This window comes from Enhydra lutris, unplaced genomic scaffold (genome assembly GCF_002288905.1).
Source record: "Enhydra lutris kenyoni isolate GAN:26980312 unplaced genomic scaffold, ASM228890v2 scaffoldscaffold33, whole genome shotgun sequence".
Taxonomy (NCBI): Eukaryota; Metazoa; Chordata; class Mammalia; order Carnivora; family Mustelidae; genus Enhydra; species Enhydra lutris.
In genome coordinates this window covers 9,293,666-9,582,023 of record NW_019154117.1, presented here as the reverse complement: position 1 = coordinate 9,582,023, position 288,358 = coordinate 9,293,666, and the positions used below count along the sequence as shown (strand labels likewise).

Here is a 288,358-nt window from a genome sequence, read left to right as displayed (position 1 = left end):
TCTGGGGAGCCTCATTTTTCCAGTGCAGGTCCCAAGGGTTGGCATACCCTAAGTGGGTTATAAACCCATCCCTCCTCAGGTAAAGACGCCAGACCTATGAAACCCCTCCCTACTCTGATTTGCTGCACCAGGCATGAAATTCTTGGCGAAACTATGTCTCCACCTCTCCTATCCATTTCAATGTGGCCCTTATTTCCTTGTTGTAGAAGGAGCTGTTCTGCTAGTTTTCAGTTCTTTCTGAGCAGGAATTATTCCATAAGCAACTGCAGATCTAGTGTGTCTACAGAAAGAGATAGTTCAAGGTGTTCCTAAGCTGCCATCTTGAACTGCCTCCAAGTTCTCTCCTTTTAGATTCAAGTAAAACTAAATTAATAATTACTAAGACCAGCACAAAGAATGCAATCACATTTTAAAAAATTGTCTGTTATACAGCTTTCAGAAGCACATAGGGCAGGGCTTCCCAAATTCATGGAATGTATAAGAATCCACTGGAGGAGTTATTAAAACAGATTGCTGGGCTCACCCAGCAGATTCCGATTTAGTAGATCTCGGATGGGGCCCAAGAATCTGCATTTTTTACAAGTTTCAGAGACTGATGCTGTCATTCAGCAAGTAGCATTGTCACAGAAAAATCCCTGGAATAAAACTTACCTACTTGCATTTCATAGTAGTGAGATACAGTGTGATTTAATTTTCTTCTTTGCATTTTCTTAGATATTGGGTAAATTTTTTTTTATAACAAATGTTCCATTTTTACTCAAACAATAAAATCTTCATTCTAAAGAAAGTTAGATGCTACAAACATTAACCTATTTATACCTACAATTTGTACAAAAGCTTTCTCTGAGATCATTATTTAACCTTCCTTCTCCCTCTGAAAAGCTGAACCATGTTTTATAAAACTCACCTACTCTCAAATCAAAGTTACAAGAGTTTCTCTCTATGAAGTGGCTACCATGAAAGAAATTGATATTTGCAATTTCAAAAAGGAGGCATATATTTTCCCATCTTATGGGATTTAATATTTAGTATCAATGTAACAGTCCAAGTTCTATCATCAGCCAAATCTACTGGAAATGTATGAAAATACACATAGTATGGTCTACTACAGGACCAAAACAGCCCAACTCAACACTAATTTTAAAACAGAAGGACAACGTTATTATGCAACAATTTTAAGTACAATAACCACTGTTTACATTTGGCCCTTCCGCATACTTCAGTATCTGTTTTAAACAGTTACGACCCCCAAAAAATTATTCCTAAACAGTACTTTTACATAGTCTTTTATATAGCTTTATGGCCCAATACCATTAACTCAAATTAAAAAAAAAAAAAAAGGTATGGTCAGACTTATACAATGAACACAAAATGTTCTGCAAACTAGGAATAAAGGTATTACCTAAAAGATGTTTGGTAAGAAGGAAAGAGAAACTGATTGTTAAAACAGTTCAACTTTGTGTAGCTTTCAAAAGAGAAATTTACATGTAATTCTATTTAGAGATAAAAATTTCATGGATAATCATTAATTCCACACCAGGAAAAAGGTCCATTAGCCTTAATTTAACTCTGTACCTAATGACAGTATTTACAAATAAAATGATTTCAACTTCAGTAGAAAAACAAACTGCTAATAATTAACTGAAAAACAATTAAGTAATGCTGAGATTAGAGTCTAAAAGCCCTTAAGTATCTTTAAATGACCCTCCAAGAAAGTTGGATTAGAAAGTAATCAGGGGGCACCTGGGTGGCTCAGTGGGTTAAAGCCTCCACCTTTGGCTCGGGTCATGATCCCAGGGTCCTGGGATCCCAGAGCCCTGCATCAGGCTCTGCTCGGCAGGAAGCCTGCTACCTCCTCTCTCTCTGCCTGCGTCTCTGCCTACTTGTGATCTCTGTCTGTGAAATAAATAAATAAAATCTTAAAAAAAAAAAAAGGAAAGTAATCAGAAGTGAGATCTCTACAGAGTATAATCAATCAAATATAAAAGTAAAACGTAAAGTGGAATGTCTTTATTTTTCCTAAATTTCCATACTTTTAACACCTCGTGTTCCTACCGGTAGTCTTAAATCAATCAATTGAACTTCAATCCTATTATCAAGTTAAAAGTACCAAGTACTCTGATTATGATTTATCTGCAAAAGAAACATGACAATCCAGTATTTTTAGTCTAGAGTACAGGTTTAATGCTTACTTTACATATTTCTCAATACCTTAAAAACGTTTAAGAACTATATTCTAGTTATTAATAACATCATTTCTTACCAGGATCTGCTAACCCAGTTGTCTCTAATAGTATGTAATCAAATTTCCCCTTCTTCTCCATCAAATTCTCAATAGCTCTAAGGCCATTGTCCCTGAAGAATACCAAAATATAAAATATAGTTGATTATCTGAATATTTTAAAGTGATCATTATAAACGTTTTAAAATATATTTAGCAACCTGAGACAAAAATACCTTTAAGCATGTAAAAATTTAACTCATTCCCAAACTGCTAATACAACATCCATCGATATTTACCAATGGTGGAGAAAAATAGAGGCATATATACTGGTAAGTGAAATAAGATACATGAGGAGTTAATATTTTAACTTTATTAAAATTAAAAGTAGAGGAAACTTTAATAACCCTGACAAGTCAAAATCTGCTATTTTTATAGTATCACAAAAGAAAAAACTCAACATCCAAAACAATGATAAAATTTATGAATTACCATGGTTTAATATAACATCTAAAGGGACACAATCACTACTTTTCAATTCTGTTCTGAGTAAGGGTACCAGACTTTAATTTCCCTTTTCTCTTAGAACATTGACAGCCCAAGAAAATATTTACTGGATCTCATTATGGTTGTTCAAGAAAATCTGTCATGATTTTAGATTTGTTAATATATTTGACTCAAAGTCAAATACCTAAGTTGTAAATGATGTAGAAAAAATTTAGTTCACTAGAATATACAAAGTCAACAGTACAGGTATTAATTTTCCTTATTCACTCAACAAAATATTTGAGTGAATAGGTATGTCAGGTCCTTTTCTATGATCTATGGTCTATTAGTGAAAAAAATAGATACTGTCGGGGCACCTGGGTGGCTCAGTTGTTGGGCATCTCCCTCAGACTTGGGTCATGATCTCAGGGTCCTGGGATGGAGCCCCACATCGGGCTCCCTGCTCAGTGGGAAGCCTGCTTCTCTCTCTCTCCTACTCCCCCTGCCTGTGGTCCCTTTCTCACTGTCTCTCTGTTAAATACATAAATAAAATCTTCTTAAAAAAAACAAACAAAAACAAAAACAAACCCAGATACTATCCTTGGAAGCAACTACCACTAGTGGAACACAATGTGAGCTTTTTCACCTTTGATGGTCATTTATTTTGTTTATAGAAGATGAATCCTTGGAAATAGGACCAATGACTCATTTAATGTAAAATAATTTTTACACATGAAATGTGACTTTCATGTACCACAGAAATTAATAATGAAACCCTAACATCAAAGACAGTAAAAAGAAACTCAATAAAAGAACCAATGCATTAGAGCAGACAAAAAAATAAATAGGATAGCAAGAAACACTTTAAGAAAATACATCCTAATAAGTTACTTTCTATGTGGAAATACAATGAAGCAGACTACATAAGTCTGTTACATTACACGAGAAAACCAAAGCTGGAAATATAATCAATAAACATTTGTAACAAACCAACAAGCACACAATAAACACATTCCTCACTTTACTGAACAGCAGAGGCAACCGTTTCTAAGTTCCAGCCATTCTTCATAGAGTTCTCCACCTTGGCTGACAGCTAAGGATTTCTCCACTGCACTTCCTGGAATAATTAACAAGAAGCACTCTTTAGATTACATTCACTAGCAAAAGCAAAGATGAGGATATCAATAACACAGATTTCAAATCATTTGATACAAACACCTTTTATAACTTTTATTCTTTCATAGCTTGTGCAGCCTCAATGTTTTAAACTATACTACTCTAGATTATTTAGGCTTTTACTTTTTAAAGAGGATTTAAGTCCCTAACAAGACAAATCCAAAACTGACTCATACCTACTTCTTCTTTGGTCCTCTCACTTGCCCACTCCTATATCCTAATAAAGCAGCTATTTCAAAAGCACTCCTTGGCCATGGCCAACCAGTATGTTTAATATATTGGTTTTTATATGCCCTTAACCCTCTTAAAAGACTGCCTTATCTTTTTTTTTCTTTCCATTCTTCTTCTAAATTGTTTTTGTTTCTATTAGACAGACTACCCAATATTCCCGGTATAAGTAAAAACCCTAGTTCTTTTTGAGGAAGTCTGCTTGGCCAGGGTATCAATGTGCCCATTTAAAAATTAAAATTTTACACTGGATTTCCTAGCAATGCTTACTTAAGAAAGAGTAATATATATGTGAAATTCTGAGATGCTTGTTACCATACAAGAATGATTTTAAATATCTTACTTTTCCTCCAATAAAGAAATATACCAAAGCCAAGGAAGAGTTCTAAATATCCAGTAAAGTGAATGGCCACAAAAGAAAATTCAGTAATTTTTTATGTATATATTTTTTGTTTATATTTTAGTTAGGCAAAGATAACGAGCTTTGAAAGGGACTGCTACAGAATTCAAGGCATAAGGGATATGAATAAAATGCAAAGGAAAGTATTGCAAATAAATGGTTTATATAAAATTACATAAACAATCCAGAAGGAATAAAGAAAAATAGTAACAATAATAATGTAATGATCAGTGTCCAACAGATCAGTTAATAAGCTAGAATATAAGATTTCCTAGTCTTATTATAATAGCTTATTAAAATGAGAAATAAAAAAAAAATAAAATGAGAAATCAAGAGGCGCCTGGGTGGCTCAATCGCTAGAAGTCTACCCTGGGCTCAGGTCATGACCCAGGGTCCTGGGATAGAGCCCCATATCGGGCTCCCTGCTCAGCGGGAAGCCTGCTTTTCCCTCTCTCACCGCCCCCTGCTTGTGTTCCCTCTCTGGCTGTGTCTCTGTCAAATAAATAAAATCTTTAAAAAAAAAAAAATGAGAAATCAAGTTTAACAGGTCTCCCTTCTTGTTCATAAAACCTAGCTCCTTTATTCATTTACAACAGAGAAAATAGTATACTTTAAGAAATAGCTCAACATAAGATATATTTTTTTGGCTAAAAGTGAGCTATAGTTAAAATTCACACTTAAGAAGAAAAACTTCTACAAGTAATCAAAAAATTGTGTCTAACACTGCTGTACATGTATTTTTAAAAGCACAGTTCAATATTAAAATAAAAAATGGAATTTTAAATGCATATATTTCCACAGACAACTGCAGATTTTGAGATGGAAACCATATATTTAACTTATTTTTTAAATCTTCAGTTTTAAATGCTTTGCAAACAATAAACACCCAACAACATAAACTTACGAAAACTGGAACATTTTAAAGAATTTTTCAAAAGTTACAAGTGAACAATACAGTCAGTATAAAAGTACACAGAAAAGCCTGAAAGAACTTTCTTTCATATGTTTAGCGCTTTTTACTTCTGGAGTTATTTCATATAAAAACTTAATTTAATTCTGTTGTTATGAATTCTGAAGTTTTATAAAATTTTATAAAAATGATCTAATTTCAGTACCCCAAATCTGTACAAAATAAAGCTGAATAGAAATTAATTTTCCCAAAACTATCTGCATCAATGTATTCACATTACAATACCTTGAATTTTCATTTTTAAGTATGGAATATCAAAATTCACCATAAGCTATCCTATAAATTCTTACAGCATCACATTCACTGAACTTTACTTACCTTCCCCAAATTCGTTTAAAATAACTGCTACTCTTTTACTATGTTGCTCTGTCAAAATATAGTTCAGAAGTGTTGTCTTCCCAGCACCTGTAAAACATAGTTGTTTTAGGGGCACCTGGGTGGCTCAGTCGTTAGGCGTCTGCCTTCGGCTCAGGTCATGATCCCAGGGTCCTGGGATCGAGCCCCGCATGGGGCTGCCTGCTCCGTGGGAGGCCTGCTTCTCCCTCTCCCACTCCCCCTGCTTCTGTTCCCTCTCCCGCTGTGTCTCTCTCTGTCAAAAAAATAAATAAAATCTTAAAAAAAAAAAATACTTGTTTTAAAAAACATTCAAAGGCTAATTTTAAAGGCACAGACACAAAAATAGAGTCCCAATGTTTTTAAAAATTTGTGTGCTATTTTAAAAATATTATTTAACTATGGCATAGAAGATTCTAGAGGAAAAGATTAGAGTATCCTTTGTAAACTATTAAAAAAGCTTTATGTAGACATAAAACTTTGTAAATATTTATAAGTATGCCTTCAACTTGGATCAGTTTTCTTCAACCTCATACAACGAAAATATGCCTTCTATACAATTTATAGTATAATTAATATAAAGACATCTAAATTTTCTATTAAGTAAGGAATTATTGAAATAATGGCTTCCAGGGAATAAAGTACTCATGTACTTAATTTACTGTATTTAAATGTAAAGTAAATTAAATTTACTTTAAACTTTATTTAAATTACTAATGTACTTTATTTAAAATATTTAGACACCTTCACACGATGACAATGTTTCTTAGCCAAGAATGTATGGTTTACTTCCCCAAAATTTATATATAAAGCCTATCTTTTATTTCAATATCCATCATTAACCACACACAAATTCAAACGGACTATAGGGCTACTTTTAGTACTTAAAGTAACCTATAAGAAAATACATGTATATATACAGCTGACCCTCAAACAACTAACTGTGTGGGTTGTAGGTCCACTTATACATGGCTTTTTTTCTGTAAATATAGTACATTACTGTATTTTCTCCCCCTTATGATTTTCTTCATAACATTTCCTTTTCTCTAGCTTACTTTGTTAAGAGTACAATATTTAATACATAAAACATACAAAATATGTGCTAATCAACTGTTTATATCACCAGTAAAGATTCTGGTCAACAGTAGACTATTACCTGGGTTTTGGGGCTGTCCAAAATTACCATGCAGGAAGTCAGCACCCCTAGCCCCCACACTGTTCAAGGGTCAACTGTATCTGACTACCTATCTATAAAACACACACATAAAATGGGAGAAATGATGTAAAAAATGTTAACAATATACAGAATATTCAGTACTTAGAAAAATTCATAAAGCTACACTAACTTTATCCAGTAGGTGGCATGTTAAACCTAGTATGTTCAGCTCAAGTAAAAGAAAAACATTTACCTTGTGAACAACTATACACACCAAAGTTCAAAGAAAAAAAAACAAAACTGTATAGTAGTGTAGTTCAGTTGTATGAGTGTATCATTCATTTACTTTTCTGTTGGTGGATATTTGGGTTATCTCCAGTGTTTTATTTTCCCAAACAGTGCTGCTAAGAACTTTTACATGTAAGCCTGTACACAACTTCTGAAGTACATTTAGGAGACTTTTAGCCTCTAACTCGAAGGGATTTAATGATCATTAGGGTATTAATATCTTCACATTTTTAAGTCATATTCCTTTAAAAGCTGTTGAAGGGATTAAAAGCTTATGTTTAGAGAGCTTTAAAAACCTCAACATCACATAAGTGTGAGGTTTAGAATGAAAGGGACAGAGCTTAAGGAGACAGGGCAATGAGGAAATTCTTAGAACCAGTCCAAGTGTGAGACAGAGACCCTGAACATGAGGGCAGCACTAGGCAGTGGCACTGAAAATGGGAAAGCAGAGGTGGATCTAAGAGACCTTCTAATAAAATTATTAGGACTTAATAATTAACCACATTATGAAGCAGAAGACTTGAGGCACAGTTTATTCATTCAAAAGTCTACTATGGGGCAGATCTCATGCTGGGCCTTGGCGGCAAGTGCACAGAACAGAGACAAACTGCCTCTACTTTTATAATGCTTAGAAAGACTAAGAAAATGGGAAATGGAAGGTAGTTCAGACGGATAAAGAGGCAACGATGTCACGGAGTTACAGAGTGGACAGGAGATAGACAAGATGTTAGGTAGCACCTAAAAGGGAGGTCTAGGCAGAGGAGTAACAAAAAAGAAAACGATTCCAGGAGTTAAAATACTTGGCATTGTTTAAAAGTAAAAGTACCGATGTGCCTGGACCACAGTTTGGTCGGCTAGAAAGACTGTGAAGAGCCAGATCACACAGGACCATTTGATTCATGTTTAGGAATTTGAACAGCAACCCAAATGGAAATCACTGAAGGGTGTGACACAGTTGACATTTACGAAGATGATTAAGGCTAAAATACAGAGACTATATTAAAGGGAAGCATGACACAAGGCTAGTTAGAAAAATTTTAGAATATTCCAGGTTGTTGGAATCAGGGGAGCAGGAGAACTGGACGGTAAGGTGACATGAAGTTTTGGACCTGCTAAGTTTGAGATGTCTGTGGGACATCAAAATAGAAACTATCTGAGTGTGAAGTTAAAAGGAAGAACAGAGGTGGGCGAAAATTAAAAAAAAAAAAACAACCAACAAACAAAAACAAAGAAGTAGGTGGAAATTTCCTAAGAAAAATGTGATGGAAGCTGATACAACAATGTTTCAAAAAAGAGAAAATGGCCAAGAATAAGTAGTGGAACGAGATCCCCTATAATCAGCAACAAGGTTGTGGGCAAAAGTCCTCATTCCTAAGTTTTAGACCATTACCTCCAATGCTCTACTGACCTAGGAATGAGAAAAATGGTAAAGGCCAGAGGGGCGAGACTGAACCACTCTGTCTCAGACAAGGAATCTGCTCAACGGCTTAGTGGAGCAGCCTCTGCATAACAGTGGGGACACATCAAAAATAAATTCCTAAACCTGGCGATTCACAGACCTGTACCCCTGGGGATAAAAATATATGTTTATAAAAAAATTTTAAAAAAAATTTGGGGGGAAAAAAAATAAAATAAATTCCTTTATAAAATTAGTCCAGAAGAAAAAGGAGAATAAACTCAGTCTACGAAGCTAAAAAAGACAACACCAGAGATTTAACTCCTATTTTTGTGTAAAAGACCCTCAGGGGCACCACGTTGGTAGCTGTCTCTGGCACCATCTAGGAATGGTATTACCGACCCCAAATCATTTCACTTTACTTACATTTCTTGACTTTTCCCCCACTTGCAACATGGTCCTGTATTTATGCTAGCCCTTCCCGTAAATCGTAAGGCTTTAGAATAATACTCCTCAGATTCGTCCGAGCCCACAAACTGTCCTTCAGGAAACTGCACGGTTACACACCTACGAATTCAAGTGCCCGTGTGCACTCCTGAACGTCCTCGGCGTGAGAAATAGGATCTGGGAGGGTAGAGATTTTATCCTTACTCTCGCCTAGAGCGCTCTGCAAACAAACCTCAAAAAAAACAAAAACAACTTTGCTAGGAATCCTCTCCCGGAACAGCTGGAAGAGGCTGGCCCGTGGGCAAGGGGAATCTACCAAAGAACCGCCCCCCTCGTGGGTCGGGCACAGACAGGGCACCCGGTAAAGGTAACAGACATAAGGGTGGGTGTTTCCTGCCCCAGTGAGCAGGTAAGAAAACAAACTCAAACGGGTGACCGATATTACTTCCACTCCCCAGTAAGGTTCACGAGCTTCAGAAACGGAGAACGACCGGTGAGAGGCCACGTGGGTAATTAGGGGGCGGACCCAACCCTCTAGGGGCAAAGCCAAAACTAGTTTTCAAAATGCGAGGTTAACTCTGTTTCCCTTGATAAATGTGAATGTAACGCAAAGAGGTCTGGGCGTCCTCGAGCCACGAGATGAAGAGCAACCCAAACGGGGAGCGAGGGACCCAGCCCCTACCTCAGAGACATGTGCTATCGGCCAGAAGGCCCGGATGCCTGAGGTAAAGAGGCACCGGCAGCCCCCAAAATCCCAGGATACCAGCGTTCACGGCATTTTCTGACCGGGATGGTTAGTTACCTAAATACCCGGTGATAATTGTGACTGGGATCTTAGCGTCGGGACCAGACTTCTCCTCCTCCTCTCTCAGCTTCGTCTCAATGGGGACCAATTCAGGACAGTCCTCTTCCACCAGTTCCTCTTCCTCACCCACAACACCCACAGCCGGGAACATCCCGGCCAAGTGCACACTCTATGTACGCCTCTACCTCGCCTCAAGAAACACAACCAAAACGCCGAGGCGCAGCTGCGCACGCCGAAAGCGCCACGCCGGGCGCGTTCTTGACGTCATCACGCCGCGACGTGCGGCGCCTCCCGGTCCCGCCCGGATTACCTGGGCTCGAGCAGAGAACGGCCTCGCCTCTTAGCCACGCCCCCAGAGGAGTTGACCACACCCCTGGGGCGTGTTCTCTAAACCTGAGCGGAGCTGGGCGGAGTTGTTATGGTTCCAGCCTCGGTGCTGTCCCTGTGTGCGCCGACGGAGACCCGGGTGGTGGGATCCTGGAATGGGTAGCCTGACCTCAACAGTCCCCGTAGAGAACAGACTCCATCAATCGGACATTTTTTTAGTGTCATTAAAAAACTTTTTTTTAATTCATGGGAAGAATGGGAAGCTGTAACACTACTATGTTAATTGTATTTTTTATCCCTGAAGGAATAACCAGCGAAATTTTTTTCTTTCTTATAACTGTATATTTTACATGTATATCCAAATTTTTACAATGTATATGAATTACTCTTATTTATTTCTCTTTCTCATTTATTCGGACTCAGGTAACCTGTGTTCATTTATCGTATTCTTTGGTTCATGACACTCTCATCGTTAATCCATGGAAAGCCCTCCTTTATATTTATATGTTTATAATGAACTCCTTTGACCTCATCCCTAGCCCACAGACATTACCAATAAGCTATACCTATCTGTGTGGAGCCAGTACCCTGTTCCAACCCTATGCCTCTGCCTCTCTCCTAAGATAGTAACCATTATCCTGAATTGATTTCAGGTGACTGATCATTCGCTCCTTTCTCTTTTTATTTTTTAAGATTTTATTTATTTATTTGACAGACAGAGATCACAAGTAGGCAGATAGCCAGGCAGAGAGAGAGAGAGAGAGAGAGAGAGGAGGAAGCAGGCTCCCCGCGGAGCAGAGAGCCCAACGCGGGGCTGGATCCCAGGACTCCGGGATTCCCCCCCCCCCCCCCCCAAGGCAGAGGCTTTAACCCACTGAGCCACCCAGGCGCCCCCGCTCCTTTTCTTTTTAGTGTTATCAAATATATATGTGAATAGACAACATGTTTACTTTTGCTTGTCTTTGAGCTTCATAAAAAGAGTATCACACAGTATGTAATCTCCTGGGGTTATCTACATTTTCAGCTCCTCTGTTGTATTCTGTTCTGCTATGGGACTGTACAGCAATTTCTTCATTCATTTCCTGTCAATTATTTCCCAGTTTTGCTCTATGGACAGCATTCAGTGATCCTTCAGCACTGTATTACCGTCCGAGCAGAAGCTGTGACAGCCCGGACCACGTTCCCGTACACAATTCTCAGACACATTGTTGCAGATTCCCTTACATGGCTCTGACAGAATGTTATATTAACATCTCTTATCTCACTGAGAGCAACCTGTGCCCAAAAGGCCAGCTCAGTCAAAGTGACTGACAAATATTGCTGTAACAGTATATAGCCTTGGTCAGAGCAAAAAGAGTTTTTACACACCGCAGTGGTCAAAAGTTAAAGGCACTCCAAACGTTCATCACCCAATGAAGGAATAAACAAAATGTAGCACATCCATACAATGAAAAATTATCTCACAACAAACAGGAATGAAGTAGCTGCTGTAACATGACTGGCCCTCAAAAGCATTACGAAGTGAAAGGAGGCATTCACAAAACACCACACGTTGTATGATTCCATTTACGTGAAACACATGTTGTATGGTTCCTTTTATGTGAAATGTGCACTGTAGGCAAATCCAATAAAACAGAAAGTAGATCAGTTGTCACCAGAGACTGGGTGTTGAGAGGATTGACTGATCACGTGTGCATTTTGGGGGTGATAAAAATATTCTAAAACTGATTGTGGTGATAGTAGTGCAACTGTGTGAAAATACAAAAAACTGGGGCACCTGGGTGGCTCAGTGGGTTGAGCCTCTGCCTTCGGCTCAGGTCATGATCTCAGGGTCCTGGGATCAAGCCCTGCATTGGGCTTTCTGCTCAGCAGGGAGCCTGCTTCCTCCTCTCTCTCTGCCTGCCTCTCTGCCTACTTGTGATCTCTGTCTGTCAAATAAATTTAAAAAAAAGAAAAATCTTTAAAAAAAAAAAAGAAAATACAAAAAACCACTGAAATGTATATTTTTTTAAAGATTTATTTATTTATCTGAGAGAAAGAGAGCATGGGGGAGGGGCAGAGGGAGAGAATCTTCAAGCAGACTCCTTGTTGAGTGCAGATGACAACCCCCCCTTGCCACGGAGGGCTCAATTTCATGGCCCATGAGATCATGACCCGAACTGAAACCAGGAGTCAAACATGCCAGGTCTTATTTATTTATTTATTTATTTATTTGACAGAGACAGAGAGAGAGACAGTAAGACAGTGGGACAGTGAGAGAGGGAACACAAACAGGGGTAGTGGGAGAGGGAGAAGCGGGCTCCCCACCAAACAGAGAGCCTGACATGGGGCTCAATCCCAGGACCCTGAGATCATGGCCCGAGCCGAAGGCAGAAGCTTAACCCACTGAGCCACCCAGGTACCCTCAGAGCTGCTATTTTTTTTTAATTTAATTTTTTCAGTGTTCCAAGATTCATTGTTTATGCACCACACCCAGTCAGATCTGCTATTTTCAAAAGTGTTAAAGGTTGTGCTGTGTGTTAAAACATGGGGGTGTCCATGTGCATCTACAGAGAAACACTGCCTTCAAGGTCTTCCCCCAGCCCTTTCAAGCCCTGGCCTTCTGAGCAGGTAAGTCTGAACCTATCTGCAGTGATTCCTCAGCTCAGCCACACGTAGGCATGGCTACAAAGATTGCTGCTTCATAAATGTCTCTTGTCTATTTCTGTAAGACTCTTCAGCAATGTATCTATCCATGAATTCTGTGTTTTGCCATTTTCTTTTCTGATGTGTATTAACTTTTTTTCCCAAAATTTAGCATCCGGTGTCTGAAGAGGAGAGGGTTTTGATATATACAGATAAATGGCTTGCGATCTTGTCTCTTCCTACTTGTGTGACTGTTTTCACTTCTATCTTAACATAGGACTTACCACTTTTATCCATCCTATTTTGAGGAAGGTTTTGTTGTTGTTTGATCCCAAATGTCATTTAAAATAAGTAAAAAGAATCATAATCATAGGGGCGCCTGGGTGGCTCAGTGGGTTAAAGCCTCTGCCTTCAGCTCAGGTCATGATCCTAGGGTCCTGGGATCGAGCCTTACATCGGGCTCTCTGCTCAGCGGGGAGCCTGCTTCCCCTCCTCTCTCTCTGCCTGCCTCTCTGTCTACTTGTGATCTCTGTCTGTCAAATAAATAAATAAAATCTTTTAAAAAAAGAATCATAATCACATATTGTAGAATCTATTGCATTTTCTTTTTTTTAAGATTTTATTTATTTATTTGACAGAGATCACAAGTAGGCAGAGAGGCAGGCAGAGAGAGAGAGGAGGAAGCAGGCTCCCCACTGAGCAGAGAACCCGATGCGGGGCTCAATCCCACGACACCAGGATCATGACCTGAGCCAAAGGCAGAGGCTTTAACCCACTGAGCCGCCCAGGCGTCCCTCTATTGCGTTTTCTAAGGTAACTTTAAAATTCCCTCAGTTTTGCCATTTTGTTTAGTTTCAGTAGCTTTGGGGCAAAACAACCACCACAACAATAATGATAATGTGTGGACCCCTTGCCATCTGATAGGACTTGTGTTAAGCACATCAAATGCATTATCTTATTGAACTTGGCAAGATAAATATTATTCATATGCCCATTTTATAGACAGAGAAATTAAGCCTTGAGAAGGTAAATAGTTTGCTCAAGGTCATACAGTTAGCAAATGGCAGCCCTGGGACTCATTCCAGATTTACCTGACAGGATCCCATGCTCTTTTCAACCAGGAATCTTTAAACTTTTTCTGGAGCACCTGGATGGCTCAGTTGATTAAGCGACTGCCTTCGGCTCAGGTCATGATCCCGGAACCCTGGGACTGAGTCCCACATCGGGCTCACAGCTCCATGAGGAGTCTGCTTCTTCCTCTAACCCTCTCCCCTGTCATTCTCTCTCTCACTCTCTATCAAATAAATAAATAAAATCTTTAAAAAAAAAACTTGTTCTGTAAAGGGTCAGGTAGTAAATTTTTTATGTTTCACAGGTGAACAGCCAAATTCAAGGATATTATGTAGGTACCTACAACCTAAGAGAGAACAAATTTCTGCAAATTTTGAAATTTGGATTTGATGTGATTTTCATCTGTCATGAAATATTGTTCTTTTCATTCTTAGCTTGCAGGCAGTAGAGGTGATAAGCCACAGCCCACAAGTTGCAGATCTAAGCTAACATGCTCTGCCTTGTTATGCTGTATTAAATGAAATTTTGCAAAAATAGATCATCTTTGCTATTTTTTTGTTTATTTACTACTATTATTTTTTTTCAATAGCATCCATGCTATTTTAAGCTTAGTTTGTAAATCCTTCACCATTGCAACAACCTCTTGCCCTCCAAGGGTTAGGCACCACAGTTACCACCATATGAATATTCAGAGGAAGGTCTGAAGCTGAGAAGCTTAAGCTATTTCTTTTTTTTTTTTTAATGTTACGTTAGTCACCACACAGTCCGTCATTAGTTATTGATGTAGTGTTCCATGATTCATTGTTTGCGTATATCACCCAGCACTCCATGCAATACATGTCCTCCTTAATACCCATCACCAGGCTCACCCCAGCCCCCCAACCCCCTTCCCTCTGAGACCCTCAGTTTGTTTCCCATAGTCCGTAGTCTTTCATGGTTTGTCTCCCCTTCCGATTCCCTCCCCTTCATTTCCCCCTTTTTTCTCTAAATGTCCTCCATGCTATTCCTTATGTTCCACATACAAGTGAAACTGTACAATAATTGACTCTCTCTGCCTGACTTATTTCACTCAGCATAATCTCCTCCAGTCCCACCCATGTCAATGCAGAAAGGATGAATACTTTCTGATGGACCCTCAACTCTATGGTCAACTAATCTTTGACAAAGCAGGAAAAAATATCTAATGGAAAAAAGACCGTCTCTTCAAGAAATGGTGCTGGGAAAATTGGACAGCTATATACAGAAGAATGAAACTTGACCATTCACTTATACCATACACAAAGATAAACTCTAAATGAATGAAAGATCTCAAAGGGAAACCGAAATCCATCAAAATCCTAGAGGAGAACATAGGCAGTAACCTCTTCGACATCAGCCACAGCAACTTCTTTCAAGACACGTCTCCAAAGGCAAGGGAAACAAAAGCGAAAATGAACTTTTGGGACTTCATCAAGATAGAAAGCTTCTGCAGAGCAACGGAAACAGCCAACTAAACTATTTCTCCAAAAACACTGATACCTGGTCCTCAAGGGACCCAATTTAGGCTGCACCTGAGTCTTCCTAATGGGAGGAGCCTCCCTGCACTGGAGCCCAGCAGAAAAGCGCTCTGGTTGTCTGGATTCCTGCAGCCCAGCTTCAAGACAACAATCTTGCCCTAAGTCCTTTGGCACAATTCCCTGCCTCCTCCTTTTGCCTCATTTTACTCCTTTGAACACATATGACGAGGGCTGCCAGGGGAGCAAGTAAGGACTGCAGCTATATTCAAATCGGAGGAAAGCTAAAGATAATGCCGGTTTGGTTTTGCTTTTTTTGTTTTAGTTTGTTTTTTCTTCTCTCATTTTGCAACTTCCTACAAAGGAAAGAACATATTAGTGGCCTGCAGTGGCTTCTGGTTTAGAGGAAAGGAAACTGAGGGTTTCAGAATTAACCCAGTTCCTCTTACCTCGCTGTGGTCAGTAAACAAACAACAAACACAGCATCTCTTAAACACTTGATATTTATCCATTTATTTGCTGTTTTTCACTAGGAGCCCATGAACTTAATAGGAACATCCCTGAAAGGTGGAAGCCAAAGGCTTTTTGTGACCACTTCCATCAGGATAGAATATCAATATTCAAATATCATATGCCCTCTGTTATGATGTAAAACCACTGTAAGGACATGAAATAATATTCTCCACCCCACTCCCCTGAATACTGATGGTGGCTGGCAGGTGAAATAGGTACATTTCAGTGTTTTTGGAGAGTGTGACTTTCATTTCAAAGTCTCTAAGTAGTAGTATGCTAATTCCTTGTCTCGGGCTATTAAAGCTTTCTGTTAATTAGGCTTAACTGACAGTGCAGTCACTCCTAGATCAGTTTCACCACCCCCCGACACACACACAATGGAAAACACCATTAAAAGTTTGTAAGTTGACCATTTGAGTGGTGCATTGTTGTCTCCAAAATATACGATCAGGCAAGGACTGGACATTGAGCAAAACTAAAAAAAAAGTTGTGCAATGATCTTGTTGTAATAGTTTAGGAGACTGTCTAAATAACATCCTCTTGTCAGGGAACATTTAAAAGTGACATTTGTGGCTTTAAGTTTTACTTTCTAACTTTTATACTTTTAGAGAAGTGGCAAAATCCACGGGCACCTACACATGATTTCTTCAATGTAAGTAAAAGACACAGAAACAAAAATAAAATGCCTTCATTCTTCCTTCTTCTTCCTAGTCCTTCAAATTCTCTTGAAGAGTGTTTAGTTGCACGTAATACAAAAATATTGTGCGATCAGGAAAACCAGGTCTTTCCAGTTTCAAGCGAGTGTCTTCTGAGTCCCGTAGCTCTGTCTCTCCGTGAGCACCATGGTTTCACTAGGAGGAAAGTTTCATGAATCCTTTTCAGACTGATTTACTTTCCTCTTATGATTTTCCTGTGTCTTTTCTGGCCTGGGGTCCCAGAGTCGACTACTCCAAGTACATGGCAGCCCCTCTCCTCAAGCCACTGAGCCATTTCCATACCTATATCTCGACCACATAGTGGATCAGCATTTTCCAGTGCACTTAATACTTCTACAGTCTACCTGAATTTTAGTGACCCCTCCAAATTTATGTGTAGAATAATCTGAACTTCCCTGAATTAGGTATGTGTATTACCCAATACCCTCCCCATCCCCTGCTTTAATAATAGCAGGATCCAACTTTTTAAAAAGATTTTATTTATTTGACACAGAGAGAGAGTGCGCAAGCAGGGGGAGCAGCAGGCAGAGGGAGAAGCAGGCTCCTTGCTGAGGGGGAGAGCCCGTTGCGGGGCTCAATCCCAGGCCCCTGGGATCATGACCTGAGCCGAAGACAGATGCTTTACAAACTGAGCCACCCAGGTGCCCCTCAAATAAAATATTTTAAACCTAAAATTGTGATTCTGCTTTACTTAATATAAAAGACAGGTTATGGGTCACAATGATATTTCATGCAAAACTTGGCAAGGCAGAATCTTATCCACCCAGAGTTTTTAGAAGTGAAAGTACTGCGTTGGTTATTATGTTGCTCAGTAAAGCTAATAAAGTGAACGTTTACATTCTGATGACCACAGAAGCCCAATGCAAAAGAGCATTGGTAGGGCAAAGGTCTGAGTATGCACTGTTGCTGTTATGATATATTTATCATACTTGTGCTCTGTTGCTGTTGTATTAATTTTTTCATCAATGTGTACCGGAAAAGAGCAAGTAGCTCTCCAGGTGAGTTGATTGGAAGTTACTTAATCTCCTGGAATGTAACCTTTAACTTTAAAGCATGTCATGACCTCATCAACATGGTTTTTGAAGGAAATCCCAATTGTTTAATCTATGGGATAGTTAATCTATGGGATGTGGGTATTACAGGGAATTCAATGTTTTCAATTAAGCTGCATATGAATTTACCCCACTTGTGATTAATAAAAAAAATCTACCATCATTTTAATGGAGTGTCTCTTATTAATCAGAATGCTCCTTTCACCCTTCTTTGTCCAACTTTTTCTTGGAGGCTATTCAAAATAAAGGTGCTTCTAGCAATTTAATATGTAAATAAAATGTAAAGCCTTACCCGACCATAGTATTCCAACATATGAATGGACCAAATTCATTTAGCCATACCCCTACGGGTGGATAGTTAGGGCGTTTCCAACATCTTCCCTTTAGAACAATTGCTTTCAGTAGAAATTCTAGGTCAAAAGCATATGCTAAAAAAAAAAAAAAAAGGTATATGCAATTAATATATTTTTTAAAGAGTTTATTTATTTATTTGACAGAGAGAGAGAGACCACAAGTAGGCAGAGAGTCAGGGGAAAGCAGGCTCCCCGCCGAGCAGAGAGCGCAAAGCGGGGCTCCATCCCAGGACCCCAGATCATGACCCGAGCCGAAGGCAGCAGCTTAATCCACTGAGCCACCCACACGGCTCTGCAATTAATATTTTGATATATATTTAAAATTTATCTTTCATAAAAAGGTTGTTGATATATTTACTTTAAGAACTTTAACTTTTAGGGGCGCCTGGGTGGCTCAGTTAAGCGCCTGACTTAGGCTCAGGTCATGATTTCGGATTTTAAAGATTTTAAAATTTAAAAAAAAAATGCTTCTTTGACTAATGCAAGAGTCACTAAAAGGATATATTGTTAAACAGAAAAAAAATGCAGAATACTGTGTATAATAGTATGGCTCTCTAGAGAGGGGAAGAATAAGAAGGAAAGAATCGTTAATATAATATTTATTTTTAGTACTTCATTTAAAAACATCTCTGTATTGACTTATTTTCTTACTATTGCTTTCTTAACATTAGAATTTGGTAGAATTTGGCTGATCACTTCACCATTCATTTCTTATCAATCCACTGCCATTTTCCAAGCTGAAAGGTAAAACTTCATTTTAACTTTTTAATATTTCATTTAAAACTATTTCTAAATAGCTTACAGAAGTTACAGAAATAGGGGTACCTGGGTGGCTCAGTTGGTTAAGCATCTGCCTTCAGCTCAGGTCCTGATCCCTGGGTCCTGGGATTAAGCCCTGCGTCAGGCTCCCTGCTCAGTACAAGTCTGCTTTTCTCTAGCCCTCTGTCCCTCCCCACTTCACACATGTTCTCTTAAGCTATCTCTCTCTCATATAAATAGATAAAGAAGAGTTTAAAAAAGAGTTTTAAAAAGCTTTAAAAAAGAGTTACAGAAATAACACAGAGATTCTTACATACTCTTCATTCTGCTTCCCCTAATTTTAATATCTCACACAATCAGAGCGCAATTATCAAAAACAGGAGATTAACATGAACACAATACTATTAACCAATCTGCAGACATTTTGCAAATTTTGCTGATTGTCCCACTAACATCCATTTTCTGGGCCAGGATCCAATATAGGATCTTACATTACACTTAGTTACCAAATCTCTTTAATCTATTTATTCTGGGGCATTGTTCAATCTCTTTCATACTTTGAAATAGTACTTGGTCAGTGATTTCGTGGAACGTCCCTCATCTCAGGTTTGTTCTATGCTTACTCAGGATTAAATTCAGGTTACGCATTTTGGAATTCACAAGTTGACGTTATATCTGTGCATCACTTCAGAGGGTGCATGATGTCCATACATCCCTTTACTGGTGACATTACCTGTGATCACTTGGTTACAATGGTATCTGCTAGGTTTCTCCACATTAAGTCACTATTTTCCCCATTATAGGGGTTTTTTTTAAGATTTTATTTATTTATTAGAGAGAGAGAGCATGAGAGGGGGGAGGGTTAGAGGGAGAAGTAGACTCCTTGCCAAGCAGGGAGCCTGATCTGGGACTCGATTCTACGACCCAGGGATCATGACCTGAGCAGAAGGCAGATGCTTAAGTGACTGAGCCACCCAGGCAGCCTCCCCATTATAGTTAATAAATATCTAAGGAGGAGATAATCTGAGACTATGTAAATGTCTTATTTCTTATCACATTTTAGCCCACTAATTTTATCATCCATTATTCTTTTTTAAAAATTACAGTTGTGGTTCCTGGGTGGCTCTGTTGGTTAAGCATCTGCCTTATGCTCAGGTCATGATCCTGGGGTCCTGGGATCAAGTCCCACATAGGGCTCCCTGCTCAGTGGGGAGTCTGCTTCTCTCTCTCCCTCTGATCCTCTCCCAGCCAGTGCTCTCTCTCTTGCTCTCTCCCTGAAATAAATAAATAAACTCTTAAAAAGAAATAAAAGTAAAGTTACAGCTTTGTTAAAGTGTAATTGATCTAGCATAAAATTCACCAATTTTAAGTGTACAATTCAAGAGTTTTAATTCATTTATACAGTTGTGCAACAGCGATTACAATCTAATTTTCAAACACTTCCATCATCCCCCAAAACTGTGGACAATCGGTCTTCTCTCTACCCTGGGTCCCAGACAAACATTGATCTACTTCCTATCTTTATTTATACAATACTGTAATTTTTCTCATTTGTTTCCTTGACTTTTCACCCTTGTTCGTGAGCACAATAAAAGACATAGACACTTCAGGAATGAGAAGACTTGAATCTAACACATTGTTTGCTATTTGACACAGGATACTGATAAGCCTGGAAGTCAAGAGAAATGTTGAGTCATTCAGACTTTGACCTCAGACTAAAAATGGACTTCGGATAATCTATATATTAGCAGGATCTCAGTGATTCTCTTGCTTTAGATCTTCAGTTAATTTGTAGAAGTTATCCCAATTAAATTCTCTCTCTGAATATGTGAAGTCAAAGGCATAATCTTTGATATTTTATAAGCATTAAGTAATTCTGATTTTATCACATCAGCGCGCCTTGGAAAAATGTTCTGGTCCAGAGGTTTTTGTTTCTTTGTTTTGTTTTGCTCTGGCTTGTTAGTTTTATAGGTCCTTGCTCCTTGGTTTGCTGTTTAAAATTACTTTCATCCAGAGCCAACTTCACTAACCCAATGCAATATAATTTCAGAGATATTAGGTCTCTTCCACATCCAGGAGAGGATGAAAAAGCTTCATTGCTTTAACTGGTAGATTATGGGCCAACTCTCTCCCCTAGCTATGTTTTTTTCATAAAGCAATGGTTTAAAAATCAGGACATTTTTCATTTGTAAAAACTTACAGATTTGTCTTCTCTCAAAAAGTCCTTAAATTTTGTGATATATGTTTTTACAACTGGAGCTAAATAGGGACAGCCCACTTGAGGAACAGAGCACTTCTTCTTTGGTTTATTGTGTCCATACCGATACCCCGTCCCATCTTTTTTTTTTTTTTTTTAAGATTTTATTTATTTATTTGACAGATCACAAGCAGGCAGAGAGGCAGGCGCGGGGGCGGGGGGGGGGGTAGCAGGCTCCCCGCTGAGCAGAAAGCCCAATGTAGGGCTCGAGCCCTGAGCTCATGACCTAAGCCGAAGGCAGAGGCTTTAACCCACTGAGCCACCCAGGCGCCCCTCCCCATCCCATCTTATCAACACTGCTTCACCTAGTCAAGCTCCTTGCCCAGCCCCACTGGGCATTTGTGTTTGTGATCCTAAGTTGAAACCTGAGCAATAGTTGGTGTTTTTTTATTCTAATTGAACCATAAACAATAGATAAAGCTTACCAATCTTAAGTGTGCAGATGAATGATTTTTTTAATATAACCACAGATTTATACATAGGAAAATGTAACTCTCTCTCTCATTTCTCACCTACACATACACCCGGTACCCACCACTCTTTCTGTCTCCCCACACTCCCCATGTGTGTGTTTGTCTTGGTGATATTAATATTAATTTGAACATTATTGGTACTGTGAAAATTATATTTACACTTGAGCCTCATGGTGTCCTGCATTTGTTTCCTATTCAATTTTCATTTTCCCTGAAATTAATGTTTTTCTTGTTTTTGTGTTTCTAGTGTTGCTTACTTACTATTGTGTACTTATCACTAATTCACCTTAAACTCTTATACACTTGTCTGAAATGTCCTTTTCAAACATTCAAATGGGTTAGGTGTTCCTTTAGTTTTACATCCTCAAAAAAAAAAAAAAAAGTTTCTATTCTGGGGTCTATAACACCTTGATCGTGAACTTCCAGGCTTTAAAACCAAGATGACGGATTTCTGTTATTTAAACCATGCACTCTGTGCTATTTTGTACACCAGCCCTAGCAAACCCCATTGCACAATGACGTGTCTTGGAGTGGGTCTAATTTCATCTAGTATCTGGACACTCAGTAGCTCTTCCAACCTGCAAACTCATGTCCTTTCCTTGAATTTTCTGGAATTATTTTGTTGGTGATTTCCTTCCTTTGGTTTTGTCTGTCTCTCTTTATTGAACTCCTATTAGACAGCTGTTAAACTTCTTATTGTGGTCCTCTAATTGTCTTTTCTTTTTTTTCAACTATTTTACTTCTTTCTTTTTTGATTTATTTTCTGGGAGATTTGCTCAACTCGATGATGTGCCCTTTCTCTGAATTTTTTATGCTGTTATCATATATCTTTTTAATTTCCCAAAGCCCCCCTTAATTCCTTGAATAGTCTTTTTAAAATTACATAATATTCTAATTTGTGGGTATAATATCACCTCTGATCCTTATGTACATATTAATAATAGTTTTCTGATCCCATTATAGTTTTGCTTTCTTCCAAGTTGCTTTTTTTGATTGTTTGGTGTCTACCTTTTGATAAGAGAGAGAGAAAGAAAAAAAAAAAAAAAACCTCTCTAAAGGCCTGATATAAAAGGGAAGGCATTTTAGATTTCTTTCTGAGTTAGTAGGACTGTACATAAACTTGGTTTGAACCAAAAGCCTGGTCTAGGGCACTCCATGGTTATGTGGTAGGTCTGCCTTACAGAGGAGAAGCCTAGGGGAAAACCCATCTTGTTCTTAAGATATCAAGCAGTAATCCCTGTATTCCTTGATGTTAACACTTGTGATTCCTGCCTATAATCTTTTGAGCATTTTACAAAATGTAAAAATGTGTCTAACCCTGTAAAACCTTTCAATCTCATTCACTCTCGTACCACTTTCTTCCCTATGAAGAGCATGTTTCCGGGGCAGATGTCCTAACTTGGTCTCAAAACTTTGTTTCTTGTTAGAGATTCTAAAAGATTGGTTCGTTTTACATCAGCACTTTCATGTTGGTGCTTTTCCTTAAACGTCTGATAATTTGTGGTTATCTACTCGAGTTTAGGAGTGAAGTACTAAAAAAGCTTCTGGGAAATTCTGGTCCCACAGTGTTTGGGGGGGGGGGTTGGGAGTCTCATGAACTGATGGCTTCAGTTTCTGGTACTCTGGCTGGGCCATTGAATTGAGACATTCTAAAAATTTTTTATTTTATTTAAATTCAACTAATTAACATATAGTGCATTATGAGTTTCAGAGGTAAAGTTCAGTGATTCATTGTTGCATACAACACCCTGTTCTCATCACATTACATGCCCTCCTTAACGCCCATCACCCAGTTACCCCATCGCCCCTCCCACCTCCCCTCAGCAACCCTCAGTTTGTTTCCTACGGCTAAGAGCCTCTCATGGTTTATATCCCTCTCTGATTTCGTCTTATTTTATTTTTCCCTCTCTTCCCCTAGAAGAAAGAATTGGGGCACTCTTGATGTCAATATCTTTATGTCCTTCCTCTCCACTTGGTCAAATACCCCAGACATTCCAATCTCCAGGTCTGGAATCAGAATGGACGTAAAAGACCTTGGCTTTTATTTGGTTACAAATGTTTCTGTAAGCGTTCACGGAAACCACCTCCCTCTGTTCACTGTATTGAATCCCATCCCCAAATGTGCCAAGCGTTCCCCAGAACGTGATGCTCTCTATTTACCTTATCCAGTCTCTGCCAGGCTGGGAAAGGGCAGTAATCTGGCTCTATGTTAGCTGGGGCATCTAAAGAGACCTCACTGCTTCTTAAACAGACTTACGAAACAATCTTCCTGTGTTTAGCCCCACTTGATCCCCATTTCCAGAAGTACTGACATTCCCACGACTTTAGGGAGGTCTGCAATGCAATCAGGCCTTCCCTAGCCTTCTGGAGGCAAGTTTCGGAATCATCTTTCTCAGATCTAATAAATAAGATGGCTTCTAATTTTCTAATTCTTTTTTATCTTCCCTCCTAATCTCATCTGCACTGTGGGTTTCTGCCTTAAAATAATAATTCCTTTACTATCATTACACTAGGTTTCAGAAGAAAACCGAAGTAAATGCAAATATCCAATCGATCACCCTACCCAGAAGTCCATTCTGCATTTTCACAAGGGAACTAAAAGCTAGCTCAGGAGTGTTTGAAAACAAACATATCTGCTTTATAATTCTGCTGCTGGCCATCCCTACCCTCGGCATGTCCGGGAAAGAACTAGGTCCCCCGAACATAAATTATTACTCTGACTGGTGCTTTTATCTGAGCAACCACAAGTTCATTCACTTTTATGGTTCACTTGTCAATTGAAAAGGAAGCTAATTGCTAGTAGCTTTAACTCTAGCCAAAGGCATCTTGTAAAACTCTTTTTATCTTAATGGATTTTTTTTTAAGGTTTATTTATTTATTCATGAGAGAGAGAGAGAGAGAGAGAGAATGAAAGAAAGAGCATGAGAAGGAGGAGGGTCAGAGGGAGAAGCAGACTCCCCTCTAACCAGGGAGCCCTATGTGGGACTCCATTCTGGGACTCCAGATCATGACCTGAGCCGAAGGCAATCACTTACCTAACTGAGCCACCCAGGCGTCCCTGGCTTTGGTCTTTGAATACTCATCCTCCCCCCCATCCCTCACTCCTGATTTTCTTCCAAAATAACAAAGCCTCCGATTTTTGAGCTCTCAGTATGGGCTAGGCACTTTTATATGCATTATCCCACTGAATCTTCACTACAACCCTACAATGTCCACATTGTTGTCCCCTTTTACACAGTGGGGAAACTGAGGCTCTGAAAGTTAAAGTTAAAGGATCTGTTTAATCTCGCGCATCTGTCAGGTGGTGAAGCTAGGGTTTGAATCGAAGTTGGCTTGACTCCTGACCCACGTTTACTCTACTAAGCTGTCTTACAGATGATTTCTTTCTGAGCTTTTCGAGTCTTTATTTCTAGGTCCTCAGCTCATTTAATTATGTTCTCCCCTCCTTTTCCAATCCAACTTTTATACTATATGCCCTATGTCGGGTAATGGCATCCGGTTGCTTCAGCCTTTGTGAATGTCTACACCGCTCTCCTGCCTAACCTATATCCTGCCACCCCCCTGAGGTATCACTTGCTTGGGGAAAGAGTCCATGGCCATCCTAGGATGCTTTTGGTGCCTTTTCTGTGCTCCTATAACATACGCAGAATCCCACAGCACATATAGAAGCAGTGATTATCCTATCTAGAAACTATCTCTTTACGTATTTATCTCTCAACTACGCTGAACTATAGGTTCCTGAGGACAACAACAATATTAACCAAATTCATGCGACATGTCTCTAGCCTAATGCAATGCCTGGTGCGCAGTGGATGCTCCTCAAATATTTTGTTGAATGAATGAACTAATTTATTTTTATATATGTATATATTATCTATTATAACATATATATGTATATATATATATATATCTCCGTGTGAATGAAAAGATTTTTTTTATTTCTTTTTTTTAAAGATTTTATTTATTTATTTGACAGACGGAGCTCATAAGTAGGCAGAGAGGCAGGCAGAGAGAGAGGAGGAAGCAGGCTCCCCGCAGAGCCGAGAGCCTGATGCAGGGCTCTATCCCAGGACCCTGGGATCATGACCTGAGTGGAAGGCAGAGGCTTTAACCCACTGAGCCACCCAGGCGCCCCATGAAAAGATTTTCTAATTTGAAATGGTGTTCTATGGGTGCCTAGGTGGCTCAGTTAGTTAAGCATCTGCCTTCAGTTCAGGTCACCATCCCGGGGTCCTGGGTTCGAGCCCCAAATCAGGCTCCCTGCTGAGTGGGGAATATTCTTCTCCGCTCCCTGCCCCCCACTTGCTTCTCTCTCTCTCTCTAATAATCTCAAAAAATCTTTAACATAATAAACTAAACTAAAATAAAATGATGTTCTAATGATACTCTAATGTTTGTTAAACAGAATTTCATGAAAACACAAGTCTTTAGTGCTTTTCACTTATTAATAAGAGTGTAGATCCTATTTTAACGTCAACATTTTTAAACTGAGGTGTTGCTGTTAGTCTATAAAGTAAACTCTGATAAGTTTTCAAAACACGTATTGAATTTCACTGTGGAAATTTTAAAATGTGAATTGTTATTGAAATAAACTAAAAAGCCATCTTACTCTTGATAAAAATCTATCATGCCCTGAAGCCTTTCATTTTAATTAAAATAACGTCTACTACATAATTACAAAGTACAATGCAAGAAATATTCAGAGAAGTATTTCTGGTCTTCATTTGTTATTATGAATAGCCTGTTGCAGTTTTTCTTGGGGCTACGTGATAAAACTTCTTATCATAATTCCTGAGGAAATAGGAACTCATACTACTTATCAGAATTTATGCAAAATGTTTCCCAGGAGATGTGTTGCTCTTTTTTTCGGCTCAAACATTCTATGATTCTAAATAAGCCAAACTAAAAGAGCAGATTGATGGGATAAAATAAAAAGAATAGGGAGAAATAATAGACTTCTTCCTGAAGGAGCCTAACGTTGAACATAGTTTTTTTAAAATCGTGGGAGTTTAATTGCTCTTCCTGAAACCCAAGGCAGGTCATTAGAGTGACTTGAGAGTCCTTCTGTGAATTCAAGCTGGAATCAGAGAAGGTCATGGGAGCCCAAGCCAAGTGTCCGCTACCCTTCACGAAGAGTGTTACTAATCAGATAGTAACTGTCCCGGTGTATTCGTACCTTGGGCACACACAAATGAGGTGAATCATCTCCCGCTAAGTGTGGAAATATGGATGACTCTCACAAGTGCCACGTTAACCAGACAGAAAGAAGTGTATCTATTATCACCTTCAAAAGCAGGGGAAAAGGGGCACCTGGGTGCCTCAGAGGGTTAAGCCTCTGTCTTCGGCTCAGGTCATAATCTCAGGGTCCTGGGATCGAACCCCGCGTTGGGCTCTTTGCTCAGTGAGGAGCCTGCTTACCACCCCCCCCGCCTACCTCTCTGCCTACTTGTGATCTCTGTCTGTCAAATAAATAAATAAAATCTTAAAAAAAATCAGGGGGAAAATGGACCTATAGTGTTAATAGTCAGGATATTAATTACCCTGGGGAACCCAACAGAGAAAGGGTATCATGGGGACTTCTGGAAGTTGGTAATGTTCTCTGTCTTGATCTCAGTGCTTGTGACATGGGTGTGTTTACTTTGTTAAGTTCATCTAGCTGTACGTTCACTCATCTGATGAGATTGTATACTCATCTCTGTGTATATTTTATACGGCAAAATAATTTTTTACTAAAGTAAAGCATCAACTGTATCATTTTCTAGTAATCTATTCCTGTCTCCAAGAACTTCAAACCTAGGAAAAAGAATGCCCTGAAGTATGGCCTCCCTAAATGTGGCTTAATGGTATGGTAGGGTATCTAACACTACAATGATGTAAAATCAAAATGTAGTTTTCACTAGGATAATCAAATACAACAAATATAGATATTTCAAAACTAGTTACACAGGCAGAATTTACCAAGGGAACTGAAAACTATTTCCATGACTCTTCAACCTCACAGGACTTTTGAAGAGATTTTTTTTGGAGAGGATATTCCCAAGGAGAGCTTCCATTTTGGGGAAAGGAGGTGGTAAATGAGGAAGGGCTACCACTTCCTTCCATGGCTTGCTGAGCACCATTCCAAGAACTGGAAATGACAATTCTCCTGAGCCGGAAGATGCAAAGAGGTAGCCCGACTCCGGACCACGGATGTTCAAGCAGCCTGGGGCACCACGGTAGAGGCTGTCTTGGGATCAAGCAGGACTGTTCATGAGCATTTTCAGTGGGTCAGGACCACAGGGGTGAGATTCAACTAAGGGTCATTTGGGGTCTTGTCTAGGAGGATCCCTTAGAGAGCAGAGGACCCTAGCTGTAGGAAACCGGAAGTAGCTGTAAAAGAGTCAGTGAACACTATGAACACAGGTGCATGAGATAAGTGAAATAACCTACCAGAGAGAAATCTCCAGGAAAACAGTCTTCCAAAAGACCTAAGAAACCCCAAGTAAGGACTCAGCTTTGCATATCTATTGGGCACAGAAAATTCGAAGCTAGCTCATAGCGGTATCAGTTCTAGAGTTCTTTTTTCCCAAAAACTTTTTGGCATAGTTGACATACAATGTTATATTCATTTCAGGTGCACAGCATATGGATTTGGCAATTCTGTACGTTACTCAATGCTCACTGCCATCAGTGTAGTCACCGTCTGTCACCATGCAACATTATTACCCTATTACTAACTGTGTTCCCTATGCTGTACTTTTCATCTCTGTGACTTAGTCATTTTTTAACTGGAAGTTTGTATATCTTAATTCCCTTTATCTGTTTCTGCCATCCCCTATCTACCTTTCCTCTGGCTGCCATTGTTTAAGAGTCTACGTCTAAGAGTCTGTTTGTTTCTTTGTTCATTTGTTTTATTTTTTTTACATTCCACATATAAGTGAAATCGGGATATTTTTCTTTCTCTGTCTGACTTAATTCACTTAGCATTGTACATTCTAGGTCTATCCATGCTGTCACAAATGACAAGATCTCATTCTTTTTATGGTTGAGTAATATTCCATTGTACATGCGTCATACATACAGAGAGCTTATATCCTATCTTCTTGATCCATTCATCTCTGGATGGAAACTTGGTTTGCTTCTATATTTTTGTAAATAGTATTTGTAAATAATACTGCAGTAAACAAAAGGATATGTGTATCTTTTCAAGTTAGTGTTTTCGTTTTCTTTGAGTAAATACACAGTAGTAGAATTACTGGAGCTTTCTTATATCTCACCATTCATTCAACCCCAAGAGGTCAGAAACTGGCTAGCCAGTCGGAGTGGAAGAAGAAAAGAGGAGTGGCACAAAGTGAAGGGAAGAGCCAGCCATGCATCCTTCCCCTTCTTTGCAGCTGCAGCCAGCTGGCGGAAAATCTGTCACTAAAGATAAGGTGGAGTTTTTTTCTGATCTCAGACCTCAAGCTATATTTGCAGCTAAATTGTACCCTAGAGTAAGAGAAAAGTCATGGGACCTGCCCACATTCCCATATGGTATTGTCAAGGATTGTCCCCACTGAATGCAGTGGGTACCCATAAGAAAAGACGTGTTTGGGTTCCATCAATCAATCATACATTCACCTTATGTGTTACATGGGTTTTACTTAAGTATACTGTTTTTTAAGCAGCTGATTGGTGGAGGCACCTGGGTGGCTCAGATGATAAGCATCTGCCTTCTGCTCGGGTCATGATCCCAGGACCCTGGGATTGAGCCCCGTGTCGTTAGGCTCCTTGTTTGGCTGGGAACCTGATTCTCCCTCTCCCTCTCCCTCTCCCTCTGCTTGCTGCTCCCCTGTTTGTGCTTTCTCTCCCTCTCTCTTTGCCAAATGAATAAATAAAATTTTTAAAAAAGAAAAAGAAGCTGGTTGCTGAACCATGAGTTAGTCCTAGAAAGAGAATCATTTCAGGATCCTAAATTCCAAATACACCTGCCCATATAAATTTTCTACTTTATCTGTCATTGCTTCCAGCTGTCCCTCTCAATTCTTCATCTGAGCTAAACCTCCGACAGATAAAAGTTTTTAACCTTATGCTTTTAGGAATAGTTTCATTTTATTTGGAAGCTCTCAAACAATGGTTCTCTAACTATGATATGTAACAGAATCACTTGGAGAACTTGACCGATGTAGAGGGGTCTTTGCTTTCTCCATCCTACTTCATTGAGTCTGGGACTCTGTTTACTATTAGCTCTCTAGGTAGTTCCCACACTTGCAAAGTATGAGAACTTCTGTCTTAAAGACACAGATTGCTCCTGAATGGGACATAGGTTTGGAGACCTGGCAGTCATGTCACCTGGATCTAACATCCATATTCTATGTCTTAGTACCATGTAATTATGCTGTTTTAAGAACTGCAGTGATCACACAGTCAAATTGTGCCGTGATACTGCCTGCAACTTTGTGCGGGCAGTAGTGTGTAGGGCTCAAGAAACCTGAGTCAAGCAAATCTGTCCAAAGAACCACCACACAGCTTGCTTTTCCCTCTTCTGAAGATGTCCCAGTGCTTGTCATGGTACCTAAATGGTTATGGCGATATAGGATTTGGGAGGGGGGCACAGGGTAGAGTGAAATGACTGGGAGGATATTGGAGAATACTGACATGGGAGAAAAGCATTTCAAAAATTCATATAAACTTTGGTCTGATGCTGACACTCAGCACAGGCCACCAAAATTTCTAAAGATTCTTTAAACCTGTCTGGTTTCAGTCCTTCCCCAAATGGCTCAAGATATTTAGAAAGATCATAGTTATTTAAAGAGAAATACTCCACATTGTTAATATATTAGTTAAAGGGCAAATACAATTAATAAGAAAAATGCTAAGATTTTAATAGACAAGTGGGACAAAACATAAATGGACACATCCCCACAAAACACAACCATGTCCTAAGATAACATGGAAAAATACTCAGCTCATCTAACCAATACGCACCTAATTAAAGCACTTCAAAATGTATTTTTAGGCTAGTAAACTGACAAAACTACAGATAAATGCTAGCATAAATGAGGGTAAAATGAAAGTCTTTTATTTTAAACATTGCTTAGAAATTGGCATGAGCCAGCAAAAGTCAAATTTATGCTTTTCAATTTTATTTTTTATCTTTAACCTTATCTTTAGAAAAATTTTCAAATGTACAGAGCAGGAACCTTTACATAATCTTCAGCTAGGTTGGCCAACTGCTTTATTTGTGTTGTTTATCATCTTATTTTAATGTTATCAATATCATCGTTATCGTCATCATCAAGGGTGAGCATCTGAACGTACGTTGCAGACATTATACCTTTCTGCTGCTTTATCCTAAAAACTCGAGTATGTATCCCCTACGAATAAGGATAGTCTCTTATGCAACCACAGTATAAATATCAAATTTAGAAAATATAACTTTGAAATAATATATTGTTATCAAGTATGTAGTCAAGATGCAGATTTCGCCAATTGCCCCAGTGATTTTTAAAAAATTTTATTTTATTTTTTCAGTGTTCCAAGATTCATTGTTTATGCACCACACCCAGTGCTCCATGCAATACAAGCCCTCCTTAATACCCACCACCAGGCTCACCTAACCCCCCATCCACTTCCCCTCCAAAACCCTCAGTTTGTTTCTCAGAGTCCACAGCCTCTCATGGTTTGTCTCCCCCTCCCCCAGTGATATTCTTTTTTTTTTTTTTTAAAGATTTTATTTATTTGTCAGAAAGAGAGGGAGAGAGAGCGAGCACAGGCAGACAGAATGGCAGGCAGAGGCAGAGGGAGAAGCAGGCTCCCCGATGAGCAAGGAGTCCGATGTGGGACTCGATCCCAGGACGCTGGGATCATGACCTGAGCCGAAGGCAGCTGCTTAACCAACTGAGCCACCCAGGCGTCCCCCCCAGTGATATTCTTTAGAGTAATTATTTTTCTTGATCTGAGGTCCAGTCTCGCATCATCCCTTATTGCCTTTACTTGCTCTGTCTCTGCAGACTCTCTCTCTCTCTCTCTTTTTTTTTAAGATTTATTTATTTATTGGAGGGGGTGGGGCCAAAGGGAGAGGGAGAGAATCTCAAGCCAACTCCCCACTGAGCATGGGGCCCAACGTGCCACTGGACGTGGGGCTCATTCTCACCACCCTGAGATCATGACCTGATGACCAAGAGCCCGATGCTTAACCGACTGTGCCACCCAGGTGCCCCTCTGTAGTCTCTTTTCATCTGAACCCGTTCCTCAGACTTTCCTTGTCTTTCATGACGCTGACATTTTTTAGAGACTGCCCTGTTAGTAGAATGTCCCGTAACTTAAGTTCTTCTATTATCTCCTCGTGATTAGATTTATGCATTTTTTGGCAGGGTCTATAATTTTTGACTCAATAAATTCCAGTTCCAGGAATCTGCAAGGAGAAAATAATAGTAAACATGTAAAAGACAGTTTATATGGCTTTCAAGGAGCACAAATGTTGAATAATAATAAAATCACAGCCCACATGCCCTGGGACAATAGTGCTGTCCAGCAGTATGCTCTGTCCTTCATGGGCATTATCTTACTCAAGTTCTCAACAGTGTGAGTGTGGTAGGTTGTCTTCACTGTCTACACCAACTACCCTCCCCTTTGTCCCTCTTCTGTTTCAGTAGCTCAGGAGAATGAATTGGAGCTCTTCTAAGCCAACCACGATCACCCACTCCTGTCTCCAGGTATGATTTTTTTCTTAGGGAGAAGAAAATAGACTGATGGGGAAGTGGATCAGTGGGGGTGGCCTAAGGGAAGTCAGTGAGAGAGCTGAGGTCAGAAATAAGGCAATGACTGTACCCCAGTGAGGCACTCCAGTGAGAGGCGGAAGGAACCAGACCAGAGCACCACGCCTGACTTTCTGTCCACCATAAATCTTCCCTCTCTCCCTATCCGATGTGACTCTTGTCACTCTTGTGACTCTAAATCCTTCTGTAGAGAACTGTGTAGGTCTTCATTCGTGTCCAGTGCATGTGTGCAGGGTGCAAAAGATGGGGATGGCAGTGCCAGATCTAGGAGGCCTGATCCTCACCACGCTGGGTCCGTCCTCTACTGGATGGTCCTCACCACGCACCTCCAGGTAGCAAGAGGCATCAACCCCCAGGAGACGATGACCTAGATACAGAAACAGCAACCACCACCTGGTAGAAGAAAGTCTCAACTCTTCTACCGGATGGTCCTATTCAGGCCTCGCCCACCTCCAAAGCTTCCTTTCTCTCCACTTGACTCTGTGCGGGGCAGCTCCCCTTGTACTTTTCATTCTTGGTATGGACCATGGCGGGTCTGGGCTCTCCGCTTTGGCACGCAGTGCTCCTTGTGCCTGCGACGTCCTGAACGCCCTTCTCTGCCCGGCGAATGCTTCCTTGTTGTTTAAGATCCAGTCCCCATGTCACTGCGTGAGTTAAGTCACTCTTCCTCAGCGTCCGTCCCTCTGCCAACACCCTTTCCACTAGAATAAATCACTTCCCCTCTGTGTTTCCGCACTCACCAGAGTTTTGGGAAACAAAACGTCCCTGCCTTGTCACAGGAACCCAAGCTGCTTCTTTCCTTTGTAACGCATCGCGTTCCTAGACCCTGAGTTCTGCGGGAGCAAGTATTGTTCATTGTTTTGCCCTTAGTATCCCTTAGCACAAAGCCTGACACATGCATGGTCACCACTCAGTAATGTCTGGGGAATGAAGACAAAGCATACAGATGATAATGAAATAGTGAGTTAATGAATTAATGAATTAATCCAAGGTCTTTCTAGTTATAAAATGCTATGGGACAAATATTACTATTGAAATAACATTGCACGTTGGAATATGGGCTAAATCCTAAATTTAAAAAAATATATAAAAAGTGTACATATAAAAATATATACATTATTCTCATACATGTGTGTTTATCACCATGATCATTAAGGGAAAGTTTCCTATTCTATATTCTTTTCATACTTACAGATTTCTTGTAACAGTATAAGGAATAAAGTAGAGAAAATAGGAATTCCATATCTCATGGTTGAGTTATGGCTGGATTTAAATGCCAGCACGCAAATCTCTCCATATCTGTTGTCAATGACAAAACAATAATACAAATATATACTTTCTTGTAATAATCTACCTGCTGGTTTCGTTTCTCCACCCAAGAGAGAAATACAGAGATTTCAGACAAAGGCACAGCTGAAAAACTCAAGAGAATAAGAAAAGAGTCTTACTTTCTTCCGAAAGACACAGGAAACTCGATCACTCCCATCCAAGTTCACTTTAACAAATACTGAGTGTGTGATCTGTGTTCAATACTGAGTCAAGTGTGCATTCATTTATTCAATGAGTTCTTGTCAAACATTTACTGTGCATCAAGCATTGTTCTAGGCAATAGAGGTAGAGCAGTGGATAAAACAAAATCCTCTGCACTTATGGAATCATATTCTAGAAGCATGAGGGATAATAAACATAAATTAATAAGTCTTAGAGTATGTCAGATAGTGAGAAAGTCCTATAGAGAAAAACAAAATTGGAGACGGAGTTAGAAGTGTCAGAGCTGAGGAGGGGGCATTCGAGTGTTAAACAGATGCTCTCAGAAGGTGACAGATGAACACAATCTTAAATGGCTCGGGGAATAAAGAAGGAGTTGTGCAAATGATCACACTTTGCTTTGCAGTCCTGTGGACCTTAAATTCCACTAGGTTGTGTTCTTTGGCGATAACCTACCTTTTCTAGCTAGTTCAAGGTGCTGTCACATTGAAAGACATACTCCTTCAGGTAGAGGTGGAGGGTATAAACTCCATTCAGACTTTGAAGGATCAGGAGAGACTGGCTAGGACTTCAGGTGAGGAAGGCAGGAAGAATGACACCAGCAAAGAAGGCCCAAGGCCAGAAGATCTTCTTCGCTTCTACAGAGAGGTGAGGTTCAGAATTAGCTACATAGGGTGGGTCTATAAAAAAACCAGTTGCAGAGAACACACTTGGTTGTAGCGCTATGAGAAGTCACCAAAGTTAACTAAGCAGGGAAAGAAGATGATGAATCAAGTGTCTTAGCAAAATTCATACAACGGTAGAGTCTGATTCAATCAGAATAAAAAGAAGCGACAGGCAGGGAGGCCATTAAAAAATTTTCTTTGTGCTGTTACCCAGAGGTTGATCGCTGAGAGCTTGGCCCAAGGGGAAGGAGCGAGGACAAGGACACTAAGTAGGAGTGAGGTTTCTGAAGCATAAATACCAGGGCTTGGTGGACGATGAGACCCAAAGGGTAAAGAAGAGGAAGAAGTTAGAGCTGACGCGTTCAGAGTTCAGAGGGAGGCAAGCAGATGGCGTCAGCCTGAGGCAGAGGGCTGGGTCAGCCCAGCGGGGGGTGACCGGCTCTGGGTCACACGGTTTGTAAAAAGCTGGAGCCAGAATGCAGGTTTCCTGCTTTTCCCACCCTAGATGACTCCAAACTTCTCGAACTGGCAAACGGGGAAAGAGGGCCATCAGCAGAAATGAGTGATCACAAAGGGACAGCCAGGTTACAAATAACTGGGTAGAGGGGATGGAGAGTGTTAGTTTTAGGATAGTTAAGTGGACGCATTTAGGATTGGAAATGACTCTGTCCCTTACTAGTTTGTAATCTTGGGCAAATCACTTAACCTCTCCGAGCTTCAGTTTTCCTGGTTGCAAAGTAGGCATAATGTTCTCACTTAATGCTTGTAATTAACTAATTAATTAATATTTGTAAGGGCTCACAACAGGCTCTCGTACAAGGTAAGTGTTATTTGTTTGTTAAATAAAATATGCAAGATGCCCAAGAAAGAGGCTGGCTTTCCAGAGAGGTAAGAAGGCGACATAGGGAAAGCGAGAGGAGAATTTGCCATGATGGACATTACATCTGGTATAGAAGTCAAGGGAGGTAGATGCCTGGGTGGCTCAGTTGGTTAAGCATTCAGCTTTGGATTTCAGCTTAGTTCATGATCTCAGGGTCGTGTGATGGAGCCCTGAATCAGCTCTGTGCTGGGTGTGAGTCTGCTTAAGATTCTTTCTCTCCTTCTCCCTCTGTGCCTTCCCTGACTTCCCCACCCAGAGCTCGCTCTCTTTCTCTCTTAAAAAAAAAAAAAAAAAAAAAAAAGTAAAGAGAGGAATTTTATGAAGATGAAAACAAAATCGATGACATAGAGATGCAGAGGAAGAGGAAGGCCATGAGAGGTCCTTGGTGTGGAAAGAAGGAGGCTTTCTAGAGTGCATTTTGGACAGAGTGGGCGGCCAAGAGAGACACCCGACTACAGGGAACTTAAGAAATAGTGAGAAGCCAGGGCTTTAGCTAATGATCTGTGATCTGTGAATGTATCCCAGAGCAGATACATTTTAAAAATAGGCATCTGACTAAATTAGTGGAAAACATACTCACAGTGAATTGTTAAAAGGCTATTGAGGAAATTTGGAGTCATTTCTAACCATCCGAGAATGGACAGCATGGAGTGTAATGCTGGCCTAACCTTTCTAATTAGGTATCCAATCCCAAGTTGTATGGAGCCTGAGAGGTGTAAGGTGGGAGAATTTATGGTTCCTTCCCCCTTACCTACCCACCCCCTCCAGAAAAAGTTTTCCTTGATTGCAAATTCTGAAAACTTGAGATACTCTCATTACATTTTATTTGTGTTTATGTGGAAACCAGAATATTTTGGCTGTGTAGGCACGCCTGTGTCACAAACATTTAGAAACTCCGAGAAACCATATGAAAGGCCGACCTGGTACACAGCAGACTCAAGATTCTGGTGTGAAGAATTGCCTACAAATCACCCATTTGCTCCCAGTTCGAGAAGTCACCACAGAATTGTTCTCTCAGCATCCCTAGATCTAAATGTTGGCTTACAGCTCCCAGTGCAGTAAAGAAACTCAGAATTTTTGAAAGCCAGAAACTCCACATTACAAAAAGCTTTCTTTTCTTTGGATCTTTTTTCATAGCCTATATAATCACGTTGGACGGAAGAACTTTGTCTTATGTGCTTAAAGGCATTGATTTTTAAAAAAAAAATTTTTTAAAGATTTTATTTATTTGACAGAGAGAAGAGAGAGAGGGAGAGCAAAAGTAGGCAGAGTGGCAGGGAGAGGGAGAAGCAGGCTCTCCACTGAGCAGGGAGCCTGATGCATGGCTCGATCCCAGGACCCTGAGATCAGGACCCGATCCCAAGGCAGATGCTTACTTAACTGACTGAGTCACCCAGGTGCCCCACAGGCATTGATACTTACAGGGAAATGTCACCTGACCTGCTCTGAGGAATTACTAATCTAACAGAGCCAGCCAAACCCGGAGAAGAGGAAGGTGATCAAGAAGAGACTCAATTCAGTCCTCAGGTGTTTTACTAATACATTAGGTTGCCAACGACAACCACACACATACGTGTGACTGTCACATGTGAGCTACCCGTGTAATTTAAATTTTCATTCACACAAGCCACATTTTAAAGAAGGAAAAACAAACAGGTGAAAATAATTTTAATATTTTGTTTGCCTAATATCAAAACTATTATTTGAACATTCAATTAATGTAAAAAAAATCACTAACAGGATATTTTTGCATTATTTTTTCTACACTGTCTTCAAAATCCGATGCGCATTTTACATAGCACACCTGAATTCAGACTAACCATCTGTTCCAATGGTCAGCAGTCACACCGGGCACCAGTGTAGCTCTGAACCAAAAATATCTTGCTTTAGTATTTTTTAAAGGGCAAGTTGCCAAACAGAGGCAGAATTTAGAGAGTGCTCTATTATAGCAAAACTCAGAGCAAACCAGTAACTTGAAATAAACATGTACTTTCCCACTCTGGTGAGCATTGGGACTTTTCTGATTTTTCTTGAGTTGGGCCTGGCCTCTTAGCAGACTTCTCAGTCTGAAAGCGAAATAAACAGGGCCGCAGCATATTCTTGAACCACAGGAAAGAGGCGTGCAGGGTTTTCCCAGAGAAAGGCATTTATCCTTCTGTTGGGAAAAAAAGAAAGAAAGAAAAAGAAAAAAAAGAAAGAAGAAAGAAAAAAAAAATCGAAGGGATGTTAGGGAATGACTTACAATGTTTATTCCTTGGCTGGATTCATTATATTTACATCAAGTGCCCCAGGAAGGTTGCGGGACCCATCTTTTGAAGAAGTTGATTTGTAGGCTGGTTGGCTGGTTGGTTGGTTTTTGTTTTCAAATCTGCCTCTTCCCACCCCCCCCCCCCCCCCCCCCCCCCCCCCCCCCCCCCCCCCCCCCCCTCTGCCCCCCAGGCTTGGAGCGGACCCTTCCGAAGGCCCAGCCCCAGACGCGCAGGGCTGGCTTCCCGAGCCGGCAGCCGGGCCGAGGGCGCGGGGCGGGCGGCCAGCACGTTGCCCCTCGTGCCCACGCGCGCTGGCAGTCCGGCGGCTCCGGGCAGGTGGAGTTTCCGGCCTGGCCCGGGGTCGCGGGGCCCTCCGCCCGCGCTCGCTTCTGCCCGGAGGTCAGGGCCCCGGCCGGAGCGCGCCGTCGGTCGGAGCATCCGGAGGGCAGTTCCGCGGCGTGTCCACACCCTCTCGCCCGCCGCTCGTTGCGTGCGGGGCCGGGCGCCGGGGGGCTGGCCGGGCTCGCGGCCGCCGCTCCGAGGCTGGGCCCTCCCCCGCGGTGACCGCAGCGCCGAAGGTGGAAATGCGGAAGTTTCCAGCGCCGACTGACAGATGAGGCTCGCGTCCCGCTCGGCGTGCGCTGCAGCGGCTCCGCGGCGCGCCGGGCCCCCGCCGTCCGCGCCCCGCGCCCCTAGAGGCCGACCAGCCGCGCGCGGGCCATGGCCACGCTGCCGGGCGCAGAGCGGCGCGCGTTCGCGCTCAAGATCAACAGGTAAGACGCGCCCCGCTGCGCCGCCGCACCGCCCCGGCGGACCCAGCGGGGACCGAGTCCCGGGGACGCCAAGATGGGGTGCACCTGAGACCCTCGGAGCGACCCCTGCCCCCCGGCGAGGCGGCCGCGCTGGGGCCGCTGAGCGCGCGACAGTCTCCGCGCGCGACGTCCCCCGCCCGCGCTCCTCCCTGAGGATTCCAGCCCTCCCGAGTGTCCCGGCCACCAGCGTCCCTTCCCTGAGCGAGCCCTCGGGGCCACCTCCCTCCCCGACCCCGCCTCGCACAGGTGGCCGCTCCGGGCAGGGTGAAGGGCGCGGGGTGAGCTGTTGCTGGGCTCGCCGCGGACTTCCTTCTCAACTGCGCCGGCCTTGGAGGCCGCTGTGAGATGGGGCAAGTGGAGAAGCGGTTGCAATGAGAGTTGAGTTTCCAGGCAGCGGCTGGAGGACTTTGGCTGTTATGAGTTGGGCTCTTCACCCCCCCACCCCCGCCCCACCCCCGCCCCGGCCAAGAAGTTTGGCTCCTGTTGACTTCGCTATTTTTATTCCCTGGTCCAAAGGAGCCGTGAAGTGGAAAAAGTGATTTTTAAAAAATTCTCCAGTTAAATAAACAAAAAGGAATGGCCTGTGGCTGGCATTTTTTGCATTTCCAGCGCTCCGGCAACGAGCGGAGGACAGTGAATCCACCTCCGCGTCCGAGGCATAATCCAAGTGGCACCACTCAATGCGAGCACGTTTGCAGCTCCAAGTTCTCGCCAAGGTGCCGCAGCTGCAGTCCCTCCACTGAGAACTGCTGACAAGTATTGGGGGACCTTTTTGTCTTGCCCTGAGAAATTGAGACTGTCCGGTGAAAAGATAACATGAACCTGAACCTGGGCCTGAAGGGTCAACTTATAATTGTACGGTGCCCTCGGGGCTCTAGGACGTGTTATTCCTCTTTTAGCTGAGCCGGCGAGAGGGTCGTTGGCACAGTACGTGTGTAAGGAGTGCGGGTGGGGAGGTTGCAGCCACGGGGCATTAGATGCTCCCAATAGTCAGGCGGTAAGGACCTCCCCAGGGCCCACTCGGCTTCATTGCTGGTTGATGTCCACCTGCTGGGTAGCTGTGGGCAAAGCATTCTTGGTGCCTATTTCTTCATCTTTAAAATGAATTTAATTATTAATGTGCCTTATGTGTTAATGTTAGAGTACTAAAGGTACTAGTTAAGAGGCATGAAGTCCTCAGGAATCTCTGCCTATGGGGATGTTTGTTTGTTTTTGTTTTGGTTTGGTTTTGCATTACGGTTCATGGCTGTTGCAAACCAGAAAGGGCAATGAGTTCATTTGGGGAGTACGGGAACCCAAGTGTAGTTAGTGATGGGTGTCTCACTTGCACTGCTGAGGCTCCTCTGTCCTGTGAATTTTAGGTCAGGAGGCGTGGCTGGGACAGAAAGATGTTGGAGGCTGTGGGGTTTGGTGGAGTTGATCTGGGGGGAACAGCCTGCACTAATGCTGTAGACACTCGAATGCAGCCATGGGGTTGGACATGGGCTCGGGGTTAAGAATAAAGGTCTCAGGGGCGCCTGGGTGGCTCAGTGGGTTAAGCCGCTGCCTTCGGCTCAGGTCATGATCTCAGGGTCCTGGGACCGGGCCCCGCATCGGGCTCTCTGCTCGGCGGGGGGCCTGCTTCCTCCTCTCTCTCTGCCTGCCTCTCTGCCTGCTTGGGATCTCTCTCTGTCAGATAAATAAATAAAATCTTTTTTAAAAAAAAAGAATAAAGGTCTCAGCTGGTCTCAGGCCTGCTTGCAGAGCGGCCCCTGCTACACATGGTGTGACCCCGGGCCTGTTATTTAATGTCCCTAAACTTGGGTTTCTTTATACGTCAAAGGGGATAATCATAGGACCTACTTCTTATGACTGTTGGGAAGGTTGAGTGAAATCATGTCTACACAGTGTCTGTAGTGCGTGGCTCAGAATACGTGTTAAATGTCAGCTGTCCCCATTGACATTGCCACCCGCTTCATCACTGTCTCTAACATTGTCATTTTTGAGAGCCGAGGGGAGAAGGGTAGGAGAGGAAGCTGACGTTGGAGAGCACTTTGGGCTGGGTCTGCTGTTGCCAGCGACAGGTTGGAGCTGCTGGGGTGGGTGTTCTCCCGCATATGACTTCCACCCCGGTGCTGAGCTCACCAGACACACCCCATGGAACAGGGTGTGGGATACAATTTGAACAGGAAGAGCCCCATTCAAGTGAAGTAGAGAAGGTTCCCTAATCCTCAGGCAAGGAAAAGGATTCGATATTCCTTGGGGGGTGGGGAGGGTCTGCTTTCCCTTTTGAAGCATTTGTGTATCAGGTGAGCGTTATACGAAGGAGCTTAGCAGAAAGTATTGTGCAAAGGAGTGGATTGGTAAGGACATAACTAGTATTAGTATCATATAAAAACTCACCCTTTGGGACGCCTGGGTGGCTCAGTTGGTTGAGCAGCTGCCTTCGGCTCGGGTCATGATCCTAGCGTCCTGGGATCGAGTCCCACATCGGGCTCCTTGCTCATCAGGGAGCCTGCTTCTTCCTCTGCCTCTGCCTGCCATTCTGTCTGCCTGTGCTTGCTCTCTCTCCCTCTCTCTCTCTGACAAATAAATAAATAAAATCTTAAAAAAAAAAAAAAACTCACCCTTTTTTGATCCCTTCCTCTGTCCCAGACACTGTGATGTGCTTCAGGGCTTATACCACTAAATCCTTACAAGAATTCTGGGAGACTCTCATGAAAGCTCATATAAAAGGACCATGAATCCTGGAGAGGAAGTGTGCAAAAGGCCATGTGATTGGGTCAAGCCCACGCAAGCAACAGTAGTAGAGATTACCGACTCCTCCAGAAACTGTGCTCTTAATTGGGCATATGAGCTATCTAGATGCATGAGCCATGATAATTCCCCATAAAAGCAAGCAGGGAATTACTTTTTTAAAAAAACTGTCATCTCATTAGCAGCCCTGACAAACTCTTCTGCGCTCTCATTGGTTTTTTAAACCACCAATGTGACATTTTGCAATTTTGCAGTTGGGAAAGAGAATGTTTTCCCTTGCATGCCTACTCAGTGTTGAAATATGGCCCTCACTACCTTTAGCATGGGTTCCTATTAGAAGTCCCTATTTTTTCACCTTTCTATTCAGCATGAGATGAACTATCCCTTGAAAAATGTTTATTGGGGAGGGGGGTAAAATCAGCATGCTTCTTGTTATGGAAATATTCAAATCTGATATATTGAAATTTTTATCTGTAAAGAGCTCAGTTCTGCCTGCACCAACCTCAGGAAAGAGTGAGCAGACTAACTCACAGTAGGAAATGAGTGTCCCCCACTGTTCCCAAATTCTGTGGTTTCCTGTAAGCAACATTGCTCAGTTTAGGGGCAGGGCCAAAGCAAAATAGGAACCTGGGAACACCCACCAGTGCCCATGCCCCACGATTGCCATGGCTCTCCCAGGCTCTGATGAAGCCTAAATTCCCATATTTTGGAAATCCACATGTTGGTAGAGAGTCCCATCCTATAGGTCTTTCTGTTTTGTTTTGAGCACAAAGTAAAATTGTATGATGCAATCGTATGACTCGTTACAGTTAAACATTTCTCTAGAACCCATGTCTCAGGGAGATACAGGGAAAAGATCTGAGCTGGAGAAGTAAAATTTAATTTTGTATAAGTGTCATGTACTCCTCTTCCTTTCTATGTAATTGTGGCTGAATTCCTGTGCCCAGAAGAAAGACTAGGTTGAGTTAAGAAATTCACGGTAATGTTTGCATTTGGGATTTCAAACACCGCTGCCTTAAATGTCATAATACAGTCCTTGTATGAGCAACAAGTCTTATCAACTACCCTTCTTCTTTCCTGGCATTTAGTGCTTCCATAGATTATAAAAATTATTATTAATATTTTGAAATTTCATTAAGTGAAATCTGGTTTTCTTTCACACACAGAAGAGATAATAGAATCTGGCACATATTAAAGTAAATTAAGGACTCTAGGTAAAGAGAGCAAAAGTCAGAAGGCAGAAAAAACATAAAGGATCTTCTGGACACTCAGGATTGAAAGGAATAAATAATTACAGCTTATACTTATGACATGGCTACTGTATGGCAGTTTAAATCTTGGCACATTATGATTCATTTACCCCATGAATTATGAATAATTATTACCTCCATTTTACACATGGAGAAACTGAGTACAGAGAAGTCCTAAAAATTGTCCAAAGTCACAAAATAGCTAATGAAGGGCAGAGCTAGGGTTCAAATGCAGGCAGCCTGGCTTCAAAATCCTCTCCTTTAATCTCTATCCCATGCTGTCATCTCAGTTTTGTTTTAAGATAATAATAAAATAAGTAATGTTTAGTCACTGCTTGCTATGTGCCAAGCATTGTGCTAAGAACTTTATCTGTCTACATTGCACTGTTGTAGAAAAGGGACAAAATAATCACCATTATTTTATGGAAGATAAAAACAAGGAACCACGAAAACATTGCATTCAAGAATCCCAATGATTTTGGGCATAAGGACCAGAACAAGATGAAGGTATAGAGATCTCCCTGAGAAGTATATGTATGCTATTTTGTCTGTGAAGATATCATAGGCGTAGAAATCTATGTTTAAATGCACATCAGCAGGGAAGCAGTGCTGTTCGTTAGTAGTGAGGACAGAGTGGGGTCTTGGTGTTTTCTGGAACTGCTGGATTTGTCAGACATGTTCTAGACCAATGGCCAACACACGAGACTTTAGGCAATCAAACTCCGGATTTTGGTCTTCACTTTCCGAATTGCTTTCTTCCACGTTCTTGGGACAGCTCCTTGAACTTTGGGCGTCAAGTGCAAATGAAAGAACCTTCTGCCAGGGTGACATGTCCTTCCTTTGGAGTTCTCTTAGTTCTGACAGTTCACATGCATTTGCCGAGCGACGGTTCACTTATCCATGGAACATAGATGTATAATTGCATCATGTGGTTACCTGTGGAAAGCAAATATAATTGCATCACCTGGGGGGAGAGGTGGAGCTCCAGGGACCCGGGTCTACCATCTCAGCTCCCCAGATAGAGCTAGTGGTGGAATGGGGTCATGTGACGAGCTCCCCATCTTCCCGTCCTCTTGTTTAACAGGGATTGTGAGGAGGCAGGGATGTGATGCTCAGACTTCTTGCCAAAGAAGGCTAAGAAATGGGAGCCCTTAGTTCTTTTCAGTGGCAAACGATCAGGAGCTTATTATGTTTTGGTCAGTAGGAAAGGGTTAAAGCAACAGATGTACTTTGTCCGTTCCCACAAGTGTCTAGTCTAATTTATTAGCAACCAGCAGCCACGAGTGTTCTCTAGGGTCTAGGGAAATACACACGTTTATACAGTTGTGGCAAGTGTGGTCCTTCTGCTTCTGGAGTTTGCTCTGTAGTGGTACAGTTGGCTGTTTGGACAACTTGGGGACACACAGACTAAAAACAGGCTGAAATTTCTGAAAGTGCATATGAAGGCATCTGTACACCTGCGTTTGGTGAAATCAAACAAATGGATAAAGTTGGCATAGGATATTGTGTCTTATTGCATTCAGATCAGACGCAGGACCAGAAAAGCAGGATTAGTGGTGGCAGAAACAGAGCTTGCCCTGACTTCTGTTCTTTCCATCCACGTTCAACATCAGAAATAGGAAACAAGTAAGCAAAAATGTCGACCACCCATAAATCACAGCTGCTAACCTTTGCATGTATATCCTCCCATTTTTTATAAAAATAAGATCGTATTGTGCATCTGCTTTAGGGCTTTTTTTTTTTTAAATTTTAAAATACCCTGAACAACTTTCTATGTCAGTCAGTGTAGATCTACACTATCATTTGCATAAGGCCCTGTAAAACTGCCCTGACTGCATAGACAATGATTTATTGAATTCATTTTCTTTTATTGTGCCTCAAGAGAGTTTCTAGTTTTTTCGCAATAATAGACAGAGGTTGATGGAATGTCTTAAACATACATCTTGATGTGTTAGTGCTACCTTAGAAATTCTGGGAGTGGCCTTGCCTTGTCAAAGGAAAGAAACTTTTTTTAAGCTTTTGATACACATGGACAAATTGTCTCCCAGAAAAGTTACAGTTACTTCTGCTTCCCCTAGCACCCTAGCCCGAAGACTGATCATTTCCTAACATTCACACCCCTGGTGGATTTTATCATTCTTTTAAATCTTTATTTGCAAGCTTGACCCCTGCCCTTCAATGTCTCTTACTTCTTCCTGTTTAGCTTCTCTGCCAGATCCTTGTGTTACCTCTGAAGTCCTGCTTCAGGGATTAAAATGGTCATACATTTCTCCTTCTTTTGCCTGATAGACAACTAAAGATGGTGGTAACCTCCATCTTCCTTCGTTTCTTCCTTTATTCATTGAATGGGTAGGTTAATGATAAAGGTAGATTGTTCTAGCAACTTAACTTTCTTCATTCTCTTTTAGATTCTAGTTGTCACACTTTCACTCACTTTCTACCATCACAATCTAATCTAATCTACCTGTCCTTTGCATGAACTCTTGCTCTTTGAGGTGAAATGGCAGGTAGGGAATCAAAATCCCTTTCTATCACAAATAAGATCCAGATGACATCATTCACTGTATTTCCTCTTGGATCTGGGTGTACATAGACTGACCTTTTTCCACACTTTTTTGGGTCCCTCTGGCTCTGGGATTGACTTTATGTTTATACAACATGTTAGTGTCGCTCTGCTCAGAAACCTGGAGAGGCTTCACAAGTGCTCTTATCATCCGAAGGATAAAATTTATTGTTCTTCCTATGCAAGAGGTCAAAGATAAAAAATAGGGAACAGGTTACCTAATGGTATTCAGGCTAGACTGGAACTAGATCAAGAAATGCAGCACTGTAATCAACTTCTTTCTTCCATCTGTTGACTTTCTGGTGCATGGATGAGTTGGAAGGCTTTGCAGATCCTAGGCTCCTAAGTTTGAGGTCGTATTCATGAATGCACTCCAGCTAATGAGCCTCACTCTGTTCTAAGCAGGTCATGGAAGTCGTGGCCTTGCCTGCAAGGAACAAGGACATTGACCCAAGATTATGGACTGGGAAAGGAGGGAGACTTCCTTTGTCTCCTAGCCTTGCCCTTTGGGGCATTGTGCTTTTCAAGTGGTCATTTTGGCTTCGTGCTACTTATTCTCAGAATCCATCCAGAACGTTCTTGGAGGTCCTTTAAGAATTGCTCTCAAAGTTTAGAGTACATTTATTCTAAAAAAATAAGCTCAGTGGCATAAAATCTTTTTCCCTTGATGGAGAATCTGCTTTTTCCCTTACTTGGAAAGTTTCAAAAATGTAGCAAATTTAGAGAGGTGGTAACATGGCAGGTACCCCAGGGCCTGCTGAACAGAATGAACAAATGTGAACTTTTGGTCACTTAAAAAAAAAAAAAAAGGATTTTATTTATTTTTTGGCAGAGGGAGGGAGAGAGAGAACACAAGTAGGCAGAGAGGCAGGCAGAGAGAGAGTGGGAAACAGGCTCCCTGCTTAGCAGGGAGTCCGATGTGGGACTCGATCCCAGGACCCTGAGACCATGACTTGAGCCGAAGGCAGAGAGGCTTAACCCCCTGAGCCACCCAGGTGCCCCCACTTTTTTTTTTTTAAAGTAAGCACCATTCGGGGCTCTATCTCACGACCCTGAGATCTCGACCTGAGCTGAGTAAGACCAGGTGGCAGGCGCTTAACTGACTGAGCCACCCAGGTGTCCCAACATTTGTGACTTTTGTCTTAGATATCTCTAAATGGAAAAAAAAAAAAAAAGGACATTACAGATAAATCTGAAGGCCCTGTATTCTGCTCCCCCATCCTGTTCTTTCTTTTGCTCCTCCAGAAGCCAGCACTACCACCAAGTTGTACTTTTAGTGTGTGTATGTGTGTGCGCACGCATGGGCACACATCCATAAATGATATATTGTGTGGTTTCTGGCATGAGCCAAAGTCATTAGCATATGATCAGGTCTGTGAAATTAGATAATCTCAGTTTGAGTTAATGGAAAGATATGACTGTAGAATCACGGAGCTGGTTTTTAAAGGCCTCTTAGAGTAACTATGAAAGCAGTTGCCAAGAAGAACTCCAAAGATGATTTCAGGAGGACCGCTCTATCAGAATAGACTGCACTGCCCTTCTTGGGTGACATTGTAAGAAACAACCAATGAGGGGCCCCTGGGTGGCTCAGTGGGTTAAAGCCTCTGCCTTCGGCTCAGGTCATGATCTCAGGGTCCCAGGATGGAGCCCCACATCGGGCTCTCTGCTCAGCGGGGGGCCTGCTTCCTCCTCTCTCTCTGCCTGCCTCTCTGCCTACTTGTGATCTCTGTCTGTCAAATAAATAAATAAAATCTTTTTTAAAAAAAGAAAAAAGAAACAACCAACACCAGGTATTTAGATGTGTACAGTCTGGTCATGCTTTTTTCAATCACTCCTTACATTATAGTCACATTATTCATTTCCTGGAAAAGCCAGGAAATTAAAAAAAATTTTTTTTTCCTCCATCTGATGATTTGCATTTGACCTGAGATAAGGAGTTGAGTTGATAACATGTTTATTTTTAAATAATATGTCATTTTTTAGAGATCTTATTTTTAAAATTTATTTGAGAGACAGGGAGAGCATGAGCAGGGTTAGGGGCCAAGGGAGAGGGAGAGGGAGAAGCAGACTCCCCGCCGAGCAGGAATCTGGACATGGGGCTCAATCCGAGGACCCCGGGATCATGACCTGAGCTGAAGGCAGACCCTTAGCCAACTGAGCCACCCAGGTGCCCCAGTAATATGGTTTTTAAAACATAGAATAAAGAGTCTGCCTCATTGCCTGGACTTTTGATTAGAAAAAGTAGGTAGATTAGCAAAAGAGGGTATGGTGTTTGCTAAGAAGTGTGTGGCTTCTCTGGCATGGGTAGGACTGCACGGTCGGGCTGGATTCTCCCCTGTTTGAACAGGGAGATGTAGTCCCCTGGGGCACCAGACCTCCTGTGAGAAAAAATGGGAAGAATGGCCATAGATAGCAGGTCTGTCCTCCAAATCACCACTTTGTTTTGCTGTGACAGGGCACAGGTCACAGGGCAGCAGTCTGCACCCAGAAAACCCCTTCTGTGGTAGAAGTGTTTGAGCTGTCTGTCTTGGGTTCTTGGTGCTGTCCTTGAGAACTCAAGAGAAGTTGAGCTCTCACCAAGATAGTAGCCCCTCCCCCTGGGGTCCCGGGTCCCTGGGGAGGCCAACCAGAGCTGCCTACGGGGTGCTTATCACCGGGCAGGGATGTGCACCAGCATGACCGTCTGCTTTCCCTTCTGCTCGCAGAAAACATCAGGCTCAAAGTCCACTAAAAAAGTACCTTCTCCGGCGAGTTCACAGACATGTTTTAAGGCAGTGGCGGTCATCTGTTCTCTGCAGGAACAAGATTGTCGCCTCCCTGTTGAGGTCCTCACTGTGTTGCTTGACCTACTAGTATTGCCCTCTTTTGTTCCACATCGCTGCCTGCTCTCACGCTATCCCTTTACAGGGCGTTTCCACTTTACCTGTTGTGTGTGGCTCTCTCGCCAATCACTTTGTTCAACTTACAAGAGTTTTTTTTTTTTTTTTGATTGTCTTTAACTTTCTCTAGGCAGCATGAGGAGGGAAAAAATAGCAACCAGTATCTGTTCCCCAGAATTCAACGGGAGTGAGCAGCTTGACATAAGAGAACGCAGGAGATGGAGTTCTTGTGGCTGGGTGGGGAGCAGGGCTGGAGTGTTGACAGAACCCTGGGCAGGATGGAGGGAATTCCTCCAGCCCTGGAGGGGTTCAGCCAGGCCCAGAGGCATGGGGAAGGGAGGGACAGATGAAACTGGTGTAATGGGAAGATTAACTGGCCAACCAGGAGCGGAATGGGTAGGGTAGAGGGAGCTCAGTGAGATGGATCTGGAGGGAGCTGCAGTCATCCCCATGGTGAGGTGATGAGGTCTGAGATTAGGCTCTGGTCACGAGAAAGGACTGAGAGGGGACTGTGTCCCCAGATACTTCAAAGGAAATCTACTGGACTTGAGAAGCACCTAAATCATTACTCATTAGCTCGTGTCATGAACATTGACTATAGTCTGCTGTGTGCCTGGCAGTATTTTAAGGGTCAAGGATAGGGCCACGAGCAAGACAGACAAGGTTCTTGTTCTACAAGAAGTCTTTTTCCAGGGGAGCCTGGGTGGCTCAGTTGGTACAGCGACCGACTCTTGGACTCTTGATTTTGGCCTGGGTTGTGATCTCAGGGTCAAGAGATGGAGCCTTGCATCAGTCCTGCGCTCAGCGTGGAGTCTGCTTGACATTCTCTTTCCCTCTCTTCTGCCCCAGCCCCTCTCACACACTTGCTCTCTCTCTGAATAAAATAAATAAACCTTTAATTAAAAAAAAATAAAAGAGGTTATTTTCCAGTGGGAAGATCATAAAGTAAAGCAGGAAAGAAATAAGGAAATACAGGTAAAATGAGTGCTATGCAGAGAATGCTCAAGAGCCGTGTGGAGAGTGTGGATACCTCAAAAGAATGGACGAGGGAGGCCTCCCCGAGTGGGTCAGTGACGGGGACCAGGACTGGGCGGGGGAATCAGCAAGGGCCGTGGCTGGAGTAAGAGTAAGTCTGGTGTGCTAGAAGGAAAGAGAGAGCCCGTGTGTCTGGAGTAGAGCAGGTGAAGGGAGAGTGGGAGAGATGAGGAAAAAAGTAGACAGCAACCAAATCCTTCCAAGTTGTGGGGAGAGTTTAAGTATTACTCCCAGTGCAGTGGGAATGTTTCTGGAATAGAAGCGTGACTCAATTGACTTTTGTTTAAAAGTGCGCTCTGGCTTGCCCACAGAGAAGCAAAGGGTAGGGACAAGGAGTCCGGTTCTAGGGGACCGGTGGTGGTGGCAGCTGGGTCTGCAGGGGAGAGGGCTGTCAGGTCAGAGATACAGCTTGGAGATTGAGCAGATGGGTTAGATGTGGTCCAGGAACAGTGGGAGAAAAAGACAAATCACCATGTCTCTGGGGTCAGAGTTCTGGGTGGACAGGGGTGCTTTTTTTTTTTAAGATTTTATTTTTTATTTATTTGACAGAGATCACAAGGAGGCAGAGAGGCAGGCAGAGAGAGAGGAGGAAGCAGGCTCCCCGCTGAGCAGAGAGCCCGATGCGGGGCTCGATCCCAGGACCCTGGGATCATGACCTGAGCGGAAGGCAGAGGCTTTAACCCAGTGAGCCACGCAAGCACCCCAGGACGTGGATGCTTTGCACAGAAATTGAAAAGACTGGGTGAGGAGCAGGCTTTCAGGGTGAATCAAGACTTTAGTTGGAGGCATATTACGTCTAAGATGCTTATGAACAATGCAAATGGAATTTTCTACTATGTAGGGAATATAGTAGTAGGAAATTTCCCATTATGCAGGTTTATTTAGAAATCTGAGACTCAGGAGAGCGGTCAGAGCAGGATACTTAAATTTGCAAGTCATTACCATGCTATTTTTCAAAACGGAAGAAAAGAAAATATTGCAGTGATCTTGATAGATTTTGATAGCCACAGAGCTGTGTGTATGGTATGAAATCATTCTTATCGAAAAATAAATATGTATATATCTCCCTGTACAGATAACAGATCAATGCATATGATAAGGAGACCAGAAGGACATATGTGGATGGGTTATCCGTGTTACACCTGGGGAGTTTGTTGTATGACTGATGATTTTTGTTTCCTGGCATGTGAAGCGTGTGTTTGCATGGTATGTATATTTTCCAAATTTTCCTACGAATTTTTGTAACTGGGAAAGGTGAGATTTCTAAAAGAGATAACGCCATGATTTCCATTCGGGGGAAACTGGATAAGGATGGTGGCAATGAGTCATTATGAAAACCTGGAATCCGAGTAAGTTTTGGGTGGCTGACTGGGTACTTCTCTTGTAGAGTTTTTTAAGAGAACATAGGAGGCTGCGCACTGATGTATAGTTAGCCCTCCTGCCCAGCGAGAGGATTTTACTTTTCACCTTACTGAAGGTGATGTGGTCACTTGGAGGTGAAACTTCAGGAGCCCGGCTGGCCTTTGCCATGTCCTCTTTTCCCCGTTCTGCACCATCAGCAGTGTTCCAGATGGGTCCGCAGCCTATGCCTGGGAGTCAGGACAGTCAGGGGAGGCGGTGCTTGCTCTCTGGAGGTCTTTGTATTTTTTTTTTTTAAGATTTTATTTATTTATTTGACAGACAGAGATCACAAGTAGACAGAGAGAGAGAGGGAGGGGGAAGCAGGCTCACCGCTGAGCAGAGAGCCCGATGCGGGGCTCGATCCCAGGACCCTGAGATCATGACCTGAGCCAAAGGCAGAGGCTTTAACCCACTGAGCCACCCAGGTGCCCCTGGAGGTCTTTGTATTTATAAACCACGAAGATTTTTGGACTCTTTGTTACGACAGCATAACCAAGCCTACTCTGATCGATACAGAGAAGCATAAAATATACAACATATCTTATAGGGTAGCTCGAGATGCAGTCTTGGAGCTTGCCCGAGAGGTCAGGATGGCACTTATTAATTAGGAAGTCATCAGTGAAGGTGGGAAGATGTAGTGGGAAAAGGAAAATAATGGGACAGGGTATGAGCCCCTGCCAGTTGGTATGAGAGGGAAAAGCTACAAAAAGAGAGGAAGAAGAATTGGGCTCAGACCTGGCAGACAGTGTAGTGCTAGAAAAGCAAGCTGGTAGGGCAATTCGAAAGGTCAGAGGACAAAGGAAGAGCCATTGGGTTTGCCTTGCTGGTGGTCAGCGTAAAGGTCTGAAACGGCAGTTTTAGTGAAGCTGTGGGGAAGGAAGTCAAATTTCAGAGGGTTGGAGGGGAGTCAGGGCAGGGGAAATGGAGGAAGCTGGTAGCTTTAAAAAGTTCGGACGAGGCAGAAGAGAAATTGGGACATCGGTAACCAGAAGGTTCGAACAGACCTTTGACTTTGGCGCAGACGTCACACGCATGCTTGACAGAGCATGCTCTGACCGGAGAGGGAAAGCGCATGTAGGTTTCATTCCCATAAAATGAGTCTTAACACGTGGATAAAGATAAGATTCGATACTGCCTGATAGATAAAAAAAATTTTGCTTTGTGCCACCGCTGAGACCCTTAACGATAAATACAATATTCTATTTATCTGTTCTCTTGGGGGGAGATTCTGAAACTGTCTAGATACTGTCAGGTGTTATCTTTCAGAACTGAAAATCCTTTCTATTTTATTATCTTTATGTTTCTGTGCTTGAAGGACAAAAATTATAGGAAGGAGCACCAGGATCAGTTCCATTTTGCTACTTAACAAACCGACTGTTGTGGGTCAAATTGTGTCTCTCCCCAAAGATTCCTGAGCCCTGGTACCTGCAAATGCCATCTTGTTTTGGAAAGAGGGTCTCTGCCGATGTAAGTTAAGGTGAGGTCATACTGTATTAAAGGGGGCCCCACATCTAATCGGTGTCATCCTTATAAGAAGAGCCACAGAGCCATGGACACACACAAAGAGGCCACGTGAAGACCGAGGCAGAGACGGGAGTCACACCTCCACAAGCCAGGGAACGCGAATCTGCCGACAACCCCCAGAAGACAGGGAGTCAAGGAAGGTTTCTTCCCTTGAGCATCAGAGCTGGAGTATGGTCCTGCCGACACCTTGATTTTGGACTTCCCCTTTCCGGAACAGTGAGGGAATAGATAGTGCTGGGTTTGTGGCTATGTGTCATGGCAGCCTGGGAAACTAATACGTTACCCCAAAACTTATTGACTTAAAGCAACAGCAGTTTCTTGTTTCTCATGATTCTGTGGGTTGGCATTTCGGGTTGGGCTCAGTGGGGCCATTCTGCTGGTCTTGCTGTGGTCATTGGTGTGGCTGCCATTATCTGATGGCTTGACTGAAATGGAATGTCTGTGATAGCCTCACTCACAAGTTTGGGGCCTTGGTGTTGCTGTCCCACGGTCCTTACCCTCCAGGAGTCCGGCTCGCTATTCCTTCTGGGGTTGAGGGAGCTTTCTAAGAGGAGGAGAGTGGAAGCCACAAGGCTCCTGGAGGCTGAATTTAGAGCTTATGCAACATTCCTCCCACCACATTGGTTGGTTCAAACAAGTTACAAGGCCACCGAGCTTTAATGGGTGGGGAGATAGACCCACTCTCTCAATGGGAGGAGGTGTGGCATGTTTGGCCATTTTAGTCTTTTACAGCACTGAAGAAAGCAAGCAATCATATTCCGCTTTAAACTCCATGGATTTCAGCAGAAGGTCTTGTCGTTCTCTGCTCACATCACAATACCCATTTTACTGGCTGGGAAACTGAGAACAGATTTAATGGACTCCTTCGAAGTTACCAGTGAGTCATGCTTTGTGAGAGACTTCTCTGGCCCATGGAAGTCAGCTCTGTGTCTGGAAGAGCTAATCACAGTCCTGCCTGGAGGCAGGTGAATGAACGTAATAACTTCTTGGGTTTCTTTTAAATCCCATAATTACATCGATGGAGCCGAGATGGCAGAGCTGTCTGGTGCAGAGGCGAAGCAGCAGTGGGAGGATACTGAAGAGACAAGGAGCTTGGAAATTCCCAAGTGTCACTCCAAGGAGCAGGATTTGAGGCTAATGACTAGAAATGGGGTCAGCAAGCTCTTTATTCTCAAGAGTTACCCTATGGGCTTAGAGATTCAGTGGTCCAGTGTGAGTCCTGGCTGGGAAGCATTAAGTTGAGTAGAAGAAGAGAACACACCAAGAAAGGCAGAAAGACCAGCCTGTCAGGATGATACATGACGTGGGCTGTGTCCGAAGGATCACAGGATTGCTTTTAGCTGCTGCAGGAGCAGACAACCCTACAAAACAGTGGCTTCAACAGATGAGGAGTTTATTTTTCTTACGTAACAAGAACTCCAGTGGTTGGCAATCCAGACTTGGTAGGGGAGCCCAAGATGCCACTGGAGACTTTGTGTCTTTTTGTCCCATCATCCTTAGTGTGTGGCTCTCATGCTCGTAGTCGTAAGGTGGCTCTTGAAACTCTACGCACTGGAAAAATATTGAGGACAGGAAGAAGACAGAAGGTCAGAAAGGCATGTTGGCTAACATTGCTCCCCTTTAAGGAACTTTCCCAGAAACTGGAAACTGGACATTTGCTATCTATCACATTTGGTGAGATCCCTCTGTCTACAAGGGAGGTTGGGAAATACATTTTTTAGTGGCCCAGCACATTGCCACCTCCAACAAAACCTGGGTTGAATTAGAAAGAAGGGGATAATGGCTATTGATAGGTAATTAGTGGTCTCAGGCATAGTCCCCCTCCCCTCAAATTGCAGTGGGCATGAATTAGTGACAGGACTTCCATTGTAGCATCGTGCCACCTCCAACCCATTAATACTCATGTCAGATTCAGGTTCATCGAATTCCAGGATCCTAATGAGGAGGGATGATCCAGATCTAATGAGCTAGGCCTCATGAGGAGGGTTTTCTGGGCTTATAGGTCCAGTATGATCAGGGTAAAAGAGCTGTCATAACAAGTAATTCCAAAATCTCAGTGGAATCACCCAACAAACATTTCTTTTATATTTTTGTCACAGACTGACACAGGTTAGGTGGCTCTCCTCTAAGCAGTGGCTCTGAGACCCAGGCAGCTTCGATGTTATAGCTTGGCCATCTTGTAACTTTTAGATTACTCTGGTATCATTCAGCCAATGGCCAAGATGAAGAGACAGTGAAAGACTTTGCAGCTAATCATTAAATATCTCAACTTAAAAGTGGTACACATCTCTTCTGCTCACATTACATGGTGAGAACTACTTATAAGGCCTACTGATAGGCAAGGAGGGCTCGTGAATATGGTTCTTGTCTGGCAGTCACTAGCCAGCAACAGATCCTTCCCTGGGAATGGGGAACTTGAATCTTTGGGGGTCAACTAGCGAACTCTGTCACAGGGCCCCAGTCACAAATGAGGGGCCGTTAACCAAATGTCAATGAACATACGGATAGGCCTGGTTTGCTGTGCTGTTGGCAGATAGATGAAGACCATGGGGTCTAAGTCACAGGGATATGGGTGCGGAGACAACCAGAGAAGCAATATCCAAACATCTATAGCTAAGCACCTGAGATTCCAGATGGAACCACTCAGAATATAAAGCATACCCATCCTTTAAGGCAGGGTGGCTGACAGTAGGAAAAAGAAAAACAATTTAAAATCTCATTGAAATTGAGGACACTAGAAGTACCATGTGAAAGCGAATCTTTTCTAGAAACCCCACAGATTGGTAAGGAGCCAAGTTGCTCAGCACTTTTTTTTTTTTTTTCCTGAGAACAAGCATTTAAAAAGCATTTGAGGAAAAACCAGAAGATTAAGATATTTTTAAAAGCTTTTGAGTGATTAAATGAGAATTTTTTATTTGACAGGAAATAAGATGTTATCTAAGAGAAAGAAGCATTCTAAAACATTCACTCCCACTTGAGGGGTAACCTTGTGATGGTCCCCGCTCCCCTCTGTGACACAATTTTGATGAGAAGCTGAGTCACTTTGCTTTTTGTGACTGGCTTACTTTGGGTTTGAGGAATCCTCTTGTTTTATTTGCCTTTTAATCATTTTAGTAACCTGTGAAATCAGTCTTCTCATTCATGTTATCATTTGTAGTAATAAACAACTCAGAAAGCCCTCACTGCAGGGAGGAGAGAGCATAGACCTTCAAGTCAGAAACTTGGGGAGGCAAACAAATCTGATTCCTGTCCCCCTTCACTGATTCTCAGTGGGAGCATCTTGTGAAAGTTCTTTAATTTCCCTGAGTCTTTTTTTCACCTGTAAAACAGAATAATACCTATGTCATTGGGTCAAATGATATAATCTCTATGAAAATGGTACGTAAGCCAAAGAGCACAACACACATATTAATGACACATTAATAAAATGTGAATGAGTGCCACGTTTCTGTGATTAGTGTACGTGTCCTGTGTGATATACCTGCAACCAGGTCTCCAGCTAGGAAGGTGCTCAGAAAAGAAAACTAAGAGTGAGCACAGACAAAGTGAAAAAACAGCAAACACAAGGGGTAGAGAAATGTTAAAAACAGCTACCACCACAACAAAAAGTCAAATTTCAACCCATTTACAAAGCCTGTCCCCAGAACACGCATGCACATGTGCACACGCACACATGTACACACCACACACGCATTGTAGCTCACTCAAATGGAAAGAGATGTAAAGGCCAAGGGGAAATTTGGACCTTAAATTTCCCCATGACCTCACATCTTCTGAAAACCGAAAGAGGTGGTAGACACACACTGTTGCCTTTTCCAAAAAGTAACTTCTGTGGAAAATCAGGGCAGTTCTGAAAGTCTGCAGAGGGAACAGTAGAGCCACTTAGATAAGGCTCATCCTGTGATCGCCAGGGATGTTTTATATGAGAGATGGGGAAGAAATATGGGAAGGCAGAGCCGTTCGGAGAAGATGTGGTTCATCCTGAAGATGACCTAGAAGATGACCTAGAAAAGCTAGAGTTACAGATTGGAGACTGCAGACTTGTTTCCTAGACTTTCCTTAAGTGAAAGATGGCTTCTTATGACTAAAGCTCTATGTGCGAATTATAGAAAAAGCAGGAATGCACATGAAGCAAACATTTTTAAAATATTTTTTAAAAAGATTTTATTTATTTATTTGACAGACAGAGATCACAAGTAGGCAGAGAGGCAGGCAGAGAGAGAGGAAGGGAAGCAGGCTCCCTGCTGAGCAGAGAGCCCGACGCGGGACTCGATCCCAGGACCCTGGGATCATGACCTGAGCCGAAGGCAGCGGCTTTAACCCACTGAGCCACCCAGGCTCCCCATGAAGCAGATATTTTTAAAATATAAATTATTTCTAGGGGTTCCTGGGTGGCTTGGCCAGTTAAGTGTCTGACTCTTGATTTTGGTTCAGGTCTTGATCTCAGGGTCATGAGATTCAACCCGTGCATCAGGTTCTGGGCTGAGAATGGAACCTGCTTAAGATTCTCTCTCTCCTTCTGCCCCTTCCTCCTCCCTGCTTGCTCTCTCTTTCTCTCTCTCAAATAAATAAACAAATAAATAAATAATTTCTAGTTCTTTGACCAAAAGTTTGTCACTTTTAATAGCTTGATATATATATATTTTCACACAATTATGTGCATATATTCTACAAAATTTGAAGCAGACTTATAGACTATTTTGTAACCTGCTTTTTAATTTAAAAATATATTATGAACTTTTCATGTCACTAAATATTCTTGCATGACATTTCTAAATGAATGCATAACATTTCATTGTGAAGGTAGATTGTTAATTTTTTTTTTCTTCTTGAATGATTCTTCAGGGTAAATGCTGGAAATTGAACCACAGACTCAAAGGTTATTCAGTGATTTATATAGCTGCCCAGTTGTCTTTCTGGAAGGCTTTGTGTGACATCTGTCTTTAGAAGGAAATTTAATTTAATTTAGGAAATTTAAAAAGGTGGCATACCTGAACTTTGCCTTAATTCTTAGGGGGAAGTACCAAAAGATGGTTTATATCCAAATAGATACAAACAGGTAAGGTCAATTTTTTATAGATAACTTCAAGTAAAAATATCAACCTCAAAAGATCGAACTGAAACCATTATTGTGATTGAGTCGATGAACCCAAAGATAAATTTGGTTTGGACAAATACTATTAATTCATGAAGTTTCCTTGTAGCCAGTTTTAAAATGAATGTTTTTCTGGATAATCTCAGTCCTATTTGAGGGTATCAGTATGCTGATATTAGTTACCAACATTTCCAGCTGTATCAAGAATCTATAAACTAGCCCTCTTGAGACAGTTAAATGCATATGTTCTTAAAGAGAATACGATTATATAAACGTATGAGATCACCTAGAAAAAATAATTTATTATGTACACTTTCTTTTTTATTGCCAGAGTTATATGCTATTTACGTTTAAGTCTGACATTTGGGGGTACCTGGGTGACTCAGTTGGCTAAACGTCTTGCCTTTGGCTCAAGTCATGATCATGGGATTGAGCCCCATGTCAGACTTCCTGCTCGTCAGGGAATCTGCTTCTCCTTCTCTTCCCCTCTGCCATCACTCAGTCTCCCTCTTCTCTCTCTCTCAAATAAATAAGTAAAATCTTTAAAGAAAAGTCTGACATTTAATTCTTTATTATATCCCCTTACTAATTCATTAATTAACTCAACAACTTATTTATTCATTCCTCCATTTGTTCATGTGACAAATATTTACTTGAGCACGTACTGTGTGTCAGGTACTGTTTTACCCTTGGAGGATATAGAAAGATCCTACCCTCATAGAACTTAGGTTCCAGTGAGGGAAATAGATAACAAACATACAGATCAACATATAATATAACGTCGAGTGGTGTTAAGTTGCTGTGAAGAGCCTTGGAGGGTGAGGGTGAGAGCTTTGGAGACACCAAGTCATTTCTGGAGCGAACACGAATATTTGACTCTCGACTGGGTTCCGGTGCCCATTTTACCGCTTCCTGATCAGCTTTGAGCAAGTCCTTTAGTTTCTCTGGGCCTCAATTTCCTTATCTATTCAAAGACATTCTTGTATTTCCTAGTGTTGTTAGGGGGATTAAATGCGATTATATAGAAATTGCTTATCATGTTGGTGTTTGAGAAATATTATTCCTCTTTCTTCCTGTCTTTTGGGAAAGGGAAAATGATTCGGTATAAATAATTGAATTCTCATGTGAGATGAAGAAACTAGCATATTCTTTATTCCATATTTAAGGAAGGGATAGGTAAAAATTTTTTAAAGTTTTTTTTTTTTTTCTGAGCAAAATCAAATACCAGCTTTTTCTCAGGAGAGAAGGGCAGAGTGAACCTTCGCATAATTAAACAATCTCTAACATCCCTTTCAGTACTAACAGCATTTTGTCCTCCCCTACTCCATCCACTTGAAAGGGTGAGGGCCAGGCGCCAGACTCTCCTTGAGAAGAAATTTGGGCCCCACGCTTATCAAAAATGATAGTAATGTGACTATGACTTTTTTTTAAAAATTCTGTTTGGCTGAGAAGTAGAAAGATCAATTGTATACTGTGTCTCCATTGACAGGGGGAGACTAATATAAACTGGGGAAACTGAGAAACCAGTGGTGTGTTTCTCGCAGTGCCAGAAGGAAAGAGAGATACAATGTGGTCACTAATAATTATTTTAAAACATTAATTCTTGGGCCGTCTGGGTGGCTCGGTTGGTTAATAAGCATCTGCCTTAGGCTCAGGTCATGATTGTGGGGTCCTGGGATCGAGTCCCACATCGGGCTCCCTGCCCCTCCCCCTAGCTTATTCTCTCTCTCTCTCAAATAAATAAATACATAAAATCTTTAGCCACACTGTCCTTGGGGTGATCCGTGGTGGACGTTCTTAGGACAGCTGACCTGCTCTGGCCTGCCCTGGACCACCTCCTGTGGAAGACTGAGCTGGCCGTGTAGCCTTCTCCCATTATCTCATAACCATGACCAACAAGAATGTTAATTCACCAGCTGCTCAGCTTAACAGATTCAAGAACAAGGGGAAAGACAGTGCAGAAATGAGGTGGTGCCGAATAGCTCCTTAGCTGAGGAAAGCTAAGAAGGTTGACCAGAGGCTGAAAGGGGGAAGCATAAGCTGATTTCCTGATGACGCTCCCTCAGCGCTGCAGGAAGACCACAACAACTAGGGCACTGTAAATTGGTCTGTTGATGACATTGTCAAAGGCATACATAGCAACAAATTGGAAAGCCAGCTCCAGGCTGCTCAGGTTGCTAGGAAACTGCTTTCTAGGGAAGAACGGCCCCCCCGTAGATGCCATAATCCGGGCTGGTTAGATTCCAAAATTTGTGTCCTTCTTGGGCAGAACTGACTGTAGTCCCACTCAGCTTGAATCTGCTCGAGCTCTCACTACCATTGCTTCCGGGACATCAGAACCGACCAAGGCTGCGGTAGATGGAGGTGCTCTCCCAGCATTGATTCCTCCGTTGGCATCTTCCCATGCCCACATCGTGGAACAAGCTGTGGGGGCTCTAGGAAACACTGCCGGTGACGGTTTGGTTTTTCGAGACTTGGTTATCAAGCACAGTGCAATTGACCTGCTACTGGCTCTCCTTGCAGTTCCTGACATGTCATCTTTAGCCTACGGTTACGTACCTAACCTTACTTGGACACTTTCAAGACTTTGTGGTAACAAGAATCCTGCACCCCCGAGATGCTCTTCAGCTGATTCTTCCTACCTCACTTGGTCTCCCGCATCACGATGATCCAGAAATACTAGCAGATCCCTGCTGGGCCATTTCCTACCTTCCTGATGGTCCAAATGAATGGTCTGAAATGGTTGTGAAAACAGGAGTTGTGCCCCAGTTTGGGAAGCTTCTAGGAGCTACTGAATTGCCCATTGTGACTCCGGCCTTAAGAGCCATAGGAAATACTATCTGTGGGACAAATGAACACACCCAGGTGCAAATAGATGTGGGAGGGCTTGCTGCCTTTCCCAGCCTGCTAACAAACTGAAAAGCCAATATTGAGAAGGAAACTACATGGACAGTGTCAAACACCACAGCTGGCCACCAGGCCCAGACACAGAAAGTTGTGAATCACGGGTTAGTCCCCTTCCTTGTTGGTGTTCTCTCCGAGGCAGATTTTAAGACTCAAAATGAAGCTGTATGGGCTGCTGAGAAACTAGGTGACATGGAGACAATATAATGATGGAAGAATGAGGAGGTTTGGACCAAATGGAAGCTCTGCAAAACCACAAAAATCAGTCAGTGTACAAAGCTTCCTTAACCTTGATTGAGAAGGATTTCTCCATAGAGGAAGAGGGAGATCGGAAGGTTGTGCCAGAAACTGCCTCTGAAGGCTCTCCGTTCCAAGTTCAGGGTGGCACTCCTGGGACCTTTAACTTTTAGCTTGTACAGCTGAGGCGGAACGTGGTTTGTTGTGTGCTCTGTTTGGTAGGAGTTTGTCTTACAGTTTCTCCGCTAAGAACTCCTTTTCAATGTGGTTTGTTATTGAAGCACCTTTTACAACAAAGATCTACTTGTCCAGTTCTAGACTGTACAAACTGTACAGAGCTTCTCCTCTCAGTGGGTTTCTTATTTCTATGTTGAATCTTCTCTCTTGCAGTATTCTTAAATAGAGATTAAATTCTACCTTTTTTAAAAAAAATCTTTAAAAAAATCTTAAAAAAACCCCTCAACATTAATTCTTGTACTTATGGACACCTGCTATGTCCTTCCCATGCATGTAATTATATGTATTATTATATATTCATATGCATATAATTATGTCTTCTAGTATTAAATTATGTTGTTATAATTCTATAGTTCTTGTAATAGGCTAACAGGTGAAGGGTGTTCTTCTGATCCCAAGGTGTGGATTTGGAAACAGAGGCTGGCTCAGGTTATGCAGTTGTGAGTGGTAAGGCAGTGGTGGCAACCCAGGTGTAGGAAACTCAGCTAAGGCCAGACCCGTGTGGTTAACCCCTTGCCTCTTGTCATTGCCAGCCCTTGCTGCCAGCAGCTGGCTCGCCTGCCCACATCAGTTCTCACTGTGGCCCGGCCGTGGAATTTGTTGAGATTGTTTTTTCCGTATGCCATGATATGTTTAGTTTTGCCTCAGATGGGCGAGCGGATTAGCTTTCAAGAGAGATGGACCGTCTCTACTCTAAACACAACTAGACTTGACCTTTCTGCATCTGAAAACCCTGTGGTAGAATCCCTTCATCACCGCGCACATACCCTTTTATGGGGTTGGTTTTCTAATCTTCCTATTAGAGTGGTCAACACTGACTCAGTTTTCCTCTGGAATTAGCTATGAATAGAGATGCATTTTCAAACTTAAAAATTCTTTTTTTTTTTTAAAGATTTTATTTATTTATTTGTTTGACAGACAGAGATCACAAGCAGGTAGAGAGGCAGGCAGAGAGAGGGGGGAAACAGGCTCCCTGCCGAGCAGAGAGCCCGATGTGGGGCTTGATCCCATGACCCTGAGATCATGACCTGAGCTGAAGGCAGAGGCTTAACCCACTGAGCCACCCAGGCGCCCCTCAAACTTAAAAATTCTGACTTCCCCTGCCCCCAAAAGCACTAAAACTAGGACGGATGTCCTAAAAACACTGCCCTGCCTTCAGAGACTTAATCAATTCAGTGATACAATGCACAAAACTTGATTTTCAGAAGGAAAGGAGGAGAATGTTTGGGATGATGGGAGATGACCTCTCTGTATTTTGGTATAACAAGTGGTGAACCACCTCATTTGAGATGTCTCTGCTGGGTTCCACCAACACTGAAGTGTTCTGTACATCCACACTCAGGCTTTACCTTGGGCTTGTGTCCCTGGAGCCCCAGAGGGACTCCTCAGTTGTTTGGTTATTTTTCCCTATACTCTCCTTGGTATGCATCTTTTTTTTTTTAATTTTAATTTTTTAAAGATTTTATTTATTTATGAGAGAGAGAGAGAGAAGGGACAAGCAGACCTCATGCTGAGCAGAGCCCAATGCAAGTCTCTGTCTCAGGAACCTGAGATCATGACCTGAGCCGAAATCAAGAGTCAGATTCTTAACCGACTGAGCCACCTGGGTATGCACTTTTTAAAGAAACCATTAACATCGCCCTGTTCTTTGGTCTCCAACACTGAACTTTCTATCATCATATGGCCTGGTTCATTTACCAGATTTATTTGGTCAATATCACATTTCTTCCTTTCAAAGAAACACCATTCACCTATGTAAAGAGCTCTCTCTCTTTTTTCTTTAATCTGACTCAAATATCAGAGCCCGAAGAAAATCGGGACGTAAGTGAGGTTGCCTTTAGACCCCCTCCACCTTTCAGTTCCCTTCCCTCTTTGGCTCCACCCATTTCCAGAATGTTCTGGGGTTCTCATCCAGGCATGGTCTCCAAGGATTCTAACTGTACCTTTCTTTTCCCCCAACCACCTTCAGAACCGGCAGCCGGCTGATGCGTTCTTCAACATGAATTGGTTTGGGCTGGTATGGACTTGTGGCCTGATCTAGCTACTTCAGCCTGGGTGCCAGAGTTGGGTACGGGCACCACATGTGGACTTACCAGAGAAGGATTACACAGAGCAGGGAGGAATGCGATGGCCCATCTTCTCTTTCCCTCTTGAAGCCTGGTTGTCTTTGTAACTGCTCTTTCTGCTGTAATTACCTGTCCTACCTGAGAGCTCCCAAGACAGGGTGAAGGCCCAGGCAAAGGACTATGGGGAAGATGCCCAGGATCTTGGGCCGGGGCCAAGAACGGCAAGCCTTCAAGTCCAGAGCTAGCCCTATGGCATGACCTTTTGGGGACAGATCTTCCTTCACCAGAGTGTTCACATCATCCCAAATTTGCCATGGTGAATTATCTCCAACTGTAGGCTCTCTAAAGCAGCACAGAGACAAGCCTCCCCCCAACACGTAGCCTGCCTCCGACCACAGCTTGTCCCTTCCAAAGGTAAATGCAAGAGAAAAGTCAGTGATGTTTTAGATGGTTGTCAACTCCATTGGACAGCCTCAGTACATTTTCCTTAAAAATGTTTAAAATACAATATCAAACCTTTCTTTTCCATGCCTGGTCGGTGAGAGTGTATCGAGTCTGCCATGTTAATTTTGGCCTTTCAGAGAACATGCTGTTACTTTTAATTATAGCATCGAGACAATTCTTAGCATCCTGAAAACTCCATGAAGTTACCGTTGGCCCAAAGTCCCTCTCCCTTATTTTATTTTATTTATTTTAAAATTTTTATTTATTTATTTGACAGATCACAAGTAGGCAGAGAGGCAGGAAGAGAGAAAGAGAGAGAGAAGAGAAGCAGGCTCCCCGCTGAGCAGAGAGCCCGATGTAGGGCTCGATCCCAGGACCCTGAGATCATGACCTGAGCTGAAGGCAGAAGCTTAACCCACTGAGCCACCCAGATGCCCCTCCCACCTGGTTGTGCTTATACAACCACAGGCTGTATAAGCAGGAAGCGCGTCTTGGGACCATCGGAACCTCTCAACAGGATTCCACACTCTAAGGATCTTTTAAGTTGTCCTGTGTCTTGGACAAACATTTATTGTATCTTGAGGGGCACGTGGAGCTCCAGACATGAGGGCAAGAGAGGGCTGAGTTGTTTATTATTAAACTGACAGGAAGCAGCCCAGGCTCATTTGCTGCTGCTTTCAGCTGGGCAAAAGAGGATAAATTAATTGCTTTATAGAAACTCCTTTCTGCATTCCTTAGGAAAAAAATTTTCCATGTAAGCTAAATGATCAAACTGAGCAGTTTTGGGCTCAACAACTTTGACATTGTCCCTTGAAAGAATGAAACAATTAAAGCAACTGATTTCCTCGGAGAAAAGGCCAATTATAATAATATAGGTACTCTGCAGAAAATATTCACAGCAGACTCATCGCACGATCCTGTAATACCGCGTAATACTGGGTTTTTCCTTGCTGGGATTTCCCCACACCCCCCTGCCTTTTTTTTTTTTTCTTTAATGTTTTAGGCATACGATGTACTCACTGAGCGCACCTAGGTGATCCTTTCCCTCTCATTTCCAGAGTTATCCCAGTACCACCATTTGGGAATAAACAACGTTTAAAGGACCCAAAGGGGAAGAAAACCAATTAAAAAAAAATCGAGGACAGTTGGCTAAAAGAGTTGGCAAGATGTGTATAAATCCCAGGGAGGGGTTTCATGAAGAAGGAGAAGGTCACTAGTGTCTGATGCAAAGAAAGGTCAAGTTAGAACAGGACAGGAAAGAAATCACTGGTTGCCCAGGGAAAGGTCATCAGTGGCTAGATCAAGGATAGCTTCTGCAGAGGGGCGAGGGTGGACGCCTCCTCAGGGCAGGGCAAGGGAGCAGAGAGGAAGTGGAGGCTTGGGGGTCAGGGCAAGGGGAGAGAGGAGCTTGACGATGAAGGTTTTCTTTTCAGATGGGACTGAATTGAGCCGGTTTCTAGGAAGAGGCAAGGAGTCATGGAAAGGAGGGTGCTGGCCAAGACAGGATATGATGCTGGTATCAAAACTGAAATAAAAATTTCTGTTCTGGGTGCCTTTTCTGCCTTCCCCATCCCCATCCCGGACAAATATTTGGTGCATGAACAGATTTTGGACTTTGAAGAGCTCCACTTTTATTGTGCTTGGGATTTGTTCCTTGGTGAAATGTAAAGGGACAAAACTGTACATACAAGAAGAAAATGGTATTTGGTGGAAACTCTCCCTTTCCTAATTGCTCTTAAATAGTTTGCCCGTTGCTCGTATGGGTATTTGAATGACGTTTGGAATATATTCCAAGGCTGCTTACCCCTGGAAGGATTCATGGAAGGACTCAGTTGGAGCTGAGTTCAAAGTCTCAAAAACAAGCCAAAGCCTGTTCCTTTCAGTAGTCAGGATAAAGTTTAATATCCTTCTTCGGAAAGCTTTCATGCGTTAAGTTTGCCACTGCTAAGCTGCTGGAAAGGAAAAATGCCAGAAGTTTAACTCCTATAGCAACTTTCTGGTGCAAGTTACATAACCGTTCTGGATTTGAAAAGCAGAGGTAATAATACCTACTTCTTGGGGTTGTTGTGAGGATTAAATGGGCCAATTAATACAGTCCCTGTCAGACAGTAAGCATGTACTAAGGGTGAGTAATATTGGTTACAGCAGCGGGCTTTTCTAGGTTGTAAGGGTTACAGACACTGTCAGATTACCTCTGTTCATAGTGGATTATTTAAAGGATACACCACAAGGTAAGGAGAACAGGAGACTACTTACCCAGCACACTGAGTCTGCAAATCTAAGGGCAATTCTTTTTTTTCTCTCTCTCTCACTCTCTCTCTCTCTCTCTCCTGCCAGCATTTACAAACTACAGGTTTCACATGAAAATCCAAATTTCCAGTAGCACTAGGCATATTCTGCAGCTCTGTCTGGAGCTCAACAGTCCTTCACATCTGCACACAGGTCTGGGATCTCAGGTTTGCCAAGATTAGTGCCAATCCCTGCCAAAAGTAGACATGGGCCCGAGGCCTCCATGTAAGGCCATGCAGGTTGCTCACTGTGCAAGGCACCCAGCTATGGGGCCAAATATGGGCTAAGTTCCTATAATCTGCAAAGGGCAGTTATTAAACCCTGACGGATTTGGGACTCAGGGTCTCCTTTTCTTCTTTTCTCTACCTGCTCTGCCTTCCTCATCTGCTCGCCCTGCTGACGTCTTTCCATTTCATGGCTTCCTCTCACTTGTAGCTTCTACTCCTTTACTCCTTCTGTCTACAGCCTCCTGTGTGTTTCCGCACCTGTGCCCACCCCACCATGCTTGACAAGATCAACTAACTGATTTGCCTAAGATCGTACAATTAGTAGGTGATGAAGACGGATTTGAACTGAGCTTATCCCTTGTTGGAAAATGATTACTGTGTAAGTTAGCATGAAGACATTGAAGATAATTTCTTACTAGATTTGGTTATTAAAAGAAATTCTCATATAGATTTCCTTGTTAAATGAGGACAGGCTTTATTGTTAACTTTTATGCAAAACCCACATGCATTTAAACTGACGTGTTATTTCCTGGTCTAAGGAAAACTCGGAAGGGGGCCAAGTTCATCCCAGGGCATTCAAAGGCGCTAAGTGCTTTGTTCTGTCCTTGGGACAAGGGTTTGATTCAAAGGTGTATTTGTCTGGGACTAGCCGTGAAAACCTGGTATTACCTTCTTTACTCTCTGTCTCTCCTGGCGAAGGACTGGACCTGCATTCTCATCATTGCACTTTGGAAATCATGATCTTCCTCAGCCCCCTAGGCCCCAGTGGGATGGTCTGGGCTTCATTTCCTCAGAGTTCCTGTACGCAGTTAGCGGAAGCAGGGTGACATGAACAGTGACCTGACACCACGGCCAATTTCGTTTCGGGGTTATTCTCTCAAGTGACTGACCATTCAGCCCAGTGAAACACTTCCTTTATGCTTTAGAGGGTTGGGAATTACAAGCATAGGTCAGGGATTCCCAACACCTTTAAATCATAATGCACGGATTTCTGCTTACTTAATGATTGTACTTAATGCAACTTTCTACAGGAGCAAAGACCGCCATGGACTTTCTTGGGCCTTAAGAGAACCGAGTTCTCATCTCATCTTTGCTTGTTAGTTTAGGCAGTGGTTCAACCTCACGGAGTGTTTTCTGACTTGTCCCTTCCCCTCCGAGTGCTGTGCCCTTGTCTTGCTCACTTCCCAGGCAGTGAGGCTCTGGGCGGAGAAGGTGGGCCTTCGCAAGGTTCTAAATTTATGCCAAAATAAGATACTAGCAAAGCTGGAGACACGTTCCCCGCCGTCTTGTGGAGAAGACCTTGGGCTTGACCGAAATCGATGTGATGGAAAGAGTTGTGTGTGTCGGCTTTGCACCCCCCGATGTGCGATAGCTTCAGTTCAGAAATCTGTTTTAGGTTTTTCGTTTCTAAAATCTCATTCATGTTAATTACTGTGTATTAATGTCACCTCAGTGGGGTCAGTGCAAAGGCACGTGGTGCAAAGGGATTTGAACACCCTCAGGGATCATAACTCCACACTGAAGCATGAGAAAAGGGGGTGCGGCCAACATTTTGAATTGTGTTCAAATGCAAATTTTTGTAAAACATGGAGTATTCAGGAACTGGAGAAAGTTAAAGCTTTATGTTATTCCCTTGTGGATGGTGAGACGTAAAGCTATTTTCTTGTGTGTTTAATATTACGTTAACTGCATAGGAGTTTAGTTTAATAGGAACCACAAAATCAACAGTAAGATATATTCTTTTTTAAATAAGATTTTATTTGTTTATTTGAGAGAGAGTGAGAGAAAGAGAGAGAGAGCACAAAAGTGGGGAGCAGAGGGAAAGGGAGAAGCAGACTCCCTGATGAGCCAAGAGCCCGATGTGGGGCTCGATCCCAGGACTCTGGGATCACGACCTGAGCTGAAGGCAGACTCTTAACTGTCTGGGCCACCCAGGTGCCCCACATGACGAACCCTTTCGTAAGGGAGGAGCAAAGGAACTTATTTTTATAACTGGGTAGAGATGATATCAAGGATATCATCAGCATCAGGATTTTTATGGCCTGTAGTGGATGGAAAACAAGAACAAGGCTCTTTCTGAGACCAGCGGGAAGGACTATTTACGGAAAAGATAAAGGACATGGTGGCCTCCTGACAAATGTTGGCAGAGGACGAGTGTTCCAGCTGAGCGGGTGGGAATGTGCCCATCCAGCCCAGGGAGACCCCTGGGAGAGAACACGGGACTCCTTAGGTCAGAGGCTATGTAGGCCTCAGAACTGGCTTCAGGCCCTCAGGTCTTCTCTGCTTCCCTTCCCTTTTCTGGAAAATGGGGATATTACTTATCCCATGGGAGAGCTGTGTGAGGACGAGTGTGGCTTTACAGAATGTGTATAATACTCAGAACTTATAAGGATGTACATTTCAGAAGCCTCGGGGAGGTTTCCTTTGCTCTTAGCTGAATATGTTAGTTGAGGTGGGGTCTGGTCCCATTTTCTTTTTTGAACAATTCTCCCTCGTTTTGGCCATCTCCTGCCTCCAGTGAAGGCACCAAAAGGTTCTCTTGCCTCAGATGCCTGCAGTCATGAAACAGCAGGACCCTGAGCTAAAAGCTCACTGGCTAGTGTAATACTTGGTTCAGAATAAGGAAGCTTCTTACAAAATACAGAAGCCTGGGCATCAGGGCCCATTTGCATATATGCTTCTCTTAAGGGCAGGGGACCTTTGTCTGCTGTTCTCACTGTGGAACCTTGACAAGATGGCTGCTTAATAATTGTTGAAAGAAGAAACCAAGGTCAGACGTCGGGGTTTTTGTCTCCCCTTTCCTTCCTAGTCTTCCTAAGAAATTCTCTTCATTCTACAACTTTCCTGATCTGCTCTCCAGAACATTGGCCCTTATGGACCGGTCTTCCTCCTCCCCCACTAAAGAGCTCTTTTTGTTTTCTTTTTCTTTTTTTTTTTTTTTTTGGAAAAACATTTTATTTATTTATTTATTTGACACACACACAGAGAGAGAGAGAGACAGACAGACAGCGAGAGAGGGAACACAAGCAGGGGGAGTGGGAGAGGGAGAAGCCAACTCCCCGCTGAGCAGGGAGCCCGATGTTGGGCTCAATCCCAGGACCCTGGGATCATGGCCTGAGCCAAAGGCAGATGCTTAACGACTGAGCTACCCGGGCACCCCTAAAGAGCTCTTTCCTCAAGTGAGCAATAGTTAGCCATTAGTAGCTTCCTGACTTAGGAACAATGCGGTTTCTCTAGTGTAAGAAGCATGGTTCGCATCCCCCAATCTATAATAAATGTTGAGGGGCACCTGGGTGACTTGCTTAGTCAGGTAAGCATCTTACTCTTGGTTTCACTCAGGTCACAATCTCAGGGTCCTGGGATCAAGCCTCACATTGAGCTCCACACTCAGCGCAGAGTCTGCTTGAAGAGTCTCTCTCTCCTCCTTCTGCCCCTCCCCCTGTATACCCACTCGCTCGCTCTCTCTCTCTCTCTCTCTCTCTCAAATAAATAAATAAATAAATAAAATCTTTAAAAATAGGTATGATTAAATAAATTTTGAGGGAAGAATGAAGATAGTTTGGATTTGGGGATTTGGTTATTTTGGGGTGCATTTATTTGTATAAAATGGCATATTTTGGCTAAATCTGAGGAGGAAATATAAACGTTGGTCAATGAATGTCTGTTAGGATCTTGATTTTCAGATTAACTGGGTAGGCAGGGTTCATTAGGCTAAGGGAGGTGGTCAGATGGCGGAGTCCAAAGTCTGTGGGTGGGTGAGTAGAAGGCAAGGGCAGGATGGCAGGTGGAGCTACAGGTTCTTGGCTCACATCAGAGAAGCGGTTCTCAGGCTTGAGAGTATCTCAGACTCACTTGGAGGCCTTGTTAAAACACAGAAGGTTGCGCCCCCACCCCTGAGTTTAGGACTCAGTAGGTCTGGGGTGGGGCCCAAGCATTTGCTTTTCTAACAAATTACCGGGGAATGCTGATGTCGCTGGTCTGGGGACCACACTTTGAGAACAGTTGCAATATAGAAAGAATAGGAAGATACAGCCGATCTTACTGGCCTCTGCTTAGTACATTTGTCCCCCTCAAGCTGAGGCTGGGTTCGAGAGCAAACAACATCTTTCTCAGTCATCCCAGTAAATTCCACAATTTAAGGAAGGGGAAACCAACAAGAAAGGAGGGGGTTAAAATCGTCCCGTTTTACCTCAGAGTAAAAGGCATTTTTGTACTTCACAGCTGTAGTCACCTTGGGGGGTAGAGGCCACAAGTCTCTGAGGGTCTTACTCAAGGCACTTCACTAAGACACAGACAAGCTGCCAGTTCACTGCCTTGGCCAGGTATCCGAAAACAAATAGCCTTATTCTACGTTCTTGGATGGAAAAAGAGCATGTGATCTCTCAGCGGCCAAGGATCTGGCCAAGCCCAGGACCAATGATCTGGATAAATCGCAAGTCAGAATGGAGAAACAAGGTGCTTTGAATTAATGGCACCCAACAGTGTTTGTTGAGTTTAATGGAATTCAGGTGGATCAGGAGGGGGACATAAGGGCTCCAAGTCCGCTGAGAACACAGTTTTATTTGGGAATTCCAGGAGACGAAGGAATAAAATAATAAAAGAGCCCTCAAGAGACTCTTAAGATGTTCAGGCCCATTCCTATGTCTCAGCAGAAGAATTTATGCTATTTAGAAAGCTGACGACATTGTAGCTTAAAAATGTGTGTGTGTGTGTGTGTGTGTGTGTGTGTGTGTGTGTACACAGTTTCTGTCACAAAATTAGTGCAGCCACAGCACAAACTATATGGAAAAACAGAAGAGAATAGAAGAAAAGATTATTCTTGTCTCTCTAACATACCTGTGAACAGCATTTCCTGCTAGTGGTTTTCCTTCTCTGTAATTTTAAATTGTGTATTTAGATTTAAAAATATTTTTTTAAAAAAGCTTATATAATCATAGTGTCTAAGAGCCCAGTCTCTGGAGTCGGGTAGTGTTGGTTTCAAATCCTGACTCCAGACATTTCCTGCCCTGAGTTTTGTACTTGTCCAATGGGGGAAGACAAACTCCATTCACAGTGTTGCTGAGGAAATTCGGTGGAAAGGTCCACATCCCGTGGTCAGCGCAGAACCAGGCCTAGAGCAAGCACTCGATCCGTATTGGCATAATTTTCTGTTCTCACTAAGAAGCCATGCCAACGTTCCACAAGCCTAATAATTGGGAACATTATCAACATCTAGAAACATGCCTATTTTTATTTCATGAGTCTGGTAAGATTTCATTCCACAAATTCTTCTGTGGTTCAGACTCTGCTTGGAAGAGGTTCTTCTTTGACCAGCTTACTGAGAGCTCTTATTCCTTGGGTTTTCCTCAGAAATTAGACTCATCAAGGAGCAGTCCAAGCCAAAACATACCAATGACCATTGGGCTTGGAGAGTTTGGTTCATTTGCTCTCTAGCAAGGCTGCGTGACTTTCCTCCAAGACCACAGACTCTGCACCATTGCAGGCATCACTTACAGCCTTGTTGATGGTGGGCTGCTAGGGAGACAGGTGAGAAACCATGGGTGGAGAGAGGAAGATCTCTTACCTCTATTGGACAAACAGCTGTAAACTCAGGCTTAGCCAAATCTACATCTGCAACCTGGACCTATCATTTCTGCCCCAGACCTGCTTATCCTTTTGCCAACTTGACTCCCGCTGGGAGTCCTCTTGGGACCACAAACCCAGAATGTCTAAACCAAATCTTCAGGCTGACAGAAGGTAACCACACTGTCCTGAGTTTTATAGTTGCCCTGTAAAGGAAGGGATTAATTTTTAGATAGCGACTTCCTGCCCGTAAAGGGAAAAAAAGAGCTCGTCATTGAAGACCTTAGTTTTGTTTATCAGATAAACAGATCTTGATGCTACAGGACAGTTATAGGTACAATAAGCAGAATAGCCAGCTGGTTCATGAACTCCTTAAATTTGATGCAAACATGTTGTTCATTCTCTTATACTGCTAGAGTGTTAATTGATAAAATACTATGAAGAATAAGTACGCAGATCCTTTGGCCAAGGAATTCCACTTCTAAAACCTTATTCCACAGCTATATTTATAAATGTGTGAATTAGCAAATGTGCAATTTACTGAACGTTATTTGTGCTGGCAAAAAGTTGGAGACAACATGGGAATGTGAACTGGTGCAGCCACTCTGGAAAAGAGTATGGAAATTCCTCAAAAAAACTTAAAAAGTTTTGCCATTTGCGATAACAAGGATAGACCTTGAGGGCATTATACTAAGTGAAATAAATCTGAGAAGGACAAATACTGTATAATCTCACTTATATGTAGAATCTAAAACAGAACCAAAAAACTGAGCTTGTAGATGGAGAGAACAGACTGGTGGTTGCCAGAGGTCCTAGGTGGGGATGGGCAAGATGGGTGAAGGGGGCCAACACGTGCAGACTTCCAGTTATAAAACAGATAAGTCCCAGGGATGTAATGTATAACATGGTGAGTATAGTTAATGATACTATGTTACAGGGATGCCTGGGTGGCTCAGTCAGTTAAGCCACTGCCTTTGGCTCAGGTCGTGATCTCAGGGTCCTGAGATCGAGATCCACGTCAGGCTCCTTGCTCAGTGGGGAGCCTGCTTCTCTCTCTGCCTCTGCCTGCCACTCTGCCTGCTTGTGTGTGATCTCTCTCTCTCTGACAAATAAATAAATACAATCTTAAAAAAATACTATGATATGGGGCGCCTGGGTGGCTCAGTGGGTTAAAGCCTCTGCCTTCGGCTCAGGTCATGGTCCCAGGGTCCTGGGATCGAGCCCCGCGTCGGGCTCTCTGCTCAGCAGGGAGTCTGCTTCCACCTCTCTCTCTCTCTCTCTCTCTGCCTGCCTCTCTGCCTACTTGTGATCTCTGCCTGTCAAATAAATAAATAAAATCTTTAAAAAAAAAAAATTCTATGATACATATTTGAAAGTTGCTGAGAGAATAGATCTTAAAAGTTCTCATCACAAAAAGATTTGTAACTGTATGGTGACAGGTGTTAAGTAGGCTTATTCTGGTGATCACTTTGCAATATTTACAAATATCATTATGTTTTATACCTGAAACTAATATAATTTTATGTCAGTTATACCTCGATAAAAAATTGGAAAAAGCAAAAATATGTAAAGGAGATTAATTAAGAAAATGTGCATCTATATAGTAGAATATGTATACAGCCATAAAAAAAAAAAGGAGCTTATCTATTAGGTGAAAAGAGCAAAATGCTCATCAGTGAATGGATAAATGGATTGTGGTAAATTCATACAATGTAATACTCCTTCATTAAAAAAAGGAACAACTATTATGTTCCCATTTGTGTACAGTATTGGGGAAAGAATATGTATATATGTATTTGCATCTAGACTGCATACGTACAGTAATATCCACAAGACACTATTATGTAGATTGTCTATGGGGAAGGAACTTGCATAACTGGAAGACAAAAGTGAGAGGGAGACATTTTATAATGTTCTTTTTTATATTTAAAAGTACAAAAAATATTACGTACTCAAAATAAAAATAGAATAGTTTACAACTATATCTAGATATTACATATAATTTTTCTTTTTTTCCTTTTTGGTTTATAACTAGTTTTTAAAAATTCATTTAATCAGCCTATGTGTATAAACACAAAGGAGAGGTTTAATATTATTCCATCTGCAAAAATTAGCAAATATTTAGAAAGCTAGTATGTTTTTTTTTTACTCTGAGTTTAATTCTACTGTGGTGTGTGACTACCTGTTCTATGTGATTTCTGAACTTTGAAATTTGTTGAGACTTGCTTTTTGGTCCAGTATATGGTTACTTCTGAAAATGGCAGAGGAAGAATGTGTACTCTGTCATTAAGTGTAGATTTTCTGTATAAGTGAAATAGATCAAGTTTGTTTATCATCTTCAAATCTTACATATCTCTGATTTTTTGCTTTACATGTTCTATCACTTACCAAAAGAAGTATGCAAAATTCTTTCACTAAAATTATATATTTGATGTTTCTCCTCTTCTGCAGTTCTTGCTTTATATGTTTTGAGCCTTTATTACTTGGCACATACACATTTAAGATTGCTACATCTTTCTGCTGAACTGACTTTTGATCATTCAAAATGTCCTCTTTACCTTTTGTCACACTTGTTGCTTTAAAGTCCTTTTTGCCATATTATTGTAGCTACACCAGATTTCTTTGGGCTATTTTTGCCTGCCTTTTTTCCACCACTTTGTAAGGAGTTTATCTAGGCATTTACCCAAGACAAATAAAAGATGTCCCTAAAAAGACTTGCCCATGAATGTTAATAACAGCTTTATTTGTAATAGCTAAAAACTGGAGAAAATTCAAATGTCCATTAACAGGTGAATGGATAAACAAATGGTCATATATGCACGCAGTGGAAATAGTTTATAATGAAAGGAAATGAACTATTGAGAGATGCTACAACATAGACAGATCTCAAAATAGTTAGGCTTGCAAAAGAAGCCAGAAAAAAGGAGATCTATTGTATGATTCTATTTATGTAAAATTCTAAAGAATACAAACTTATCCATAATGATAGAAGACAAATGAGTGGTTACCAGGGGAGCAATGGGTTGGGGGAAGGAGGGAGATTAAGAAGTGGCAGGAGGAAGTTTTGTGATTGCAGTGACGGTTTCATGGGCGTAGTTTTTGTCAAACTTATAAATTATCCACTCTAAATATATGCAGTATATTGCATGTCGGTTATGCTTCCATAAATCTGTTAAAAAAGAAAAGTATATATGTCTCTTGAAAGTAGCATAAAGTTTTTTATGTAATCTGATGATCTTTGTCTTGTAATTGGTGAATTTACTCTAACTACAGTTAATATAATCACTGACATGTTTGAATTTGTTTTTTTCCCTACACTCTTTCCTTCCGAAGACTGAGATAACTTATATCTCAAACATGATGCTAAACTATTCTACCGATTTCCCTGGGTCATTCTGAGGAATGAGATCATTATATGTAAAAGTCTCAGTGAGTTATACATCATTATAGTTTTCAATTTCTTTCTTGGTTTTCAGAAATGAGCAAGATGAATCCTAGATAAAATTCTAAAGCAGATGCCCCTTTTCAACAGAAAGGTTTATATTTTGGCAGATTGCCTAGCCCTTTTTTTTCACCTTTTGAAACCCCTTCATTCATTTCTCCCGTGCCTTTTGGCAACACTAATCTGTTGTCTGTATCTATGAGCTTGTTTCTGGTTTTGTTGTAGATTTCATATGTAAGAGATATCATGTAGTATTTGTCTTTCCCTGTCAGATTTATTTCACTTATCATAATGTCCTCGAGGTCTGTACATGTCGTTGTAAGAGGGAAGATGTCACTCTTTCTTTTTCTTTTTTTTAATATTTTTTTTATTTATTTGGTGGGGGGCAGGCAGAGGGAGAGAAAGAGAGAAAATCCCAAGCAGACTCTGTGCTGAGCACAGAGCCCCATGCGGGGCTCAGTCCACGACCCTGAGACCACAACCTGGGCCAAAATCAAGAGTCAGATGCCCATCTGACTGAGCTACCCAGGCGCCCCAAGATTTTATTCTTTTTTTATGGCTGAATAATACTCCATTGTGTATGTATATACAATTTATTATCCATTCATCCATTGATGGACACTTAGGTTATCTCCATGTCTTGGCTTTTATAAAGAATCCTGCAGAGAACACGAGGGTGTCTGTATCTTTTCATGTTAGTGTTTTTGTATTCTTTGGATAAATACCCAGAAGCGGAATTGCTGGATCATATAGTAATTCTATTTTTACTTTTTTTGAGGAAGCTCCATACTGTTTTCCAAGTGGCTACACTAATCTACATTCCAACCTATAGTTCCTGGGGGTTCCCTCTTCCCACATCCTCACCAACCCTTATTATTTCTTGCCTTTTGATGCTAGCCATTCAGACGGGTGTGAGGTGGTAGCTTCTTGTGCTTCTGATTTGTATTTCCCTGATGATTAATGATTCTGAACTTTTTTTTCATGTGCCTCCTTTGGAAAGGACATCTTCTTTGGAAAAATGTCTATTTTCTGTATATCTTCTTTGGAGAAATGTCATTTCAGGTCTTCTGCCCATTTTTAAATCAGATTGGCTTTTTGCTATTGAGTTGTATGAATTTTTTAATATATTTTTGATATTGGCCTCTTACCAGTTACATGATTTGCAAATATTTTCTTCTACTCAGTGGATTGCCTTTTCATTTTCTTGATGGTTTCCTTTGCTGTGCAGAAAGTTCTTACTTTAATGTAGTCCTCTTTGTTTGGTTTTGCTTTTGTTCCTTTGCTTTTGGTGTTAGATTTAAAAAATCATTGCCAAGACCTATTTCAAGGAGCTTACTGCCTATATTTTCTTCTGAAAGTTTTATAGTTTCAGGTCTTATGTTCATGTTTTTATTTGAGTTTAAATGTATATTTCTACTGTGTTTTTCCCCTATTTTTCAACTTGTCTTTTGTTCCCAGAGAGATTAGAATACATACTTATTAGAATTCTATAATTCTATAATTTCGCAGATAATATAGGAACTTTAGAAGATATGAACTCCATGTACCCTTCCCACCTTTTGTGTTATCACTGATATGGATTTTGGTACTATGTATATCTTGGGTCTTAGTTTTTAAATTTCTTAAGATTTTTAATTTTTTAAAAAGATTTTATTTATTTATTTGACAGACAGAGATTACAAGTAGACAGAGAAGCAGGCAGAGAGAGGAAGGGAAGCAGGCTCCCTGCTGAGCAGAGAGCCCAATGTGGGGCTCAATCCCAGGACCCTGGGATCATGACCTGAGCCGAAGGCAGAGGCTTTAACCCCCTGAGCCACCCAGGCACCCCAAGATTTTTAATTTATTAAAGTGATCTCTAGGGACGTCTGGTTGGCTCAGTCAGTTAAGCCTCTGGGGAGGGGAGTCTGCTTCTCCCTCTCCTGTTCCTCCTGCTTGTGCACATGCTTGCTTCTCCCTCTCCTGTTCCTCCTGCTTGTGCACATGCTTGGTCTCTCTCTCTCTCTCTCTATCCCTCTCTCTCTGTCAAATACATAAATAAAATCTTAAAAAAATAAAGTGATCTCTGCACCCAACACAGGGTTTGAACTTACAACCCTGAGATCAAGAGTTGCAACTGAGCCAGCCATACAAATAGTGTATATTTTGAATCTACATTATGGTCATTACTTTGTACTGTCATTGCTGCTTGGATTTACTCACACATTTATCTTTTTGATGCACTTGATTGCTGTCAACACTTTTGTGCCTCCATCTGAAACACTTTTCTGCTTTCCTTCTGTCTAAAGAGCTCTTTACTCTTTCTTTTAGTCCAGCTATCCTGGTAATAAATTCTCTCAGTTTTTGTTCATCTGGTGAAGTCGTTATTTATCCTTCTTAATGAAGGATATTTTCACCAAGTAGAAAATTCTACAGATGGCATTGCATTCGTTTTGGGGTTTCACTTTTTCCCGTGAGAAGCCAGTGATCAGTCCTACTATTAGGACTATTAGTCCTACGCTTTGAAGGCGATGTGTCTTTTCCCCAGATTTTTTCAAGAACATTTAAAATTTCACCTTGATTTTTGTCAGTTTTACTATGAGGTGACTAGGTTTGATTTTCCCTGTATTGATTCTGACGGGAGTTTGTGGTACGGTATGAATCTGGGTCTTTGGTGCCTCTGTCAACAATATTTCTTTAAATCTCACTTCTGCTCCTGTTTTGTCTCTCCTCCTTTTTTGGGACTTTAATTTACATATGTTAGATCTGTTTCTTTATGTGTCAGGACACTGTTTTGGAGGCATCTTTTTTTTCCCCCGCTTTAAACAAGTACAAATATGGGGCACCTGGGTGGCTCAGTCAGTTAAGCGTCTGCCTTCGGCTCAGGTCATGATCTCAGGGTCCTGGGGTCGAGACCCTGCTCAGTGGGGTGGTGGGGGGGAGATTGGCTTCTCCTCTGCCCCTCCCCCATTCCCTCTCTCTCTCTCTCTCAAATAAATAAATAAATCTTTAAAAAAATTAGTACTTATAGGTGTACTTTTATGTATTTATTTATTTTTAAAAGATTTTATTTATTTGAGAGAGAGAATGAGAGAGAGAGAAAGCACACGAGGGAGAGGAGGGGCAGGCAGAGGGAGAAGCAGGGAGCCTGATGCTGGACTCATCCGGGACTCCAGGATCATGACCTGAGCTGAAGGCAGTAGCTTAACCAACTAAGCCACCCAGGCGCGCTATAGGTGTACTTTTAGGTGGTTATTCTGCCTCACCAGTAGGACATGACTATGTCAGGAGAGAAACTATCTTATGTCATGTTTTTCTGATAATATATACAGGCTGGGAGACAGTAATGCCTTAGGGAGACCCCGAAGACGTTGGCTCACTCTTCTCTAGGCTCTCTGCGGGAACGCTCAAACGCTTCAGTCATCGAATAAACATTCTTCCTATTCAGAGGAATTTTCCAAGTGAAAGGAATTTGGGACTCCCCGTGAGGAAGAAACATATAAGTCCCACAGCTTGTTAATAAGTGCAAACTTCTCTTTGTAGTCATGTTTCCACCTGTTGAATCATCTTTATAGAAGTTGTACACTGAGGGCATGTCTGTTTATGAGAAGAGACGGAAAGTATGAGCCAATCTGAAACCTGAAATATCTATTACGAAGCCCCAGGCTAACGAACTTCTGAGGAATTTGTTCCAGACTCCAGTGCTCAAAACGTGTGTGTATATGTAAGGATGGAGTTATGTATGTATATGACAATATATATAATAGACATAGAATATATATAATTTGCATCAGCTATTCATTTTGTAGCCTTTTCAATTTAAAGGTGCACTTTAGGGCCACCTGAGTGGCAGAGCATGCAACTCTTGATCTTGGGGTCGTGAGTTCCAGTCCCATGTTGGGTATAGAGATTACTTTAAAAAAATTTTTTTTTTTAGATATAAAGGTGGGCTTTACTAAGAGTATCTGAGGATGCCTTTCAGAAAAAGCCTTAGATCATTTTTTTAAAAAAGATTTTATTTATTTGTTTGACAGAGAGAGAAAGCAAGAGAGGGAATACAAGCAGGGGGAGTGGGGGAGGGAGAAGCAGGCTTCCTGCAGAGCAGGAAGCACCCTGGGATCATGACCTGAGCTAAAGGCAGATGCCCAATGACTGAGCCACCCAAGCAGCCCCTTAGATCATTTTTTTAAAAAAAAGATTTTATTTTTTTATCTTGGGGACGTGGCGAGGAGCAGAGGGAGAAGGACAAGCAGACCCCAAGCCAAGTGGAGTGTGGATCCCAATGCAGGGCTGGATCCCACGATCCTCAGATTATGACCTGAGCTGAAATCGAGAGTCAGACACCAAACCAACTAACTGATCTACCCAGGCACCCCACCTTCCATCATTTCGATGTGGTCAGCTCCAGGAACTGCTCACTTGTAAGCCCCGCTGTGTGTTTTCAGACTTGACCCATGCCGTGCTCTGTGATCCAAGCTGGCTTATTTACATCATTCAGAGCTACTTTTTCTACATACATTTAAACATCTTTATTGTGGTTGTTACGCTATACTGCCCTAACCTTATAATTCAGGAAGTTTGGGAAATAACATTCTTTCTTTGCTTACTTGGTGCAAACCGTTGCTGGTCCTGAACAATGGTTATTTTGCAGGGTTTAATGATACCATGTGCCTGTGGTCACATACATGTGTGTGCCACCCACAAGTGTCTATAATTAGCATTTATTACTAGCTCCCTACTTTACCCTTGTATTTGTTGAGTGTTTTGCTAGTTACGAAGTCAGTTGTTAGTTACTAAGAGCAAATTACAATTTTGCTTTTCTCCATTTCATCCCTTTCACTATTGTTTAAAACATATTGCATTTGGGAAAACCCTAAGCCCCTTTGAATACTTACTTGGTTTTTTTCTTGAATCAGTTTTAAAATTCTTCCAACCATTGTGGCTGCTGGCCGTCCAGCATGTAGTGAAAGAATTTTCTTTTAGGGATGAAAGCCAGCGAGAAGCCATCCGGGACGATGTAGTTTCCTAGCACAGCTGCTGGTGTAGATCATGGTGCTAAGTGTTCCACTTGGAGATTCTGGATCCTCTTTGCCAGTTCCAGCTGGAAAGGTGCCCAGGAGATCTGATAGCCCAGCCCCTTCATTCCACATGTAATGAAACTAAGACTCAGCCTGGTTAAGGAATCCACTTGAACTCCAACAGCTGGCAAATGGCTACATTTATTGTAAACAAACAGGACAGACTGATAGTTAAAATACTTGAAGTAGGAGTATGGAAACCTAATACTTAGATGTCGTGAAATGGTAAAAGCAAACAAACAAACAAACAAACTGCTTTTTTCCATCAGGTCTGGTCCTACTCCCCCCGCCACCCCAAGTATGCCTCGAAAGTCCTCTTTTTGTTAGGGGGTCAGAGGGAGAGGGAGAGAGTGAGTCTTGGGGCTCTTGATCTCCCATGGACTCAATCTCACAACCCTGAAATCATGATCTGAACCGAAATCAACCTACTAAGCCACTGGGCACCTGGGCTCGACAGTCCTCTTTTTCCAGAAGCTTCCTAAGCGTTCCTGGGCTGAATGAATAACTCCCTGCTCTTTGCTCACAGGGCACGGTCATATTTTTTTATCGTGATACTCATCATGTTGTATTATAATTATTTATTCAGTTATCCGTCTGTCCTCCTCCCTCCCACCCACTGGGCTGAGCCTCCAGGAGCAGCTACAGGATCATCTTGGACTTTAATCCCTAGCACTTGGCAAAGAGCCTGGTACTTTTGTGCTCTCGATGTTTTATGAATGAATGAATGAACTAATACTTTCATAGTCTTGCACTATTAGGGAATCTTTACTGACAAAAAATCACCTGAAGTTGCTGGCTAACCATGCAGTTTTCCAGGCCATGCCATAAGAGATGCTGTTTCTGGACGGGGATAGGGTCTAGGAATCTGCATTTTATTAAGCAGCTGATAATTTGAAGCCTATGGTCCATAGACTGCACTTGGCAAGCTCTGCTCCATCATCAGTTCCACTGGCCCTTAGTGCCAACTGTGTGTATCACAATTATCCATCCATCTGAATAAACACAGAGCTTTGCTACACATCCCCCTCTACCATTTTGACTCCTGAGTATGGGTACCAACATTTAAAACAAGTTCCAAATCTCCCTCCCAGTTTAATTTGTATAAATCAAGAAAATAATATTTTAAAGCATTTTGAGTTATTAGAAGAAGAGTGTCTTAGCTCATCAAGGAAATATCATCATGATACATATAAATCTGGCATCAGGAAAGTTATCTGAGACTTGTTGAATTTGGGCTGAAACTCAAGTACGGAAGAAATAAAACCCACATACCAGGACTACCTGCGTGGACACAAGTCTGGATGACTTCTTGCCTGGGCTGAATTCTCTTAGCTGTGTGGGCAGGCTTTCCCCTTCACTAGGGTCAATGTAGAGATGAGGAGGGTTGATTCTGATGCTGGGAGGCTAGGTGCTCTTCTGAGAATGAAGTTCCATATCTTGGAAATTAACAAAATTTTTAAAAATTTTGAAATTTATAAAATTTTAAAAATTCCCAAGACTGCACCTGTGCCTGCCTGCCACTTTGTATGTACACACCTTTTTTTAAAATGCCGAACTTAAGCAGCTCTACATCACAGAGAGCTAAATGAGGTGGTTATTAAGCTACCTTTAGATAATTACCGAAGGGATTTTTAATCCTTTTGTTGTATTTACACATACACCGTTAGTCATTTCTATTCGGTTCCTCATTCTGCTTTTCACTTGTAACTTACTTGGTATGCGCCTTTCCGTGGGTGAACCTAATTCGCAGTTTTTAGAAGATTTTATTTATTTATTGGACATACAGAGATCACAAGTAGGCAGAGAGGCAGGCAGAGAGAGGAGGAAGCAGGCTTCCTGCTGAACAGAGAGCCCGATGCGGGGCTCGATCCCAGGACCCTGGGATCATGACCTGAGCCGAAGGCAGAGGCTTTAACCCACTGAGCCACCCAGGCGCCCCCTAATTCGCATTTTTATTTGAGGTGGTAAAAATCAACATTTCACCTATTTGCTGTTATTTACTTCGTGCTCTCCCTTGTGTTAGGTGTTTCGGTTATTTTCAGTTATTTGCCGCCATGTGGAATTCTGATATTCATTTCTGCTCAAATTATATGTTTGTTTGAATCCCACGGTGTATACTCTCCAAAGTGAAGTGATTACATTGAAAGGTAACGGCAGTTTTAGGGTTCTCGTTGTGTATCACAGTGTTGCTTTCCAGAGGCACTGAACCTATATACAACCCTGGGGGGTTCCACCGAGGTGTGGGACGTGCCGATTTTCCCACGGTTTGACCAGCACGTGATTTTTGTCATTCTGGTTTATTTTTGTTGGTTTAGTATGTGCACAGGGCCTCTCCAGAGAGATTTAGTTTTGATGTTCTTTAAACGATGGACGTTCTTTTCCGTGTGGGACAATTCACTATTTTCATTTTAAGGACCAACAATTCCTCTCCATGTTTGACAGTTTTGAAGGGACGGGTTTAATTGCCTTCTGTAGAATTGATCCTGTAGGGATGGGAAATGGGGTCAGGCTCGAGTGTCAGGGAAGAGGATCGGTTGTATGGCTCCGAGTTGGGAACCCGATGTGGAGAATCGCAATGGAAACGCCCGCGGACCCTCTTTAAGGATTGAAGAGTGGGAACATTCTGATTTCGTGCTGAATTAAATCCTGGGGTTTTGGCATAGAGTGATAGATTTTGCTTCAAAATGGAAGCAAGAATGTGTCCCTGCTTCCTTTCTTTGACTCTCTGTAACACCACACCTCTCCTGATCCTTTTTAGAAGTTCCCATTTCAGGGGTGCCTGGGTGGCTCAGTGGGTTAAGCCACTGCCTTCAGCTCAGGTCCTGATCCTGGGGTCCTGGGATTGAGTCCCGCATCGGGCTCTCTGCTCAGCGAGGAGCCTGCTTCCTTCTCTTTCTGCCTGCCTCTCTGCCTACTGGTGCTCTCTGTCTGTCAAATAAATTAAAAAATCTTAAAAAAAAAAAAAAAAAAGAAAGAAATTCCCATTTCAAGTAGACCCTGGTCTGGTAGTCTGGTCTACGGCGGGAAGAGCTTCTGAAGGACCAGGAGACGAAATCATGTTATTTGAGAGGTCCTATGGGGAGGCCCTGGGGGCAGTCTCAGGAGCAGTAAGTCCTGTCTGTCGAAGGCCCCCAGGTCACGGCAAAGGGCCTTTGCTTGGTTGTCTCGTCCTTCTGTGTGTACGGTCATCTCCCCAAGTAAGCACATAACTGAACACCATGGTGATTTGGGTTCCTTTGTAGTGCCAATTGCAAGATACAGGGTTGTTCATGCACGATGGGCCTTTTGATATGGCCAGGGGTCTAATCTGTTGGTTTTTAAAAATTGGTGATGGTTCAGCTTGTAATGAAAATCAGCCTATTGAGTACTTGGAATCAAATTCTGAAGGTTTTCCTCCATTCTTGGCTCTTTCATTCAATTTGGTAATTTTTGCCTTCCCTCTTGTGTCTTTAGGACACTTACACACATCCATATCTATATCTGTATTTTTATCAGCTTTATTGGGAAATAATTCACATACCACTTAGTTTACCCATTTTTCATGCACAATTTGCTAATTCTTAACATATTCACAAAATTATGTTTCTGTCACCACAATCAATTTCATTTATTTATTTTTTTAAAAAATTAAAAGTCTATTTATTTATTTGAGAGTGAGTGAGAGAGAGCACAAAGTTGGTGGGGGGGGGGAGAAGGAGAGGGACAAGCAGACTCCCTGCTGAGCAGGGAGCCTGGTGCAGGGCTCCATCTAAGGACCCCAAGATCATGACCCGGGCTGAAGGCAGACCCTTAACTGACTGAGCTACCCAGGCAGCCCACCACAATCAATTTTAAAACATTTTCATCACTCCAAATCTCGTTCCCATTAGCAGTCACTCCCCATTTGTCTCCAAAGCCCCAGCCCTATGCAACCACTCATCTCTTTCTGTCTCTGTAGACTTTCTTGTTCTGGAAATTTCATATAAGGAATAATGAAATACGTGGTCTTTGGTTTTAGCTTCTTTCACTTGACGTGATGTTTTCAAGGTACATACATGTTGTCCTATATGGTAATGCTTCTTTCCTTTTTGTTGCTGAATAATATTCCTTTGCATGATAGACAGCATGTTGTTTATCCAAGCAACAGGTGATAGACGTTTGGGTTGTTTCCACTTTTCTATTATGAATAATGCTGCTGTGAGCATTCATGGCTAAATTTTTGTAGGAAATTATGCTCTCATTTCTCTTGGGTGTACTCCTAGGAGTGCAGTTGCTGGGGTCTATATGGGAACACTATGTTTAACTTTTTGAGGACCTACCAGACGACTTTCTAAAGCACTCGCATGATTTTATATTCCCACCAATAACTCGCGATGCTCTGATTTCTCTGTACTCTCACCAACACCTGCCATCACCTTTTTTTTCTGAAATAGCCATCCTAGTGATTATGAAGTGGCAGCTCCTGTGGTTTTGGTTTGCGTTTCCCCAGCAGATCATAGAATACTTCTTATCCTCGTGTGTTCTTACACTTAAAAAAATTAAATAAGGACAAGATCTCAGGAAATTCAGGAATACAATGAGAATGAACTGCTTTCACTTCCTGTGGGAGGGGGTCTCACTTCATTGCTTCATTCTGTGGGGTCCCCTCTGCCATGAAGCTGCTCCGGCCATTTTCTTCTATCCTCGTCCCCACTCATCATCTGGAATCCTGGGAAGGAGAGATCATTGTCCTGTGTTGGGTTACGTGCCCACCCCTCTGTTTTGTAGTTATGCCTAGACAAAGTATAAGATGAGAGTGTGGATCCTGGAAGGACATTGAGGTGCTCTCGGATTGGGGGAATGAATGCCCCACATGGGACCAGAACAGGGTTTCTGCCTTTCTGGAAGTAACACGTTGCCACGTCGGAGGGCCAAGCAGACCAAGTCAGAAACCTTATCGTGCAGGGTAATTACCAATTATGCCTTAGCACACAGTGTAATGGAGAAAACATAATAAGCTTTATTTATAATATTCAAATATTATATTTTAAAGTCATCATTTAAAAAATTTATATGGCCCTTGGCTCAATAAACAGCATGTTTCAAACACACGATCTCACCCGATCCTCAGGAAACATCTGTTCGTCTCTCCTTCTGTTATGTAGTTGTCTCACTGGGGTTTAAATACACTTCAGAGAACTAGCCCAGGAATCCACCCACCAACAAATGAGATCGGATGAGAAAGGTGACGTGAGAAAATGTATTCTGAGCTCCGAACAAACGACTAACACATGAGTGCCTCAAAGACAATCTGTTTGCAAGCTGGGGTTTCCCTGGTCCACAGCTCGGGCCAGTAGGTGTGAGCAGACAATGGGGAACAACTTTCGTGTACCTGGTTTCCAGCTACCAAGGATGTTGGCTGGGGACAACAGTGTTGGGCTATGAATGACTCAAAGGATCACTCTGCTAGGAGCAGTTTGGAAAGAGTGCAGTCCTTGGACTCCTATGTAGCACTTAGGGTACCTGGAGGAAGGTGGGATTGTTCATATCATAGATATCTAGAATGTTCTGTCATAGCAGGCAGCCAACCAGAAGGGTTCAACTGCTTAAAATGAGAATGGCCAGATCAGAATGGCAGCATGGGGTTTAAAGGACTCTAGTCTGACACCAGATGTCCTCATGCAGAGACAAGGGCTCTGAATGGCTTGGGAAGAAAGATCCAAGCACTCTGGATCTTTCCTCTGGGCTCAAACTCTTCCCCTCCTTCATGCTCCCATCCTTTCAGTATTGGGCAGCAGCCATGGTCGGCTGTGGGTGTCCTGGCCTTTGTGAACTTTTCGAGGCTGTATATGGTCAGACAAGAGCTACGCTGTCCACTCATAGGCCGCTGAGGACATGTTAGTTCCGCCAATTGCCCGGCCAACGCCTGGGTTTTATAACACGATACCAAAGATCGTATCTGTAATTGTGATATCTGTGAAAATAGCTTCTTCATTTGGATGTTTGTATTTTACCCAAGGTATTCTTCCGCGGAAATAAGGAAGCAGTTCACTCTCCCTCCGAACCTTGGCCACTACCATCGACAGAGCATCAGTACCTCTGGCTTCCCCTCTCTTCAACTAGTAAGTATGAATATGGGTTTGCTTAGAGAATGGTCACGTGCAGAAAGGCGCAGTGTGTCTTTTGCTTCCTGCTTCTCCTTTGCTCTTCTGCTGCCGCCTTACACCTCCAACTGCCAGTTCCTACCTCCATGCCTGCTTCTTGACATCACACGGTTTCCCTCTCTCCTTCCATCTGCGGGAGCGGAGAGTACGGTGTGGACCTCCAGGGGCCGTGCTTCTGAAGTCTCGGGTTTTAGTGGGCAAACAGGCTGCTTGATTTCCCCCAAATTATGATTCATATTTTGGGGAAGGGCGGAGTGGCCTGGAACCCAACTATCATTTGTAAACAGGCTTGTATTAGGAAAATAAATCCCGAAATCTGGAAAGCCAAGTTAGGAACCTTAATTTTTAAAAATGGTTTTCTTGGACATATAATTTACACAACAATAAATTCACTCATTTTAGGTATACGGTTTAATGAATTGGGCCAGTTTCTAGTCATTTAACCCTTACTCAATCAAGATTATAGAACAGTCTCTTTACCCCAAGATACCCCTCATGCCCCTTTCCAGTGGGTCTCTTCTTCCAGCCGCCAGCCCAAGGCAATCACTGATCCACTCCTGTCACGATTTTGCCTTATCTGGAACTTGATATAATTGGAATCACAAAACAGACCTTAATTTTTTTAAGATTTTTATTTGTTTATTTGTCAGAGAGAGAGAGAGAGAGATAGAAGAAGCATGGGGAGCAGCAGGCAGAGGGAGAAGCAGACTCCCTGCTGAGCAAGGAACCGGATGTGGGACTCAAACCCAGGACCCGGGGATCATGACCTGAGCTGCAGGCAGATGCTTAACCAACTGAGCCACCCAGGCCTGTCCAGACTTTCATTTTTGAAACACACTCCCCCTTTTAATTTGAAGGTTGCTTATATTTTTTCATTAACACCTACTGTCGAGTGTGTATTATGTATTACATTATTTGAGGGCTGAATGCCAGACATATGTCAGATGGGCTAAACCTCACTTAAATGAGATGATTTGTAAAACCAGAAGTTGAGTATTCACTTCCTTTGTGTGAGGCTACAGCCCTCGCTGTGCTCACTTCCTCACACGCAGCACGGCGGCACCTTCTTGCTTCTAGTGGTTATCTTGAGGAGGTTAGGTTTTTTTTTTTTTTTTCATTTCTCACTTATTACTTCAAAACCACTTCTGCTCTTCGAAGTTTTGTAACCTTCCACTTGTTTCCGGTAGCTGCCATCTTGCCTCCTGTAACAATTACAAGACACGGCGTGTAACTCTGTGTCTTTTAAAGGTATGTTTGCTGCAGTGATGTGTGGTGATTTCAGTAGGATAATTTGTGTGTTGTATCATGGATGAAATGAGAGTAGCAAAAAGTGGATAGCACCTTTTACTGCAAGAGGTAATGAAATTTCTTCAAAAAAATCTATTTATGACTTCGGTGGCTTGCTAACTGTCCTTTTTGTTTGTACTTTTCCTGTTTCAAAATTGCAGATTATAATAAAAGCACATTCAAGGCATGATGTCTGTGCTTTCAGATGGATTAGATAACCTTTAGACTAAAATATTAGCTATGGGGGTTTTTTATTTAATTTGATGCTAATCTATATTTCATTGAAAACCCTCCCCAATTTTTTTTTTAAATTTCTGCCTCACATTGTATTCCAAACTGTGCAGAATTCAGTTAAAAAGTGACCAGATACATGTTTATAGTTCAAACAAGGTAAGGAGGGAGGGTTTGGTGCCTCGCTTGTTGGTTAATTAAGACTGTGGCTCTCTGCAGTGGCTGTCTTGAGAAACAGTGTGGACATCATCATAAAGAGGCTTTAAGGAAGTTGAGCTCACAAGCGTTAACCCCTTCTCTGCACACCAGCTTTGACGTTAATGCTGCTGTCTTAAGATTTTTATTTAAAGACAAAGAAAAAAAAAACTTGCTGAATGTCTACAGGTGTTCTTTTGGTAATTTTGCCTCTTTACCCGTAGGTTTTGACGAAAGTGAGTTTTGGTGAATTTCTTTGTTAGCTAGGTCGTCAATTACCATGCGGCTTAACTACCCATTTTCTAACAGAGGCTATCAAAGAAGTCGCAAAAAGTAGCAGCAACGTTTAACTACACAACACTCATGCTGTTCCTGCCTGTCCTAATTTATTCCTGGTTCTATTTGCAAATAAATAGCCTTTAAAATAGCCATATATTTAAAATATATGGCTCTTTCAGGTGCCTCCTTAGCGCAGTAGGCAGTGCGTCAGTCTCATAAAATATATGGCTCTTAGCATTCCAGGTTAGCTCCTGGATATCTCTGCCCAGATCACAACTCCAATTTCAGCACTGGGTGCTGCCCCGGACCCTTCTTGTTAATCGCACGAGGAAGAGGAGAGGCATGAGGGAGCTAAGGGGACTTATTTTAATTCCCTTTTTAAAAAAAAAAATGCACAACCTGTTGAGGAAATCACCTTAACATTTACCTGCTGTCACGCTGTCATATCACCATGAAGTGGCCTTTCTTTTCCCTGAGTCATCTTCCCGAATGAAGGCTCCTCCAACAGAAATCATCAACCTAATGGTGATTTCCCTTTACCTTAAAAAAAAAAAAAAAAAAAAAATCCAGTTCGTAGAAAGCTAATGGGACATTTCAGCAAGCTTCATTCCTGGCAAGGCAGAGAAGGAGCTTATCATCTAAAGACTCTGAGACTGAACTAGCTTTAAAAAACAATTTTCTTAAATGCAAAGCTATTGGCTGTTCATTGTACGACTTTAGACAATTGGAAAATAAGACCAAGTGCATTTTGACCTTTGTTTCCCTTACCTTTATTTATTTATTTATTTATTTTTAAAGATTTTATTTATCTATTTGACAAAGAGAGATCACAAGTAGGCAGAGAGGCAGGCAGAGGGTGGGGGGAGTAGGCTCCCGCCAAGCAGAGAGCCCGATGCAGGCTTCGATCCCAGGACCCTGAGATCATGACCTAAGCCGAAGGCAGAGGCTTAACCCACTGAGCCACCTGGGCGCCCCACTTACCTTTATATAACTATCCATTTCAACAACCAATGGCTGTTTAATTTTTAGAAGTATTTAATGGTGCCAAGTTATTTAAAACCCGATCAGGGGGAGAGGGGGTGGCGCCTGGGTGGCTCAATCACTGAAGCATCTGACTCTTGGTTTCTGCTCAGGTTATGGTCTCAGGGTCATGAGATTGAGCCCCACTTGGACTCTGAGCTCAGTGGAGAGTCTGCTTGAAGATTCCCTGCCTCTGCCCCTCCCCGGACTCACCCATAGGCACTCTCTCTTTCTCAAACAAATAAGATCTTTAAAAAAAAAAAAAAAACAATGATTAGTTTGTTGTTTTGCAAGTGGTCCGAACTTGGCCACAAGCCCAGGTGGACCCCGTTTTGCGTGAATATTCCTGCCTTCTATGAATTTGTGTATGTGAATAGAATTTTTGTGTTGCAAAAAGTTGCATTGCATCATAAAGTTGTATCATAAAATTTACTTTTCTTTTAGACATAAATCATTAAAAATAACCATGAGGTTTTTTTCTACAAAAACTCATGAGATGGATCTGGATGAGAAGCATTACTGCCGCTGATTAGGTATCTAACTGGGAACAAGTTAACCTCTGTGAAGGCTTCAGCTTTTTTTATTTATGATGTTGGATGAGTGCTCCCCGCCCACCCCAGTCCTGCTCCCTTAGGGCTGATAGAATGGTGTCAGACGTTGTGTAAATATTGTATTGAAGACAGTGTAAGAGATTAACTGGTGGCCAGAGGTGGTTTCAGCTCTGAAAAGCCTTGTGAGGAAAGTTGATCCCGAGGACCTATACTGTCTTTTAGCGTGCCAGGTGTCCCAAAGGAGGTAAAAGCTTGCTGGCCGAGGCGGGGAAGACTTAAAGGAAGGTTCTCAGCCAGAGCTGCCCGTTAGAATCGTCCGGGGCCTTTAGAAACACCTGCGGCCAGGCCCACCAGAGAACAATGAAATCAGAATTTCTAAGGGCTGGAGCGTAAGTATGGAAAGGGTAAAGTTCCCTGGGATTTTGGCATGTGATCTGGACGGAGGATACTTTAAAGAACCGACATTGGTGGAAGTGTTCCAAATAGGAGAAAACATAAAGATCATTTCTTTTGTGGTCCTGGTTACTCTGGATTTCAGAAAATGTGGTAGGTAAGGACCACTTGCTAGCCCTGTGGATATATCCTTATATAAATAGAGAGGCTTCTGTTGTAAATGGATCAATCCCGTGAGAGAAAGGGGGTGTGTGTGTATGTGTGTGTGTGTGTGTGTGTGTGGTTTTGTTGGATTTTTTTTTTAACTCTAATTATAAATGTCAGCTGTGATGTATGGGATGTTTTCATAGTAGATAAAATATTTTTGAGTCTTGCATTCTGGAATATGAGGAGGATTGACCATTTCAAGCTGGCTTTTTAGGCCTCGTGATATGGTGATAGACCTGCCTTGGGTCTCTTTGACACCCCTGTCTGAGTCATTTGTGACCAGTGCTGGGGAACATGGCCTTGTGCACAGACTCATCTGTGTGTAGCATTGCCCTCTGGCTTGGGAATCTTCCGTTGCCACAGCCATTTGGACAGGTTGGCCAGACCCCCTCTCATGCTAACCATCCACACCAGCAAATGACTCTATAGCTGATGTCTTCTTTAAAATGAAATAGTAAAGGACTAAAGCCATATCCTGATCATTCAAAGTCAGAAGGAGAGTGAACTACAAGAAAAGGTTGGGATCGCTGTCCTAAGGTAGAAAGGAGGATTTGAGAAGGTGTACATGGTTAATAACCTTAACCTACGTTTTCATAGAGGGAAAAATTCTATTTTTAGAAATGAGAATAGAAAAGATTTGAAGTGAAATGGCATGAATCATCTGGAATGTAATGGGTCTTGCTGAAGAAAAGGATATAAAAAGCCACATCCTAAACACTATGGTTACATGACTTGTTTGTGTATAACATTTATGTAAAAAAAAAAAAAAAAGTCTCATACCTTTGAAGGCATTCATTTCTCTAGTGTGTTTAAGCTTCTGTGCAATAAAACCTTTTGCTTTTACTAGCAAGCATGACCTAAATGTTAGATCACTTGATAAATACGGTTCTTTTAAATTTTTCTGATACTGTTGTCCTTTTGTGGATCATCTGTCAAGGAGTCGGGCTGTCCTCAGGTTTCATTGATTTCCCTTGAGGGGCATGATGGAAATGAAGATTTCAATACAGTTTTCACGCAGATTCACAATGGAACATAAAATGACAGAGTGACAGCCTGCGTGCAGAGCGGGAATTTCATTACTGTCTTTGAAAAGCAGGGACATCAAAGTATCTTGGTAAAAATAGATTGATGCCCATGATGGCCTATCAGCCATCTTCCCCTCGGTGGAAGATTGCCATAGGTAGAAGTAGGGAATCATTGTTGGATCTAAGCCATAAAGTTCTTTGAAATAATGAAGGAGAACTTTACTGTCTTCAGCTCTGTTTACCTACATATAGTAGAGAACTGAGAGGATTGTCTTAAGCCTGGCTTCCTTCCTTCCTTCCTCCCTTCTTCCCCTCCTCCCTTCTAGAAATATGTATTGGGTCTCGCTCTGTGCCAGACACTGGTCTAGGAGCTGGGGATGTGCTAGTGGCTACAACAGAGAGTCTAGCGTCATGGAACCTATGTTCTAGAATGGGAGACATAGACAAACAAATGAATGCGGACTCTATCAAGGGGTATTAAGTGCTGGAAGAATAAAAGAGGGAAAGACGATAGAGAGTGATACAGAAGAGGAGTTATTTGGGTGTCTGTTGGGAAGGAGACACTTGGGAAGAATTCTGCATGAACTTGAGAAGTGTCTGAAGGAAAAGTTTTCTAGTCAGAAGGAACAGCAAGGGCAAAGTCCCCAAGACAAGAGTATGTCTTCTCTTCCAGTGACAGCAAGGAAGTGGAGTATGAGCTGAGCAGAGCAGACAGGAGAGATGAGATCAAAGGGAAAGCAGGGCTGGGTCCTAGGCCTCAGAGACCACAGAAGAACTTCAGCTCTTACTCTGATTAAGAAGGGAAGTCTCTGGAAACATTGAGCCAGAAGCCAGGCATGATCTGACTTTTTATAAAGATGACTTACAGAGTTCCTTTTATAAGGATCACTGTGGTTGCTATGTGGAGAGTAGACTGGGGGTAGGGAGGGTATTAGGAAGTTGTCACAGTAACTATGGAGTAGGGCTGTAGTGAGTGATGCCAGTAGAGAAGGTTGGATGCTGAATATATTTCCAGAAGTAAAGTGGATGGGATTTTCTCATGGACAACGTGTAAGGCATAAGAGAAAGAGAGAAACCAACATAGACTCTGAAGTTTTTGCCCCAGGCAGCCGGCAGAATGGAATCACCAATCCCTGAGATGCCAAGACCTGGGAGATAAGGGAAGAAAAGATGGGCAGGAAAATTAAGAATTAGTTTTGAGTTTGTTGTGTTTGACAGTCCTGTTAGGCCACCAGATGGTGATGTCTGGGTGTAGCTGGAAAAGTCAACCTGGATTTCAGGGCAAACATATAAATTAGTAACATTAAAAAGTGATATTTAAAGCCATGGGATGGATGAGCTCCTCTGGGAGTGAATGGAGATTGAGAAGCAGAGACATTTAGGACTGAATCCTGGAGCACTGCATTGTAGGAGGAGAACCTGGAAACAGCGATATCCCAAAGGTAGTGACCGACCATTTCAACTTGTTCAGGACTGAGGGGTTTCGTGGTATACGGACTTTCAGAGACTGCATCACCTTCCATCTGAATAAAGTATTGCAAGAAAGAGGGGGTGATTAACTGTGTCCTGTACTGTAGATAAACCAGGGCTGAGCAATGACCATTGAATTTGGCAACAGGGGAGTCTTGGATGACTTTGACAAGACATCTCTCATGAACAACCAAGGAGATTTGAGGACCATCCCATAGGGGTGCACACGCATGAGGGCACCAGGCCAGTACCCCTGGAGACATCACGCCTCTCCCCCAAGCCCCACACAGAGTAGCATGAAGCAACCCCTGCCCCTTCCCTTACCGCCCCCCGCCCCCAATGCTATAACAAAGGACCCTTGTGATTACCTGTGTGATTTGGGTCAAGTCATTTAACCTCTCTGTTTTTCAGCATCCTTATTTCTGAAGTATTTTCCAGATTTGTTATTTTTATTTTATTTTATTTTATTTTTAAAGATTTTATTATTTATTTGTCAGAGAGCAAGAGAGCACAAGCAGGGGGAACAACAGACAGAAGGAGAAGCAGGCTCCGCACTGAGCAAGGAGCCCGAGGCAGGACTGGATCCCAGGACCCTGGGGTCATGATCTGACCTGAAGGCAAACGCTTAACTGACAGAGCCACCCAGGCGTCCACAGATTTGTTATTTTAATCTGGTATCCGTGTGCTCTCTGCATATACACTGTGCTAGGAGCTACACGGATTCATTTTAAACAGATACCGTTCTGGTGCTGTAGGAATTGTCAGTTTCAGAACAAACGGAATCCCATTCATGTCAGGAGAACTAGCTTTGATGTGCATTAGGGGGCAAGGGAAAGTACTTGGGGTCTCCCCTACTTGTCAAGGGCGAGAGTAGTTTGCGTCGCGTTAGGAATGGACAGCTTCCTCCCTTGTCCATTTCAGTGTAGAAAGAGAGGGGGAACTAGTCAAACGCCAGCTTGTCTGTTGTGCTGGAACCATCCTCAATGATCTCTAACACGGTTGATGTTTACAGTGTGCTCCGTCCTGAAATCTGTGCTGACCTCCAGGGTTTAACTCTATGATCAGTCCCGCATATCGATTACACTTGGCGCATGGCCCCGCAATTCGTGCTTGGTAAGGTTACCATGTCCTTATCATGGCTGCCTTCTTCAAAGAGAGCTTTATCTGCAAGAATGTGGCTGACTTCGCCTTCTCATGGCTGACCAGAGATCTGTGCAAAGATGCTGGAGAGGCGCTACCTGATTCTTCTGTATCCCCCGCCCCACTCCCCACCCCCCCCAACCCCCACTCAGGGACTGGCGTGCAGCAGATACTCAGCAAATCGTAGCTGAAGGAGGGAGTTATTTGTCCTTGTCACCCAGGTTCCTGGACACCCTGTCCTGTAGGTAACAAAGGCTGCTCTCAACCATGTTTGTGTCACCATTCATAGCTTTGGATTTTAGGCTCATGACAAGTAGACTACATTGGCTGCACCAGAATTATCTTCCTTCTGATGATTTCGCACAAATGCCATTTCTCCGTGGAAGCTTCTACTCACCAGTGATGAATGCTAGCGTCACAGTGCTTCTGAGTGTGCTTCAAATATGATTTTTAAGTATATATTTAAAGGGCCTCAGCTTGAGGGATCGATATGCCTCAGCATAAATTTACATTTGTCATTACTTTAAGTAACTAATTAATTATGTCATTATTCTGAGCAGCTGGGCTCGTGAGAAACACAGAGTGGAACTTTTGGTCAGTGTGGTAAATGTAGTGATCACCCTCTTGCAAACACACTTACTATAGCCCTGTGTTTTAAGTATTTCTGGAAGTACAAATTCCCTAAAATGCCCGCAAAAGAAAACACAGCTATCGTGGTTAAGAACATGAGCCCACCTAGGTTTGAATTCCAGGCGGTCTACCGACTTCCCAGCTGTGGAGCCATGGACAGATGATTAAATCTCTAGCCTTCAGTGTCCTCATCTGTAAAATGGGGTAAGAAGGGCGTGGAACTTACAGGCTTTAGTGAGGATGACATGACATAATGTATAAAACGACTGAGCCAATTTCTGGGCACATAGTAAGTGCTCGATGGTTTCTGGCTTCATGGGTATCAACTTGGCAATAAGGTGATTGGGTATGCAAAAAATGCCATTTCCTATTTCCATTCCTGACTCTGAGTGCTGTGTACTGGGTTGTGGTAAGGGGTGGGAAAATCCAGTTTCTCCTTTGGGGTTGGTTGGTCTTAGGCAGGTCTGCAGAGAGAATGCTTGTCATTTCCTCTGGCAGAGCTCAGTAGCAGCCTTGACCAACTCTGTCCCCACCTGTCTTCCGCAGAGGCTGATCCCCGGCTCCCTCTGCTCCTCTGCTGGTCCCTGTACCTTCATGGTCTTTTCCTTAGCTGGCCTGCAGGTCCCCCAAGAAACTTCCTTGTCCCCTGTCACAGTACATGGGAGCCAGGCTGAGCTAGGGATGTCTCTGCTCTCCTCCACCAACGTATATCCTTTTGCTTCTCTTTTGCTCCAATTGTCCCTGCAGCCCAGGACATTACGTAAGCCAGCCACCTTCCAGAATCTCAGAGAAGGAGGAGGGCCCATGTTCCCCCAGTTCTTTGCTTTGTCCTCCGTCCCCAGAACATGACTCAGGTCTCCACCACGAGGAGGTAGGAGGAGGAGGTGGAAGGAGGGAGGGCAAGCCGCATCCTCTCTGATTTTATGTCCTTTTGCCTCTCCAGCGAGCTGCGCCTTGCTTCTCCTCTCTAACGTGGCGTCCTCACATCGAGTCTGGTGTGTGGTTTCAGGGTGATGAAAAACCGGTTTTGTTAGTATTTCCTTTGGATCTGGCTGTGTTTCCCATCGCGCCAGTTCAAATCAGAGTCTGGAGTGTTTGTTTCATTGGTCCCTGGTTGGGGGTGTAGAGAGCAGTTACCTCCCCGGGCCGGTGATTCCAAATAGACCTTCGTAAGTCACCACCACGGAGCTGCTGGTCTCGTCATCCCACGACACCACTCGCTCTGGTTCTTTCACTTCCTTAAGACAGTGGTTCCCGTTTTGGGACTTCACAGACAAAAATAATAGTTGCTTAATCGCCAACTCTTTATTTTATCAACTAGAGAATTGTCTATTTCAAATCACCATCTTCTTCTGTCACTTCTTCTGTCCTCTCCCTCCCCCACTGCGTGTGGATAGAGTCAGAGAGCAAAACAGACAGTCCTGTAAAAGGGAGTACGTTGAGGCCTGTGCAAACACTCCCAGTTGCCCCCAGTTTACTCATTTAACTGTGGTCCCTGTGAAACCGTCCTCCTGCCTAGCACGAGTCAGTCCAGAAACATCTGGAAATCACTGCCACCAAGTCTGGCTCACCGTGGGCTGCAATTATGTATGAAGTGTTTTCAAGAAGCAACGTATAGGATAAGGGAGGCCAGCGGAAACACGGGGCCTGAATAGTCCAACAGCAGGAGTGTAGCGTTCACTGGGATTTAGGGAAAATTGCCTCCATGTGCGGCTTCACTGTATTTGGGTAGACATGGCCTCAGAGCGCTTTTGCAGGGGAAATTATAAAATTCAGCAAAGCCTCATGATCTCATTTTGGATCTCCTCAGGATTCCTCATCAGGACGCAATTAAGCAGAGAAAAATTCTGCCTTGGGGTGTGATTTGGGTGCCTCACCGTGTTCTGACTTGACTTTCCGTGCTGTGTCTCTTTCCGTATCACTGCCTCTGGCTCCGACAGCCCCTCTGAGGACGGCGCCACTGAGTTGTGCGCTAAGAGCCAAGTGCTTTGCCGAGTGGAAGGGGCAGGCCCAGGGCGCGCCGACTGTGGCCTTGGTGCTTTCCCTGGAAACCCCGTGGGAATCTCTTTCTCCTTCTCCTTATCTCTGCAGCCTCAGTTTTATGACCCAGTGGAGCCGGTGGACTTCGAGGGACTTCTGATGACACAGCTCAACAGCCTGGACGCGGAGCTCGCCCAGGAGTTGGGGGACTTCACGGAGGATGACTTGGATGTGGCATTCACGCCAAAGGAATGTCGCACTCTGCAGCCTTCTTTGCCGGAGGAAGGGTAAATCGTTTCCCTAAACTGTAGCTGTTGGTGTGAAGTCGTGACTGTTACTGGTGTGGAGGGGAGACGCCTTAATTCTGGACTTCTTTTGGAACTCAGGGTACCCCGATCCATTAAGATGGACCGGATGCCAACTCGTTACTGTCGCCTGTGATGGTTTTTAAATCGTTTCAACCAGAGGCTTTAAAAAGGCATGTGGGGGCTAAACCACTGAAGGGGATGCTCAAGGACAGGAGGAGGGGGCAGGTGGAGGCCTGGGTGTCTGGACTCCCTGGGTGTCAGCTCAGTGACCTTGGGTGACTCACCTGAGCTCCCAAGAACCTCAGTGTCTCCATCCGTAAAAATGTCCAGCGTTTCAATAATAATCAGTGAAATGATTCAGAAGCATTTGAATTGTTTCCACCAAAGACCCTGGATCAAGTCACAGACACGTTCAACCCACATTTTTTGAGCATCTACTATGTGCTGGGCACCGGCATGCGTAGATGAGTAAGGCAGCGTTCCTTCCTTGGAAGAAAGTTTTGCCAAGTGGGGAGACAGTGGGGAAAGCTCTGTGGAGGGAATATGTGGAGATCTGGGTCGAACTTGAGTTTCCACGGTGGGTCAGTCAGTGTGTTTCTAGGCGCGGGCATTAGCTCTAGGTAGCAAAGAATGGAATTACATGCCAGTGAAACTCTTGTGACTTCCATGGTGGAAAAAACAGTGCCTCTTTAAAAGTGTAGGGTGAACTTTAATGTACATTAATTTTCAAAACAAAATCAAGATTCACGTCTCTCTTGGACATTTTCTACTTCGTCACCTTCCCCAAAAATAGTCCCCAGAAGGAGATCATGAAACACGGCCCCTGCCGCACTGCTGTGCACTGACATTCTAGTTCTGTTTTGGATTTTCTTCCATCATAGTTTAAGGATGTGGGGTGACAGAGATACGGTATTATCGTGAGTCTTTGCTCTCCTGTTTTGATAGTTCTTATTCACATAGGAAAGCTTGTCACGTGCTCAGCTCAGACTGTTTTAGAAATACTCCCTCCCCAGAAAACAAGCAGTGGGAAATACTTCCCCCATCGTCAGCCCATTTATTCAAGTGTAACTTTCCTGTAGGCAAGCTCTGTTTTTTCACCGTCGACAGAGAATCATTGCCTATCACTTCTTCGTCTGAAATATATGGTTCCTTATTTAATCATTTTCAAATGAGGTCAGAGTCTTGGAAAATCCTGTTTCAGGAGGTAGGACTTTTGAATTTTGATGAAAGAGGCAGGTTTTTCCCTTAGCATCCGTTATATAGTATAATATTGCCTTGTGATCAGGATTTCTAGCTCACCCTGTCTGTCCGATGACTTTAAAACAACCTCTGCTATTTCAGTCATTGCCCAGAAGTCTGCCATTATAATCAAAAGCCAGGAAGGCCTTGGTAGCAGCAGCAGCAGCAGAGAAAACAGCAGCAAACCCCCGTGGCCCCAGAACTTCGTGGGGAGCTCTGGCAGTGTGGTGGCTGCCAGCCTACGCTGCACAGGTCTGGGTTTAAGTCCCTGCTCTTCCCCTGCTGGGTGACTTTCAGCCGGGTCCTTCTCATCTCATTCTTCTGCAAAATTCGGATAATAGTGCAAGCCCATGCCCTCAGGGGCTGGTTGAGAATTAGCTGGATTTTTTTTAAAAAGAGAGAAAACATGCATACAGTGCTTATCGCAGTATCTAGTGCATAAGAAATGGGTTGGAGGCAGGAACTGTGGCCAGACACGCTTCTAAAACCTTCAGTGCTGACTCAATCCTCATCCCAGCTCTCTGAAGGAGACACTCCTCTTTAAGTAGTGCTCTAAGAGGAGAACCCTGAGACAGAGAAGGATCGCCCCAGGCCACGTAATTAATAAGGGGTGGGGCCAGGGTTTGGGCCATCAGTATTTAGCTTGTAGTATTTCGACCCATTCATCTCTAATATCAAAACACTTGGGAAAACAGCCAAAAGCTTCGCTACTGTGTGGAACTGGTTATTTGAAGACTCTGATGCACCTGGAGAGGGTCTCCCATGGCACACTCTTCTGCAGGTAGGACAAGAACTGCCCAGATTAAGAATCACCAATGAAAGAAGCCAGGATCCAGTCCTCAAAGCACAAGACAGACCTTCTTCATGGCTTTCCAAAAGGGAAACCTGCGTGTCCTAACAAGGTTACACATGAGCAAAAATTAGGCCCAATTGCCCTTGTGAGAAATTGGTATTTATGCTTATTTTTCTCGTTCTGTATGTGATTACAGCTAGTTCTACCTGTCTGGCGTTGGAATGCCTTTAAGGGATGGGTGTAGTTTAACAGGATTCTCTGTAATAAAGAAAACCCACAGAGCATCAAATGGCAGTATGTTTGTCTCATCGAAGTAGAAATGCTATCGCCCGAGGAATACTTCAGACACTTGATGGATGGGTAGGAATGCCCCTGGCATTCTCAGTTGATACGGGATTGAATCATGCTGCTCTCCTTGGTTATGATAAGGGTTTGTTTTGTTGTCTTTATCAGGTACTAACATGATTTTATGTCATTTTCCACCTCATTAGGGTTGAACTGGACCCTCATGTCAGGGACTGTGTTCAGACTTACATTCGGGAATGGCTAATCGTGAACCAAAAGTAAGCTCTTTTTTCTTTTCTCTTTATATATATACGTATATTGTTAGCTTTTACAATTGCTTTTTTTTTTTAAGACTTTATTTATTTATTTGACAGAGATCACAAGTAGGCAGAGAGGCAGGCAGAGAGAGAGGAGGGGAAGCAGGCTCCCTGCTGAGCAGAGAGCCTGGTGTGGGGCTCGATCCTAGGATCCTGGGATCGTGACCTGAGCCCAAGGCAGAGGCTTTAACCCACTGAGCCACCCAGGCGCCCCTACAATTGCTTTTTAATGAAAAATTTCAAGGGCAGTTTTAGGTTTACAGGAAAACTGAATAGAGAGTACTGGGAGTTCTGGTATACCCCGTTTGAACAGTTCCCCTTGGTGTTAACGTTTTGCAGTTTGGGTGCTGTTAGTTTGTTTGGTTTTTGGTTTGGTTATTGCACACATGCCCACATGACTGTTCCAAAGAAACTTTAGCGAGGAGGGGAATTTGTAAGTACAAAATTCATGAATAATGAATGCGGATCGACTTTATCTTGTGCCCTATTCAGACACCTGCTGTAGGCTCTGTGTTACCTCCTCTATCAAATATCAACTCTGCCTGCTTGCCTTTCAATGGTTTTAATAATCTGGTCCCACTGTATGTGGGCCAGATCCACTTCCTTTCTGCTGGGCCTGGAGCCTCTTTCTTCCTATTCGTCCTCATAACCCACTCAGTCCTACCTCCACACCTGGGCCCTTGCTGTACCCTTCTGGATGTGCCCTCCCCGCTTTCCCCTGTCCATCAGATCCTACCTATGCATTCAAGGCCAAGACACATTTCTTTCTTTATTTTTATTTTTTATTTATTTATTTATTTATTTATTTATTTATTTGTCTTTATGCAGCCTCCTCTGGCTGATTCATTCTTTCTTGGATGGACCTTACTTAAGATACATGATACATTTGTTATCCCTGATAAGCCCACAGTGATATACTATTATTAACTAAAGCCCAGAGGTTACATTAGGGCTCATCTTTTGTATCCAAGGTCCCACAAGTTTGTCAATTACATAATGCCGTGTGTCTGCCATCCCAGTATCATACAGAATAGTTTCCCTGCCCTAAAAATCTCCTGTGCTTCCCCACGTTCATCTCTCCCTGGCAACCACTTACTTTTCTACTGATTACACAGTTTTGCCTCGTTCCTTCATGTGTCGTTGTGATCTGAGAGCTCATTTCTTTTTTTTGCTGACCAACATTCCACTGTGCGGATTTATCACAGCTTGGTGAGCCATTCACCTATGGAAGGAGAAAGTTACATTTTAAATATAAAGAAGAGGGCCTTTTTGTTTTATTCCCATTCTGACGAATTCTGAGGGGGGGGGATTAATGAAGTGAAACTTGGCCTCAGATTCAAAGGTAACATTTAAATTCGTGACCAAGAAATAGATAACTAAGCTTCCCGTCAAAAGGGCCCTTCTCTCCTGGGTTAGCCAAATGTTCTACCACATTGTCTTGAGGTTTGTGTCTCTACGTCAATAACCTGGACAGTACCATCCCATGAGAAACATGTAGACACACGAAAATCCTCAGCCTGTGTGTGCGAATGAGTTGGGCACCAGGGTGGGGAGTGTGTGCGGACTGAGGACACATCCCAGTAGAAAAAACATCAGAGAGCCTCTGTCAAGACATAAATAGTGAAATTCTGCTCTCCTCACCTCTCCTGTACTGCTGGAAGAATTGGTGTTCTATGGGATAAAGAGTGAAAGACTGTGGGGGTTGGGTTTTATCCAGGTCCTGGAAGTGTGCCAATGAATTTGTGCTGTTGTTTTTTGGAGCAGTGTCAGTAAGCATACTATTTTCAACAGCGAAGCAAGAGAAAGCAGAGCTTGTAAACAGTGATTAAGAGAAAGTTAGATGCTAATCCATCATGTGTTCTAATTTCCAACATGAATGGAAAACGAAGTTTGCCAGGTAGTCAAGGAAGATTATGCTTGGCCAGTAATAAATAAAAAATTTCAGAACAAGTTGTTCTCAAGCTTTTTAATGTTGTAATTAGAGATACTTTCTGGATATTAAAGTTCTAAAAAAAGTCTGAGAAGGAACAATAAATAGAAAGGTCTGTTTTATTACATTTGGTTTCTATTTGCTTCTTGGGACACTATTTTTTTTTTTCATTCCTCATGGCAATTCCCGTTGGAATATTCTTTTTTTTCCCCTCTAGGTTGCACAAACTTAAAAGAAAAAAGGACTCCCTTGGAATACTTATTTTAGAAATTTTAGAGTTTATAGGGAAACAAAAGGGGAAAAACCCACTCAGTTTCCTATAGACAGATAACTGCCATTAACATTTGATACATAGTCTTCACATCATATTTCATTTTATCTGTATTTGCATAAAAACTAAATCAGATTATGATACTATTTTGTAGCATGATGCTATTTTGGGTTTTTATAGTAACTGGTGATTATCTCTGTTTGCTATTAAACATTCTTCCTCAACCCAATTTTTAATGGTTGTATGATATATTTACATCAAAATTCATTTAACCAGTTTTGCTGTTTGCACGAGTCCCTGTTTTTCAGGATTATACTCCAAAATGGTAACATCCTTGTGCACAGCTATGATTTTTTTCCTTCAGAATAAATCCCTAGAAGAGGAATTTTTCTGTCTAGGGTTATGAACAAATTTAAGGATTTGGGAATAATATAACAGAAAAATTTTCAACAATATGTGCACGAATCCTCAAAAATATTGGATGATATCTTTTAATAAATTGCCAATTTTTCTTGCAAAGAGACTATCTCTTATTTGCATTTTTTGATTATGAAATTGGGGAATCCTTTGTCCATATATTAAGTTGGCCAACTTATAATTTTTCCTTCATGTCCTATTTATTCCTAAAATTTGTGCGCCTCTATTAATGTATTTGTCTGGGCCTGTTTATCTCTAGGACTACCTTTATTTATTAGGGATATTAATTGTTTGTCTGGCATATATTACACATTCCTTTTCCAGTATGTTCTTTGTCTTTCAAAATTGCTCCTAACTTTTTAACATTCAGATTTATTTACGTAATCAAATCTGTATTCCTAATTTTCCTTGTGATTTCCATTTTTGCTGTCATGCTTTAAATGTAATTCACAAACCTGATATTATTTACTGGGAATTTTAAGTTAAAATGTTAATCCATTAGTCACGTGATTGCTGTTCTGTTCCCTTTTGAGTCTCTATTTGATTTTATCTCTTCTATAGCAACAATGATATTCGTATATTTATTTTATTCAAATTTTTGTGTCCTTTTTTTCCCCCCATGAAACAAAGTAGTATTTTATTTAACTTTATCTTTGGCAACATGCTGGGGCTGGGACTTGCTGTTGGTCCTGTCCTCTGCACGCTTGTATAATGGGTCAGTTCCCTTCTGAGAAATTCGGTAAGAGTATGCAACTCTAAAACTCATTGTCAGTTTCTGGAAGCTTTTTTTTTTTTTTTTTAAGATTTTTTTTTTTTTTTTTTAATTTGACAGACAGAGATCACAAGTAGGCAGAGAGGCAGGCAGAGACAGAGAGTGGGAAGCAGGCTCCCCGCTGGGCAGAGAGCCCGATGTGGGGCTCGATCCCAGGACCCTGGGATCATGACCTGAGCCGAAGGCAGAGGCTTTAACCCACTGAGCCACCCAGGTGCCCCAGTTTCTGGAAGCTTTGACTGCTGTTTTACTTTTTTATTTTTTTTTAAGATTTTATTTATTTACTTGACAGATCACAAGTAGGCAGAGAGGCAGGCAGAGAAAGAGAGGGAAGCAGGCTCCCTGCTGAGCAGAGAGCCCAATGCGGGGCTCGATCCCAGGACCCTGGGACCATGACCCGAGCCCAAGGCAGAGGCTTTAACCCACTGAGCCACCCAGGTGCCTCTGACTGGTGTTTTAGAGAGGAAGCACATTTTTCTGCTCCACTGTTTGATCCTTTGAATTGGTACTCTGAATTTGGTACTCCAAACATGAAAATACATTCCTAGCACACATTCTGCCTCATATGTACTTGTAATATTTTATTTGTGGGGAGGATACAACGTACTATGATACACTATTGCCAGACATCTCCCAACCCTGCATACATTTTCAGCTCATTTGTTTCCTATGGGATATTTCTTTTTTTTTTTTTCTTTTAAGATTATTTATTTATTTATTTATTTGCCAGAGAGTGAGAGAGAGAGAGAGCACACAAGCAGAGGGAGCAGCAGGCAGAGGGGGAAGTAGGTTTCCCGCTGAGCAGAGAGCCTGATGTGGAACTCGATCCCAGGACCCTGGGATCATGACCTGAGCCGGAGGCAGACGCTTAACAGACTGAGACACACAGGCGTCCCCCTGTGGGTTGTTTCTTAGTCCTTGCTGAATGATGGTAGAAAGAGAAAGGCAAGGCAGGTGGGGTTTCTGGTGGCAAAAAAGGAGTGCAACCAGGGGGAGTCTGGCCCTGGCTCCATCCATAAGCCACCACCACAAAGAAGGAGCATTCAGATTTCTGGCTCATATAGACCTTGACTGCTCAGGGCCTGGCAGGAAGGACAGTATGAAGTGTCATGTGTTCCCCTTTGTGGGGACAAGGAATGGGACATCATTCTGCCAGCTTCATCTGATCCACAGAGATTCTGTCCAGATTCAGGTGTTAATTTGTCTGCTCATTTGGGTGAGTTTCCATTTGTCCTGGGTCTTCTTGAGCAGGGTACTGGGAAGTTGGAGGAGGACACTGTGGGCGTGCTGGCCAGTTGCTACTTAGTGATTAATTAATTGGCTCTCCTTTGAATCTGTCATTTTATGTGTCAAATAATACATGCTCATTTTGAAAGAAATCAAGTCATGTGGAAGTGTATTAAGTAAAAGGCGGTCTCTACCTCACTCCTTGCTCGCTCCCTGCCCTTCCTTCAACCCACTCTTAATGCACGGATGTTGTTGCTATACAGGCTTCCAGAGATTATCATACCCTCACCAACATATAGATGGATATTGGTATTTTACATAAATATTATGTATGTAAGTACACATTTATAAATATGTATGTATGTTATATATATACACAAAATACCATTTTTTTCAGTAATATCGTTTTTTAAAGATTTGATTTTTTTTTAAAGATTTATTTATTTATTTATTTATTTGACAGACAGAGATCACAAGTAGGCAGAGAGGCAGGCAAGGAGAAAGGGAGAAGCAGGGTCCCCGCTGAGCAGAGAGCCCGATGTGGGGCTTGATCCCAGGACCCTGGGATCATGAGCTGAGCCAAAGGCAGAGGCTTTAGCCCACTAAGCCACCCAGGTGCCTCTAAGATTTGATTTATTTATTTGGCACAGAAAGAGAGAGTGAGAGAGAGACTACAAGCAGGAGTGAGAGAGGGAGAAGCAGGCCTCCTGCTGAGCAGGGAGCCCAATGCGGGACTCGATCCCAGGACCCTGGGATTATGACCTGCGCCGAAGGCAGACTTTCAACAACTAAGCCACCCAGGTGCCCCTCAGTAATGTCTTTGACATTCCTTCCATGTCAGAGATCTATCCCCCCTGCCTGGTATTCTAGGGGTGAGGTGAAGGAATGTATCATTAAGTTACCAAATCTTTCTCTATTGATGGACATTGAAATTGTCTCCAATTTTCACAGTCATAAATAATATCAAAATAGACATCTAGACACACTTGCCCCGACACATGCATGTCAGGATTTCCGAGGGTAGATATGAAGTCCGGGCACATGACACGTACTCCTAAGGACTGCCAGATTTTTCTCCAGGAAAGCTATACCGATTGACTCCATTACCATCTGGGCATGAAACTGCCCTGTCCCCCATATCCTTGCCAGTGCTGGACATGATTGGTCAAAATAAAATATGAATTCCTGAACTTGTATTCTAGTTCTTGTAACTGGATGCTACTATATTTACTTTCTGAATATTTTTTCTGTCATTGAGTTTTCTTCCCTTATCTTCCCTAAAGTCCCAGTTCAATATACGCTTATCATACCACCTGACTTCCTACTCCTAGGTATTTACCCAAGTGAACTGAGGACCTCTGTTCCTATAAACATCTATATGCAAATATTTATAGCACTTTTATTTGTGTCTGCCAAAAATCAGAAACTGCCCAAATCATATGCAATGGGGTAATGGATAGCCAGACTCTGGTACATCCATACAGCACAATGCTACTCTGCAGTAAAATGGAACAAATTCCTCATGCATGTGGCAATACAGATGACTCTCAGTCGCATCACGCAATGAGAAAAAAGCCAGACAAAGGAACATAATGCATGATTCCATCCGTATGCTGTTCTGGAAAAGGCGGAGCTGTAGGGACAGAAAGGAGATCAGCAATTGCTGGAGCCTACAGGTGGTGAAAGGAAGGGACTGCAAAAGGTCATGAGAGACTTTTGAGGTGTTGGAATGGTTCTAAATCTTGATTGTAGTGGTGGTTACACAACTCTGTGCATTTGTCACAACTCACTGAAGTGTCATCTAAAAAGGATAAATTGTAATTGGGCCCTAAAATCAATGGGTAGGAATCTAAGATAGTTCCTGACATTGATTAATTACTCACTAAATGGAAGACCTATTACTTTGCTATGGTTTTATTTTATTATTTCTCAGAATGATGATTTCTCTGGAGCAGGAGTAAATGGTTTCAAGTCCAGGCTCCCCCACTTACCTGCTGTGTGACCCAAGACCAACTATTTTTTGTGTGTGTGCCTCAATTTCCTAATTGGGAAAACAGGAATTAGAACAGTGTCTACCACACAAGTTATATTATATGCAATAAATAAATTAACATATGCAAAGTGCTTAGATATCTTGGCCTATGGTAATAGATTAGCTACCACTTATGATATTGTAAAAATAGTACTACAGAATATGGCTCACTTGTCCCTGCCCAGTTGACAGATAACTTCAATTAGATGTTAGTAAGATTATATGCAAAGGAAAAAAACAAGGGACAACTCAGTGTTATTGAAGATTTCTTTTCAATTAATGATTCTGGGTAGATTTCCCCTCAAAAGCACTATAATTTCCATATTCTTGAAATACAGATAAAGTTTGGAAAATCAGAAGGCTTTAGGGTTTATCTAGTTCCAATTCAACCCATCCAAAATATTCCTTTCAAGTGAAATAAGATCTGAAAACTTCAGATAAAGCACTTACATTAGCCTGTCAAAGGAATGAACCAAAAATTCTATCCGTATATTTTAATGCACTGTGGAGGGGGGACTGCTTTCCTCTGGAAGACCATACTTAATGAAGCCATTTCCCCTTCTGTGGACATGTCTCTGTCATCCATAACCACGCAGTCAAACACTGATTTAGTTAGCTCTTTTATTCCTCAATTATCTCCTTGCTGATATTACATTTCTCTGTAATATCTAAGGATAGTCTTTTATGTCCTTGCTATCTGTGATAATGGCTTTGAATCCCACTTAGGGGGCAGGGGAGTGGAGTAATGGCCACTTGTGTTCCCTCCCACGCTCATAATTCTATAGAGCATTTGCCATTCAAGTTCTATAATTGAGGCTTTTAAATCAGACAAAGAATGCTGCCTATGAAGGAAAGAGGAAAGTTCTAGAATTTCTTTTTCACTTAATAAGAAAGATTCGACTACACAGAAACACAAACTACGTGATCTCCTTTTTGAAATATGTTTTCCTACTTGAGATGTTTGTGGTACTTATAATGGAAGATGCCTTGAATGGGTTCCATTCTATCCGTCATGTCTAGAAACATAAACACCATAAAATGTGGAGTCATTGCTCTAAAAATGATAGTGTTTTTCTCTACATGACTTTTGGAAATGACCCTTGATCTAACAAATAGAATGGGGCCATGGTTGCATATTCATCTCATCTCATTTCCAAAATTTGATAATTTTGCTTGGACTGATGTTTGCAGGCATCTTTGGGCTCACATTAAATACTTAAGCATTATTTCCTCTGCCATTTTCTCTGCATGAACTAAAGAGTGATTCACTTATGTTGTGTGTGGTGTCTTGGAGGAAAGTTGAGCTCTTAAGTAATTAAACTTGTTCACATGTTATTTATTCTTGGTGTATTATCCACAGTGACAGTGAAACATTTCATGAGTGTTATGAGCAACATCGTAAAAGCCCTTAGACTTTGTCTTTCATCCTGGGTGATTAAAGTAATTCTGAAGGAAGGTCGTGCTCAAGGAGAGCTGGGACATCAAGGAATGGGGTATCATCTGTTTTATTACTCCATATTTTACTCCCAGTGAACTGGTAAACAATTAAAATTCAAACACATCAGTGCATATAATTTAGTTACTCCCAAAACACCATAAAAATGTCTCCCTGATCAATAATTGCTTATTATGACATGCATTTGTTGTGCTGGCTGCCAAGGTATTCAGCTATTTGCTTTCTAAAAGTATAGAAAGCAAGCAAGGCTCGTCAGCCTGTGCCGTTACAAAGAGCGATCCAGCTGTGGAAATCACTGAGCCACTCCTGAGCTGTGACACACACCCTCCCATCCCCATGAACCCACACCCTGCTGAAGCCCCAAGGCCAGGGCTTTCACGAAGCCTACCCTGACCTGGCTGGACGAAGTGGCTCCCTTCTGTGAATTTTCAAAGCCTGCTGTTTGTATTTCTCTTGGAACTCTTGTCATACTCTACACTGCACTCTTTTTTTTTTTTTTTTAAGATTTTATTTATTCAAGAGAGAGCATGTGAGTGAGAGAAAGCAAGGGCAGGGGGCAGAGGCAGAGGGAGAAGCAGGCTCCCCACCGAGTAGGGAACCCAATGTGGGGCTTGGTCCCAGGACCCTGAGATCATGACCTGAGCCAAAGACAGATGCTTAACCGACTGAGCCACCTGGGTAGCCCTCTTGTAGAGGGCCTCTTGCATTCTGATGACTTTTCTGAATGTTTCTCTCCCCTATTAAATATGTATTTCTCACTAGATTATGACTTCACGGAGGACAGGGACTCCCTTAAAGCTAGGACTTTTGTGCATTCCTCTTTGGTGCCTTATTCTCAGGAGATAGTTTATAGACACATGTTGAATGGGAGAATGAATGAAATGTTAGCAAACATCCATATCCTGTTCCTTAAGACAAGTTGTTCTTGGATCTATCAGACCCAACAGCATCTTTCTGTGTAATGAATATTTTATAATACCATCTTTGTCACCCATGAACTTTCCCATTTTTAAAAGTTAATAAAATGTCCCAACTGTTACATAAAGGAGAACTATAAGAAGCATAATACATTAAATAGCATGTATGTAAATATGCAAGTTCTTGGACACAACTCCATCAGAGAACATGATGAAGTAGCTCTTTGCAGCTGCGGGAACCATCACTGCGAGTATCACACTTACAAAAGCAGATGACAACAGGTGTATTGTGTGGGTGACTCAAAGACCACAGGCAGCATTGCTGTTAGTAATGTGATTTTCCAAAAGCAGGGAAAGCTCTTGGTAGAGATCGAATCATCACAGAGTTTAATTCCCCCTACATTTATATGGTAGTTGTTTTGCTGGAAAATTCGGTGCAAAAATACTGGGGGCCTGGCTCACATATTTACAGGCTGGTTTTTCACCTCCATGAAAGACAGGATATTTGATAGTTGTGTTGGATGCTGATAGATGTGTTGGGATCATTCTTCGTTGTGTGGGATGCCCCAGGCATTTCAGGATGTGAAATATAGTAGTACCTCCCGGTCATTGAGACAATCAAAAATGGAAGCATTAATTACCCTCATTGAGAATCATTGGTACTAAGCCATCAGAAAACTGAAGTCCCAAAATCCAATCCAAACCACAGTTTTAGCTGCACGACTGGGAAAGGTAATCCACTAAAAATTCCTAAAAGGGATAGCGTGGAATGGAACAAGTTTAATGAGGACAGTAACCTCACTTGGGTGTTAATTGGTCTTTTGGGAGAATTCTACAAGTGAAATCCTAAAGTGAGTGCTTCTCCAAGTTCTACTTTTGCTTTTGGTAAGAAAGTAAATTTCCCATATAAAAATGATATTATTCACAAATAAAGATGTTAGAAGACTTTAAATTCAGCATCTCCATAATATATGGTCATCTAGATGGTAGCACTTGCATTGGGGCTGCGTCTAATGGTATTGCCATTGCTACTACTAATAATAACTGTTATTCATTGAGCTGGTAGGTGATTGTCTTAGTTGAGATGGTCTAGAAGCTGAGCCTGAGGTAGGGATTCAGGTGCACATGATTTTTGAGAGTGTCCTCTTTAGGAAAAGCCTGTAAGGGAACGGGGGAAGCAAGACAGAGAAGCAGAAGGAGTCAACTCAGGATAAGACTGCAGATAAATTCTTGGCCAACATACAGGGTGCCCCGGAGGGACCACAGTACAAAGTTTTCTCACTGTCCAGCTTTGAGGCCAGGTGTGGGAATATTGTACCCCTTATCAGTCAGTCATTGCTCATAGCCACCGAGCCAACGTGGGAAGTTAGAGGGCTGGCAGGTAGAGGGAATCACTCTAGATGTCTAGATGTCTCTGGACATGAGGGCTCCTATGTTCACAGCAGCTACAGTAATGGATGCACAGCCTGGTAAATAGGACCCACTAACAGAATTATTATAACGCCAGACAATCTATTCTTCTCCTTTTGTTTTGAAACAATCTCAAATACCCAGAAAACTTGCAAGTATAACACAAAGATCTTTTTCCCTTCCCCCAAACCATCTGAGGGTAGGTTGCCAACCTAATTCTCCATTACCCCCAAATACTTTAGCGTGTAATCTCTACAAACAAGTCCTTGTTTCTTCTCCACCATAATTAGCATATGGCCATCCCATTCAGGAAATTCACATTGATACATTATTACCATTTAATTCTCAAACCCTATTCAGCTTTCACCAAATGTCCCAAGAGTGCCCTTTAGAGCAAGACAATCTAGTTGAAAGGCATGTATTGCACTTAGATGTCACATGCTTTTAGTATTATTTACTCTGGAACAGTTCCTGGATCTTTCTTTGACTTTTATGACCTTGAGATCACAGGGCAATTATTTTTTTAGACATAATAATCCTTCCATCTGGATTTGATGATTGTAAAATGCCCAGTTCCTCACCAAACTTTCAGTTTATTTGTATCAATATTGAATCATAGTTTCCTATTTTATTCAGTAAGTTTGAATCCAGTTCTGTAGTTTATTTTGATGCTCATATTGTCCTCACTTTGACCAGTGTGAATCCCTCCAACTGGTCCTTTTGTCTTTTTCACATGCCCTCAAACAGCCATTGATCCCATCCTTGCTTTTGGTTACAAGATATTCCAAGCTGATCTTACAGTTTCCTTTCTTCACCCCTGGATTCAGCCATTTCTCCAAATAGATCTGACTCCTTTTAAGTGGAAAGTGGTACTTAGAAGCCAAGCTGCAGGTGTTGAGTGTGCTCATTGCTATTAAAGTGTCACTCCTCCCATGTCTTCGCAGTGAACAGTGGTAGTGAGTGTGTGTGTATGTGTGTTTGTGAGTGTGCACGCGCACATGTACATGTGTTCTGAAAACCATGAGTTCATGTTGATACATGTAATTCCAACACGACATCAGAGTATTCGTTCTAATTTTCTTCCTTTCCATATTTTTATCCCTTCTCAGGTAGTGGAAAACATGACTCTTATTGTCCTTATGATGTTTATTTGATTAATCCTCTGATATGCAACCACTTTCAACACCACTCCCCATCCCCATACAGTCACCCTCCTCCTAATATGCTGGCTCTGACACTAACACCCTGTGACAGGTACCGTGGATGGGCACCATCCACACTGTGTGGCTTGCCCTGCACTGATACCAAGTGCCAGGCCACCCCTCCATAGAGACACACTTGGCAGGCTGCCCCTCCAGGTGCATGCCCTCTTTGTTCTATGCAGAATGTCTACTCTGTTACCACATGCCAGGCTCTTCCAGGCGTGGGCGCCCCCCTCAGCCCAGGTGGGTTCTGATTCTCCATGCCAGGCAGCCCTTTGCTATGCATGTTATCCTCCCCCTGTTTGGCCTTCAACTTCCCATTTTGGGCTTCCTCACCTACTCCCCATCCTGAGGCATGGAGGATTGCCATGTTCTGATGGTTTTAGTGCCAAATTGTATGGGAGGGATAGGAAAGAAAGGGAAGGGAAGGAAGGAGAAAAAGATGTATGTGTATTTGTTTCCAGTCATCACACAGGCTTTCAAAATGAGCAGTGTTACTCCGTATTTCACCCTTGAGGAAACTGTGACTCAGAGCGATGAAGTCACTTGCCTACGGTCTCATGGCCAGTATGTAAGGAGGCAGCATCTGAACCCTGATCCCAGCCTCTAGAGCCAAATTCTGTCCACTCAATACTTTCTCTCAAGACTTTGGTCTTTAAAATCTGTTTGGTCTTAGGGTGCCTGGGTGGCTCAGTTGGTTAAGCATCCAACTTTTCATTTCAGCTCAGGTCACCATCTCAGGGTCCTGGGATCGAGCCCCATGTCAGGCTTCTCGTTTGGCGGAAGTCTTCTTCTCTCCTTCTCCCTCTGTCCCTCCCCAAGCTTGCACTCTCTCTCTCTCTTTCTCTGTCTAAAATTAACAAATCTTTTCAAAAAATAAATAAAATATGTTTGGTCTTCATGTGGTTCCCAAATATACAACAGTAGTGTTTGGAGAAAAGGAATACAGTTCTCTTCAGAAGCAGTAGGTTTGTTCATTTTAAGAATAGATTTCCTACCACTTGGCCCACTTCCCTCTCTGTCTCTTGTCTGCAGAGAGGTTCAGCAGGAGCAGGGCTTTATTTGGCTCAGTTGCCCACGTTGGGTAGTGAGGCTGTGGTTTCTGGTGGCCAGTGTCACTCAGTAAGCAGCCTCACTACCTCCCCGGTGGTGGTTTCTGCCTTCCATGGCTGGCACTTTTAAAATGAGTCATCTTTACATCCTTGCCACCCCTTATCCTCTCCCCTAGCCAGCTCTACCCCTGCTGCCACAAGAGAGCTTTGTGACTTTCTGAGACTTCAAAATGGGGAAGTAGATGCTAAATCTGGAATGAGGAAGGGGAGAAACATTTGCTCTGGTTTCAAACACACAACCATGAAAAACTTCAGTCTTAATGCCCCAAATGCTGAGGGCTGGTGCATATAGAAAGTTAGCATATATCTATGTTGTGAACTTTTAACACTATTCTGTGACTCATTTTCTTAATGCCTATTTGTCAGTGTCTCTGGGGTTCATTTAAGTAACTCCAGAAAATGTTCAAACAATGGAAGACCAAAAAAGAAAGAAAGCATTTGTTTGCATAAAATAGCAGAAGAGCAAGAGCCAAATAAATTTGACTTCTCCCAGATCTAATTTCTTTGGAAGAAAATTGGTTTGAATGCTTCCAGATATAGTGTATGAACTTTTTCCTCATAAAATCTTAAAGCTGGGCAAATATCCTAGAATTCACCTCGTGTTTATATGTCATTGATGAAGAAACAGAGGCACTGAGGAAAGTGACTAAGGGTGATGGGGGCAAGTGCAGAGCTGTAATTGTGTGTGTGTGTGTGTGTGTGTGTGTGTGTGTGTGTGTGGTGTTCACTTGTCAGTAAATACTTGGAAATAGGTATACTTTATAAGATAAGAAATAAAGCTAAGGCAGATATGGTTCTGGTTGTCAAGACACACACGGTCTTAAGTTAGGCTGCTTCCTGACTTTTATTTCTGTGGCCCGAGCAGGTGGCCTTGTGAGGAGACATGTGACATTGAACCTTTGGCATCAATACCCTTTGGAGTGTACAAGCCCGAAGGAAGGCCAAGGGCAGATACCAAAGTGTGAAAACCATGTTTTAATTCACTGTTTGCATTCCATTTTAGAATTAATTCATTAATCAATTTTTAAAGGCGGGGAGGGGCAGAAGGAGTGGGGGAGGAGAAGTTTAAGCAGGCTCCCCAGACACGCCCAGTGAGGAGCCCGAGACGGGGCTTCATCTCACAACCTCGAGATCATGACCTGAGCAAAATCAGGAGTTGGACGTTAACCCACTGAGCCAGGCGGCCCTAGAATTAATTTATAGTACTTAATTCCTTTGGGAAGTTTCCCCTTAAAACTGGATCCTTCAAGAAAAACAGGCACAGATTCAGTGTATTTTAATGACGAGAGTGATCTTAGGACACAGCTCGCTATTTACCACTACTTTGAGCTGGGCACTTTTTCCCCAAGACATTATATTCCATGTAGCCTTTTCTTTGAACTCTTGGAGAGAGTCCCCAAAGGCCATTTTATCCACTAGCAAAGCATCCATCCAGCGCACACATGCATGTTGCTGGGGAAGTTTATGTGGATGAGAATCACTTTTAAAAAGCTAACACGTTCAAAAAAAAAAAAAAAAAAGCTAGCAGGTTTATGAAATCCCATGTGGGGCTCTCTCTCAAAGGTCTCTGCTCTTAGAAAATATTATAGTAGAAAATAAATTTCAAAAAAAAAAGAAAAAAAAGACATTTTGCTCACACGTATATCTCTTCTTCTTAACTGCCATTTGCACACTTAAAGCAACTGGAACCAACATAATTTTCTTAAATATTTTAAGTGGTTAATTACGTCTGGGGAATTGTTTGAAGGGGTCCCCCAAAATACTTTTTGCTAATTGATGTTTATGAACAAGATGATATATTACATTTTATTTATTTGGTTGGGGTTTAGGAATTCTAAGCCTGAGATTATGCTGCATATTTCTCTTGAAATCTTTTCTCAATGCTCACTCTTTTTTCCTTACTTGGAGTGTACCTTACTCATTTACTTACTTTCTTCAGTTCCCCAATTGGCGTGCTGTACCCCCAGCCCCGTGAATACAGGTTTGGGCTTAGGGCAGTACAAGCGTCCAGGAGACCCCGAAGATGACCATTTATAGCAGACAGTGACTCGGATTAGTCACCAAGCCCATCTTGCCCCTCTTTGGGGGGCCATTTCTTGTCTCCTTTTCTTCAAATTGCTTGTCTTGAGAGCACAATAAAATCTAAGGACAGAGCTGGTTCTCCCTGTAGACAACACTGGGACATCTCCTTTTTTTTTTTCCCCTTTAATTAACTTAATCAGTGACAATTGATTGGATACCAAGTCTGTGCACAACCCAACACTTCGCCCTCCCAAAGAGTTATAAACTCCGTGTGTGGATCATTGAGAGTAACGCTCCCACATCTCCTGCTCCATCTGTCTCCTGCTTGATCTGCCTAATAAATCCTTACTCATTTCATATCCTTTACCCACTCGCTCAGGAGTTTTTCTTTTTTTTCTTTTTTTTTTTTAAGAATTTATTTATTTATTTGACAGATGGAGATCACAAGCAGGCAGAGAGGCAGGCAGACAGAGGAGGAAGCAGGCTCCCCGCTGAGCAGAGAGCCCGACGCGGGGCTTGATCCCAGGACCCTGGGATCATGACCTGAGCTGAAGGCAGAGGCTTTAACCCACTGAGCCACCCAGGTGCCCCTCGCTCAGGAGTTTTTCTAATAGCGGGAGAAATCAAGCCACATGGGTGCGTGGCTGTGCGGTTGACTTTGCAGCCTCTTTTCCAAGAAGACCTTGAGTCATAAAAACGGGGAATAGGCACGTAGGTTTCTCCAGTTGGTACCTGATAGCCTCTATCTGTTGCCTTTTTCACGATGGTCTAATTTCTTTCTCCAGTGACAGGGCTGGCCATTATCTTTGAAACCCTTTTCATAGCTACACAGTTTTGAAACCCCACTTTGATGGCGTGCACAGGGTGGGGATTGAGACTGTTAGCAGAGATTTTCGGCCTGCCCATCATTTATTTCTATTTTTTTCTTAACCATGTCCCGCCTTTCTAATTCACTGTGAAGCACGCTGATGGGGACATTCAAAGTTTTCCTCTATTTTTAATCTTCAAACGATCTTTATTTGCTGCTCTGCACATTGCTAGATTTATTTCAGCCTCTTAACACTAGGGTCATAGTTAAGCGTCAGCTTGGAGCCAAATAGCCCGCAGCTGAAATGACCACACCTCCAAAGTGGCATTTTCCCAGACCGTTCCTGCCTTTAATAACGAGCCAGCCAGGAGGCGAGTCTGTATCTCGTTACAGCAGAGCCTTGTATTAGGCCTGGTGCATAATTAGATGTGAGGAGTCACAATCGGTCCTCTCTTTGCAAGATTTCTCAGTGCTGCATCTGCTCCCAGCCATTACTTTTATTTTTAATCTAACGCATTTGAACCTCTCTCTCTTTCTCTCTCTCCAAATTACGTAACAACAACAACAACAACAAAGAAACCAAGGCAGTCCGGAGATCGGTGGCTTTAAAAAGTCTGGGTCCCGAAGAGATTTTCACAAGACGCTGCAGAAACAGACATTTGAGTCAGAGTCCTTGGAGGGCCGTGAACCAAGCACACAGGTATTTTCTAGCAACAAACATGGTTACCAGGTTACTGCGCTGTTCTGCCCAGAACATGATGTTGGTGTTTGAACTAGAGAAAGGGTTAGACTCAGAGAATGTCAGAGGAGGAAGAATGCTACTGGCTGACTCAGTGGGTTTCTTTTTTTTTTCTTAAACCTGTTTGTAGCTGTAGAAGTTGGTGTTCAAAGGAGGACCCGCAAGTTCAATAATGAAAATAGGTAGAATTGGAGGGGGATGCCCTCCCCCCATAACAATTCCTGAGGAGACACAGTGGGGCCTCTAAGACAGGCTGAGGACTGAGTGAAAATTCACACTGTGGCCAGTCTGCCCAGTTTCTCTTCATGATTTTGCCACATATTAACTCTGTCGCCCCAGGCAGGATAATTAACCTTTCTGGGCTTCCTTCCCTGGAAGACAGGATGATAATAAAGCCATCTCGTTTTATTTTAACTTTTATTTTTAGTTCGTCATTCCATTAAATTTTTTTGAGTTCATTTAAAAAATATATGTATGTAAGTGAGTTGTATCATCTGTACATGACCTTTCAGGAGGGGAAAGGAGGAATTAGGAAATATTTACATGAAAAAGGAGTGTTGGGTATGGAGACCAGCTGGTGTAAAGAGAGTAGCGCCTTAGAAGAGCTGCTTGGCCGCCATCTTGGTCAACCGTTGTTTGATCTTGGGGAAGACACTTTACCACCTGAGTCCGCTCAGTGGGAAATAATGGGCTGCAGTGGTTCTCTTCCAATTTTGAATCTCAGCTCTCTGACTTTGACATTAGTTTGGTTTGAGAAGATTTAAACCCTTTGGGAAAAAATGGAAACAGCTGAGCTAACGAGGCAAAGTAGTGTTTTGAATCTGATACACTATGTTGGATGTATTTGAGTGATTGCTCTAGAAAAGGACAGCCATGGTTAACTGGAAAGTTTGAGAACTCAGGCAGAGGTTCTGTGGAGGAGTAGTTGAGCATATATACTGTGTGCGTCTGTTAAAACCACACAGCCACTGAAACCTTAGAAGAGAATGTTGAAACTATGGGAAATACTAATATGTTAACCCAAAATCAAGAATCCAACTCTTGAATTTGGTAGGAAAGATATGCCTACAGAAATATAGAGGGCAGTATCTTTGGGTACTAGGACTCTTGTGTCTTCTTAAAAAGTATTCTTTTCTCAATTTTATACTGTTTCTATAGCAAGTACTTATTAATTATTCAGGGGAAGCTGTCTTTCTTTAAAGCATTTTTTGACTTATTTTAGAGAGAGAGAGAGTGAGAGAGAGTGAGAGTGAGAGCATGTTCATGTGAGGGAGGGAGCAGCCGAGGGGAGAGGGAGAGGAAGAGAATCTCAAGCAGACTCCCCACTGAATGTGGGTCCTCACTTGGGGCTTGATCTCATGACCCTGAGATCATGACTAGAGCTGAAACCAAGAGTCAGATGCTTAACCTACTAGCCACCCAGGCACCCGAAGGGAAGTGAACTGTCTTAGTCAACTTGGGCTGAATAATAGAGTACAATAGACTGGGGTCGCTAAAACACCAGACATTTATTTCTCATAGTTCAGAGGTGGGAAGTTCCAAGATCAAGGTGTCAGCTGATTTCATTTCTGGTAAGAGTCCTCTTGCTGGTTTGCAGACACCTTGTTGTATCACCACACAGTGGAGACTGAAAGAGAACAAACTTTCTCATATCTCTTATACGGGCACTAATTCCATTCATGAAGGCCCCATCTTTATGACCTGATCACTTCCCAAAGGCCCTACCTCCCATTAGCCCGTTAGGCAGTAGGATTTCGACACATGAATATTTCAGGGACACAAATGTTCAAGTCCATAACACTAGTCACAATGACACCAAATAGTAACCGACATATGGGGTTGTTTGAGTATTAAATGAGTTAATATGTGTAAAGCATTAAGGTCAATGCCTGCTCACTCTCAGTGCCCATACCTTCTAAGTAAAATAAACCAGTCATGAAAGAACACAAATTATATAGTTCCACTTATGTGAGGTCCCTAGAGTTGTCAGATTCCTAGAGACAGAACATAGACTGGTGGTTGTCAGGGACTGTCAGGAGGGGGAGGAATGGAGATTATCTTGTAATGGGTACAGACTGTAGTACAGATGGGTACCAACGAAAAGAATTGTGGATGGTGGTTTGCACAACAGTGTGAATGCACTTCACCCTCCTGAGCTGTACTCTAAAAAAGGATGAAGATGGTAAATTTTACATTCTGTATATTTTACCACAATTAAAAAATTTTTTTAAAGAAAGCCAGGGCTCTATTCCAACTTGTCCATTTTATAAATAGGAAAAATAAAACAAAGGGGAAGAAATTTGTTCAAGTTTTATAGAGCATCTTCTGAAATTTAAAACACCTATGGAGTTTTAAGCTCTCAGGCTCTCCCATTATAAGCATCTTACCACGCTGAATGGTTAATGACTAGAGAGTTTTAATACCTGTTTTTCCAACAATGTGATCTTTACCGCCCAGCTGACTACTTAATCTGAGCCCTGCAGAGGAATCAGCCATCAGTTCCAAGGCTGAATATGGTGGGCTTCCTGAAACATGGGACATCTGAACTCTGTAGGAGATTTTTAAGGGATTTTTCATTGGGAATTTTGACTAAATTCAGTTTTTTTTTTAAATTTTTTTTAAAGATTTTATTTAGTTATTTGACAGAGATCACAAGTAGGCAGAGAGGCAGGCAGAGAGAGAGAGGAAGGGAAGCAGGCTCTCCGCTGAGCAGAGAGCCCGATGCGGGACTCGATCCCAGGACCCTAAGACCATGACCTGAGCCGAAGGCAGAGGCTTAACCCACTGAGCCACCCAGGTGCCCCCAGTTTTTATTTTATATCATGAGCAACTGAATTTTTCCTTGTCTTCGTCAGACAGAAGCCACACCAGGTATCTCAACAAAGGAAATATAATAGAGGGAATTGGCTAACCAATGTGGGAAGACTGAGAGAACTAAATGGGAGAATTCAGGTCGTACAGAAATAAGAGCTGGAAACAGCAGGCCATCCTGCGGCTGGGACCTGAGCAGAGGCTCTAAATCTGGATCTTTATTGCAATCCCCCGGAGGGCTTGCTTGAACCCACAGGGCCATGCCCCACCCCAGAATTTCTCATTCAGTAGGTCGGGGTGGTGCTTGATAATATGCACTTCTAATTAGTGTTTCCCAGGAGATGCTGAGGCTACTGGTCCCAAGACCACACTCGGGAACCACGGGTCTGGTGGGAAGAGTTTGGAGTTATCAGAACCTAGAAGCTCCAAAGATCCTTAGAGGATTCCAGTCTCTGAGGGGAGGGCCGGACTAGCTAGAGGCGGTGTCTTGGGAATCTCAAAGGAAATACCCAACGGGTCTGGGAGTCTGGACTTGGACCTCTTAGAAGGGTCTGACTGGCTGGTGCTCATACCTCCAAGGAGGTAAGATGAGGATGGTTCTGGAAGCGTCCAAACTCGCTGGAGGCCAGAGCCCACTGCCACGACCAAGGTTCCAGGAGCTGCAAGTCCCTTCTCCCTCTTCCGGCCATCCAGGCTCCCTCTAGCGCCCCCTATTGGCAGAACCCAAAAGGAGTGGTGGCAAAGCAGAAATGTGGCTTGCTGAGGGCCAGGCCCAGCATCACAGAACTGAGTATAAACTTTGGAACAGAGAGACAGTGGGTAAATGACCATCACCCCATGAAGCACCCTCATTTGGCGTGCTAACAGCACTCCATTAAGTCATCAGCTAGGTTGTAGAGCCAAGTAACACAAACATGGTTTGTGTTTAAGTGTTAGACTAATACTCATTGTGCAGAGATGCTCAGACAGTGAGACAACCGGCAACACCTTCCATGTCGCTCCCATTCTTGGCACCTTCTGAGTGGAACGGGGAGGCCAAGTTCCTGAATGTATGGAAGTTCAATACGTGTATGGTGCAACTCCGTGGTACACACATATTCCATAAAAATTAGAGGATATTATGGATAATACTGAATACCTTCCCTTTTCATATTAACAAGACAGTGTGCTGTGATCACCTTTCTCGTCCAGGGAAACATGTTTACTTGGGTTTTCTGCAGGTGGCTGCGTAACATCCCATTAGATGAAAGTTCCCAAATCTTTGAATGCTGCTTCTTTTGGGAGATATTTAGACAGTTTCTATTATTTTGTTACTACGATGTTCCAGAGATGCTCTTGTCCTCACAATCCTTGCTCACTTGTCCATCATATCCTTGGTATGAATTCTGGAGATGATCTATATTGACATCCTTTCAAAGAAGCTTGGTAAATTCAATTCCTTTTCCCAAGGCCCTCATAAATTCTAAGCCAAAAAAAAAGTATCAGTAATTAAAGTACAAATATTGATTACTGCTAGCACATTCAGTTAGGTAAAATTTATGATCTAGCAGAGTAACACTTTTATAAGGTAGATGGATGTCACAGGAAGGATGTTTTATAGAGAAATTGTGTAGTGACACAACCGTTTAGTAGAACTTGAAAACATTTTACCATTAGTTTTATAGTTATTTATAACAGTTCATCTATATTCTTATGATATATCACTGATTGTGGTTATATAGTCTTTGCCAAGTCTTTGCTTGGGTTTGCCATTCCCCATTACCGGAACATTCCTAATGGAATAAAGCATCCGCTTTGTGAAAGCTTTCAGACTCTTTTTTTCAAACACACTGCAGCTAAAAGAGGGATGCCCTTTGAATAGCAAAGGGCTTTTCTGCTTTTTGTTCTGGTGCTTTTTCCTACAACTGCTATGAAAGTCCTGCAGAAGAATATTCCCAGCCCCACATCCCTGTCTTCAGAAGCATAATATTCAGTCTGAGAATTTCTGGAAGGTTTCATTGGGAAGGCTCCTCTTGGGTCATCTTATTTTCTAGTTTCGACAACCAGCTTCTGAAGTTGAGATTAGGATGAGGTCCCTGCCCACACCAGTCCAGGCTCCTCTCTGTTCAGCCTCTTCCAGTTGTGTCCTGCCTGAGTGTGGGACAGGAGCGACGTGCCCCAGAGATTCGACTCCCCACCTCCGGAAGACAGCATGCCCCAAACGGATAGGAACACAGTGCTGTTTCTCAGGCCTCTCCTCAAGGACCGGTTTATCCACATCCGAGGAGTAATTACCTGCTTGCAGGTAGGAAGGAGACATTTACTTTTAGGATATTCAGGCCAGGAAGCAAAGCTGTGATTTTTCTCAGAACCCCTGGTTTGCTCAGAAGCCGCTTGAGGCCTGATCCTGCAGTCCTACGTGGGTGCAGGGGTGAGACCTGCCGGGTTCTCGCGTTCTCATTTTGGACCCACCGTCTCCCTCTCACAAGATGGGTCTCTTCCCGCAGGCACGTCCCCGCCGCTTAAACGTGCTGTGCGATGTGACTGGCAAAGGGCCCCTCACCGCCTGTGGCTTCGACCTCCGCAGCCTGCCGCCTGACCCGCGGCTGGAGAACCTCCTGCAGCAGGTGAGCGCCGAGGACTTCGAGAAGCAGAATGAAGAGGCCCGGAGGACCAACCGGCAGGCCGAGCTCTTTGCCCTGTACCCGTCGGTGGACGAGGTGGGTGTGACCCTCCCCGTGCTGGAGAGTTTCAGGGAGGAAGCAGAGTCTCCAGGAGACTATTATCTGGTCATGACCGGATAGCCCTGTCCAGATGCTTCATTGTATGATTTCTGGGCCGTTCTTTTCCCTAGGACAGGCCTGTGGGATAGCCTTCAGTTACTAATCAGTCCTGCCAAGAGATTCCAGTTATAACAACCAGGATTTTCATTGCTCTCTACAAAACACTTTCACTGACTTTTGTCTCCTTTCATCCTCCCAACATTTCAAGGGTCTGCAGGTAGTGACCTCACTCAGTGAGTCAAACCATTTAGTTATTTGGGGGTCTGTTTTGGGGTTAACCCAGCAAGACGTGTGTTACTTGAACTTTGATATTCTCAAGTGTTAAGATCTTTGTAAAAAATAATCTCTATGAACAACCCGAAGGGAATTGCTTTGAAAACATTCCAGCCTAAAATGAACATACCTGTGTTCTTTTTTTTTTTTTTTTTAAGATTTTATCTGTTTATTTGACAGAGATCACAAGTAGGCAGAGAGGCAGGCAGAGAGAGGGGGGAAGCAGGCTCCCCGCCAAGCAGAGAGCCCTATGCGGGGCTCAATCCCAGGACCCTGGGATCATGACCTGAGCCGAAGACAGAGGCTTAACCCACTGAGCCACCCAGGTGCCCCCATACCCGTGCTCTTAACGCATGAACTTCAGGATCCTTATTGCCCACTTTTTTCCATGTTGGAGCTGACCGAGGACAGTGCAATCACTTAGGCTTTGCCTTGTGGTCATTCTCTGGGGTACTTCAGATGGCTGGCATAAGGAATGACCGTTACTCAAGCCTGTTTAGTATCCTCATACTTAATAGAAGGCTCTGTGCCTTTCCTCTGTCTGTCAGAATGTCTGTACTTCTGGTTCTTACCAAAACTGGTGACAGCAGCAGCTCTGCTGTCCGAATTTTATTGAAAGCTCAGTTGCAGGATCCACAATTTGGGGGCATTTTTGCCCAAGGGATAGACCATCATACCTGCCTCTAAATGTTAGAAATTTAATTTTCGGATCCAACAGGAGACCATTAGGGAGCAGGCTTCTTAAACCTTGCAAAGCCCCCACCCCTGGGCGTTGTGTTTGCTGACTTGCCCTGGAATGAGCTTACTGTTGGTCAAAAAAAAGCCTAGTAAGGGAGGCAGCAGTCACGAGATGGGACGTGATGTCCACTGTGCAAATATTATCGAGGACACAGACCTCCTCCTCATCCAGCACCTGCTTCATTGAGAATGCAGAGGGAAATTGTCTCTCAAGCCTACGGACAGAGAAGTTGCATCCACTGGGGAAGCAGAACACAGACGACTGTGCACATCTTCTCCTCAAGTCTTTACTTCAGGTCAAATTTCTGTTTGCAGCTACTAAATCTAGTGGCTTACTTATTGGAATTTACTTCTCCTTCCTTCCTGCCTGCCTGCCTGCCTTCCTTCTCCTTATATTCCAGCCACCTTGGTTTTCTGACCTACTTATTTCATTTGCAGTGGCCTCAAATCCTTTTCTGAATGAGGCAGGTTAAAAATAAACATGAATAATTTGGGCAGTGTTATCACCACCATTCTTCAGATTGCAGAGTAAGAGTCAGGAAGGTTAAGTAACTTGTTCAAGATTCAACAGGCAAATTAAAATACAGAATGGGCATCCCAGCCCCTTAACCCCAACCTTTATAGTTGCCTGTTTATGTATCTACTGGGACTGCCTTGTGTGTGAGCCCACCTAATTGAAATCCAAAGATGATATAAGCAACCACATTGTATATCATACCTTTTTAGTTTCCATAGAAAATTGATTTTTTTTTTTTACCAGCTTTGTCAAGAAGTAGTAACCTGATAGGTTTGATTTCCACTTACATTCCTTTTCCTCCCAGTTCCATGGTGGAGGTGCCCGTAGGTAAGAAACTGTCCCCATGTGGATGCCAGGAGAGAGAAAACAATTAAGGGGTGAGAAGGACATGTCCAGTGGGATGTCAGCTCACTGAAGTCCCCATCGGAGGACTAAATGAGAGGGTGTCCAGTCTTGCACTGATTACAAAAAGAATCACGGACTCTGAGGAAGAAACTTTGTTTTACGGTCTCCAGAACAATGCAGAAACTTGATTAGGACTAAAAGTTATAGTCTAGAAGAGGTCCAAATAGGTATGCTTTATTGAGTGGAGAGGAATGCTTTGTAATTATTGTACCAATTATTTGTAAATTGCTATGTCTAAAATGCTGGAGGGCCCCTCTACCAGCCTTTCATATTCTGAAGCTCATACACACAGAAATTGCATTTGTCTTTGTGATTTGAACTTCCTCCAAAGGTGGTCCTGTGGAAGAAAGGAAAATTTCAGGCTACCCTGAAGTGATCACCCCCACTGATTTTTTTTTTTTTTTGGAAACACATTAATGAAACTATTTAATATTACCATGACTTTATTTCCTGGCGAGGAGAATGAGAAGAGAGGTGAACTATTATATCCAAATTATGACTGAGCCTACAGGAGAGGTAAAAGTAGAACATAACCATAACCACCAAGCCTCTGTGAGGTGACTTCTTTCCCTGATTCACTCTCGGTTCTGTGAAAGGCATCCTGTGTATTGGTCCCTACAAAGATGCCCCTGTCCTCCAGATCACAGAAGAGTTTGCATTCAGTCTCCTTAGGCTGCAAATAACAGAACCCAACTAAAAATCAATTATGAAAAAAAATGGTGGTGGGGGATGGGATTTATCCATTCACATAATGCCATCACAGGTGGGCAGATGGAGTGTTGGCCTCAGGATCTCCTGCATCAACTGATAGAAGGACATCTCTCCTACTGTCGTTGTCTTTCTCTCTCACTATCTCTCTCCCTCCCTTTCTGTCTCTGCCTCTCTCTCTCTCTCTCTATATATATATATATGTACACACACACACACACACACACACACACACACACTCAGGAAAATGGAACTACAGACATCCACTTAAAAGTTCATATTTGTTCTTCTCCTTCTCTGGAAACTAGTTCCAACTTCAGATAACTATAAAGGCTCAAAAAACACATATAGATTAGAAGAGACTTAGGAAATGCATCAATATGTAGACCTTGCTTGGATCATGATTTAACAAACAAACTGCAAAAAAAAAAAAAATGGAGATAGTTGGGGAAATTTGGAACTGTTTAGTAACAATAAGAAATCACTGTTAATTTTTTAAGAATCATCATGATATTACAGCTGTGCCTTTTGAGAAGTCTATCTTTTAGAGATTTACAGGTGAAGTTATATGATATCTGGGGCTTGGCTGCCAAGTAATCCATTACTGAGTGGGGAGAAGTAGTAAGTGGGAGTAGAGGTGAAACCAGGTTGCCCACGACTTGAACGCGTTGAAACTTACATGATGGGTAAAGGTGGTTCATTACATTTTTCTCTCCAATTATATGTGTGATTACATTTCCCAATGAAGAGCTTTTAACAAAGGATCCCCAAGATTCAAATCCAGACCAGAGAGAGAGGTAGCCTTAGACACCCATGAATGTATGTTCAGTTTCTTCTCCAATGGCGGGGGGGCTTCTCGTTTTCGATGTGTCTGCTCTGATCACCCTGCAAGTGATCTGAGCTTGTTCGGAAGGAACCAAGCTCCGTGTGGGCATCGGGCAGTGCCTCCTTGGAAACAAGCCCAGCCCTTCCACCGGACAGGATGGCCAGCAGGATTGGGCCTTGGAGAATAGAGGTTAGAGTAGGTGTGACTTAACCACTTTGTGTCACCAAACCTGGTGTAGAGTTATCGGGAAGGCAATTCTGTTGCTATTTCTAAAAATGTTACCATTGCTGTCGGGTATCTGGGAGGAGCTCCAATGCTTTATAGCCCAGGAAAATATAATTAGACCCGACTCTATTCTTTGGAGCCTTGTGAGCTGCAGACCACCAGTGTTGGGATACTCTATGACAAGGGCAGGAATTCAAGTTTACAGGACTTGGCATTGTTACCTTTGCATGCATGAAAATAATTAAGATCCTGTGATAGTTCAGGTTTGAATGTGAAAAGTTTCCTTAGGGATGTGGTGTTTCTCTTTAAGTCTTGAGTCCCAGTACAGTAAAACAGAGTCCCAGATGTGGTTAGTGGAAAAAAAAAGAAAGGTGCATTTGCCATTACTAAGTCGTTACTTATGTGTCATTACTAAGTTTCCTGTACTTAGAACTTCAGCAAGCTCTACCTGGATATGCATGTGTAGAACCTATATGTTTAGCCTCAAATCTGTTTAAGAAAATGGTCAACTGAGAAAGACATTCTATTATGAGTATTGGTGGTTTACATACAGCCTGCTGTGAGCTGTTCTGACTCAGGGTTCAAGTCTGAAACTCACTATTTAGTAGAAAAACCTGGCAGGAGACAAGTTCTGAACAGGGACTTAGAGCAGCCAAAAAAAAAAAAAAAAAGTAAGAAAGAAAGGAAAAAAAAAAAAAGAGAGAGAGAGAGAAGCCAACCATACCAACAATAGGTGTAATATTTTGCGATGCCATCTGGTGGATGTTACTCAGTCCTATTCGTGTTCCCATTTCCTTCCTTCCTCCCTCTGTCTCTTTGTCTCAAATGCCTTGCCTTCCTAAAGGAGAAATTGTTTGCAGTCAGCGTTGACTTCGAAACTCAGGATTGAATAACAAACCCTCTTACAAAAGGCAGTGTTATCTGTCTGTTAGAAATAAGGCCAATGCAGGTTGAGCGCTGGGCAGCAACGCTTCCCTTCCCTGGACTCACTCTGGCCTGAACCCCTCATGGAAATTCACTTATGATTTCTTTGCCATGTGATTCATAATAGGAGGATGCTGTGGAAATACGTCCGGTGCCAGAATGTCCAAAGGAACATCTGGGCAACAGAATACTGGTCAAGGTGCTGACCCTGAAGTAAGTCTCAGCAAAAATACTAACCACTGCACGGAGCTGATCTTGCCTTTTACATATAAGCTGCGTCTGTAGGGACGGAGCTCGAATGGGGAGGGCCGTCCCGCGCCCTTGTAACCGTGTGTGGCTGTGACATGATGGGAGGAGCAGCGTTTGGAGTCAGCTAGACCCAGATTCTAATTCTCCCAAGCCTTGAATGGTCCCCTCCTGTGTCACAGGGAAGGCACACCCTGAAGGGAGTCATGGAAGGGAACTGAGAGAAACAGAAGGAACAGGGAAAGCTGGGCAGGGAAAGAAAAAAAAAAACCTGAAAAGGAGTAAATGGTGTACTTGAGTCCACTCTGACTAATTCATGAGTGCCGGCAGTGCGTTTCTCTTCCCAGCTCTGTGTCTAGTGACTTCACGTCAGTCCATCACTTGAAATTGGCCATGGTAGGATATTTGCAACATAGAAATGAGAAAATGCTACAAATCAGAGTTTTTTTTTCTCCCCCCACAGAGACTTGTTTGTTGACTATTGAAACAGCGTTAAATGCTACTAAAACCCAGTCTCCATGCCGGGGACCCCAGAGGACCAGAGAGCAGTGTGGACTCCAGCAAGCCATTTTAAGGGAGTCCCCACTGCTAGCAAGGGCCAGTTCTTACCATCTAAGGACACAGGCCCATTGTGGCCAGCTGTCTGTTCTGTTTTTGTTTTTGCTTTTTCAAAAGAAGCAGGAAATTCAGATTTTTCTGCATGATTTCCTGACTTCTTACATACCTTCTCATTTCTACCTTCTCATTTCCTTTTTAAATATCCTACGACTGCATGTCTGCCATCTGGATTCACCTGGTGGGCCAACTCTTTGCCACATCTACTTTACAGCAATTACCTCTAATTTTTTTTTTTTTTGATGGTTTACTTTTAGAGTAGGAGAAAGTCTGCTGTCCTCTGTCGACGTGTATTAATTTGATACGTGCAGATCAAAATATTACATACATTATTGAATACACATAAATGAGAAATTGAAATGTATGAACTAAAAAATCACAATAAATCCAGCACACAAACAGATTGTTGCATATCTAGTTGGAAGTGTTTGCATACCTCTCTTGCAGACGTCTACTTTGGAGAATTCTTCCAAGTTCAAATCACAGACTTCAAATCACAGACTCTCAAAAATATTCAGTTGTAAAATGCTCTATCTAGGCAACAGTACATAAGCATATTATATTTTCATACCCCATTAGGAGGGTCATTCATCTGCTGAAGTCACTTCATGGACCCCTCAAACAGCATCTGGTTTGCAATTAGGGCACCTGGATCCTGGATTCAAGGCTGTATTTCAACCCTGGGAGCTTCTCTGGGTGTTTTAGCTCTTAGGGATAAATGACGTTGTTCCGCCAGGCAGTCTTGAAGTTCCTATCTACCCTAAACTTCTGTGATTCTAATGAACAGTTTCCCCAGATCCTCTCCTGAGAACACAAACAGGCAGAGCTGCTCGCCCAGTTGTGGGGGCTCCCTTGATGTGGTAACCCCTCCCCCCAGCCAGCTCTACCAGCAGGGGGAGGGGAGTGAGGGCCTTTTGTCTTATACAGGGAGATGAGCAGCTCATAAAACAGCTCTCTGGCAAGTCTGGGCTATAAAAGGCAGCCTCTAGCCCTTGCAGGCCAACCCGGAAGTGGGAGTCTGCTGGTCCTTGAGCAGGGGGACTGAGTGGAAGTGACCACTGGTCTCCTCTACGTTGCTCAGGAAGTCCCCCTATTGTCCGAGGCACTCACCCACCCCCACAGGATGCACATCAGGCCCCTGGTAGGTGCAGTAACTATGCTCTTCAGGATTGGAGGAATTCTCCCTCCTGATGTCACTTTGCCACCAAGCCTTCCAGATCCTTCCAATAAATAAAGAGCAGCAGTTCTCACAGGTGGGAAAACATGGCCACTAAGACAGACACGTATTATGAAAACAAAACAAAAAAACAACAACAAATAGAGCCATTTGGATTTCTCTTAATGATAATTGTCAGTTTTCTGGCAATGTTTTTCCCCATTGTCAAAGCAGGAATCAGGTAGACTTGAGGTGTTTTCCCAGTGCACTTGGCCCACTCAAGTGTCTTAAATAGTGTCCGTATCAACATACATCTGCAAGAGGAGCAATGGACCAAAGAGACTGTCCCAGTTATAACTACTCCAAGTAAACCGGATTTAAAAAAAAAAAAAAAAAAGCAAGTTCTTATAAGTAAACCTACAGTGTCAAAATTATGAATAGTAAAAATGTCATGGTAGTGTTAAAGACCCCCATTTCCCCATTGACACAGACATGCAGTATTCTATTTTGACCACTACAGATTTTATCAGCTTGGGAATTCTTCAGAATCTGTTGAGATCTCTAACTGTCACTGTTTTGCTTTCGAGAAACATGTAAAGCCTCAAGCATATAGAAAGAATCAGGCTGATGTGGAATCTGCAGATGTTTGTAGCACCTGGAAAAAAAAGAGGATGGCAACAAAGTATTTTTCTCTTTTGCATTCAATGTGCAGAAATCTTTAATAAAAGATTTAATGCTATCTTATGTGCAGTAACCTCAGTTCAAGGAGTCTCCTTGCTGGTGAAACTGAGTGCATCATTAAGTTTACTCAGATAGATTGACTGATTGATTGATTTAAAATTTATTTATTTGAGAGAGAAAATAAGCAGGGAGAACGGAGGGAGGGAGGGAGAGAGAGAAGCAGACTTCTGGCTGAGCAAGAAGCCTGATGCAGGCTCCCCAGGACCTGGAGATCATGACCTGAGCTGCCCAGGTGCCCCCCCAACCCCCGAGCGTGTTTTAAATGCAGACTTTGGGAGACCTTTCACCATCCTTCCCTCTAAGAGATTTTGGTTCACTGGACCTCAAGGGGGACAAAGAAACCTACATTTTGATAAACTCCTCATTTGCCTCAAAATTTAAGTTTCTGGGGACTACCCTTGGAGATACACCTGTAGGAAGAAAAACCTCAGGTTCTGTGATCAGAAAAGGCTGGGCTCTTTTTAGGGATGCCTGGATGGCACAGTTGGTTGAGCATCCAATTCTTGGTTTGGGCTCAGTTCATAATTTCGGAGTCATGAGATCGAGCCCCGTAATGGGCTCTGGGCTCAGCATGGAGTCTGCTTGAGTTTCTCTCTCCCTCTGCCTCTCCCACTCATTCTCTCTCTCAAATAAATAAATAAATCTTTAAAAAAAAAAAAAAGTCTTCTTTTTAGACAAGGTTACCCAGCAATAAGGTCATCCTCTCACACATGCCTTGAAACAAAATTTGGCCTAATTTCCATGGCTTCTGACATAGTGGTGGTCCAGGGCCTGGTTCCTGGTGCGCTCAGCTAGCAGGATCCTAAATCACGGGTTGTTAGCCTGAGAAGCTTGGAACGTGTTCATCTGTGCTTCATGTGTCTTCTGCAACACATGTAAGGATTATGCTCTGGGGATGCAGTCTCCTCAAACCCACCATTTCAAGGGGAATGGGCAGTTAGGGCTGACATGTTTCTAGCTCTCACTGGGTCCCTACAGCTCAGTGTTTATCAGCACTGCTCTGCTCCTTGCCCCAGCAACTCAGCAGCTCCCCAGGCAGAGAAATTAGGAAAGACCTGACATTCGCCCACACGAATGGTCCCACTATAAATTTATGCAAAAGCAGCAGAACTTTATTTAACTCTCTGAAATGCCTTGTCCCTTAGAATTGAATAATAGAGATTCTTATCCTAGTAGTAAAGGGTAAACTAGGAATAAAACCTTTGACTAAGACAGAGGCTTTACCATTAGAAAACACAGCACCTACAATGGTAAGTAGGGCCATATTGGATCCCACTGTGGCGCCATTCTGCCCTCCGTCCCTTGCATTGCCCCCAACAAGTACTTTTTAGGAGAAGGTGCCATCCAGCCCAGTCTCCAATGACTGGGCATTTTCCACCAACCTCCCATCTTTCTCCACTAATATCCCAGTATGAGTCTCATCTGTGTGGAGTTACCCAAATATTTTGGGGGAATGGCATACATTTTTAACCAGTTTATAGAGCTCAGCACTTTCAGCAAATTCAAAATCTTCTAAGTTAAAATGCTATTTTTTTCTTTCTCTGACAGGTTTGAGATTGAAATTGAACCTCTGTTTGCCAGCGTTGCCCTCTATGATGTTAAAGAAAGGAAAAAAGTAAGGAAGCAAAGAACACCCCATCCTGGGGGGCACACTTATTGCTCATGATTTGGGGGGTTCATGTTTTCCAGATCTTACTCCTCTGCAGCAAAAACACATCAGATTTGAAAGTAGATGACCTTTGACACATCTGGTCCTACTGCCCTGGCAGTTTTTGCAGGATTGATCTGGCAATGTTAGTCATTTATGTTCTTCAAAGAATCTTGAAGGGAAAGCCTGCTGGTGGTAGTGGCCTGTTTAGGATCGAGAGACCAAAGAAATAGCAACATACGGGATGACACATAAACAAGGCAATTTAAATACATTTTTGACAAGTTCGGATATATATGTAATGTCACCTCTGTTTGGGAGTTTTTGCACTGTGAGATAATCTCGTCATGGATGGTGAGGACCATGAGGTGAAGACCTCACTGAATGCGATGTCCTTTTAATGAAAGAGATTTTGAGTACCTCAGCCTCTTCTCCAAGGGAGTTTTACTGTTTAGTCACTTTGTGAACCCCGGAGGAGGACAAGAACAACACAGCCACAAAGGACACTGTTGCCCCTTTGACCTGTAACCTCTAGTATTTAAGGAAGTGTGTATCTCTTGGATAAATGTTCGTAACAGCTGAGATTTACATAAGCTAGGGTAGGTTTACTACTAAAACTGCTAACTCCTAAATTCCAAAGTGTAAGGTAGTACTTGTCCCACCTGAGCAGGTGTCAGAGATCCCCTAGAGGACTTTGACGTCCCAGATGCTGGGCTCCCCTCAGAGCGTTGGACTCCAGAGGTCCAGGGCGGGGGGTGGGGCTGAGAATCTGCATTTCTAACAGCTTCCCTGGAGTTGCCGAAGTTGCTGGGCAGGGGACCACATTTGGAGAACTTCTGGTTTAAAAAAGAAGTTTCTGTCTTGGTTTCTTAGCAATCGAGGGTGGCTTGGGGTGGGGTGGGGTGGGGTGCTAGCTCAGCAGAGGTCTGCTGCCCTGTCGTTCTAGAACCCCTGCTGGCAGAGCTCCACCATCTTCGGTATGCACCCTCCCTAAGCCACTCTTGTCCCTGCCACTGTACTCCCTGCAAAAAGGAAAAGATGGGTGGGGGAGGGCTGGAAGTGTTTCATCTGTTGGTTTGTTGAAGTGCAGGGGGGCATACACTCTTATACTAGTTTTGAGTATACGACGCAGGGATTTGACAGTTCTATACATTCAACAACACTCACCCCACTACCTGTCGTTGCCAGCTGGGTGACACAGCCCCTGTGCTCACAGCTCATTGGAAAGAACCTAGTCACATGTTCACTCCACCTGCAAAGGATGCTGGTAAATGTAGTTTCCGCTGAGCAGCCAGTTCTCAGCTACGACTCTTAGCGATGAAAGGGAGACCCGACTACCCAGCGGCTCTTAACTGACATGGCACTGGTGAGCCCAGCAGCACGTGGCCTGTCCTGCTCTTGCTCAGAATCTCGAATGGGGCCTTGCCACCTGCGACATGAGAAACACTCTTGAACTTCCATGCCTGGCTCCCTTCCCGGGTTAGCCGGTGAGAGTCAAGCTAGTGTCCTCGCTGTGAGCGACCCTAGCTCCTGGCTCTGCACGCTCTGAGACCTTTCTTAGGTTTCTCTGTGCCGGGCTCTCTCCCCAGTGAACCGTCATCTTCCAGCTCTGCCCATCTGTCCCTATCCAGGGACCCTCCGTGTCACATGCCTCCTGACCGCTGTCCCCCCCACCGGATGTGACCTCCCACCCTCTGGAGCTTCCCCTGTGCTCTTCTGTATGAGTGCGGTCCCTTATCTCTAGCTCCTACTAGTTAGTGGCACAATTACCTTTTTCCTCATTCTTTTTTTTTTTTTTTAAGATTTTGTTTATTTATTTGACAGAGAGACAGAGATCACAAGTAGGCAGAGAGGCAGGCAGAGAGAGAGGAGGAAGCAGGCTTCCCGCTGAGCAGAGAGCCCGATGCGGGGCTTGATCCCAGGACCCTGAGATCAACACCTGAGCCGAAGGCAGAGGCTTAACCCACTGAGCCACCCAGGCGCCCCGCCTTTTTTCTCATTCTTGACTGTAAACTGACTGGGGAGGGCAGAGACAATTTCTTGTGTTTCTTTGCCACAGTGCCCAACACATCATTAGTATTCAGGAAATACTGATGGGATAATAAAAATGCAAATGTTTTGAGGAACATCTTTCAAACAGCTCCAAGATATCTAGAAATTGCGACAAAATGCGTATCAGATTTTTCCACCACCCCTGGTCATAAAGACCCTTATTCCTTTGGCAACATTTCTTCATGGATTCCTTACCCTTTAAACACAGGTAGACCAGGAGAACAACGGGGTGACTTCTTTTTTGCCTTGCTCCTTGTTTACAGATCTCAGAAAATTTTCACTGTGACCTGAACTCTGACCAGTTCAAAGGCTTCCTGCGTGCTTACACACCCTCCGTAGCTCCCTCAAGTCAGGCAAGATCAGCGGTCTTCTCGGTCACCTACCCATCCTCTGACATCTACCTGGTAGTCAAGGTAATTGAACACAGGCTGGCTTGCACATTCTACATTCAGAAGCTCTCCTCATTGCCTTATTCCCAGAGCATGTTTGGTGTGGAAGAGAGGTCAGAACGGGGCCACATGTTCTCCGAGAGAGTCACTTTGTTCACTTTGTTTCATGTTCAACTGGCCCCTTTTCCTTTCCAAGCAAATCCTGTATCCAAAGCTAGCACAACTCTGGGTTTGGGAGTCATACACTCTTGGTTTTGAATCCTGGCTTTGAAACTTTGTAGCTATAGGATGTCAGGTGATTATCTAATCTTGCCGAGACTTCGTTTCCTTATGTGTAAAGTGGAGGTTATAATACCGGCCTCAGTGGGCAGTTGCGATTGCAGGAGAAAGCCGGGCCCATTACAGGCTTTATTCCTGACCAACTGTTCCTCCCACCCTCAGTGGCCCTGTTCTGGGAGGCTACTGTGGAGGAAATCTTGCAGAGAGTTCCCTAATACTGTTCGTGTTCTTCTAGACACCTGTAGAGATATGTTCCCAAGTCCAGGCTTTGAAAATTTAAGGTGTGGCCTGTGGTTTCCAAATTTCACTCTCCCTTTGTATCACCGTGGTACAACTCAAAATATGTGGGACAATTCCAAGTAGAAGACTTTGCATTCTCGGCTGTACTCTTTGCTGATGTAAGAAAACCAGAGGCTTTCTCTGCACACCAGAATGACTGGTTAGAGGTTAACAATGAACATTGGGTATTTTATTTAGCTTAAGCCAAATATTTAATTTTATTGACTGTTTACCCCAAAATTGTAAATAATAATAATAATATTAATTTAGGTTTTTTATTTCATATCCACGCAGAGTTCCAGGCTTGGAACATTTTGTAGTTAGCAAACACTGTTAGTAAAACAGTGTTTTACTTCCAGGATCGCAATGATTACCCCAAGATCCCGAGAGAGCAACCTAGAGATTCCAAGATATTAAATGACTTACTGATGTCTAATCTCAACAAAGGCTAATGGGACTAACGCCACTTGTTTTTCTCTTCAACCTCCAAGTAAAGCTACATTTCCTTGGAACAGAGGGTTGGCAAATTTCAGATCTCTCCTTTTCTTTCTCCCAAACATGGTGGTCACATTTCTGGCCGGTCAGATCCTTCACCTGAACCCAAATGGAAGAAGGTACTCGACAGGCTGACATTCATTCATATTTCCAGCCAGTTAGCCAAGTGAAAAGCTGCCCTATTCCATGCCTTTCAGTTTCTTTCCATGTCTGTTAAATCCAGAGAAGCAGCCCTAATAGGAAATACAAGCGAGACAATTACAGATAATTTATTCTGTTCATTTATTCATTTTGTGGAAGGTTTTGGTCCCCAACCTGACTTTTACAGAGGCCATATCTCTTTTTTACATTGTAAGTAATAATAAAGAAAATGAGCTTTTCACTTCTTACATATGTCTTGTGGGTTCTGTTTTATAAAATAACTTTTATTGCATTTTTATTGTAGGCATAATGCATGTTTATGGTTTAAAAATAGAAAGTACACATAAGCATTAGGAAGAAGATAAAAATAGCACATAATCTTACCACACAAAGATAACTATTGTTAACATTTGCTGTGTATCTACTATCATCCTTTAGCTCAGCCTTTATGATTTTTCTTTTTTTTACAAAACTGTGTAGTACTCTTCATGCTAATTTTCTTCACCCTAATTTTTTAATAAAAAATAGACAGCACTAACATCTTCCCCTGTCATCAAGTACTGTGACGAAACCTCATTTTGATGGTTGCATTGATGCCATTATATGGGTGTAATTCACGAGTTTTGTTTTAATATTTTTTTGTTGGTAGATTGAAAAAGTCCTTCAGCAGGGAGAGATTGGAGACTGTGCCGAACCGTACATGGTTATCAAAGAAGGTGATGGTGGAAAGGTATGACACTTCGGCTGTTTCTAAATGGTGGTATCTTAGAATAAGCAGCTATTTTTTGGAAATTCCACAAAATAGTTAAGTCCATAATATGTCCGTAATATGTCCCCATATGAGACACTGATAAATTGTGTCTTAAAAAAGAAGAAAGGAAAGCTGGTCATTGATAACTTTTTAAAGAAATAAATTTTTGAATTCAACAAATGACATATACACCAGTGTCTAAAAAGAACTTGGCTAAGACAAAAGCCACATCCTGCTGTCTTGGTTCCAAGTCCCTGACCCAGGTTGGGAAGGCCACCGAGACCTCACAAAACTAAACGGTGTCAGAGCTCCGCTGGGCTTTCTCAACAGTCCCAGCCCATTTCCAAATATCTTTTTTGGTGTGGTTATTTGGAAATAGGCTGAGACTTCTGTACGTGATAAATTCACTGGGGCAGCACAGGTACTGAGCCTGTGAAAAGGACATCTTTTCTCCGCATCCTTTTGCAAAGGTTTCCAATGTGACTCTTAAAACATGGCCTTTCTGGAAAAAGGCTTGGCTAATCAGCATCCTTCTCCAGACTCATAAATTTCGAATACGATTTCTTGAACTCAAGGCATTTATTTTTTAAAAACTACCTTCTCTTTTGAACTCAGAAAGAACACCTTGGACATGTTACCAACCTAATAAGGACGTGGTTAACCATTATTGATTTTTCTAGATTTTCCCAAGGCAACTTTTGAAAAATAGGCTCTCTTGACAGCTTGGTATTTAATTTGTAAAATGTTTCATTCCAGAATTTTGTTGTGCAGATCCAAGTCTTAGAGCTAGCCCCTAAAAGCACTTGTTGGTTAGCTGGGATAATGAGACTTGGACTTTTTTTTTTAAGCTGAAGGTATATTTAATAATTGAATGTTGACTTTCTTTGAACTCTTCGATTTCTGATCTGTATTCTCTTGTCAGCGAGAATCCTAGCCTGAGTCGTATCATTCCCCTGCCCATTCACTCTTTTTAATTAGTAGGGTAGGGACTTTGAAAATGGCTGTCATATCCATGGCAGAGACCATTGACTTGGTGCTGGCGCCATATTGTTTGTTTCTGCTTGTGTCTTTCCACTTTCCTCTAGAGTAAAGAAAAGATTGAAAAACTAAAACTTCAAGCGGAAGCCTTCTGCCAGCGTTTGGGGAAATACCGGATGCCTTTTGCCTGGGCTCCCATAAGCTTAACAAGTTTCTTCAATGTCTCCACCCTGGACAGGGAGGTAACCGATGTGGAGTCCATGGTTGGTAAGATTTTTCAACTGCAGTGGGAAGGGGAGGGGTCCCCAGTGCACTGACTCTGAGGTCAGGGGCTTAGGAACGGGGGCTCAGAGTGCAGTAAGGTGTGGAGAGTAGGAACAAAGAAGGTAAATAGAATGAAACATGTCCTTACTGACTTACGAATGCCTGATTGGTTGGTGATCCCCAAAACAATTACCATGAACATTTGTGGAACTTAAATATACTCTTAGGGTAAGACTTTTGGTTGGAATTTTCTGGACACTTTGACACTATAAAAAGTTAATTTTCAGTAGCTGCCTCCCTTTCAAAGTAAAAATTTTGAAATAACAAAGTACAGTAACTATCTCTAGTGGCTTAAACAGTGCCACCATGGTTGGCTCTTACAGGCTTCAAAAAACAAAACTCAGGTTTCTCAGCAAAATTTCCAGTCTCTTAAAAAAAAAATTTTTTTTTCCCTAGTGTAATGAAAATGTAGATGCCAAAAGGACATTTCTGTTACTGTTCCAACTTATTTAGTGTATTTCTCCTTTTCATCACCTCTCCCTGGGTCTGAGTCACTAACTTCCCGAACAGTTTGGGTATGGAAGTGTCCAGGAGGGTTCAGAGTTCTCGAGCTGACCCACCCAGCCTGTTGCGGAGTGTCTTTTGTCCTGAGTGTCTTTGTATTCAGCAAATATGTGAGGCTGTTCACTTTCCTCTTGTGTTCCCACGCCCTGCCTTTTCCCAAATGCCGCCCTTAATGGGGGACCGGAGGGAAAGGTATTTTATCATCGCTGCTGCTTCTCTGGAATTATTGCTGTGAATTACCAGTCAGAACTGTGGGGTTATTTCTGATTTACCAACAACAAACCTCATTCAAGTGCATCCTGACCTTCACACCACAATAAGTGGGTTTTTTTTTTTCATGCCAACTTCTATGTAGACCCAGGCAGCCTCATTTGAAAAGAATTACACACAGACTTTAGAGGGGACCATAAACTGGGTAATTTAGCCATAGGGTAATGTCCAGGTCATGGATAAATTAACCTGACTATAGAGGCTGCTTCTTAAGAAGCAACCGGAAAATGCAGTGTTTAATCCTGGGGCAGTATGGCAAGTTTAAGCGGGCAGTAGAAGCAAGAAGTTTCTGTTCAGGGGCACCTGGGTGTCTCAGTCAGTCAAGCATCTCCCTTCCGCTCATGTCATGTTCCCAGGGTCCTGGGATTGAGCCCCACATCGGGCTCCTTGCTCAGCAGAGAGTCTGTTTCTCCCTCTCCCTCTGCCCCTCTGCCTGCTCTCTCTCTCTCTCTCTCTCTCTCTCTCTCTCTCTCTCTCTCAAATAAATAGATAAAATCCTAAATACAAAAATAAAAACTTCCCATTCAGCATCCCAGCAAGAATTAAGGATAAGAGAATATTCACAGAGTGGGCTTGGCGACATTAGAGTTCGAGGCAATTTGACCGTTCACAGTGGAACCCCTTAATTTTGCCGTATAGAAGCCACAAGGTGCCCACCTCAATCCCAAAAGGGGATAACAGATAACTACGCAGAGTATCGGGGTCCCAGCCCAGGTGTGGGTGTGACTCAGGGTTCTAACCCCTGTTGGACAGGTCAGCCAAGGAACCCCTTTCTGCTGCCTGGTGTCCACAGGGAGAGCAGAAGAACGCTCAGATTCAGAACGCACACAGGCTAACCCCTGCACCTTTGGTCACAGTCCCAAATGTCTTCAGGGGCATTCGACCTCAGGCCTCTCCCAGTGGGATGCAAATGTAAAAATAAAACAAAAGCAAACAGTGTTAGCTCAATAAAGCTTCCCTGCCGACCCAGTTCTGGCAGCAGTGCCGGGCCCTGCTGGGTGGCCTACTCTGATCTCCATGTGGGAGGGGACTACGGCTGTGCATGGCTTCTCCAGTCTGGTCAGAGGAAGACGAGGGGCTCTTCCTCTGGGGGGGACAGAGGAAGGTGAGGCCAGTGGAGGGAAATTTTCATCCAAAACAAGCATGGCCACTTGCCATGTTCTCGTTTCATGACTTTAAACTTCTCTTTCATGTACACTGAAATGAAGAAAACATTGGTGTCAACTATGCTTCAATAATACATTTTTTAAAACCTGTCTTTTATATGATAAAGGTCATGACTGCTGTGTATTCACACAGAAAGGCGTGTTTTCAAATGACGATTGTCTTCCTTACAGGGAGAGGCTCCGTGGGTGAGCGGAGAACTCTGTCCCAGACTAGAAGGCTTTCTGAAAGAGCCCTCTCCTTGGAGGAAAATGGGGTCGGATCCAACTACAAGACCACCACCATGACCGTCAACAGCTTTTTCAAGCAGGTATCTCTTCCCGTTCCATTGGGTCTGAACTTCTCCCCTGAGTGGTAGGGGTGTTGGAGCCCAAAGGGGAAGTATATGTGATGATTAAGGAGCAGGTTAGTTAACCTCATCAATCCTTAGTGTCACGATCTGCAAAACAGGAACGACGGTGCTTGCTCCGTGGGGCAGGTGGGAGTGTTAGATGGCCTGAGGTGTGTAAAGCTCTTCTCAGAGAGCCTGGGATGTAGCAGGGGCTAAATGAGTGTTGGCTCATTTCATTGACAGAAGGTTTTCTTCCCACTAAGGCAAACCCTCCTCTTTGAACAATCATAGTCAAGTTCGTAATCAATTCAGTTCATTTATTGGGCTATTAAGAGCATCTTAATAACATCCCTTTCCCCTTGGTCTTGGGCTTTCCCAGCCCAGCGGTTGTCCCTATCACCCCTATTCCGTCTGCAGGCTTTCCACATTTCTGCCACATTTATTTCCTCATAGAGGGTGACCATTGCAGATCTTTCTCTTTATTAGTTCGATAGATAATCAAGGTTATTTACAAATCAGAGAACTTCTGAGAGTAACCACATTCATAGAGACAGAAAGTAGACTGGTGGGTGCCAGAGGCAAGAGGAAGAGGGGAATGGGGAGTTGTTGTTTAATAGATACAGAGCTTCAGTTTTGGGAGATGGAAGAGTTCCAGAGATCAGTTATACAACACTGTGCATGCACTTGGCCCTCATCACTGTGCGTTCCGAAAGGGAAACGATGGTGCTGTTCTTATTAGGTCTATTTTACTACAAACACATTTGACTTAGACCTGGTTTGACTCTGACTTGGAAGAGTTTCCAAAGCTCAAGCAGTCTTCACGAAGCAGTTCACGGGTCTCTCAACAACCCCAAATGCAAAAGGGATGCTGGGGGTGGGAGGTGTGCTGCACGCCCATAGCAGTAGCATGGGACTGAAGAGTTTCTGTTTGGGATCTAGCCCTTTCTCTTGTCCTTATGGGGACAGGGAGCAAAAGTACTTAATTGACTTTTCTTGTCTGTACTTGGGAATAAGACATACCTACTTACTTATCTACCTTAGCTACCTAGCTACCTACCTTCCTGGGCTATTGTTTTAGAGCTCTTGCCCTTGAATCCTTGGCAGAGTACCTGGCCCATATAGGTGCCTGGAGAGTAGTGTTTCTTGTTCGAGACAAATCTGAAGAAAAGGAGGATAGGAAAAATATGGAAAGATGCTTTCTCTTTCTTTAAATGTTTGAAGAAGGAAGTAATCTTATTCTCCATTGTCTCAGAGGGTAAAACAAGCATTAGTGGATTTAAGTTACAGGGGAAGAAACGTTTGGCCTAGATTTGTATAGGTCAAGCAGGCTTCCTTAGATGTAGTAGAAGGATTTTTGTTGAGACCGTAAGTTGGGAGTGGTACAGAAGGAATGTATTTTCCTTGTAAAAGGTACCTTTATTTATTATACTTATCTTTCATTCAGTCATCTCATGTAATTGCATTTCTTGTTTCTTGTCCCTGCAACGTCCCTGAAAGCAAGTTTTAATTGTCTGGCTTAGCCTGTGACAGACGAGATGAACAAATCATCCCGTAGAGTAGTAGCATGTATCAAACACTCCGACCCAGAAGCACTCTTCTGAATGCTCTTGGTTAAGTACCCTGGTGTGTTCCTCTAAGTAGTCTTTTGAGGTGGGGTCTATTACTATCCTGTTTTGCCAACAAACCAAGAAGCATAGGGAATGAAAGTCAGGATACAGAAGAATTACATAACATAACTGATGAGGCATATCAAGTTGATGCCCTGAAATCCCAATCCTGAAAAGAATGGGGGCTCCTTCTTTTCAAGTATCCATGGAGCAGTCTTTATTTTTATTTTATTTTATTTTGCTTTCTTTTGTTTTACTTTATTTTGCTTTATTTTATTTATTTGCTTTCCTCACAACAAATGTACTACTTAATCCCCGTCAACCATTTCCCCCATCCCCCCCACCCACTTCCCCTCTGGTAGCCATCGTTTGTTCTCTATAGTCAAGAGTCTGTTCTTTGGTTTGCCTCTTTTCTTCCCCTTGTATTTATTTGTCTTGTTTCTTAAATTCCACATACAAGTGACATCATAGGGTCTATGTCTTTCTCTGACTGACTTACTTTGCTCAGCAGGATACTCTCTGGCTCCATCCACGTTGCTGCAAATGTCAAGATTTCATTCTTTCTTATGGCTGTGTAATATTCCACTGTGTGTATATACCCATATTCTTTATCCATTCATCTTTTGATAGATACTTGAACTGCTTCCCTAATTTAGATACTGTAAATTATGCTGTTATAAGTGTAGGAGTACACGTATCCCTTTAAATTAGTTTTTATATTCTTCAGGTAAATACCCAGTAGTTCAAATACTGGATCATAGGGAAGTTCTATTTTTAACTTATTTGAGGAAGCATCATAGTCTTTTTTGCAGTGGCTGCACCAGTTTGCATTCCCACCAACAGTGCACGAGGGTTCCTTTTTTTCCATATCCTTGCCAACATTTTTTTTTCTTGTGCTTTTGATTTTAGACATTCCGACCGGTGTGAGGTGTTACCCCATTGTGGATTTGATTTGCATTTCCCTGATGATGAGTGATGTCGAGCATCATTTCACGTGTCCATCGGCCGTCTGGTTGTCTTCTTTGGAGAAACGTCTCTTTCTGTCTTCTGCCCATTTTTTAATTAGACTGTTTGTTTTTTGGGTGTTGAGTTTTATAAATTCTCTATCCTGGATACTAACCCTTTATCAGATATGTCATTTGCAAAGAGCTCCCATTCAGTATAGACTGTCTTTTAGTTTTGTTGATTGTTCCCTTCACTGTGTAGAAGCTTTTCATTTTGACGTGGTCCGGATAGCTGGTTTTTGTTCCCCTTGCCTCAGGAGCATATCTAGAAAGATGTTGCTACAGCCGATGTCAGTGAAATTACTGCCTGTGCATTCTTCAAAGATTTTTATGGTTTCAGGTCTCACATTTAGGTCTTTAATCCATTTTGAGTTTATTTTTGTGTGTGGTGTAAGGGAATGGTCCAGTTTCATTCTTCTGCATGTGGCCTTCCAATTTTCCCAACACCATTTGTTGAAGAGACTGTCTTTTTCCCATTAGACATTCATTCTTCCTTTGCTGAAGGTTTATTGACCATATAATTGTGGGTTTATTCCTGGGCTTTCTGTTCTGTTCCATTGATACGTGTATCTGGGAAGGAATATTTGACAAGAGGTTGAACTAAATTATTTCAGCAGTGGCTATAGTTGTTGTTCCTATGAAAACCATGTCAGAATGAAACTTAAGGATCAAGGTCTTCCTGGAAATCACTGACCCTCACCCCAGGAGCCAGTGATGTCTCTGCACTAACCCTGAGTTCTCTTTTTGCAGGAGGGGGATCGTCTCAGTGACGAAGACTTATTTAAGTTTCTGGCTGACTACAAGAGATCTTCGTCCTTACAGAGAAGAGTCAAGTCAATTCCAGGTGTGGATGGCTTGTCTTTTCCTCTCTAATTCTCCCAAAGCCATGGATGAGTAGACACACTTTTGGTCTAATGCTACAGTTTATAAAATAATGTTTGCGGGGCGCCTGGGAGGCTCAGTGGGTTAAAGCCTCTGCCTTCGGCTCAGGTCATGATCCCAGGGTCCTGGGATCGAGCCCCGTTTTGGGCTCTCTGCTCAGCAGGGAGCCTGCTTCCTCCTCTCTCTCTGCCTGCCTCTCTGCCTACTTGTGATCTCTCTCTATCACATAAATAAAATCCTTTAAAAAATAATAAAAATAATGTTTGCTAAGTGAAATGTGGGATTTTGCTTCAGGAGGGAAGAGTCTGAATTGGTCTATGTTTTTGGTAAATCTGTTAGTATTTCTATTCATATTAAAGGAGCATTATGCTTTAGATCTGGCTTTTCAGATAATCAGATAATAGTTTGAACAGAGCAGCATCTTTTATCAAATAAAATGTTATATGAAACTCTTAGTGCAAAAAGAAAAGTGAGAGTGAGGTGCATTGGTAGAAGCTGAGAACATCTTCCTTTTTATCAGCTTAATAGGTCCTGAGGCACCAGGGAACCCAGTTTGAAAACCACCAATTGTTAACTATGTGCTATTATAATGTGGTATTTTTAGAAGGAAGCTTAAAGATCCATTTTTTCTCATTGTACAATTCCTTGCTCTTTAATTTCTAGAAACTAAATCTCAAAAGTTATCGAAACATGATTTTTTTTCCAAACTAGAGGAAATTAGCTAGGAATTCCAAAATTCTTACACTTCCACAACTCATCCTTTCTTTCATAAAAGAAATACGGCACAACAGTCTTTCTTGATTCCTGTGTCACATGACTGCATTTTTACTGAAATAGTCCTGTTTGCCCTCTTTAGGCTTGCTCAGACTGGAAATTTCCCCAGCTCCAGAGATCATCAGTGGCTCTCTCACTCCTGAAATGCTGCCAGTGAAACCTTTTCCTGAAAACCGGACACGTCCACACAAAGAGATTTTGGAATTCCCAATCCGGGAAGTCTACGTCCCTCATACTGTGTACAGGTAAGAAACTTAGGCTCGTGGGAAACCGTGGAACCCACATGTAGAGTTGTGCTTGGAGACTCCTCTCCCTATCCTTCAACCAATCTTCTTACTTCCTAAATTTTGGGGAAAATGAAATATGATGTTTACATAACTGTGGACAATGGTGAGATCAATTTCTAAAAATGGTTTATCTAATTTTATTTAACCAGAACATGTTACTTGAGTCAAAGTTGGAATGTGGGATTACTTTGGACATATTCCTTCCAGAAATGAAATAACGTTCCTAGTCATTACCTTAGTTTCCCTTTGTGTAGAAGGATGTATTAGGGAAAGAGCAATGTGACCAAAAATGTTCTCATTGTCTAAAAGAAAGATTTTTTAGCTCAAGACCAAGTCTGTCCTATAATATTTACAGCAATGGTAGACACCCTCATTAGGTGTGTTTCCTGATACAACAGCCACTCACCACCTGTGGCTGTTCAGCATTTGAATTGTGGCTAGAGTAACGGAGGAATGGAGATTTTTATTTTATTTGATCTTTCTTGATTTGACTTTAAATCCAGATGCAAGTGGCCGGTGGCTACCATATTGCGCAGAGCAGAGCTGAACAGTAAAGGCCTAAGAGGTTAGGCTGCCTTGGTTTCTTGGTGGCCCTTCACAGAAGGCTGGGAGGGAGCTGGTTCTCACTTATTTTGTCAAAGACATTGCTGCTCATATATTTTAGTTTTTATTTTGAGAAGATTTTTTATTTTTTTAAAAGATTTTATTTATATATTTAAGGGAGATGATGAGCATGAGATGGGTAGAGGGGGAGGGGGAGAAGCAGACTTCCCACTGAGTAGGGAGCCCGACATGGGGCTCGATCCCAGGACCCTGGGATCAGGACCTGAGCAGAAGGCAGATGTTCAACTGACTGAGCCCCCAGGCACCCCTTGAAAAGATTTTTTATTTTATTTTATTTTTAAAATATTATTTATTTATTTATTTGACAGAGAGAGAGAGAGAGAGATCACAAGTAGGCAGAGAGGCAGACAGAGGGGACGGGGAAACAGATTCCCCGCTGAGCAGAGAGCCCGATGCGGGGCTCGGTCCCAGGACCCCGAGATCATGACCCGAGCCAAAGGCAGAGGCTTAACCCACTGAGCCACCCAGGTGCCCCTGAGAAGATTTTTTAAATTGCAGAGAGGAATGTTATAACCAGTACCTTTTCGCCACCATCCAGAAATGACGTTTGTTTTCGTGCATTTTATACACATACACACGTACAATCTTACTGGTTATGTTGAAGTCTCCTTTATCCCCCGTCTCCAGACACAGGCTTCTACCTTGCCTCCCACACACCACAGTTATTATGAAGTTGGATGGTTCCTTTCTTCTGTTTTCTCTGGTTATAACACTCACACACACAGCACACAACACACGTGAACCCTGAATGGTCTTATTTTTATATTCATTTAAAATGTACGGAAATAGCTTTACACTCTGTGTTACACTGTACTTTTCAATACAACAGTATAATTTTTCTTCTTTGGTTATTATTGTGGCTTCGTGAATCCTATTATTTCAATGGGTTATACTCAGTTATGATCATTATCCTACATAATTACTCCGATTTTCACAAATTTGACCAAGTTCTTAACAGCTTGTTTTGGAAATATTACTATAGATGCAGATAGCGCTTAGTCATGCTTTCAACCGGTATATAGTATTTTGTATGAAGAGGCCCTACTATATTTCTCCATTTCTTATTTTTCTATTGATGGACGCTTATGTTTTTACCAATTCGGGGCTCTTTGAAACACTGCAGCGAGGGTTTTTGTCCTTGTTTCTCTTTGCACATGTGTGACTGTCTCTCTAAGCAGCGTGCCTAAAAGTGACACTGCTGGGTCACAAGGAATCCGCATTTTCAGTTTTATTCATACTGCCTCCTTTTCCAAAACTGTACCGTTTGCTGTCCTCCCAGCATGGAAGTGAGCTTGTTCCCCCACATCCCCACTCACTCTTCCCAGTATGAAGTGTGTGTATGCAGACCCGACATGCAAAGAATCTCAGAACTGACCCGGTCCCCACCCCCACATCTCCAGATGCGCAAAACTGAGACCCAGGGTGGGGAAGTGAGTGGTTTGTTGAGGTCAAAAATTACAGAGAGAAGTACGAACAAACATCTGTTCAGTTAGAAATGGACCTTTTCCTTCAGTACCAAAGTCCCTTCCAATTATTCCCTGTTCTGAAGCAGCTTTTCATTGTCCTTGCTCATTCCTCAAACACAGACTCCGCCCCCATCCCTTTCCATCAACGAATAAGTATTTCTGGCTTAGTGGTTTCAGCTCCCCATCCCCAAGAGGGAGATGAAGGCATGAAAAGGTTTGCTTGTGGAGGCTGTATTTGTATCTTTTTAGAAACCCTGTCCTATAATTGGAAAAAGAAATGCTTCTGGCATTGGAATAAACTTGCATCAAATGAATTCTGTGGTTACTCAACTTCTCCTCAGTATTTAATCACCCCGGGGAGGCATTTACGGTGCTTTCTACTCCTTGCTGCAAACATTATCCCTTAATTACATCACAGTGGGACTCAGAGTGCATTTGTGCGATGTGGGATTCAGGAGTTCTAACGAGGACAAGTCCGGACAGATTCCTCTGAACCTGACTTGGCATCATGAGAAACGGACCCACAGGGACACAGTGAATGTTCTTCAGCTCTACTGGACGCTCTAGACACGCCAAGGCTGGCCCACTAGGAACCTGATCTTCAGTTTCCCTTCGGCACCGTAAATGGGCTCCTAGGCCACCATATTTTATAGCTTCTGTGAGGAAGGAGAGTCACAGTGAACTTGGCTCCGAACCTCACTACCGGGAAAACGTCAAGGAATTCGGAGAGCGTCTTGTCTACCTCTCTTGTGCTCTTGTTAAATGTTTAATATTTTTGCAACAGTCCCCACATGCTTTTTCGTGGTTTTGATTAGGTTGGTCTTAAGAGCAGCCCAGCCGCGGGTGAATCTTCTCCTCCCCACACCTCCAGCTCCATTTCAGACAATAGAAGTGGAAGGCTTGGGTCAGATCTGAACCGTGGGTCAGATCGGTGAGCTGACTGTGGGCCTTTGCTGACCTAGTCTGCTCATCTCTGCCCAAATCCATCCCTCTTTTGTGCCTTCTCATCTCCTTATACCTCCAGAAACCTGTAACCTTGTGGCTTTTCTATCCCTTTCCCCTCTGATCAAAGTTTTTTTTCAAGCAAAGATTTCCAAACCTTCTTACATTGTGGTATCAAGAGTGGGTATGCCCTAAAAGTCTTCTCTGTCCCACAGGTTTTATCATTTCAGCAGGAGTAGCAGTTCCTTTCTCTTTTAAAAAAATTTTTCCTTCAACCTCGTTGAATTCTGACAGCATGCTAAGGGTTTGGCCTGTAGGTAACTGTCCCTGTTGACATTGCTGTTTCCGTGTCTCTGAGCCCGTCCCAGCTGCATCCCTTTAACAAAATCAAGGGAATGAGAATTAAGATTTACAGAGTTGGTGAGTTAGTTTTATAGAGGGTCCACCTCAGGAATCTGAAATATAGCTTGACTTACAGAAATTCGATTTGCCTGGAGCTTGTGGGGAACGCATCTCTTGGGCCAAGCACGGATTGCCTGCAGTGACAAACCCAGGATTTGAATTTGGGTAATTTTCACCTGAACCGTTGAGCTCCCTTGGTGCAGGGAACTCTTAAGTGGATCCAGTGGGAGGTGTTTTCTTTTAAAAAAAAAAAATTGTTGGGGCGCCTGGGTGGCTCAGTGGGTTAAGCCGCTGCCTTCGGCTCAGGTCATGATCCCAGGTCCTGGGTTCAAGCCCCGCATCGGGCTCTCTGCTCAGCAGGGAGCCTGCTTCCTCCTCTCTCTCTGCCTGCCTCTCTGCCTACTTGTGATTTCTCTCTGCCAAAATAAATAAACAAAATCTTTTAAAAAAATTGTTTATTTATTCGACACACAGAGAGAGACAGTGAGAGAGGGACTACAGGCAGGGAGAGTGGGAGAGGGAGAAAGCTGCTAAGTGGGGAGCCTCATGTGGGGCTTGATCCCAGGACCCTGGGATCATGACCTGAGCTGAAGGCAGACGCTTAACCACTGAGCCATGCAGGTGCCCCAGGAGGTGTTTTCTGGGCTTGAAGGTGAGGGGTGGCCAGAGTCACGCATGATCAGAATCTAAGTATGGGTGAGGCTTCGATTTACCACCGTGTGAGTAGAACTCAAGAGAATATTTTTTAGTCTCTTTGAGGAGCATCTGTTGCAGAGCCTCAAATACAATGGGGCTAGGATAAGCTGACGTTGACTTCCTGTTCTCAGTTCCCCTCATCCCTCCGACCTCTTCAGGAGCCCTCTGTCAGCCACCAGCTTGTACCCAAAGGAGCTCCATCCACACTGCCTTCTCTGTGGAGTCCTCCTTGGTGCCTCTGCCTTACTCAGAGTGATTTACGAAATAATCTAGGCCAGTTACAGGAGCCCTGCACCCGGCTCCAGAAGCATCCACATGAGCCACCATGGGGCAGTCACTTGTGAAACAGACCCATGCTCTGAGGGAAGAGGTGAACTTCTAGAGCCAGAAATGCTATTCGCAGGAATGGCCGGCCTCTCCCGAACCAGGGGCTTTGGGACTTTGTCTCCCAGGACAGGGGCATGGGGTGGGATGAGCGGTCCCTGACACAGACCCAGCCCAGCCCCGTTGTGAAATCACGGGCAGGACAGCTGGGAAAATGAGGTTGATAAACAGGCTTATCCACGTCTGACTTCGGCACCCCTTTCTCCACGGCCAGATGCAGATGTTAGCCTGGCCACATGTTTGAGCCCACTCCTGGCTTATGTCCCAGGGGCCCAGCAGCTGGTGAGGGGGACGCCAGCTGCTGCCTTCCGTGGGGGTGGGGATGGGGGAACAGCGGGGCTGGCCCGAGGCCCAGCCTGACCTCTCTGGGCACCTGGTCCTGCGGCTGCCACGGGGGTGTGTGCGGAGATCACAGGCGCTGAGCTTGTAATGAGCTTGTTAACCTCCTGGCCGTCCCTTTAGCGGGTGATTAGATCAGAGAAAGCCCCATGAAGTACGTTTTCATCTCCTATCCCAGCCTCCCAAAGGCTCTGAAGCCTTTTTATCCAATTAGCAGACATGCTGTGGAGGACTGAGCTTGCCGAGAGCCAGTATATCCGTTGGAACACGATTTCTTGGATGGATAATGAGCTGGTTTCAGGCCTCCCCCTTTTTAGCAGAATGTTCTCAGACCAGCAGTCCGCATGCCCAAAGTTCGCCTGAGGCCTTGCTGATCAGGGAGGTGTCTCCCCTATCACAGGGGGGAGCGGGAGGTTGAAAACCCATCAGACCAGCATCCTACAGAGGTAGGGAGAAGGGTGTAAGATAAATGTACAAGCTAAATCTGAACAGATGTCTGAAAGTCAAAATTTCGTGGAAGGAAAGGAATAGAAATAATTCTGGAGGGGTGGGTCAGAGGGAGCCGGGCACACAGAGTAGAAGGTGACCTTGAGATAGACTTCTCTTTGGTCCATGGCAATGGACTCCCAGTCTGAGCTCCACTGGCTGTACGTCCAGACTGGATCTTTTCCGCGCTGTGTGTTGGGGCCACAGCGGATCCTGCTGCTGGAGTATCAGGTCAGGAGAATTGGGAACGACCAAGTGTTGGAGCAGGAAATCGCTCTCCAGGAGGACGGTGTTTTTTATAACACAATAGGCTAAGATGCTGTGAGTACTCCAGCATGACTGCTAATTAACAGTCCGTGGCTTCCAATAAGATTGCCTGGATGTAAATCACCATCGAACAATACCTTCCTTAAATGGTTATCAAAATAATAACTCCCCATTCTTACGTATTTCTTATGTTCCTTGAATTTTATGTCTCTTGGAACACACAGCCTACTCTGGCAGTTCAAAATTATTAAAGTACAAAAATGCAGAGTAAATTCTCTCTCCCACTGCTGACTTCTAGTCATCCAACCCCTTCCTTGGGGAGAGCCTTTTAAATATGTGTACATATACATCTATTTGATTTTATCTGCATATTTATTCCACAAATACTGAGTGCCTACAGTGTGCCAGGCCCTTTTCTAGACAATAGAGAAATTCTAGTGAACAAAATAGATGAAAATCCCGTAAATTCCACAGTTCTGTTTCTGACCCTTGGAAACAACCATTTTTTATCAATGTGTGTCCTTCCAGAGATGGATGATGTCTGTACAAGCCAATATAGCTCTGGTATTTTTCCTTTCACAATGCAAGCATAGCGAAATCTCTACACTGTTCTGCGTCTTGAATTCTCATCAAATACTGGGTTTTGGAGAGCCCTTCTGATGAGTACATAGAATTACGTCTCTTATAGCGGCACTGAATCTCATTGAGATACATTATGATTTACTTAACCCATGATAACGAGCATCTAAGATGTTGCCAATCTTTTGTAACAAATGATGTTACAGTGGAAAAAAAAAATCTTATATAACTTTTCACACCTGAGCAAACATACTTATTGGATCCACTTCTCCTTTTCGCCTTTAAAGGGATGTTGAAAGAACTCTGCCTTATAAGACAATCCTAAAACCCAGTCCTTGGTTTTACTAGCCTCAGCAAGTAGTTGCTTGAAGAAAATAAACCCTATTATAAACAAACATTTTATTTAGAACAGCAGTGCAACACAGGCAAAAACGAAATGAATTCCTACTGCGTGAACTGTCCCGATACTTAAGTCCTTGTACGTGATTTCGCTGTGGCAAGTTGGGCTCAATAATAATTCGGGAACATGATCCCACGTTCCTGATGCCTTGCTCCAAAATTCAGTTGTCTTCCTTCTTTTCAGAATGAAAGAGATCAGAAGGGAGGCAGTGACCTGGCATGACTTCCCCACAAACGCAGGCTTTGCCAAGCCAGCCCGCAGTACATCCTTCTGCCACGTGAGGGCACAATTTGCTCACTTTCTAGGTGCCGACCCACCTGTTTTGGTTTTTCCCCCCCCCCATTACAAAGCAGAGGGAGTCGTGATTTATTAAAGGAAAACACACATTTGATTGATTGATTGATTGATTGATTGCCTTTGAAGCGCAGGACCGGGAAGAACTGAAAAGTATTGCAGTGTCCTGAGAGATTACTATTGTCTTTTTTTGGGGGGTGGGGGGCAAAGTCATGAATCCTAACTGGTCCCCTTCTGCCTTCTTTCATTAGGTAAGTCATGACCTTAGAAAGCGGGCACTTTTCAAAGCTCTGTGTTGTCCATCTGAAACTAATGTAATGTTCTGTGGCAACTGTATCGAAATTAAGAATTTGTTAAAACGTGAGGCAGTAATGAATCCACGTGGAGATCGCGTGTGCGCGGTAGTGTCCCTTGTTCCTCAAGTCCCCGCCCCACGTTCATCTGAAGTTTAAGACTCATTCCCTGGGAGGGCACCATGATGAATGTGACTGCCCTCCTGAGAGACCCTGCCTGTCCCCTGGAGGGTGGTGTCCTTCTTTTCCCTGCAGATCCTTTATCCGGCCCTCCACAGGCAGGTTCGTGCCGCCTCCTGTTTGGGTCTGGGCGCGAGCATTAAGTTGATGAGGCAGCTGCAGCAGGGAGACATTGATGCAAATAAAGCAGACCAGGGTATGTATTTAATTATGATGGTGAACAGTTGGCCTGGCCTAGGAGGAGCCCCCTAAAATTCAGAAAGCCTTCTTTCTTTGATTTCGAGACTTTTTTTTTTATATTAAAATCGGTTCTTTGAAGTGTCTTTCTCCTGATGAGACATCCTTCAGGGAATTATTTCCTCTTACTCCCGAGCCGAGCAGGTGCAGGGGGAAACAACTTCTCTCCTTTTGAGCTTTTTCATGCTCGGATCTGACTTTCTCCTGTGCTTTGTAGACGATCCAGGGGTGAGTGGTCACCCACACTCTTCCTGTGACGTGCCTGACCCCCGCTAACATAGAGGTGTTTTAATAGCTCTCACTCGTAATGGACGTCCTGTGGTTTCCAGGCCTGACCCCGTGCCCTTGACCCTTCTCAGCAGAAGTCACAATACCCTGGGGCCAGAAGTTAGAGGCTGTGTCAGAGTCTTCCCAAGGGACAAAGTGGGTACGGGTTGGGGCAGGACAGGTGGGCCCCACAGCATAGAGTGAAATAGACTTTACTGTTTTAAATGTTGCTGCATTAAATTCAACTATTTATTGATAGTTAAGTACTAGGGAAAGACTGAGTTTTGCAGGGTCATAAGGTAATTTTTAAAAATGCTCATCAACCAGATTTTGTGTATCTTTTATAACTAAAAAATGAATTTCATTTATCTGCAAGCCTAAAAACCAGATAGGTTATAGAACTTAAAATGTGCCAGTTTCACCTCATGTGTTCTATGTTCTTTGTTTGACGACCTTTGAAAGGTATGTTGGGGGTTGGGCACGCCTGGTGGCTCAGTCAGTTAAGCCTCAGGCTTCCTGGGATCAAGTTCCTCAGCAGGATCCTTGCTCAGCGGGGAGCCTGCTTCTCCCTCTGCCTGCTGCTCCCCCTGATTGTGCTCTCTTTCTCTCTGACAGATAAATAAAATCTTAAAAAGAAAAAAAAGAAAGGTCAACTGGGATCCGTGCAACCATGTAGAAATAGAAATATTATAGGTTAATAAGGATAATAGTAGAGGAATTCAACTTACTGGCTCCTTTGAGCAATTTTAAAGAGATTTCCATGCCTACGGCTAAAAATCCCACACTTAGCAGTAAGAACCTTTCAAAGCTCATTTCTCAACTTTTCCTAGAGTTTCAGGCTTTAAAACTGCACCTGTGGTTCCTTTGGCCCCTCCCCACTTTCTTCGTTGGGGGAGACATGGGTGGTGTTTTCTCTCCTATCAGAGCCCCTAGACCAGTGCCACAGCTTCTCTGAGGTCCCTTCTTGGGTTTATAGATAGGAAGTGGACCAGTTTCTCCATATTATTAATAAATTTGCACTGTGGCCATATTAGCCTAACAGCTCGTGCCCGCCAGGGTGACACACAGAGATACACCCTCTACTTCTTTCCCCTTTGAGAAAACCGAAAAAAAACAACAAAAAAAAAGAGGCAAATGCAGAAACCTCAGCTCCTCCCAAGCTCAGAGTTCTGTTCTGTCTTGCTCTCCTTGCATCACTGACCTTAACATATCTCGGTGGCAAAACTTTGTACCCCACCATCGTTGAGCTGAGTCCCGCCAAAGTCCGCACTGTCCAGGACTCTTGGATGATACTGTAATTCTCCCATAACATCAGTGAGATCTTCCCAGTGAGGAGAGGGAAAAGGAAGGAGGTGACTCATTTTCCCCAGATGGGCTTTCTCTCGCTGTCCTCACCGGCCAGCCCCCACGTGAAGGGGTAGCTGGGTGGCTCCTTTCTCTTTTGTAAAGAACAAACCTCAGCTTAGTGGTCTGTCCTTACTTGGTGAAAAAGCAAACTGAGAGCACTTAGCAGTGCAACCCCCACCCCCAATAGTATTTTGAAACCAGTGAAATTTTGCTGAGACCAGACATAAAGAACAGCTTTAATGGGGACAAAGGGAGGAAATATTTTTACCAAACAGAAACATTCAGCCTGAAGGGAAGCTGCTCTACTGCCCAGAACGGTACCCAAGATCAGAGTCAAGAGACTGAGTCTCAGTTTCTTCATCTGTAAAATGGAGTAACTCCAAGATACTTGGGGAGATTAATAAAGACTTCACGTGCGAACATGCTTTGCGAAATGTAAAATGCTCTACGGTACACGTGCTAACGGTTGCTGTTTGTGGTACATCGCATCAGTAACTGCTCTCGGTATTGGCATGTAGCAGGGGAAGAAGCAGGTTGAATTTAAGCTGACTTGCTGGTGTTTTGCTCTGGTGGGAGTCTGGTGGGACCATGGCGCCGGCTGCACCCCTTATGTCTCTAGCATCCTGCTGGGTGGGTTTTCTCCTCTGCAAGGCCCGGGCAGAGCCAGGGTGACTGCCCCAATTTGCCTTATATGGTCCGTCTCTGACTGAGAGTAAACTGTAAGCAGGTGCCTGGGGAGGGCATTATTCTCATACGAAGGTTTTGATGTGATCTTGTCATTGGGGACCGGGTTGGACCTGGAGCAATCCCTCGTTCTGTAGTCTTCTTTCGGAAGTGTAGCCCTGGTCTTCTGCAGCTCAGGAGGACAGATGTCATAGTCCATGACCACCTTCCATGCCATCACGGCTGGAGAGAGGCCCTCTTTCCCTCATGCCCTGGAGCACGCAGCTTTCTCACAAATCATCAAGAATAGAAGATGATTATCTGCTGTACTTTTATTTATTCATTTATTTATTTATTTATTAAAAAAATTTTTTTTTATTTATTTGACAGAAATCACAAGTAGGCAGAGAGGCAGGCAGAGAGAGAGGAAGGAAAGTAGGCTCCCTGCTGAGCAGAGAGCCCAACGCGCGGCTCGATCCCGCGACCCCAGGATCATGACCTGAGCTGAAGGCAGACGCCTCACCGACTGAGCCACCCAGGTGCCTCTGCAGCTCTTTTAAATGCCACGAAGCTGTCCTTGAAACTGCCCATTGGTACATGATGTAGAATTTTTTGGAGTGTCACATTATTTTCTTCCCTGTTTCCTTTCCCTGGTCCTGGAGTTCAGGCCAGGCTCCGTCTGACGAGTTAGCTATCGTGCGGACGAAGCAGACCTTGTGAGGGTATACGAAGAGCCACATTTCCTGAACTGGTGTGGACAGGGTGGAATGGACAGGGAGCTTGTGAAGGGTAGAAAGTTCTCATTACGTCCGCAGTCTGTTTACTCATCGGGACGGGATGGTGGCGATGATTTCCAGTAGACACTGGCCAGCTCGTGTCAGGCAAACCCTACGTTTCTGGCACTGTGCCCATGGAGAACTTGCCCTCTGCGGCTCAGGATTTGTACCTAATATGTGATTCGATGGACATGTCTGCACCTCGTGGAAGCTTCTATGCTTCTTTGGTGAATATTGGGTGTGTGACCATTTGCACAAGCACACGGAGGAAGACACCTGCTGCGGGGGTGATACTTGATGTTACCAATGTGAACCCCAGTGCAGGGCCCGACCAGAGGCTGCAGGGTGACTCCAGACACACAGCTCGAAGGTGGCATCTCCAAGGTTGCCGAGACCCTGAGCGATAGGCCAGATGGTCTGAGGGCTCCCCAGGGTAGTCAATGTTTCCAAGAACTGTGGGACATGATGTGAGCCCATAATCACTGCAATGCTGAGCACAAAGCCACCATGACGGCCGTATGGGGAGCAGGACACAGGGGCTGCTTCCTTCAACAGGGTTCTAATGTCCTCTCCCAGAGTCGCATTGAAATGAACCCAAACCTTGGCACGAGAATCCAGACAGCAACATGCCGACTCCATGTGTCTCTAGGGCAAAGGAGAAACAATGACTGTGACTCCGCCCTCCCAAGGGGTCTGGGGATCAGCACAGCTTCCAAGGACTTGTCACACCGGTGTGAGCGTGGGGAGTGAGAACTCATCCCTGTCCTCCCTCCTCACCCTCTGTCGTGGATCACCATACCTGTCCTTTGAAAACCTTGCACACCTAGCAGTGCTCACGCCCTTTGAATAATGTTCATGCATCCACCTGTCCGGCGTCTAGGGACACTACCGCGTGCCAGGCATTATGCTTGGCATTGAAAGAGACCAGGAGGGACTCATCTCTTTGGAGGCACAGCCCAGCCTCTTAAGAGACACCAGAACCACTTGCAAGTGTGCCGATCTGCTGAAAGACGCATGTGAACTTTTGTCCTATAACCACCTTGAGAGTTTGCAAGTTCTTCTGCCTCCAAAATCCAGACAAGCCTTCTCTCTCTGCACGTCCCCAAAGCAGGCAATGTTTATAGAGGGAGTTGGGGGCATCAATTTCTGTCTTAGTAGACTTGTTCTTTCTCTCAACTCCAATACTTAATTCCCAACCCAAACTGAGACATCTTGACAATAGTAAAACCATCAGAAATGATGCAGCATTTTAATGAAAGGTATTGACTTATTTGTTGGCTGTTTTTTGTATTTTGTTTGTTTGTTTGTTTTGAGTGGGTAGGGGACTAATATGGTCTCTGCCCCAAAGGAGAAAAAGAGTCAGTTTCAGCAATGGCAGAGATTGGAAATTTTCTGGTATGTGTATCTATTTTTGTCAGCTGGCAGATTTGTTTTAGGAAACAATTTGGAAAGCCTGGAAAAAATGTGCTCTGTCTGTTCCTTAAAAGGGCGAACGGGTTGGTTCCCTCATCTACGTGATCATTCTGTCTAGTTGTCTTTTTTTTTTTTTTTTTTAATTTGATAGAGATCACAAGTAGGAAGAGAGGCAGGTAGAGAGAGAGGAAGGGAAGCAGGCTCCCTGCTCAGCAGAGAGCCTGATGTGGGGCTCGATCCCAGGACCCTGGGATCATGTCCTGAGCTGAAGGCAGAGGCTTTAACCCACTGAGCCACCCAGGTGCCCCATGTCTGGTAGTCTTAAAAAATGCAGCCCAGTCCCAAACTGGCATTGGAAGAGTGTCTTTAATTTGAAATTTAGGACTTTTACAAAACCAAATATTACTGAAATTCTTGTTCTGTTTTTACGTGGGGAAGCGATCCTTAAAATTTTGCTGCTTTAAGGGAGAAGAAAGGATGTTTGTGGCTGGTACTTCTTAGCATTCTTCTTAGCTTTTATCTGACTGGTCGCAGCCTCTCAAAGAGACATTAATTAGTTCAGTTCAGAGCTAGAACCAAAGAAAAATTACTTATGTTTTTAGTAATTCTCAAGTTTTATACTTAGTTGGAGATTGGATGGATGCCAAAGAGGCTCTATCAGTACTAAGAACATTATCATCATTATATTATAATGTAATGGGTCGTCATTATATTATATTTCTTAGGCCAGGAGAATAGTTCTGAGATCCAGTTACAAGGCAGAAATTTTACAGGTAAAGCACTTTCTAAAGGAATCCCATGTTTAAATGTCAGTGAATAGCTGACCAATGATGTTTTAAAAACATACACGTATGTGTTATCTATTGCTGTGTAACGAGACTTTACAGCATAAAACAACACACAGTTATTATCTCCCAATCCGTGTGGTTTATCCAGGTGTGGCTTAGCTGGATGCCATGAACTCAGGGCTCTCAAAGGCCACAGTTCAATGGTAGCCATGGCTGTGATCACCACAGGGGCCAACCAGGAGAGGATTCACTTCCAAGCTCACATCTGTGGTTGTTGACAGGATTCAGTTCCTCTTGGATTACGAGGGCTTTCGTTCATCACTAGCTGTTGGCAGGAGCCCTCCAGAGATTTTTGTTATATTTGTCTCTCCATAGGGCAGCTCCCAACATGGCGACTGGCTTCCTCAGAATGATGAGCAAGAGGGTATATGCATAAGCAAGACAGAAGCCAGAGTCTTTTTTTTTTCGTAAGATTTTATTTATTTATTTATTTGACAGAGATCACAAGTAGGCAGAGAGGCAGGCAGAGAGAGAGAGGAGGAAGCAGGATCCCCGCTGAGCAGAGAGCCTGACGCGGGGCTCGATCCCAGGACCCTGAGATCATGACCTGAGCCAAAGGCAGAAGAAGCCACAGTCTTTATGTAAACCTTCAGAGTGACATCCTGTCACTTCTGCTGTGTTCTGTTGGTTAGAAACGAGCCACTGGGTCCAGCCTGCAAGCAAGGGGAAGGGGTTTCACAGAGCAGGAATCCCAGGAGGCAGGGTTACTGGGAGCCATGTTGGAAGCTGCTACCACAGTTCTAACGAAGCTTCAAAAGTTGGGGTGGAAGACGTAGCTGGGAAGGGTGAGTTTGGCAGGATGTCTGAAATGTATACTGCTAAACGGGTCTGTTCTAATCCTGCCCATGTAGATAAAATATATACTTATTAAATGCTTTCTAGTCACCATGGAAGGAAGAAAGAAAGACAGGCAGACACTAGTGATAATAGAGTTCTAATACCCTGACTGGGAGCTTGATCTATTCAACAAATTTCTGAGCCCTCTCTATGTGGGAATCACAAAGAACATCTAAACAACAGACCTTAAAAACCACACCATAGGTTTCATGCATGTAGCTGGGAGTTAGGAGAGATGTGATTAGCCATTGAATGTTTTGACTGTTTTGTCAGGGCCAAGTTTAAGAATGTTTTAGGGGGAAAAAATGTGGAATAAAAAAATTTGGATTTGAGACCTTCCCGCATTTCCATGTTTTGTCACTTTCCTTGATGAGTTACATATCCAGATTTTCCCAAGAGCAGTGCCTCATGATTAAAAATTACCCCATCTTCCTGTCTGTCTCCTTTCTCCACTCACACCAACAGTCCAAATCCAACCTCTTTGTAAGGAGGAAAGGAACCAAGAAAACTAATTCATACTAAGGTGGTTGTGGATGATATTTAAACCTCTTAATACTTGAAAACTCCTAAGTGGTGTTTCAAAAAAATATTTGGTAAGAGGGATGTCTTAATTGGTAAAATTTCAATGAGCACAATGAAGTATGCTCTAAAAAAGTTTCAAGTGGGATTGGAGAGAGATTTACTCTTTTCTAAAGCAGTTGGTTTTTCCCCAGCAGGTCTCAAATGCTTATGTATTTATGATTCTTTTCAGTGGGAATCTGATTCAGACAAGATGTAAGATTGTGAACATCCCAACTTTCCCTTTGGGCCATTCTTGTCTGTGTTTGGGGAAAATGAGATTGTACTTGATCCTATGCATGCACGCTGGGCCTGCACGGACAAAATCCCTCGGCAAGAAGCAGTGAGTCTCATCCTGCTTATGGGCTACCTTCTCAAAAGTCATTAGATGACATAATTCTTGGATTTTTCTCTAGCTAACATGAGGCATGTACCTTATCACATATAAAACATAGAATCCATTCATCAGTGTCTTGGTAATCTTACCTGGTTTAGGTTCTCCAGATTACTGAGCATGTGGGTAGATCTTCCCTCCCAAGAAATAACATTCTTATTTTCGTGGACCCATTTTCTCTCAAAGTGTGCCCATTTAACAAAACACATCAGGTAACGTTGATGTAGTAAGAAACATAATGACCCGTGGGAGATTCACCTTCCTAAAAAAAAAAATGTTTAGGTAAAGCCATTTAACCTCCCTGGAGTCAAGTTCCAGGTTTGCAAAAAGCTAAATTTTCTGGAAGTTTCCTTTCAGCTGTGTGTCCTGTAGAAAGTACATTCAGTATGGGGCAGGGAACTGAGTGCCCATGGTGATGAGGTTTGAGGACAGGGGTTGAACATTACTGTGGAACAGTGTGCGAAGTTGTGGACTGGTGTTGGGGGGACAGGTGGGTCAGGTTGGCGGTGCCCCTGTACTGGGACATGGGAGAAGGGTGTGGGGACAGCTCATTTGCTTATCCATTGTGATTTACACGGAGCCTTTGATCCAGCTCCTTGAAAATGTTTTTACAAACTCTGGCTCATTATTTCTTCAAGCCCAGAATAACAGAAGGTGGGTTGGTGTTTTTTTTCTGTGGATTCAAAGATGAAGAAATGAACTCTGCAGAATCAAAAGAGATTTTTTCAAAAATACACCACATCACAGAGGGGCAAGATAGATAAAGTATACATCACAGCTTAATAACTGAGAAAGAGGAAATAACCTGGATGCTTATTCTTGGACACTGGTGTACATGATGGCATCGTCATCCCATGGAATTATCATGTAGCCATTAACATCACGTTCATTGGGAAAACGGTTGTAACTGAACAACACTAAATGATACAAAACCAAGATAAAGCTTCATCTACACAGTGGGATAAAACTGTTCAACATACAGAGGAAATAAAGACAGAAGGAAATAAGCTTGTCTGAACAACGATTTTCCTCAATGCAGTAGGATATTGGGTAGTTGAGATTTTATTCTTTGTACTTTCCTGTACTTTTCAGCTATTCAAGATTGAAAAATGGATTCATATTATTGTCATAATCCTTGTGCTTTCATAATCATGATTATAAAAGAGTTTGTGTAGGAGAGAGAGTGGAGTGGACCAACTCTAGAGGGTGATAGGAAAGAGCTCTTTGATGATGGGACATGTGAGCCAAAGCCCAAGAGATGAGAAGGGACCAGTCATTTAGAGAACTGGGAGAAGCTCTTCCTATTTCCTATCAGCCTCCTATTTCCTATGCTATCAGCTTCTTATTTCCTATCAGCTCTTCCTGATTTTCCTATCCAGGTGAGGGGAACAGCAGGTACAAAAGCCCTGTCATAAGAATCAGTTTAGAATGGTCTAGGCCTTGGGGAAAAAACAAAAAAACCAAAAAACCAAAAAAACGAAAACAAAAACAAAAAAACCAGTGCAGGAAAGTAATGAGCAATAGGGTGGAAGAAATTGCCAAAAGCTAGATCATATAGGGCTCATGATAAGAAATTTGGGATACCCTTGTAGGGGTCTGCCATAATCTGTTTCACACTTTTGGAAAAGTCCTCCTGACAGATATATAAGGAGTAAATTATAAGGGGCAAGTGTAGAAGTCCAGAGATGAACTGAAAGCATTGCACTGGTCCAGGAGAGATGGACGGTGATTTGGAGTGGAGCGTGTAGGCTGTGGTGTGTGTCTGCCCTTGCTGTGTGCAGGAAATCATCATCATCATGATAACTGTCCTTAATAAGTTTTTGCTCATTGATACACACCACGGCCCTGCAAGGTCCGTGTGACTGTTAACCCCACTGGGGCTTTGGAAAGCCTAAAGAACTTGCCCAAGGCCAGTTCTCTGGCTCCAAAGCCAACACCCTTACCCACTCTCAACACGACCACTGGGAAACATTGGCTCTGCAGATGGGAGCTGCAAAGATGCGCAGGCGTGAGCAGAGAGGGATCTGTACCCCCAGCCATGTGCCCACAACCAACTTTGGACTGCCTTCTGCCCGCCTTACTACATCCATGTCCATTCCCAACAGCCTCACAGTTGGGCTCCCTCAGTTTGACAGAACAAGATCTGGACGGTTCCACGGACACAGCCACGGGCTAGGTTCCGAGAGGACACACTGTCCCTTTACCTTCCAGGGCCTTCGTTTTCTCATTTTCAGAGATTGGGGCTTGGCGTTGGTGTCTCCGAACTCTCGCTCCCCGGAATTCTGTGCTCATCCTTTCACTCTCTTCCAACCTGCCGTCTCCTCTTTGGAGGAAGTAGTCAAGGCTTTACTGACTTTTGAACCTTATTGAGTATTATGCCCGTTCTCGAAATTTAATTAATTTCCTGGTGATGACTCTCTTGCCTTGCATCTATGTTGTTTTCCACTTAAGGTGCAGGATGCAGTCAATGTACTTGACCATTCATGCCTACTCTTGATCCTGAGATCACAAGAGATCACCAAGAGGACAGGAGGATAGCTAGAAAGAGCTGGAAACAGAGGCCAGGAGGCAGGGAAAGTGTGTGCCCCAGTTGGTACAATGCCAGGCATCAGTGCCCGAAGCAGAGTGGCCTAGAGAGGTCCCAAGATAGAGCAGTTCAGATCTGTCCCCAGCACTCTGTCACCCCCATCCTGCCTCCAGCGAGTCTGGGGGAAACAAAGACATAGGAATGTTACTTATTTGCATCCTTGGCCTTTGAACTTGCACAAGCAAACTGACAGCTGCTGGGTGTTCTTGGTAATTCCAAGTAGTATTTTCTCTCCTTGAATACCTGTGAGTCTTCACTCATTATCCTGCAAAACCATTACAGCAGAGAATCCACCTGCATTTTTCCTCCTTGATGTGGGATGTTCCTGTGTCCCCGGAGAAGTTTATTTCAATGTTTTCCCAAGTGATTTCTCAGAACATTACACATGGGAAATATACCATGAAAGAAAAGATTAACAAAATGAGTTCTGAGGTCAAAACATTTAGGGAAAGGAGGTGCCTCTTTCCCCCTTGAAGCAGCTCAGGAAGCACATTACCGCCGTCTCCCACCTCCCCTGCTTCCCCACGTATTTGTTCACGTTTTGCCCAGGGCTGAGGTTCTGCAGAAGAACGCAGGCAGTGCCGGTTTTGCTGGGTTTTCCGTGAGCAGCGGGCTAATGGGATTCGCCTTGCCTGATACCTGGTGTCCGACTAGAGGTTGTGTGACACTCAGGGAAATAAGCATCTTTGCTTTTAACAATGATAAGTCCCATGAACTGTATGACTCTGAAATTTTCTTGTGAAAGTGGGATTCTAAGCATCGATGCATCCATTCCTGGTCGTTCAGGAAGCTCTCCCTTGAACATGACCTCTGCCACGTGGCTCTCTGTTTACATGTCTGGTGCCAAATCATTGACTGGGGGCTGTGAGCCCGGTCCATCGGGAGTGGGTTCACTCAACCCCTGCACTTGGTCTTGTCTGAGGTGGTGGTTATGAGTCTTATCCCTGCTGATACTGTCATACCAAGGAAGAGCCATGGGGTAAATCCGGACGTGTATGCGGAGGCAGGTCCCCAATGACCATTGTCACCCGCACGCGATGGCAGGATCAATCTGCCTATTACAACTAAGGGGTTAGAGTTGCAAGAATGGAGTCAAGGCCAGCTTCGTCCTTCCCTTTTGATTTTCCTATTAGAGATTTCATAAACCAAACAGGTACAGATTTTTCATCTTCTGCCTTATACTTGAACACTGACTTCACCCTTTTCCAGTGGGACATCCTTTACATTTGAATATGGACCCAGTGAGTGGCAGCGACTATGTCTTCAAGATGGGAAATAGGCCGGGAATGGAGGCACAAATCTTTCCTGTGCAAATTCACCTGTGTAAATAAGTGGTTCTCAAACCGGGGTGATTTGGAAGCCTTTGGAACAAGAATATTTCTGCCTGGGGTGAATATGCTGTCTAGGATTTGGAACAGTGGACCAAGTGGGAACCTCTTCCCACTTTTCAAGACATTTGCCTGAAGTAGGGGACATTAACTAATTGAGTCAGTCCTTGTGTCCTGTTGGTGAGACCCAGAAGGTTAGGTAGACTTGTCACTGAGAGGTGTCTTGAGTGACCCAATACGGCAAGGTCATTCTTGTCATTTCAGTGGGGGTCTGATGAGAGGGAACACAGCTCTAGAGCCAGACTTCCTGACTTTGATTCCCGACTGACATTTCCTACCTGTGTGATTTGGGGCAAGTTGTGTAACATATCTGCATCTCATTTTTTAAATTTATGACATGGGGATGATGTCATGAACATAGTACCTAGCTATAGGATAATTATGATAATTTAAGTTTAAATTAATAAATAAGAAGTATTTGAGAGTGTCGTGTGACTCAGATGATTAAGGGTCTGCCTTCGGCTAAGGTCATGATCCCTGGGTCCTGGATTGAATGAACCTTGTGTTGGGCTCCCTGCTGAGTGGGGAGTCTGCTTCTCCCTCTCCTTCTGCCTTTCCCCACCATTCATGCTTTTTCTCTCAAATCAATAAAAATCTTTAAGGAAAAGAAAAAGAAGTACTTGGGAATATTGCCTGACACAGGGTAAGTAAGTGCTGTAATATCATTGTTTCTTTGAGTCAGGACTATGATTCATCAAAAAAATACACATTTGTTCTTCTATTCTACAAATATTTATTTAGCACCTACTATGTTGCAGGCACTAGTCCAGCTGCTAGTGATTCATCAGTGGATCAAACATCAGATAAAAATCTCTGTCTTCCCAGAGCTTTCCTTTTAGTGGAATATACTAGTAAAAATGCAAAGGGAAAGAAAAAAAATAAAAATTATAGTTAGCCTAGTACCTGTTCCATAGCTGTTAGATAAATGGATATATTTTTTATATTGTTATTGTGTTATTGTCCTATAACTTTATTGGGCTGGAGGTTTGAACTCTCATCTTAGATAGGAGAAGAAAGCTAAACCTATCCAGAATGCCGTGGTAAGAAGAAACTGAAACTACTCCATACAGACTAGAAAGGGAAAAAGAGAAAGAAAAGAAATGAAGTTAGGCCCATCGCCTGTGGTCACAGATTGTGTGTAAAACGAGCTGAGGGGCACCTCACTGGCTCAGCCGGGGGAGCCTATGGCTCTTGAGTTCAGGATTGTGAGTTCGAGCCCCACGTTGGGTGTAGAGATTACTTAAAAATAAAATCTTTCAAATAAATAAATGATATGATTAATGAATAAAAAAATAAAATAAGCTGAGCCTTTTGTTGCTTTCTTATCCCTGTATCAGACATTCCACCTCTAGGCAGATTTCCATGTTGCAAGGCAGTAAGACATTCTGAGCAGCAGACCCATCTCGCTACGTAGCAAAGCAGAGAACAGTGTTGATTCTTATCAGCTGGCTGCAGCTGAAGAGAAGAATCCATAAGACCTCATTCCTCCAAAAATAATTCACTTCTGAAAGGAGACACTTCTTTGTGATAGTGACCTCCTGAGCACAGGGTTTTGCTTTGAGGGAAGAACTTGGCATGAATAAACTCCAGACTTTATTCACTAGTTCTTTTTTTTTTTTTAAGATTTTATTTATTTATTTGACAGAGAGAGATCACAAGTAGGCAGAGAGGCAGGCAGAGAGAGAGGAGGAAGCAGGCCCCCCGCTGAGCAGAGAGCCCAATGCGGGAGTCGATCCCAGGACCCTGAGATCATGACCTGAGCTGAAGGCAGAGGCTTAACCCACTGAGCCTCCCATGGGCCCTCTTTTTTTTTTTTTTTTAAACAACATATAATGTATTATTTGCCCCAGGGGTACAGGTCTGTGAATCATCAGGCTTACACATTTCATAGCACTCACCATAGCACATACCCTCCACAATGTCCATCACCCAGCCGCCCCAGCCCTCCCACCCACCACCCCTCCAGCAATCCTCAGTTTGTTTCCTGAGATTAAGAATCTCTTATGGTTTGTCTCCCTCCCCAGTCCCATCTTGTTTCATTTTTCCCTCCCTTCCTCCCACGGCTACCCGCCCTGCCTCTCAAATTTCTCATATCAGGGAGATCATATGATAATTGTCTTTCTCTGACTGACTTATTCCACTAAGCATGATACCCTCTAGTTCCATCCACGTCATTGCAAATGGCAAGATTTCGGTTTTTTGATGGCTGCATAGTATTCCATCATACATATATACCACCTCTTCTCTATCTATTCATTTGTTGATGGACATCTAGGTTCTTTCCATAGTTTGGCTATTGTAGACATTTTTGCTATAAATATTTGGGTGCACGTGCCCCTTCAGACCACTACATTTGTATCTTTAGGGTAAATACCCATTAGTGCAATTGCTGGGTTGTAGGTAGCTCTATTTTCAACATTTTGAGGAACCTCCATGCTGTTTTCCAGAGTGGTTGCACCAACTTGCATTCCCACCAACAGTGTAGGAGGGTTCCCCTTTCTCCGCATCCTCGCCAGCATCTGTCGTTTCCTGACTGTTTAATTTTAGCCATTCTGCCTGGGGTGAGGTGGGATCTCACTGTGGTTTTGATTTGTATTTCCCTGATGCCAAGTATTCACTGGTTCTTTGTCTTTTCTTTTCCAGGAATCTTCTCTACGTCTACCCACAGAGGCTAAACTTCGCTAACAAACTGGCTTCGGCGCGGAATATCACTATAAAGATCCAGTTTATGTGTGGAGAGGATGCTAGCAGCGCGATGCCGGTAAAGACGGACAAACGTGTGCCTTCCACCAGGGCACTGGTGGTCCCCCCCGACCCGGTCGGTCCAGGCAGACAAAATGCAGGGCTCGTCCTCATGCAGAGTCCATCCAGTCAAGCCTGCATGTCAACACCTGCTAAGGCCTTCGGGGCTACTCCAGTATGGGTCCCAGGGTGCTGAAGGGGAAACAGGGTCATTCTAAGCTGAAAGTCTCTTCCCCGACTTACTCGGTAGTGATCTGTGACATTTGGAAGAGCAGATCGTTTTAGAGCATTGAAAAACGTTACGAAATCTTTCCACATCACCCTCCTGGCGGAAGAGCTGGCGAGGCGGGCCCGCTGTGTCGGCCATGTTTGCACTCACCCAAGCCCCAGGCTGCCTCTGGAGGTAAATGTGAAATATTGCCTAATAACAATAACACCCACGCTGTCTCAGCACCCTTCAGGAGTGGGTCTTCAGCCTGAGACAAAATATAAATCAAATAATAAGATATACTACCGCACTCTCGAAGGCACCCAAAAGGCCAGAATTTGTGTTATTTTATGTTTCTGCCACTAAATGAGATGGGCAGTCATCCCATCCCTAAGCCCTAGAATTCCGGTCCTATACCTTTCTACTGAAGGAAATTTTTTCCAGTGTTTCTATTCTTCAGATACCTACTCTTTTTTTTTTTTTTTTTTCTTTAAAAAATCATCCTTCTCTTGACACATGCACCTTCCCAAGGCAAGGTCTCTTTTTGTGACAGTGATGTGAAAACAGTCCTCAAGGAGGGCTCCCGTGGTTCCCTGCTCTAGCCCTTAGCAAGGCTCCCGGGGCTGTCTGGTACAGCTCTGCAGAAGCTTCTGGGAGGGGACACGTGAGGGCCAGTCCCAGCCTGTTCTCCACTCCCCAAGCCCTGGGACCTTGTCATGACTGTTGCTGCAAATAGGAGAAGGCTCTTGTTTTCTTTGCCCAAAGGTGAGTCAAATCATGTACCTTCAGGGCTGAGTCAGGCCACAGGAGGTGTCTTTTTTTTTTTTTTTTTTTGAAGATTTCATTTATTTATTTGACAGAGCACAAGCAGACAGAGCAACAGACAGAGGGAGAGGGAGAGGGGAAGCAGGGTTGCCGCTGAGCAGGGAGCCCGACACGGGGCTCGATCCGAGGACCCTGGGATGTGACCTGAGCCGAAAGCAGACGTTTAACTGAATGTGCCACCCAGGCACCCCTAGTGTATTTTTCTAAATAACAGGAGCACGTTGACAAGCCAGGGAACGTCCTGATCACACAAGAGACCAGGTCCATGTCTTTGGAGGAGAAAGAACCTGGATCAGAGTCACTGGGGACAAAACCATGTGGCTTTGCCTAGAGTATGGACCTCTAGACAGCGAGGCCAAGTGGAGAGGGTACTGGTTTTCTAGTCTCACACCCATCTGGCTCTCGGTCACTAATACAGCTCCTTGGGGCCTCAGTTTACCCTTCACAGCTGGTTCTTCTACATTGGTGTGCAGTTGGGTCAGTTGTAAATCCAGCACACTTAATTTACAAAATGTAGCTTTGCCAGACTCAAACATCCATGGGGCTGATGACAGTTGCTTTGGTATGCCCCAAACCCCCTGCTAATCTGGTCCTTTCTCTATTGGCACGCAGGTCATCTTTGGAAAATCCACTGGCCCTGAATTTCTGCAGGAAGTATACACAGCTGTTACGTACCATAATAAGTGAGTACATTTCCGCATCTCAGATATATGCCATGGTTGTGTCAGTATCTCCTGGCTTTTCTGAATCCCCTTTTGGTGATTCCTCCCAAAAGTTTTTATAACTCAGGGACTACGGGGCAAAGGAAATATGTCGGTTCTATGATTCTTTGCTGCAGATGCATACTTTTTGTCATTAACTAAGACAGAGAAGAACATGTCTTTAAGAAGTGAATATTGTTTTGACTTTTCGGGAGCCTTCTGATGTAGCATGACACAGAGAAGTTTTATGGTATTAAACAAAGTAATACATTTCCTAACTAGCTGGAGATACTGCAGGGGGTCAGAAGCAAAATCCAACTCTCCTTTCCCTGTCTCCTTGTCTTCTAAATAATACTCCACATCTGTGCTACTATCTACTTTAAGAACATGGAAGTTGGCCAAAAGAGAAATGGGACCCTCATTATTCTGTGGGTACACTGAGTCACAGATTAATGTCTCAAACCATCATTGACATTTCACAGGTTGGGGAGGGAGCATCAGATGGACTCAGGTTTGATCCTGGCTTGATAACCTTGGCCTATTGAAGTATTTCTCTGAACCCTCTTTCCTACCCTGGGACAGGTTGAGATGAGTAATGTACTTGAAGCCCTTAGTCAAGTATCTGGGTCTTTGTAATTCAGTGAATCAGGTTCCCTTTCCTTCCTGTCGGCATTCATTTGCTAATCTAGATTCCTCTGATGAAGGCCAGAGATGGGGCCCGTCTCTGTTCTTGGGGGTGGAGATAGAAAAGGAGGCCATAGCAAGACCAAGTCTTCTTTTGGAAATAAGTTGAACTTTCCCATTATGTGTGGAGTTTGTTTGTTTGTTTTCCTGACAATGCCTTAAGTTTGTGAGGAGTCCTTTGTAAACAAAGCAGGTCTGGGGGTATAAAGGTTGGTCTCAAGGATCTTCAGCGTGGGAGCAGAATGATGTAAAATGAGAAGCACACCAAGCAGGCAAATTCTGAGGTGCAAAGGGCCTGTGGCATTAGAAGGGATCATTGGAGAAAGCATCATTCTTGCTTAAGCTTTCTCATGTACAATGTGCTTTTGAAACAGGTCTCCTGACTTCTATGAAGAAGTGAAAATCAAGCTCCCGGCTAAGCTCACCGTAAATCACCACCTCCTGTTCACCTTCTATCATATCAGCTGTCAGCAGAAGCAGGGGGCCTCCGTGGAAAGTCTCCTGGGGTACTCGGTAAGTCGTTTCCAACTTACCGATTCACACTGTGGTGGTTGGACTCCAAGGTCCCTGCAGACATAAACAATTCAGTTCAGCTCACTTGCTTTTTTCCCATCAGAATTAGCAAAATGTGCCAAACCAGATTCTAGCAAAGAGCAGAAATGACGTGACTTGGCACATGACAAATTTCTGGAATGGCAAGCTAGCGGGTGGTAGATATTGGAAGAATACGCATTTATAAAATAGCATTGCAACATCCATTATTTCTAGATCCCATATATATGCTCCACTTCCCCCAGGGGAAGAAAGTTATTTCTTTAAGAAATATAACGGGTAAAATAAACGTTGATGTTGTCTAGACACTCACAAACATGGGCCATAAAGAAAAATGCTACTACTTTGGCTCTGAAAGCAGTAAATCACTGATACCCCTATCTCCGGAGCTCTCAGGGAATTTAAAATGCAAAGAATTTGACAGAAATTACTGCTCGCAAGAGGCCTGGTCAATATCTAATCATCATTCAATTGCATTTGATTATTGTGAGCTAGATAAATGGCCAGCATGATATGCTGTAATAATTCCGCTTTATTCTTTACATCATCTGTTTCAGTGGCTGCCAATTCTCCTAAATGAACGTCTTCAGACTGGATCCTACTGTCTCCCTGTTGCCTTGGAAAAGCTGCCCCCCAATTACTCCATGCATTCAGCAGAGGTAAGCAGCCAGCTAGCCACTCCCGTGCCTTCCTATCTTCCAGTTCTCCAAGGAAGTTAGAAAAGCAAGCTTTGGGGGCACGTGGGTGGCCGGCTCAGTTGGTTGAGCGCCCAGCTCTTGATTTTGGCTCAGGTCATGATCTCAGGGTCGTGAGATCTAGCCCTGAGTTGGGCTCCCTGCTCAGGGTGGAGTCTGCTTGAGATTCTCTCTCTCCCTCTGCCCCTCTCCCTACTTGGTCCCTCGCTCTCTCTTTCTCTCTTAAATAAATAAAAAAAGTCTTAAACCAAAACAACAACAACAAAAAAGGAAAACAAGCTTTCATGTGAAATTTCTTGACTTTCAAATGTTGGCAGCTAGTTCAAAATGTTTCCAGCCCTGGGCCACACAGAACTGTCTGGAGGCTGGATCCAGCATTGGGCCCCAGTCTGTGACTCTGTCTTGGAGAGTTCCAGAAGTCCACACTCCAGGCACTCTTCCCACTCCTGTGAGGACAGCGTGCTTCCTTCCACTAGCGTGCAGGAGGTGCCCACACTCCCGTGGCTGGGTCAGGCTAGGCCGTTCTCTCGCAGGGCTGTATGATAGTGTCTCTAGAGGATGACTATTCTGGTGGGGAATTAAGGCCAGAAATGGTCCCCAAGGACTGCAGAACCACCAACATATAAATGGTATAAAAGAGTCATTTTAAGTAATGAATGCAGAAGCCTTTGGGACTGCTCTCTGGAAACCTTTTGTTAAAAGGGAAAGTGACTGCAGGCTCTCCAAGGCATTAAAGTTTCATGCCTTGTAAGATATTCTACACTTTGTCTCGACGTTCCTGATTAACGGGGAAATCACTGCAATATGACTTTTTTTTTTTAAAGATTTTATTTATTTATTTGACAGAGATCACAAGTAGACAGAGAGGCAGACAGAGAGAGAGGAAGGGAAGCAGGCTCCTGCAGAGCAGAGAGCCCAATGCGGGACTTGATCCCAGGACCCTGGATTTATGACCTGAGCTGAAGGCAGAGGCTTAGCCCACTGAGCCACCCAGACACCCCAATATGACTTTTTTTTTTTTTTAAAGATTTTATTTATTTATTTGACAGAGATCACAAGTAGGCAGAGGCAGACAGAGAGAGAGGGAAGCAGGCTCCCCGCTGAGCAGAGAGCCCGATGCGGGGCTTGATCCCAGGACCTTGAGATCATGACCTGAGCTGAAGGCAGAGGCTTAACCCACGGAGCTACCCAGGCGTCCCCAATGCAATATGACTTTATTCCCATCCCTAGAATCCAGGGTCATCAATGCTGGATGGGAGCTTAGGATCCATCACTCACTTCAGACCCCTCCCATCAGTATAAGAAAATGAGAGTTAATTCGACTCGTCAAAGTAACAACAACTCGTTCTGTGAAGAACTGAACCCGAGTGCAGGACTCCTGACTCCTCGGCTAGTTCTCTCAGGCTTCTAGGGAGGGACACAGCTGCGTAACCCTGACATTCACACTCACGCTGCCTTGCTCTGCTAGTCTGTAACCAGAAAAGGGGATTGGATTGCTAATTGTTTTTTTTTTTTTCTTTTCCCTTTAACACAGAAAGTCCCTTCACAGAATCCTCCCATTAAATGGGCTGAAGGACACAAGGGGGTATTTAATATTGAAGTGCAGGCTGTTTCTTCTGTCCACACCCAGGTAAGGAACCTATCAGCGTCCTCTTCAAATCAGAGGCAGAGGGCTCACAAGAAGAAGGGGGTGCAGCAGAGAACCGTCTGTGGACAGGCCAGTAGAGGACCAGTAACAGAGTTCATGCATGGATACAACAAGAAACCACCTTCACTGCATCCTGGAGGCTTACAGGCCTGTTCAGGTTTTACTGGTCATTTAAAGGGAGAGACCTCCTAATGCTGTCGAGTGCCTAGATGAAGGAATGCAGTATCTGCCCTTTGGGCTGAGACACCATGCAAGGGGCACCATGAACAACCTTTTCCTGCTGCTGTCTCACTCCCCTTTGTCATTCCGCCATTTTCCCCAGCTTTTTGTTTTTGTTTTTTTTTTTCCAGTTCTCCATTCCTCCCTTTTCTTGCCCCTGTCTGCACTTTCCATCTGTTCAGACCCCATTTTGGCTGTGTGTTTAACCAAGTGTGCTCGCCTCTGCCCACAACCAGATCAGATCCGAGGCCAAATTCTATTTTCTTCAGTTACTAGTCATCAACAGATTCTGTTCTGTGCCCGCCGCTCTTCCGAGGCGGCCGTAGCCTCGGTCTGAAACCGGCAGGTCCTAGAGCTTCGGGTCATGAGCCCCCCCGTGGAGTGTGGACGGGGTCCGCCCCAGGACGCCTGCTGTCTGTCTTCCCAGGACAACCACCTGGAGAAGTTCTTCACCCTCTGCCACTCCCTGGAGAACCAGGTGACCTTCCCCATCCGCGTGCTGGACCAGAAGATCAGCGAGACGGCACTGGAGCACGAGCTGAAGCTCAGCCTCATCTGCTTGAACTCCTCCCGCCTGGAGCCGCTGGTGCTCTTCCTGCACCTGGTGCTGGACAAGCTCTTCCAGCTGTCCGTGCAGCCCATGGTCATCGCCGGCCAGACAGGTAGGGCCCGCGGGGCTGGGGCGGGGCCGGACGGGTAGGCAGCGCCTTGTGTGACACGTGACTTTCCAGAAATCCCGAGAACGGGGACAATGGGATCTTCCTTTCTATCGATGATGTGAGTCCAAGGGAAGCCAAAACCAGGGATAATTTTTTTTTTTTTGAGACTTCCTGGGCATTGAATGAAAAACAGATTAATATAGGATGCTTAAAATGATAGTTTTCAAAAATAGGTGTATTGAATGATTAGAGGTGATAGTTCAAAGTCCATTCCTGGTAATTGATGGATTCATTTGAACACTGGGGTATTTTTATTTTCTTGACCAACAAGGAAATACGATGTTTTTAAGGAAGTAAGACAGCTCGTATTAAATGGCAGCAAAGGAACTCTCCAAATGGAAACTCAGTGGGATCACTTCTTTAATTGAGCTATAAAACACATACCCTAAAATCCACCAAAGTGTACAATTCACTGGCTTTTAGCACATCTCATGGCTGTGCAACTGTCACTGGTCTCCAGTTCCAGGAGATTTTCATTAGCCCGAACTGAAACCCATGCCCCTTGGCAGTTGCTCCCCATTCACCCTTCCCCTCAGCTCCTGACAACCACTCATCCACTTTCCAATAGTATGTTTTAAATGCTTACTTGGCACAAATTAACACTATTTAAATACAATGTGTAAGACTTCTCTTGGAGACAATGTCACGTAAGACCTGGGTCCAGTGGTCCTCCCGACTCCTGCAGGAGAAGGCCAGGCAGTGGGGCGCCTTTGTTGGATGCCGTTTTCAGCTGGGCTGATGTCATTTTGAGCCCCCAGACTCGCAGATGTCTTTCGGACGTTGCTCGTGCTCCCAGGGCTCTGCTAAGTCTTGTGGGCTTGGCAGTAACAGTTGAGAGCGTGTGGACCTCAGAGAACTTAAAACTGAGCAAAGAGCATCAGCGCAGGACCATCCTCTAAAGGACACAGCTAAATATTGGGGGAGGTGAGAACCTCAGTCTGGGAAGACGAAGGAGGGCCCAGGAGGAAGACAGCGGTATTGAGATAGCTTTGAAGGATGGGTGGGGGGCAAGGGGCCCACATAGGGATAGTCAGATGTGCAGGGCAAGCACAGAAACCCAGAGTGTCTGGTTCAGAACAGAAGGGGTTCCGAAAATGGTATCAAAAGACACCTTCCTGGGAGTGTCAGAAGAGAAGTGACTGGCACAATGGGGCTATGGTACGGGAGCGAGTGGGTGGGGAGGGAGTGAGGCACTCAGAGCCTGGCACATGCTGGGCAGCCTTCAGAGCCAGGGAAGAAGAGGACCTCCGAATCCCCCGCTCACGCTGTGTCCTGGGACGCGTCTCTCGTGGTGCCACAGTTAAGGTATCCTGTGTTGCAGACCAGCGTTTCCTCGCTGCAGCCGTTGCCTCTCCAGCTAGAGCCCTGCTGAGTGGCTAGCTCCACCATCCCCAGATTCCTTCCCATGCCCCCACATATTTGCACTCGCACACAGACCTCTGCAGTAGACAAACCATTCATTCCTAGGTTTTAAGCTGCTTCTTTGTAGCAAGTTGCCACCCGTCCTGGGGCAACAGCCACCGACTAGGTGGAGGCACTTAACATAGAAGCATTTATTCAGAATATGTCAAGTGCTCTGGTCATCACAGGGGTGGAGACGAGAAGAAGGGAGAAATACGCTTCTCCCCAGATGGCTGGAAGCCTGCTCAGGGAGACAGAGGTGACCACCGGGAGCAGCCAAAGAACTTTGAGTCTTGGCGTCCCTGAAGCCCTGTACCGAGTCATGTCCGAGGCTTCTTGGAGGAGGCGGATGGCGGGAGCACAGAGGGCTTTCCAGCTGAGAACAACAACATGCAAAAAATTGCAGAGCTGAGACAGAGCAGACATGTGATGGGGACAGGACAATTGCCTCATTTTAAAGGAAGTTGAATTGGAGCAGGAAAGAAGGGTAACAAGTTTGGGTAACGAGGGTGAAGCCAAACTGTGGAGGGCTGGGAGCTCCTGAACAAGACCGTGTACGGTAAATCAGTAGTTTTGTGCAGACCCATGTGGAGGAGAGCATGACACAGCTACTTTTCTAGATTAATCTGTATGCCAAGAAACTGCATGGTGCAAGGAAACATCTCAGATGGGAGGGTGTGTGAGAATCACCAGGTCATCTTAAGATCACGGCTCGGTGGCAGGGGGAGGATGCCTCGATGGTCTCCTGTCTTTGCGGTGAAGACCCGCAGTGCTGGCCAGAGGAGGCTGAGGAAGGGGGAGAGGTGACGTGGTTTGCAGTCAGCAGAGCTGGGATGGAGGAGTTGTCCCCACAAACACTTGCCCTGCCCTGGCCGCCATCTCGCCCAGCCTGGTTCAGCAGGTCCGCTGTGAGGACTCCTTGACGCTGCCCCAGAGAACATTCTAGCTGGGGTTCCTTCGGGACCAATTGTGAGGCCGCCTGTTTTTCTCTTGGTTCCTCAGCCAACTTCTCCCAGTTTGCGTTTGAGTCCGTGGTGGCCATAGCCAACAGTCTGCACAACAGCAACGACCTGGCCAAGGACCAGCACGGGAGGAACTGCCTCCTGGCCTCCTACGTGCACTACGTCTTCCGCCTGCCGGAGCCGCCGAGGGACCCACCCAAGTCAGGTAGGGTTGACCCCCCAACCCCCACCCCGGCCATGGGTGCCTGGTGGGTGGGACCCTGCGCCTGGCCTGCTACCCTGTAATTCAAAATATCATAAAAAGCCCAAAGTTAAATTGTATATTTGATTCTTTGTTGTTGTTAAAATTGATTTTACTAATTTTTTAATTTATTTTTGTATTGGTGATGCCAGACTTATTTGAATGCCGAAATTAGAAAGTTTGTTTCTAGTTTTTTTTCTGACTCGCTTTCTTGCTGCCTCCCTCCTGCCCCTGCCTTTTTAAGATTGATTGATTTATTTTAATTTTTTTTTAAGATTTTGTTTATTTATTTGACAGAGAGAGAGAGAGAGAGAGATCACAAGTAGGCAGAGAGAGAGGAAGGGAAGCAGGCTCCCCGCCCAGCAGGGAGCCCGACGTGGGGCTCGATCCCAGGACCCCGGGATCATGACCTGAGCCGAAGGCAGAGGCTTTAACCCACTGAGCCACCCAGGCGCCCCGATTTATTTATTTTAGAGGGACAGAGTTCATGAGCACGGGAAGGGGCAGAGGGAGAGAGAAAGAGGTTCAAGCAGGCTCCCTACTGAGCACGGAGCCCAACACCCAGAGCTCCGTCCCAGGATCCTGTGATCATGACCTGAGCAGGAATCTAGAGTTGGACGCTTAACTGAGCCACCCAGGCACCCCTCCCTCCCTTTTTTTATACCCAAAGCACTTGGTTTTTTCTGCCTCTGTTGATAACCCAGTGGATAATTTGATTTGGGTGAGGATCTTTATTTTCAAAAATGGAGACAACAGGTGTCCAGGATGCTAGGATAAGAATGACGAAGGAAAACAAATATCCCAGAGTAGTGGTGAGCACCGGTTCCTCAAGTTTTCGTTATGAAAAGCTAACTCCCTTTCCTCATTTCCCCCAAACTAAACTTCTGAAATAATAACAGTGCATCTCTCCATCCTTCCCAGTTATGTACAGAGGTAGTCATCACCTGACACTTCCAGTCAGCAGGATGTAAAAAATAGCATCAGCAAGTTTACAAAATTCGAGGTTCTAATGCAGAAACTTGCCCATTTTATTAGTCCATGCAACCTCATTACAAGTAAACCTGTAAATTTTTTTTTTTAAAGATTTTGTTTATCTGGGAGAGAGCAAGAGTGGAGAGAGAGAGAGAGGGTGCAGAGGGAAAAGGAGAAGCAGACTCCCTGCTGAGCAGGGAGCCCGACTCCGAGCTCAATCCCAAGACCCCAGGATCATGACCTGAGCCAAAGGCAGATGCTTAACCGACTGAGCCACCCAGACACCCCAGAAAACCTATAATTTCAATTGATTTTTTAAAGAACTCGCATAATCACTTTGGAAGACATACACATACTGAAAAGTGAGAAACGATGTGTGATATGTACTTATCCTTGGATTCTCTTATCTCAGAAAATCTTGCATGACTTATAAAGTTGTCTTAATTTAAATATTAATAAATTTAGAAGTCCCCATTTCCAGCTTGTATGGAGCAAGCTACAGCTCGGGCCACCCTGGGGCTGTTTCCCTGTGGCCCTAAGGGGGTGTAGCTCTGTAGCCGCCCCTGCCTTCAGATGAGGCAGGTGTTTCCCAGCTACCACAGTCCTCACCCCCTCCCTGGGGCCTCGCCCTCATCTACTTACCCCCAAAGCCACGCTCCTCTGACCTCTGCTAGGCCTTTGATGATAAGACCCTAATTCCGAGATCTGCTCAGTGGGTTTTCGTTCCACTCTCCACCCTGTCCCTCTTCAGTTCCGTCCCCAGCTCGGTTCAGTGACGCGGATCCCCTCTTTCTGTTGACATGTCTGGGCCTGGTGGGGTGCAGGTGGGACCGCCGCCCTCCCTGACCCGCGCTACCACACGTATGGACGCACGTCCGCAGCCGCCGTGAGTTCGAAGCTGCTGCAGGCCCGGGTGATGAGCAGCAGTAACCCGGACCTCGCGGGGACACACTGCGCGGCCGACGAGGAGGTAAAGCACATCATGACTGCGAAGGTACGGGAGATGCCAGAGCCTGGAGCGTGACACAAGCTTTTTTAGTTTTATTTATTTTATTTTTTTATAGATTTTATTTATTTATTTGACACAGAGAGAGAGAGAGAGAGAGTGCACACAAGCAGGGGGAGAGGCAGAGGGCCACCCAGGCACCCAAGCTTTTTTAGTTTTAGCGAAAACTTAGAGAAACAACACAAAATGGACCACAACCGGGTCCACGGATCTGCTAGTTATGTGTTCTCATGCTTCAGCTGTTGAAGTGATCGAGACCGTTCTGGAAAGAGGCAGAGGCAAGACTGGCATTTGATCTGCTCCGTTAGTCTAAGTGGTTGGGAAGTTTTTAGAGCGCAGCTGATTGAGCCACTTGGGGTCTGTTTTCAAGGTAAACAATGTAGCTTTAACTTTTTTTTTTTTTTTTGATGCCTTAGAACAGTTGTTTTTTATTTCGTTTTATTAATTTTTTAATACCTGCCCTTTACATTCGTTAACATCCATAGATTAATTATATCATATAGTAATTCCCCAGAGCAAAGCTAGGTTTGTTTTTTTTTTTAAAGATTTTATGTATTTATTTGACAGACAGAGATCACAAGTAGGAAGAGAGGCAGGCAGAGAGAGAGAGAGGAGGAAGCAGGCTCCCCGCTGAGCAGAGAGCTAGATGCGGGGCTCGATCCCAGGACGCTGGGATCATGACCTGAGCAGAAGGCAGAGGTTTAACCCACTGAGCCACCCAGGCACCCCGCAAAGCCAGGTTTTATAAACAAAAACAGATCGGAGACGGTTGATGACTTGGGCTATACTGTTTTCCTCCCATGAATTCTTTGCTTTTTCTTGATAAATATTCTTTTTATTTTAAAACAGTTGCAGATTTATGGAATTATTGGGAATAGAGTACAGAAAGCTTGTGTATCCATCATGCCTAGTCTCTCTGTTATTACCATTTTACATTAGAATGGTACATTTGTTCCAATTCATGAACTAATATTGGTCTGTGATCATTATTAACCCAAGTTCATATTTTACTCAGATTTCCTCCATTTTTCCCTCATGTCCTTTTTCAGTTTCCGGATCCCAGCCAAGATACCACATTACATTTTGTAGTCCTGTCTCCTTAGTTTCTGCTTGGTGGTGACAGTTTCATAGACTTCCCTTGTTTTTGATGACCTTGACACTTTTGAGGGGTCCTGATCAGATTTTGGTAGAGTGTGTCTCATTTGAAAATTTATTTCGAGCTTGTGATATAACCACACACTATAAAATTGACGCATCACAAAGCTACCGTGAATTCTTCATCTGAATTTTCTTTCCAGTTATCTGTGGCCCCTGTGACTAAACTTCTAGAGTAATATCATTTCCCCTGAGTATGATAAATCATACTCTCTAGGTTTTGACATAATTTCTCTTACAAAATCCTCCCACTTGAGACGGTATATTGTGAGAAAAAGGAATTTGGAGACCGGGGTTGGGTCAGCACTCTACCACCCCTCAACTGTGTGATCGTGGGCGAGTCCGCTCCTGCTCTGGGACTCTCGTTGCTCGTCTCCGTAGAGTTTCTGAACCCTGGATGGATTTAAGAATCATCTATGGATCCGCTACTGGAGATTCTGACAATCTAGAGTGTGCACGCACCTTACGACATTGTTCCTACGCCGGTGTTTTTGACTTACAGAATCAACCCATGGCTGGGCTGGAGCTGGCTCCTACCAGTTTCTGAGAGCCGGTCACTTAAATTTTCTGGAATTTTCTGAGCCGGTTGTTAGATGCTATTAAAAAATGAAATTATATGAAATACCAAGTTATATTAAGTTTAAAATAATCTAAATGCACTGTGGTATCTTGGACTGTATCTTGAAGCTGAAACTGGACCTCAGTGGAAACCTAGTAAAATCTACATCGGTGGTTTAGTTGCTAGTAAGGAGCCAATGTTAATTTCTTAATTTTGACAAAGGTACCAGAGTGATGTCAGATGTTAACATCAAGAGGAACTGGGGAAAGAAGCCGTGCGAGAACTCTCGATCACCTTTGCAACTTGTCCATAAATCCCAAATTGCTCCGCTTTAGAAAGGCAGTACTCAGACACTATCCCTTCCTTGCTAGTTTGCTACATTTTACTCTTTATCTGTGTTCTTGAGGTTTTTTTGTGTCTCTTGTATCTGTATGGTGGAAATACTCTATAATGATTTGCTGGTGCACATTTCTTCCCAACACTGTGTCCGGTGACATCATCTGAACTTGCAATCTGTCGTGATGAAAGCATTTAAGGTACAGAAATAAATATTGCAAATCAGGTCCTCCCCCCAAGAGCTGTTTGCTAAACGTTTGCCAGCGCACCACAGTACGCCTCATACATAAGGTCCCTGTAAGCAATACCATTTCCCGATTTCCCAGGACACGTGGCCTATTATTCACAGCCTTGATCATTCTGGTTTCCTTTAAGAAAAGTGAAAATACTAAATTTCTATGTGGATGGGGTTAAGAATTATCTAACTATTTTGTAGAAAGGGGAGAGCATTTGTCCACAGTGGTTTTTGACAATTTTTTAAATACAGTGTTTGGGAGCCCAGGAGAGTACCATCCTAGCCCACAGAGAGGCGCTGTTCCCACACTTTGTTTTATGCTCCCCACCTCCCCCCAAAAGTCAGAATATACAAGAGACTTCAGCACCCCTGTCCCTAAGTAGGTTTTTTTTTTTTAAATTAACATATAATGTATTATTTGTTTCAGGGGTACAGGCCTCTGCTTCCCCAGTCTTCTATAATACCAGTGCTCATTGCAACGCTTACCCTGCCCAGGGTCCATCCCCAGCCACCCTATCCCTCCTCTGCCCTCCCCTCCAGCAACCCTCAAATTTGTTTCCTGAGATTAAGTCTCTTAAAGTGTGTCTCCCTCTCCGGTTTCATCTTGTTTCATTTTTCCCTCCCTTCCCTGATGATCCTCTGTCTTCTTTCTCAAATTCCTCCTATCAGCAAGACCATAGGATAATCCTGACTAGGTTTGCAACTATGTGTTGTTCTACACATGAAACCACTAACAGGGATTATGTCAGGAGCAAGTAGAATGCGCTGTGACTTTATATCCTTTGCTTTATTTTGTATTCATTTGTGATCAGTGTTTTACCTTCGTAACCAGAAAAAAACAAAAAAAAGTAAGAAATAGGTTATAAGTGAACATTGAGGGTGTGAGTTCCAGGCCACGGGCTCAGCTTCTAAGGGGACCTCTGTCGACCGTCGGATGAGTCATGGGTTGTGTATTTCAGAATTCAGATCGCAGCTGCAATCGGATGTCCTACTATTGTTCAGCCAATAACGATGTCCCAGGCTCCACCACAGCCCCGAGGCCGGCCAGCAAAAAGGTACTGAGTGTGAGGACAATTTGCTTGTTGTTCTCATTGTGATTGATAACAGACACCATCAGAGGGCTCTTCTGCCTCCTTTCCCCGCCCCCACCGACACACACACACACACACACACACACACACACACACACACACACACTCTTCAGTAGCTCTGTTCCTTGTCATCCATTTTGTTGACCAAGTGATTCCTGTTCCCGAAGGGTGGTCCAACATACCATGCATCCAAAGTCCCTGGAGGGCTCATTAAAACCCATGGCTGGACCCTGCCCTCCGAGTTTCTGATGCCATAGCTCTGAAGCTGGGCCTGAGATTTTGCATTTGTAACAAGTTCCCAGGGGATGCTGGTCCAGCGATCAGTCTGAGAACGCCTGCCTTCGTTTCTTCTTCAGTCGACGGTGGGCTAGGAGCAGTTCATCCTTAGCAAAAGCTAAAGGCAATGACTGGGCCTCATTTATTTCAGTCCTCCATCAGGTGACCTGACAGGCTTTCCTCCAAATTCATTCTAATCTGCTTTACTTAGGAGCTGGGAGACGTTACAAGCTGCTCACCAGAACATCTGATAATAGCAGAATTCTCCAGTCATCGCCACGGCCTGTGTGGTCTGAGGGCCCGGGGGTGTCTCGCTTCAGTTTTTTCTCTGCCAGACACCCGAGGATTGCTCCCTGAGAGCAGTGACTGAAGTTAAGGTCTCGAGAGTCTTTCCAGATCCTTATTAAAATGTAAATATGCTGATTGGAAGGATAATACGGGAAGCCATTTGCAACAGCTGATGCCACAGGGAATGTTTATTAAACATGTCAGGAGGGGAGCGAGCCTCAGCTCAGCTTGCTGTGCACCAAGTGAGGGAAAGATCAGGCATAGGGGGGTCCTGCCAGGGCCTGAGGGTGCAGACTTCTCAGTGATCCCGGCACAGGGCACCCTATGTCTGGGGAAAGGTACAGGGAATTAATTTTTTAAAAAGAGAAAGAAGATTGGGCGAGGTGCTGAAGATATTTCACTTACCCTCAAACTCGACCTTGGGCTTGGCAGGGACTGGTTCCACGAACCATTCAACCTTCTTTGAAAGCCACAGTTTGCCTACAGCCTTGCCTCCTGCAACGAACAGTCACACTTGGCCTTCCTGTTGCCTTGTTTTGAGTTTGTTCTCAATGACTAGAAAATCATTTCATCTCAGAGGGAAGTTTAGACTGCGTTTCTTCACTAGCTCAGCAAAAAGGATTTTAGCTGCTTGGCTCTCCTCTCTACCCTCCCGAGCGAGGTGTTCTTGTAATAATGTTGCCTGGTAAGCAACATAAATTACTTTAAGAAGCAGCTTATCCTCCTCTAATCTCTAAGACTCTGGCAGTCAAACTGACCTATTTCCCAGAGGTTACCTTTGAAGGCGGTGGAGTGAGGCTTTCCTACACGGGGCAAGATCCCCACGTAGCTGACTTACGTCACCAGCACACGCAGACCACCTGCTGGGTTGACAATCCGCCTCCCGCTGCTTCCAGGACGGTGAGCTTCATGGACGGCTCTGGACAAATTTGACGTAGACAAATGCGTTTCTGTGTCTTAAGGTTATAAAGGTTTGACTCAGCTGGTAGAAGGTCTGCGAACCTTCTGACATGCTGAAACACTTTAGCATTTTGGATTCATCACCGTTAAACGGCTGAAGCTCAAAAAGTTAGAACACCCAGAGATCTGCACGTAGAGTTTCCATTTGTGTCCTTTTAGCACGGCTTAGTAACTCTCCAATTATAATGTGCATAAGACAGTGAAATGAGCTGCAGACACGCTGTACAGGGCAGACACCATCAAGGCGTATCAAGGACGGTCTTTCTGTCATCAGTTTTTGTTGTAGGGGTTGAGTTTGAAACTTAACTGCTGTATATACCTGTAGCTTAGGGTGTGGTATGAGGATGTTCAAATAGTTTTAGTTCTTTTACCCACAGAACAATAAATAAATTAGTTCATCTATATTTATTCTAGGTTTTACGGTCAGCGGATTAATGAAATCCACAAACACCCAGGCATCATTTTTGCCTTTAGTTAAGGCGATCACCCATCCCTGTTTGCCCAGAACCAAAGGCTCGCTGGGATGCAGGACTTTTCTGTTTTCAGAATGAGACAGTCCCAGGCAAATGGAGAGGAGCTGGTGGCCCTACCTTCAGTCTTGAGCTTCTTCCCCAACAAAGCTGTTGTCAAGAGTATACGTAGCCAGATAAACCAGGGAACGGGAAATGTACCAAAGATGCAAAAGTCACCACCTGCTATGTGTGCTCTCAAGCAGTTGGATAACTTGAAGGGAAGTGTAGGCGTAAAGCAAAGCTGAGGAAGCTTCCAGGATCTGACCCTGGGACAGAGGGGGTTGAGAAGTTGGGAATTCAGGCTGCTACCACTGTAATGGAAAGGATCTGCCCATCAGCCCATCATGTTCCCCGCGGCACTACAGTGGGATTAAAAAACCAAGAACTGTCCTATCCGGGAGGCAGTTTGGAAATCGCCGTGACATCGATTCTCTAACGGAGGTCCCTGCACCAATGGCGTCACCAGCACCTGGGAACTCGCTAGAAATGTGAATTCTTAGGCTCTGCCCGAGATCTTCCAAATCCAAATCCGAACCTCTGAGGGCAGACCCAGCAGTCTGAGTGTCTTCACAGTCCCCCTAGGGGATCCGGATGCACTGTCCGTTTTGACCACCATTGCTACCACATTACTACCACATTGAAACCACTAGATTTCACAGACAAGAAAGTGGAGGGCTGAGAGAGGAATGGCTTCCAGGGGTCACACAGAGGGTTTGCAGCAGGGCCTGGGGGAAAGGAAGAGGCCCAATTCTGACTGCTTCCCCAGAATGCAGAGTCTCTCCCAGGTTGAGGCCATCCCTTCAGACCAACTCTCTTACCTGATGCTGCCACCGACCTTCTCCCACCCATTTGGAAGGTCCTACCCCTCAGTTAACCTCTGGTATTGACTTTGCCATCCACCTGGGGTCTGGGACAGGGGGGATGCCCATGTCAGGAACCAACCGTTGGTACAAAACAGAGGGCATGAGGGTGTAGATAGCCCCTGCCTTCTCGGACTGGTTTTTGTCCTTGTCGCCCAGCATTTCCACGAAGAGCTCGCCCTACAGATGGTGGTCAGCACCGGGATGGTGAGAGAAACCGTCTTCAAGTACGCCTGGTTCTTCTTCGAGCTTCTGGTGAGGTTCATGCCCGTTTCTGTCTGCGCTCAGCAAGGCACGAGGCCCATGGCCCAAAGGCCGCGAAGTTGCCCTCCCTTCCCCCACCCCTTAGGAACTGACGTTTTATCTGCAGAGTTGCTCCCGCTAAGAACCTGGGATTGTTCCTTAAAACCCAGCTCTGCCTCACTCCTCTGCCAGATTCCACTTGCTCTTGTGGCTGCTGCCTTGAAAACACCTCGCGCCCGTCGCTTCTCCTTATCTTGCCCACTCCCCACCTGGCCGGCCTGCCATCCTCTCTTGGAGGCTTCTCGAAATCACTTCCTCTTTTGCCCACCTGCCTTTCTTTTTGTTCCGGCCCATCCGTTCTCCCCGGGCTGCCAATTCTCACCACAGGTCATGCCGGTCTCCTTTGGAAAACCGTCCATGATTTCCGGTGTACTGGAAATCACAAATTTTATCATGGCCTGCAAAGCCTTTGCAGAGCGGTGGGGAAGAGCATAACTGGGATTTAGAGAAAGTTGAGGCAGAGCGGAGGGTCCCCCCTGATAGGAGCCAGAGTCCTACAGAATGTCGTCCCTGCCAGAAGCCTGCCGCGGCCCAGATGAGGGCAGTGGAGTGGACATCAACCTCTACCTCATCTACGTCTATCCTCTCCCTCACTCATTCCCGGCCGGTGCCTCCCTTGGTCAACTTCAAGCGGAAGCCCAAGGGCAAGGAGGCCTGAGAGGTGTCGTCCATAGAGATCAGCTTCCCAAGGGCCAGAGATTGACACAAAACACCATTTTTAAACACAAAACACCCAAAATTGGATCTCAGCACCGGGGCAGAGGCAGATGGAAAGTCTTAGCCCCAGCCAGAAGTTTGCGCAGGAAACCTACCCCAGACTCAGACACGGTGCACGGTTCTCTATGCATTGTTTGTGCATTTGCCTTACGGATGCTCAGGAAGTTATTTAAAAACAAAAATAGGGTTTTTTCCCCCCAAGAAGCCTGACAAGAAAGAAGAGACACCCTCCTTAGACTCAGCCAACAACCTGGGCCCTTTAACACCCTTTAGTTGTACTAATGCCCGAGCGCTGATGGACAGCTACTTGGCCTCAGAGCTGTTGGACACAGGCCTCAGGCCAGTTTCACACTCGCTAATGAATAAATGCTTGTGCTTCTAGAAAGTGCTGAGGCAGACGTTGGGGACCCACAGGTAAATACGTGACCTAGTTTACTCAGAACATGAAGTTTTTCACCAAGGGGTTCTTAAGAGGTACCCCTGCTGTGACGGGTCACAGAGGCCAGTAGGGGGGAAAGAATTTTCCTGCCTCACCCCACCTACAAATAGTAGACCAAGGATCCACAGTATTTATTTCTACTGGATATTCTTCTCTGAAGAGCCGAAGGACACGTAGCTGGCAAGTGACTTTAGAGTCTGGAAAGAGGCCATCAGTTGGAAGTACGGGGTTGTGAGAATTATTTCTTTGGCTGTAGGATGGCCAAGCTCAGCAGGAAGGAGCCGGATAAAACAGTGAGTTCTAGAAGTCTGGTGCTAGGGCGAGTTCGCCAGAAGAAAAATCAGGATGGGGACAGCTCGAAACAAAGAGGCCTTGTCTTCTGTAGGTCCTTTGATAGGAACCTAGCGAGAGAGACACGTTTGTCAGACAAAACTGGAGCCCAGTCCCCATCCCTCCTCCTAATACTCCCTCCCACCAAGTATGTGAGACTCTGTGAGATACAAACTCCTCTGTGTGTCCGGAACCAGGCAGGACCCTACACAGTGAAGAGAATCCATTGGTCCTTTCACTGGGCTTAGGATCTTACATTCTTGGGTCTCCTCCGAGCTGGCCATGGTATCATCTGAAAACATAAAACACATAAAGCCTGTCTGTTATCCTCTTCTTGTTTTACCTTCTCTTTGTTTTTTATCTCTGCTTGTCTCAATGCTAATGAAAATTGTTGGCCCTGGATTCTTGGAACCAGAAATCTGCTGGTCGTGCATGGAAGTTCTCCCATCTAGTGACTTCAGCTCTCATCATAGGAGTGGAGAGCATTTTTTCCATTTAACTGGCTTTGTCCCCTCTTCTAGCCTTGGCCTAGGGGGTCATCTTCAGGCAAAAGTGGGCAGTTAACTCCTAAGGCCATTTCTTTTTGCCGTGACTCTCTGACTAGCCTAGGGACATTCATGAACATGGCCTCAGACATTAGGCATCCAAGGGTAAGAACTCCCAGTCTTGCCCATCAGAGTGTTCCTGAGGAGACATGACCTCAGATGGTGTCAAAGGGGCTTGTATTACCCACAGATCTCCTGGCTTCAAGAAGGTGTCCAAAATCAAAACATGATCTTGATTTTAAATGTGCTATATTATTGTATATTGTATATTGTATATTTTTAATACATTTCCTTTAAATAAATAAATAGATACTTTAAGTGGATACATAAAGCAAGGTAGTCTTATTGAATTCAAAACATAACTTCTCCTAGAGACAATGTTGCAAATAGTGGTTAAGTTTCCAGGTAGCTTAACAAAGAATTGTTTTGGAAAACTGTGCTCCCTGTTTCAACTTGAAACTCAAGAGAAGTATTTGTCCCCTCTTCTCCTTATTGTGGTTTTGGGGACAGAAGTGACTTCAGTTCACATGAACAACAGTACCATAAACAGTTCCTTCTGTGTCACATGTTGGTGCCATCACCAAGCAGGGCCCGGAAGGGGACAGGATCCCCATCTAGCTCCGCCTTCCCATGGGCGGTTGAGGGAAGGGGAGTCTTCCTACACTTTAGCTAAAGAATGAAGCTCCCCGGCTTTGTGAGCAGCAAGAAGGAAGCCCCCTGACTTGGGGTCAAGAGGAGGACATCCTTCCCAACTCCTGCCACTATGGTAACCCTCTGTGTCACAAGAGCATTTCTTGTCCAGAGTCTTCTTGGGCAACCACCTGGGCAGATAAAGCATTAGGAAGTCCATAGTTCATGAGCTTTCCTTCACATCTTTGCCCCTTCTCCCCGCTGTACCAGCAGCTCACCAATTTCTGTGTTTCCCCCGCCACCTCTGTAGGTGAAAAGCATGGCGCAGTACGTGCATAACATGGACAAACAGGACAATTTTCGGAGGACTCGTTTTTCTGACCGGTTCAAAGATGACATAACTACTATTGTTAATGTGGTCACCTCAGAGACGGCAGCCCTTTTAGTGAAACCTCAGAAGGTAACGGGGCCTTTATTTATTTTCTAAATCTTTGCCCTTGCGCGTCTGTTATTTCTGTAAGCGGAGAAAAAGAAGCATCCTCTTAAGACAGTGATTTAAATATCAGCAAATAAACATGACACCTAAGTGTGGTTATTACACCGGCTGGGGTGGGGCTGGGGGATTGTCCATGCAGATCCCAGAGGGAATGTTCTGGTTCTTAGAAAATCCATCTTGAAGTGTTACGTATGAGGTCATGGGTGTGATTTTTGCAGCCTAATCTAAGGGTCAATGACTCTGGACAAAAAAAAAAAAAAACCAATTGTTATATACAGAGAGAGCAGGATAATATGATGTAGTAATAATAGTAATAGTATAATAATAATAATAGTCGTAGATAATATGTTGATAATATAATAACATGATGTAGCCGAATATGAAATATTATAAATCGGGTCAAAGGACGCATAGGAGTTCTTTACATTCTTCTTGCACCTTTTCTGTCTTTGAAATTATGTCACAATAGGAAGTTGCAAAGTGAATAAAATGAAGTAGAACCATTTTAGAAGGTGACTGTAAAATATGAGGCGGCAGTGGTCATTATTAACACCTTTATTGTTATTAAGAATGTTGAGTACCCAATGCTCAGGAGATTTCCGTGTGGTTATTTCTCGTGGCGAAACGTCTCAGGGCAGCAGGGCTGTCTGCATTTTGGCAGGCGTGGAAAAGGAGGTGCAGGGAGGTTGATAGAGTTTCCAAAATCCACGTGGCTAGCAGCAAAGCCAGGACTGAAGAAGACTCCAAGCCCAGAATATTCAGACAGTTACGTAAGCTGCCCGGGAGTGGTCCCTCCACGGGACCCTGGGGCAGGCAGACTTGCTGCAGAGATACGGTGGAAACTTCTCTGTCAGGTCCCTCTCCATCCCAGGGGCTGTGTAGCTTGGCCTGAATTTGCAAACAGCCCATCAGAACAAAAGGACAATATTCTGAAATCGTATTTTCAATAGAGGCAGAGAAAAATGATTTATCCTTCTGAGAATGAAGGACATAAACATGGAAAAGGGACTCCCCAGGGGCTCTGAAGTTCTGTAGAAAACTGCAGTCATTGCTGTCGGTGCAAGAATTTGCTCTAGCGTGTGAGACTCTGACCTTTCCTGGGCGGGAACACTGCCTCAGTGGAGGGGAAAGAACTCCTTTCGTAAAAACCAGTTCTTGTATCCTGATGAGATTTTCTCAACTATAAAGCATCTGTCTCATTGAAGATAGCGGGTGCATTTCACCTAAGTTTTGCCAAAGCAATAGTTACCAGAATCAAACAAGTTCCGGTAGAAGCGTGTGAAAAAATATGAGACTGCCATTAAAAACAGGTTTTGAAGAAATGCTAAACGTGCGGGAAGGTGTCCTTAGTATAATGCTGAATGAAAAGATGCGAGGCCCAACATCGTGTACGTGGAACGAGCCTAATTCTGTACATGTCAATATGCATGTAGGGGAAAAAAGACAGAAAAAAGGTACCTAAATACTAACCGTAAATGAAGAAATGTTTGATTCAACCTCACACGCATGGCACCTGCTAAGGGCTGACTGGAATTTGCAGGGTCACCAGCTTCATCCCGTGTCTCCCCCAGGGACAGTGGCCAAAATAATAGTGAATCTTTCCCACCACGGACCTGGTTGTTTGTGATCAGGGTTTCCCGCAAAATGACTCAGGTGTTGGTTGGTTTGGGTTTTTTTTTTTAGTTGTTGTTGTTGTTTTTATTTATATATTTATTTATGGTTTGTTTTTAAGGAAAATGAACAGGCAGAAAAGATGAACATCAGCCTGGCGTTCTTTCTGTATGACCTTCTCTCACTCATGGATCGAGGCTTCGTGTTTAACCTCATCAAACATTACTGTAACCAGGTGAGCGTCCCACAGACGTAGCTGTGTTGTCCCTGGTTCCTTTTCTTCCAAAGTCATCCTCATTGCCAAGTTAGCTTAACTCCTGTATGTTCTGGGTTTCATGATCATTTTATGTCATTTGTCTTCTGCCGTAGACATCCCTAGAACACACTGGGCCGCAGGGATTCCTGGAGAATTTGCCAACCCAGCACAGAAGGGTCAACAAGTGAAATGTGGGAGAACTGGGAGGTGTTAGTGCTCTGATTGTCTTCACTGGAGCAGTTAATAGAAATCACGTGATGGTCACATTCGGTCTCAGACCAGGTCTAGAATTCAATGTATGAGGTCTCTTTTCACATATTAGGGCCATTAATTAAAATGTGCTTGTGGATTTGGACTTTAAAGAACACTGATAAAATCAGCCAAATAGACCAAACCTCACTGAGCACAAAGCAGATATTTACAATCCGAGAGCGTCTTAGCAATGCCCACATCTCAGATTTTAAAGTAGAATTCTTCTGTTGTTCGCCATTCCCCTTAAATTGCCCCAACAGTAGTCACATAAATAGTGGTTGGCTGGTGTGGTTGCTTCTTTCCTTCCTTATTCCTGCTCTAGCCACCCCCTCCCCCACTGTCACTGCCATGTCACCACAACCCACCAGCACCGTCACCACCTCCGACTCCCACTGTCAACCCCCAACTCCCTGAACTGTCACCAGCCCTGTCACCATGGCTGGGTTCTTCCTGCAAACCAGGTACTGGGCGGAATGTTTTCTAGAAATAGTATCTTTAATCCCCCAAGGTATCTTCTACCTTTTGCAGATGATAAAGTCAAGGTTTAGAAGAGTCATGTAAATTTCCCCAGGTTGGGAAGAGCCACGTCTACTTAACTGTAATTACCCTCTCCCATCAGGCCTGGTTCTCCGTGGTTAATCTCTTGGTGACCCTAAGTAATTCATTCAAATTCTCTGGGTCTCATTTCCTCATTTGTAATAGAAAAGGTTCTCCCCATTCCTCCCCACAAAAGACCATGACTTTTCCAAAGGAACTACTGATAAGGAAACCGACCTGTAAAAGGAGAATCCTAGGGAAACCTCGGGATTCCCAAAACACCAACATCTTGAGGGCCCCGACCTTCTGACCCAGTGTGGGTCTTCTGTTTTGGATTCCACAGAATGGAGGGATGGAAGACGATGCCTTTCCTCTGTGCCCTCCGTCTTAGCTATTGAGAACTGTAGGTCATCAGATGGATTGCAAATATAAGTGTATATGTTTTTCAAAACAGGTCATTGGGGGCGCCAGGGTGGCTCAGTGGGTTAAAGCCTCTGCCTTCGGCTCGGGTCGTGATCCCAGGGTCCTGGGATCGAGCCCCGCGTCGGGCTCTCTGCTCTGCAGGAAGCCTGCTTCCTCCCTTCTCTCTCTCTGCCTGCCTCTCTGCCTACTTGTGATGTCTCTCTCTCTCTGTCAAATAAATAAAATTAAAAAAAAAAAATTAAAAAAAAAAAAACAGGTCATTGGATGAATTACAAATATAAATTAATCCGTTTTTCAAAACTTAAAGTTGGATATAGAGAAAGGAGATACTGAACATCACGGTAGGAGAGCCGCTTTTAAGAAAAATTGAATCATGACACTTATTAAACAGTAAGGCAGACTTTTATTCAGGACCATCGAGATAAGTGTGGGGACCGTTGCAATGGGATTTCACCCTACCGGACACTGGACTACAAAGACAAGGAAAAGTGGGAACTTGGACCCAGGGAACAGGGTGGGAGGATTCGTGGATAAAAAATTCGTAAGCAGAAGCCTCAGAAGTGAGGAGGATTCTGGCTGAACCACCCTAAGAGGATTCTTGGTGAAAGCAGACCAGGGTGACCAGAAACCATCTGGGGGCTGGTGAGGGATGAGGGATGGGGGATCGGTCAGACGTTGAGGCTGGGGGGTCGGGGGGACTTCGGCTAAACTGACGAAGTAGGATCCTTGCTAAAATCGAGCTCTCGGGCATGTGCCCAAGGGTGGGCCTATTTGGAAAACAACTCAGAGTTGTCTGGCTCGCGTTTAGTGAAGGAGAGACTCTACCACATATGGACACTTTTCATCACCGAAAAACCAACAAGGTATCCAGAGGAGAGGCTGGCTGTCCTGCCCAGGCCCTTCATACTTTCTGTCTTGCTTTCCTTTCTTCTCTCTTTCTCTCTGTCCGTTTTCAATCTTCTCCTTTTCTTCTACGTTAGGGTTGCTTCTCATTTCCCCTCTCTTTCTTCCTCTTTTGTGTCTCAGCCTCCAGAGAGCCTCAGACTTGGAATCTGGAGACCTGTGTTCTAATTCCCGTGATGCCGTTCTACGCTTCTGTGATTTGGGCAGCCTTACGTTGGCCTCCGTAGCTCCCTCATCTGCCAAAAGCCAGAGTTGAGGGGCCCCTGGGTGGCTCAGCGGGTTACGCATCTGCCTTTGGCTCAGGTCATGCTCTTGGAGTCCTGGGATCGAGCCCCGCATCGGGCTCCCTGCTCGGCAGGGAGTCTGCTTCTCCCTTGACCGTCCCCCCTCTCTTGTTCTCTTTCTCTCTCAAGTAAATAAATAAAATCTTTAAAAAAAACAAAAAGCCAAAATTGGGTTAGATTTGTTCAGGCTTTTTCGTTTTGATTCTGTGCTCTGTTTGCCAGTGACGTCTGTGGGTACTGCTGGCATAAATCGCGTAGTACTCAGACCTGCAGTGATCAGTGCCTGGAGTTAAGGGCGATTGAGCCCAGCTGTGTAGGTGGACTATGAGCATCCTTCCTGAGGCAAGTTATATTCTTCCAAAGTCCTCTGATTTTATCATTTTGCGTACCATCACCCGAACATTCTGTCATGTTTTCTGCCATTCATAGACCATGTGACCATGGGTATGATCTCAGCCTTTTTTAAATAGTCACTAACAATACACAGATCTAAGCTTTTCAGTTGCTTGAGGTCCTCTTCAGCCTACCCCTAAGGGAACACCCATCCCTTGGGGAGTGCCACCATGGGTCCTGACCTTGGGGGAGGATGTTTCCAGAACTGTATCTTATTCTCTTCTCAACATCACCAAAAATATTTTTGAAATTTCCATCTTTAATGAAGTCTCAAGGGACCTATTAAAGATACCTATACTGTGACCTTCTTTCAAGGACAAATATCTTACACTTTCATGTTCTGACTGGTTTGACCAAGCAGCTCCTGGTGAGGGACTATTTGGTGAGGGGCATGTGATCCAGTTCTCATCAGTTGAGTTTGCTGGTGGCTCCACTGGTCCAAAGTCAGCCAGCAAGACACACTGACAAAGAGCATAGGTTCTGGTAACTTTGTTGCACAAAAGCCACATTTTATTTTTTATGTAACACATAACGGTATTCATTTGTTTCAAGTAAAAGTCTAACTACAGACTCACCAATCTTATAGGCAAAGTGACCCACAGTACAACGGCTTCTTCTAAGATGGCTGAAAATATGTTGCTTATTTCGATTATGTCATTTATAAAACCACTCTCAGAGTCCACAGAGAGGAGGCATGTCTGTTCACAAGGATGAGAAGCTTGGTTTCCCTTGCTGGGGCGCGAGGTTGCTGATGATGAACTGAGAGGCTCACGGTCCCATATGGCCCCCCTTTCCCTGCTTTGCCTTAAAAGAAGCTGCCTTCAGAGTCTGGGTCTTCGGTTGTCACCTCACCTGAGGGAAACAAATGTTCTCTTCCATTTTGTCACTGTTGTCAGCCTTCCGTTGCTTATTACATGGTTGGTTTCTGTTTTAATTTTTTTAATTGAAGTCAAATTAACAGCAGAATCTTACATTAGTTTCAGGTATGCAACATCGTGATCCAACAGTTCTATACATTACGCAGTGCTCACGATGACAAGTGTGGTCCCCACGGTCACCGTACAGTGTTCCTACAGTGCGGTTGACTGTCCTCCCTATGCTGTACTTCTCATAGTTTCCTTGTTGAAGGAAAGACTCTCCCAGCTGTCTCTTGCTTTCTCTTCCACTTCCTCCCCTCTTACTTTGGGGCAAACTCCAATCTTTTTGCTGGGACCACATACTTTCCTCAGTAATGTGATGCCTTTACCTAGGGAACTGGTCTGAGAACTCCCCGTCGGGGACTTTAATTAGCAACTACAAAAGAACAGTTGTGATGTGAGAGTCACCCAGTCTCATTCCGTTAATTTTGTGTGGCCCCACGTGGGGTCAACTCCTTTCATTTAGCTCCTCAGACACAGTGACATTAATTGTGACATTAATGACATTATGTGACCCCGAAGACATACCTCCAGCTTATTTGCCGCCCAGGTTGGCCACAGCACTGTAGATGTGACAAGGGTGGGCGTCGGGTCAAGGAGCCAGGCTAGAGTTGGGCTAGAGTTATTAAGGGGAACAGTAATGTGTGACCACTCATTGGGCCTCCCCGGAATATAGAACTTTCCATCTGTTGCACTGTCCCATTCATTTTTATTAAATTGATTGTCTTAATCTGGGGAGAAAGGAGATTTTTGTATCTGCCAGCTTGGACTCCATTTACCTCATAATAAACACTTCTTTCCTGTTTTCATTCTTCTTCCCAGCTGTCGGCCAAGCTCACCAACCTTCCGACGCTCATTTCCATGAGGCTGGAGTTTCTGAGAATTCTGTGCAGCCACGAGCACTACCTGAATCTGAACCTCTTCTTTATGAATGTCGATGCTGCTCCGGCATCCCCCTGCCCCTCCATCTCTTCCCAGGTAATCAGCTCCAGAATTCCTCAAACTCTGATTTGATTAGTCGAGTCGTTTATTACTGTTAAGGTTGGTCTTATTCATTAAGAGGAAAATCAAGCTGTTTGCGCTGGATCGGTTGATCCAGATGCACACAAATATGGTACCCAATGTTGCGCATCTAACTGGCCCCTTACACGGTACGCGACTGGTTTCTTCCTAAGCTCAGGTGTCCCTGCTGAAGCCAGGAAGAGCACAGAATCCACACGCATGATGAAAATTTAGAAATTCATAGATAAGCCACGTAGCTTCCTCTCTCTGGCATTAATCATCTTTCCACATGGGGGGACCATCTTCTTTGCTCACTTTCCATTTCCTGCACCCCAGAGTCATAAAATTCATGAAATTGCCTATGCCTTTATGTTTATTCCGAAATGATCTACTAGTGGTTTTTAACACTGGTATTATATCTTTGAGCTATTCTAGAACTTTCTGTTGGTACTGTTATAAAATGCAGTTGGGTGCAAGATGAGTCCATCTTGAATTATACTCCAGATTATTTAGTTCTTGAAACACTGAAAAGACCTTGTCATAAATGAATCCGACAGTCTCTTTTATAGAGAATGTATTTCTAATGAGTCTTGTTCTTTAACTGCCACACACACAAAAAATAACACTTGTATAATATTTAGAGACAAGGCTTTGACTGACGTGGCTGATTCTTTTTTGGTAACAGTTTCTCACAGGTTAGGTTCAGGGGGGGCCCCAGATTCTAGAGGTATTATGCAAATACAGAATTCAAGAGTCAAATAAGTTTTGGAAACCCTGTTTTGTTAACCTGTGTTAACAGGTCTGTTTGTAGCAGACCACCCAAGATTCTCTAGCTTGTTAGTGTAAATTGTAAATACCCAAGGGGTGGAGGAGAAAAGTGTTTAATAAGCACTGATTCCCAAAGTGATTTCACTATTGAAAACCTTTTTTAACACTGAAAAGAAAAAAAAAAAAAAAGCTGCAAATAAAATAAAATGTTAAAAAAAAAAAGAGAGAGAAAACCTTTTTTATTCCCCCCATAGATTTCTCAAGGGACTCGTGCCCTCTAGAAGAACTTTAAGGAAATGCTGTTTTACAATCCCATTCCATTTATAGGTGACAAATCAGTAGCTCAGGATAGCAAGCAAGTTTTCTCCATGTTAGGTTCTATTTTTGTTGCATATTCCTTGAGACTAATACCAAGGTGAAGGTTTGTCTTACTAATTAAAAGAAAAAAAAATGTAGCCATTTATGCCAATGGCAGGAGCTAGTTGTCAGCCACATGACCATCTCCACGTGCCTTGGGGAGGATCAGACTTACAGCGGCAACTCCAAATGGGCTAACTTTGCCCTGAGTCTTCTACCCCATTTCCCTTCTGACTACCCCAGGAAGTTAGCAACCCTGGGGCCCGCAGGGTGAGGTCCAGCCCCACCCAGCTGTAAAGGATTTCCAGAGACCTCTGACATTTCCCCTGCCCGACTCCTCTGCTAGCCCCAGGCAGCAGAATTTGGGCTGTGTGCAGAAGCCAGACTGGGAAGTGCCTCGGAGGAAGCAGGGACCTCAAATAAAGGAGGCAGCTTGTAGGAGAAGCATTCCCTGCTCAAAGCCACAGCATGGGACACAGTGCCTGTTTCCCTGGGTTTCCCGATCCACGGATACAAGGATATGATACAAGAGGAAGCTTTCATCTTTGCTTCTGATCTGGGGTGGGGAAGGGAGTAGGAGTCCTTTTGTGAGAGACCCTGGGGGCTCTGTTTTCATCTTTCCCAACTGACAGTTCTCTGCCTGCAGGGATGGGAACACAAAGTGACCACCAGAGGTACAGCTCCCACCTGGGGACTGTCTCTGGGAAGTGCTTACAAAGTACCCCTACAGCCACCGGGCTCCTTAAATGCTGGCCATTGTGATTTTAATTCCTGTTCCTGTTCCTTATGGAACTGCTCTTTGCATTTCTTTTTTTCTTTTTTTTAACAAGCACCTTGGTTTATTTATTTTTTTTTTATTTAAATCCTTGCATTTTTATAGAACTCGAGCTCCTGCTCCAGCTTCCAGGACCAGAAGATTGCCAGCATGTTCGATCTGACCCCGGAGTACCGCCAGCAACACTTCCTCACAGGTCTTCTCTTTACGGAGCTGTCTGCTGCTCTGGATGCCGAAGGAGAAGGGTATGCTGCGGATGTGTTAATTGCGATACAAAGCAAAAACAAAAGCAAAAATATCAAAAACCAAAAAAACCCTGCAAAAACCAAAAGCTCTTTCCTAGAGTTTGTAGTCCAACCTCTCCTACTTGGCAAAAAACTCTACCATTCACCAGCTCTGAGGAGTGGAAGCATTCATGTGCTGAGAAAAAGGTGTTCATAGGAACGTGGAAAGGCATGAAGGACTGAGGGAAACCCTCATAAAATGGCTTTTTCCAGCCACTTAATCAGTGAGTTTCCCGTTTCTACTAAGCAGGCTTTCCAGGGATGCTTTGATTAGTGAACTCAGGAACAAAGCTGTTTATAAGACATGCCCTGGGTGATCTATGTACACAGACAGCAGCAAGGTGCCCCTTGGCTTCATGTTGACAAAGGAAGTGGCCGCTGACTGGAAGGCAGTCACCCAGTGTCCAGATTAGGTTTCTTGTAGAGAGACCTTCCCAGGTTAAAAGAGATGCCCGAGGTCTAAGGCTTATAAATCCTTTCACCTTTTATAAGTCTGATCACCCAGGGGCTATGGCAGGATCTACTCTTGAAGTCAGTGGACAGGGATGGAGATCGACCTCCCCTTCTTCTTTCCTTCTCTCCCTGTGCTCCCTGAGCCATAGGATTAGAAAACCCCCATCTGTCCAGTTGGACGGAAGGAGACAGTGCCTTCCAAATAGTATACATTCCATTCAACACTCACCAAATGCTTATAGTCTGGAGTATATCAGAGGTGCATCAGTGCACAAAAGAGACAAAATTCCCTGCCCCCGTAGAACTCGCCATTCAGGGGCTCAGATCTAGAGATCGTTGGCATTGATAGATAATTCAAGCTCAGCCCTTTTGGTGTTCAGGTTAGGCACGAAGACTAGAAGGAACTTGCCCAATGTTATGTAGCAGAACCCACCCAGAGCCTTGGTCTCCTGAGTCCTAAATCTCCTTTAACAAGGTACACCCTTACACACCCCACCATTGCTCTCCCTGGACAACCTCTACCTATGACTCCTCCGCTCTTCCTTGCTGTGCTAAAGAAGTTTCTGGAATAAATTATGCTCATTAGTGGCAGCATTGCTGTATGTTTACAGATTTTCGTCTAATTGGAAGTTTTCAAATTTTCTTTAAGCGCTTATAATTTAGAGAAGGAAACAATGATAGAAGAACCTTCAGCTTATGTTAACTGCAATCACGAAAGTACCATAAGTGCTTTGCCCGTGGTGTTCGCCAAGTGAACATCTGTCTCTGCCTACCAGGAGGCCAGTGTGGGAAACGGAATGTTCTTCTCTCTAAAGTTTGCCTCTTTCTAGAAATTCAGGTCCCGAGTGCCTCCATAGAGAGCTTCGATCTCATCTTCTCTCAATCCTAACTACACTCCTCTCAGGTTTCCCAATAGAACTTTCTACCGTATGACTAGAATAAATTTCCACAGCAACACAGAGTACCCTGACCCATAAGGCGTTGAGAATGAGGTTGGAGCGTAAAGAAAATCGCCTTCACGTATAGGACACATGTGCACGTGCACACACACACACGCATTTTCCTTAATTGTCTTTGCTAGCACTGATCCATGTGATATCGGAAAGTACTCTTTAGGATTTAATTAGCAGAAGTCTCTAATTTCCGTTTCCCTTCCACCGAGATGTCAAGGGAAACAGCCCTGACATCTATTTTGATTCGTAATAGAATTGTTGCTGTAATTTCACTAGCAACATAGTAAGCCTATGTTCAGAGGACGTCATGTAATTTTCAGTAATTTAATTGTCACGTTCTTCAGACACACACACACATACACACCACACACGGGACCTTTTCTACCCCCCAGAGGGTAGCTGATTAAGAGTGTCTCTCCTTTGGCAACACAATAATTCCCAATTTCTGGGTTGTCAGTTACTCCTCAGGAAAGTCATTAGAAATAACTGTCACATACTTATTAGTGAGTTTACCATTTGGGCTAAAGCCTCAGAAAAATCTCCTTGAACAATCCTTCCTCTTTATCAGTACTTCCTTTCGCTGCCAGGACAATGACTAGACTCACCAACACCTGCCCATCCGAAGGGCAAGGGCCAGTGAGACACGTCTCAGTGTCTGGACTCGTGCAAGAGCCATAGCTTCAGTTTCTAATAAGTCTCCCTAGAACCCCTTACCTGGGGCTGCCTCCAAATGTCTACATATCTTAAATCCCTAGTGTTTTTCAAGCATGCGGAAATTATCTAGCAGCTCTGGTTGAAGACTTAATTCCAATCCTTCACATGCTCTTCCAGAAAATAGAAGGGAGAGATCACTTTCCAACTCATTCCATGAAGCCGGCGTTACCCTGATACCAAAATCAGACAAAAGACATCACAAGAAAACTGAATGCCAAAATATGACTAGATACAAATATCCTCAACAAAATACTGGAACACTGAATTCAACAGCACATAAGAAGGGTTATACACTGCAGCTAAGTAGGATTTATCTTAGGAATGCAAGATGCCAACGCAACACTGGGAAAATCAATTGATATGATACACTCAATGCATAGAATAAAAGATGAAACCTATTCAATCATCTCAAGAGATGAAGAAAAAGCATTTGACAAAATCTAATACCCTTCTTAAAAAAACACTCAACAAATCCTACAGAGGTAGAAGAGTACTTTTTCAACCCCAGAAAGGACATCTATGAAAAACCCAAAGCTAACATTGTACTTATCAGTGAAAGGCTGATTGCTTTTCTTCTAAGACCAGAAACTAGATAAGATTATCCATTCTTACTACTTCTATTTTACATGTCATTGTACTGGAAGCCTTACCCAGAGCAAGGAGGCAAGAATATGAAATAAAGGCACCCATGTTGGGAAGGAAGAAGTAAAACTATCTCTGTTCCCAGATGACATGATTTGTTTTTGGAAAGTCCTATGGAACCCACTAGAAACCTATTAAAGATAATAAATGTGTTCAGCAAGGTGGCAAGGTACAAGATCAATATGCAAAAATCAGTTATATTTCCATATCCTTGTGGTGAACAATGTGGAATGAAATTTAGAAAACTCCATTTAGAATAGCATCAAAAAATAATAAAAATCATAGGACTATATTTTTTAACAAAAGAAATATAAGATTTGTACACCAAAAACTATAAAACACTTCAGAAATAAAAAGATCGAAACAAGTGGAGACTCATGATGTATTCATGGGTCAGAAGACTTAATTCTGTTAAGTTGGTGATACTCCCCAAATTTATCTATAAGTTCAGTGCAACTCCTCTCAGAATTCAAGCTAGATTCTTTGCAGATACTAAGATGACCCTAAGATTCATATGAAAATTCAAGGGAACCAATATAGCCAAAACAATCTTAAAAAAGAACACAATCGGAGGGCTCACATTTCCTGATTTCAAAACCTACTACAAAGCAATAGTAGTTCTGCCATAAAGATAGACCTATCGATCAATGCAACTGAATTAAGAGTCCAGAAATAAATCTTCACATTTAGAGTCAATTGACTTTTGGCAAGGGTGCCAAGACAATTCAAGGGGAGAGAGTCGTGTTTTCAACAGATGGTGCTGTTGTAATTGAGTATCCAACATGGAAAAGAATGAAGTTGTGTCCCCATCTCATACCATGTGCAGAACTTAACTCAAAATAATCAAAGACTTCAATGTAAGGACTGAAACTACAAAACACTTAGATGAGTCATAGGGATAATCTTCATTATCCCTATGAAGAGGGATCAGGCAATGGCTGCTTAGATCTGACACCAAAACTAGGCACAACAAAAGAAAAAAAAATAGGTGAGTTAGATTTCTTAAAAGGGAGAACTTCTGTGGTATATAGGACATCATCAAGAAAATGAAAAGACGATGCACAGAATAGGAGAAAATATCTGCAAATTGTAGACCTAATAAGGGATTTGTGTGCATTATTTCATTTTTTAAAAATATTTATTTTTTCATTTTAGAGAGAGCACACATGCATGTGAAGGAAAGGGCAGAGGGAGAGGGAGCCCCACAATGGGCTCTCTGCTCTGCGGGGAGCCTGCTTCCTCCTCTCTCTCTGCCTGCCTCTCTGCCTACTTGTGATCTCTATCTGTCAAATAAATAAAATCTTAAAAAAAAAAAATCCCGTAATTCTACCCCAAGGTATGAAGTAAACTTGATATCCGAGAGAAGTAAACTTATATCCATACAAAAACTTATACACAAATATTACAGCAACATTAATAATTTATAATAGCCAAAAAGTGGAAATAATCCAAACGTCCATCAGTTGATGAATGGGGTATTAAAATGTGATCTGGGGCTCCTTGATGACTCAGTGTGTTAGGCATCTGACTTTTGATTTTGGCTCAGGTCATAATCTCAGTGTTGTGAGATTGAGCCCTGTGTCAGGCTCTGCACTGGTCATGGAGCCTGCTTGGGAGTTTCTCTCACCCTCTCCCTCTGCCCCTCTCCCCCACTTCACAGCCCACCCCTCTCTCTCAAAATGTGTTCTGTCCACACCATGGAATATTACTCAACAATAAAAAGGAATGGATTACCAGATGCTACAATATGGTGGACTTTGAAACATCAAGCCCAGGGACAGAACTCAGGCAGTCTCTTTCTGGATTCTAGACACTTCTCCCTCCTTTTCCTTGGTTTTCACATGTCGCCCCAATGATCCAGGAGCGTTCTGATCCCTCCTTGTTGTTTAAGAGCGTTTTGGCCGATCTCCTTTCACCATAACCTCTAGCTTTCTGTGTTGTGTCAGGATCAGCAAAGTGCAAAGGAAAGCGGTCAGTGCCATCCACAGCCTTCTGAGCTCTCACGACCTGGACCCGCGCTGCGTCAAACCGGAAGTGAAGGTCAAAATCGCTGCTCTCTACCTGCCTTTGGTTGGGATCATCTTGGATGCTTTGCCACAACTCTATGACTTTACAGGTGATAATGCCTCCTTATCTTTCAGGAACTGAATGAAGGGGGCTCCTGCCAGGTGCCCCACTGGAATGAAGTTTCCGCTCTTAGTTCTAGTGCTGATGTGTTTGTGTGAGCAGTTTCCCACACCAGTGCTCTCAGAACTTTTTCACATGAGTCCCAATAAGTTTTCGGGGTTTTGGGGGGTCTGGGTTTTCTTTTCTTTCTTTCTTTCTTCTTTTTTTTTTTTTTGGTTCCAATAAGTTTTCTGTTTATTTTGTAAAAAACCATAGTCCTGTGTGGTGTTTCTTTTCAACATTTTCAAAATTTAAATTCAGTTAATTAACAGATAATGTATTACTGGTTTCAGAGGTACAGGTCCTGTGGTTCATCAGTGTTATATAATAACCCCAGTGCTCATTGCATCACGTGCCCTCCTGAATGTCCATCCCCCAGTGACCTCATCCCCCCATCCACCTCCCCTCCTGCGACCCTCAGTTTGTTTCCTATGATTAAGAGTCTCTTACAGTTTTTCATTTAGAAATCATTTTTTCACTCATTCACCCATCTGCTGGTATATGATGAACTTTATAGACCATCCATCACAAAGGATGAAATACTAACAGAATTATTCCCTTGGGAGATCACCACTCTAAGGCATTGAAATAGGTGTTCCTGGTCTTTTCTCTTAAGAATGGCTTAGGAAAGAAGCAGACTCAAGCGTCCTTAAACGATTGTTCCATATCATGGTGTCAGGGCATCTGGGAGGTTCAGTTGGTTAAGCATCCAACTCCTGATTTTGGCTCAGGTCAGGTCACGATTTTAGGGTCATGAGATTGTGGCCTGTGTTGGGCTCTGTGCTGAGTGTGGAGCCTGCTTGGGATTCTCTCTCTCTCCTCCTCTGCTTTCCCAACTCTAACTCTGTCTTGAAAAAAAAAAAAAAATCATGGTAATCATGGTGTCTTCCATATTAGGAAATTCTGCCATGGCAGAGGAATTTTGCCTTTGGTCCTAAAAGGCTGATTCTGGAGTTGGAAGTCAGTATCTCTCATTTTTCAGCAAAAGGAAAGGATAAATTGTCCTAAAGGAGTTTGTGTACCTCCTGAGTTTATTTACATATTACAGTGTGGGTTCGGGAACAAAGACGAATCAGAAATGGGCAAGGGATGTACAAAAGCAAGCTTGGCCCAGTGGGTAAACATTCTCTGATAGGGCCTGACTGGAGTCCAGACTGAGCCCAGAGGTGTCTTCAAGATTTAAGGATATAATCCAGAGCGCAGCCAGTGACCTGCAGACCATTTCCAGAATTTTGCTGAAAGTTTCTAGAAAGTTCCATTTAAAGACCTATGACTCATTTGTTCCCAAAGCAGGAAACTGCTTTAGCACACATTCTCCTGTGTGTCCATGTTGATGAGAATTTCCCAAATCAGTCCCTTTGGATCAGAGCTTTTCAGCGCTTGGCCCCCGAGCTTTTAAATCTCAGTGGTTTCTTGATGTATGGGTTTGACCTTTATAGTCATGATGTAGCTGACAAGTGGGAAAACAGTGAAAGTATTCTATTATTAGAGCTAATATAGCTTACCTATTACATATGGAATCTGTAGATTGATAACACTAAGAAGGATATAGTTTTTTAAAAAGATACAGCTGAATTCAAACTCTAGCCCATTTATGGCTACACCTGACCTTTGAAAAATGCCCCAGCCTTTCAGAGCCTTCTCTCGCCTTTCCTCAACTGTAAAAATGTGGTAACAATGTCTACATCTTAGGGTTGTGAAAAGGATGAAATGAGAGACCATAAAACGCTATGAAAGCAAATGTCCTTCTCTCTGTCTTTTATAACCCTGACCCTGTGGGTATTTGGGGGAAGTAAGAATGCATCCTCAAATCTGATAATGTTATCAGATCTTACATAAAGGCCACAGGCTATTCATTTTACCATTTGTTTAAGAACTCGGCTACCTTTAACCCCAAATAATAAGCTATTATTTTAAAACACTGAGTTCTAAAAATATTTGAGTTCTGTTTTCAGAATTTTAGCAGAAGGATATACTGTTTGCAATCTAATTTTCCTGAAAAATCGAAGATCCAAATACTTACAATGTTGACAAGCAAAACAAAATATGAGTTTTAACGAACCAATGAGTTGCAAGTGTTTTAATACACTTTTCTAAGAACTGCTTAAGCAAAAACTTTGTGTGTCATTGGTAGTAAAAAACCAGCCTTTCAAGTGGTGGGACCTTTTTTTGTTCGCAGACATCTAGACCTACATATAAACATAGGTATATCTATATTACATACAGATAATAAATTAACATTTCAGACATTTGAAATTTAATACATTATTGCCGAATTTGTGACATTAGCTTGTTATTTTATAAAGAACAGATTAGTTCTGTAATTATGGGTTCCTTTCTATTTGGTCATTATTTAAAACATATGAATAGAATAAAAAAGGTTATATTACACACCTGAAGCATTACACCATGTTACACTATTACACTAACTGGAGTTTAAATAAAAACTTAGAAAAAAATTGTAAAATATTATATTACAGGAAAGTGTTATGAAAGTTTTGAAAATTTTCATTTTTACAGTTTGAAAAATTAATTTCCAGCTGAATCTTTTGCTGAGCATTTTGTCTCTTTTATTTGCCTGCTTTTTCCTAGAGACAGTAGCAGTTTAGCAGTACAATTAATAACAGGGATTTTTTTTTAAGATTTATTTACTTATTTTAGAGAGAAAAAGAGTGCACCTGTCAGGGGGAGGGGCAGAGGGAGAGAGAGAGAATCTCAAGCAGACTCCCCACTGAGCAAGGAGCCTGATGAGTGGATCAGTCTCATAACCCTGAGATCATGATCTGAGCTGAAATCAGGGGTCAGACGCTTAATCAACGGAGCCACTCAGGTGCCCCACTTGACATCAGGTTTTTAATTACTGTGCAGACTTTAGTGACTAATAAGTATCAGTCCCTCTGTGGGCATTGGGTAGGAGACATAAGGAAATACTGATTTTTGGCTTCTCATCAGCAAAGATTTTTTAAAGACTTGTAAAGAGCAGCTTTAGGTTCACAGCAAAATTGAACAGAAAGTATCGAGACTTCCTGTATGCCGCCCACACCCTACCCCCTGTATACACAGCCTCTCCTGTTGTCAGCATCCGCCCAGTGTACCAAGTAGTACATTGGTTACCACTGATGAACCAATAGAAATAGACCATAATTACCCAAAGTCCATGATTACATTAGAGTTCGCTCTTGGGGTTGTAAATTCTGTGGGTTTGGACAAATATATAATGATATGTATCCATAATTATGATATCAACCAGACTCGTTTCTCTACCCTAAAATTCCTCTGTGCTCTCCCCGATCATTCCTCTCTCCCCCAGGCCCTGGCAGTCACTGAAGCTTCCTCCATGCCTTTTCATGGCTTGATAGCTCATTTCTTTCTAGGGCTGAATAATACTCCGTTGTCTGAACGTACTACGGTTTGTTTATCCATTCATCTACTGAAGGATAACTTGCTTGCTTGAAGGATAGCTTGCCCATTAGAAATGTGCAGATTTTTATGTGGGCATAAATTTCCAGCTCCTTGCCTAAATACCAAGAAGCACAATTGTTGGATGGCATGGTAAGGCCACTGATGTTTTCATTACAGCTGCAGATGCCCGTAGTGGAAAAAGTCGTGCCAATGGCTCTGATGAAGACCAAGAAGGAACCAGTGCAATTAACCAGAACGTGGCGCTGGCCATCGCCGGAAACAATTTTAATTCGAAGACAAGTGGAACCATACTTTCTTCCTTGGTATGTTGGTGCACCTTTCTCCAGTTTATTTTTTGTCCTGTGTCCCATCTTCCGATGGGTTTATTCTTATATTTACCTACTGGAACCCAGAGTCGAGCAGGCTGCGAGATTCCTGCCTCTTTGGTCAGTCCTGAAAGGCATCAGCGTGGAGCCTGGGGCTGAGATGTGAAATGGCTCAGATGAGGCAGTGTAGTCCCAGATGGTCCTGGGTGCAGCAGTAGGTCCACGAATCAAATCCAGGCAGTCGCAGTGGTGCCTGAGTTCAAGGTTCAGACACCAGAAAGAGGCGAACTTGGGCTATCTGGGGTCAGCACAAAGAAGATCAAACCAAGCCTCCCTCGGGTGGGAGGCTAAGCGATATTTATTTTATGTTTATCATTTACACTGTGTTTGCCTCCAAAAAAATGATTGAAGGGGCCAGTTGCCTGGGGGTGAGTACTTCTTTGGCAAAAGACTTCAGCTTTTCTGGGTCACCAGGGAACCCAAACAGAGTTGGATAGCTCTAGGCTTTTGCACAGACTCTGGCCTTAAAGAGCAGCACCTCCAGGAACACAGGGTCTGATTTCCTTGAGCTGGCAACTCTGTTCCTTCGGGAGCCCTGACTCTTCCTTTGGGAGACGGTGAAATTGCCTCCCCATCCAGCTTAATTTAACTTTGCATCTCAGCATAGGGTGTACATCTGCAGAGAACTCCCTCGGTTCTCTCCTGGGAAGGCAGCATCTAGACCTCAGTAGCTTCTCTGCTGGATGGCTTTCCTCTCTTCCCTCCAGCACTAAGCAAACCCCTGACCCCCACCAGGACACCCCCAGGAGGGCTGGAAGGCAGGGATGTAAGAAAGAGAAAAGACATTTGAGAGTTGACCTCCGTCATCATCCTGCCGTTGGAGAAATGCTGTGTTTCATGACCTCCTTCACCTTAGTAATGTGCGTCGTACCCAAGTTAGTGGCCAAGGGAGTCGGTGCCTTTTACATTGTTATTTGGCTTGAAGGGGACATCCTCAGATGCCCAGAGTTCACAGCTAGAAGATCTTCCCTGGGAAGTTACCACTAAGGTTTTCTGTTTTTTTTTTTAAAAAGATTTTATTTATTTATTTATTTGACAGAGAGATCCCAAGTAGGCAGAGAAGCAGGCAGGAGCAGGCTCCCCACTGAGCAGAAAGTGGGACGTGGGGCTCGATTCCAGGACCCTGGGATCATGACCTGAGCCCAAGGCAGAGGCTTTAACCCAATGAGCCACCACCCAGGCGCCCCCTATCACTAAGGTTTTCATAGCTTCTTGTCACCATACTCAGGAAAACTCAGCTAATTTCAGAAGCTCTACCATTCGCATCCCAAACCAACATTTCTCACACATACTCGGAAACGGGTGTTCACATTCCATTGGGTGTCAGTACACTGCCTTGTGAACCAAAGATACGGTACACTGGTCTTTGTCTTGATTGGATGAGTAAGGAAAGCGCACTCGGGACTCGAAATCGAACCCTTGGGACTGGGGTCTTCAAGCAAATAGCCTGAGCCCCCACCCCCAACCCCCAGGACAACATAAATTGTCCCGGAAGTCCCAGCACCGAGGACTGCACTAAATTAGGGATTTGATTTCTTTGCGGAGCACTTTGTGACCCTCGTATTATCCTCCGGACTCCGACAAAGAAGTTAATTCCTACACAGTTAGGAGGTTTCTGGATCCTGGCTAGTCTTGTTCTCTTCCCTAAGTTCAGCCCTCCGGTGTCCAGCTGGAAGGAGAAATACTTGGAATCTTAGCAGTTTGGAGGCCTCCTTTGTATCATTGAGACTGGGGGGCCCTGGTCAAGGCAGGACAGACCACCAGACCACACTGCTCTGGAGATGAAGGGAGCCCACGGGATGGGCCCGAAAGCCTGGCTCAGACACCGCTGAGCCCCTCAGCTCAGGGAAGGCAGCTTCATAGCCCAGGAAAGGCCGGGTTCCTAGAAACAGTTCCTCAGCCAGGAGCAAAGGGCAATGCCTGTGTTCAAAGAGCATAGCATCCCCGAAGGCTTTGGGGTTCCCGTCACTCTACTCCTTCCCCTGCATCCACCTCACCCTCTGCCTCCCTGCAGCCCTACAAGCAGTACAACATGCTGAACGCCGACACGACCCGCAACCTCATGATCTGTTTCCTCTGGATCATGAAGAACGCCGACCAGAGCCTCATCAGGAAGTGGATCGCCGACCTGCCGTCCATGCAGCTCAACAGGATCCTGGATCTCCTTTTCATCTGCGTCTCGTGTTTCGAGTACAAGGTGAGCGTGAGGTGGCTCAGCCTTACAGCAGCTCTTAGCTCCTACGTTCAGGTCAATGTCGTTACTACGGTTCCCCTTGGCTTGCGGGACAACGGGGGCATCATCTATTGGTCTCACTTCTGTACTAAAATCCATAACCTCTTGGCGTTCTAGGTACGGCCATTTCTCAGGGGAAGGATCTCTGCCTTCTGCAGAGAGAACCCCATTCTCATTTGCAGGATTTGAGCCACGGGACCCCCTGAGCAGCCTCTCCTTGGGGGCACATGTCCAAACTGGCAGCCGTTCACCGCAGAGTATGTTGTGTTTTGAGGATTCTCCCCACAGACAGAGATCTCACCACACTAAACATCCTTCTGCCTCTGTCCTGTCCAGGGAAAACAGAGTTCTGACAAAGTCAGTACCCAAGTCCTGCAGAAGTCAAGGGACGTCAAGGCCAGGCTGGAAGAGGCTTTGCTCCGCGGGGAAGGGGCCCGCGGGGAGATGATGCGGCGCTGCCGTGCTCCCGGTACGTTGGCCTTGCCCTTCCCTGCTTCCCATCAGCGGGTTTTACACCCTTGGTGAAGGGAAGCATCCTTAAACGCAAGTAGACCTACTCACTTTCCTAAGATGTCAGGGTAATGAAGGCAAACCGGTTCCTGGATTCTGTGCCTGCTCTGTGCTTGCAAGGGAAGGCTGCTATCCTAAGGTCACAGGAACCCTGGAAATGTCCCCAAATGCATCTTCTGTTTAAGACTTGTCGGTGGTACAGGTCACCTCCAAGGACATGAGTCACAGGATAGATGGAATGTGGTCGCTCTCAAGGTCAAAGCCTCTCCCGGGGCATTTGACTCATCTTTGTGAAGCATGGTCAAGACACTGGATAATACTGATTCCAAAATTGTCTCCCCAGATCATTCAGGGCATTTCTAGAACACAACCGACACCCCACCTCCCCCCCCAGCCACAGGGGTGTCTGAGTGTTCCAGGCCCACCAGGAATGATCTCATCAAGGCTGACCTCGCTGCTATATGGTAGAGAGAGGTGCTCAGGCATGCTCCGTCTTAGTCACCGTGCTCCAAGTTACACAGGGTGACAGCTCGTTCCATGTGATGGGACACAGTGGCCAGGAACTTGGGAGAAGCTCAGCTCTTATAGTGCTGGGGAGGGGGCACCCTCCCCACACTCTCCTCTTCAGTAATTCATTGAGAACCCCAAATTCACTGGGACCCTCTGTTCAGGGCACATATGCTCACCCCCTCTCCAGAAAGGCAAGGGTTCTAAAACGGTAGGCTGTCCGTCAAAGTGCAGGCGGCCGGGTCCCAGGCAGCCCTGTCTCCCTGCCCCGCTGCCACTGCCCCCCACCCAGTGTCCAGCACGGGCTCTCATTAGCCAGAGGCACGGTGCTGAGTCCTCTCCACCGAGCGGGTTACGGAACTTCTGGTTATCTTGGAGGGTTTCATGCTAATCACATTCCTCTCATGCATTTCTTAACTCCTAGGGAATGACCGATTTCCAGGCCTCAGTGAAAATTTGAGATGGAGGAAGGAGCAGACACATTGGCGGCAAGCTAATGAGAAACAAGATAAGTGCGTCACTCAGCAGCTTTGTGCTACTTTTACCTAAAATCTAAAACCCTTTTCCCCAGGCTACTTGTATTACCAAAACAACTGTATCCTTCCAAGGGTAAGGAAAGGAAACATCGTTACCTGTGTAAATTCACTCTGTCCGGGCACCCAGGAAGATCGAAGGTATAAGGAGCTATGAGTCACAGCTCTGAAAACTTGACTGCACTGCTAAGTAGTTAAAGAAAACGAGTGTTTAGCGATGTCAGATAGCCTGACCGGAGCTGCTGGAGGGGACAGGACAGGGAACCCGAGACCACATAGTTTGAATTCATAGTGTGCAAAATGTGTGGTCACACATATTTACATCAGTATCGCTCAATACTTTAAAAATGGAAACATTCTAAATGCTCGAGAATAGGGAACTTTGTAGAGAAATATTAGGTTGGTATTAAAATTGCATGACATAGGACATGCTTATGATGTAAGGTTGGAAGAATAGGACAGACACTTGATTTTGGAATAGAATCTTAAATCTCCAGCTGCTTAGGGTAAATACATTTTAAGACTGGCAGGAAATTTACCAAAATATTAACAGCGGTTTTCCTTGGGTCCTTCTCTTTGGATGTTAAGGTTATCTATGTTTTCTTCTTTATACTTTGCTGTATCTCCTACAATGGGTGTGTGTATGGTTCTCTCTCTATACACACACATACACTATATATAACATATACATAAGATAATGTATGCTATTATCAGCAAAAAATATAAAAAATGAAAGAAATCCTGCTGCTTGGATTGCAATGTCTGAGATAAACATGTGTAAGAATTTGAATATATAAGACGTGCCACTATGTGTGTTGAAGAGAGCTCACCTGTGCTGTTCCTCTTTGCAGCAGGTAGCCGGATGAATCTCAGGGTTCACTGAGCAGAACATTACATGGTTCAAGGCCCCGCCCCACACACTCGACACACAAAGGATAGGTAGCACATCTCCACAGGGTACGAAGCCCCCATCACGGGGTGTGGGGTTGGAGCCCGACTTGAATAACAGTGCTGTTTCATCAGTAAATATGGTTACTCTTTGTTGTCATCACAAGAATGGATAATTCTAGTCCGCTTCTGGGACTTTTAAGAGTCAAGTTTATTTTAAAACATGAAGGAGATAAACACGTGTCTATCGCAGACGTTGCTGAGAAGGCCCCGTTGTTGCTCTGGTTATTAATATCCATTTGCTGTGGTATTTTATTGTTGGCGCACAGAACTCCACGTGCATTTCTCTTGTTTTGTTTTTTGGGGGAAGATAGGGGCCTCATTGCCTCAACTGATTTTTAAGATGCTCGGTTCTGAGAATCTATATGTTCTAGTTCAGGTCACGCACCCCCTCTTTCATCCCCCAAAAACAAAATGAAAGAAGTGCATGTGGAGTTCTGTGCTATAGAACCACTTCGGGGGTTGGGCCGTTTACTTGCTGAGATTAGGAGAGGAGCCTAACAAGACATGTTTGACCCGGGCTGCATAAACTGAGGTTTGGGGAAACTTTTCCCTTTTGCTTGCAGAAATAACACCACACAGGGGTGCCCTGGTGGCTCAGTGGGTTAAAGCCTCTGCCTTCAGCTCAGGTCATGATCCCAGGGTCCTTGGATCAGGCTCTCTGCTCCGCAGGGAGCCTGCTTCCTCCTCTCTCTCTCTCTCTGCCTGCCTCTCTGCCTACTTGTGATCTCTGTCTGTCAAATAAAGAAATTAAAAAAAAAATCTTAAAAAAAAAAAAAAAAAAGAAAGAACACCACACTGAGCCTTTCCGTGCAGTACCTCCCGAGCACTCCCCAGTCAGGGTGATGTGGGTTTTGGGTTTTTTGTTTTTGTTTTTGTTTTTGTTTTCTTTTCTTTTTCTAGAGAAACCATAGTGAGAGTTAGCTATTTGAAAAACTTTTCATAATTATAATAGTGGGGTCTTTCACCTTTTTCTTCCAGATCATTTTTCAATTATTTTGGGTCTGTTTAGAGCAGTCATTTTCAACAGGACTATAGGTTAGAATCACCAGGAGAGATTTTAAAGCTGCCCGGGTCCAGATGGACCCCAGAACAATGTATTCAGAACCTCCCACAGTAGGACCCAGAAGTCAGTGTTCGGTAAAACTCTCTGGGCGATTCTGCTGTCCAGTCCAATTTTAGAACCAGCGTCTTAAAGGACTGGGTGGTAGGCTTTCTAAAAACTAGATAAGTGGCAATGAGAGTTGCAAGAAAATACAAATGTGCTTAATACCACTGAACAGTACACTTAAAAAGATTCAGATGGGAAATTTTATGTTATGTGTATTTTACCACAATTGAAAAACTTTGACAACAAAAATGAAAACCAGATCTAGGTCTGCTTTGTCCCATAGAGTAGCCTCATTAGTGCTATAAGTAAAACATACAGGCAAGATTTTGATGATTTAGCACCAGTGAAGAACTGGAAAAGGTCTCATTAGTAATTTTCATAGTGATTACACATGGACAGTTCTTTTTCTGTATTGGGTCAAAAAAATATTTTCTGTTACTTTCACCTGTTTCTTTTTGCTTTCTTTAGTGTGGCTACTGCAAAATGGAGAATGACATTTGTTTTCTTCATTACATTTCTGTCGCATCGCCCTGCTTAAAACCTAAATCTACCAATACATTTTTTAAAAAATAGCTTCTATATTTCACTTTTCTTATGCAAATATTATCACTTGCAGAATGAAAAACAACGTAGAGCCCCTTGGGACCCAAGACCCTGTCCTAAGCTTGAAAATTTTAAAGATGTTATTTGTTTATTTGTCAGAGAAAGAGAGAGAGCACAAACAGGTGGAGAGGGAGAAGCAGGCTCCCCGCCAAGCAGGGAGCCCAATGCGGGACTCGATCCCAGAACCCCGAGATCATGCCCTGAGCCAAAGGCAGACGCTCAACCAACCGAGCCCCCAAGGCGCCCTGGCTTGAAAACATTTAAAACACAAGGAAATATTTATTCTGAGCCCTCAGCAGGGAATAAGCAGTGGCAGAGCTCTCACAGTTGGGTGAAGGGGACTCAGGAACAACGAGGTGCTGGTCCTGGTCAAGACTTGTGGGCTCACATCCTGACGCCCCAACCTCTGGGGTGACATTTTAGCCTCTGGGGCATCTTGGGGAAATGACATCTTCACACTTCCCTTTTCTGGCCACTAAATTTAGATGTTACAAGATATCCCTTCCCAGCATCACTTAGATCTTATAGGAATCATTGAATAGTGCCTGAAATGTTCTGTTTCCTCAAGACGGAAACCTCGAGGAGAAGCAGCGCCAGGCAATTTCCTGTTCCCTACCATTCCCTCGTGGGTGGTAACACCCACCGGGATGTCAGATGAACCTGCTGTCCCGCAGGAGTACCACCTTGCTGCCCACTGGGGAAAAAACAAAAGGTCCGCACTTGACCAAGCAACCCCCCAAGGTGGTCTTTGGGACGTCAAGAGCCTGACTCTTGCCTGCCCCCGTTCAGAAGCACCAGCTTTCTTCATCCAGCGCTGTTGCTGTCTGAGCAGCTCAGATCACACCCTGCCCCGCTCCCTCTGGCCTGTGCCACAGGCTTCCCTTGACTCGGATCTAGAGCTGGTTCTCATGCAAGAAACCCAGGAATGGCCCGAGGCTTCACCAGCATCGGATTGACTCACCTGGTGGCTAGTAGCCACCAGTAATTGCTTTCCTCCCCATTTTGCTATTTCTCTGTCATCATTATTCATAGTAGTAGGGCTGCAGATAACCTGGAGACTTGACCTAAAAAATGGTTTTCACCAGGCACTGATCTCAGAAAGCGCCTTGCACTCTCTGGTGCCCTGTGGCCGCCTCCTCTGTTTTCATTTCACGATGGACTATTCAGCATATTTCTTTACGCCTTGGTGCACAGATTGCCATCACTGGAACTCAGCCGGCTTTGATAGGCTCTTTAATTTGACCTTTTTTTTTTTTTTTTCTTAGAACAAAGGCAGAGTTAGATCAAGAAGCCCTGATCAGTGGCAATCTGGCTACAGAAGCAAACTTAATCATCCTGGATATGCAGGAGAACATTATCCAGGTGAGGACAACACACACCTGATCTGTTGGACATGTTTACTGGAATTTAATAAGGAACCCTTTATAGGTAACTGGGAGAGAAATGTGATCCCCAAATGCCTTTTTTTTTTTTTTAACCATTTACGATACTGTTCACCTTACAAATTCCAGAGATAATCAACATTCTTCTGGCTTCTTTGACTCGCTGCTCCCTTGGGTGTTGACAAGGTGATCCTGTAGTTAAATATGCCAAGTGTGTACCAAGCGTATAACACAGATGGGGGCTTGTAGCTGATGATCTAGAATAGGGATGAGAGCTAAGGTGGTTTGTTTGTTTGTTTTTGTTTTTTGATGGGACAACCCCAGTTGAATTAAGGTTGACATCTCGTATGGGAGCTAAGATTATGACTGGACCAGTGGCAGAGGTGCTGGGTCTGAATAATGAGGTCTACTTTGGACCCCAATTGGGGAAGGAAAATCACTTGTACCATGAATTTGCCATCCCCACTGCAGAAAAGCATAGTGTCACTATGAACGTTGCAGTAAGACAATTTTATATGCTAAGTGAGTGTTTCCAAAAATTCCCAAGAAGTCTAGGGGATAATGGGGTTTTGGTGGACTTGAGAAATGAGTCCCACCAGGTTTCCAGTGAGAAATCATTTATTCGGGTAGATCCAGTGATGCTTTTGGGAACTAGAAAAAGAAATATTGTTGAAACCCAGGGAAACCTTAGTTATCCTACTTTTACGTGGTCTAAAATCAAAGTAATTGTTACAGAAACAAAGACAAAAAGTATGTGGTGTCTTTGATATCTTAAACACTTGGCCTCATATTGATTATATCTCTATCCATCACTGCTCTGATTGCTATACACTTACCAGTCCTCACAGTGATTTTTTTTTCCCCAAAGAAATGGCACTTATCTGTCATTATCTTCAGTGGGATTAGTCTCGCTGTTCTATTTGGAAACACTGCTGCCATCAAGCAGCCCCTTTTGTACTGGGAAGCCCACAGTTGTGCTTTGAAGCCCACAAGGAAAGCTGTGCCTTCTATATAAAGGAAGAACATTCCAAGAGCTATTGTCTGGGATGGAGGGGAGGTGTGCCTCATAACGTAGTGTAGCAGCCCTGAACTGGGCATAAATCCCAAATCATTTGGGAGTTTTAGAGTAAAGTCATTTGGATATAGGTCTTCAGCTGTAATGGTAATGGATGATGTATGTGTGTGGTGGCCAAACCCTGAAGATCTTAGACCAAGAGATGGGATGTCAGCATCGCTGTGCTCATTGTCAAGAGGGCCCACTTGTGTCTACACCCGTCCACTCAGGGATTCAGTGATGCTGTTCTTCTGTTCCCCCCAGGCAAGTTCGGCTCTGGACTGTAAAGACAGCCTGCTGGGAGGCGTTCTCAGGGTGCTGGTGAATTCTCTGAGCTGCGATCAGAGCACCACCTACCTGACTCACTGCTTTGCGACACTCCGGGCTCTCATTGCCAAGGTAAACACGGGATGCTTGTTTTCTTATTCCTAATTAAGAGCTGAGAGTTTCACCTGATTTCACACATTCTCCTCTCAGGTGTCCCCAAACCCACACAGCATGGTATTAAGTGACATCAAGGTAAAGGTTTTAAGCCTCTCTAAGAATAAAGCGAATGCCCTGATTTTTTGAGAAGTCACCAGGAGAGAGTCAGTGGGTCTCCCACTTAAAATGTGGGCAGAACTATAGGCATTTGACATGGCCACTCACTGGAGACAGGAGAGCAAATGCAACCTCACACCCTTACCTTTCACCCTTTCCAGTACCGCATCTGGGTGAGATTACCGTCCTAAATGCGAACGCCCATCAGTAGGTCTTCCAGAGTGTCTTGTCGTAAAATGAGAGAAGATTTAGAAGTAAATTTTTCATAGCCTGAAGAATATAGATTTTCCTGACATCAAGTGGTCTAATGCAGTCTACTTTCTCCCCCTGGATTGGAAAACTCCCAGTTGGTACCTGCTTAATGGAATCTTTTACATTTTGTTTTAAGTTTATTTATTTAAGTGATCTCTACACCCAGCAGGAGCTCAAACTCATGACCCCGAGATTAAGAGTAGCATGCTTTTCCAACTGAGCCAGCCAGGAACCCTGGGATCAGTTACATTTAGAAAGTAGGATTCTTCTGCTCTCCCTTCTCAGGATGATTTTCTCTTTCTTAGTCACCAGTCCTTTCCTGGGGGCTCAGGAAACGTAGGTCATTACTGTATAGAGGTGACTTTGCCGGTACATGTAGCCTGGATAAAATTGCGGTGAATTACACAGCCCTGATCTTAGTTGTGTGGTTCATAATTAAATCTTAGGTGGACTCTGTGGCTTGCATTCTTCTTCGGACTCAAGGAGCTCATTCTCTTTATGGAGCAATGCATGAATTCTTCTAGCCTCTCTGCTTGTCCCAGCAGACATTGCCTATTTCAGCAGGCATCCAGTCCAGACAAAATACAAAGGGGCCAAGGGCTGCCTCATGGCTTCTGTGTCTCTCCTAGTTCGGGGATTTGCTGTTTGAGGAGGAGGTGGAACAGTGTGCGGACCTGTGCCAGCGAGTCTTACACCACTGCAGCAGCAGCATGGACGTCACCCGGAGCCAAGCCTGTGCCACCCTCTACCTGCTCATGAGGTTCAGCTTTGGAGCCACCAGTGTAAGAGCTCCCACCAGTGGGGGGGACCCAGAATCAGTGCAAGTGGCCCAAAGTCAGTGCAAACATTGGTTGAGGGAAAGTTTGTGGGATCACCATTTCCTTCGGTTGCATATGATGGGGAGACGGTTGACGACGTAGATGGATAGCAGCTTTTGAGTTTGCAACCAGAAGTGAAGATGGAGACTGGTGAAGGCAGTGGTTTCCATCTGTGTGTTTCAAGGACAGCCGAGTGAATATAGGTAGATTAAAAGTTGTCCTCTGGGGCGCCTGGGTGGCTCAGTGGTTAAAGCCTCTGCCTTCGGCTCAGGTCATGATCTCAGGGTCCTGGGATCGAGTCCCGCATCGGGCTCTCTGCTCAGCAGGGAGCCTGCCTCCTCCTCCTGTCTCTCTCTGCCTGCCTCTCTGCCTACTTGTGATCTGTCAAAAAAAAAAAAAAAAAAAAAAAGTTGTCCTCTGTGGGGAAAAATACACCAGGCAGGCTAAGAATTCCGCAGCGTTTCTCTTATTTCCAAAATCTGATGGCACGGGACCAGTGTGACCTGTGGGTGAGAATTTGAATGTTCAGCGTCATCTGCCCCTGAGTTTTAACTGAAGCTTTGCAGCCTTTGGATTTATGCTTTATTGCAGAAGTGTTAACCTTTGCTTTAGTTTTTCTAGATCTTCGTTTATTTAGATTTATCTAGATTTTAGTTTATCTAGATTATTTACATTTGTGGTCATGTTAATGAGCATCCCCAAGAGATCTTAAAAGATAAATTGGCCCATGGGAAAAAGATAGGATCCTCATCATGTGAGACATAATTATTGAAAATATTTAGGACATTTTCTTGGGGTCTGCAGGATAACCATATTTTTCTATAGGGCTAGAAGGGAAGGAGAAACAGAAACTCACTGCCTGTCCAGGGTCCAGAATCTCAGAAAATGTGGCCATGGAGATACTGTTCCTTTTTCCGGTTTAAGTCATGTCCCAAGAAGAGGAATCTTGGTACAAAAGGATCCATTTTTGAGACCCAACTTTGCAGCAACCTCCCAGCCTTGCAGCATGGAGGCCATCCAGTCCTCCATGAAAATTTAAAGGCTGCTGACGGATTTATGTCAGAGCAATATCCATTTAAACCATTTAAACAATGATATGAATCTCGTGCAAAGCAGAGCTCACATTTCATTGAGAGAAAAGGAAACGGTGGAGACGGAGCAAAAAAACGTTGGGGAGTCCCGGGTGTCTGGCGCGCCTGCCTTCCCTTATCTGCAGGCCAAGTGCCTCTTATTGGTTCCTTCTTCTCCTCTTCCTGATGCAGAACTTTGCAAGAGTAAAGATGCAGGTAACCATGTCTCTGGCATCTTTGGTGGGCAAAGCACCAGACTTTAATGAGGAGTACCTGAGAAGATCCTTGAGGACGATCTTGGCCTACGCAGAAGAGGACACGGCCATGCAGGCCACTCCTTTCCCGACCCAGGTAAGCTGAAGAGCGTGCCTTATCTCACACACAGGTTTGGGATCAGCCATATAAACTTGAGTATATATGTGTGTGTGTGTATACTGTGAATTTATGTAACACATATAATATGTAATTATGTAACCTGTTATACATAAAATATACAACTATTATGTATACACATGTATTTAATATATAGCACACTCTCTTGTATTTAATATATACCACACTATATTATATATCATGTATATCACATCATATATATTACTGTATCATATATTATCATATATTATTTATTATATTACATATATACACACACACACACACACACACACACACACACATATAGTGTAAGCAGAAGCCCTAAGCTGCCTCCTATTGGTGTAAAGACCCCTGATGTTCCAGAGTACAGCTGGAGGCTCTTTTAGGTGGCAAATAACCAAAACTAGCTCAAGTTACTTTAAACAAAAAGAGGGAAGATAGTATAAGGATTCAGGGCTAAATCATGGATCCCAAGGGCCAACTCACATCTGGGCCTCTGAAGCACAGGGACCTGCAAAAGTGAAGGCCATGGACGACCCCTCCCGGCTCCCCTCCACCTGCGAGTTCTGCTCCCACCGAGAAGCCCGCCCATGGCTGGCTGGTGCCCTTCCAACGCAGCCCCAGCTTGTCACCGTGGGTGACAAAGCCAGGACTATTTAGAGCCGTTCACTTCTTTTTGCAGGTGGAGGAACTTCTGTGCAATTTGAACAGCATCTTATACGACACGGTGAAAATGAGGGAGTTCCAGGAAGATCCCGAGATGCTGATGGATCTCATGTACAGGTACACTTTTCTGACCAAATCAAGGCCGTCAGCTGAGGGCCTAGAGTTTGTCACTTGGAGGTCTTGTTAGTGTGATTATTATAAGCTGTGTGGGTACAGTGATTTGGATGACATCCAAAAGCATAAAGAGAAATTAGTAGAAAGTAATCATTCATGGTGGGTTGATTCATGCACACCTTTTTAGAAATATCCCCCTGGGGTGCCTCGGTGGCTCAGTTGGTTAAGCGACTGCCTTCGGCTCAGGTCATGATCCTGGAGTCCCAGGATCGAGTCCTGCATTGGGCTCCCTGCTTGGCAGGGAGTCTGCTTCTCCCTCTGACCCTCCCCCTTCTCATGGTCATTCTCTCTCTCTCATCCTCTCTCTCTCTCAAATAAATAAATAAAACCTTAAAAAATTATAATTTTAGAAATATCCCCCTAATTTCAACTGAGGTATCTTTTACAATACTATCCTCTGCTTATCGTAGAATGAGATAAAAGAACTATCTGTTATCATGTGAATTATTTCCTATATTTTTTCCAGTTATATTCAAATATACATGTACCATTTAAGTAGAATTCATATTTTACTTAATAGTTTGAAACTTTATCTTTATGCTCCACGTTCAGGAGAAACTACTTAGAGAAATAAATTGATTCTGATGTGATGTCATAGATGGGTTGTACTTTTGTCTTGTTATTATTCTGAGAGAAAGGAAAGAAAAGGAAGAAAATTGGTAGAGATCCATTAAGACAGACCTCATTTGATTGGGCCTTTTTCTTCCCCATGAAACTTGAAGTAAATGCTATTTCTCGAGGTCCAGCACATCCTACCTGTGGACGGAAAAACAACTGGACTGACAAATGTTTGCTTTTTCTCTCATTTTCTGAACAGGTGGGGAAAGGGCAGATGTGGGGAGGGATTCTTGGCGGGGAGGAAAGTGGCCATCCACAGCAGAAAAACAGTGTCATGAATCAGCTGTCCTTGAAACGTTCTCAATCTCTCCTCAGAATTGCCAAGAGTTACCAGACGTCTCCTGATCTGCGGCTGACCTGGCTCCAGAACATGGCGGAGAAACACACCAAGAAGAAATGCTACACGGAGGCCGCCATGTGCCTGGTGCACGCGGCTGCCTTGGTGGCCGAGTACCTGAGCATGCTGGAGGACCACAGCTACCTGCCCGTGGGCAGTGTCACCTTTCAGGTGGGGGGCAGACACAGCTTTTCTTGGAGGGCGGTGACTCTCAACAGAGGGGCAGGCTTGCGTCCCACCCCAGAAGGCATTAGATGATCTCCGGAGACATTTCTGGGTTGTTACAGCTCAGGGTGGGGTGGGGGAGTGGGACACTGACCCCTGACACATATAATCCAGAGACCCCGCCGACCATTCTACAATGCGTATCAGCAACCACCACCAAGAATTATCTGGCCTCAAATTTCAGGACTGCCAAGGTTGAAAGATATCTCCTTTAGTGTATTATATTTGCCTCTTCTAATTGCTTTACTATTGTGGGTTTTTTAAAAAAATTATTTACAATACATGTAGAGTTGATAGGCACTCTAGGCATTCCCAAACACTCAGATCCATGATTTCATTTGACCTTCTGTCTTCAGGCAGATAGGCAAGGTACTATGACTCCTACTTTATGAATAACACAACTGAGAGAGCAATTTTTCTAAGGTCACTTAAACTCCTTCCCAAAGACTTGGAGTTGGCACAGGACACTGACACCTGGGAAAGTATTTTCCAGACACTAGAGAAATGATTTCCCGGATGACCCATTCCTTTGATCATATGCCCCAACTCTGTAGCGTCCCACATTTCATCATCCCAAAGCAAGGAAGAACCACAATGACCTGGGAAGGGCAAAAAGGATCTGAACCAGCACTTTCTTAGGATAAGTTGAATATTGCCCACAGTTAGCAAAGGGAAGTGGTCTACCAGGTCTGAAAATGGACTCTGGCTAGGATGCTTGGTGACCACTTTGACAGCTTTTGCTGAGTAATTTAATATGGTCTTTAGAGAAAATAAAAGTTTTATGAGTCCTTTTGTGAGAGAGACAGAATCTGTACCAATGACTCTCCTTGAAACCATGAACAGTCCAGTCCAGAAATAGAGCCTTTTTCAAGCCAGACTCCCAGTCACGTGTAAGTGCTTGTATTATCCTTCTTTGAATCTATATGACTGATTTTATCAAAGGCTTTTTTTCAGTCTTGTTCTTCAACACAATTTTGTGATGGCTATGTGAACCAGAGGGAGAAGACAGTTCAGAGTAGCCTCCCCAGGCTTTGGGAAGAAATTACTGGAACTGATGCCCCGGGGATTGGGCCGGGGCGGGTGGATAGAACTCTGTTCACCTGTACACCTGTTTGCTTCTTATTATTAATCCTCCCTTTCTTACAGCTTTCAGTAACAATAATATTTATTCTAATATTTCATCCTCAGCAAATCACTTCTCTTCTCAATTCGAAAGTATGTGTTTCAAAGGCTAAAAGTGAAATTCTTATCCAAAAGGCATAAAAATATCACATCTGATTTTCATTTGCGTAAAAGTGAAGAAAGTTACAAAAGTCATTTTAGATGTATCTGCTTCTTTCATCACATTTATTTTGGCCCTTTGATACTACCAATGATTAATATTTTAAGTGCTACTCTTCAATTCCCAGAAAAATCTTTGTTTTTTTTTACTTAATGTTGAATCATATCCTTCTCTTTCCATGCTTCATTAACTGAACTATTTCTTATCACTCTTTTATGCCTTTTTCACAGTTACTATATTCTATTTGATATTTATCATTTGAGTATTAATGGCATTTCCTTGTTGACTCTCATGTTTGTAAGCTTGAGAATTCTCATTCTGTGTAGAATTCATTTAATTTGCTCATAAGCCATGCCAAGGTGAGATAAGATAGTTATTCTTTTTTTTTTTTTTAAGATTTTATTTATTTGACAGGCAGATCACAAGTACGCAGAGGCAGGCAGAGAGAGAGAGGAGGAAGCAGGATCCCTGCTGAGCAGAAAGCCCGATGCAGGACTTCATCGGACCCTGGGATCATGACCTGAGCCAAAGGCAGAGGCTTTAACCCACTGGCCACCCAGGCACCCCTAGGATAGTTATTCTAAAACCAATAGAAAAACTCTACATTGTCCCTACGGAGAGCCTTTAGCTCTATTTTTCATATATCTGTCTCCTTCATTTATTCTTCTGGACTATATTTATTGAGCACGTATTGTGTCCTCGTGACCTTTACCTTCTAGCCACGGAGAGCAACATCCTCTAAGTACTCTATTCCTTATTCGATTACAATGATGATAAATGCTGTTAAGAAAGAGGTACGAGATGTCGTGAGAGTTTATAATCTGACCTAACCTGGGGTCGTGGGAAGCTCAGGAGGACCAGGAAGGTGGAGGGGGAGGCAGAAGGAGCTGAGAAGTGTGAGCTCACCGTGATGCACAGAACATAGTGAGGTCGGTGTTCTCGGCTACCTAAGAGGAGCCAAATTATGCTGTTGCCTCTGAGGTGAGCCATTTCTCTCAGATGAGACATGCCAGACCTTTTGGGAAATGGAGGCTCGCAGGTGACAGAATCCCAAACCTCGACTGCCTTAGCGGGAAACGGAATTAACCGCTTGCAGGAGGGAGGCGAGCCTGGAGCCACCCCTGCCACACTGGAAGGGGGGGCCCAGACCACGTCCTCAGATCTGTGTTACCGCCACTTCCTGTCTCAGCTTTCCCTGACGCCGACCTTGTCCTGCACTGGCGTCCCGTGCTCTCTGAGACGTATGTAGGTGGATGCCTCCCCAGGTTGGGGACCAGGAGAATGGAGGGATGGCTCGTTTCTGGCAGTTGCTGGGGACGTTTCAGTGCCTCTTATTGGCTCTGGCAGGGTCATGTGCTCCTCCCTAAGCCAATCACAGTGACCGGAGAAATGGGCTGCTCTGATTGGCTGGGCCGGAGGAGAGGTCCTCACCTGGGCTCGCCGAGGGTCCCCCGGAGGCCGGATTCCGCAAGGGGACGGCGGACTTCGGGGCAGCGTTAGCAGCAGATGTCCAGAGCTGGGGTCCGTGCGCTTCAGTTTTCAACCCCGTTCTGCTCCAGTAAAATTGAATTTTTGGAAAAGAATTAGAAACTGGAGATAAATAAATCTGTACAAGGAAAATAACTTCGAGGCCACTGAATTCCAAGGCAGTGAGATCGTCGAAATTCGATGCCCTGGGCTGCAGTGTTTATCCCGCAAATGTAGATACCGATACATTCTTAGGTACTGCTGACATTTTCCTCCCTGATTCTGAGGCCAGGAAAGTCTGCCGGAATCCTTTCCCTCTGGTTACAGCTAATAAAGCTCCATTGCTTCAGATCTGTTCCTCTACCGGTAGAAAACTGCATACAGTTCTCCTAGTACTCACTTCTTGAGTTATTAGATTCTTTCAGCTGAATCCCTTGGACTTTCTATTATTTTCAATTTGGAAACATCATAAGAGAAAGGCCAGGTTTGGAAAAAAGACTGGCCCCAAGACCTTCTGAGAGCCTCCTGTAGTCCTAAAACTACGTTAGAGTCTTGGATGTGAAGATAGAGGACTGTGATAGCTTTTACTTGATTACTAAGGTTGATTCCCTGGATCTTGCTAGCCAGGTGTGGGGGCAGGTGATTTTACTTCACAAGCCAACTCTGGTCAGTTGATAGTGGCTGACTGCAGTGCTATGATGAGAAGACTTTTGAGAACACAATTAACCTTTGAACAGGGACATACCCTCCCTACATAGTCAAAAATCCACAGATAACTTTAATTTCTTCTGAAACTTAACTACTAATAGCCTACTGTTGAACAGAGGTAACGTAAACAGTTGATTTTATTGTATTTTGTGTTCTAAATGTATAATATATTCTTACAATAACTTTTAAGTTATTTAAGGAAAATTAAGTTATGTAAGGAAAAAAACTTTTCCTTAATATCTTCAGTATTTCTGAACTACATGATTTATGAGTTTTTTCAAATCATTGCAAATCTCAAAAAATCTTTCCAGTATATTTTAAAATTTGATTTTATTTAAATTCAATTAAATAACATATAGTATATCCTTAGTTTCAGAGTCCAGTATATTTTTGAAAATGTGTATAAGTGGACCTGTGCGATTCAAACCTGTGTTGTTCAGGGATCTACTGTATATCCAAACTTGAAGGGAAATGGTGCTATAATTGATTAGTTATGCCTGTTAAGAGTGTAGGAATAGGAAGGAGTGGCCTGTGTGCTACCAGTTTGCAATCTCTAAGCTGGGAAGATGTGCCATTGCTTTTATGCTCTCTGTGCATTTCTGCCATAGCTGTAAGATGGGTTGAAGAAAACAGACTCTTAACATGTCAAGAGTATGAAAGTCACTGCAAGGGCCAGAGCTGGGGTGAGGCAAGAGGTGCCTAAGGGGCAGAATATAAGGAAGCGCTCACTCCTAGGGTCAGGCAAGTTCAGAGTCATCACTTACTGAGATGGATGGACCCTGAGATTGAATGCCTCTCTAAAGATTGTGCCCTCAGTTTCTCACTAGGTTCACCCTAGTCCGGGCCCTGGTTACTGCACTCTCTGCTAGAGACTATAAACTCTATGGTTTGTGTAAAGGAAACGCTTGAAAGAAAGAACAAAATGAGAGACAACAACAGTAATTACTGTATTGCTATCAACATGGCCCCCAAGAGGACATTCTCACTGGCTATTATCATATAATATGGCTGTTCACCTGAAAGTCAAGTTAGGAGCAAGGCGCCTCCAGGGTTCTCTGGGCTATGAAATGAGGAGTCTCGTTAGCTGATAGTTGGTCTTCACCTCTTAAAAACCAGGACTCCCGCTGGGGTTGTTTCATGACTGTAACTCAATTGTTGTTACTTCATCCTTTATGTATGTCCTCAAGGTCAAAAAGAAAATTCTAAGTTTTGAAGACCAGTTGCTCAGTGTATCCGTTCAAAAATAAATGGCAGCCAGGATATCTGGTGGGTGGAATTAGAGACATTCTATAACCACAGGCTCTATGAGGATCTTTGAACGTGGGCTGGCTCAGTGCCCCACCTTGGGTTCCTCTGGTACCTTTGTTAGTCCGGTTCCCCTGTTTCCTGGGCTTATACTGGGATCTCTTTCAGAACATTTCTTCCAACGTGCTGGAGGAGTCCGCGGTCTCTGACGACACCTTGTCACCTGATGAGGACGGTGTGTGCTCGGGCCGGTACTTCACCGAGAGCGGCCTGGTGGGCCTCCTGGAGCACGCAGCTGAGCTCTTCAGCACAGTCAGTATTCACAAGGGTCCCGGGGCCTCCACTTGGGCTGAACTCCTAGCACTGTGAACGCCAGTCTTCACCCCGAGCCAGGAGCGGCTCCTGCTGGGCTGTACTGGGCAGGGGGTGGCCCCAGATGACTTTGATGTATGCAAATTGCATCAGTTCTGGAGGGAGCTGAGAAAGCCTTTCATCACTGCAATATTCTGGTTTCTGGCAGGCTCTTTGGCTGGGCAGCAGCAAACACTGTATTATTCCCATTTAATAGGGTGGAAATTAGGCCACAGAGAGGTGAAATGGCTTGCCCAGGGTTATACTACATATGAAGAGACATGTTCTCACTCCCTCATTTTCCCTCTGGTGGAGAAAAATATTGGGGCGGAGCCACTGGGACGGGAGGGAGGAAACCGATGGACCATCTGCATTTCTGACAACTGGGTGGCCATCAGGATTGGTGCAACCCAGCAACAGCTCAGAGAACGGTGGGAGGGCCAACCACTGAGACTCCCCTCACTAGCCTAGTCTGGGTCTACACACTCCTGGTAAGAGAAAAAAATAGGTAGATTAAGTCAGGGAGATTCAGGGCAGTGGAGAAAGTCTCTTGCCCATTTTCATATTAATAAACACACTCCTTCCCCCAGTTTTAAGTCAAGTAAATATCAAATACTTCGCTATATTTAGCTGATCCAATTTTATGTTCATCCTTATGGTTTTCTTTCTTTCCTACCTTTCATTTCCAAGTTCCCTACCCTACAATCTCTATGTGTTTTTTTCATTTTAACTATCTTTTCTTTTTTCTGCTTTCCATTTCAGGATTCAGAGAAAGGGCAGCATACTTCCATTTTTCCTAAAATTCAAGAAATTGAATTAGTTAGAATCTGACCAACTCCTTTTGGGCCATGCATTGAACATCTGGCTTAGGGTGACCCTGATGACATTTAATGAGTCTGAGACTGTCTTCCTCAGTAGTTCCTAGTCCCTGCTGCCAATCTATCTGTTGTTATTACCTGGAAACCCGTTAGCCCACTTAACATCATCACATTTTTAGGACCATTTAGTGTGTGTCTAATTCCATTTGCATGCTCCAGCCATCCCAGAGAAGCCCAGACATCACTCCTGCTCTGTAAAATATTGTCGTGCCCATGACTAATCCATTCTCCAGCACGTAACGAACACTGGATGCTCTTCTTAACTTTCCACTGCATTAAATCCTTGTTGATTTTCTTCTCTCTCCAAGGGAGGTTTGTATGAGACGGTCAATGAGGTCTACAAGCTGGTCATTCCCATCCTGGAAGCACACAGAGACTTCCGGAAGCTGACCTCCACCCACGACAAGCTACAGAAGGCTTTTGACTGCATCATTAGCAAGGTAACTGGGGGGCATCTTGCCAGCAGGTCCTCCTAACTGGCAGCAGTGACCCTGTCCCAGAGACCCTTAGCCCTGCTTCCTCTCTAGCGAGAGATTTGCCTTGAGCACAGCGTTGCCGTAGTTCTCACCTACCCGATGGACAGGGGCTGGGAATAGGCAGAGCACAAGAGTTCAGACATTTCAGACTGAAAGAAGGCACCTTGAATGACTACAACCAGGAAATGTGAGAATTTTTAAAGTTCATCTCAAAGAAGTCCTAGAAATCTTTCATGGTATTTCTTTTTTTTTTTTTTTTTAATTATTTCCAAAGTTTCTTCCATAAACATTACATTTTTTAAAGACTTGATTTTGGTTGATATTAGCCATGGGAATAAATGCTTTGTAACACAATAATAAAAGAATCCTGCCCTTTGCAAGCTGGTAGATCCTCATGAGTGACCTAACTAAAGAGAGATTTTCTTATTTCCCTCACTAGGGTCACAAGAGAATGTTTGGGACCTACTTCCGAGTTGGTTTCTATGGATCCAAATTTGGGGATTTGGATGAACAGGAATTTGTTTACAAAGAGCCTGCTATTACCAAGCTTCCTGAGATCTCTCACCGACTAGAGGTAAGGAAAGTGCTCAACACCATATACTTCACAAAAGCAAGTTAGAATGGGTCGTTGCCAAAAAGAAGTTGTGCATTTGTCATTGATCTGTATAAAAATTTGTCCACATTGCATTTATAATGTGAAGGTATTAGGTGAGATCACAAGGTAAAGCAGGATTTCAAGAGTTTTCTGTTTATGCTTGTCAACGTTTATAAATGTATAGGGTGGGTCTTTATTTTCAAGACTTCCAAAAGTCAGTCGATGTCAGGTGCTTTCCTATCACTCTTGAAATTTTAGTAATAGTTTCTCAGCCTTAAGAGTAGTATTACCTTGACTTTGAATCTGGCCAAACTACTGAGTTATCCCTAGAAAGTGCTATGGCCATCCTTTTGGTCTCATTGGAGAGCACATCCCACTTCTGACACAGAGATGCTCACAGTAGCCACACCATGAGCTGCAACATGGTGAGCTCTTCCTGCTGAGCTGGCCCAAGGAGCCCTTCTGTGCAGATTATCAGAGTCAGTGTCCCTTCTCCTAGGCTAGAAGCCCCAACTCCAGACTGCTGTCTACATTTGATCCATATTGTCACAGAAAAAGGCAGCATGTTCCTAGAGCAAATGATGGAAAAACAGGAAAACAGCCTAGAAAAAAGTGAGAAAAGCAGACATGGAAAGGGCCAAGCCCTAAGAACTCGGGAGGAAAGTCAAGGGGTGCCCTCCAAGCAAAACCTCCTCAGGCTGAGTATCTGGGTTTCCCCAAAGTGCTGACACTTAACTCAAGATTCACTCCTTATGCCTGCTTGCTGTTGCTTCGAATTTATGCTTTTTCATAGCTGTAAAACTTAGAACACTTTAGTTGCCAAATTGCTCCTTATGCTGTTCATCCCTGGAAAATAAGAGACTTTAATTCTTACTGGACTCAAAGAAGCCACGGCCCAGAGTGGTTGCGTAACTTGTCCAAAGTCATGCAGCTCATGAGAAGGAAAACCAGCAACTGACCCTGGGCCACTTGTTCCCTAATATATTTCTCCAACGCCGGACTAGAAGCATATGTTTTGTCTTCTTATAAAGTGTGGTTCATCATATTCTGGGAAGCCTAGTGACCTCCAAGTTCCTAGGGTACAAAAGGCAAGATGTAAATAGTGCCATTCCCCTGGAGCTGCTTCCAGAAAGATGAAGACATTGGCTGAATTAGAGGTCAAGCAACACTTATTTTAGGAAAGCATCCATCAGTCTGCAATTCTGCACTTCCTTATATTTTTATTTTTGTCTCCGGATATGCCAACTTGCCTCCTTAGCTCAGAAAGACTTCCAATAATCAATGTGCAAATTCTTCCTTATGCTTGTTCCAAACTTACACCACTTCTGAGACCCAAAGAGTTGCATTTTAATAAAATAACCTTTGTAATCCGTTGGTTCTCCTTGCCTAGGGATTTTATGGCCAGTGTTTCGGGGAGGAATTTGTAGAAGTGATTAAAGACTCTGCTCCTGTGGACAAAACCAAGTTGGATCCTAACAAGGTACTGGGAAATTTGCAAAAAGTCACCCTTTGGCTCTAATTCCCTTCGTTCTACCCCCGAAAACATAAAATGTCCTCCTCTGTCTGGGCTCTCAAAGTCACTTAAATGTAGCTGAATTTTTTGTCGAGGATTCAACTAGTATATGGTTAGATCTAAAAGAAACAATATTCCGAGGCAAGAACCATTAGAGCTACCATTTATTCAACACCAACTGTATGCCTTGGCACTGCCCCAGGCCCTTTGTGTACATCATTTCATTTCATCCTCCAAGAGCGCTTTGAAGTAGGTGTGGTTATTCCTATTTCACAGATGAGAAAAGTAAGGTGCGGAATGGTCAAGCAGCTTTCTGGGACCGTGCAAGTGTCAAAGCCAGGACCCAAGCTCGGGGTCTGTCCTCCTCAAACCCATCCTCTTGATCACTGCTTTTTATTGCCTTTCTATGCAAAGTTTACACTCAACTTCACATATTGGGAAGATGCAAATTTCTCACTGCCAGCCCTTACTGGCACCCTGCTTTAGGCTGTAGGAATTTCTAACAACCACGTGCAGGGCCCCCGAGACGTTGGGGGAATGATGGAAGGGCTTGGACCTCAGCACCCTCCCTTGTCACAGGAGGGCGTATTCAGTCCTGTCCCCAGCTGGGTGTGCCACATCCCATTGGACACTCCCCACCCTGAGCCTGCAGCATGGGCTCAGACCCTCGCAGCCCTGCCCTGTCTTCTGACACCAGCCTCAGGCCATCCCCGCATCTGACCAAATGGTCACTCACTTGGCAGTTCCCACAGCAGCCCTCAAGTTAGGAAATTCACTAGAGTGACTCACGTACCTCAGGAAAGTGCCGTATGACGATGACAGCTTTATGACAGAGGGTACACTGAAAGCAAGGTCTGGGAAGGACCGGGGAACTCCATGCCCCCTCCTTGTGGAATTGGGGCATGTCCCCCAAAACCCCCCTTGCCTGGCAGGCCTATACATTTACCTGTCAGGAAGTTCCACCCAGTCCTGGTGTCCAGTTTTAACGTCCAGGCATGACTGATGAATTCCTGAGCCATATTTCTGAACTCAAGTCTCCAGGCCCCCCCCAACCCATTGAGGTCAAAGTCAGCCCGGACTCCCAACCCTCTCATCACATGATTGGTCTTTTGGGTGACCAGCCCGCATCCTGGGACCCACCAAGCTTGGGTCACCACAGGAAAATAACAGAGACACTCCTATCCCCTTAGGACATTCCAAGGGTTTTGGAAGTAGCCGAGCCAGCAAATGCAAAGACTAGATATATTCCTTAGCGTATCACAGGGGACTGTCCCCCTGTTCAGCCCTCCTTATAGACAAATGTGTGTGTGAGGCTGTCTCAGCTGCTGGGAATAATGCGAGTTCCAGGTTTTTATGGAACGCTGGGGGCCAGAGGAGTGTTGGCCGTCTGGCCCGCCTGGCCAGTGAAGAGTCCAGACTGTTCCCTCAGATCCGACCTCCAGGATATTAAGGAGGTGATGCAAGTAGGGAGGAATGGACCAAAGGCAGGAGTTTGTTTTTCTCCAGATTCCAGAAGACTTGCCCACTCCAGACACCTTTCCTAGTCCAGGCCTGAGGTGGTGAGTGTGGTAAGAGCTGAGCTAGGCTTCAACAGAGGGGTCGGAGGTCCTGGGAAGACAGGCACGCACAGCACATGCCACGGAGAGCCGACAGTGTCGTCACTGACATCTCTGACACGCGGTGCACTTGTCCCCTCTTCTAAAATGTCCAGGGCAGGTGCTGAGAGTTTTAAATGAGAAGCTGAACCCAGAACGACAGCCAGATTTCATCACACTAAATAGTGATATACAGGCTGAGGTCAGTGACGTCCCCCACCCTTTCCACTGGGTGGGTATTACCGAGACTGTGGTCACGTGGTCATAGTCATTGTTTTTTGTTTTTTTTTTTTTTTAGAGAACTTCTTTCTTAATAAGGGCCCTTTGTCAGTGCATGTGTGTGTGTGTGTGTGTGTGTGTGTGTGTGTGCGTGCGCGTGCATGTGGGCACATTTCTAAATGAGGTACATGCAGTGAAAATCACCTTTCTGATGTTGGGTTCTATGAGTTTGGACAAACACGTGTCACCGCCATCAGGAAGAGTTTCATCACCCCCAAATACGTCCCTATGCCTCTTCCTTCTGCTCTGAGCCCCTGACTGTCCCTGACCTGTCATCTGTTTCTGTAGATTTTTTTAAAAGATTTTATTTATTATTTGACAGAGAGAGACACAGCAAGAGAGTGAACACAAGCAGGGGGAGTGGGAGAGGGAGAAGCAGGCCTCCCGCCGAGCAGAGAGCCCGATACGGGGCCCAGTCCCAGGACCCTGGGATCATGACCAGAACTGAAGGGAGACACCCAATGACTGAGCCACCCAGGCACCCCTGTTTCTGTAGTTTTGCCTTTTCCAGAAGGTCACATAAATGGAACCCTAGAACAATAGGCACAAGCCCACAGCCCTTTGATCTGGCTGCTGTCACTGCACAGAAAGCACCTGCGATCTCTCCCCGTGGTGGTCGTCTGCTCCTTTGTCCTGCGGAGTCGTCTTCTGCCATGTGGCTGTACCACCCTCTGTTTACCCATTCCCCGCTGGAGGGACGTTTGGCTTGATTCTAGTTTTTGTCTGTTATGAATTCTAAAGCTGTAGACATCATGTGCAGGTTTTTGTGTGAAGGTGAGTTTTCATTTCTCTTGGATGCACACATCAGAGCGGGATTTGGGGATCAGATGGCCAGTGTCACCTACCTGTGTAAGAAATGGCTAGCCTACTTTAGAAGGGGCTGTCCGCTTTGCATTCCCATCATCGGTGTACGGAAAGTCCAGCGCCCCTCCGTCCCTGGCCATGCTCCGGATCGTCACTCACCTTCAGTCTGGCCGTCCTCCTCAGTGGGTAGCGGTCACGGTGGCTCCAAAACAGGAAAGCTCGTCCGTTCTGAATAGCAGTTGGAGAACTTCCATAGCAAGTTTCAGTTGGACCCATGAGGTCAGCTTGGAGGGGCAGCTTGGAGACCTGATGTCCCACGGGCACGCTGCCCTGTCCTCCTCGCCCACAGCCCTCGGTCTCCTTGGGGGTGCAGAGCAGGGAGGGGCTGACGTCTGGCCCCACGTGCTCAGCTTCTGTGGCTTTGGGGTGCGCACAGGGACGGAGCAGGGGCGCCGTGTCCCAGCCTGCCTCCCCAGTGCTTCCTGGGGGGCGGCTTGCAGACGAGCTCATCTCCTCCTTCCCCCACCTCTTCCCCTCAGGCCTACATACAGATCACGTTTGTGGAGCCCTACTTTGATGAGTACGAGATGAAAGACAGGGTAACGTACTTCGAGAAGAATTTCAATCTGCGGAGGTTCATGTATACCACCCCCTTCACCCTGGAGGGCCGGCCCCGGGGGGAGCTGCACGAGCAGTACCGGCGGAACACCGTGCTGACCACCGGGCACGCCTTCCCCTACGTCAAGACCAGGATCAGCGTCATCCAGAAAGAAGAGGTAATGGCCCCCGGAGCCAACAGGCTTGGGACCAAGGTCACCACGGAATGCCTGGGTCTCCCTCCCAGGACAACATGCACCCCTCCCTCCATGCTCCCTCTCGGCAGACTGGAGAGAAAACCAAAGAAGGGGACACCCTGGAAATATCCTCGTGGTGGTGATCCCCTGACTGTCATGGCACCAGGAAATCCCAGTTAGGCAGCTATGCATTTCATAGCATTACTTAATATTTAAATATTTTATACTTTGAGGTTCTATCTTGAACCTCAGCAGAATGACAAAATTACAGTATTTAACGTGTATATTTTTATGATACATGTATATGAAATAGGCATTTAACATTTAAGTAGTTTATATTGAATTTTTATATATTTGGAAGCTTAGAGGTGGTTCAGACAGAGTTGTGTTACTAGTGGTTAGAGACCAGGAACAGCACGCGGGTATCCCCAGGAGTGGGTGATGAGCTGGAAGGAGGGCCCTGTGCGAGACAGGCAAGGAGACCCACGGACTTCGAGTCCCAGGTTCTTCCTGTGACATTGCCCAAGACACTGACCTTCACCCAGCTTCCTCACCGCCACACTGACAGCAAGGACCCCTTTCTCATCTCTGGTTCATTGGAAGCGTCCATTGGAAGAGGGCTGATCCACAAAGTGTCTCAAACCTAGACACAGCACAAACGTTTCATTTTACTTTAAAATACACCCGCGGACTTTATTTTTCGTTCAGTTTACAGAGGGCCTCCGCCTCCCCGGCTATCTGCCGTTGCTGGATCACAATTGGGCTTTGTCTTCCCATATAAGCCCCACCCTTAACACGCTGACCATAGATTCCAGCTTTCGTTTCTATAAAGCAGACAAGGAGTTGAATAATGTGAGGGCAGGTCCTTCTGGATGCTGATGACTCCTTGCCCCAGCCTTTTACGGTTGTCTCGTGCACACCTAACAGGGCAGGAATCTTGACAGTGACTCACTTTCATGCTGTCCTGCCCCGGCATTCAGCTTGCTGTTCCATAGAAACAGTTCTGTTTCGTTCCACACCCACGGTTCATCTGTTGGTACGTTATTTAATGAGATGAGGTCATGAAAATAACAAGCATAACAGGCATCGTCAGGTTGGTGAACGCACAGAGCTGGGCTGTGGTGAACAGAGGCCTCGTGGAGCGGGAGCCGAGGTGACTGAGCTCACCGCCCGCCGGCGAGGGTGTTCTGCAACCACATCAGAGAGCGAGCCTCACGGCGGTGAGAGAAATACTGAACGAGTGACTCGGTTAAGAGGAGGTTGGTTTAGAAGGCATCTATTACATTTCTTATTGTTTTGGACTTTTAAACACTAGGTAGGCATAGCACAGAAGTAAGCTCATGGTCCCAGCAAGAAGCCCCACAGCTTTTCTTGGCCATGTTGCTCTTCCCTGAGAACCTCAGTGTGTTAGGTCACTAGGACTGTTGTGACAAAAGACCATGGGCCACATGGCTGAAAGGCAAAAAATGTATGGTCTCCCAGTTCTGAAGGTCAGGGACCAAAGAAAGATGTTGGCAGGGTTGTGGGGGATGGATATGTTCTGGGCCTCCCTCCCTGCGTCTTCACATTCACTCCCTCCACGTGTGTCTCTGTGTCCAAATTTCCTCTTTTTATAGGGACTCCTATTGTATAGGGCCCATCCTAAGGACTTCTCTTTGATTTGATTACCTCTATAAAGTCCCTATCTCAAGTAAGGTCACATTCTGAGGTACTGGGAATTAGGAGTTGAGCATAGGAAGTGGGGGGGGGGGGCATAACTCCACCTACAACATTCAAGAAGGACCTACCCCAACCCGCATAACTTGGCAACCAGCAGATTGACCCTTAACAGAATTCTGTTAGCCAGGAATTCACCTTCAGGGTGAGTTAGAGAAGGTACACGTGATGCCGAAGTCGTGTGTTATGGCAGAGACAAAAACCTTGAGTGCTGTGCTTCTGATACCTTCCAATTATAAGTCAAGTTCAAGTAACTTGTTCAATAATTGGAGAGGAAACTGAACAGAGTAGAAAGAACTCAGATTTTGAATGTAGACATCATTATGATCAAATTCTAAGCTCCCTACTTACTACCCTATGTCATTTTGTGGCACTTTCCCTCTTGGGCTGTAAGATGGAGAGAATACAGAGAAACGGAGAGAACACAGGAGAAATGTCTGCAGCTTTCCCCGAGCACATAAGTGTTCATGAAATGTTAGGTCTTTCATTCCTCTTAACCTATCCAGAGTATTTTAAGTACTCTGGAAGTCCCTTTACCTGCTTCTTCAAATCCACGTCTATCATGGCCCCAGGTTTGTCCATGGCGTTCAAAACCGGGCAATGAATTCCCCATGCTTCTGTCTTGTGTTCAGTTTGTTTTGACCCCCATCGAAGTTGCCATTGAAGATATGAAGAAGAAGACGCTGCAGTTAGCGGTGGCCATTAACCAAGAGCCCCCCGACGCCAAGATGCTTCAGATGGTGCTGCAGGGTTCCGTCGGAGCTACCGTCAATCAGGTGAGCCGGACCGGCTGCCGGCACCTCCCCTGGGCCTTGTTCCCTGGGTTTTCATTATCTGTCTACACCCTCCTTCCTTGAGGTTGATGAGGAAGACGGCTCCATCCACACGTAAACAGTATCCCTGCACTTAGACCCAACACCTGTAAGGTGTAGAAGAGACACCTCTTGCCGTGGTAGCAACGAGGCAGGAACACTTGGGTGGCTCAGTCAGTTAAGTCTTTGCCTTGGGATCAGGTCCTGATCTCAGGGTGCTGGGATCGAGCCCCACATTGGGCTCCTTGCTCAGCGGGGAGTCTGCTTCTCCTTTCTGCCCTTACTTCACTTGTGCACTCTCTCTCACTCGCTTTCTCTCTCACATAAATATATAAAATCTTAAGGGAAAAAAGAAAGAAAGAAAAGCCATCCCAGACATGAGTGGACAGTGGGTAAGGAGTCCATTTCCACAGAGAGATCTTCACTGTGAGGCCAGTCCTTGCAGCGTGCTCCAGAGCTGGGGTCCTGTTGCAGAAGGCTTGGTCATGCCCAGTGTAGGCATAGTTGTTGCAGAGTGTGAGGTCAGTCTAAGATCATCTGGTAAGGGAGAGGGGAAAGGGTCTAGAACTTGCAGCCCCTGGGTCAGTCACCAGACAAATCCAGCCTTGCCAACCAGGAGTGACCAGAGATCAGGCTTCAGACCCAGCTGGGCATTCTCAAACCCCTTAGAATCCTTACCCCCAAACTAAACCAGTCTCAGATACAGGGAGCGCTGGCCCCACAGTTTCTCTCCATTGGGCCTCATTAACTACAGATCCAGATCTGCTCTTGTCTACACCTTCACTCCAAAACCCAGTGAGTGTCATGACCTTTTCCTCACTCAGCACAGCTGGACTTCCCTACAGAAATTGGGTCCAGATAATATCAAGGGAGCAGAAATAGCACAGAGGGGAAATGACTGTTAAATTTCCCAGATCAGGAAATATTAGGAAGTTTTTGCTTTACGTCCCAATCCTTTAATGAAAATGGAAGACTTTATGAGCCCATAACTATGTACTGTGTGTATCTCTGATGGAAGCCAGCAATTACACAAAATGGCACCCACCAGTAGGGCCACTTAACAAGTGAATGTGAAGGATGAATCAAGACAGTTCTCAGTTTTAGAAAAGCCACTCAAAGCACATATCCTAGGATGTAGTAGTATTGCCTTTACCTACAAAGAAGAGCCTATTATTAGTAGAGCATTTAATTAAGAAAATACATCTGGGGACACCTGTATGGCTCAGTCGGTTAAGTATATGCCTTCATCTCAGGTCATGATCTCCGGGTCCCGGGATCGAGCCCTGAGTCAGGCTCCCTGCTCAGCGGGGAGTCTGTCCCTCTCCCTCACTTTCGGCCCCTCCTCCTCCCACTCCTACTCTCTCTCTCTCTCACTCTCAAATAAATAAACAAATAAATCCTTAAAAAAAAAAAAAAGAAATTAATTTATACTTCTGAGTATTCTACTAAATCTCTAGACTCCTAAGAAATCAAAGTTTCCTGAGAAGTTCAGTACCTACCTTTGATTTTTTAAAAAATTTTTTAAAATTAAAAAAAAATTTTTTTCTCCTTCCTTGATTTTTTATTGTGGTCATGCTACTTACAGAATTAAATGTCCAAACTAGGAAGTCAATCCAAGATTTTCTCCCAAGTAATTTATTTTTTCCCCAATGTCCTATTGTTCTGTTCCTTTTTCCATCAGGGACCACTGGAAGTAGCCCAAGTGTTCTTGGCCGAAATTCCAGCTGACCCAAGACTGTATCGACATCACAACAAGCTGAGATTATGCTTTAAGGAATTCATAATGCGGTAAGATGGACTAGGGCTGGGAAGGCAGCCGAGCAGCAGTTCTCAGAGTAGGGTCCCCAGAGCAGCAGCTAGGGCATCCCTGAGAACTTGCTAGACCTATGGAATCAGAACCCCCAGAAGTGTGGACCGGTGGTTTGGGTTTTAACCAGCCCTCTGGGGATTCTGATGCAGACTCACATCTAGAAATCATTGCAGTAGATCAACCTCATGTGATTAAGTAACAGACATTGAAACTCTGTAGTGTTTTCACATTTACCGTCTTGCGTGCGCCTCCCACATCAAACTGGTATTACCACCAGCCTCATTTGGCCAAAAGGGGAAACAGAGGTTTGGAGATGGGAAATGGTTTTGCCTGAGGTCATGCAGCTAGTTAGTAGGAGAGCTGAGTTCAAATCCAGATCTTCTGAGCCGCATAGCCCACACCTCCATTCGTGTGCTGACCGTCCACAAGGCTTTCAAGTCCGAGAGGGTGTTTTAGTATCATGCAATAACTTGTTTTTGGAATCTTAAGAATAGGACCTGCTTCCAGTTTGGTGAAAGCAATTCTAACACTGGGCTTTTTCAAAAGTATCATCTCTCGGGCGGTTCCCATTGTCAGACAAGCCTCTGTGGGCTGGCCTCAGGAGCAGCCCATTCAGGCTGCATAAGAGTGGGTCTTCGAGCAAGGTCTATGCAAACTATCACAGTATAGACAGGTACAGCTAGGTCTCCTGTGGCCCTGAAATGAATGATTATGAAGGTTGGGATGACCTCTCACCCACAAGAGGGAACAGCATCAGGAAAATGTGTACCAATATTTCTTTTCAGCCTTAGAGCAGCATATCAAGTATAGGAATAAACTTACTTGGCAGATGGGGACTAAAGGAGACTAAAAGTGAAAGTTTGCTAAACTCACTGGAAACTCATCGGCATGCCGGTGTTGAGTAAGACGAGAGATCCCTCCTCCACAGGCATCGGTGAGAGGTTTGCAAACGTGCTGTGTATGGAGACACACTCGTTCTGTGTGCACACACCCACACACACACATGGCCTATACACAGAGATTGTATTTTTTAACATTTGGGGATGTGAATTGCTTCCTGTATCTGACAGCAATTCTGACATTGCACAAAAGCTGCATTTTCTTTAGTAAATAGAGCCTTTTTACAGAACAAAAAAACTAGAAAAATACTGCAGGAATTTTTAAAGATCTCTTTCCTTTCCATTTATCTTCATTTAAAGTTAGTTATGCGGGGACACCTGGTTAGCTCATTGGTTAGGCGCCTGGCTCTTGATTTTTGCTCGGGTCGTGATCTTGGGGTCCTGGGATGGAGACCCATGTGGGGCCCCATGCTCAGTGGGGAGTCCGCTCAGTGGGAGATTCTCTCCCTCTTCCTCTGCTCCTTCCCGTGGCTTGCACTCTCTCTCTCTCTGAAATAAATTTTAAAAATCTTTTAAAAATAGATAAAATGAAATAAAATAAGTTATGGGTTGAAGGCCCCTGAAGTTGGCAGTGGCCCAGGCCTGTCTGGCCCTCTGGAAGGACTTCAGAAATGTTTAATGAGACAGAGTATGGCCCGGGTTCGATGTCAGTTGTGGGAAGACAGGAGCTGAGTGTCCCTCTAGTCCCGACAGGACCCCATGTCCATGACCGAATGCCAGCCCAGGGCAGCTCACTAGCCCCTGCTGAGGAGCGCAGGAAATACAGGGCTTTGGAGCTCAGAAAGGGATGGTCTGTGACAGGCTGGAGGCTGGGGAAGCCTTCACTTAACCTTTGTCTGGAATATTTACGTAGAACAAAGGAGATGGTCAGATGTGGGAGCCATGCCTGGTAAAGCAACAGACCACAGAACTTCGGGGATGCCTCTGGGACCCTCTGAGTCAGCCAGAGTAGTGTGTTCTGGAAGCCTGCGAGGACCAGAGGAGAGACCAAAGACAGCCGTACTGGCAGATGGGGCTCGGACAGGGTGGAAGTGTAAAAGCAGCCTCGTGAAGAGCGGACGGATTCGGCGCCCTAGTCTGTGGCTCATACCCTCAAGGCAGCGGGAGGCGAGGAGACCTTCCTTTCCCCTCGCCCCAGTTGCTTAATTGCTTCTCAAGTCCCCTCAGCAAGTTCCAGGCTCTTAAGAACCAGAGTCAATGTTCTGTCACATTATTTGCACCCGGGTATTTCCCCCTGGCTCTCTGCTTCCGACGGCCAGACGAGGTGACGCAAGACTGGAAGATTCTGGGGCTGGAACAGCTCCCGGGTTTTCCCGTGGAGGACCTCCCACTCCTCGGCAGACCCGAGCGGTGGGTTGATAGCCCAGATTTCCGGGGTGAACGCTGTGAGCCCTCTGACGCCTCTTTGCTGAGCGCGGAAACGCAGGCCTGCCGGGTGCCAGGCAGTGGGCGGTGAGGGCCCGGCCTGGGCGTGGCCTTGGACTCGGCTGTGGCAGCAGCACCGGACTGGCCACAGAGGACGTGGCAGGTGATGCTGCTCATGGAGCCGGTCCCAGAGCTCCTCAGCTTGCTGCCAGGTCGGGACCTTGATCCCCTCCTGCCTTTTCCTGTAGTAAGAAGAAAAAAAAAAAAAAATCCCAACACCTCAGGGTTTCAGAAGCCAAGATGGTGACATACACCATCCGTTTCCTTCCTCTGCTCCCCGAAGTACTCAAGCTGTTTCAGACAATGTGGCCAGAGCCAATCTGGGTGTTTAAAATTTCTTCTTCCATTTCTGCCTTAGCTCAGCCGGTGTCACCAAATACCATGGACCGAGTGGCCAGATCAACAGACTTTCATTGCTCACAGCGTTGAAGGCTGGGGAGGCTGAGATGGAAGGTGCTGGCGGGCCAGGCTCCGAGGCAAGCCCTCGTGCTGGCCCGGCCCCCTCACAGGGTGGAGAGAGGAAGAGGAAGAAAGCTCTCTGACAAGGGCACTCACCTGACCCCGTGGGTCCCATCCCCACGGTAATTCACACCAGAACTCCTCTGAAAGGCCTTTCCTCCAAATACCATCACGTGGGGTGTTAGGGCTCCAACATCGGAATTTGGGGGTGCAGAGAGCACAAACCTTCAGTCCATGTTATCTGAACGCTCCCAGCCTTACAAGGACTAAGTGATCCTTCCATTTATTTTTATGTTGCAATAAAAGACCACGTCCTCCACGGCACCCTCACAAGTGGTCTTTAGGGGAAGTAGTTCCTGCCACACCCAGACGGGCTCCTCCCGCACCCGTGGTCCCAGAGTCAGGACCCGGCCCACAGAGCGGTGGTCACACAGCAAGTAAGTGGCAGGACCAGGACTGAAATTCTTACCGAGGACAGGCTGCCCTTGGGGTCTGGGGTCTGGTCAAGGCCGCCCAGGGAGGGAGGAGGGGAAAGGGCTGAGTTGGAGAAGACCACTGGGGAGGGGTGCCTGGTGGAGCCATGGCCCTCTCACACCCGATGGTAGGCGACCACCTCAGCCCCTGGTGTCCTGCCCCCACATGATCCTTCCTTGCCTTAAAGGGCCTGGAACCCAGTCCCGGAGGGCGGGAGGGAATGCAGTCCCCCACCTCTCCAGTATTGCTGCCAGACCCCCACCATTCCAGCAGTTCCATTTCTTTCCTGGGCCTGGAGTGGAGGTTTGCTAAAGAGGTACAGGGAAGAAGCTGAGAAAGGCAGAGGATGATAAACTGGGGCTCCAGACAGAATACTTCCAACTTGAGACTGAGGCCATACGCCTGGATTCTAGCTGGAAAGGCCAGCAACTTCCCAGGTAGAGTACACGGTGTCCCAGTTAGCAGTGTGAGCTCCTGAACCAGGCTGCCAGGGTTCACAGACCCACTGGGTCTTAGCTAGCCATGTGACCTTGGGCATATTGCCTGGCCTCACTTTCTCCAACTTTAAAATGGGAATTGTATGTATTCATAACTATCTCTTAGACCTAGTGCCAAGATCTGCTGAGTCAACCCACACAGCTTAGGACAGGGCTGGGCACATACTACGTGACGGACCAATGGAACATCATTTGGTGGGGCAGAGAGCAGATCAGTCTGAGGAGGAAGCAGAAACTTACCCATCTGATTTAAATATAGATGTCCACCCATGACTCGGGGGCCTCAAGTTTGTACCGTAGACACAGTGGGGCCGAGGACACATGAGTGGGGGAGTGCCAGGTCTCTGGATTTCTGCCCGACTCTGCCGTTCCTGCAGGTGTGGGACTCGGGAAAGGCCATTCCATCTTTGCATCCTTCATTAACTGTGAAAAACAAGGGACAGGAGTGGAAATGCTCTACTACTTCCATCATCCTCCTATGGGACAAATCGTTTCTGTGCTCAGACTGCGTCCGTCCGTCAGGAATCATAACCATAACAATAAGTGTTCTTACTCCAACATTCTAAGCATTTTGTATGTTTTCACTGATTTAATCCTTACAAGCATGACCAGGTTAGCTATTATTATCGCATCTGTAGCACAGGTAAAGAAACTGAGGCATAAGTGCCCAGCCTCGTGTCACAAAACTGATACGACACAAAGCAGGATTCAGAGTCTATACCAGTAACGACTATGCTGTGCTATTCTCTTTAGGAACTGTGTTCAGTTGCTCATAACAGAGAACTGAAGGAAGATGGCTTAACTAACATAGGAACTTATTTTTTTTCTCATATAAAGTAAGATCAGAGATAGTCGTCCCAGAACTATGTCATCCTGGCTCTCTCCATTCTTTTGCTCCACCATCCTGATTGTAGTGCATCCGTCCTCACAGACACAAGATGGCTGCTAGGGCTCTAGCCATCATGACCACATCCTCGGAAAATATCAAGAGCAGAAATGAGGAAAGAGCAAAAGGGCTGTGCCCCTTTAAAGAGCTTTCCTGGTGACTTCATTTTGTATCTCATCAGCCATCCCTATCTGTTAAGGGAGGCTAGGACCTGTAACTTCCCAGGGAGACTCACCAGATGGAGTTCTGTTATTAGAAAAGAGAGAGAATGGATTGAGGAAGGAACTAGCAATTGTTGGCCATCCCAAGGGACTGATGTGAGGACTGTGCTAGAGGAGCATCCTAGAGGAGGGAGGCCAACAGATGCAGAGATGGAGGGCTACCTGATGACCCTCTCTGTAGGAAAGACACCTACCTCCTTATGGAGAGGGCACCAGAGGTGACTGTCTACAAAAGCCAGGAATCATGTTCTGGAGATAAAATTTCCTTCCTCTCAGTCTGGTTTCTGTAGGATTATGAGTTCTGGAAACCCCCAGGCACCTCTGCTATAAGAAAATGCTTGTGTTCAGTGACCTGATCAACAGAGGGGACAAACCAAAGAGCTGGGATGGTGGTGTCACTGAGTGAGAGCGGCACAGTCTGTGTCCTTAGACAATGTGACAGATAAGGTCACTTGAGCAATCATCCCCATCGTAGATCTATGATGTTGTGTAGATTTCCAAAGAGAAATAGCTCTTCTGGAGGAGGTAGATTTTGTGCATGGCTCTCTCGTTAGTTTATGGATTTAAATCAACATGATGGTGGAGTGTCTGCTGGCTCAGTCAGTTAAGCGTCCGACTCTTGATTTTGGCTCAGGTTTATGATCTCAGGGTGGTGAGATCGAGTCCGGTGTCAGGCTCGGTGCTGAATGTGGAGCCTGCTGAAGATTCTCTCTCCCTGTCTCTGTCCTCTGCCCACCCCATCAGTTAAGCATCCAACTCTTGATTTCAGCTCAGGTCATGATCTCAGGGTTGTGGGATCGGGCCCCCTCATTGGACTCTGTGCTCACCTCGGAGTCTGCCTGTCTTCTCCCTCTGTTCCTCCCCACCACTCCCTCCCTCTCTCTCTCTCTCTCTCTCTCTCAAATCAATAAAAATAAAATCTTAAAAAAAAAATCTAGAGTATAGAATCCAAATGGAGGAAAGGAAGAAATACAGAAAATGTGTCTGAAACAATTCATAAACTATAAAATTTGATAAAATATAACTTGATGTTACTATGACAACATCTGAAAAATTTTTACCCCACCTATGAATATATTCATCTTTGTAAAGCGCTGTGTTCATCTGTCGCTCTACAACGAGTTACCTCCAGACTTAGTGGGTGAAAACAACATTTAATTATTGTGCTTGGGGTTCTAGGGGCTGGTGGGCTCAGCTAGGTGGTTTTTGCCTAGTCTCTCGGTGGCCCCCAGGCCGTGGCTGTGGCCTGAATTGCCTGAGGTCTTCCTCACTCACATGTCTGGTGTCTGGGCTGAAAAATGCTCAAAGAGCAGGTGGTTCGGGACTCCAGAGGCACGTGTCCCAAGAGACAGAGCCAGGTAGAAGACACACTGACTTCTTCACCCCGTCACAGAGGCCTTAAAACATCCAGCCAGGTCCAGGACACATGGCACACCTTCAGAATGTGCCAGCTGCCTCTTACTGCTTCAGACCACAAAGACTAGAGGGAGTTTAGTTCATTCCCCCCGAGTTTTCAGAGACGCTCCCAAGGACGCAGTCAGCCCCCGCACGCCCCTACAGTCTGCCGATGTTACAAACCTGGACCTTGAAGTCATCCTGAAACTGATTGGATTTTTCACACTGATTTTACAGTGGCTTTTACAGATTGGATTTTACACACATCCTAAAACTCATCAGATTTTATTGCTTTTTAGTTCAGAAGCAATAAAAACATAGGGGCTGGTGGTGATTTCTCAGGATTCGGAGGTTCTGTACCGTCCCTTCCCAGCCCTACCTGGAAGCTTCGATATGCAACCTTAGACATCCTACAGTTTGCTGCAGTTAACATCAAATTTGAAAGACTGGTGAGGGTCCAGTTAGGGGAGTTCTGGCTTCAGGCTGAGTTAAATCGGGGCTAATTGTGTGGGAAAGCTGTGGTCACGGGTTTACTTTTGCCAAGGCTAGATAGCTTCCCCCCGTCCTGTGGCCACCTTCCACCCTGTTTGCCTTCGACTGTCACCCTGAGAATGTGTTCAGTGGTGATACAAAGGCTTGGGGTCACAAGGTCTGGGTATCCCCATGACTCATCCCAGGTTTAACCCTGCAATTAGAAAAACAGTTTAAACCACATTGATCACCAGGGTCCCATTCATCTGCAGGGCAATAAAGAATTATTACTAATTTTTGCACGTCAGCTGGGTTTCAACCATTATGATGTCCCTTCTAGGTCTGTAGATTTGTAAGTTTCCTGAGGTAGCACAGCATAAAATAAAAGGCAAGACTCTATCATGTTTAAATAATACGGTTTTCTTCTTTGGTATGTAGTGTACTCTGTGGGAGACCGTGGAAACACTAGGCTTAGCTGTTTACAAGTTAGGTCAACACAGTGAGCTTTCATGATTTTCTCTCTGATGCTTTGCAGTTTCACCATGTGGAGCTCCGTAGGGATCTGTTTCTGTCAATGAGAGGATTTATGTCTGTTTGCAATTCTGGAAAATTATCAGCTGTTATCTCTTTTAAATGTTGCCTCTTAATTTTCATTCCCATAGGGAGTCATTTAGATGTGGGCTGGGCATCTCCATTCTATCTCCAGGTTCTTTTTTTTTTTTTTTAAGATTTTATTTATTTATCTGAGAAAGAGAGAGAAAGCTTGGATTGGGGGGAGGGGCAGAGGGAAAAAGAAAAGCAGGTTCCCCACTGAGCAGGGAGCCCAACAGAGGGCTCAGTCCCAGGACCTGATACCAGGACCTGAGCCAAAGACAGACACACTTAACCAACTGAGCCACCCAGGTACCCCTCTATCTCCAGGTTCTTAGCCATTTTTAAATATTTTTGACTAAAAAAAATTTCTTTGGTGATTTCCTTAGCTCTGTGCTATAGTCCGTGTGGTCTCCCATTTGTGTCTGGTTTATTCTCTACCCCGTCCATTGGGATCTTTCTCTTTATCTTAGTGCCTATATTTTTATTTATAGAAGTTCCATTGGTTTTTTCTGAGGTTTCCCTGATCTCTTTTTTCATAGTCTCCGATTATTTTCGTCATGAATTTTGTACCTTTTTTTTTTTTTAATTACGTCTCTGTATTAACCTTTAGTCTTTTATATTGTTCTGTCATCTCGAATTCTTTTTGGGATGTTTCTCCTGCTTGTTTCTGTGGGTCTTCTCCTGTGATGATTGTATCGTGAGCTCATCTTTGGCAGGGGTCACTTTTCTGTGGGTGGCCCAGGAGCCCTGATGCAGAAGGCATTTCTCCAGAGAAATACACACTCATTTCCGTCCGAGCCCTGGGGGTTCCAGTTACCTCGGTTGCCTTTTAAGTTAATTTCTCACCTTGGAGCACACACCACACAGGAGTATAAATTTGTAACCCACACCCACGTGTGGTGCAAACCTAGAATTTCAGTTCTTGGACTTGCTTTCCCAGTGATGGCCCCAGACTGTTAGCGAGCTTTCATTCCACCTCTCTGGACCCCTGCGGTAGCAGCTTTTCAAGCCCCCAGACTAGATGCAAGTGGCATATTCAGAGCCCCACTTTGCCCTTGGCCGAGGCTGCCTCTCCTGTCTTGTGTGGGCTCCCAGCATGCCACACCACGCACCCTCCCCAAGCCTCTAGGACCCCTGTGCAGTCTTGAAACTCTAATGGGCACATCTTGGGACAGCTGCCGTGACATCAGCTCCTGCTGTCACTCTGATTGGGATTTTTCTCCTCCTCTCCGGCACCTGGGGCTCCCCTTCGTCCTACGACAAATGTTCGCTGTACGTTCCAGCATTTCTATGTGTATGCAGCGGGGGGCGGTGGGGGGCGGAGGTGGTAGGCTGAGTGCATTGGCTCTGTCTACCACGTCGCCATAAGTCACCGTGAGTTCCTTGTGAGCACAGCAATGACGCTGAGTTTGAATCCCTGACTCACTGCTTCCTCACAGCGTTACCTTGGGCAAGTGACCAAACTCTTCTGAGCTTCAAGACAAAAATGAAGACAAATATAGGCTTTTTGGGTTTGTTGGGAGAATTAACCAGATAATGTACGGAAAACTCCTCGTATAGTGCCTGGCTTGGGACAACTCGGAGGATCATGATCTCTGGGTCGCTTTTCAAAGACATTGATTCCTTGGTGTTCCTCCTTTGGTGTTCTGATTCCTGAACTCTGAGGTTAAGGTCCAGAAGTCTGAACTTTTGAAAGGCTCCACAGGGGATCCTGACAGGCCATCGAGTTTGTAGGCACTCTTGGAGGGGGTCAAGAAGTGTTGGATAATCTCCAAGCACCTCAGACTCCTACAAAATACCACCTCATTCCACCCCCCCCAACCCCTGTGTTCCCATCTCAGGTGCGGTGAGGCCGTGGAGAAAAACAAGCGTCTCATCACGGCGGACCAGAGGGAGTATCAGCAGGAACTCAAAAAGAACTACCACAAGCTGAAAGAGAACCTCAGGCCAATGATCGAGCGGAAAATTCCAGAACTCTACAAGCCGATATTCAGAGTTGAGAGTCACAAGAGGTGAGTTCAGGGCAGAGGAGGCCTCTTGCTGGGGGATGAAGGACAGGGCTTGGGGCCCAATGGGTCAGGGCACACTCTGCTATACTCAGGAGCCGCACAAGCTCTGGGGACTGGGAGTGCACCTGCAGTCAGAGAATCCACCAGAACCTGATCCATCCGGCCTCTATCCTGAGTGCCTTCCACTCCCTCTACCTTCTCCTTGACCTCCCTGGGACCCCTTCATGCTGGCCTTCTGCCTGTGGTCTTCCCCAGAACCCATTTCCTCCGGTGTTTTCTCTGATGCTGGCATGAAGGGATCTCAGGACCTTTGCACATTCACTAACTTAGTGAGTTGCCCATAATCCCTGCCTTTTCTGGTGGGTGGTTTCCCCCTCCTCCTTAAAAGATTAATTGATCTTTCTTACCTCTGTTTTTGTGTTTTTGTTTTGTTTTGTTTTGTTTTCCCTCTCTCTCTCCTTTGTAATTTCAGAGACTCCTTCCACAGATCTAGTTTCAGGAAATGTGAAACCCAGTCATCACAGGGCAGCTAGGAAAAGCTGTCCTCACGCATGGAGACCGAGGCTCTGTGACCCCGGAGAAGTACTCGCTGGTACTTAAAGCACAGGACATTTGCTGCATAGGATGGACTGCACTCTCCTTGATGGGACAGTGCCCTGGAAGCCTTAGGATCCCAGGGACCATGGGAATTACACCCAAATGGGGTCTGACCAGATTTTGGCCATCCGTACTGCAGGATGGGGAGAGTGGAGGGTGGTCAACCAGGGGAGCCTGAGTATTTATCAAAGCATGGTTTTCCACAATATCATACAAAACAAGGCATAAACAGTACCTCCTGCTGAGTGGTTGGTCACTGTTTACCGAAGAGATGACTTCCTCTGGCCATACGGGATTTACAGGATAAACCAGCACTGCCCATGGGAAAATGGAAACATTGTCCACTGTCCCATTCAGGGTGAACCTCCTGCATCCCCTGTTTATGGGAGAGGAGGGTGAGCTGGCAGGAATGCAAAAACGTGTTCAATAAATCCGTGATGGGAGACCGCACTGGAAATCCATCATCATGATGATGGTTGGAAACCTGGATCTAGGTGAATTATTTGTGAATTTGGAACCTTTTTGGTAACGGTGGGCTAGTTGTTGTGTAGTTATTTTTGCCTAATTGTTACTGTGTGTTAAGTTAATTGAACAAGCGTTTATAGAAGAGGAGCCTGGACTTACTGAGTTAAGAGACACCCGGTACTTGGCCGTTTTCACTTCCATTCACAGGCTTCTCCCGCAACACCTTGCTTTTTTTTTTCCTGCTCCTTCTCGCACCCTCTTTTTCTCCTCCGGCCTGGGACCAAGTTTATTTTTGTAAAAGGATAATAGTTCTGCTTTCATTTCAGAATGCCGAGCCGTCTGTCCGCATGTATATATATCGGCTACAGAGACGACTGAGCTCGGACGACTTCAGACAATGTACTGTAGGACACAGATGAACGCCATTATGGCTCGAGGATTAAATCGTATATTTTTCATATGCCTGATGCCCTTGACTGGTACTAAAAATGTAATAAGAATGGCAAGCGAAACGTTTTCCTTCGCAACTCGTGTTTCTTATTTTGACAACTCGCAGCTCTCGCAAAGCACTTTGGAGAAAAGGAAAGTTGCAGTAGGCGTGGTCCTCCCGACAGGGCTGTCCTGGGCCGCGCCTCTCTGGCAACATTTAATCTGGAGTTTCTAAGAGAGAGAAGTGTATTTGGGTAATCCAGAACTGCTGAGACATGAATTTATATTCAGAAAGTGATTTTTTTTTTTTTAATCATAAAAGCTTACTAGTTCACATGGCAAACTCTTTGGTGTTTAGGCATTTGGGGGAAGAACTCTTTCTAAAGGATATTATACCTTTCATTGCTTTCCTAAATGAGTACATAGGAGACACTTTAATTCCATATGCTGTTTGGCGTCTTCTGTGTGGGAGGTTCTGGGTGAGACTCAGGTCACATAACATCGTCCCTGTCCTCCAAAGCCTGCCGCCTTAGAGAGGAGGGAGCACCTCTGTGCACATAGCCACAACAGAGCGTCTAGAACAGGCAACAGGCCCTACAGAACCGAACCTTTCATGAGTGACTCAAGGCTACCAATGTCAGTCCTACCAACATCTATTCTATTTTGCCCTCAAATAGTACGTGGTAGTTGCTAAGCTACCTATGGCTGTCTTTTAACTCCAAGAGTCCTAATAGTCCCGATGAGCTAAGATACTCTTGATTAAAAGTCCCCTGTGTTTAGCTACCTGTTGTCACTTGTTGTTGTTTGTTTTTTTGTTTTTGTTTTTAGTCTTTCTTGTACCACAGTGGGTGCTGCTTGCTTCCCAAGTTCAGGGACTGTGTTAACTTCTGCCTTCTACCCTCTACCCCAGGGCTGAATTTACAGAAGACAGTAAGTGTTCACTGGACGGCTAAGTCCACAAGTGTGTGTGAGTAGACTTCTGGAATAGCTCTGTCCACTAGAAATGCGATACAGCCCACAGGTCTAATTTTAAATTTTCTAGTAGCCACTTGAAAAATTATCATGAAAAGAAACAGGTGGCATTAATTTTAGCAATGTATTTTAGTTAACCTGATATATAAAAAACATTATCGTTTCAACATATTATCAATACAAAAACTATTAATGAGGTATTCTACGTTCTTTCTGACGCTGGCTGCAATGTCTGTCTGTATTTGACATATTCAGATTTTATACTTGCAGATTTAATGTCAGTTAAAACCAGCCACATTTCTGGTGCTCAGTAAGCCACATGAGGCTGGTGGTCACTCTCTTGGACACTGCAATTCTAGAAGCTTCCAGATTTTGTAACTTGATGCCCCGGATGTATGGGCTCTGAATAGGGGGTTGGGTCTGGACAGAGAATGACAGAATTCTGATTGAGAGCCCGTGGGCTTCCCTAGAGGTGAAGTTGGTGGAGTTGGGGTTTGGACTGGCCAAACTTGGTTTTGGTTCTCCTACTCTTTATGCGTTAACCCTGGCTCTTTTCTCAGTTCCAGAGAATTTAGTCATTCCTCGGGTAACAGTTATAAATACAGTGGAGGCATTACTGCACTTACATAAATTAATAGCAGAAACAAAGAAATTGGACACAGTCCTCTTAACCTTTAAACATGAGGTTAAGAAAAGCATTTTAAACATTCCTTAAAAAAACAAACCCAAAAAAAACCAAAAAGCCTTCCCAAGAGTAAAGCACATTAGGGGCGCCTGGGTGTCTCAGTCAGTTGCACATCTGCCTTCAGCTCAGGTCATGATCCTGGGGTCCTGGGATCTGCCAGGTATTGGTCTCCCTGCTCAGCAGGAAGCCTGCTTCTGCGTCTCCCTCTGCCTCTCTTCCCAGCTTGTGCTTGCTCTCTCTCTCAAATAAAATCTTAAAAAAAAAAAAAAAAGAGTTAAACAAATCAGGCCTTTTGGTTTTCTAAAAATTAGACAAACCTGATATGCCATGATAGCATTTTGATTTTACTTTGGAAAACCCTTCTGTGCAAGTTTTTTGGAGGCATCCACTGGTCAGCTTCATGCTGCCTCTCCTTTGGCAAGGTCAAGGGCGCAATTGTCCCTGTCTCCTAGGGATCTCCAGGAAGGGGCACCTGGCTGGGTCAGTTGACGGAGCATGGGACTCTTGATCTCAGGGTTGTGGGTGCGAGTCCCCCTCCCACGCTGGGTGTAGAGATTGCTTAATACTAACATCTTTTTTAGAAAAATAGAATCTGCAGGGAAATGGGACATATGCTGTACAGGTCTGATTGCATTGTCACGCCTTGCACTGTCTTGAACTCTAATTCTATTCCCTAAGGAGTTCTTTCCATGACAATAGGTTTGTTTTAAAATGAAAAACTTTAGAGCTATCATTGCTAATTGTGGTTGCAAGTATGTTTCCAGAGACAGGGAGCCTTTGTTTTGCCTTGAATGTATTTTTAAATGCTTGTGATCTCAAATGTTGTAAAGCTGCTATTAAGTATCATTTTGCAAACCAAACAAAATGCCCCAAAGGTTCTAATACATCCCAGAGTGCTGGGTGTGTCCACTGTATCCAGTGCATATTTTTTTTTTGTGGGTTTTTTGGTTTTGTTTTTGTTTTTGCTTTTTACTGAAATCAGTACTTCCTAATCTTGTTCACACCATGGATTTAAATGTGATCTATTGAGGCATAACAAAAAGCCCACAAACTCGTTAGCTTGAAAACAGCAATCAACAATATCTCACCCAGTCACTGCGCGGTTGAAATTCCGGAGTAGCTTACCCGGACTGTCTGATTTGAGGTATCCCATGAGGTTGCGGTCAAGCTATTGGCCAGAGCTGCCATCATCTGAAGGCCTGATTGAAGCTGGTGGATTCGGTTCTAAGGTGCTCATTCCTAATGTTGGAAATTGGTGCTGGTCTTTGATGGGAGGCCTTAGTTCTTCTCCCTGCGGACTTCTCTCCAGGTGCATGAGTGCCCTCCCGACATGGCTGCTGACTCCCCCTAGAGGGCGTGATATAAGAGAAGTAAAGCCAATGTGGCCGGCCATGTCCTTCATGAGCTGGTCTGCGAAGTCAGATGCCCTCACGTCTGCCATCTTCTGTGTTTTAGAAGTAGGCTACCAGGGTTGGGCCCCATTCGGGGGGAGAATTATTAGGCTCCATGTTTTCAGTGGAGAAGTGTTAAATAATTTTTTGAACGTATTTTAAGATCACCATAATGGGGTATGTTAAGATTCTGTATTTGCTGTCTCACTGGGACCTATGGACAAAACTACTTGCTGCTAGAGATTTCCAGCCCTGGAGTCCCTCCCAGCAGGCTGGGCCAGTCAACCTCAAGTAATAACTAGTTATAACCCAGTTCCTGGGCGCACCATGGCACACCACTTGGGAAACTCTATCTAGCTAAAGAGTAATAGTTGGCCATCTTTTGTAAGGGACAGAAAACCAAACTCAGTTTAGTGTTTTCAAAGGGGGTGGTGGAGTTTACAGGACATAACAGGACAACCCAGAGGAATTGTTGGGTCAGATTCAGTTTGATTCAGGACCCACATAACACGTCCTGGGTCCATTCTCGGACTTTCAGTAGTGGCCCCTGGAAATTCCAGCTCATCCCTCAGGATGGCAGTCTATCAGGCAGTCCTGAACCTTACAACCTCATCTGTTCCAGAATTCTCAGGGAAATCTTTCGGGTTCATTCTAAGTGGAGTGGCTTGTGCTAACCAAAGTTCTCCCCTCACACTAGAAGTGGAGTCAAACCACATGGCTAGTGATAAAGGGACCAGTGGTTCCTCAGAGAACAGGGAAGAAAGGGGGAAAGGAAGCAAAGCAAACCACGAGAGGCTCATTACCAAACATTTCGTGTCACAGTATTCAGAAGCAGGAGATTGTATGGACATCAGGATGACAATAACTTTCCTACCATGTTCACAACCACTGACTCAGCAGGACCCTCCCCAGGAGGGGAGCTGAAGGGGATATGCAGTATAGGAAGCAGGACTTAGGGCTTATCGTAGATGGAAGGAAAGTGGGGACCGGAGAGATGGGAGTGGGATATGTCACTGTACCAGTCTTTCGTCCTCTGGAGTGTCTTGCCAAACATTGTGCACATGATCAGGAATCAGAACTATAGAGCTGAAGGTGGGGAGGGGCACTGGTAGGAGAGTGAGGCACAGGGAAATGGAATAACAGTAGATTTGACTGGGTTAAGTCAAATATCAGAATTGTGCCTTTCACTCATCATTGCATTCCCAGGGCCTGGCCCATGATGGACACTCAGTGGGTGTTTATAAACAACCAAAATAATGGATGAAGGTGGCCACCAGTGATGATTTCTTCCAGACTGTTCCTTTTCTGTAGCTCTGAGCTAAAAGCAGTACCTAAAGGAGGACAGTCCATTTGGGTCCATTGGCCCCAGAGGAATGCCTTTCCATTCACTCTTGACTCTCTCCTGTCAGTGCATGGGCAAGACTTAGAAGATTTCCTCCCTTTCTGGCACCATCCCTTGACTCATCCTAAACTTTATCCTTAATAACCTTAAACCTAACCAAACAGAGTCTGATTAAGAACCCAAATCTCCAATGGTCACGAAGTTTGCAGTCATAGAATTCCTGAAGGAAATGCAACATGGCCTCAGTTGAAAGTGATTTGGAGAGATGTCCCGGTCCCTGACCCCGTGGGGGTGTGGAGGTGGGGAGCGGGGCACTGCTCTCTCTGGAATGATGCTACTGAATCCAGCCCAGCTCCTAGTCTGACAGTGATGCCTGTGGCATTTGCCTGGCAGCTAAAAGGGCTTTCACTTTTACTAATTTCCTCACGCCCTGGAAGACGGCAGTCACCAGCAGCAAGGATAAGGGAGTGACTGTCCAGGTGGTATAGCTCCAAAGGATACAGTGGAAAAATCAGCTTTTGTCCCTTATCAGTTCCTTTATGCAGTGAGAGAACAGGACATAGATGAATACATTCTGTACGGATAACAAGTTCTGTTAGCCAACAGGATTGTCAGGATTATCAGCGAGATGATATAATAATAATAACAAATTATTATTATTATTATTATTATTATTATATAGAAGACCACGTGACTGCCCAAAGCCTCTGGACCAGGGATCAGAAGCCGTGGTTTCTCACTCCTTCGCTCTCTAGTGTGGCAACTCTGGCCAAGTCACTATTCTGCTCAGCTTCAGGGTTTGTTTTTTTAACTGTAAAATATAGATAAACGTTGCTCTTCTTCTTCCTACCTGCTGAGGAGATCCAGTGAGATAATGAAGGCATGGGACTTGTTTTGGAAACTCCGGAGGGCTTGCCCCCAATATAAGGAAACACTGTTTGCACCCCACACCTTCGGAAAGTTTGGCCAGCCCCCCACAGGCTGCACACCACTCCCCAACCCCCTGGTGGCGGCATTCATCAAAAGGAGGCCAAAGGTGGCCACAGGACAGGGGCCTGATTTCCCAGTAAATCAACGCCTGGTCTATTCAGCTTGAAGTGCCTGTTGATGCTGGCTGGCAGGGGCCAACAGCGAGGGCCTGCAGGGGAGCAGAGAGCAAGTGTCTCAGTGGAATGGAGAGGGTGCACAGGGGCGCCTGGAAACCCAATCCGAGCTGGCTTCCCTTCCTTCTCAAGCGCAGTGTGTTTCCAGGGCATTCCTCTGGAAGGTAAATACACGGGCTCCAACAGCTCACCCGTGTCCACCCCCCCGCAACCCCCACCCTCAGGTGCTCCTCCAGGGTATCACAGCACACCAACTCCCCCCTGGAAACAAAGCTACCCCAGTTTGCCCGGAGCCCTAAGGAACAAAAAAAACCAAAAAAACAAAACAAACAAACAAACAAAAAAAAGACAAGGCCAGAGCAGGGACACGCAGTCACTGAGCTGACAGGCTCCTTCAGAGGCCCGGCCTTCACCCGCGGCCTCACCCGCCCCGCTCCATCCGCTCCAACTTGGCCGCCAAGCCTCCCAAGTCTCTAGATGCATAGGAAGCCAAAGGTTTCACAAACGGATGCTGTAGGGCCCGGCAACGGAATAAAAAACTCAGTGGCCCAGATCCACGGAGAACTGAGCCCACGACAGCCCAGCCGCAATTTCAGTGGGGCTGGCAAATCCCGCAAGCCTTGGGGTTTTAGTGCGCCTGCGCTTGGCGGGGCGAGGGACGCTGGGGGGGGGGGGGTGGTTTGTGCGTGGTTTTTTGGTGTGTTTTGTTGTTGTTTTCGGTTTTTTGTTTTTGCTGTTGTTGTTGGTTGGTTTTGTTTGTTTTGCTTCAGGAGCAGAAAACTGCTTCAGCCTGTCATTCATGGTGATTAGCTGTACTGGAGAAAGGAAGGATATGGGCAGGCTCCGGGGCCTTTTTTCCTCAGGAGCTGTGAAGCTGCAGGAAACGGAGTCCAAGTGGGAGCCAAGTAAGGTCGTATCATGAGACTTGGGCACAATCCTAAAATCTTCCCCGCCCCCCTCCAACTAGAGGAGCCCGGACAGGGGCAGCTCATGGTGCAGTTGGAATGAAAGGGTAAAAAAAAAAAAAGTGGGGGGAGCAGGGGCGTTGCCCAGTGGAGTACCCCCTGAGCAGAACCCCCACCCGTACCAAGCTTGGTGTTCACCTGTCTGAGTTCTGGTTCTTATGGCAAACCCACAGCGTTGGGAGGCCAAGGGGGCGGGCAGCATTTCCTGCAGATGTGTAAGTAAAACCCAGTCTCTGCCCTGAGAGAGCACCCCCATCCAGGGGGCACACGCGCGTGTGCACACAGCTGGAATGAAGGATTGGAAGTGTGCCCCCCCCATTACCCCTGAGCTCCAGCAGGAACTCACCCCCAACTGTGCACTTGCTTCTTGAAACTTTCTTCCCTTTCCTACCCATCCCTCACTGACTTCTCCCGCTCTAGTTTCATCTGAGTATAAGACTGTCCAAGTCCCTCCCCTAACACACACATGCGCCCTACCTCCGACTTGTTTGGACGTTCTGTGCAGCAGGGAGCTCTCCCTCTTCTTGACCGCTAAGAGATTGAAGATCTGGAAACTCTTATCCAAGTGGACACAAGCCATCCTGGGTAATGAAGACGGTCCTATTCAGAGTCCTCATGGGGATTCTTGCCATGTAAACCAGATACTGGAGAAATTAAATTCTCCTTCAACTAAACAATGCCAAGGTTATCATTTTGCAAAAAGCTGCTCAAAGTCATGTTAATAGAGGACGTAACATTTCTTCAAATAACAGGAGATGCTTGTGGCTGGGTGATATTGAAACCTACTCGGTTGAAGTTGGTTGTTCTTTATGTAATGAATGAAAAACAACTACCACTGGAAGGAACCTGCCCAGGCATCTGATCACCCACCAAGGTCTCCTCCACTTCCTGGGCTAACCACATTCTCCTCCAAAGCTGGGCACAGGAAAGCCCACAGCACCGGAAGAGGCCATACATGTTGGAGTTTGCCAGAAGGTACCAAGAAAATATCAAGGAAGGACACTTGGACACCAGACCAAGGGTGGGAAGAAGGTAGGATGGAAAGAGGGGTGGGGGGGGCACGCTGAAGACAGAGGTCACGAGATGGGCCTACCCTTGTGGGTATGTATGCCTCCTTGAGAGAGCCTAAGTCTGCCATCTTCCCTGGAGTGGGACAGGATCAAGTAAGATAAAGTCACACTTTCTGGTCCTCCTTCACGCAGCTATTCTATGAGGTTAGTCATATTTTAGGAAAAGAATGCATTCTCTAAATCTCCATTGTAGCTGGTGTTGTCACATGAGGACATGTGCTCCAGCCAGCAAGGAACAAGACCCACTCCCTGTGTACAAGGAACAGTAAGAAGAAATCTGCTCCCCACACCTTCCTCCCCTTCTGCTTCAATCAGAGTAGCAAGAAATGCCCTTATGTGACTAAAAAGAAGGGGCCCTTCTCCTCTAGGGCCAACTTATATCCCCAGAGACCCAGGCATGGTATTGTACCTCACAAATAGCTCATAAATAGACAAGCATTTCTGTCAGGTTATAGGGTCCACCTCATCCACAGCCCCTTGCCGAGAGCCTGCCTGCCCACAGTCTCTGGAAGGGGCAGTTGTCTCTTCCGAAAGACAGGGGCCTGCTGCTCCTCGCTCACTATGGCTGACTGATCAAGGAAACCAGCATGATCCTGAGAGCCAAACATTGCCTCAGGCCCTGAGTGTCTCTCCTTTCCACTTTCTTGAGGTGTAGTCACCTTCATTTCTGGGAGGTTTCTGACCCTTGACCATAGAACCCTTTTTTTTATGAGCTGGCTTGAGTGGGTTTCTGCTTCTGAGCACCAAACAAACTCTCTCAGGACCTGATTGCTTATGGGAATGCTAAATGTACACAAGATTTTCCTCTTTCTCTCCTTGGATCGGGATAGCCTTTGGTCCCCAGAATACAGTGAGGTGATACGGTGTGAGTTCTGGCCTCTATCTTAAGAAGCTTGCAAGCTGGGGCGCCTGGGTGGCTCAGTGGGTTAAAGTCTCTGCCTTCAGCTCCAGTCATGATCCCAGGGTCCTGGGCTCGAGCCCTGCATGGGGCTCTCTGCTCAGCAGGGAGCCTGCTTCCTCCTCTCTCTCTGCCTGCCTCTCTGCCTACTTGTGATCTCTGTCTGTCAAATAAATAAATAAAATCTTAAAAAAAAAAAAAGAAGCTTGCAAGCTCCTTTTTTCATCCTCGTGGAGTTCTGATCCATTGTAAAAAGAAGCTTTGTAATGTGCAGGACTGAGTCTAAAAGGAAAATGCAAGGTCCCTTCTTTAAAAAATTATTAAGAATTCTGAGATAGTGGCAATAGGGTGTTAATCCCATCAGGGACCCCTTTGGGTGTGGGAAGCTGTGGGTCTGTTGCATCCCTATGAAGCCAGCCTTGCTGGCTGCCCTGGTGATGGGATCTCATGAAAAGACAGAGATTCCTGGCCTTGTCCCCACTGTTCCAGCCATCCCAGCCAAGGTGTCTGACGCAGGAGGGAAGCCATCTTGGATTTCCAGCCCCAGTTGTGCCTCCTGGTGGGGAGGTGTGAGTGCACGGGTAACTCCAGGTAAGACCAGCAGAAGAACCACCTAGCTGAGCCCAAGCCAGACTGCAGAACTGTGGGCAGAGAGATGTGTTGTTCTTCATGGAAAGCTCACTAAAGCTCTCGGGGAAGATGGCACAGACCCAAGGGCTGCTTGCTTGGGTTCTCTGTGTGCGCCAGCTCACTTGACCCCCACAACGACCTGCCTGTCTCTCCTGTTTGCAGGAGAGGTAGTAGCATTTCCATGTGGGAGAGACTGCCCTCCCACCCCCGTTCCACCATCAGTAAGTGGCAGTGGCCAAATTTGAACCTGAGTCTGACTGATCCCAAGACCTTATGATGTTCCTACAATAGAACAAAGAAGGATCCAGAGAAGGTATGTGGACCTCGGAGATGGTTGGGTCGGGATCTGGTTCGTTGTTCCCATGTTTCCTCATGGATCCCAGAGTTGAAATACCAGCCAGGGAAGTGATTCCTGATGGGGCACCTTCCATCACTGCTCAGTCTGCTTCTACCGTAATACCTGTGCTCTTGGTCGCAGGCTAGAGTGAGGCTTGCTCTGAGTTCCTGATGAGGGTGATACTAAGGACATTGCATGGGATTAGCTAGGGTTAGTCACCGCTGGATTTATATGCCTATTATCCCCCAACAAACCTCAGACACCTGTGGTCAGCTGGGAATGACGTGGGAATGTGTCCAGGCACACATTCTGGGATCTCGTACCCAGAAAGCACAAGAATTAACTTCAACAATAGATGAAGCCAGAGTTCATTAAGCTGAAACAGCTGTCCCTATGCAATGGCATCCAATAAAAAAAAAAAAAAAAAAGACTTTCTATTTATGTTACTCACAGTTTTGAATTTTCTTTCCCGAGCCTTCTTGAGTATCATCAAGGGGTGAGTGAGTGTGTAGGCAGGTGCCCGTCTGTCTGACTCTCTGCCCGTGGGCGGTGAACTCATCTCACTAGGTCAGCCATGAGATCAAGGTTAAATGCTAAGTCAGCCTTAATTAAGTAAAAGAATGACATTCCCTAGCACAGAGGAGGTACTGGGCAGGAAAGCAGTATGGACTGGAGTTGAGGAGCACAGATCTAGAATCAGAGATGCTGAGGTCCAGCGCCTTGTTCTGCTTCTTACTCTCAGTCATTGCAGTGGGCTGAATGTCTGTGTCCCCCCAAAATTCCTGCGTTGAATCCCAACCCCCAATGTGATGGTATTTGGAAGTGGGGCCTTCGGGAGGTAATTAGGTCATGAGGGTGGAGCCCTCAGGAATGAGAAGGGACCCCAAAGGACTCTCACCCTCTCTGCCGTGTGGGGCACAGCTAGAAGTAGGCCATCGACACTCGGGAAGAGAGACTTCACCTCACACTGAATCTGTGGTGTTTTGGGCTCAGATTTGCAGCCTCCACACTGTGAGAAATGAATGTTGTTTATAAAGCCTCCCAGTCTGTGTTAGAAACTTTGTCACAGCAGCCGGGACAGTCTGAGAGGGTGATGTTGGGCTCTTTGACGAACTTTGTAAGCCTCAGTTTCCTACTTCTCTGGAAAATGAAATGTGTGAGGACTAAATGAGGGAGAACACGTTCCACAGGTGACAGGCCTCGGATGAGGGCTTAATCAACGTCTGCTGTCGTTTCGTCTGATGAGCATAAGAAGGCAAACATCTGTTCTTCGACTCCCTTGTCTTGTCCCCTGTGTCCTTTCTCTGAAAACTGTGATTTCTGTCTTTCTTCCCCTCTCCCCTCACCTGCCGTTTGATTCCCTCTTGCCTCTGATTCCCCTTTTCCCTCTCTCTGTTCCCACCTTCCTTCACCTTCTGCTCCTGAGCTGGGATTGAGTACTGGAGACGACAGAGAGGCACTGGTGTCTGGGTGACAGTGCCGCTCATTGGGGGCTATCTAGACTTTTCTACCTCTGAGGATACCATTTTTCCAGGACTCCTAACATTAGGCAAAACCTCGGCCATCATCCGATGGTGTCCAAACCCCTCACTTCCCGGTCAGGAAACTAACCAATGGGAGGAGCTTTAATGACCAGTGTTGGCCACACCTGGGTAAAAACCTAGGTTTCCTGGATGCCCATCCAAAAGCAAAGGGGGAAGGCCGACCCCATGTTTCCGTGTCAACCAGGATGTCCTTACTCCCCAAAGCATCTCTCCTCCTTCCTTGCTCAGCTGTGGTCATATCAAATCGTACCAAGAGTTTGGCCACGGTGGACCCCCCTCTATGCACAGAGATGCTCATTTCCTGGGACACGCATAGAAATACCATTAATAAATGTTAACCCTTGTCTTTTTCTGAGACCTTACTATTTTCTAAGTAGTATGTTAACACCAACGTACTTGAGTTTTTTTTCTTTTTTGTGTTAAAAATGTTACATTTGCAGCGTTGGAATACATGTCTGACGTCTGAGCCAAAGTGAACAAAAGCGAAAAAGATACAAATGTGTTTTTTAAAGTTATTTCTTCCTCCGAGTTAGCTCTGTTCTGTTGTACAAGTCACCTTTCCTGAGACCCCTTTCTCATCTGTTTCACTGGGAAGAGAAACATCTGTGGGAGTATCGTAAAGTTTAAAAGCACGTTTGTCTGACACGAAGTGTTCAATAAACACTAATTATCATCACTACTCCATTTTGCAGTTTGGCCAAGGATTGTCAGGGAGTTGGGATGACAGGTGAGAAAGTTAAGAACATAAGGGAGTCTGAAGGGTATAATAAGGATAATATACTTTAAATAGATTATTCTTTTTTTATAGTCTGTGAATGATGTTCTCTCTGATCAGTTTGAGGTTTCTCTGTGCCTTGGGGAAGACTGTGATTTTTAGAGCAGGAATGCAAAGTAGAAAAAAAAGAAAAAGTAAAGGTCCAGCATTTATTTTTTTTTTTTTTAAAGATTTTATTTATTTATTTGACAGAGAGAGAGAGATCACAAGTAGGCAGAGAGGCAGGCAGAGAGAGAGGGGGAAGCAGGCTCCCCGCTGAGCAGAGAGTCCTATGCGGGGCTCGATCCCAGGACCCCGAGATCATGACCTGAGCCAAAGGCAGAGGTTTAACCCACTGAGCCACCCAGGCGCCCCAAGGCCCAGCATTTAACTTTCAAATTTGAGTTTCTAGAAGGACAGTCTTTAGAAGTCATCGATTGTCTGGAGCACCTGGGTGGCTCAGTCTGTTAAGCGTCCAACTCTTCATTTCAGCTCGGGTCACGATCTCAGGGTCCTGGGCTCAAACTCTGCGTTAGGCTCCACGCTGGGAATGGAGCCTGCTTGGGATTCTCTCTCTCCCTCTCTCTCTCTTTGCCCCTCCTCCTGCTCTCTCATTCTATCGCTCGCTCCAAAAAAAAAAAAAAAAAAAGTCATCAGTTGTAGAATAAGAAGAGGATTTTCTAAATTCCTACCATTTCCATGAATGGATCAAGGGTCTGAATGGCAGACCTGAGGTAGAAGCCATAAGTAAAGAGAAGTAAGTTTGACCTAAGGGGCAGCCCCTACCAAGCTGGAACCCTGAAGAACGCAAGTCACAGTGAGGGCGTTTCTGCGTGGCTTCGTGGAGGCTCACGTGTGGCTGTCTCTGGTCGTCCGGCACCTGCAGTCTGGCTCATCAGACACCCGCCCCCTCCCCACCACCCCGGCTTTCTCCCCAGTTCACCCCCAACAAAGTCAGAGTTGAAAACCTGAGGTCCGCCATTGAGGGGGTTCAATGCCAGGTCCACCTTGACTCCCCACATCAACCCCCTGGGTCTGTTTCTTAAAAAGATGGGTAATGACCTTGCTAAGGCCCCCAGTGACTGGAAGGATCCGAGGCTGATGGGGAAACTGACCATTCAGAACAGACAGGTCAGATCACCAGAGCCCCCCAGGGACCAGGGGAGGGGAGAGAAAGAAGCAAGAGAACATGAAGCACAGCAGAAATCAGACATTGTGGGACAGATGAGATAGTGGTCTTCAGCCAGAGAACTCTCTAGAACCGTTAAGAAGATCCTGCACCTGGGGCCTGCCCAGTCTGTGGGCTGTGGGGCTGATGGTGGCGGCCCCCTCATGATGTCAAAGGTGACATCACCAGTGGTTAAGAACAACAAAGGAAAGTATTTCAATAAAGGGTCATTTCACAACAGAGTACAATGTGGTTATGAGGTCTAAACCCCAGGTGGCCCAGGAGGGACCCAGCCATTTCCTCAGGGCCTCGAGGACGTGGGTCCCAATGAGTTAGGCAGCTGTGGCAAGGGATGAGCTGGATGGCCTAAGTAAGAGACCAGACAAGGAGAGTGGCTGAGACACAGAGGGATCTGCAGGGCCACCAAAGCCAACGTGGGAGCTGGGAGCAAGTCACAGGGAAGACCCCCCGAGCCCTGACTAAGGCAGAAAAAATCACAGTTTTCCCAAACACAGACATCAACAATGCTGTCAGCCAGATACCCAGACACATTGCTGAAAACATCAGCACCAATGATCTTGGCTCAGGCTGCCATAACGAAATTCCGTAGTCTGGGGGGCTTACACCACAGATGTTCATTTTCTCACACTTTTGGAGGCTGGGAGGTCCAAGATCAAGGTGCTAGCCAATCAGGTTGCTGGCGAGAGCTCTCTTCATAATTTGAAGAGGGTCAGCTTCTCACTGTGTGTATGCACCTGGCCTTCCCTTGGTGTGTGCATGCGGAAAGAGAGAGAGAGAGAGAGAGAGAGAGAGATTTCTCTTCTGTTTATAAGGCAACTAATCCCATGATTAGTGAGATTATCCCCACACTCATGACCTCATCTCAACCTAACTACCCCCCCGAAAGGCCCCATCTCCAAATACCATCATCTACAGCTTGGTTCCCATCTACTGCCACCAGGTCACCCACCTGCCCCTGTGACGCCACAAGGCCCTGTCTTGGAAAGTGAGGCAGGAAACAAGATTAGACATTTACCTTGAAATGAAAACAAAACAAAACAACTCTTAAAACCGAAACTTCTTTTCCATCTAAAGAGACTAAGATACGTTAATGGTTAGTGCAGGGAAAGCTGATGATAGAGATTTGGTCAGTTTTAGGAAACAGACCACATTTACTCTGCACACTGATTGTAATTTGGTACATTTGTATGATGTATGAAATTGTATGAAAGGAAAAAATATTCCCCTTTACTACGCTGAACATTCATTGCATCTTTAAGGTATCCCTTTCCACCTGTTTTGCATATACATGTTTACTTTTTTAAAAGATTTTATTTATTTATGTTGAGAGAGAGCATGAGAGAGAGAGAGAGAGAGAAAGAGAGAGAGCACAAGCAGGGGGAGGGGCAGAGAGAGAAACAGACTTCCCGCTGAGCAGGGACCCCCCCCCCCAATGCGGGGCTCCATGCAGACCCAGGATCATGACCTGAGCTGAGGCAGGTGCTTACTGACTGAGCCACCCAGGTGTCCACACCTGTGCTTATTTTAAATAGCTACAATGTGTATCATTCACGTAATTTTATCTGGTGCCATTTGTAAAATTCACCAAAATCACTTTTCCGTGCTGCTGTGTGGTCTTCCCAATTATCAGTGTTCATGGACACATAAGCTATTAATCAAAACTCCTGCAGTTCCAAATAACGTAAAGCCAACCCCAACTAGCTTAAGGAAAATAGAAATTTAATGGGGGGACAATACTGGGACTGTCCACTAAATTGCAAATAGCAGGTGGCCTTGGGGACCCAAGTGTTAGGGGCCACATGTCACCAGAGTTCTTCACTACTAATTCTCCTTCCAGATGACATGTGATGGGAGCCTGCTGGTGTGGGTATCAATCATACAGCTCTCCAGCATAAAGGGAAGACAAAGTCTTTTCTACAGAAAAATTGAAGGGAAAGCCTTTGGCTCGTGTGTCCATCCTGGATCAAGCACTGTGATGAAAAAGAAGGGATACAGCGGCCCTTTCTGCCCTTTCCGAGTTGATTTTCTACTTCTTTAATGGGAACAGAAGGAGGGCAGAATTTCCTAATAGAATTCTGGTATCTACAACACATACTTGATTTAAACAGCCTGTTTAACATGTAGACTGTAATTGTTTTGCTATGTGGAATTACTCGCAAGGAGACCTCCTCTCCTTTGAGATTTCTGACTTGCAAGAGAAGGGAATTCAGGTTTATCGATCCCCTCTGTGCCCCCAGCTTCCCTGCAGGAGGTTCATTTCCATTAGCCACATGTTCCAAACAGGGAAGCAAAGGCTAAGGGGTTAGAAGGCTCCCTTAAGGTGGTTCAGCTCCTAAGTGACATTGACTTGAAAATGTGCATCTTGATCGAGATCAGTGGACCCATACGAGCTTGCAAAGGACAGTGCTCTCTAAAAGTATATGAGGAAGCTGCATGGGAGAAAAACACATTAGATGTTGCGGGGACTCCAGCTGAGGGAGAAGAGAAAAATCCAAACGGGCTCCCGTTTCCCTACTTACAGGAGCTCCCTTCTTCTCAGGCTAACAGGCCGGGGTCTTCTCGACCTTTGGCTCTCCCTCAAGGAAGCTCACAACAGCGTGGTTTTCAGAAGCTGACACTGTATCCTCCTGTCTCTACTTGCAAGAAAATAACCGGGCTTCCAGTAAATGTAATTGGTGTTAGAAGTGATTTATTATCCACCGAGCTCTCCAGATGGCCCTTCGTATGGAGTTTAGTTTCCCTGAAAACAGAAAAATATGGAATTTTCTCCCCCTCTCATCAGGTTATAACAGGTCCACAATCTACTCTGTCGAAGCTGAAAACCAAAAACATTGACAGAGTTCCCTTAAGACAGAAATACAAAAAACGCATTCCATCGGGTAAATAATTGCTGGGGTTACATTCCTGTGCATTCAGGCACGAGCTAACTTCTGTACAGCACAAAGCTGTGAAAATGTCTAGGTCTAATGGGGCAATTGGAGATAAGATCTACTTAGATTTACCATATCCTGGAAATGCAGCCTCCTGGGGGACGGGTGCCTCCTAGACTCCCGGCTCATCACAGTCAGATGAGCTAGACGGACCTTTGCCAAGTTTATTGTGAGATGACCGTGGTTGCAGAGACAAGTCGAACGTGGTGCTAAGTTACCCGTTTGCTTCCCGAGGAGCAGGTTGGAAAATGTATCGAAGAGCTACCTCCATCTTGCGATGGGATGCTTGGGAACGGGAAAAGCATTTAACAAGAAGCAGGGAGCTGCCGAAAGGACTGGAAATGCAAGAGTTAATATACGCACATTAATTTCAGCTGGTGAATCTATGCTATGATTTTCATTCGAGAAGCACTCTTTTTTTTTTTTTAAGATTTTTATTTATTTATTTGACAGAGAGAGAGACCACAAGTAGGCAGAGATCGAGGGGGAAGCAGGCTTCCTGCTAAGCAGAGAGCCCGATACGGGAGCTCGATCCCAGGACCCTGAGATCATGACCTGAGCTGAAGGCAGAGGCTTAACCCACTGAGCCACCCAGGCACCCCTCATGCAGGAAGAACTCTTAAGTCAGAGCTTGCTACCCATGGAGCCCACTTCCTCAAAGGACCTGCTTCTGGAAGCATAGGCAAGGAAGCCACATGCTAGAGATCTTCTGTGTATGTGTGTGTGGCGGGAGGAGAGATCCAGGAATTTGGGAAGCTGGGTTCAAGTTAGAGCTCATAGACTCAAATGTCTCTTACAGCTCAGGTGGTTAAGTTGTTGGAAACGTTGAGATCAGGAAGTGGATCAGACAGGGAACAATTGGACAGGCACACCCCACCTAAAGGCGTTCAAACTCAATATTATTATATATTTTTTAAAAAGCATTGTCTTGGCCAAATAAAATATCTCTGCAGGATTTGGCTGTGGATCAGGAGGATGGTTTGCCACTCCTGAACGGAAAGATCCCTCAGCTTTCTTCGACTTCTTGGTTCTGTGATGTTCTATGTGGAAATAATGCATTTTAGCTCTTTTTGTTTTGCATGTAAAATAACTTACTGATATGGAAGGGTTTCTTTTTTTCTATTATGTTCAGTTAGCCAACATGTAGTACATCTTAAGCTTTCAATGTAGTGTTCAAGGATTCATTAGTTGTGTAGAACACCCTTTGCTCATCCCAGCACGTGCCCTCCTTAATACCCATCGCCCGGTCACCCCATCCCCCCACTCTCTCCCTTCTGAAACCCTCAGTTTGTTTCCCAGAGTCCAGAGGGGAGTACAGGCAGGTGCTCCTGGCCACTTGCTAGTTTCTCAGCGACATAGAGGCACGTGCCTGCCAGAGTCAGATAGCTAACATCCAGGGGCGACGTCACTGGGATCATGCTCTCGGGAGTGTGAAGTCAGGTGTGTACTGGAAAGGAGATGCCCCTTGCAGGGCCGTGACAGTGAAGGGGGCCTGCAGACCACAGCCAGACTGGTGGGAAGTGGAGAGGCAGCTCGTGATTCAACTTTCCCGCCTTGCAGACAGCACAGCACCTGCTCCAAGCCCAGCTCCGCTCAGCCTCGCTGTGCCCCGCTAACCCACTTCTCCGGGTCGCTTTCCTCGCGTCTCAGATGTGGATGAGGTTATCCACGCTTGGAGGATGTCGAGCACTCAGCCCCAAGCCCCCTGCTCGGCACTCCGGGACCTGGCTGCTATTGCCTACTGTGCCCTTCTTCCCCAAAGTAAGAAGAGCCTCGGCGCCCCGTCTCCCACACCCCGGAAAATCGGGTGAGCTGCAGCCCCATGATTCATTCCAATCCATTACCTACCCCTTCCTTCGGACCCACAGTCACAAGCATTGCGAATCAAGCTTGGAAGAGATAGTGAGAGGTGAGATAAAGAGTATCGATGACCCAAAAATAAAGGCAGAGGATCTATTTCTGGTTCCTTCTCAGGGAGCATGGGATTGAAAACTTGCAGAGTGGGGCACAGACAGGTGGCAAAAGACTCCCCCCAGATCTCTGGCCTGCGACAGGCCCCAGGGAACTCTATGTAGCACCTGAGTTCAAACAACACAGCACCAAAAAATGATGTGCTTGAGCCTGGAGAGAAGGACCTTCTGGATTTTTCTGGGGATGGCTATTGTCAACATCTATGAGACTAAGAATCCAACACAAGGTTGATCCCACCTTGACATTTGCCGTGGAGAAGTTAAGAAAACAAAAGTTAGGCCTCACAAGGTGCACGTGTGACAGTGGTTTGGCCCATGATGGACCCAAGTCTGACTTTAGAGAGGCCCTGGAAGTCAGCACTGGTCCCAGGTCAACCTTTGGTCCTTGGGCCTTAGAAGCAAATCCATTAACCCAATTTTCAACTGGCAGACAGATGACCCTCTCTCCAGTCTTGGTTGCTGTGCTTTGGATGAAACAGACTATATCCCTGTCCCCAGGGAATAGGTGTGGTAGTCAGGCCTGGTCAATCAGAGCATCACATTCTCCTGACACAGTGATAGGTTTCCATCATCTCAAAATGATCTCTCATGTTCATCTGTAGTCATAAGAGAACTTCAGGTGAGATACTGGGTGAGATTGCCACCTTCCCTCTGGCTGGACCTGTCTGCAGTCATGGTGACAGGTGCCATCACACAGAACCCGAGAACGAAGGAGGAACTACCAAAGGGAGAACGAAGAGATGGAGAGATATTGTGTCCTGAGGTCACTGGTTCAGACTCTGATCAAGCCGAACCTGAAGCCAGTGTTTCCCCTGGACTTTTTACTTACATGAACCAAGAAGCTCCCTTTCGTCATAAACCATCTTGACAAGGGGTTTTCCATCTCTTGCAATGGAAGCCTCTCAACGGACTCCAAAAATTATTGGCCAAACTCCAGTGACTGAAGTTGAAATCTTTACTTGTTGGCTATTGGATTTATTTTTTAATTAGATGTTAATCGAATATATTATGATAGGAATTCTTCAGATCTACTGTAATCATAGAATTTTTTTACGCATGACCATAGAGCTACCATTTTACAAATGAGAACACATAGCAAAATCTGAATGAGTCCCAGGCTCTGTGTCATCCAGAAGTTGATCTCACATTTCTCCTCTGTTAATTAGCATCATTATCATCAAATGAGGCCTCACTTCCCCAGGCCCTCCTCTCTGGGTTTCTTCTTCTGTGGCCCAGCCTAATCTCCTACTGATGATGTGAGGAAACTGACCAGCTTGACCACCAATTCCCTAAGAACCTGGTTGTATTAAATAACCAAAAGTCCACTGGGTTCATTGGAGGATCTCATTGGCTTTATTGAACTTCCCATGAGTCAGGCAACCCACCTAGCAAAGAGAAAGGAGGTCCTTAGAGCTGTAGAAGAGGAAAAAGCTTTTAAAAGCAGAGAGGAGGTGGGGGGAAAAAGGAAATTTTTGGTGAAGAATGCATTGTTTGGGGTAAGGTCACCTTCCTAAGGAGAGTGAAAAGGACCTATCAGTAAATTTCTGGTGCTGACCATCAAATGCCATGTTGACTGGACAAAGGTTACCTCCCCAGAGGGTTGAAACTGCAGTTCGGTTAGCTGTCAAAGCTCGGTTTGCTGATGTGGGCCCTTACCGTAAGTGAGGGGCTGCGGTTTTCTTGTTAACTGACTAGCTCATCGCCTCCATGATTCTCTATACACATGGCAGCACACGGGCATGGTTCCTGGCTCACCCGTGTGCATGTGGGTTGAGGATTTTCTGCAATCAGTCTGCCCTTGCGCCGTCCGGTGTGCGGGAATGTGGAGCCTGAGAGGAGGGCAGGACACAGCGGCTGGGGCCGGGGGCAGCTTCAGTGTGAGCAGGCAGGCTGGTGCCTTACGGGCAACCACTGGCTTCCTGGCCTTGGCTGGCCAGCCCTGCAGAAGGAGGAAGAAAAGCCAGCCGAGCTCTTCATTCACCCTCTGATTATTTTATTCACTCGGAGAGACAAAACCTGGACTGGAGCCCTGTTTCTGCCACTTACAAGTTGTCTGAACTTGGATACGTATGCTGATCTCCACTACTGCACTGCTTCCCTGTAAAGGGCAGTTACGGTGATGTCTTCCCTGTCCCGTTCACAAGGTTGTTGGGAGAATCGTGGGTTGATGGACAGGGAAAGTGCTGCACACACGTAGTCTGTAGAGTCAAATGCCAGGAACGACTGCCGGTGTTACCCAGGGTCAGGATTCTCTGTTACTGTGTACGCACGTTGACTTCTATAATCATGGTGTTATCGTTACAGGGAGAGCACCCAGTCGTATTAAGTGTATGATTTTAAGAATGACATAGCTTGAGGTTCCTGGCTGGCTCAGTGGGTTAAGCCTCTGCCTTCAGCTCGGGCCATGATCTCAGGGTCCTGGGATCAAGCCCCACATTGGGTTCTCCGCTCAGCAGGGAGCCTGCTTCCTCCTCTCTCTGCCTGCCTCTATGCCTACTTGTGATCTCTGTCAAATAAATAAATAAAATCTTAAAAAAAAAAAAAAGAATGACATAGCTTCTAGGACTTTATTTTGCAAATCAAAGCCTGTAATTTTAGGAACAATAGAATACTAAAAGGGAAGAGTTCTGGGAAATTGAGGACATATGGTCAGCAAAGAGATATTAAAAAAAAAAAAAAAAAAAACAACCTTAGCTAAGAGTTAGGAGACTTGATCTCCAGTCCTTTCTCTCTGTCTGTGACCTTGAGGCATGGTGGCGCCCTTGTAGGCTTCCGTTCCTCTGATCTGTAAAACTAGGGTGCTTGACCCCAGTGTTTCATAACTGGGTGAGGTTTAAAAAAAAAAAGATTTATTTATATATTTTACAGAAGCAGCTTGAGAGAGCTCACATGTGCATGGGGAGGGGGTGGGGGAAGACAGAGAACCCAAGCAGACTCCCTACCGAGCACGGAGCCAAGATCCCCACTCAATCCCGAGATCATGACTCAAGTCGAAATCAAGAGTCAGATGCTTAATCGACTCGGCCACCGGGTGCCCCACTGGGATGAGTGTTTAAAGTTCCCCGGGAACATCCACGAAGGTGGAATATTTGTTTTGTTTCCTGCTGTGTTTCCAAGGCATAGAAGAGTACTTGGTACAAGGTACAGACTCAGTATTTTTTAAAGGAACAGATAAAAGTTTATGAACATTCACAGGCCTGGCTACACTCCAGAATCGTCATAGAGTGTGTGTTGTTATTTGCCAGGTTTAGCACTTAAAAACTCGAGACATCCAGCGAAGTCTCAATTTCAGATGAACAGTGACTTTTTTGAGCGTTCCTAGGTGTCGGCTTTCATGGAAAGATAACCAGGTAAGGCTAGTGCCTCGGCTGACGGTTAGGGCCTGAGAACTGCACCTTGAAACTGGCCCAGATTTCAGAATCAGACAGATAATCTTGGTGTGAGTCTCTGCCTCGATTGTGTAATCTTTCTTTTTTTTTTTTTTAAGATTTTATTTATTTATTTGACAGACAAAGATCACAAGTAGGCAGAGAGAGAGAGAGAATGGAGGAGGAGGCAGGCTTCCCGCTGAGCAGAGAGCCCGATGCGGGGCTCGATCCCAGGACCCGGGAATCATGACCTGAGCCGAAGGCAGAGGCTTTAACCCACTGAGCCACCCAGGTGCCCCTCTTTCTTTGTTTTTTTTTTTTTATTTTATTTATTTATTAGACAGACAGATCACAAGTAGGCAGAGAGAGAGGAGGAAGCAGGCTCCCCGCTGAGCAGAGAGCCTGATGCGGGGCTCGATCCCAGGACCCTGAGATCATGACCTGAGCCAAAGGCAGAAGCTTTAACCCACTGAGCCACCCAGGCGCCCTTGACTGTGTAATCTTAACAGATTGCTGAACTTCCTGGGGCTTTGGAACCCCGGTGTGTCTCCCATAGTGTTGCTGAAGGTGTTTGAGATAATACAGGTCTGATCATTAGCACTCAGCAGGTAGCTTTACCTCTAGAGCCAATGGGGCAGTTGGTTTGAAGAAAACTACTCGGCATCACCAAGACCTTGACCGAATGCATTGCCAACTAGTAAACCAGCGTTTGGAAGTGACCAGGAATAGAGTTAATAGTTCTAGGTAGACCTGAGTCAAGTTAGACTGAATGCTGACCTTCAGTCAAACAATACCTCTATGTCTGGGGAAGCAAAACATACTCCAAATTAATAGTTTGTCCAGAATAAATAAAGGAAGGAAGTTGTTTCCTTTCCTTCGTTATGAGATGTCACATGCTTAACTGACTTTTTGCTAGTGTCAAAATAAATATTCAGGTTTCCTAGAGTCACTTGACCGAGGGACGGGCCACTACTTGGGCAGTAAAAATACTTCATTCCTGACCTGGGTTCTCTCTAAGTTAAAAACACCTTCTGTGTCCCGAGTGTTCGTTATTTCTAGAAATGTCTGATACATCGCCTCTGGGTGAAAAATGAACCTACATGGCAAGAAGTGTAAAATGTTCCTTGGAAGGAAACAACTTTCTAGAAACACGTATTTGTGTGTTTTTTTTTTAAGATTTTACTTATTTATTTGACAGATAGAGAGCACAAGTAGGCAGAGAGGGAGAAGCAGACTCCCTGCTGAGCAGGGAGCCCGATGTGGGACTCGATCCCAAGACCCTGGGATCATGACCTGAGCTGAAGGCAGCCACTTAACTGACTGAGCCACCCAGGTGTCCCTAGAAACACCTATTTAATGTTGAGTATATATTATGTACCAAAGACTGACCTAAGTGCTGGGACTCCTCAGCGAACACAATAGCGGTCAGTGAACAAAACAGATGCAAATCCTTGCTTTTGTGGAGATGGCATCCCAGGATAGGGAGAAAAATGTAAGCACCCCAAATAAGTGAATTCTGTAGGATGTGGACTAAGTTCTATGGGAAAGGACCACAGGGGAAGGAAGGCAGGGCTAAGGATGGGAGGCTGATCATTTTAGGCAGCAGGGTAACAGTGGGCCTCTCCTGCAAGGTTGCATTTGGGAAACAGAGGTGATAGAGGGATCCCAGCTGGTCTGAGGGGATGAGAAGAACTTGGAGCACAAAAGACTGAAGGCAGTCACATGCCAACAGTGGTCCAGGAACAGCAGGGAGCCCAGTGTAGCCAGAGTGGAGAGAAGGAAGACAGTGGGAAGAGAGAAGACACAGGTCACTGTTCTGGTCTTAATCTAAGACTCCATGAACATCACTGTGAATCTGTGTCTTAATTGATTTTCTTTGTACTTGCAGGGACATCCTCAACTACCCACTTGGAATGATGGCTCTTAATTTGTAAAGCACGGTTAGGTTAGAGATTTACCCCACAAAACTATGACTGGGGAAGGAGCACAGCTTAGTGAAGATAGATGTGCTTTCATCCATAGATCTGAGTTCCTATTCTGATGTCCTTGCTAGCTGTGTGCCCTTGGGCGAGTTACTTAACCTCTCTGTGCTTCAAGTTCCATCTCTAAAGTGAGGTTCCTAAAACTGCCTCCTCTGAAGGCGTGATGGTTGTAGGGAGGGTCCATGGACAATCTTAATACAGTGCTTGGCCCCTAGGAAGTACTAACTAAATACTGTTTTTATTTCTTGAAAAGTATAATCAGGAGAATTGGGTATTTTGACATATCTATTTCAGTGTATATTTGGAATGCATATTTAATAACCTAAACGTGTTTTTGAGCAAAAACAGCCTTTGAGCCAACTTCTGAGAAGGTCCCTCATGATCCTGTGTCTGAGGATTCAGTCCCATGTGTGGTCCCCTCCCACCTTATATCAGCGTTGGTCTATGGGACCATAGACCATGGCAGAAGTGATGACATGTCAATTTTTTAGAAGAAATATTTAATTAAAATTTTTTTCTCTAACGATATGTCACTTTTAAGATTAAATTATAAAAGGCATTGCAACTTTGGTCTGGATCTTGCTCTCTCTCTCAGTCATCACTTGCTCTGGGGGGAAGCCAGATGTTGTGTCCTGAGCAGCCCCATGGAGAGGCGTCCCCTGTGGAAGGGTCTGCATGAGTCCTTTTGCCAATAATCGTGTGAGTCAGAGCCTTTTTGGAAATGGGCCTGCCGGGTGCGGTCAACAGCAGCCCTCGCTGACATTTGACCGCACCTTCAGGAGGGCCCCTGAGCCAGACCCATCTAGTTAAGCAATCCCCAGATTCCTGAACCACAGGATCCGGGTGAGAGGATAAATATTTGTTCTCTCAAGCTTCTAAGTCTTGCGATAATTTTTTTATGCAGCGACATATCATTAATACAGTTGTTTATACACACATATATTTTTCTAATTAACTTTTGATTATAAAGGATTTACTGGACCTAAACCTATTCCTCTCATGTTTGATCTTTCGACATCGCCCCTGGTCCTTGGTAAGTCTACAAGCATTTATTTTTTTACATAGCTGTTATCAGGGTAAATCAATGTATATACTCCATTGGTATTTTGATTTTTCCTCCTTAGGGTCATTTCACTGGTACCAAGAGATTGCAACATTCTTAGCGTTCTTACTGGCTCTATGGCATTCTTTGTTATGCTAGGTCCCCTCAGCTCCACGGTTCCCTATTAGAGGACATAGTGAGTTACAATGAAAGTAGTGCTCATGAGCCAGGCAATGTCCCGAGAGTTCCAGAGACTAGGTCTCTGCTCTCAGGTACGAGAAAGATGGGCAACATGGAGGGGCAAGTCCTCCCCAGGGGCTCAGAATATGGCAGGTATCAGACATGAACTCTTGCGTTGGTTAGGAGAGTGCCTTGCCCTTGAAGCTGACCTAAGACCATGGGTGCAAAGGAGCTGGGTGAACGTCATTGTTAAGACAACAAGAATCGCTTTCTAGAATTCTGTGTGCTTCCTGGGGAAATACAGAAGCGACAGTAGACAATAAAACCTTGGGGGGATAAAAGAATCTTTGCCTTGACTCCAAGTCTCAAAGCAGGATTTCAGGGAGGGTATCCCTGAACTAAAGCCATTGTCCCCCAGCGCTGTGTGTCTGCCTCCCCCTCCCAGCATTCTCCTCCCCTCCTTGGCTGTGCTTTGTCAGACCCCACCATTGTGGCTGGAAGAAAAAAAGTTTACTGAGCCCTTCTTTGTTGAAATGCAGCACAATGTCACACATACCGGGTCTCTTCTGAATATAGCATTCATTACAGGGCTCCTACGTAACTGGATCCTACAAGCAGGGAACACCATTTCTCCAGCTTGGTCGGTTCTGGGGCTCATCATCTGACTTTCCCAACCTTCCCGACGAGATTCGGTGGGAGATCAAGGGGTCGACAAGCCGTTTTCACCTTTAAAAAAAAAAAAGATGTGGTAAAGGGAGCTGCGCTTAGTGTAGCAAGGAACATTAAACACAACCAACTCTAAATCATCAGTCTACTGAGGCAGGTGCAGCCCTGCCAGTGACGGCAAAGTCGATGCACTCCTTGAGTGACAAGCCTGAGGTGGCATTGACATCCGTGTTCCTTACTAGGTTCCAGCTGTGCTGATCGTCAGATGAATGTGGGGCAGCCTCGTTCCCTTCCCTCCGTCCCCCTAGCGCCCACCAAAGACGCCCCTCCCTGTTCCGCTGCACTCAGAGAACCTTCATTTTTGTTAAAAGTCTGTTTGATGACAAAGCACCCCGGCTCAAAAGACGGCAGCTCCAGTTGTTTGAAAACTCCCCGGTTCGAGAATGGGGCTATGAGGTCAAGGTCAGAAGGTCACCAGGTCAGGACGGCCTTGCCGAAGGAGAAAAGGCTTCAGGGCCAATGACTTGGGGGCAGAGTTATCACTAATATGATTAAAACAAAAACGAGCAAACAAACCAAAATACCTCCGGCACCAGGCACACAGTGTGGCAGCTGAAAGTGACAGGGTGGGGGGTGGGGTGAATTCTGGCTCTGCACCTTCGCAGCCCGGGTTCGAATCCTGCCCTCACCACTTGGCACTGTGGCTTCCTGTGGGTACTTGAACTGCCCCGAACCTCTGTCTTCGTTTCTGCGATGTGAGTAATCATCACACCTACCCCGCCAGACAGTGAGGTTCTCAGTAAGTGTTATCAATTATTAAAGTTATACTGTCTGAATTATGATAATATTTTATACTTCATTCAAGCCAGAATCTTTTACATCATGCTAAAGTTTGTACACAGGTCAGCTCCTCTAAGTTACAGGTAGTTTCTTTGGATTCTTCACCTCTGTGTCCTTTATAGAGCTCTGAACCCGGCGCTCTGGGCACACTAGGCCCCCAGTAAATATTTGTCAAATAAGTCAATGTCCTAACTATAGGGAATCTGCAGGGACAGGCTTGGACACATAATCCCTCTAGTTAGGAACCTATGAGAATGTCACACACCTTTTGAATACTCTGTAAATATTTTCAGCGAGTAACAAGGATATAATGAAGATTGTAACTGTGAATAAAGATTACTCGCAGTTCCAATCTCCCGGATTAAGGTTATGTCCTTCAGCAATGTATAAAACATAGTCATACGGGGTCTCAGCTTACTGTAGACTAAACCCTAACTTACTTTGCAAAACAAAACAAATGAATCCACGTATTCTTTACTTTTCAGACAGGTGTTCCCAGGAACCAGGAGTGCGGGGCTGTCACGTTATAGCTTGAAATAACCTCTTTTCTTTCGAGATTTAGATAACAATTGTATGTTTTCTAACACCGTCAGCAGCTGGATTATTTTACATTCATTTCCTAAGCTTCGTAATGCTTAGAACTCAGTGGCAAACTCGTGAGATCTGTGTTACGAGTTTGGGACGTAGGAAGAAGCAGAGCTGGCTCTGAGGGCCATTCCCTCCTGCTTCTCTATTTTAGTTTTCTCCAACAACGGAGGCTGAAGCACTGTTTTGGAAGAGAGAACCACAAAGCCACCAGCAGGAGGTAAGTGTTCCAGAATGTGAGTCATGGACTAAGGTTTTGTAATATTAATAAATGTTCTTCAGCAAGAAGACTCCTTAGTGGCAGTAAGAACTAAGCCAGGAGGAGGAACACATTGCATCCTTTAATAAAATCTAGAGCCTCCAAGCTTGGCCCTGGGAGAGGATCTGTTGTGGTGAATCCAGGGGTCTCCACTGTACAATACACAGCCACCACCCCCTTCAGTTTACCTTTTCTTTCGGGGAGACTCAATTGTGCCCTGGTTTGCACACGTGTACACACACACACACACTCAAGAAGGTTATGAGAAAGGAAATGACTTCCAGGGCCTGCCCCAATTCTACCGGTCCCAAAGGTCTTGTGTGACTTTGGTGACCTCTCATCTCAGAGTCTCTCGCTCTGTCCTGATTTATCTCCTTGCTGCCATGGACCTTATTAGGCTTCAGTGCATGGGACATTCAGGGCGCCATAGTCCTTCTTGCAGCACACCCTAAGCCCTTTCTGCTGCAACTCACTCTTTGAGGCTTGATCCTTACTGCAACGTGAGGTTGGTGTTGTTCCCATCTTACAGATGGGGAGCTTGAGGCTCAGAGAGGTAAAAGAGTGGGTGCTGCTCCTTGCACACACTTTCTAGTATATGGCAGAGGACTAAGTATGTGACACGAAAGTCCACTTTGCAAACGATATATCTCAGAACCAGGACAGGTGCCCTTTAGCTGCAAAGCCCATATAACTTACGATCGTGTTTATTATTAATATACTAGACAGCTTAACTGAATCCTGAGGGAATGGGCATAGGAGACATTGGTTTCCACGGGAAAGGAGAGTAAGGAGAAGGCCCTAAACATGGGGACATTGCCAGTAAGACAGTCCTCATTATGACCCCAAGTGTAAAGTGCAGAGCCACATGATATCATTGGGGTGATAGCAAATAAATAGTGTGTTTTAAAAGGGCCTGATGGAAATAGGTCATAATCTGAACAGTGACTGTATCTAGGTGATGGAACCATAAATGATTATTACTTCTAATTTATCCTTCCCATGTTTTTGCAGTTTTTCCCCCTGATAAGGGGCATGCATTACTTTTATTGTCTGAAAAACTGTTAAGTATTAGCTTATAACCTGTTAGCATATGTTTTATTGTAAAAACATTTGACTATCAAATTAAAAATGTATGTGCTTCAAAGGACCCCATCGAGTGAAAGGACAACCCACAGAATGGGAGAAAATATTTACTAATCACATATCAGATAAAGGACTAGTATTACTTATCAGATATAAGTAAAGATCACTTATGACTCAACAATAGAAAGACATACGACCCAGTGTAAAAATGGGCAAAGGATTTGATCTGACATTTCTCCACAGCAGATACACAGATGGCCGATAAGGATATGAAAAAGCTACTCAGCATCTTTAGTCATTAGGGAAATGTGGATTAAAACCATGAGATACATGGGGCGCCTGGGTGGCTCAGTGGGTTAAAGCCTCTGCCTTCGGCTCAGGTCATGATCCCAGGGTCCTGGGATCGAGCCCCGCGTCGGGCTCTCTGCTCAGCAGGGAGCCTGCTTCTTCCTCTCTCTCTGCCTGCCTCTCTGCCTACTTGTGATCTCTCTCTGTGTGTCAAATAAATAAATAAAATCTTTAAAGAAAAAAAAAACAAAAAAAAAAAACCATGAGATACCAATTCACACCCACTAGAATATGTATAATAAAAAAAATGACAATGACTGTGGGCGAAGGTTTGGAGAAATTAGAACCATCGTAATGGGAAGGTAAAGCAGTACGGCCACTGTGGAAAAGTGTGTCAGTTCCTTGAGAAGTTCATCATAGAGTTACCATATGGCCAAGAAATTCCACTCTTAGATAGACACCCAAGAGAAAGGCAAACATGTTTACACAAAAGTGGGTACACGAGCGTTCATAGCAGCACAGGGCAGTATAGAGTGGAAAAAGTAGAAACAATATAAAATGTCCATCAGAGCATGAATGCATAAAGAAGATGTGGTTTTATCCACACAAGGGAATATTATTCAGCTTTGAAAAGGAAAACAGATACAGGCTACAGCTTGGATGCACTCTGCAAACATTAGGTGTAGGAAGCCAGACACAAAGGCTTTGTATTGTATGTCTCTACCTATGTGAAATGTTCACTATGGGCAAATTTGTAGAGATGGAAAGCAGATTAGTGGTTGCCCAGGGCTCAGTGCTGGGGGAAACTGAGGAGTGACTGCTGGTGGGTGTGGGGTTTCTTACTGGAATAGTAGGAATGTTCTGCAATTAGCTAGGGGCAGTGGTTGCAGAACTCCGAATATAAAATCACCAGTGGTAAACTTTAAGAATACATCTTACGATATGCAAATTGTATCTAAACAAAGAAATGACTAAAAGTGAAGTAAAATTTCAAATGGAAATCCACCAAAAAACCCAAAACAACAACAACAACAACAAATCCCAAAAAACCAGAATCTGCCTTACTTTTGACGGATGAGGTTTGACTGCGTTTGAGGGCCTGCGGAATAAATGTTCACTGACTACATGTAATGAAGGAAAAACAAAGGATGGAGAGAACTGTTCATGCAGGAGCCCCCTGCCTCTCATTCGCCCTCTTACTCCCTATCACCCCGGGGGATAAAGATTGTTTTCATAGAATGGTAGATGTTAGACAGAGAGAGGGTAGAGAAGAGCTACTGAACCCATACACCCTTATTCTACCAATGAAGAAAGCGAGGCCCGGAAGGAGGGTTGCTCTCTGCCCCCCCCCCCATATGGGCTGCAAAGGGGCGGATGGACTTTCCTTGCCCCACTTTATCTTTGAGTTGCCGTCTGCCTGTCCTTTTAACATTTCAGAGCCATCCGTTTCAGGAATTAGCAGGTGTGCTTTGCCTGAACACAAAGAGAAGCACTGATCGTGCAGTCCCTTTGCCCCAAAGGCCAGCATTTTGCTTTTTGAGGTTTGATGACTCTTCCCTGTAACCTGCTTGCAAAAATACGGTGACAAGGGTGCGACGCCGCTGGGTGTGTTCCCTGCGGGAGAGCTCAGGAGCAGGGCCCCAGCCCCCTCCAGAAAACCAGTGACGGGACACTAGCACCAATGGGTTTTTGTTTTGTTTTGGCCATTCTTGGTTTTATAAAGCTGGCCCTCCTGTCCGGTTTATTTTCATTGGAAAGAAGACAAGCCACAGTCTCTCAGTCTCGGCGCACGTGCTCGCCCCCAGCGGCGACGGCTCTGAATGGAGGGTGTCTGACTTCCTCGTTGGCTCTCCGGTCCCGAGGCGGGCGCGGCGCCTTCCCCGGAGTCCCCCGAGCACAAGCTCGCTTCTGCACACGCTTGTGTCCTCTCCTCTCCACCGAGGGCTCCGTCCCGCCCCCCCGAGCCGGCCCTGGGAAAGGCGACGGGAGGTCCGCGGTCGCCCCCGTGCGCGTCCCGCTCAGGCACCTGCAGGAAAGCGGAGCCCTGCGCGCTCACCTGGGGCCAGGAAACAACCCCACGGGCGCAGCTCTCGGCGGAGGGCTGGGAGGGGGCAGTAAAAAGGCGCTGGCGGCGGGTATTAACCGTGATCCCTCCCGGGCGGGGACGAGAGGTGGGAACGGACTCAGGTTTCCCCGGGGTGGGGCGGAATTTTTCGCTCCCTGGGGGAAAAGCAGGCACCCGTGGGCGGCAGGGGCGCGCCGGGCGGAGGGCGCCGCCCGGATCGCGGCTCTCGGGGCAGGGGCCGGCGGGCGGGGTGAGGCGGAGGTGCGCGAAGGTGCCTCGTGGGCCTGGTGGAGTCGGAGCGGCGCGCAGGCGCACTGGGGCCGGCCCGCCGGTCGGGTCCCGGGGTACAAAGAGGTGCGGCGCAGAGCCGGGGTTCCTGGAGGTGTCCCGAGCCGCCTGGGGAGCCCTCCCGCCCGGCTTCGGGGCGCCGCCACGGTCGTTTCCCGCGCTGGCCGAAGTTCGCCAGCTCGCCAGCCTCCCCGGACTCGGTGGCCCCTGCGGCGGCGGCAGGGCCCGGAGCGCCGCAGTCCGTTTCGGAGTTTAATTCTGGCGCTCGCACGCGGGGCCGGCTCCGCCCTCTCCGCCCCGCCCCCTCCGCCGAGGTCCGGGAGCCGCGGCCGGCCGGGCGCCGCAGGTTGGGGAGCGCGCCCGGAGGTGAGTGAGCCGGGGCTGCGTTGCGCCCTGTGCCGCGCGGGTGGGCGCGGGGCGCCCGGACCCCGACCCCCTGGCGCGGGCCGGCCAACTTGGCGCGCGCCGGGGGCACTCGGCGGCCGTGACCGTGGCGGAGGGCAGCCCCGCGGGCTCGCGCTCGCTCTGCCTCCCCCGGCCGCCTCGGGGCGGGCCTAGGGACGGGTCCGAGAGAGGTTGCTTGGCGCGCGCTGCGGCCGCGGGAAAGTCCGGGCTGGGGACGGGAGGGTGTAGGGCGCGCCGCGCGAGGGTCCCCAGGGCCCTGTACTAGCCCGGGACGGGGTGCCCGACCCTCCCCGAGGCGGCGCCGGCTGAAGTTCTCGGCTCCGCTCCGCAGGGGGACTGGTGGTCGACCTCTTTATCTCGGTGTCCCAGAGCGCCAGGTGGCCTCGGTCGCCCTCCGCCGACTCCGACATGGCTCCGGCCGGCTGGGGTCAGAGGGGTCGGGGTGGGGGTGGGGGAAGGGCGGGGGAGCCGGGGCCTCCGGGACGCGACCGGGGCTATCGCGCGGTCGGCTTCTGGGCGGTCCGCGGCGTCAGGTCCGCGGAGGGTGCGAGCGCCCTTGGTCGGAATTGGTCCCCGACGTCCCCTCTGCCGGGCCACTCGGGCAGAAACCTACGGAATCCTGCGCTCAAGGCTGCCACCGCCCCCTGTTCACTCTGCCCCCTCCACCTGGTCCCCGGGGAACTTTCGGAGGCAGCTTCTCTCGGGGTCCTGCGGGTCGGCGGGAGCGGCTCTGCCCCGGGGTGATGGGTGAGGGCTTTGGCCGAGTTCGCGTTCAGATCAATCTGTGGCGTCCCCCAGTGCTCGCTGTCTGCACCTCATCTCTGCGAGGTTCGTCTCGTCGTATTAATTAATGAAACACATCAGCAAGATAGCCCTGAGACTAACAAGGAAGGGTAATCATCCAATGTAGTAATTGTGCAGTTTCTGGTCCCAACTTAATTCCACGCATCTCTGAGTTGGATGGAAATCAGAACCCGCTTCCTCTTTTTTAGTTAGTGGGTTTAGTCAACTTGATTTTTAGGAGGTGCTTAGTTCATCGGCTAATGTTCCTTTCATCCAACTTTCTCTGCTAGGGAGTGGGGCACTCTCACGTTGTATTTATTTTAAAAATTGAGATACGATAAACTATACCATCAATTTACCCTTGTAAACTGCTCAGTTCCATGGTTTTTCGTATATTCACTAAGTTACACCGTTATCACGACTAGCTCTGGAACATTTTCATCACCCCCAAAAGAAACCCCATCCCCATTTCACCCTCCCCCAGCCTTCCTCCTTCATTTTAAGGAGTTTTTCCCAAGGTAGAGATAGAATTAGAAACGGAGAGATTATTAACTTCGGACTTTTTTCAGTTAATGGATTTGGGGGAAGGTGCTGCTGATGAGGCAGTTGAAGAAGATTGAAGTGGGGGCTGTCTCAGGTGAGATTAGTGTCTAAGGAAGCAGGAGAATTGCCCAGTGGGGGAATGATGGCCTCCTTCAAACACAATCACAGGAGGGATGCATTTTTTCCCCTGGGGGGGCACAAGGGAGCTTTGGGGGCACTTTGTCAAGTGCATGAACCCTTCTAGTTGAAGTTCCAGGTCAGCAAAAGTGAGTTCTGTTTTGAGTGTGTGTGTTTGTGTATGTGTGTGTGTTTCGGGGAGGGGGGGGTGGAGATGATAGAGCAGAAAAGGAGCGATGTTTTAAAAATAGTTTTGTTTTAAATCATCCAAACTGGCCCCAAAGAAATAAACCACAGGCAAATGGCCCCTGGAATTGATACAGTCAAGACCTAGATTCATTTTGTGAGTGTCAGCATTTGCTCACACATAGTGCCGCGAGCTGATGTGTTCTTGCATTAACCCCCTAGTCTAGAGGAGGAGAAGGAGGGTGGCCAGGGGTGTAGCTGGAGGAAATTCAAGGAATGGAGGAGGAGGTAGGTGAAGGGCTGACAGGCGCTGTGCAAATGGGAGGGGAGGCCTGTAGGGTATGAGGGTTCAGAAGCAGCAAGGGGGAATCTCAGAGAAAAATTACAGACACGTCACTCAGGCATTTGCTGGACTATTTGTGCATGTTTTAAAAATCTCATTTTAGCAGAGTTGCAGCCGCCCAAATGACGGCCACCACCATACTTCTGCCCTGCAATCAAAGAAACTAGGTTGGTTTCGAATGTTTTGGGACATTTTATGCCTCTGTTGCATAGTAACACCTACCAATCGTAAGTGTCTAATATGATGCATTTTCACAGTGAACATAAACTTGTAACTTGCATTGAGATCAAGGCACAGGAGGGTGCCAGACTGCAGAAGACCCCTTCTGCTCTTTTCCCATTTCTTTTTCATCCCAGGCTAACCACTGTCCCAACCCATAGATCAGTTTTGGCTGTTCTCATGCTCTGTGGGCAGGGTATCCTCTAGTACATGTTGTTTGTGTGTTTTTCAATCTGGCTTCTTTCTTTTAAAATCACACTGGTGAGATACAGCCATGTCGCGTGTGGCTCTGATCCAGTCATTATCTTTGCTGTCCAATATTCCATTGTGTGACTGTGCCCCCAAGTAATTTATCCATTCTAGGGTTGATGGGCATCTACGTGGTTTCCATGTTTTATCCATGGCCAACAGTGTGGCTGTGAACATTCTAGCACACATCTTGATACAACTGTGCACATTTGTTTAGGGTCTGTTCTTAGGAGTGGCACTGTGAGTTCTAGACTGTTCAGTTTGGAAGACCGTGCCAAACAGATTTCCAAGCGGTTGTTTGGTCAGTACTCTACTAGCAGCGTGTGAGAGTTCTGTCCTGTGTTAAACTGCAAAAGCGATAAATCTACAGAGTTTCACAAATGGACGAAGGGTGACCCGTATGTGTCCCAGTCCAGCAGCTGGATTTTTCCAGTTGTGTTCACTTCTAGTGTTTTCCATGGTGGCTCCTGTTTTTATGATATCCTGATAGTCAATTTGGTATTTTGTTTGTCTTAATATTGTTTCAATCTCCGTGACTTTCTAATTCCTGCACACATGCACAATTCCATCGGCAGGCTTCCATTTAATACTGCCCCCAGCATTAGAAATGAGTGTTACTTTTTTTGGACTTGAACTGGTATATATTGCTAAAGAAACCATCTTTGTGCATATATTCCCACCTCCACCCCCCCATTTTTGGGATCATTTCATAAACCAGAGTCTTTGTTTTTTATGGCTCTGGACCTCTGTTGTTAAAGTAGCACCTGCAGACCTCAGCTGTCCTTGAATCTAGTGTAGAATTAAAGTAACCTATAAATTGCTAATATGTTACCCGCAAAAAGGCATCTGCCTAATGGTTTAAATTGCTTTCAAAGTAATGGTGAAGTTGACCCCGATACCTGCTTTTTAAATAGTGTAAATGGGACTGTTGTAATTTCATTTGCCAGTCACCTATGATTTTTCTTTATGTGATGCTTTTTGCCAAGGTACTAAGCTGGGACTTTTCGGGAGTACCAGAGGAATCACACCATTAAGCTGCTGGTTGTCCGGAAATTATGTATGAAAAATTAAGAACACCAGCTAGGCAGATTCCTTCCATGTGACAAAGGAGTGTTTCGTTCATCTTCCAGTTATGGAGTACTTCTCTGAGTTCTGAATCCAAAGGGGTCTTTCTTGCCTGAATGGTTAGAATGGGCTTCCCTGAAAAGTAAGATTTGAGCTGAGCTCTACAGGAGCCTTAGAAATTGTCAAGGGAGTAGATTTCTCCGGAGAAGACACCACTGAGTTATCTCAAGAAGAGAGCTAAACCGTGCACAGGCCATCCTGGACAGTGGAAATGATGCTGGTCGTTGTCTTCTTTCTCTGGAATAGAGGGAAAATCGGTGAACTACTATAAAGGCAGAAAAAAGTAATTAGAGCTTTTAGGGCGAAAGCTTTTTTACTTTTAAGTCAGCATCCTGGGGTTCGATCACGAACACTTGCCAAAGGTGACCATGCAGTGAACCGCTGCTTTTCCTAGTTATGGCTCTAAACGCACTCTTTCCTCTCAAAATGCAGCAAAAATCTGCCTGAGTGAAAGGCTGCTCCACCACCCGGCATGTAGAATAAGCCAGTAGCAGTTTGCCTTTAGTAAATAATAATGACATCTCTATTTTACGCACGGCTTGGTGGGGGCAATTCAGAGACTTAGACCCTGGCAGAGTTCATGGCAAGCGGGGAGGTAGAAAGATACAAAATTGTGGTAGGAAGCGAAAGGATGGAAATATCTGCTAGCAATGGCTCACTCTGGAAATGTAAGGGGTGAAAAACTTAATGCTGAGAGGTTTGTGTGATATCGAAGGAGACTGGGCCTTGAAAAATTGTGTGGTAGGGATTAGAGCAAAGGGCATTGCATTTTAGGGCCCACTTTAGAAGCAGCGAGGCAGTCTGGTAGAGCGGGAAGTAGTATTTGGTCGGTCACGCACTTGGAGACTCAGGGGAGTGGCAGCTTGAGATCATGCTCTCTGTCCAGTGGCTTCTCGCTGCTGAGGCAGCCCGATTATCTGTGTGGAAATATTGTGGCTCTGGACCCGGACTGGCTGATTTGAATATAGGTTGTGCTGCTTGTTGTGTGACCTTTGCCACAGTTACTGAACCTCTCTGTGATTCTGTTTCCCATTTATAAAAAGGGGATAACAAAAGCACGCCCCTCATGGAGTCACCTGAGAATTAAGTGAGTTAAAATGATAGAGGGGCTCTGGCATGCCTCCAGCTCTTGAATTTGGAGTGTCCAGCTCTTGATTTCGGGTGAGTTCACACTCTTGGGGTGCTGGGATCCAGCCCTGCGTCCGGCTCCGAGCTCAGTCTGCTAGAGAGTCTCTTCCCCTCCCTCTGCCCCTCCATTCATGTACACTTGCTCGCTCTCTCTCAAATAAATCTTTAAACGAAAACCCAAACCATAGAGAGCACTTAGAAGACTACTTGGTACACCATAAATGCTAAACACATTTACTGTTGTTTTTTGAATTTTTAATTGTTTAAATTTCTGAAATAGTATTTGGACATAGAATAATGCAAACAACAAAGAAGCATTTAAAGTGAAAACTAAAACCCATCCCTCCTTTCTGATCCCTGTTCAGCTACAGTCTCTTATCGGGTGTTACTGTTAACTCTTTCCATTTTTAATTCTTTTGGCGGTTGTCATTGAGCAAATGACCTCAGACTTCAGTGGCTTGAACAGGTGTTTCATGGTATTTTGGATTCTGTAGGTCGGGGATTCAGGCAGGGCTTGGCTGCTTCTCCTTGTGGTGGTAAGGTCTCTGTGTAGCATGCCCCTGGTGAACAGGGTGGTCTGGAAGGTCCTAGAAGGCTTTGCTGCTGTGTCCCATGCCTTGGCAGGGAGGGCTGGGGGGCCGGCTCGGTGTTGATCGCTGCCCAGAGAATCGACTATGCATGGCAACTTCAGCCTGGTGGTCCTAGGTAGTTGGACTACTCACATGGCCACCAGCTTCCCTCATGTATTAATCAGGGTTCTCTAGACAAACAGAACAAATAGGATGTATGTATTTTCATAGAAAAATACGTATTTTAAGGAATTGGCTCACGATTATGGAGGCTGGTGAGTCCAAAATCTGCAGTGTGGGCCAGCACACTGGAGACCCAGGAGAGCCAGTGGTGCGGATGAAGACCAAAGGAAGTCTGTTGGAGAATTCTCTCTTTGTGGGGAAGCTGATCTTTTTGTCCTTTCCAGACCATCAACTGATTGGATGAGGCCCACCCACATTATGGAGAACAATCTGCTTTATCCAGAGTTTACTGATTAAAATGTTAATCTCATCCCCAAATAGTCTCCAGATGGACAGATACAATTAACTTGAGCTAGAGTGCCTCAAGAGAACCAGTTAGAAGCTTTGTGGCCTTTTACGACCTAGTCTCAGAGGTTATATGACTTTCCTTTCACCAAACTCTATTGATTGGGTCCATCACAAAGCCTGCTCAGACTCAGGAAGAGGGGACATGGACCTGCCACTCAATGGGAAGAGTGTCAGCAGATTTGCAACCAGCTGCCATAATGTACCCTTGATTTCAACAAATTTGGCAGTATCCGTTCATTCCCTGCCAAGAAAGAAAGGGAAGTAGTATTATCCCCACCTTTCCTTTCTTCCTCTCCCCTCCGCCTCCCAATTTTATTAGATATCTCATTATTTTTATCTTGTTATTTTTAATTCTCTTTTTTTCAGTAACCTTTATAATTTTAAATAAGCCATTCCGTACTTGACAAGGCCATGGGGAAACGAGATTTGTTGAGTGTGTGTGTGTGTGTGTGTGTGTGTGTGTGTGTGTGTTTAGTAGAAAAGAACAGAACTAAGAGGAGACCTAACAGAGAGGCTCTTATTAAAACCCTCCACTTGCTAGATGTGTGAATTGCTGGGGAGCATGTCCCCTGAGGCGCACAGCAGGTGACCTAAAGCAGCAGTTATTTTCTCTTTGGCTTTTCAATGCCTGTTTGCCTTTTTCTTCCTTGAGCTTTATGTTTCAAGTATGAATTCGTTCTCACTGATGAGGAATCTTCAAACAGATACACTGTTGAGTTGTATATTTGTGTATGGATACATACACCAGAAGGACCTATCAGAACTAAGTATCCTCATGCTTTTTTCATTACAGAAGCAATCAGTTAATTGGAAACAGTTACATATTTCAGACAGTGTCAGGAACCCTGTGGCTCTGTTGGAAGGTTGGCTTTTTTTTTTTTTTTTTTTTTAATTAGTTAATGGAATTGAGAAGTGGGGCTTAGTTTAACGCTCAGAAGACATACTAATCCCTTTTTATAATTATCTCCTGAGAAGCACACAAGAACCTCCATTCTTGTTGGTTTACATTGTCGTGTATTGCAGATAAAAACTCCTTTTTATATAATTTTTGTCTTCATTAGAGGGAAGAATGTAAATGTGTTGATATCTGCATTATGTTTTTGGCTGAAATTGTTCAGATTTTGTTGGTGATTCTGACTTGTTCACCTGTTGACCTTGGGAAAAATATGAAAAAATAATTAGAGCAAAGGTAGAAATCGAGCTGAATTCATCCTCCCTCTTTCTCATTCTCTCTCCTTCCCTCCCCTGCCAACCCCTCTCCTTTTCTCCCCCACCCTTCTCAACAGAACTGTTCTTTCCTGTAGAAGTAACTTTTTAAGGGTAGCCCTTTTCAGGGGCGCCTGGGTGGCTCAGTCAGTTAAGCCTCCGACTCCTGATTTTGGCTCCGGTCGTCATCTCGGTGTCGTGAGACTGGGTCCTGTGTCCAGTTCTGTGCCCAGTGGGGAGTCTGCTTGACATTCTCCCCCTCCGTCTGCCACGTCCTGCCGCAAATAAATAAGTAAACCTTAAAAAAAAAAAAAAAAAGAGTAGCCCTTTTTAGGGGTGCTGATTGTCCCTCTTATGTGATGCTCTGAGTCACTTGTCTACCAAATTCTGGCTCATCTCTCCTCCCTCACACAGAGCCACGCCCTCAGGGTAGCCCTCTCCTATCATAGGTCACTTTTGTCCATGTGTGAAGGTTAATGCTTGGACTCGCAGTGTGTGTACCCTTTTGTGTCCGGCTTCTCTTTGCTCCCGGCTGTGCTGGCCAAATTGCTCCGTGCTGTGTTACGTGGCTACGGAGTGTTCTTGTCATTGGTTTGTTGTGTCCCACGGCGTGCCTGTACCACCGATGACCCCTCCTCTTAGAGACATTGGGTCGCTTCCTGCTTGGGACCAGCACGGACAGGGCTGTCATGAGCCAGTCTGCGCCTGTGTTCTGGCCGATGTGTGTATACAGTTGTGTTGGATGCACACCCGGGAGCGGAGCTGGTGGCCAGACCGCTCACAGGTCTGCTGTGGTAGAGACGGCCGGAGCGGGGTATCATGGATATTCCCGTGGTGCTGTGTGAGTTCCACTTGCTCTGATGCTTGTCCCTGCCCTTTGTCTTGTTCTAGCCAGCGGGTCAGTACCTGTTCTTGAATTCCCCAGACTGATGAAGATGAGCACCCCAAAAAGGGCTCCTGTAACGTATGCTGTACTGTATGTCAGAGCATAGCGAGATTCGCAACATTAGACTAGTTTAAAGACTCGTCTAGAGATTATATGTCAGCTTTTTGACTGGTCTAGCTCTTCTCTTTGTCCGTGCTGTAAAATTCCGTTCTCATGGGACTTCCTCCTTTCATTTGGTAGGAGATGCGTGGCAAGAGATAGGCTATTAATAAAAGTTAACAAAACTTTATGAATATATTCTACCAGTTCTGAGAATTAAGGCTTTCGGTATATTTGAAAGCTGGGATTTTGCTCGAGCCATCTTACCATTTGAACTTTGCTGATTTAAGTCGATCCACTGATTTTTGGCATTTACTGCGACATTTTTGTAGGAGAATTTGTCTAAGTCATGCTCTGCATTTGGCCAGGAATTTTTGCCATTTTTTAGAAAACGCAGTGAGTGGTTTGGGTGAAACTTAATATGATTTGATATGCCCGAGTTTGTTTTGATTTATTTCCTTTTGAAATTTCATCCCTCAGCTTCCGTTTAAGGGTCCTGTTTTATCTTCTCAGTTGTTTCTTTTTGAGGATCGTATCCCTCTTTAGGAATGCAGCCCTGCTCCCAGGGTCCTGGGATCGAGCCCCACAAGGGGCTCTCTGATCAGCAGGGAACCTGCCTCCTCCTCTCTCTCTCTGCCTGCCTCTCTGCCTACTTCTGATCTCTATCTGTCAAATAAATAAATAAAATCTTTAAAAAAAAAAAAAAAGGAATGCAGCCCCGCTTTGTACTTGGTGCAAATGTTCTCTCCCCCTTTATATATCACTGGGGCGTTGCTGATCAAGGGAGAGGCACTGTTTGTCTTCAGTACTTCTAAGGTATTTGTGGTACTGTTTGGCCTGTTGGTGGCAAGATTAAATCCTGGGTGGCATAGCCTAAAGGGTCTTTAGAAAACCCAGGCTTCTGACCTTAGGAGCAGAAGAAGATTTCTCTGCCTCCAGAGACCCACCCTTGGATCCCCTTTCAGGGTTACGTTCGGGAGCGGTGTTGGGGGGGTGGTACAGTTTGTAGGACCTCCTCAAGGAGAGGAGGTTGGAAGAGAGATGATGGAAGCTTACTTCCTACAACTCAAAGTTTCTTAGCCTGGGTGGGGTTTCAGTGACAATTAGGAGATACAATTCAAATAGTTGACTGCTCTGGAAGTTTTTGTATATTGTTAAACTTTTTTTTAAGTTAAGGGAATTCAAGATGAATCCTTTCATGAAGTCACATGAACTTGTGTTCCGATCTGTTGTTGTTGATGGGAGGAAGGGAGTCCTTGTGGCTTGTGGCCCTGGAGTGGGATCTGAAAATTGTTCATAATGCGGAGAAGGGCCGGGGTGTGGTATGGGTGGGAGGCACTGGCCTGAGGAACAGCAGCAGGGGCTAGTTATGGAGTCGTGAAATAGAAGGGGAATGACTAGGTCACACTTTGTAGGCGTTCAGAACTGTTTGTTGAATGAATATGCATAATTACATTCATCACATACTGAAGTTGCCAGATCTGCATGGAGGTCCGACCCATCAACTGCGGCAGTGGTCAAGGGGCTCACAATGTGGTATCTCATTGATCCTTAGGTAATAAGGAATTCTCTGCTTCCATCAGCTACAGTTGAAGCATTTTGGTTGGGAAGAGATTTGTCTTAACAAGATGTGGCGTGCCGCATCCCCCCCCCACCCCGCCAGGCATCCATCTGAGGCCAGTTTTGTTCCCTGCTGTTCCTCCCTACACACCCTTCCTGCGTGTGTGTGTGTGTGTGTGTGTGTGTGTGTGAGCTTGGGGGCACGGGGGTCCTATAAGTTACCCTCCCCAAGTTCAGTGGACTCTGTTTTGTCAGGAAAGTTTTTATATTCAATTTTTTAATAATATTTTTCAATATTCAATTTTTATATTCAATTCCCATTTATTTGTGGCTCTTGGGGCCATGTGATCTCTTCAGTATGAAAAAAAAGCAGCAAGTTCAACACAAAATAGAGATCAGACACGCAGAGTAGGATAGCACCAAAGTAGGGGAAAAGGCAGTAGCCAAAGGAAGAGGTGAGATGCTCAAAGAACTTCCTGTCCCCCCACCCCATTCTGGGGAATGACTCAGATGTTAAGGTGGGACACACAGCTTTCCATAGGTAATTTACCCCCCTTTTTTAAAAAAGAGTTTTATTTTTATTTTTTATTATTATTTTAAAAATTCCATTTATTTATTCATTCATTCATTTATTTATTTATTTATTTATTTATTTATTTTTGAAAGCGAGAGAGCAAGCAAGCAGGGGAAGGAGCAGGGGGGAGGGAGAGGGAGAACCCTGAGCACACCCACACTGAGCAGGGATCCCATCGTGGGACTCAATCCCATGACCCCGAGATCAGGACCTGAGCCAAAACCAGGAGTTGGACACTCAGCAGACTGAGCCACTCCGACGCCCCCAGGAGAGTTTTAATCAATTTTTAGGTTTATAGAGAAAGAAAACTGTCTCTTTTTGTTTGTTTTTAGGCTTATTTTAGCCAGCCCCTAGAAACAAAAGGCTACTGTTTGGATAATCACGGGAACTGGGAGAGCCTAATTGGAAGGACTTGGTTTTCCTTTAGTCAGATCCCATGCGCTCATAAAGCTCTTTCACACCTTCCAGAGAGAAGTGTCTCACTGGGAAACAGAGTGCTACTGTGTGGGGCTGGGTGCTGCCTGCGGCTCTTGCTGGGAAGGGCTGGGAAGGGCTGGGAAGGAAGGGCGTGCCAGCCGCTCACCTCCTGAAGTCAGGAATGAGTAAGAAGACCTGGAGGACTTTGAGACAATCCAGAACCATCGGAGAAAGGAGCTTTACTATGGGGGGGGGGGCGCGATGTCATTTTTTCCTGTCCATCAGCTTTGCCAGCAAGTGGGGAAATACTGTTTAAGGGCACGACATTTATATAGCTCAGGAAACGTTTCCTTGGGAACTTTTTCTTTCAAAGAAAAAGTGTTATGAGCCTCTGGCCTCACATCCCGTTTGACCAAATAACCGTGCTTCCCTCTGGATCTGATTTGAGTCCTGACTTGAAGCTGTTACCCACAGAACCAACCCACAGGCTGGTGCGGGGTGCTGAGTCCCTGGAAGCTGTGTTTGGTTCTCAACATCTCTTTCTCTCCTTGACCCTCGAAGGCCCAGCGCAGCTTTTTCTCCCCCACTTCCTTCCCTGTTTCTTAACTTCTTTTTTTGGACTGCTCGGATTGAAGGGATCTGATTCAACACAGGGCAGCGGTCAGTAGCCTGGGCTGCCGGTTCTCAGCCCTACACTTCCTGCCAGGGGTCTATTTCCTCTGCCTCCTTGTGTCTGAAAAGAAACAATCTTACTTGGCCGTGGCGTTTAAGTGTGTCTTGGGTGTGTGAGTGTCGGGGGGTGGGCGGGGGGCCGGGCAGAGGAAGTAGGGAGGGAATATAAAGGAAGGCAGGTCTAAGATACAGTATTTCCTGACTCTAAAACTCCCTGAAAGATCATCATAAAAGAGTGTCCTGTTTGCCCAGGGCCAGAGGAGTAGAGAAAGGGTTACGGTCCCAGGTAGCACACAGTGGATCAGAGAACCCTGGGAGCAAGTGAAAGGGCAGACACAGGCTCAGGGGTCCCAACTCTGAGCAGTGCCTTCTCTCCTCTCTGCAAGGTCTTCCACAGTTTTGCCCGAGGAAGAGCATTTGTCTGATGTGGGGGTAACGAGATGTATAGTACAGAGAAGCGAAGGTGATCAGCCAGGTCATGGGCATGTGTGCCTTGCCCGAGCTTTGTTGAAATCTGGATCACTTGGGAAGCCTGTTGCCCTGCCTGCTGCCCAGCCATGGAAACTCAGTGGTTACGCAGGACCCCTGGTAATTACTGTTGGTTATTGAGGTTAGGGTACTAGTCTCTGGAGGCACTGGGATGGGGAGAGATGAGATGCATTTCTGGGACCCCAAGTTGGTGCTCTGCACATGTCTTCGGGCAACATCTCTTATACGAATGCTGGTTACGCAGAGCTATGCTGGAAACATGTCATGCGACTTTGAAGTGTGCAAGCCGTTCATCATCTAGAATAATGTTTCTAAGATTAATGCATAAATACTGTTGATAAACTGTGGGCACACTGCTGGGTGTTGAATCAGTGATTCATTGTATCTGAAGCTTTTGGGGAGTGAGGAGAGTGACATTGTATTCGCAGTCCAAGGCCTGTGCAAAAGCTGGGTCCCATTCCGTTAACTACTTAGGTTTTCTTAAATCAGTGACTGTGGGGACCCAGAGGTTGGGTCTTTTTCTCACAGCAACATGCACTGTTTTGCCTTTTCTTGTGTTCATTAAAATGAAGAACTTTCATTTAGCAGCATACATGAAAGGTGGAAAGGCAGGTCACAAAGTAGAAGGTATTTGTCATATATCCAATAAGCGGCTTGTCCAGAATATGTCAGGAACAGCTACAAATCAACAAGAAAAGCAAAACCTCATTTTAAAAATGGGAGAAGGGCATTCCATATCACCAGTCATCAGGAAAACGCACATTAAAACTACTATAAAATACAACACATATTCAGATGGCTCAAATTAAAATCAACCAACCAACCAACCAACCAACCCTGATAACCAAATATTAGCGGAGATAGGAAAAGCTCTCATTAACTGCTGGTGGAATTATAAATTGGTTAGTCGCTTTGGACTTAAAAAGCTGGACAAATACATACGCTGTGATCCAGTAATTATCCTCCTGGATATATATGTCCAACAGGAATGCGTATGTGCACCAGAAGCATTTGCAAGACACCTCATAACGGAATGATAGAAACCTAAGAGAAACAGTCCAAATGCACATGAATGGGTAAATACATCATGGCAGGATTATGCATGAAATATTGCACAGCAATAAAAAAAAAGAACAAAGTGGTGCTGCACAGAAAACCATGAATATTGAGACATTATATTGAGTAATGTAGATATTATACTGAGGAAAAGAAGCCAAAAGTATACCTATTGTGTGATTTCTTTTTTATAATTTTTTAAAAAGGTTTATTTATTTGAGAGAGAGACAGAGAGAGAGAACATGAGAAGGGGGAAGGTCAGAGGGAGAAGCAGACTCCCTGCTGAGCCGGGAGCCTGACGTGGGATTCGATCCTGGGACTCCAGGATCATGGTCTGAGCCAAAGGCAGTCGCTTAACCAGCTGAGCCACCCAAGCGCCCTGTATGACTTCTTTTTTATGAGGCTCAAAGAGGGGCAAAAATAATCACTGGTGAATAGAAGAATAGGGCAGGGGGGCTGAGGTCAGGGGTATAGTGACTGGGAAAGGACATGGGGGTGCTTCTGGGGTCTGGATGAAGTTCTCTAACTTTGACCTAGTTGCTGATGAAATGAATATTTCATTTGTAAGAATTCCTCATGATAAATATTTAAGATTTATAATTTTTTTTTACAGATTTTTATTTATTTGACAGGCAGAGATCATAAGTAGGCGGAGAGGCAGGGAGAAAGAGAGAGAGGAGGAAGCAGGCTCCCTGCTGAGCAGAGAGCCCGATGTGGGGCTTGATCCCAGGACCCTGGGATCATGACTCGAGCCGAAGGCAGAGGCTTTAACCCACTGAGCCACCCAGGCGCCGCAGATTTATAATTTTACTATATGTGTGTTATTGTCTAATTTTATTTATTTATTTATTATTTAGTTTTACTTCATTGTGCTCTTTTTTTTTTTCCCCATTAGGTTCAGTTAGCCACCATATAGTACATCATTAGTTTTTGATGTGGTCACTGATTCATTAGTTGCTTATAACACCTGGTGCCATTCCCTCATTTTGGAAGTTTATTAAGATCAAACATTTAAAAATAAATAATTCAGGATTTATGGTAAAACAGTTAGGCTTATTGGCTGCGTAAAAAGAGAAACTCATTTAAACTGACTTAGACAAACCAGCATCAACAAGGAGTTTTGGGAAACCAACCAGACCACAGTAGCCCAGCCAGTCCTGCTGGGACCGAGGACCAGAAACTGATTCCTCTGGGCACTCATGGTGTCTTGTCTCCAGCATTTGCACCATACTTTGGCTTTTCTCTGCAGATTACCTTTCTCTGCTTCAGCTCACATGTGGTAGAAAATGGCAGCCAGCCCTTGCTTCTCATGACTCCGGTCTCTCATGACTCCGGTCTCTAACCTTGCTGCTCTAGCCCTCTCTCCCTTCCTGCTGATGGGCTTAAGCCTATGCCTCCTTTTTACTCCCTGAGAATAGGAATCATTTTGTGATCCCGTCAGCTGCGGCCAAGGAGGCTGGGATTGTGTAGGAAGCACCACAGTAAATAGCCAAGGGTAAGAACGGGTGGCTTTTTCTAAAAGGGAAATGTGTGTGGGAAGAAAATGGTCTCCATCCTACCACGTGTTCTCCTGCTGAATGTCTGCTCCTACTGTTTTTTTCTAGCCCCAATTTGGAGCAGGGAAGAGGAGTCCCCAGGAGATTCTTTGCTACCTCACAACCAAAATCAGACTCTCACGTTTGTTTCCAAACACCCCATCAGCCTGACCCTGATATTTTGCAAAGTGTTCCTGAGCTAAGCTTTATCAAGATCCCTCACAAACTAGCCTTGCAGAGGGACCTACTACCCTGGATCTTTTGGGGACTATAAAAGTTTCCCAAATGCATGAAGATTCACACCTTCTGGATGTAACTTTCTGTCCAATTGTAGGAAATAGCGTTCCTAACTTGATTTGAACTTAGTGTGAATAGTCTTCCTATTAATTACTGTGGACTTGCTAACCACGGTAGAGGGAACCATGGCCCCCAGATTCAGGACTTATCAAGGCAGAGTATAGCATTATCTCTCT

At 44.5% G+C, this 288,358-nt stretch overlaps 2 protein-coding genes and 1 pseudogene across 8 annotated transcripts in view; 2 read left to right on the top strand and 1 right to left on the bottom strand.

Moving 5' to 3' along the window:
• The window catches only part of LOC111153565 (COBW domain-containing protein 1), a 52,336-nt gene extending 42,181 nt beyond the window's left edge, over window positions 1-10,155 (bottom strand). For 4 of the 5 annotated variants that reach the window (XM_022512664.1, XM_022512666.1, XM_022512667.1 and 1 more), the window contains exons 1-4: window positions 9,904-10,125; window positions 5,800-5,886; window positions 3,728-3,824; window positions 2,264-2,355 (exon numbers count right to left, since the gene is read on the bottom strand). In XM_022512664.1, the coding sequence (XP_022368372.1) occupies window positions 2,264-2,355; window positions 3,728-3,824; window positions 5,800-5,886; window positions 9,904-10,057 (430 nt within the window). In that variant the 5' untranslated portion in view covers window positions 10,058-10,125. Of the gene's footprint in view, window positions 1-2,263; window positions 2,356-3,727; window positions 3,825-5,799; window positions 5,887-9,903 lie in introns of all 5 variants that reach the window. The other variant, XM_022512663.1, reaches the window with a different exon arrangement.
• A 48,594-nt stretch (window positions 10,156-58,749) lies between these two features.
• On the top strand, window positions 58,750-60,175 carry LOC111153522 (annotated as a pseudogene).
• Window positions 60,176-64,690: 4,515 nt separating this feature from the next.
• On the top strand, window positions 64,691-243,550 carry LOC111153567 (dedicator of cytokinesis 8). Of its 3 annotated transcripts, XM_022512673.1 has the most exons (48): window positions 64,691-64,787; window positions 85,301-85,403; window positions 95,965-96,140; window positions 98,685-98,756; window positions 114,948-115,071; window positions 120,408-120,620; window positions 125,427-125,512; window positions 129,606-129,672; window positions 132,021-132,170; window positions 133,990-134,070; window positions 135,177-135,336; window positions 137,505-137,641; window positions 141,024-141,117; window positions 142,012-142,174; window positions 163,527-163,644; window positions 165,271-165,341; window positions 166,418-166,556; window positions 167,153-167,254; window positions 168,825-168,920; window positions 169,585-169,819; window positions 172,280-172,444; window positions 174,277-174,446; window positions 177,703-177,798; window positions 180,890-180,985; window positions 184,005-184,154; window positions 185,923-186,036; window positions 190,589-190,744; window positions 192,774-192,913; window positions 197,661-197,830; window positions 201,460-201,605; window positions 203,683-203,865; window positions 204,238-204,370; window positions 205,343-205,430; window positions 209,379-209,475; window positions 210,814-210,948; window positions 211,971-212,123; window positions 213,422-213,580; window positions 214,284-214,384; window positions 215,375-215,567; window positions 220,492-220,635; window positions 221,861-221,992; window positions 222,468-222,602; window positions 224,014-224,103; window positions 227,354-227,590; window positions 229,957-230,100; window positions 231,818-231,924; window positions 241,109-241,279; window positions 241,749-243,550. In XM_022512673.1, the coding sequence occupies exons 3-48, from the start codon at window positions 96,013-96,015 to the stop codon at window positions 241,807-241,809; spliced, it is 6,102 nt and encodes a 2,033-aa protein (XP_022368381.1). In that variant the 5' UTR covers window positions 64,691-64,787; window positions 85,301-85,403; window positions 95,965-96,012; the 3' UTR covers window positions 241,810-243,550. The 3 variants fall into 3 exon arrangements, with proteins under 3 accessions (XP_022368381.1, XP_022368382.1, XP_022368383.1); XM_022512674.1 differs by lacking the exons at window positions 64,691-64,787; window positions 85,301-85,403 and adding an exon at window positions 86,645-86,693; XM_022512675.1 differs by lacking the exons at window positions 64,691-64,787; window positions 85,301-85,403 and adding an exon at window positions 89,328-89,397.
• Window positions 243,551-288,358: the final 44,808 nt, after the last annotated feature.

What these genes read in the sequence shown, in the direction of transcription:
- LOC111153567 (XM_022512673.1), top strand. Translation starts at nt 96,013, where the DNA reads ATGACACAGCTCAACAGCCTGGACGCGGAGCTCGCCCAGGAGTTGGGG. An exon ending in AAGAAGGTGATGGTGGAAAG is followed by an intron (nt 134,071 to 135,176) that starts GTATGACACTTC and finishes ACTTTCCTCTAG; the next exon opens with AGTAAAGAAAAGATTGAAAA. An exon ending in TTTCTTCTGTCCACACCCAG is followed by an intron (nt 168,921 to 169,584) that starts GTAAGGAACCTA and finishes CTGTCTTCCCAG; the next exon opens with GACAACCACCTGGAGAAGTT.